This window comes from Lonchura striata, chromosome 6 (genome assembly GCF_046129695.1).
Source record: "Lonchura striata isolate bLonStr1 chromosome 6, bLonStr1.mat, whole genome shotgun sequence".
NCBI lineage: Eukaryota > Metazoa > Chordata > Aves > Passeriformes > Estrildidae > Lonchura > Lonchura striata.
Window position 1 is genome coordinate 16,071,599 of NC_134608.1, and position 251,005 is coordinate 16,322,603.

The following is a 251,005-nucleotide window of genomic DNA, read 5'->3' on the forward strand; positions in this document are numbered from 1 at the left end:
GAAGAGTCAGAGCAAAACTATGACTTTCTGCAGACATTAAAAAACAGTCAGTTGGCCATAAAATGCAAAGTTAGCTGTTGGTTTGTTGTTTTTTTTCCACAGATATGCAAATGTTTTTTATAGTACGCAATGAGGAAGCTGGTGTGTTTCTTTGTACGTGGTTTATTAGTCAGAGGAACACGCGCCTCTACTTTTCACAAGGGCTCTCTCTTTCCCTTCTCTTGTTAAAAGCGGCGGGTGTCGGTGCGCAGCCCTCCCGGCAGCGGGCGCAGGGCAGCACGGCCCGCGCGGCAGCGGCGCCGCGCCGGCCGCCCTGGCTGAGGCACGCCAGGACCGTGTGGGGCCGTTCGTGCTCCTCCGTCATTCCACGGGTTCCCTTTGGCACATTCCTCTGCCTTCCCGTTCTGGGACTCCTGCCTCCATCCTGCCCCGAAGGCACAGGGCAATTCCAGCGAGAAGGCGCAGCCGGCGCGGCCCGGCTCGTGTCCCGTGGACAACTTGCGCAAACGCCGCCGCACCGGCGGCTCCCGCCGCGCCGCCCCAGCCAACGCGAGAGGAGCTTCCCGGGACTCCTGCGACACGCGGGACCACGCGACTCACCCCACAGCCGCGGAACTACAAGTCCCAAAAAGCTTTGCGCGCAGGACCCGCGGCCGCCTAAGCCAATGGTGCGCCGGGCTTGCTGGGGCCCGTAGTGTGGCCGGGGGGATGTCCGGCCCCGCCTGCGCCCGGCCGCGATTGGCCGGGCCCGGGCCCGCCCCCCGCGCGCCGCGGTCGCCGGGCTCCGCACGGCGCTGGCCGCAATCGCAGCGGCCGCGACTCCGCTCCGGGACGCGGTGAGGGCGGCGGGGCTGCGCTGGCCGGGGGCTCCGGCCGGGGGGAGGAGGCGGGGTACGCCTGAGCGAAGGGAGCTGTGAGGGCACGGCCCGCTCCGCTCCGCCGCCCGGCCGCTGAGGCAGAGGCGGGAGCGGCCCCGCCGCCTCCCAGGGCAGCGGCGGAGGGCGCCGGCTGCCTTGCCGGGCTCCGGGCGCTGCCGAGCCCCCGGCGCTCCGCCCGGCGCCCCGTCCGGCCCTGGGCACGCCTGGCCTGGGAACTGCGTTTGATCCCTCCGTGCTGAAAAAGAGACGGGGGTCAGAGCGGCTCCTTCCGAGAGGCACTGCTCAGGGCTGGCAGAGGAGGGAGATGGGCGAGTGGGCGAGGAAGCAGTGGCAGCAGCTCAGATTTAATCACCAGTAACACGCTTTTAACGGGAGAAAGGGATGGAGTGACTATTTAGGGGATTTCTGCCGAGAGCTGCGGATGCCTGAAAGGCGCTGTGGCCAGTTGGTTATTTATAGGTGCTAGACAGCCTTGCTGTAGCATGAGGTTCTGCTTGAAGGTAGTAGCACCGCTAGTTCCCGAGTAGGATGGAACAACACTGTGTTGGATGTCTGTATTTGGGAGTTAGTGTAAATATTGTAGCCAGATCTGAAATGCTAAGATAAACTATAGTAGAAGACATGTGGAGTGCAGGAATCTTGTGTAATATTACACTGGAATTTCTGTGTAATAACTTCTGCAGAATTTCATTCTCTCTGTGCTCCCAACATTCCCATGTTTGCTGAGCAGATATTCTTATCCTTACCTGGCTTACTCTTTCACCCTTATACCCCCTATGCCAACTCAAGCAATTTAACAAAATTATTACTCATGCAGTGCTGCAGTATCTGTTTTTTCTTTTTAGAATGTGATGGCAGAGGCTTTGTACTTCTGCAGACAGATAAGAAAGTAAATAGCAGAAGTAGTTTTATCGAAGCTTTAAGGTTTGCCATATTTGAATATTTTGAAACTTGTAGAGGAAAAAAGAAATCCTCTAAACCAGGTTATCACCAATGATTTTGGGGTTTTTTTACTCTCAGGTAAATTGTACCATTTCTGCTACTGAGAAAAGTAAACCTGCAAACAGGAGAATGAACTTTATTTGTAATTACTTTTAAATACATTTATTTAACATCAAGAATCATTCTGAGTTAACTAAAAAATCATGGGTTCTTACAGTAAAAATGGCTTGTATATCTTCAGTAGCTAAACAGAATATTTTACTACAAGTTCTAATCATACTAAGCCAGTTCATAGAATGGTTACTAGCAGACTTTGTAAGGAAATGTTTGCAAGAAGGGCCATAATCTTCTTCAAAATGTACCATATTAGAATTTATAGTGTTAATTTTTTTTTTTTATTTCTTTTACAAGTGCAGAAAGAAAATCAGATTATTTGTATAGGGGCCTAATTACAGGTTTAGGTGCTTCTGTTTGTGTAGCAGGCAGCACAGCATGTGGGTGGAACATTGCTGACAGAAGTGTGGACATCAGTTTCCTGTAAGGAAGAATGTCACATATTTTGTGGAAATCGGTGTCTAAGTGGCAGGCAATGTGCAAGCACTTTGTGGAGGAAGGAACTGTAGCTTGATTTGGGAATCTGAGAGGCTAGTGGTTACAAGAAGTGAGCTGTTTAGAAAGACTTCATAGAAGAGCTTTAATGGTCATCTGATCAGCTTAAGGCTGTTACTTTTCAGCAAGGTTACTGTTAGTGTATTTCTCATGCAAGTAAAATAGAGATATCCTTTCTGTTTATATAGCTCTTGGAGACTGTGCTTAAGGTATTTGGAGTGCAAGCTACTGAAGTGTCAATATTGCTTTAAAATCTAGTGAAAAATACTTTGATCAACTCAAACCCCTTTCTTTGGAGTGCTCTCCTCTTCTTAGAGTATTGACCTTAAAGGACTGTTTCCCAAAGGAAAGTTGTGGACTGAGGGAACAGGCAGTTGGCTGGAAAAATTGTTCCAGCGGCAGCCAGCCATTTCCAGATATGGTCTCTCTTAAGCATCCCTCTTTTATCAAGTCAGAGATATATGCCAGCTTGCTAGTGGGAAATGGTCAAAGAGCCTCTGTCAGGACAGACTGTTTTTAAGAGTGAATTGTTCACACCCAATTCTGCATGTGCTTCTTCCACAGACTGTGCAAACTGTGCAGCAGCCTTACCTGCATGTGTATGTGGTGGTCTGATGCTGAACCCACTGCATTGATGGGCTTTATCCTGGCATGGTCTCCAGGCAAAGTTAATTAACTCTTCTGTCAGAAAGACTAGGCAGAGCTGATCAAATCTTATGGTATTTTTTGGATTAACCAAAGCTCCAAGATGATCTTGTAGCAAGTTTTTAGTTTTTCCACACAGTCTTCAACTGCATGTGATGTAGGATTGATTGCATGTGACAGATCTTCAGAGAAAGGCTTTTTCTGTACCTGTGGTAAGCTGTTCAGCTGAGCTGCTTTCTCTTAATATGACTTGAAGACAAAGCATGTGATGGGTAGCTTTCTCTTCTCAACTGTAGGTCAAGAACTTGTACAACACAACCCTGAACACAGCCTTTTAAATTGCCCACTTGCACTCAGAGGCCTTTTTTAAAACAAGTATATGTGCGTGCATGAGTGTATTTGTTTGTTTGATCATTATTTGTTTGTTGGGTTTGGTTTGGGTTTTTTTAAAGCAGTACTTAGATACAGACGATGATGACCCATTCCCACTGCACATGTTTAAACCTATTTTTAGTGCTGCTTAGAGAACTTTGGGGAGCTGAGCATTTATTAGTTATGGTATATTGGTCCATTGTGGTACATCTGGAGTTTTTTTATTTCCTTCCTTCTTTCTGGTGTTAATTTGATTTAATTATAGTATAGGAAAAGACAGATAAGAGAGATTTTATGTCATTAATTTGTGGCAAAGAGGAGGTTCTTTTCTATTCTAAATAGTCCATGACAAAACATGTATGATTTGCTAGTACAGTGCAATGTTTGTTGGTGTTCATATTTTTTTCCTGGGTGTTCTGCATCAGTCACGTCTGTCTCAGCAGAAGAGAGAAATGTGAAGACCTAGATACCCTTGTACTGTGTGGAATCCCTCATGGAGGGGCTGCCTGAGGGGCTGGTAGCTGAAGTCTCTGTCCCTGCTGTGGCCCGGGGATTTCTGTGGTGGGGCTGTTTGCAGACAGAGTGCAGTGCTGGTGTGTTTGACAGCTGTGGTATGCCTGTGGTGCATGTGTGTGGCACAGCACAGGCCTGCTCACAGCTTCTGGCTGGGCTGCTGACAACTGTGGATCCTTGTTAGTGGAGTCAGGAGTGTAAACTCACCAGGAAAGACAATCCCATCAAACTGTTTCCAGCTGCCTGGTATATCAGTAACTGATAGTGGCAGGGACTGTTTCCATGTGATGGATGTCTGTGTGCCAGGACCTCCCTTGAAATTAGCTATCATGTTATATGGCCTGGTGAACAGCTGGCACCAATGCAGTTTCTGTTGATTTGCCCTGGATTCTGATGAATGCTATCTCAAAGAGCTAAGCATCATGTGAAAGCATCTCCAGCAATTATTTGGACCATTAACTTTTTTTTTTATATATGTAACTCATATTATAGTTGGAGAAATGTTATGAGACAGACACTGAGCTCTTGAGGCATCTGTGTGCAGGAGATCTAACTCAATATTCCAGTAAGTCAAACTCAGTTAAGATTTATAAGCAGATTGTCTAAACAATCCTGATTTTCTTTTCTTGCCTAATATTTCAGGAGTTAGATATACCTGAAATTGAATATTAGAAATGAACAGGCTCATTGGCCTGTGGCTTATGGTGGCACCTTACGAAAGTTCTATACAGGTTGATTTGAATCTTAGCTAGGCTGTAGGCAACAAAATAGGCAGGTTTTATGGATGTTGTACACACAGTGCACAGTATGTTATTTGTCATGTCATCTGAAGAAGTGACAAGATAGATCAGGCAGAGTTGCCATACAGAGCCACATTCTTTGGCAACAGTGGCAACAGTGACAAAACTTTACAATTCCAGCTCAACATGGGAGAGTATAACCATCTAATAAAAAATTCTGCTTCTTCCTTCATATCTGCTTGAGTGCTGAAGAAGCTAGTAAGTCAACAAACCCTAAATTGTTAAGGTACTGTGTATTATTCTTGGTCCAAGTGTTACAGGCAGTGACAGGAGTGGTTTCTTCCTGAAAGGTAAGTTTTTGGAAGACGCAGTTTCATAACAGTTAATGTTTGGTTCTGTTTAGACTGCCAAAACTTCCTTACTTTGTGCTAACTCCACTAAAAAGGATTAAAAAACCCCAACTTTTCAATATGTATATCAAGTATAAAATATGCATATATATTTTTTTCATACTACTGCCTGCAAGATTAAATCTTAGTGACCCATGAACCCATGCTATGTGTTAGGTAAATAGTCTTCTGTGAACACAGCTGGAGAGGATCTGGCTGCTTCGCTGTTCCAGCCTCATTTGAGTGGCTGCAGATGAGTGATTTTCACTGGGGTACTGAGGCTGACTTAGATAATGTTCACTAGGTTTAGTGGTAGTTTTGACATTTTTCCTTGTGACTGTGTTGAATGGCTTGGGGGTTTCCAGCTTTTATCCCACAGAAAGCCATGATAAAGTAGACTACTCTGCCTCTTACTACAACACCTCTTCCATACCTAGCAGAAATGGTTAACTTCCAGGATCTCATTTTTTTGAGTTTTGTGAGGCAGGTGTAAAATCCCATCTCCCAGTGCATGAGGAAGTGTGTAATCTTTATGCATGTGCCAGAGTGTGCAGTTCTTCAGGAGAGTTTGCTTTTAGAGTTCACATCGGATGAAGCAGACCTGAGACTATGACCAATAAATGGCACCTGCCTACCCCTGCAACCCCAATTCAAAAAGCAGACCTTAAACCTGTGATTGGATATGGCCAGATAGTTTGCTTGTAGAGTAAATGCTTTATCAGACATTCAGGATGCTCAGGACATTCACTAGCAAGGACCCTACTTCTAGTCCTCTCAAGATAGTAGAAAGAGCCATTTCTGCATGGGCTGCAACCTTCCCTGTGATCTGCTTATCTAAATTTGTCATTCACAGGCTCAGACGCATTTTTTCTCACTGTGCACCTTGTGCAAACACTTAACCATTGAGGAAAGGGGGCAAAAATGCAGCTCTTTCATGTGGTACTGGTTCACATTTGCTCTCCACTAGCATAAAAGGTTGCACAAATAGCATGAGGCTTTCACAGCCTGTACTTCCCCCCCCAGCCCAGCCTCCCATCTTGTGCAGAACAGTGGCACGGCCTCTTTCCACCCTCTTTGGTATTGTGGGCACAGAGAGCTTTTGTGACACTCTGACCTTCCAGCTCCCCAGCACTTTTCCATGTCTTAGTGTCCTACATCACCTGGGATTTGACTCAGTAATAATGGGCTAATTGCCAGTGAGTGGAAACCAGGGAATCACCTAAGCAGAGACCAAGAGAATAGTTTTAATCTTTCTGGAAGAGTTTTATCTGTGAAGTACTTGATAGTGAGGCTTGCTTTGTATTTGAGACTTACTCATTGCCAGCTATTATAGAGTGAAACAACCAGAGGGAGCTGAACAACTTGGTTGTCCTATTCAGATATGCTTTCAGTCAGATTTGAAAGCTGACAAAAAGCTATTGTAGTTTGGTGCTAAAGGAAGATATGACCAGAAATTGTACTGTGGGTTAAATGGTCTGTAAAACAAACAGAAAAACCCCACAAGCGAGAAAAGCTTCTAGCTGGGATACTGCTGATGTTTGTTCTGCATTTTTTTACTGGCTGATATTTACTTGTCTCAAAATTCTTCATTAGGAGTATTTTCTCCCATTTGTGGAGTAAATAAAGAAGAGAGATGATACTGAAAGCAGTTTTGCTGCTGGGCTGTGCTCTGGGCATCAGCACATTCCCCATGGAAGAACCAGAAGATGGAGGCAAGCACTGGGTGGTGATTGTTGCAGGTTCAAATGGCTGGTACAACTATCGCCACCAGGTAAGGACCACTGTTCCCCATGTTGATACTGTCCATGCTCCTGAAAATGCCAGCTCCCAGACTTGCAGGAAGGTGATAGCTGCCTATCTATCATCTAGACTAGTTCAGACCTTCTGTCATTTGAGCAAGTGCTTCTACTTCTAGACTCCCAGGTGTGTCTGAAGTTTTCAAACAGCAGCAAGATTCGCTCAGAGCCTGCTCTTAGTTATTTTTGTTACTACCCCAAGAATTCCCTTCCACTGCTCCTTTTTACTATGTGATTTTTTTTTTTTTGCATACAACTTTTTTCAGTTTCTAACCTCTTGAAAAAGCTGTCATTACAGAAGGAGAAGTATTCTTCCTCTAATCACACTTCTGCATTCTGGGAGACCTGTGCCTTTTAGGGTAAATACTCTATTACTAACTAGACTAGAGGATCTAACACCAACTTGCAGTTCTACAGATGATCTCTAGAGGTAAACATAATTTTGAGACACGTGCGTGTTTCTTTCCAGTTGTTTCCTCTTTTCATATGCTCTGAGAAGTTTCCTTTTTTTCTGGTTAAAAAAATCTCAGAAGGCTGCAAATGCATTATTATGTTTTGAAGAGTGGAGGACATGTGGAAAGGGTTTTTTTTTAACATGAATCACTTTGCTGACTGTGTTCAACAGCATGGCCTCAGAATTATGTTGGCACAACAAAGATAGGGTGCACCAGGGTGCAGGGAGCAAAGTGGGTGGCAGAAACAGGAGGAAAGGGAACTAGAACTCCTGAGTCTAACACTGTTGGGAAAGTCAGTGTGTTGTGAAATTGTGGGCTGAGTGTGGGTGTCACTATGGACAGGATTAAATTCAAGTGACTTAACTCTGATTAAGTTCAAGATTTATAATCAGCAGTCAGGAAACTTCTGCAGCACTTTTCCCTTGGGGAATTGCTGGACAATCCCTTAAACAGATTAATCTATGCAAATACTAACTTTGCTCTAAATTTGCAGCTTGGCTTTCCTGGAGAACAGGATTAATTTAATTCTGATTTGTGTGTACATATATATATTTCTAAATGTTAGAAAAATAGTTTTTTATACCATTGTTTAAATACTAGTGTACAAGGTTAGCATTTTTAAAACTGAGTTGTATGAAATGTACTGGTTGAATTGCTGAATGCTGGAACTTTTAAAGTATTTATTATTTTTAATGTAACTGCCTGTAAAATATAGAGAGGCTTCATCCTCTTGGTTGAGGAACAAATGAGCCTTCTGTGTGTTGGGCACCCTGGGTTTTGTGAATGTTTCTTCTCCTCAGCTCATAATCAGTTTGTAACTTCCAGCACAGTGATGAGCTTAAAACTAAATCAGACTGACAATCTTGTTGCATCTGAAGAACAACCTGTCACTAGCAAGTGCTAGCTCAACACTTTGACAAACAGGTTTTAGGGACTTTCCTTACATTGTAGATATCACCTGATAATCATAGTTGGAATATTACAGCCTTAATATAAACTATGTATATTTCAAATTAAATCTTGAAGAAGAGTTTTAAAGTTGAAATTGGGAAACAATGATGAGAATACTACTGCTGTACTTGATTACTGCCTGTCTTGGAATGTCTAAATTTAATTACTGAGTTGTGCTCTTTTTGTTGCTATTGCTGTATAACCAGTCTAGCTGGCTCCCTTCCATTCTAGGAGGAGTTAATACCACAACATTAATTCTTTAAATAAAACTACAATTTTGAAGCTGTGGCTCATGAGAATTCCTTTTCTCAATTGCCTGGGCACAGTTTTTAATCTCTCTGTCAGTGAGCCTGCAATGGCAAGTGTATCTGCCAGGTAAAATAGGGCTATGAAGAACACAGGATTCACACTTACATATTTGTGTCCAACAGTGAGTGAATCTTTGGAACATGCCAGTTTCACAGAAGCCCATTAACTTTTGAGTGTGGTCATCCTTTGCAGATAGTTACTAAATAATTCCTTTTCCATGTTAGAAAAATGAGAACAGGATTTCTTCAAATACCTTGATTTTGAAGATAATGTCAACCATCAATATGCAACGTTTGCTGTGTTGGATTGTTCTGAATTTAAATACTAGGAATCTCTGTATTTTAAACTGCCACTTGCTTCAGGTATTAATATCTGGAAATAAGAAAGTTAGAGCACTAATAATAACCCTATTGAAGTTATAAAAGCAGTATCATAAAAGGGTCTGTACAAAGGATCCTTCAGAGTGAGGCTGGGTTCTTCCCTGTCCTGAGCAGGATACTGTGCATCTTAACTTGTTATGAAAAAGCTCAATTCCTACAAGGTGCAGCACAGTAACAACTTGTGCTGTTCTGCCTAGTGGCCTTTTGTGGCCAATCGTAAGGGCCTGGTGGGAGAGAGCACATGTGGTAGCAGTGACACGTGGTGAGACAGACCCAGCAGTTAGTCATGGGAAATCCTCTCATGTGTGCCATCAAGTGTCATCCACACAAGGGTGCCTTGGGTATTAGAAAATTGGAGAAATTTGTTCCCAGTAAAACAAGCAGAATGATAGACTTTTAGGAGAGTTATTCAGAGAAGAAAAGAAGCTACAGAAATCTGAGGTGTTCTAACAGATTTTTGAAACTATTATGCAGACTGATCACTATAGCGTTCCCTACCTTCCAGAGGTGGAAGCAAAAACATTTTAAGTAATTAAATTATTTGCCCAAGTCACTTACAGTGGAAACAGGAGTAGGACTTGGTCTTTGATTTCTATGCTTCAGAACACATAGTGAACACACATAGAAACACATGGTATTATTGTTCCGTAGAATCATGCCTGTACAATAAGAAATCAAAGCAGCACTCCAGAATTACACGTTTGTGTAATTTTTTGCTTTCCAAGGGAGAAACTGCAGAGGAAAAGATACTATACTCTAATTCAGTTCACTCCTGCCATCACCCTTCTTCCTCAGAACCTCTCTGACCTAGCCTGTGTACAAGTGGATTTGTAGATGTGTACCAGTAAGTAATTATTCAATGTGGTTTTTTTTATTTCCGGACTCGTTGATATTCCCTACATGCAACTAAGCACTCATAATGTCCCTTTGTAATTTGAGAACTCAGCAGACACTTCTCTGGGTTTCAATTGCTCAGTTCAGCTGTCCAGAGTACAGTTAATACACGATGTTGCATATTTGTATTACATTTTTATTTTGTGAGCTCCAGTTGTTTTGCATGCTGCCTGCTTCAACAGGGTCAAAACATACTGTATTGTCTCTCACTGTAGTTATCTGGTGGTAACGTGTTCATCTAACTGAGCAACCACAAAAGCAGAAGAAATAGATTACATATTCAAAAATATCTAATTTTATTCATGAAATGCTGTACAGACCCCAGGACTAATAAGTTTGTAAAGACTGCAGACCCAAGAAACACTGAGTTTGCACCTGTAATGTTAATCTGTAATCTGAAACTCTGCCTAAGACTGGTTATTTAGATGTCAGTGGTCAGGATCCACTATCAGTACAAATCAAGGATAGAAAAGATAAGGAATAAAACCACCATTTGCACTAATATGAGCAAGTCACACCTTGCAGGCAGTTGCTTCCACTGTGATGGCTGAACTGGGATTTCTTCCTAATCAGGATGACCTAAACTTGTCTTACACATTTATCTCATCCAGTTCCTAAAATAAAATTTAAGTGTTTTGTGTAGTATAGAGCCCAGTGTGATAGGCTTACTGTCATTGCGGGGTTAGCTTGTACATTGCTTTATGCTTATGGCTTCTCAGTTCTTTGGTGGTTTTCTCCTTATTTTAGTGGTTTTGATTGGAGTCGCTTGGGCTTTGGAAGAGCTATCAGTGTGCTCCTCTGCTCCTCAGCAGTTACTCTGGCTTCTCTGTAGCAGCTTTTCTATTATGAGACTGGCTGCTGTTCAAGAGTACTCCCCCTGTTCCTAGGGAAAGTGGCTCAGCTCTCTGCTGTACAAAGAGCTGGATAAAATACCTCTGGAAAGCTTGGTGGCATACATGAGCCAATACAGTACTAAATACTTATGACAGATTTAGAGAATGACTCAACAAACTAGTTCTCATTAGAAGAAGTAGTCTGGCTGTTCTGTGAGGTGAACATACCAGCTAACTCAAATCTAAAGCTGACTTCAGATCAGAAAAAGAGACAGACTCATGCTTCCTGGATACTCAAACCCACATAGTCTGTGGAAAAGCCTGATGTGAAACAAGAGTCTTATTAAAGATGGAGTGCATCCTCAAGAGAAATGCCAGACTGAAAAAGTGTGGCAAAATTGATATTAAAACTAAAAGAATATGAATTTGTATACATGGGTCTGTTTTCAGTTGTTGTTTTTAGTCTTAGACTTATGGAGCTTTGTGGGTTAGAGACTATATTTAATCAGAGTTCTAGACACTACCAGCCAGAGCAGTATCTTATTCCAGGGCAATCTTAAATTCTCTTGTCTTGTAGGTAAGGTTGCCTTGGCCACATGGCTTCAATTAATGTTTCCTCACTGTGCTTACAACATTTAAACTGAACTCTCAGGAAAGTTTTCCTAAATTCTTGATAGAGTTAGATCTTTGGGCAGATTCACTGATGTATGTTTAAGCAAAGGAGTAAGACATGACTGACCTATCAGACATATTCTTCTACTTTGTATATATATTAGAGTTCATTCTTGTTTAGGTTGTGACATTTCAGCACAGCCATAGTGGGAATCGTGCTGCTTTAAGGTAAAGCTGACAGCTCCTTTCAGCCATTAACCTAGCAGTCATAAGACAAGAAGTAACCAATTTCACACAAGTCCAAGCTGTTCCCTTTAGGAACTATTTATGCAAGCTTGTGTCATAAACAACTTGATTTTTCCAAAAATCCCCCCAGGCAATTTGCTTAAAAGCTGTGTCATTCAAATGTGTAAACAGCTGTATGGCAGAGGAAAATAGGGGTTCCAGGAAAACAGAGTAGTTCACTCTCTGATCCCCATGCTTTCAAAATCTAGGAATTAATTATTTTAGCAGATCTTCCGTCAGAATTTGCTGATGTAGCAAAGGGTTTAGACTAACCAGGGGGTGAAAGGTCTAAACCATGCCCTTAACAGTGTCCATTGTGGAGCTACCCTTAAGCCAGTTGTGCAGCAGGAGCTGTACAGCTGCACCTTTTCCTGTGCTCTGTGGGGCAGCTGCTGCCCAAACCACAGTCACAGAACCATGATTTAGTAGCAATTTGTCCAGCGAATGTTCATAGCACACATTTCACATGTTAAACCAGCAAGAAAAATACAAATAAGAGATCTGAAACAAGTGAACAGTCTCTTCTAGAGTGCAGATATGACAGAAATATTTCAGAGATAAACAAGGTCAAATAGCAGTATTAAGGGGCAGTTACACATCAACAGGAAATACTTTAGACTCACATACACCTCCCTGCTCTAGCTGCAAACTTTTTTACTCTGGTTCTGTAGAGACTGATGAGTTTTTTATGCACAGAAACCAATAATGAGCAATATCAAAGGTGACTAACTAGGTCAGCTAATCCTATGCAATAAACCCTAACTGTTTACTCATAAGAGTCCTACTTTAGTCAATGGAGTTTCAGAAGGAAGACATGCTTTTTCTGCTCTAGCCTTTGCTGGTGATACCATTATACTACTAGCAGGTACAGTTCATTTAGCAAAAGCCTTAAAAGGCTGGGACAACCCCCAAACAGGCATAAATTGAGATTGAAGAGAATTGACTGCATTGATCTGTCTTCCTTTACACTAGGGATTTTGCTAGTGACTACTATTTGCTAAGCAGGACATATTGAGCAAACAGTGAATGAACCAGAAGGAAGGAGAGGAAACAAAAAAGCTGATAATATGCATTTAGAAATTTTAACTTATTTTGGGTACTTGGCATCAGTTGGAATACCTCCACTGTCCCTATTGGCCAGCCACATGTCTGTGGGAGCACAGACACTTGCTGATTTAATATGGTGATATTATGTCACTGCATGCCCAAGCATTTCCCTACACAGCCAGCCTGTAAAGGTTCCTGTCAGCATCACAGAAGTGTGTGATATTTTAAGAGTGAGAAGGGATCTATGATCTACTTATCAATCAGTGTAGAGAAGCTCTGATTAGCGTTTTCTTCTACTTCTGCTTGGGTTGCTTGTGAAAATCAAGTATGTTCTTGGTCAAACCTGTGCTCTTCTGTTTTATAGTATATGCAATATCTTCCTAACTCTGTTTAACCTCAATGTTTTGACTTGTTGAGGCAGCAGCTGGTATAATGACATAGAAGGAAATGGAAAACTAACTGGGAGATTGTCTGGGATAGGTGGAAGAGAACATAGGCTGCTGACCTGTGAAGTAGGAAATAGAACTGCTTTAATACGAACAGTTTAGCATTTAGGGTTAATCACATAAAGAGATCTTACTGTTGGAGAGTTGATTAGCATTGAATGTACCTCACTCTTCACAAAATCTTGTCAAAGTATCTTCTCTTTTCAGTTTTATCTGCACTTAGAAGACCAAGGATTATAAAGTTACAGTATTTTACAGTGTCCTTTTGGTTAAACTAATGAAAATCACTAGTACTCCTAAGTAATCTGAACAGACATTGTTCCTCTTAACCCACATCAATTTGGTTTCCAAATTAGCAAGTTAGATTAGTTCAACACAAGTAAGCTTTAAAACTTGCTTCTTGCCTGCATTTGTAGTGTGCATTTGTTAGATGAGATCTCTTCCATTAATCCTGCACAACTTTTCCTAGTATGTGGTGTTCTAGTTCTCAAGTTCAGGAATTATTGTTAATGTCTCATTAGGGCACGCAGAGACTGTAAGTTTTAAAGGAGAGAATAATTTGGGCTGAAAATAATAAGAATAATAATAAATAATAAGAAATTAGCATTCTGATAGAAGTCTGCATTTATTGTAATACCACTTTAATGAGTATTGTTATTTCTGCATCATGGGAAGATGGTTCTGTAAAGAAAATCTGCTTATTCATATCCTGTACAAATCAGCAAAAGAGCCTGAATAGAAATGCTGCAATTCTGTTTTCCACTCAAATCTGATGTGCTCTGAGTTAGTTGCTCTGCAGAGTAAGAAATACATAATTAAAAAGAAAATCTTCCTTAAACCAAATTCTTATCTCATAGTAAAGCAAGATTTAATAAAACTTTTGCATAGATGAGATTGGTAAACAATACTTGCTTAAGTCAAGGACAGCCTTCAATGCTTAGTCGTGCAGACTTGGTACAGAATTACAGGAAATTGGTGGAAATCCAACTCCTTTTGTCTGCTTGGCACACTTTGGATTTATCTGTCATTGCAGAAGGTTTTTATTTTGATTTTCTCACACAATGCAGAATATTGCTGAGAGCTTCATGTTAAATTTGTTATCTGTACCGAGTCTGAAGTAACTGCCAGTTTCTGTTTAAATAAGAAATCAAAATAGGTAATGAGGAAGAGATATTAATCATAGTCTCTACTATTAATGCAACTGCTTCTAATTAGAGAAGGGCAGTGAGCTCTGGTTTAACATGTACATTTCAGCTCTCTAGCAATCTTCAGTCTCTTATATTGGAATTAAGTTTGTTTTGGTCAATAGCCTGCTGTTGGGTCTCAAAAGCTATTTTGCTTCTAGTATCAAAAGTAAAATTTCTGTTAAAACTAGTAATGAAAATTTGCTTAATTTCAGGCAGATGTGTGCCATGCATACCAGATTGTACACCGAAATGGAATTCCAGATGAGCAGATCATTGTCATGATGTATGATGACATTGCTGATAATGAGGAGTAAGTGATGAATGTACACTGGTCACAAACTATATGGTTACTACAAACATGCCATGGTCACCCATGTGTCTTGAGTTTGTAGTAGTTTGGAAAGAAAAGCCCTTAAAACCACCTGTGATATGCATAGAGACATCAGCCATTAGCACAAGAATTCTCCCTTGAAATGTGCTCATGAGCTTTCTAAGCCTTGTTCCACAGCTCAGCATCAGCTGTAGCACTGAGGACTGCAGAGCTCTGTTATGAGATTAAGGGATTTTAACTCCCAGGTATAACAGTATGCAGCAGATAAATAACCTAAACTCATGAGGGGAGGTCTGTGTATGAATTCCAGGGCTTTTTAGGGAGGATATTATCAGATTAATTCCCAGCATGTACATTCAATGAAGATGGGTACAGGTCCCATTCTGGGTTACTGTCTAGAGCATATAATTTCTTGGTGCATGACACAATTGATTTATACAGCCTCTAATTCTGAAACAGCTTCCCCCAAAATCAGCAGACATTACAGGTACAGCAGCACTGGGAGCAAAATGTTAAGGGGAATAAAGGCAAGGCTGCAAGGAGAGAGATGATAGAGACCGTCCACCTACATCTTCAGATTAATTGACATGATTTGAGGTAGAATGCTTGAATGTACTCTGAGGGTAAGGACACCTGAGACAAACATATGTAACTGACTGAAGTGCAAAGCCCTTAATATTCTGAAATCACTTGATGACATATGGTGCAAGTTCCTGTACTCTCAGGCAAGCTAGCTCCTTTTTCTATGATCATTGCATGGCATGTGGCTAATTATTCCTATTTATGTTCCATTAACCTTTCAGAAATCCAACCAAAGGCATTGTCATCAATAGACCTAATGGCTCAGATGTGTATGCTGGAGTGCCCAAGGACTATACAAAGGAGGTAGGAACAAAACCCCTTTCCCTGGGGAAAATTCAGCATTACCCAATGTCTGAATAAATTCTTTCACCCTGTAGTTTACACTCCATAATGCACATAATATAAAGCATCAAGTTTATTCACCTGCATGATTTGGCATGAAGTTTGGTGTTCATAAGATGAATATAGACAATAGATTCTTTGAAGTGAAGCATTGGTCATAAAACTGAGCCTTTACACTGTTTCCATGCTGACACATGAAATAAAAGGAAGAAAGGTCTTGGATTGTAAATGTTGTAACTCCATCTGAGAAACAGCTATGTAAAACTAATTGTTTCATTAAATCAGCACAGTAATCCAGTCACTCAGTGATTTTGTGATTCAGCAGCCGAGTCATTAGATAAAGATGTATTGAAAAGGATGGTCAGCTAAATTTGTCATCCATGCATGGATTCTAACTTTAAAATGATATCTTTCTAAAAGAAGGTTTTTTTTGTTTTATGATCCAATCTAACTTTAATCTTCTCAAATCCTTAGGATGTTACTCCTAAGAATTTTCTTGCGGTTCTCAGAGGAGATGAGGAAGCAGTAAAGGGGGTGGGATCAGGAAAAGTATTGAAAAGGTAAGAGAAGTTTAATTTAGAAAATAATTACATGTGTAGTTGTAAATTGTCACTGATTTCAACAAAAGAGTAAGGTAAATTAGAGCAACTTGAGAATCCAGAAAATTATTTATGGCAATTTCGGGTCCTTCACATTACAAATATAGTGGTTCTAGTTTCTTAAAGTATGCATCACAAGAAAGCAACTGTTGATATTTGACTGATTAAGGTATAAAAGTTCTAGAGGGTAGTATTAACTGTATTTACTATTTATTATTAGACTACTGTCTTTTGCAAGAATGGCAGTTCTGAGAGAGTGTGGCTAAACTTTGGAAACCTCTGGAAATGGTTGTCTAAAACTTGTTTTAATGTACATTAACAATTTCATTGATCAGCTGAAGACTTAGGTCAGACTCAGGCCAGACTTAGCAGTGAGTGGCAGAGGGACAGAGAGAGCTTAACTAGCTCATCAGATGGAAGAATTGCATGTCTAATCCCAGCCTTGGTCTTTGTAGCACATGTACAGTTATACATAATTCTATTCCTAATGAAGTGGAATTATGATTCAGAATTAATGAATGAAAATCTTTGTGTCTGAAAAAGTATGTAATATGAGCAATTACACTTGTAAGTGATGTATTATGCTTAAATTATTTGTAAACTAAGCTACACAAATTATTCTAAGTTTGGCAGTACTCTAATATATGAAGAATAATAAATTATAGATTGCCTAAATGGAATGTAAGATTTAAAATTAATGGTAGGTTACAAAGGCTTATATAATTTAGATGATTCAAGAATGTAGTTAATGTGTTTCAGGGCCTAATAAGAAGTCTTCTTGGAAGGATACCTGATGTCAGTTATTCATCTTGCTTCTACTTTGAAATGTGAAAGTATGATGCCTCCTTACTAAGTTGTATATATTTCTAACTGTTGGTTAAGAGCTATATCATATTATGTTTTTCTATGTGCAGGAATTACTGTAAAACCTTTAAGAATTTAAATTTGATCATTTGGAAGGACTAACCTTGTTAAAGAAAAACTGTGAAGTCTGACTTCATCTGACAGTTGATTTTAGAGGCATAGTAATGAAGCAGAACAGAAAAATCCCACCCTGACACTGAGGAGAACAATAAAAGAGAAGGAGCAGGACAGTAGTCAAATAAGTTACTGCTCTGAATTGTTTAAACTTCATCCTGAAAAGCTGAGGTTGAAAATTATACATGAAGCACAAATAGGCAAAACATTAATAAATAACTGCACATTACCAGATTGTGCTCCTCTAGTATCTGGAATGAGTCAAGAGTTGACTATGAAGAAATTTTTGTTTTAATAAAATGTACCTCTGAACACACCTCACCTGTGAAAGCTTGATGTTCCCATTCAAATAAGGGAGTAGCTATGCAGTGGGCCAAAGTCTCTTAATGTACTCAGGAAGACAACTTGAACCCACAAATAAAAGTCTTAATTGTTTGCATTACACCTTGGTCAAATTTTTTGCATTTAGGATCAAGAGCAGGAAGCAAAAAACGCCAACCCTTCTTTATTAGGCTCTGTTTGAATTTTCAAGTGGTCTGACTGTTGGTATTGGGTGGGACAAGAACTCAATTATCCTTTCCTTGGGAGGCTTCCAGATGGTGGCCCCCCTCACCAGTAGGTTCCTGGCCAAACAGAAGGCTGGACAGTGTTCCCTTGAGCTGCTGCAGTTGTACCTGTTTGCTGTGGGGAAAGAGCAAAAGCAAGTAAAGATTTCTGGACTCTGGTACAGAGGAACAGAGGAGGGGCTGGACACTCCTTCTGATCTTTTTGCACATTTTTTATTTAATTGTCCCTGAATACAGTTTAAAAGGAAAATTCCTTTGCAGATCTGGCTGTTAGGGTGAGGCCTTTCTGTCACCCAAACATGATCGGTTTGATTTAGAGGGGAATCAGACTGTACAGCAAGCTGTACTGCACCAATGTGAGGGTGTCAAAGCCTGTGAGTGCTCAGTGCTCAGCTGACTGCAGAGCCATGGATGCAAATGCCAGTCTGGCCTCGTGGGTGCCTGTGTATCAGTTCCTCATGGAGCTGTAGGCTGACCCTGCTTGATGACCTGTGTGGCTAATCATGGCCACAGTAGTCCTTACACATACCTAAGGGTCTTAGCAAAGAGGTTTTTATTATTTATCCCTGTGTTATTGATGCCTTGGTATAATTTAGTTATTAAAGCATTCCTTTTTTACCAGATTTCTACAAATGCCACAGGATAACCAATTCTTCCCACAGCCATGAAAAACCAATTGTGTTTCCACTGTACCTTACATAACAGCCACTGTCTCACAATCAGTTTACAGTTTGGAATGTGAAGTGTGATTGCCATATTCTCCATGTTTGAGGGACTAGCCTGTATCTTTGTTTTTGTTCCTTTTGCGGACACTTATCTCCTCTAATAAGGATCCAAACTAATATGCTTGGGAGAAAAAAAATATTACCAAGAGGAGGAGGTGCTTCAGCTCTATTATTTTCAGATATTGACATGTTTTGGCACTAAGAAGCAGATGATTGTTGTTGCATTGAAGATTAGGTCAGAGTAGTTAAAAACACTTTGTTTGCAATTTTTTCATTATAGTGGTCCCAAGGATCATGTGTTTGTTTATTTCACTGACCATGGAGCTCCAGGACTTCTGGCTTTTCCTGATGATGATGTAAGCATTTTGGGAATAACACAAAACCCATCATTTTAGTGGCATACTAAAATAATAACTAATACATGTAAAACATGAGAATATTAATGCACTGCTATATTGAGGGAAGAGGCTGAAAAAGAGCATTATTCTTCTCATCATTATATTTTGGATTTTTTCCAGTTAGAATCTCTTAACATTCAGTTGAAACTTAAGTTATGTCATTCCATAGCCAGACTGTTTCACACAGGTATGACTTGGCTTTCTGGTGCACTATACTTATCCTCTGGAACCATTATTCATCTTTTCCACAGTGGTAAATGCTAGAATGTTATACTTCAAAATGGCAAAGGCATGGATAAATTTATTGGGAAAATAGTGTACATATTCACAACAGTTAGTATTTATTCTTAAGTGAATTGTATGTCTTTTGAACATAAGTGGTTTTAATACAAGCTTTCTTTTTTTACAGCTTCATGTGAAAGACTTGAATAAAACTATTTGGTACATGTATCATCACAAGAAATACCAGAAGGTAAACCAGCATACCAGAAATTCTGAAATTAAAAGAGCAGCTGGCATGGAAGAGAGATGTTTTTATTTTGAGAGTTGGCTCAAAGTAGGAAGAATCTGTTATATGCAGTTAAATTTGCATTAGGAATTTTGTAGTTAAAAGGATTGATCTGCTCCAAATTTTCTGTAAATGGTTTACTTGTTTTTGCAGTCAATGTTCATATGCAGTGTAACTGCTGTTTGCTAATGCTACATATGCTGGCTAGAAAAGCAATATCTGTAAGTGTTGCACCCCCATAATTTAGATCTGATACTTTCTTCCTGTGCTTTGTTCACTTCAGACTTCACTATTAAGATGGGAAGTTTGTATACACCTCTTGTTTTTATTACAGTTACTTATTTAGTTTAAAAGACTGTGCCTCTTGTCAGAAAATTCTGTGAATTTATTTTATCACATGTGCTAACAGCAGAAAAATTACTGTTTTGAACATTTTACTGGTGTTTTTTTAAAGCAGTTCTTTGTGGCAATGTCTGCTATGGCTGGCTGTGTTTAAGAACACACAGCTGGCATCAGTTCCAGAGGTACTGCATTCAATACTAACATGTTGCTGTGCCTATAGAGTGACTGTGTATTTGATCTGTGCTTGTACAATAGCCAGTAGATCCCTGTGGATTTTGTAGAAATGAAAAACACCTTTTCGTTAGTATTCTTTCCCCTTTCTACAGAGTTTAATTCCTGAAAATAAAAAATTATCTTTTGTTTTGTAGCGTTATGCATAGCTTTTGTTCCAGGAATAGCAGTACAGGACAGCTAGCTACAGCTAAAAAGCGATAAACAAGTTTTCTCCATTTCCTCCTGGAATTTCTTAAGGTCTCTGATTTATTTTTTTTATTTTATAGATGGTGTTCTACATTGAAGCATGTGAGTCTGGATCTATGATGAATCATTTGGCAGATAATATTAATGGTGAGCAATCAGTTAACTTACTGGACTTAAATATCACAACTTGTCACAGACCTTAACAAGTACTGACTGTGACAAGAATAGGTTCAAGGCATGTTTATGTAGAATTTTAGTGGGGGAGCACAAGGAAGTAATACTTTCCATTTACAGGAAGTTTCTTTTAGTAGAGTCTTACAAAAGACTGAAAAGGCTTTCAGTTTCTTGGAAACGAGTAGTTGAAAATGTATTTCTTTTCAGGAACCAGGTGGTTGCCCTGGTTATACAAACATTTTTCACCCTCAGCATTGCCAATAGGTGTGAAGTTGCTGCTCTCAGTTTCATTGAGTAGCAAAGCAGCTGTGAGACACCACTGCCAGATGATTTTGCTGGACATTTGCACAACAGCCCAGAATGTGGAACTCAGATTTTTCAGGGTTTCCAGGGTCTCTGCTGCAGAGCTGGAAGCTCAGCCTTGACTGGGGTGAGGAATCACAACTTTTTGAAACATTTCCTTATCAGGGAGACAAGTGCTTGCTCCTATGGTTTTGAAGATGTGATTGCAGAGAAGACCAGTGATGTGCCTGTCCTGGGTGTTTGGCCCTGGGTATGCTGCCTGACATCCACCAAGATTTCTTAAAAACATTTTTCTTTTTTACAGGAAGTTTCATGATGACGATTGTCCCAGACAAATGCTTAGTATTTTTTGTAGTTTATTCTGTCAGAAATTTCCAGTCTGAGGACTCTGGTTTTACAAACAGCTCTACCACAGAACTTAAAAAGGCAGAAAATTGACAATTTTATGTATTAGAGCACAAAGTTGTCTTTGGCAGCTTTCACTGATAAGCTAAGAAGTTTAACTGGTTACTTAGTAGGCATTTTGAAGGGTTCTAAGAGGAGCATTTTACTGCACAGCTAAGATTCAAGATTTTTTTTTTTTTACTTTTGAGCTTTAGGTACATTCTGAGTAGAAACAACACAATAGCTCTATAAAATCATGTGGAACATTTTCAGTTTAAAATATAAATTTTCCTTCAGTTACACAACTATGCTATGTATTAACTTTGGCAAAAAGCCAAAATTGCTTTTGTCTTAATACCTGTCAACATGTGTTTACAGTATTTCTGTTGTCTTAGAGGTTACTTACTGGGAACACTGTACTTGGGACAGATGTAGGTTTATTTTACTTTTGTCTCAGTGTAGAGCATTATCCAACAAAGTATATTACTTATAAGGTGGCATTATGTGGACATAAAGATGATTTTTAGTCAAGTTTGGAGAGAAGTTCTCATTATTGTAATAAAGAAAATTAATGTATAGACAGTTGTTAGTGCATAATGCTCTCAGGCAGTTCTTGAATAGTAGATTTTTCCTTCAGGCATTTTTTTAAACACCCCAGACCACATTTGGCAGCAAAGAAAAAGCACAGAGGGTTCTTAGAACAGCACTGAGGATGACTGAACAGAACGATTAATATACTTCTTTCCTTCCTGCTATTTAGAAGTAAATGATTGAAAGACAGAATACTTAGACAAATATATTGTGTGCAGCTAAGTATTAAATCATGGAGGGGTGAGGGGAGATTTTAAAAAAAACGATTAAAAAAACCCCTTACTGTTTGTGTTATAGTTTATGCAACAACAGCTGCTAATCCCAAGGAGTCATCTTATGCATGTTACTATGATGATGAAAGACAGACTTATCTTGGGGACTGGTACAGTGTGAATTGGATGGAAGATTCAGATATGGTAAGTTACTTAAATTAATTTTTTTCATTTCATGTATGAAAAAGATAAACATAGCTCTATTACAAGATTTGTGAAAATGTTTGGCTTTATGTGAAAATAAAATCAACAAATTAAACTGGCAAAAGATATCTACTACTCAGAACCATATGTATAATCTTTACTTGTTTGGGCCACTGAATTTACTTCCAATACCAACTTTGAGAAATACTATTGTCTTTTGTTATTTATAATATAGAAAATATCTAACTTCTAGTTCCAAATTCACATAATCTTTATTTGCTAATCTGAGACCACATCTCCAAACATCTTAAAACGAATTGGGCAGTTCAGTAAGTTGTAGGGCTGCTTAAATATAGAGCTGTGGCTAATCCACTTGTTAGTATAATGGAAATAGTGTTAATGAAACAAATATGAGATTTGTATGCTAGTCCACTCCTTTTTTGCCCATTTGCTGGGAGATGAGAATACTAAAAGCAATATGAGAATATGCTGTCAAATCTTCAGTTTTTACTTCTGTATCTTTCAAAGACTGTATAGCTCTTGCCCTATACATCCTTCTACTCACTGGCAGCTAAGACCCTTTGCAGCTTCCCTTGCATTTTTAGAATAGCTATCTTTGACCTCATGGAACTTTCTTCATGCAGGAGGATCTAAGAAAAGAAACACTGCACAAGCAGTTTCAGCTGGTGAAGAAACGCACCAACACCAGCCATGTGATGCAGTATGGAAACAGAGTATGTATTTGACAGGCCTTCCTGCTCAAATATATCTTCCAGCCTTTCTTACCCTATACTTCCATGCCTTAAACCAAACAAATCCAAACTAAAAAGAACTGTAAACTGGCAGGGTTGATTTAGTAATTTTTAGACATGAGCTATTTCTCTTAGAAGACCTCTTAGCATTTAAGAGGTGATGATCCTGATGCTAAAGGAAATCAACCTTCTATATGCTTTAATCCAAGAAATCAGGATACAAGTTGTCCTCCAAGCTCTGCCAGTGATTTGACACTTCAGTAAAGTATAAGAAAGATATGTACCACTTCCCAACATATTATAAAAATTAGTGAAATGTTAAAAAATACGATGATCCCTCAAATGGGAGAAGCTAAGAGGTGATACAGCATTTACAATAGTACATTATGCAACAGATTAAATACTTGTTAAAAAAATGTGCAGTTATGTAACCTGGTAGCCTTTTTCCCCACAGTGAGTTTTGGAAATAAAAGTTCCCTGATTTTTGGCAGCCTTTACCTCATTGTATTAAAAACATATGCATACACACAGACACACATATCTACAACCCTGTGATCTCCTTTATTTTCTCAAATAAAACAAGTTTAGAGAGTTAGGTTTGCATGGAAGGCAAAGACAGAATACTTATTGAGGGTGATTGACAGTTTCCATCTGCTTACTTTTTGTCCTTCAGAGCATCTCCTCCATGAAGGTGATGCAGTTTCAGGGCAAGGGGAAGAAAGCCATGCCCATTTCTCTGCCACCTGTGGAAAACTATGACCTGACACCTAGTCCTGATGTGCCCTTTGCAATCATGAAACGAAAGCTGATGGCTACCAATGACATTTCTGAGGCTAAGAAGATTGCTGCACAGATGAAAGCATACCTGGAGGTAAGAAAATCTCATCAGGCCAGATTAATTTCTGTCCTAAGAAATGGCAGGAGGAAAATCCCTGAAAGTCAAAAAAAATTACTCTTTGGACTGGTAACCTCTAGCTGATGGTCTTCCTTTAAAATTCAGTAGGGATTATCTAGCCAAAAGGTAAGCAAATGCAAAAGTCAGTCTCAAAGCTGTTATTGACCAGAAATTCCTCATCTGCATCCATAGGGATTCTTGTGGGGAAGACTTAATCTTTGGTGTTAGAGAAACTCATGTGTCAGTAGAACTGAAACATCCCAAATAAAATAGCTTCTGCAGAATGGAAGTCAGTATTGGTGTTGGCAGTGCCTTCTTTTCCTGGTAAACAGTGGAAGGACAGTAAGTAATTTTGGGTTCCAGGAATCTTGACTTTCTGTCAGTTTTCATTTGAGTGTTAAGAGACAAGTGCAAGAGACTATGCTAAAAATAAACTGCAAAATTTGGTTCCCTAAAGAGCCTAAATATTAAAGGAGGATTAAAGAAAGAGAAATTTCATTCAAAGTCTTTAAATTAGATTTAGAAAAAGCATGTTTTAAGTTCCTTTTGGTTTATATACAGGTGAAAGAATTCATCCAAGAATCCATGCAGAAGATAGTCACCGTAGTAACAGGATCAACAGAACAAACCAAGCAGATCCTGTCAGACAGACTGACCATCAGCAATTATGACTGTTACCAGTCAGCAGCAAACTACTTCAAAGCTCATTGCTTCAACTGGCACTTACCTGTGGTAAGTCACTCATTGGATATAACTTGATAAACAGGCCATAAATCTAGCACAGTCATAGGCACATCTGCAAAAATCAGCTTTTATTATAAAGCTACCTTGGGGCAGTCATACAGATTAGATTTGGAAGAAGGGTAAATAATGTTTTTGAAAACAATTTTTACTACACCTTAGGTAAGCAAGAAGTTTACTGAAAAAATCCCAAAAATAATATGTATTTTTATTAGTTAGTGCTGTTGCTTCCATCAGTTCTCTCCCCAGAAATCCCAATTTTAAAAAAGTCATGTTGCATTTCTGCTTGAAACATCTCTGCTGACAAAACAGAAACACAACCACCACCACTGTGAATTCACAATCTTTGTACATTCAGATTTCTGTATTATGATATAGTATTATGCATAATTCCTTGCAGTAGCCTCACTGCTATTTCCATCATCTTGCTGAATTCTTGAGAACCACTTTTTAGTTTAGGGGCTTTATTACTGTTTGCTCTTCCTGGTTGCCAGTTGAGGATTCAAGTCCTGTTGTTAGACTTCAGGTAAGAATAAAAAAGTCCTGATGTCAGGCAAGATAGCCTCTTCAGTGGATTTTTTGTTTTTGTTCTGTGGGATTTTATGTAATGGATTAGATAGTCTTGAGTATGAGGTCAATGTGCAGCACAGCTGAATTTGCCTAAGTTCAAAGAAGTTGAATTGCTGAATTGCCTGAAGTTCAAAGAGCAAAGTGTGAAAAAAAGATCCATTTAGCCCACTACTAGATCATCAATTGAACACCTTGGATATTATAGCATCTCTTAAGTTATTTCCACCATTTAGCCTGGATAAACAATATCTGCTTTTCATCACAGAAATTATTAACAATGTTTGTTTATTTCAGTATGAGTATGCACTGAGACAGCTGTATGCCTTGGTCAACCTTTGTGAAGGAGGATACCCCATTGACAGGTAATGAGGTTCCCAGATAGGCCCTGTAGTTTTAACTGTGGCTAGAAGAACAAAAGCTAATAGGCAGATAATCCTAAAAGCTTCTCACTTGTTCTGCTCTTGTTATCATTTTGTCAGTAAATTGCTCTAAATTTAGAAATGTTTGTTTTGACAAACATTATTTGTTCCCTCCCACTCATAATGATCCATGTCTCCACAACCCTTTAATTTCCATACTGAGCCTCAGGGAAAATGACAGCCAGTCAGGGGATCCCACTGCACCACACAATACCAAACAAAACAGCACAACTGGTGTAAGGGTGTTGCCCTGTAGCTCCTGCATGAACTTACACTGAAGCCAGGTAGGGAACTGCTGTGTTTTCTGTGCCTCCCCCTCAGCTGCTGGCTCAAAACACCACAGCACTGCTGGGTTCTGGTGATGAAAGGGAATATGGTGCTGTGTGGGATAGGAAAGCAGGGAAGTAATGGTCCAGGCTGACCCCTGTGGTGGTGCAGTAGAGCCAAGGGTAGCATGGTGTTGGAATTCTGTTTTAGGAATTTGTGGTAGAGGTTGGGATCCCAGCTTGCGAGTCATGGAAGAGAAAAGGGAGAGAAGAAAGCAGAAGGGTAGGGAATGTGAGGATGGTTTGGTAGTTCAGAGAATGTATACATGCAGCTCAGGAGGTGAAGAACTGCTGCCCCCACTCCTGGTGGCAGCCCACTGCAGTCAGTTTGGGAAATAGTTTGAGAGCAGAGTACCTGAAAAGTTATTCATCATTATTGTTCTCTGTTGCAGAATATTCCTGGCCATGAATCGGGTGTGCCTTGGGAATTGATGGAAACAACAGTCCTGAATGTAACCCTTACTACAAGTGATAACTTTTCATAGCTGTCATAATCCAGACTTTATGTGCATGCAACCTGGAGAGAGTCAGACACTGTACTGGAACTGTGCTGGGAGCTGAGGCACCAGACCATGAGCAGTGCAGCACTTGCCAGTGCTCTCCCCTGCATCCCCACCTGCTGGCAGCCTGCTGCTTTGAGAGAGGCATTTTGACAGACCACCTAGAGCTTTCAAGATGGATAATTTTTTTCAAAGCACAATGCTCTTAGGAATCTCTGGATGAACACTACAAGCCATCTGTGTGATTGCTAAATCCATCCTAAATCTAAACATTGAGTCATTAATTATGGATTTTTTAAATACTCTTACTTAATCTTAACTTTTAAAAAAAGTTAATGAATTCCATTACAGTGACTAATTTGCAGATTGGTTGAAGAGTGAAGAAACCAAAGGTTGTTCTTTAAGTTTTAACTCCTTAACAGTTTAAAGAAATTAGTTACATTTGGGAGCTATTTGATGTGGACAGCACAGTTAAATGTTGAACAGTAAAAATCTTTGTGAGTAGAAAGCACTGTTTCCCAAAGAAAAACAGAAATATCTAATGTTGTAAATTTAGCATCAGTATGCTGTAATTAATTGTATATACTCACAAACCTGTGGGAAGTCATGGAGTACAGGAATTGCCTGTCAATAAAAATAAAGTTGACAGTTTCATCCACCCACAGTGTAATAGTGTTGGACATGTTGTGTCTTGAAAATGAAGGAGAGCTAATTAACTCTATGACAATGTTAATCTGTCCCTGTAAGACTTTGATAAGGCAGGTACTCAAAAACAGCTCACAAGCAAACCAACAAAACCCGAAAGAAATCCCAAAACTCCAGCCTAAAAGCAACAATTGAAGGTTCCACTCCTTAGAGGTGACTCAGTAAAGGACAGGCATGGCAAAATTAGAGGTTGTGAGATGTTTCACAAAGTTTCAGGTTGTCCACACCTTTTTATACGTGGAGACGGGATACAGAAATATTTCAGAGTTATTTTCAGTGTGCTAAAATACACAAAATTACCTCATCTCCATGTGAAAAGAATGAAGTCTGACAAAAACTGGAGAGTTCTGGGTAGCTCCACACAGAGGAAAGGGGTTATAGAGGTGTAACTGCTAGTTTTTTATAAAGAAGAGCTAGGTAAAGCCAGGAGCAGCATGAACAGCTTCATGAACACTGTCTGCTGAGAGAGAGATTGATCCCAGAGCACAGCTAGTGTCAGGATGAATGGAAAAGGTAAAACCCTGTGGAATTCGGCTTTACTGAATTAATAGATGAAAATTTGCACCTTGGGAATTGTTGAAAGTTTGGATATGTGCTGCTTTTGAGTTGCTTCTTGTTTCTTCTCAGCTGTAAATCTGGGGTTTTTTTTTAGCAGAAATCTAAGAATAAGAGTATGAAATTCATGACTGCCTGTATGTTTTGCAGTTGTCTCCCTGATGGCAGGAGGAAGGGCTGGCCCCACAGACAGCTCTTAGTCATTCTGACAGCTGTCACGAAAGAAAGCATACCAAGAGTTCCCAAACACTTTGAAAGACCAGGAGAAATTACTCTTTCAAAGCCCTGATTGAATATATACATTCAGTCTGTGTTTTATTCATCTTTGCTTTTAGAGTTTTTCTCTGCCTTAGAAATCCAGGGTGCTTCTCAAGCACTTAGCATCATCAATTCATAGGTTTAACATTTTAACGTTTTTTGCACCCTTTATATATGCCCATCTTTCTGCTGAAGTATTCAGAAGAGGTTTTTGTTCTTCTGGATTTTCACATCTAGAATTCAGAGGTTAAAAAAGAGACCTCCATGTTCCTTGGAGATGGTGTCAGTCTATGACCAAGAGTCTCCAGCCATAGTACATAGACCTCAAAAAGTAATTACCAGATGAGAAATCAGCTGCTAGCATGTTTTTATTTTCACACATCACTGACACCCTGGTGTTATTATCATCATGTGCCTTGACCCTCCTGCAGACCCTTGTAGCTCTGAGGATGCAAAGCTGAAATATGAGAGTGGGATTTTGTTCTCTTTTCCTCTTGCAAGTGATTGCCATAGCTCCATCTCAGACAGCATTGTGGGTGCATGACATCTTCAGTGTCTGTCTTTCAGTTTGCCACATATCTGAGGGAAGGGGCCTGCCATTTAGGATGGTGATGCTATGGCATGCTCTGAATTTTCAGTTCGTATCCAGAGAGCCATTTTGTTTTCAGTCACTCAGGAAACAGCCCCACAGAAAAATACAGTAACTTACACTGCTTCACTGATCAATACATTTGTTTTAAGGCCTCCAAATAGCATCACACAGACTTAGTACCTGCATGGCAGGCTGTTTATTTTGTGATGGTAATAGAATCTAATGAGAAAATAATTTTAGGATTGTGCAAGGTCAGTCTTACACCAATCCTGTGGTGAGTTGGACAAGTACAGACACCCGTGCTCTTCCTGCAGGCATGCAGTTGCTTAGCCTATCATTCCTAGAATGTTGGGATGCTGGAATGCAAAATATGGAAAACTGTCAGGCTTCTAGCAAGTTGTCACCACCAGTGAAAACAGGGCAAAGTTGAGGCTGTGTTATTTACAAAAACAGCAGAAGAGTTGTATAGATCCATATCCCCAGGGAAGAGTGTTGTGCACTGCAGCCAAGGTTTCCTATTCTCCTCCTTGTTGCTAGGAATGGAGTCCAAGGCTCTTTTCTGACCCATGTGCCAAATCCACTGTGTGTTTCTACCCAACATCTGCTGCACATGAGTTCTCTGCCTTTCCTTGGAGAGGGCCTGGAGGGCAGGTCCATGATCAGCCTCCACGGTACACTGTGTGCTGGCTACTCCTGTATAATGCAAACTTTGTTTTGCACCAGCTTTGTTCAGAGCACCAGTAACCACCCTCCCTTCCTTACCAGCCATAAAGAAAAAGCAGTTCACCCGAGTTGGAGATAATGCACTTTTTTAGATATTCCAGTAAGCTGTATGGTTATAGCTCTCTTCAAGCCAAGTTGCATCTTGTCTCATCAGGAAAGTTTAAGGTAAGTGCTGAGCACCTGTGGCCATCTCAGGGCAGAAGGCTGAAGGCCACTCATTCTTGTACTCTGCCTCTGGGAACTGGGAGGGGGGGAGGGGGGCAGCAGAGGAAAAGGAAACTTAAGCTGAAGTGTTGACTTAAAGCAGCATTTTGTGCCAAGAGCTCAGGCAATTCTGAATCAGAAGCTGTTTCCTTCCCAGGGTCATGATACCCTAAAAGATGTGGAAGGCAACAAAAGTCCTACAATTCTGTAAGCCTTGCACCACTGGCAGAGCTGGCCAGTACCCCACACTAGCAGCACCCATCCAAGGAAGGATGCTGGTGGGACAGGCAGGCTCTGCACAACAGCTGGATACAAGGAAATAAATTTTCACAGTGCAAGGTGTTAAAATGCTGGACTAGGCACCCAGGAAGGCTGCATAATCCTGGAGACTGCAGCACTGAAAGGATGAGGCTCTGAACAATCTTGGGAGAAAGCCCTGTTTGAACAGTGACAGGACTGGTGCCCTCCAGGGGTCACTGCCAGCCTCAATCACTCTAGAAGCCCATAGTAAAAAGCCAGTCTTGTGCCAGGTTTCAAAGTACAATTGGTGACTGGAGCATGAAGAGGCCCAAAAGTTCTTGAATTCAGCACAGAAGCTGTGTTTGATCTCAATGGCTCTTATTTTAGGATAAACTTGACCTGCCAGTGTCACTATTTCAGTGAATTATTGACAAATTGTGGCACTGGGTGCAAACTGGTGCTAAATCAGCTCTGTGCACGCAGTGGACACAGTGGCTGGTTGTTTCTGTGCAGAGTTGCTGGGTTCAGCTGGTCTCCCTGTTCCTCTCTCTCACTCATTCCTTGTGAGTCAATGAGTGATCATTGCACAATGTTCCTCTGCAAATGAATGTTTGAAGAGGCCTCGGCTGGATTGCACAACCCTGCTTGGTCAATACCTCCTGGAACACTCCTGTCTGCTGAGAGCTCACATGAGGGCTGGCACATGAGTCACAGCGTGACTATCTTGACTAACCAGGGGAGGCCACAGATCACCAGGCTGGGCTGCTTCCTTTTCACCTGGGCTGCAGCATGAGGAAGCCCCATGGAAAAGCCAATAAACAAAATCCCATGGAGTCTTTAAAAATACCCTTTTCATTCCCACATTTTACTTCTTTTTTTCACACCATCCAAAATGTCAGATACCTGCCCAGAGCAGTGCAGGACCCTGGGCACCAAGGTCCAGAGCAAGGGACATGCTGAACTGCTGCAGCAATCTCCATGCTGGAGAATCAGCACTTTGCCAGGGTCACCAAAACAATGGCATGTTTGTTCCAGGCTGTTTCTGTGTGACCCTGGTGCAGGCAGAGCCTAAGTGCCACCACTAAGCTGTGAGCTTGGAGAGGCAGCATCCTTCTTTATCCTGGGTGATCCAAAATACCATCATATGGGTCATCTCCCAGCTTATGTTCCCTGACATAAACTGTGGCCACGTCACCCCTGTACTTCAGAGATGTATGTTTAATGAAATGTTGCTGCTGGTTTATATGATGGGACTGAACAAGCCAGTTGCCCCACAGCCTCTGAGCACGCTCTGTTCTGCACTGAGCCATAGCACAGGGACTTCCTTCCAGGCAGCTCACAGCCAAGCAAAGTAATTTGCATTACTATCGATAATCTCTGGGTTTGGGAGAGCCATGGCAGTTCTTGCAAATCAAATTAGAGCTTTGCAGTAGGTATGCCAGAGGAAAATGTTGCATGTGCAATTTGAGAAAAACCCGCATAAAGTTGCATGGTACTCCTTGCATTTCAAAAACTGGGATCTACAAGTCTGATTTTGAGTCTGGACATTAGTAAATTTAGGTCTGAGCCCATTCAGATTGCAATGATTTCCACACTCTTTCCACAGGCTTCACTGACCTGCTCTGTCCAATACTTCTCCCTAGCCCCAAGGTCCAGATGGTGACTCAGATGTCCCAGAACACTGTGAGGTGCTGGAGTGCTTCACTTCATCAATCAGTTGCTTGACCCTGGCTGGTGCAAAGTCCAGTTGCTCTGCAGAAATATCCTAGCTTCTTTCCTTCCATGTTTCTAATTTGACCTCTTACCCATCAGATTACTTTTAGGCTCATTGACTGTGAATGTTATAATATAATAACTTGATCAGGCCAAGGATTAGGGGAGCATCAGGAGAGGCCCCAGTGCTCCCCTGGAACTCCAGCACATCCCTGGCAATGGCAACATGCTGGGGGACAGACTGAGGGCAGGAGAGCTGGAGACCACTCCTACTCCAGCACCACTGAGGCAGGGTCTAACAGCCCTGGCAGGCTGAAGTGGGGTCCTGGACCATGGGCAAGGTGGGTGGGCACTGGGGAGGCTCTGGAGACAGCCACACCTGTGTGAGTGCCCTCAGGGCCCTGAGAGCAGCATCACCTCCCAGATCTGGAAACTTGTGTCTCAGGTTTAGCCCCAGCATGCCAAGTGCCACCCTGAGAGCAGCCCAGGCTCCCAGCAGGAGCACAGAGCCCTGCAGGAGGGTGATGGCAGCATGACAGAAGGCTTCAGCTCTGGCATCCTGCAGACGTGCTGCCCAGAGGAAGGCAGAGGTGCCAACAGCTGCACATAGCAGAAATAACCATGTCAGCAGTGCTGTCATGCACTGCAAGCTCTGCACGTGATACCCTCAAAACCAAGATTGCTGTTATTCACTGTTCCTCATTCTTGGTTGTTGTCCCTTCCCAACAAGATGTGCACACAGCCCATGCTGGCAGTGCACAACACTGGTTTGCTATCTGTATGCAGATTTGACTACAGCTGGGGCACGTAGACATGGACATTTATTTCAACCCCAGAGACTGAGAGAGGGACCAGCTTTATGTAACACCCTTTTATCCTTGGAGCTTCAGGAATAAGGCAGAGACCTTGGGCCCAAGGTGCCCTAAATCTCTTTTTAATGTTATTGGGAGGAAACAATATCAAGTTTGAGTAAAACACCTTTTTGTAATCAGAGCTTTGCTAGGCCTGATTCCAAGTTGTTGAAGCTGCAGTGGAGGTTACTGACTTCCTGCATGCAAACAACCCAGTATTTTCTGTTTGCAGTGGGAATCTTGCCTGTGTCAAGGCACCCAGAAGACACAGACCTGTCTTGCAGTTAAGGCTCCTGTTTCCATTCTCCAATCCTGAAAAATTGTTTTCAAATTCAATGAAATGCATTTTTGCATTGATTCAGTATATTCTGTGGGAATTTTTTTGTTCAGGGAAATTTAAGTCTGTAATGACTGAATGACTAAAAGCACACTTAGAAAGGAGAAATAGAAAGTTCTGTCTGCAACAGCCTGAATTTATTGAAGTAATAACCTGGTGGGAATTACAGCTAGGATAACACTTGTGAAAATGACAGCCATGTAAAAAGGGATTTGTATTTAATTCTAACTCCTTTTGACTTTCAAGTTTTAATCTGTTTTGATACACGAGGCAAATTATTAAGTTCTTTACAAAGACTTATTTTAAAATAATTGCACCATATCATACATTATAATAAATACACAATTAACCAGACATTATCAAACAACCAACATGAATAAAACTGCTGTACATTTAAAACTGATGGTGAAGATTTTGAATCTTTAGTAAAAATACATTGATGAAAATGCCTGCTACCAGATTTGCGTGACAGATAGAATGCAAAAACCATATTCTTAGTAAAAGTACAGGGTCATCTTGCACTGCTTGTAATTATGTGGATTTCAAAGGCAAAGACATGTTGTTGACAACAAGACAGAGATGGAGTTCTTCTACAGGTGGCACCCTTATGCCACTGAATACATCAGACAAGACCCAGTTTATTCAAACTTGGTAAACAGATACCATCAAGCACAAACACAGTCTTACCTTCAAACAGACTGAGGTGTGTGCAGGCCTTTCAAATGCCTTGTGCACAGATGTGGTTCACACCTGCCATTGTTTTTATAAAGTAAATGTCCACTTTTTTGCAAGCTCTCTGTATTTTCTCTACTGTTCATTTGCATTCTGCAGTGTTGGCTGGTTGCAGCTGAGAGGTTCTGAGGCTTGATACTTCAAGTTTTCCAGAGGATGAACATTCTCCTGAATGCTTCTTTTACTTCTGCAAATGACCTCTACCGAGAAATGCCGTGTGTTCAGACACCATCTACAATTAGCCCATCTGCCCTATGTTGAAGGCCACACTCCAGAGAACTTCCAAGGTCTGCAGATACCAGAGGATCTCACAAGGTAAAATATCCAGCTCTTCCAGGATGACAGCAAAGACGGAAAAAAACCAGCATGGCACTTAGGAAAAGTCTGACTCTTTGACAATTGGAATTGGTGGGGTTTTATGGTCAATTGGTTTATAAATAAAATTAAAATCTTTCTTGGTTTCACTCTTCAGAAGGGAGGCTTTGATATGATGTGGAAGGGCATCTTTGTCCAGCTGCAGCCACTGGTCATCAACATAAACAAAGAGTCCATAGTCCTTGGGATGAGACACTTCAAACTTCTCGGCACACTGCTGGCTCAGCTGCTCAGCTGTGGTGTCGCGACGGGAAGCAAGTGTCCTTGATTGACCACTGACTTCCAGAAAGGAGATACAGATGAAATCCTGAAGAGAAACATTAGGAGAGACCTAATGTTAACACAGTAACCTGGGACTGAAGGAGGAAGAATTCAGTCACAAAGCTCTAGCTGCCTAGAGCTCCCAAATATCCTCCAGTCATTCTCCAGTGTCCTAGTTATTCTCTCCTTTCTTTCCTCTGTCAGGCTCTGAATCAGAAAATACTTAAATAAGCACTTTACCAAATAATTAGCACCACAACGACACTGAAGTTAAAGTGTTTTTTTCTGATTTTACTGAATATCCTTAGAGAATTATCTGCAATAGTTCATTCTCCCACCTTTTTACAGCTCCTGAAGAAAGAATTTGCAAAGAAGTGACAGACAAGAAAAACAGACCACAAATGTCACAGATCTGACCTAAAACCCCTCTGTTTCACAAAAATGGGATAGGGCTAGCAGTGTTGTGGCCTTGCAACTTCACAGTCACCCAAACAGCATCTTGAGAGTGTGTCCTCTGAACTTCCTTCCATCAGTAAGGAAATAGCACAAGTTATGCTGAGTATGCTGAGAAGGCTGATTTACTTGTATCCTGTTTCAGGCAGTAACAGCTGTTGTGACAGCTTTCATCTTGCTAAACACATAAGGAACAGACTCTGCAAGAGCTTTTGGTCACAGTGGAACCTGTGTGTTTATTTGCATCTGTGAACTTCAAAACAAATCCCAACCATTTTGTTCAGAAAATAATGAGGTTCCCTGGCAGAAGGGGAATTTCCAAATGCGTGCACTATGGGCTTCCAAACCACATTTAAGGAGTATCACTGCAGTGGATTAAGGCAGGCAAAAGGATGGACAGAGGCCTGCTGAACATATCAGCAATTGGTCTAGCTCTGTCAGAACGGGCTTTCATGTTTCTGATACTACCACTCATTCAAAGGGGTGGAAAATTGCCCTTCAGCTGCTGGAGATGGTGGGAATCTTCTGGGGAAATGTGTCATTTGTTCGCTCAGCTATTATGCTCCATGCTAGGTACTTCTGTGAGCTACTGCCAGAGCAGCACTCAGGGCTGGATGGATATTTGCTGTACCTCCATACACCAGTTACAGTTTCTGAGGTCATCAGGGACTGGTTTGACTGAAATATGGGAAACCTGTTCAACTCCATGCTTTCACATGGACTACTCTCCCCCACAGGAGACTTTCCCCAGGCTTTCCCCTCGGCATGCACAATTTACAGTTCTGCGCTGTGAACGCTGCAGAACGTGAGACGTGGCCTTTGCTGCCTCCCTGTGGGTGACAATTTGATCACAGCACATGGGGCTGGCAGGGTATCCTGCCTGCCTGGACCAGCCTCACCACGGGCCCAGAGCACTCATCTGTCCTGGGACCCCCTCCCACTAGTGCACGGGGAGATATTTGCCAGGCCATGCACAGTATGGGCTTCAAAACTAGCCCGACCTTGATGGGTATTTCTGGCTGCCAGACAGGCTCTGGAAGATGCTTGACCGACTGGCTCTTGGGATGCCTCAGACCCTCCTACAGCTTTATGCCATCTAGAAGCAGCCCTGCATAGCCTGCTCACATCTCAGTTTAGCCCATGATTTCCCCAGGCATTAAGGGCGATGATTAAGAGGGGCTTCTGAGTCCCCACCAGAGTTCCCACATGCAAAGGCTCCTAAGCACATCTCCTTTGAGAATGAACAAAAAAATCACTTTGCAGTCATATTTAAAATGACAATATTATAAGTGTACTTCAAGATTTCAAAATTTATTTCATAAGTAGTATCTATTTCAAATGTGGTGTGTTTTTTAAGATCTGGAAACCTTGCCCCAGATGTACTCTTTTTTTTTAATAGTGATTTCAATTAATTTAATTTTAAAATAATTACCATATTAAAGATTTCTAAGTATGGAGAAAGCATGCAGGCTTTCCCCCGAGGGTGGAAATAATAATGCTGGCTACCTGCACTGATGAGCGGGAAGCCCGGGCCTTGTTCAGCGTTCTCCGTCGCTCCCAGCGGTGGATGGAGTCCTGAACCTCCACGCTCAGCTGCCGGGTCACAGTGATTTTGTCATAGTTCTTGATATGCTCCAGGACCCCGTAGGTGGTGGTTAAATAATAGGAGCCTGCAAAAGGTGAAAGCTTTGTATGAACATCACACCTTCATGGGCCATGCGGTCCCGCTCCCACCCGGGGCAGCTGTCCGACCTTGCACTGCCTGTGCCACGTGGAGGCGGCGCGGGGGTCACGCGTGTTAACGAGTGATGGACACCCTGTGACCAGCCTCAGCCCCTCCTGCTCCACAGCAGTGCTGCTGCCCAGACTGCTGGGGCAGGAGATGGCCTGGGAGAGGACACAGGCTGAAAGGAAAGAGCTATAAAAACTGCTTTCACAAACAAGCCCTAGCCATAGATGTTTATTCTTTGAGCCATGGCCATTTTTTTTTTTGTTGTGTTTGACAGCGTCCATACAACAGGTCTGTAACTTGGGCTCCTGAGTAGACCCCACGCAATGCGGGGAAATAGAAATAATAGTAGATTACTGCAGGAGAGGCACAAAGCCTGGGTCCAGTCCCCCAGCTCCACCTACACTTACTCGCATGTCTGGGCTCAACACTGTTGAGGGACATATCAGACCTGCAGGAACAAGTCATCCTCTGTCCCCTCCATTCTCTATTGACTACACAGGCATCCCAGCCATTCATCTGTAATTCCTGGACTGTTCAGGGCTGCGGGATAAATCTCGGTAACGCAGAGAAACAGGGCAAAGTGGCAAAAGCCCAGTTCCCTCAGAACGCCGCGGCTGCTGCGGCGCTGCTTGCAGCAGTAAATAAATAAATAAATAAATAAATAAATAAATAAATAAATAAATAAATAACCGGGTGCCGCCACGGGGCGGCGGCCGGGCCCTGCCAAACCCGGCTGCGGCCACAGAGGTGCAGCGAGCCCTGACAGGGACAGAGCCAGCGCCCCGCTCGCAGGCCAGCCCCGAGGCAGGGCTGCTCCGGCCTCGGCAGAGGGCAGGGCAGCGGGGGCCATGCCCTGCTCCGGCCGCGGCTCCCGCTGCCTGGCGAACGGGAACAGCCCAGCGCTGTCCTGGGCGGCTTCGTTCCGGCCGCAGTGACTCTAGATGGCACTCGCACATCGCCCGTCCTCCGGCGCTGCTCGGCCCGTGGGCGGCGCGGCCGCCTGCTCCGGGCAGCAAAGACAGCGCTTGGTTTGCGAGCAGTATTTTTAGAGCACCATGAAAGCGTTCCGGAGGAGAGGAGAGACCAAGACACTGCCACCAAGACACTGACACTGACTTTTCCTGTACTCTGGTGGATCGAGGGGGTTATCCTACAGTTTTGAAGGTTTTTGCCCAAACCACTCATTTTTCTTTACTGTCTCCCCCAGAGAGGTGTTGAGAATAGACTAAGAAATCTAAAAGTGCCACTTTTCTTCTCTTAAATATGGTTACTACCCTCCTTTGTCTGTCATTCAATATTTCTTCTCTTCTGGCTGAGTCAGAAGTAGCTGTAATGGGACCCAGAGCAGGGTGTATCCCTTCCCTCAGAACCCTAGGAGGAAGTGCTCTGGGTCCCCCACAACAGGAATTAATCACATTTCTTTTAAGAATTAAGTTTTTGCCCACTTCTAATTTCTTTATTTCCATCCAGTTGTTGCCTACTATCTGTCCATATCTTTGCCCCAGTATTCAGCGTCAGTGTTGCTATTAAATGAATTCAAAGGGTATTTTTCACTTGGAGGCAAAATTGAAATGATTTTATAAATTGATTTATGAAATTTCCCAGTTTTTTTCACTTTTGTTTTACTTCTTTCCCTTTAATTTCTGTACCTGAACACCTTTTGGTATTCAACTTTGAAAGGCCTAACTCAAGTTAACTTTTGCCAGTTCTACATTTTGCAATCTCAGAACTGTCTTCACTGCAATGTTCTCTTTTTTCCCCCATTCCTCATATTTGCAGTTGCGCTCACTGTCCTTTCTGATGTGATTATTCAGTCAGTTTGATTTGTAACTCCCTCACAAAATTTTCCCTTTTGACTTGAGTGCACATTTCACAAAGTCTTTGCATCTTTGAGCTAAGAGAACTTCCAGCCAGCTTTACTTTTGATATCCTGAACTCCCCAACCCAGATGACTTCAGTAGCCAGCCTGGCAGTGTGCCCCTTTGGAATGTAGAACCTGTGTGCACAGTAGTCACCAAAAGCAGCTTGGTTATGTCCACAAAATGCTGTGTTTCAGCTAACATTTTTTTTTCTGCTAAGAATTCTTTTCAGCAGAAAAACTAGCCTGTGCAGAAACACGTTATTAATGTACTGTATTGCTGCTAATCATCCTATTAGTATTTATTTTTGTCCCACTCTGCACTGTGCTGGGATGACATGCTTACTTTCAGACTTATATCCTCATTTAATGTAAATAAAATTAGTCTGCTGTTGTTCATCCAAGACTCCTTTCTAGAACCTCAGTACTTACCAAAGCAAAGTCTAAAATAAACCCCATTTTATTAGTTTAGTGACTACTTGGTGATAAATGATCTGTGTTCCTAATTCAGAGTGTGTAATTTTCACTTGGGAAGCATGTGCTTTCCAAGCTATATTTAAGAAACTAGGGGCCCACAGTTCCCTGGGGCATTTATCTCTCTGATAACAGAGGTCTTTAGTCACTTCCAATATTCACTCAATATTCCTCTCTAACCTAACTTTATTTTCTCTGTCTCGCTATGATGCTCAGTCAGAGAACATTGTCAGAAGGTTCACTCAAATTTAGGAGTTAAGTGACCACGAGAATATAGCCCTCAGGCATACAATGCAGCTTAAAAATTGTGCTCTTTTCTCCTCACTGAAATAAATAAAAGTATCTGCCCAATTTTTTGCAGCAGATGTTTAATTTTAACAAAAAACTTTCCAGCTTTTCAGCCTTTGGACCAAGGAACACAAGATGTCTCTGTTTAGGTTGCTAATCCAGCACCTCAGTTATCATTTATGATGAGTGCCTGCCTTTCTAGCTTGTGTCTTAAGGCACTGCACTGCTAAAAGGAGTTAAAGTGTTTGGCAATAATTTTAGAGATTCAGATTTGAAGATTGGCCTAAAAATTATCCACAAACTCTAGCCAGAGCCCTGCTGCCCTACTTTCACAAACACTGAAGTGAGACAAATGATGATTTCCAAAGTGAATATCCCAAACACTGTACCCTTACCTTCTCCTAGCTGCAGAGCAGGGTCCATGAGCTCCATCATATACTCCACATTAAGAAGGACTTCAGTCAAGTTGCTGCGGGCCAACACATACATGAGCACAGGGAGGAAGTCATCTGCACCATAGGGCTTCCCTGAGCAAAGAGAAACACAACGTGGTCCCAATAACACCACAAAATCATGTTCCCACTACGGTGTCAGATTGTCATACAGTGAGTCCTTTGTAGACTTCAGCTTATGTTACTTGAAGAATTACAGCTCAAAAGCCCCAGCAAAGAAAAAAATGCTAAAACCAAAAATTTATATCACTTAGAAAGTAAGTAAGCTTGCTTTGAGCCCAAAATAGGATCTTGAAAATTAACTGGAGAAATACAATCTTAACTTAATTGATCACAAACAACTGGCAATTTTTGAAGAGTGCCAAGGCTTCCAGATTGTCCCTCTGATTTGATACTGACATCAAGACTGTAGTTCAGGTTGGCAATATTAGTAGGGAAATTGTCTACATGCATTAGGGGTATTTATTCTCTTAGGCTTACTCTATGTGTGATACCAAAAAACAGAAAATAGAATTTGAGACAGTGGTTTTAGGACTGGGGACTTCCACATTTATGCCCCTTCAGAAGGCAAAACATCACACTACACGATCCTAATTAAAACAGTCTCTCAAGAGCTAGGATCCAAGAGGAGTCATCTTTCTAACTGTGCAGTCTAGCTAAGAAAGCAGAAATATTTTTACATTGGACTTTAACCTAGTCTTTGGAATTGGTGTGCTGCAGATACTCAATATTTCCCATTCTTGAAACATTCATATCAACTAAGTTAACAAAGTGAACTAGCATACAGTCTTTAAGCTTTAAGAGCTCTTTGGGATCTCTGAGGACAAAAAAAGAAATGCATGTTAACATCATAATTATAAATAATTACTATTTAAAATAGAATCCACACTGAGGCTTCCCTTCATAAACCACAAAGAACACAAGGATAACTTTTTTCATTTGAAAGATACTTTCATTTTCAACCACCATGTCATAAAGTCATCATGGAAAACCCACAACAGCAAGTTTCTTACCAGACCAACATTCAGAATTGACCATTCCTCTTAATCTACTCTGCTTTCATTCAGAATGTCTTTCCCCAGACTGTGGGGAGTTCTTTCTCACCTGTGCAGAACTTGGATATGTTGATTTCACGGACTATGTGTGTGTAATTTAGGAATTGCTTGTCTCACCTCAAGGAATCAAAGCTACCCTTGGTGTAGTTTTGGTGAAATTACGCTCTAGCCATTTTTGGCCCATAGCACACATCCTCTTCCATGGCAGGGCATACATTCCTATTCTCAAATGTTCCCACTGACTTATTTCAGATATTTGCCATGAGTCAGATTTCTTTTTTTGTCATTCAGAGATGACGCAGATTCTCCACTGGCAAAGAAAGATATTCTTCTGAAGCCTCAAATAAACATGAGCTTAGCCCCTGATTTAAAAAAAAACAAAACAGTGTGGCTTTGAAATAAACCCAGTAATACATCGAGTGAACAGAGAGTTGATCCATTTAAAACCAAGAGTTAGAGAATGAGAGGTCATCAGGGCTGTAATTCAGTCTGTTTCTAACAAAGCCCACACACGCCACAACATAGACTATTTATTTAATGAAAGCTGGATTAACGCTTTCAAATTCTGATTGCTTTGTTATGGCTGCCTTTAGTTAAAAGACACAGCCTTAGGTCTTCAACAAAACTATAAATGGACTTCATTTTTCCATTAACATCTGGAGGGACATATTTTTGTCTGTTGTTCCCTTGGCTTATGTCTCTGTGAAAGCTTTAGCTCTGTGAAGGGTCTAATTCATTACTGTCATATACATTACCTTAATACAAGCAGCTTAGTATTACAGCAGTTTAATATTTTCCAGGGTAGAAAAAAAAAATTACAGAACTGGAATATGAAAATGTAACAGAAAAACTTCACAGCAAAAAGCCCTAATCTCCTTTTGCTCCAAGTGCATCAGAGGCCAACAGAGTTAGTTCTAATTCAGACTAGTATAAAGGAATACAAAATACCAAAGATTTGTTAGGCTCCTTTTTCCCTTCATTGAAAACTTCTTCTTTGTGATCTAGTAGTTACAGACCAGCATGGATAGAATGATTCTAGTTTCCTGAAGGCCAAGGGATTTCCAGTACAACACCAGTAGCAGAATTTCCCCTTCTACTTCTCTTTCATGACTAATTCATGTAATGTCTGATAGGGCATCAAATAAAGTTGCTGCTTCACAGTATAGATTATTCCTCACTGGAAAAAAAAAAAAAAACAAACCCTGGGGTTGTTTGTTTGTTGGTTGGTTGGTTGGTTGCTGGTTTTTTGCATGTCACCAAAGCAGATCATGAACAGAGAACAGACTAACTAATGCAGAATGGAAACAGCAGCTTGGAACTAAACAATTCCATGTCCCCATTCATCAACTTCTGGTGGCTAAAGAAGTGAAAGTTAGAGGAGAATTCTCAAGAATGCCTACAGAATCTCTCCATTTCTTTTTTGTTGTCTGAGAAGTGGTTGTATGTACAATCATGCATAGAGACAATTCTTCTTCATGCTGTTTATCTCATTTCTATAAGTTGATTTAGCTGCTCTGCCCTCCAGTCCTTGGTATAAACTCTTCTCAACTTTAAGACTTCACAGAAATATTATTGGACTCGCAGCTGTTTATATGCCTTAAATATAAAATTTGATGTACAGTTTCTTTTTGAGTAATAAATGCTGAGCAGGGATATCTGACTGAAATAAAGGAAAGAACACGTGTTCCATATCTTGTATGCTCACAATCTGTGTAGATTTCTAGACACCACCTTAATCCACCCGTGGCTGTATGACACCCAACTTTAAATACCCGTGTCCATAGCAAAAGCTGACGTCAGCAGGAGCAGAATGTGTCAGCACAGGAAAAGCAAAACTAATCACCAGTGATCTAGTTCTGACTCCATTTGGTGGTTTTTTTGTGTTGCCACAAACTTCCAGTGTGGCCAAGGGAGGTCAGGCATCATCTATTGCACCTTGTAAGCATCTCAATAGCATCTCTGCACTGACTGTGCACGGAGCAGAGCCTGAGAGGGCAGGACTCTGATTCTCCCCTGTTCTCCTGGCCCCTCCAGGTACAGGGACAAGCTTTGACATCTACAGCCATCAGACCAAGCATGGCCCTGAGGTGCTCCGTATCTCAGTCCATCCATGGGGAAAATAGGTGCTGTCAGCAACTCAAATATGACCAGAAACAGGAGTCTACAAAGATAGATTAAATAATGCCTATGAACCAAGACACCTGAGAGGTTGCCTCAGCACTGTATAACTCCCATGCTTCCTGTGCCATGAAAAGACCAGGGCACTAACCAGTGTCCATCTGGGAGCTGCAGCAGAGGTATTCTCTGCAGGCTGCTGCCTCCTCAGCTCTATTTTCAAGCTGGGCCTGAGCCAAATCCCTCAACCTGTATGGCTTGTTCCATCTGTGGTCTCTCACAGAGGGGAATTTTTGCAGCTGACAGAGTTAAACCTTGCTCTGACCCTGCCACTCCTCTCAGTGACAGTTTTTGCCTATTCAAGGTGGTGGTGTCCTACTCCAGATACGATTTGCTTGCTTTATTTCCCCTTCTTCCCTCTGGGGTCAGGAAACATTTATTTCATAAATATCTCTAAGAAGCTTAAAATAAGACTTCTCCCGCAAACTCATCCTATTATGTTTATAGCAAAGCAAATACAACGTCAGCTCCTGGCTGGGATGCAGCACTTGAATAGATGAGTATTAATTAAATACACGATTTAAAGCAACTGGAATTCTGCCCAAGCCTCCATAAAGAAATTACAGCCTATTTTAACACATTCATGCATTTCTTTTCTCTCTATGTATATTCTGAAAACCAGCAGATAGGGGTGATTCCCTGCACCTTGCTCTAATATTTTACAAACACTAACTTGATGTCTAGGAGCAGATCTCCACAAAACATGAATTTTAGCCTCAGTTTGAATCTGGGAAACCTGAGGTGCATGAAGGCTAACTGGGATTTGTTCAAGATCATAAGAAAAGATTGTGACCTTCCTCCCATACAGTAGCATTTTGCTGTCTCTTGTCTATCCCATACTACTTTCATCAAGGTTTAATTTGTGATATAGTGAAGTAAGTGAGTTAATAGATGCAGACAGCATGAATTCACTTCAAAAATGTATGGTTTAGAGATCAGAGGAATTTGCTCCCCATGAAAAATTTGAACTGGCTCTTTGATTCAAATATAGAAATTGTGCTAGATGGTACAAACCCCAAAATCTCCAGTCCATCAGTCTTCATTAAAAGTAACTTAAATACTAATATCCTCTTTCAAAAGATATCAAAGTAAACCTGTTATGTATAGCTTTATTTTCCTTCTCAGAAGTGAGCTATGATAATAAGCACTGTAATAGGATTGTTCTGACAGCTTTAGGATCTTCTAGCATGGGCTCTTCACTGACTGCAGAAGTATTGGAGTCCAGTTTCCTTTCTACAAGCTCAGCTATCCCACTAAAGACACAGCTTTGCTTTTGCCAACTGCAGAGCCTTATAGGAGTGCATCCGGGCAGGTAATATCTGGCTGCTCAGTTCTGTAGGGGTGATAAACTTCATTCTAAAAGCTAAGGAAGAGAAATATTCCAATGGAATATATGTCCTATTTATCTTCTTTTATCTTATCTGCTTATCTTTTATCTTATCTGCTTTTTCCAAAAGCAGACTATGCACATTATCCATTTAAAACTATGCAATAGAAATCATTAAATCAGATGTTTTGGTCACCTACCTCAACTAGTACAAACTATAGTTTTGAACTATATAGTCCAGCTGCCTGTGCAGTTCAAAGATAGTCCAAAAATGAAACTTCATAATCTTAGTAGTTTACAAGTTAGAAATGTTGCAGTAAGAAAATTGTACCTCCATTCTTCTTGAATTTCCTTTGAAAGCATTCTGCCCATCTTTCAAACTTCTAGCCTAAACTTTGAGCTTTTCCATCCCTGATCTTCCTCACTCATGGTCTCACTAAATTTGGCCTGTTTGTCTCACAGACTGTCTCCATAAACGAATACCTATTGCTGCTTTGTTTTTCCATCAGTTCTCTTCCACACTGGCAGCTCCCAGGCAGCACAAGGCTGGGTGACCCAGGCTCACCACTGCCAGTACACACCACATGTATTGCAGATTTGCATCTTTTCTCACTCTACAGGTGTCACTTGTGTTTTTGATGAAAAGCAGAGATTCTCATTCTATTCATATCACAAAATATACCTTTAATCTTTTGTCCGAGTAAAGGTATTTCTGAAAAACACATAAGTGTTTTTTTTTCCTATATAACATTACTGTGTTTCTACATAAATTGGCTATGTGCCCAGTTGTCCCTGTGCATATTGCAGCATGCCTTCCAAATTTAAGAGCTGCATGATTCCTGCCTCTTACTTTTTCTAGTGCTAAAAAAACGCCAGCCATTTTGTGGGGTGTGGGTTTCCAAAGTATATTTTTTAATGCATTTTATTCTTACTAACCATTTCTAGTATTTTTAGCAGGCAGGTTACATATTTTCAGATTGTCAGTTATATTCTTGGAGGCATATGTTTCAGTTATTTAAGTTTGCATAGAAGTTGGAAAAGCTCAGTGAGACACCTCAATACTGTCGTAATTGTGCCTTTGGTGAGGATTCACTTAGTAATATCACTGCCTACATAGTACATATGAGTATCTGAACCAGGGCCCCTGAATTTCTTTTATAGCCTGTAATGAATTAATCAATATTGCCACTAGAGTTTGCCTTGAGTCATCTTGCTCTAAAGCAGAAACCCATATGCAGCCAGATGAATCATCTGGACTCCGTGGACTGAATCCACAATGTGTGTGATGGGAAGTTGGGCATGATACCCTTCTGTGGCCACCTACAGCAAGATGTTGCCAGAGATTGGTGCTACTTCAACTCTGTCATGGAGCTGTACTCTGTGGTCTCTTGAGAGAAAGGTATATGACTAAGACTGTTACCTTCCTGATTCCTTGTGATGAATCCCTTCCAAAAGCTGATTGCCTCCAACTTGAGGAAGAAATGCTAGTTTAAACCAGTTTAGGATCTGACCCATTCAGTTCTTAGCCTTAAGTATCAGGGATTTCAACCAGAGCCAATTTATCAGGCAGAATTTTTCATGTAATATGAATTGTAATCAAACTAAAAATCTCCTCCTTTCTTAAAATATCTTGATATACATGGAGTCTGTCAAGGCAGACTTCAAAGTTTCATGTCTCTTTCAGCAGGGCAAAGATGGGTACCACCACAGGTACAAATGTTCCTGAGTATGCCTGTCCTTAGTTTTAAAGGAAACTTAGTACCTCTTGGGACATCCTGGCCAAACCTGGAGTGCTGTACATGAGTCTAAATATGTTTAAAAAACTTGTATTTTCATATGTGTCTGACAAGAAAAGCTGCTTGATTAGGTGGTGTTTGCATTTTGCTTTGAGAAATGAAACCATATTCTTAGGCCAGCTCATCCTATGGCAGCCTAAAGTGAATAAAACCTGGTTTGAGCTGACAAATTCCAAATTAAGCCAGACAACACAAGTAGTTTCCATATTATTGAACAGGTAATGTTTCTGACAGAGGTAGACTGATTTTGATCCTGTAGCAGAGGGAATTACTAGTTTTGTGCTTCACCTGCTCTGATCTTGGAAAAGGAGGGACCTTTCTAATTTAGCAGTTAGGAAAAGGAACAAAAAGGAGAAGAAGCTATTGCACAGGAAGCTGAGCATGGCCTCTGCTCTTCCTGTGTGAAGAACACTGTGCTGCCTCATGGCTAGCTGAAAGCAAAAGGGGTCCTGTGCTGTTGCTCTTGAGATGGGCAGAGAGCAGGAAAATTCCCACCTGCTGAAATATGCTCTGAAGACCTCACAGCATGCTCTTCTGCATGCCACCTGCTGGAATTCCCTGTCAGAAAAATGTTTCAGTTGCTGAGAACTTGTCTTTGCGACTGGAAAATGAAGGTGATCTGGGTTTGGTTCATTCTGTGGAAGAGGTTTCACACATTTCTAAGTGGGTCTACAGGGTATTTCACTCAATTTCTCTCCAAGTCTGCTGTTTTCCTGGAGTTAGATACAGCATTCTTCTCCCCTTAGCTTCTTTTTCGGGTCTGAATTCATTGGGGTACATTTCCATAATTCCAGGCCAGTTTTCTTCTGGCCAAGCCTTGGCATACATCACTGATCATGTGTAAGGGAGAGGGAACTCAATATAAGGGAGAGGCAACTGGATGCACAGGGGTGAAATCAGCTTCCAACCTATGCCCTGCTGGCAGTAGCACTCAGGATGAGGAAACAGCTGAACTGGCTGAAATGCACTGCTTTGGTTAGTGTAGAGAAGCGCAATGAAACCATCTGATTTCATGAATGTCAATATTTTAAGCATGTAGGGGTTTTTGAATTATTTTCCTGACTCCTCATTTCTGTTACAGAAAGTGATACAACATTATTTCCTTCAACAGAGAAATCCCTGAGCTAAGGTGTGATGTATACGTAACATACCAGCAGCATCAGAAGGAGACCGTGTGGGTTTTAATGAGGCTTGCAAGTCCTTGATCTAAACCAAATTTATTCTCAAACTTCACACAACTGTTTTAACAAAGTTACAGCAAATTCCCCTCCCTACATATGTCCAAATCTCATAATACCTGAAGACAGTGAGAGGTCCTTTCCACCCTGCAGCTAAGGCTCAGCGCTAGGGTGGTTTCTTGCTCTGCTATTAATGTGTCTAGACTGGTTGCTGAACCTTACTGCTTACCATCCAAGAGATCACCTTGAGGTGAGGCTCAGCAGGGGCATAACAATCCCTGTATGAATGCTCCAAGGCTGTTGCCAGTACAAAACAAAGCAGAACAGCTAAAAGCACCTTTGGTGATGGTGAGTTCTTGAACAACCTCAGGTTATTGCAAATTAATACCTGGCTTCTCTCCAAATTCAGGCATGGCTGGTCATCAGTTCACAGTATATAAAAAAAGCTCTTAAACTGGCAAGGCAGATTGCTGGAGGAAGGGACTTGATGGGTATCTGCAAAGATGCATCCTGCCTACAGGCCTAGGGTTTAATTTCTGCATTAGTGGTTGGCCTGAGGCCCAGTGCTGTGTTTATACTCAGAGCACATACTGCCTCGCACAGAAGAAGTGGCTTTTAGAATTTACTGAAGCATCAGGAATTAGTAACAAACTAGCATTCTGCGTCTCCTCCTCAGTTTAGGCAAAACTCTGTAAAGGCCAAATCAAGAGCTTTTTACCAAAGACCCATTCCTAGAATTTACCATTACTCTGCTGCAAGCTGGGACAGAGCCCTGAGGATATTCAGAGATCTGTGTGAAGACCCATGCAAAAAGGATATTATCCACAAAACACACACTTAAAGGTAACTTGTTTTTGAAGTTAAAGAGCTTAAAGTTAACCAGGTAACATCTTATACCAGTTATTAGTGCAGAGAACTTCACTAACTATTCCATTCTGAACACAGCCTGTGAATGTCTGATACCAAACATATCAACCATCACTGCTACCTCCAGTGTGAATATTGCCATGCCAGCTGTATCATAAACGTTGTTCCTTTGATACATGGAGAAAGACCCACAGTGGATACCATTGCAGTAGGAATTCTGTACCTGGATTTCCCTGAGCCATGGAGTCATAGATGAGTTTGCAGGTCTTCAACAAGATGGCAATTTTCTTTTCTGGAGAATAGGTCTTGTGCATGGTTGTGAACTTGTGAAGGATCTTTTCCAGCACAGCAGTTTCAGGCACACTGGTTGTGACACCCAGGTCAGTGGTAGTTGTGTTTTGTATCACAAGTTGGTTCTCTTTCAGCTGCTGTAAAGATCCATCTTTGTTGTGTATTTCTTTTAAGGAAGAATTAATGGCTTCCTTTAGAGGTTTCAGGACACATTTGTACAAAGCTGTCTCAGCAATCACTTCTGCATAGAGAAAGAACACAAAAGCATATAATAAATAAGCAATTTATTTTATTACAGTAAATTTATTTTATTACAGTAGTACAGGCGCAAATAAAAGTCCCAAGGAAGCGTGTGGTTGGTTATTCAAGCACTACTACATAGCTGTGAGAAGGGAACAGAAACCCAGTAAGTAAACATTTCATTACCAACCCTATTCAGAAGTCCTAGATGGGCTTGAGATGAACATCAGTGTGTGGTCTCTGTCACTGGAGCTGTAGGAGACCTCCTGCTACCAGCAGTCCCTGTTCTCTTTGCCTGACCCCTGGCTGACCAGCATGGCATTGCCAGGCAGCAGGAAAGCCAACTCTGGGGAGAGAAATCTCACCTAACCGATTTTTTTTCACAGCCCTGGACTTACAGATGCCCAGATGCAATTCATCTCATGTCCCTTCTGATCTCTCCTTCTGACTTGTTTGAGATATTCACTTTGGGATGAAATTAACTGCATCCTTAAAGAACCCCTTTCTTTCCTCAAAGCATTTGCAGCCACCAGCTCAGAGACAGACACCAGTATCTGGTCAGAGCTTCTCATTGTTATTGCCCAAGGGACTCTAAATTGCTGATCTTTTAAGACACCTCTTATGCCACCTGTGGAGGAGGACATAGTATGATGTGAGGACCCTGGGGGGCATTACCTTGGTTTAATAAGACACAAGAAGCTTCCCTCAAAAAGCTGTTAGACCCTATTTGCTCCTTTCCCTGTTCCTATGTCTGTTCCTATGTCCCTGAGCCACTCCCTCCCTATTCCCTGACTGGCCTCATCTTGGTACTGTCCCGAGACCAGGTTCACCCCCCGGACCCCTGTGGAGAGAGGAGGGAGAGCTGAGACATGTGAGTGCTGGGGCAGCTCTGAACATCTCACCGCACGCTGAATTAAACATCTGTGGATACCATGAAAAGGCCCTTTCTGCTTCTTTACCCCGGACTTTACTTGTAGCAGTTCAGGCTGCTACAGTATGAGTATGTTGAAAATTTGCTTAATATTTGGCTGAAGATGAAAGGAAGCTTAAGAGACTGTGAGGAAGTCTGTTGTCCAACACCTAAAAACCAGAGGCAAAACTAGGGGGACTGCAAGAGATTCTCTTGTTGCACTGAGACAAAAAGGTCGTTAGCAAAAGAGTTCATCTGCTCAGGCAGTGAGTGAGGAATGAAACAGAGAGCAGTAATATTTATGTATCCCAAATGCAACTATTTACAAAAATCCAGAGAACAAATCAGCCTGAAGCAGGGCAAATTCAAGTGGTAAATCCTCCAGTGGGAATCCCTTTCCTCCACAGAAGAAGACAGTCCTGTCAAGGTTGACTGGGCTACATCCTCCTGTTAAAGAACTGTCGGTGAACAGGGTTAGATGCAGGGTCACATCCAGGCATGTCTGTGGGAAGGTGGTGGGATACTTGCACACATACAGCTCCACCAAACAGAACAAGGACACTTCTTTCTTCCCCCTTTCCACTTTCACTAATCAAGATTCAAGACAAACTTCTCTGTGCTGCCCCCATGCTCCCCACCTTGAAGAAAGGTTGGTTATTGGGACAAAGATTGAAGGTGTTACACAAGGTGCATGAGAAGTGAAACTGCCGGTTCCGTCTCCTAGCTATGGCAGGGGCTGGCTGCAGGTCTGTTCTGCTGAGGATCTGCAGAATCATGTGAAGCCTTTGCTGTGGGAGAATGAAATCAGCAGAACCCACTGAGACTGACAGTGGACAGCCTTTACTCCTGGCTCACCACTTAGCTGAGTCCCACCTAATACTGGAACTGCAGGATCTCCTGGAATCCCTGGTCACTCCTATAGTTCACTCCATATTCTGGGTCTTCCAACTCTCAGCTTGTTTTAAGCCAATTTAAGAATCCACAAATAGCTCTGCATTGGTTCTCAGGTCCTCAAGAAACAGTTTCAAGCATTCAAAGGAGCATGTGTGTGTGCATGCATGCTTTTTCTGGCTGCACAGCTTTCACTGGGATGGAAAGTCCTACAGCTCTTTTTATATTCCCTCTTGGATGTACATTAAACAGAACAGTCCAATCCTTGGCAAGGAGAGAAGTAGCACACTATTCCCTCACAGGACATGAATGAGAAGCAATGAAGCACCTGTAAACAGTTTAAAATAATATTTTTTCTCCCCAAAGGCATTATTTATCCCCATAGATATTATTATACCTATGGCAACGAGGTGAACACTTAATTTTGGAGCTCGCAGTAGTCTTGCAACAGACATTTCTTCTGTACCTCTGAGCTCTGAGGAGCACAAAGATGAATCAAATCATCCTAGTCTTGTCCCTTCCTGTGAACAGTGATTGACTAAGCTGTAAGTCACATGCAGGGAGTGCTCCATCCTTGTAGCAGAGCAATGGATGTGGAAGGCCATGGGAATGCAGCTGTGAAGGGGAAATTTGCTTTTTGTGTTTCCAGTGAATTCAGCTCTGTGTGTGCAAACCTATGTGTATACATAAACATACACACACACACACACACACATGCATATCTATAATACACACATACATGTATGTCTCTCATGCATGCACACATCTTTTCTGCTTAAACTCTTCTGTTTAAAATATTCATAAAAGGATTTTCTCCTTATTGGTCTCCAGGTTTTAGAGCTGTTCTTCCAAGGGCTGGCAACAACAGAGCAGACTTCAATTCATGGTGCTCAGGTTTTAGGAGATGGTTTATAAATCTGTAAAGCAGAGCCTGTGCCTGCATAATTCTTTCTCCCTCCTCACATTTCCAAACCATGCCCAAGGATGAATAAACCACAGTTACCTACCTAACTGTTCCTCAGTGTAGGAGGCTGGGTCTATCAGCGATTTCAACTCAGTGCTCTGTACTAAGTAACTCTTCAGCTGCGTCATCATCAGCCGGATCTCTTGTAGCATCTCTGTGCTGGAGCTCTGCTTTGCCATCATCTCTAAACTGTACACTCTGTAGTCCCGCACCAGGTTGCCAAAGTATGACTCCTTGTCCTGTGCCAGCTCCACTATCTTCTTCTGCAGCTTCCTGTCACTAGACAAAAAGACCGTGAAGACATTGGACAGGTTCACCAAGGACAGCCTGTTTTTGGCCTTGGCCAAGATCACGGAGCGTGTCTTTTTACCAGATGAACCACTCAGCATCTCCAGGTCATCCTCTGTGCTGCTGGTGGAGTAGGAGTCTGGCTCAGATGTTGATGCCTGAGCCATGGTGCTGCCTCCCAGGTCCTCCAGAGACAAGCGTGACCCTTCCAGTTCAGCTGAGCTGACAGATTTGTGGCCATGTCCCTGTTCAGGCTTGCTGTGTGCCCAAGTGGCACCACATGTCACTGTAGCTGGACTGCCCTTGCACACAGCCTGCCCTGTGGCCACGGCCGTCTCTGCTGCTGTTCTTTGCTTCGGCTGGCAGGAGCTGGGGATGCTTGGTACCTGGGAAACTCTCTTCCTTCTCGGTGGTGGGATAGGAGGCGACTTTCCTTTCTCAGTGGCATTGCTTTGTGTCTTAGGCATGTCCTCCTTCTTCTCTGCAGGTTCAGGCTTTGTCTCCTGAAACTGTGATACAGCCCTTTTGGGAACCTCCCCAGGCATTTCTACAGCATTTTCACACAGCAGCGTTTTATCTCTGCCCTCTGCACTTGTATCTTGGTTTTCTTCTGTCCCTTCCCCTTTCAGCGTTTCACAATTTTCAGGATTGCCCACACAGCTCTCCTCTGAGGTTCTCTCACTCAGCCGCCTCCGCGGGGGAACCGAGGGCTGGGAGCCCTTCCTGGGGCTCACTGCCGAGGGCGCGTTGGCCGAGCAGCTCTGCTTCCTTTCTTCTTTATCGGCACTGCCTTCGATTTTCATTTCCTCGAAGCTCTTTCCTAGTGGCTTAATAAGAAGCTTGTTTTCTTCACAGACAGTCATGGGGTCCTGTGAGAGCTTCAGGGAAGATTTCTGAATGAGAGAATGAGAAGGTGGAGGGGGAGGAGGCCGTCGAGGAGACCTCCTTTCAGTAATCATGGTGGCAGGAGGGAGTTCAGTGCTCCCAGAGTGGCCTTTAGGAGAAGGTATATCTGGAGGGCAAGGATTACTGCACTCTTCTATAAAAATAGGATTCACAAACCACAGCCTGTCATTTCCTATTGACAGCTCAATTTCACATGAGCAGTGGTTTGTGCTACTTGCAAAACACTGGGTTGGTCTTAAACTGTCTGCCTGAGCAGTGCTGAAAGCATAGTCTTTTGCAGGGTGGGATAAGTCCTGTCTTCTATGGTTTAAATAGGAATCCCAGAAATCTGTCAAAAAAAAAAAAAAAAAAAAAAAAAGACAAAAAGACAATGAAAAAGAATATCTGAAAGAATTTTAGCTGCTACTGATATGTAGAAAATCTACTTATTTTTAAAATAAATGGTACACAAATTTCAATGTTAAACTTTCAAACCTCTGCCCAAAACAGTGTGAAGAAAGAGTTACCTGTTTTATGCATATAAAATTCTTCAAGTCAGAAGCTTCACCAGAATTCTCTCCCCTGTCAATTTTAGGACACTTACCTAGTGGAAGTTATTAATGCTCTTCAGCATTTTCAGTACAAGCAGGAAAGTACAAGTAACAAATATAAAGGATTGTGAAAAGAGATCTTTGCTTGTTCAGTGATCACTGCCCTCCAAATGCAAATAGCTGTGGCTGCCCCAGGAGAGGATGTGAAGACCCCAGGCAAACTGCATCTTCCTCTTGCTCACAAAAGTGAGGTGCAGGTCTGAGATAGCAGCCAGGATCCAACATGCACCAGGAGACAGCTGAGCATAACTCTACTATGCAGCAAGCTCATGTGGCATTCTGTTCTACAGAGGGTCTGATCCTACCTGGCAGGATTCCCTCCAGTCTGGAAACACATGATTTTAAACACCTTCCCCAGATTAGTATTACCATTAAAGTCTATAGTTCTGGATAACTGTTATCTATAGTCGTGGCCACTCTGCCTTGCACCTTGCCTGGAGACTGTCTTCCTGCAGGTGTCAGAGAGAAAGGATGATGCAAAAGACTACACAGGAAAGATGTATGATGAAGGACCAAGGAACAGCTAACTACTTCAGTGCCTTCAACTACGACTGAAAAAGAAAGATGGTGTTTCACATACAAGCAGTTATTTCTGTCAGAAATCTCTTATTATAATTTGTCTTTTAATAACTTGTTTAAAAATTACAAAGCATTGGTACATTTTTTTAAAATAGATTCAGTATCATATCCAACTTTTTTCCTTTTCCCTGAAGGTGAGGCTTCAAATCTGCCTTACAGGTCTGATTGCTTTCAATCAATATTAAAGCTGCTGATCCAGGGTTCAGTACTGGAAGCATCAAGAAACAGGATCTGGCAAACCTCATATGTTCTGACCAAGGAAAAGGGTATAAACTTCTGATAGTATTCACTGGATGAAAGCTGTATAGATGCCCATAGATTTAGGGATAAGGGGAAGATGGGAAATCCTGTAAACACAAAGATGCAGACAACTAAATAACTATTTTTCATGCTTGGTCCATAAACACAGAGCTGACACTGATGACACCCTCTTCTATGTGGATTTCAGGGGACACCATGGGGCTGCCACACAATGTCTGAACCCTGCCTGGTGCTTGGTGTCAGGAGTGTCTCCCTGCCAAAATCTCACATGCTGGACCCAAGAGAGGATGAATGGGGCTGCACACATGTGGGATGACCCTCAGTGCTGAGCATGGGGTACAGCTCTCAGGTCAAGAAGTGAGCTAAAAGGCAGTCTATTCCCATCAGGATAAAATTGCCTATTTAGCTTCTCGCAGCCTAGGCTAGTGCCCATGGTAAATTCAACTTTATAAGCATGTCAGCATGTTATCTTAGGGTGATGGACATTAGAACAGCTTTATTCTCTCTTTTCTTACTGTGAGAGGGAGGACAACAAAGAAGCTTAAAATAATAGTGTTGCTAAGAACAACAGCACTCTTGACAACAGAATTTGGGAGAAGACATGCAGATGCAACTGCACATACTAATACCAAGCTGCAAACCCCCTCACATCTGACACTGACTGGGGTACCATTTTCCTTAAGCTCTCCAGCTCTACGCAGTATCAGCAAATGCAGGACAGAGGAAGTTGTTTCAAGCCAGAATATAATGCTGTGAAGTCTCATGGGCTGAGGAAATGGTGAGTAAACCAATCTAAGAGGGGAAGTTGGTAATTTTTCTCAGTAGTGGTCAGGATAAGGCACTGTGATGAAAATGCAAAGCTCCACTCAGGCTGGGAAGGAACAGATGTGGTTCTACCAAGTAACACAGCTGCTTCAGAGCAGGCATTTCCCAGCACAGCCACGCTGTCTCACACTGGAGAGGAGGCCGTTTGATCATCTCCCTTTGCTGTCCTGGATCTTACCTTATCTTGCACTCTGGGAAGGATAATTAAGAAGTTCTTGGAGTCTTTGGCATGTCTATGATGGTATGTGGTATGCTTTTAGTGCAGTGCAATCATGCTAATTCTCCTCCTAAAAGAACTTCTGTACCAGTGAGGTCAGGACTAGAGAGCCTGCAGTACATCCTCTGTGACAACATACAAAACAGCCAGATCCTTTGTGGAAGAATTCATTTTGCAGATAGACATCTTACTTCTATAGCCTTGAAATACATATTATTTTGAAATAAATACAAAGAAACATATAAGAATTTCAGACAATTCTTTGTTTCCTTTGGAAGTGCCACTTTGGGCAGCATGTAATAGTTTGTGTTCACACTCGTATTCAAAAAATTTTGTTCCAGGAAGCAATAAACAGCATTTGTAAGCAGCTGAGCCTGTTTGATTCCACTAAGACAAATTTGCACTTCTAGTATCATTTCCCAGGAAGACTGCACACAACAGCAGGTTTTCTTCTATTGTCAGAAACTTGACTGGTATGAAATACACCATGACAAATAAATTTTCAAGCCTCGCTACTTTTATGACCACCAGTACAGGAGAGAAGAAAAAAGATTACAACCAATATTGCTTTAGTGCTTGTGCTTTAACTTATCTCTTCTTTCACAAGTTGCTGGAAACAGTTGCCTGAATCAAGATACCCTCTGCTGACTCAAATTAGACTGAAGGTTGCAGATTCATGATACACATCCTTAATTTTAATCTGAATTTTTTGACTTGTTATAAAAAATTAAGCGTGCAACTTGTTATCTCAAGCTGAAAAGTACCCTTTTATCAGCAATAAGTGCTGGCTGGACATCCATATAAAAGGATGCTTTGACAAATTGGAACATACTCAAAATAGAGGATGATGAAAGTGTTAGAGGCAAATCTGTTGGTGAAATTCAACAAAGCCACCTGAACTGAAACCAGTGGGGTTTGCCCATGCCTTCTGGGAGATATGATGCAGAAGACCCAAAAATAGTGAGAGTGCTCTAATAAATATCTCTAAATGAGCTAACTCTTCAATTTTCTCCATTGTTTGGCTGTTTTCAACACCGTAAGGAAAACTGAAAAACCAAGAAGCATGGAAGTGGCTTACTGAAGTAGCTGTCTCAAGAGGAGTGTGTTAAATGAAAAGGAATAGAAAGGAGATCTCCTTTCATTAACAATTGCTTTTTCTATCTGTAACTTTATACATCTCATCTAAAATTTGCTTGTTTGGTTGTGCCACTAAAAATAATGTCCCTTTTGCATGTGATTTGTGTAAGGTGAGAGAACATATTGGGACGATACATATTTCTCTACCAACTAGAAATCCTGCAGGAGCAAGCAAAAATATCAAAATTCAAAAATATCACACTTTCATCAGCATTGCCCCCACACATCAGAAGGAGAAGTTGCAAAGGTGTTTTCCATATAGCTCAGATACCAGCCACTTCCAGCATGTAGAAGTTATCCCGAGAGGCTGTGCTGCACTTCAGCTTACCCAGACTGGAGGGAACACGCCCTGGACAGAGATCCAGGTGGAGGTTTATGGCCAAGAGAAAAGTGACCATTTTGTCAGCATCCTGCTATGAACACAAAGTTCATAAACATCTTCCTCTTGCATTCAGACCCCTTTAGCTATTCTGAAGACAATAGTTCATCTATCTTCCAGTTGCATTATTAGTCTGTGCAAGGCACTATTGTTCTCACAAGTCCAAGTGAAAATCTGACTGCTTTGAGGGACTTACCTATCCCCAGACTAGAAATAATTTCAAGGTCTTGAAAGCTACTGGCTTCTAATATTGCTTGTGGCAGCTTCAGGGTAAAGGGCAGCAAATCCCTGTAGAAATAAACACAATGAAAAAACGGAAAAAGGATAAACCCCACAACTGTTAGGAACTCCAGACTTCACTCGATTTTAGTGATTGCATTGGCTCACAATTTCAGCTGTGTTTGGCGAAGTCATGGCTGGTAAGGAATTATGGACATTGTGCCAGCCTGGGTTACTCTGATTTCACAAAAGATCACCAGCTTCTGTGGTGATGCTTCATGCTATAGCACTGACTTAATCACTGTGCCTTAGCTCTGTCCTCTGAAAAGAGCAGAAATGCCTCCACCTCAGGGAAGGCCACAAGGGTTGAGAAATACATTCCCATTAAAAGTGAGGTGCTGCAAATTCTAGTTATTTTTATTAGAAAAGCCAATCTTTTTCATGTGGAAAGGTTTTGAGGTCCTTTTTCTTTCTGTTTACCCCTCTCTCACTACTCTACTTCCTCTTTTGAAAATCTCTGTAAGTGCGAGGCATGGCTATATAGCAAGACACAGAGGGATTGTGAAAGGAAAGCCCTACCTGGGGAAGGGTAAACCCTGGGTGAAGAGACAGACAGTAAGGAAGTGCTGCATGACACCGAGGACACACATATCCCTCTAACTCTCTACTCTCAGAATTCTGAGTACTTGGTTTCTGGAAAGATGCTGTATTTCTATGACAAAAAAGATAAGAGTTTCTCAGAGGATGTTGGGTGGGTTTCACTGAAACACACCCTGTCTCAATTTAACAGAGCCCTTGCTCTGCCAGTGAGCTGTTCAGGTTTGCCTCTTGCCCAGTGAGAATTTGCTGACCTCGCTCTTGCCTCAATTCCCATTCTAACAAGGACTAGAAAACCAGTCCGTAAGTGATAGCAAGGAATGGTGAAGGATTATCTTACACATAAAAAGCTCTACAAAATATACATGATAGAAGGAATTGTTACAGAAAAACTGGCCTTGTGAGTAGGAGATCTCTGCTAAACAAATGCACACTGCAAAAAAGCACGTAACTGCAGACCTCTCTGTTGACAGATGAATGCAAGGGGCCTATTTCTGACCTTTTAGACAGACACATACCTTACTGATGTTTTGTGTTCTCCATGGGTTCTCTGTGCACTGCTGAGCACTCTGCTGTCACTCACATAAACTGATGGAATCCCTGGCTTATTATTTTTTCATGGCAGATATGAGGTTTAGAAGAGGAAGAGGAAGAGGGTCCATGTACCTTCTGCTTTCTTTGTTGTTTTATATGCATGAATAGCTCTCTTCTTTTTCTTTTTTCTTTTTTTTTTTTTTTTAACATATTAAGATCAGGAAATATTAGGACATTGCCCTAATAGAAAAAAATCTGGTTTAGTTAACGGGGCAGAAGCTTGCAGACCAGCCACCAAATCATCTGTTACCTACAGACAGGTAATATATCCAGGCCAAAATTTTTTTGAGAAGAGCCTGTCAGCCCTGAAAAGCTGTTTCCAGCTATTCATAGACAATTTACTACATCCCTGTTCTCAGGGCTCTGCATTCACCTTCCCAGAGAGCGCCTATGAACTGCCAGCAAATGGTAGGTCAGTGTCCTTTTATTACCTGCTTCTCTCAGAAAATTATTCCCTTTTTATCTTGCCTTTTGACAGTAGCCTGGAAAATCACATGAACCATCTGAATATGTATTTGACACTCAGCAGTGATATCTATAACAGGAGCTGAACTGATGCCTTGTGAAGGCTGACCTAGAACAGAGGCTAGTCAAAGAATAAAGTAGGGATTTATTAAAATGCCTCAGTAGATCCACCTTGGGCAGGACAAGAGCCCAGCCAGGGCTACACGCAAGATGAACCCAAAATGGTCACAAAATGGACCTGGTCACGAGGCCTCTCATTTTTAAAAGTTCTGGTCCATTTGCATATTGGAATTAATTGCCCAGTTACAGCTTTAGGTTGTGAAGTTCCATCCCTCTTGCTTTTCTTTCTTTAGTCCATGTTGTTTATGTTCTTGGGCCTGAAATTTGGGTTGGTTGTCCTTGTTTCCAAGCTAGGAAAGGAATTATTTTGTCTACCTACTCTGTGAAGACAGATTTCTATCCCTTAATATGAAGCTCAGAACTACACACTAAAGCAGTACAGAATCTGAAAAATATAAAAGCTCAAACCTGAGGCATCAAATCTAATAACTCTTTCTTTCTTTCTTTCTTTCTTTCTTTCTTTCCTTCTTTCCTTCTTTCCTTCTTTCCTTCTTTCTTTCTTTCTTTCTTTCTTTCTTTCTTTCTTTCTTTCTTTCTTTCTTTCTTTCTTTCTTTCTTTCTTTCTTTCTTTCTTTCTTTCTTTCTTTCTTTCTTTCTTTCTTTCTTTCTTTCTTTTCTCTCACCATGATCCTTTTTGCAGGAAAGCAGAAGTGAGCATATTTTCTGCATCACCAGCCACTTACTAGAAATGCCCAATTCTATTTTGCATTTGGGCTGTTCGTTGCTTTAGTGAGAAAGAAATCTTTATAAGGATCCAGAGGTTAACTTATGTCCATTCTATAGGGTCTATAAACATCTAGGTAGCTAAATGTCTATTAACTGATCAGGGTGAGGTGAAGCATGGTTTCCTCTGTGCAGGCAGGAGCTGTGGCTCCTAGTGCTGAACTCAGCTGGCTGCAGGAGCAGCTCTCAGAAGAGTGGGGGACTGGCTGGGTGAGCTGTACCACACAGTATCCTACCCCAGAGAGACTGTTCCTACTGTGTGACCTAACCAAGTGACTGATGTGACTGCCTTGTAAACATATCCTGAATCTGCTTTCTTCTCTTAAAAGAAAATAACTACTTTAAGAGTCATGTAAGTTTATATAGAGGAAGTTAAAAGTCTACAACCAACTCACAGCTGGGCCGGCTGCAGTAGGGATGAGGTAAATTGGTGGAGGTATTGCTGCAGTGTGCTAAGCACAAGGACACAGATCAGAGAAGGCTTCAGACATCATCAGCTGCTGATCAAACCTTGCACTAGTGAAAATTACATTACAGGCCTTTTCCATCTCTGTACCAATTATTCTTGGTATTTCTGTGCTGAGCAAACAAACACTTTTCATTTCAAATTTTACCTAAGAAAATATATTGTTTCAGGAATACTTCCCTTGACAAATTCCCCATCAGTGACTAAGTGCTTTGAGTCACCAACAGGCAACAGTCCATCAGTAGGTTTGCTAAGATGCTGCCAGGGGTGTGTGTGTGTATGTCTGTGTGTGTGTGTGTGTGTGTGTGTGCTTAAATCTCTAAATAAATATTTAACTCGGGGCCCTTCTTCCTCCTTGCTCTCCTAGCCTCAGTTCTGTGCCTCTGTTCTTTGTGGAAGCAGCCCTATGGACCAAGCTTCCAGCTGCTGTGCATTTGAAATACTTTCAGGTCCGGCAGGCTGGAGGGTAGCAGAGGAAACAGAGGGGTCTGTGCTGGGACTGGGGACTGGGGAAGGGCAGACCAGAGGGGAGGGCAAAATGGCTGTGCCAGGAAGCAATGAATCCAACTCACCTGCTGACACAGTAGAAGGCGACCAATTTGAAAACATCTTCAAATACAAGGACAGATCCTTCCAGGTACAGGACTGGTAAAAAACAGAAAAAAAAAGCAGCAGCTGATTTATTTGAGCTATATGATTAAAAAAAAACCAAACAGGTAGGTTTGGCTAGCACATCTTGTGTTCTGTGACAGTCCAGTAATTTCATGGACTAATACGACAAATTGTAAGAACTGGCTTCAGATGGCCAAATGCAACAAGATTCTTCAGGGAGACACTAGAGAAGAAATAGCTCAGCTTGGCTTTCTGAAAAGTTAGTTCAAGATATCCAAGTGTTGTGACATTAACAGAAACAATGGGAAGAAAGAAACCTCCCAGCTCACTTCCAAAGGGATCGTTACAATCCCATCTGTCTCTAAGGGAGTGCATATCTGCAATACATACAGGGCTGACCTTGTGGCTCCCCATGCTGGAATCTGGTTTGGACTGGATGGACAAAGTGCTTTGAAGGAAAAAGAAAAATAGGAATTACTGTTTCATTACTGTGTGTGTGGGCTCTGACCTGGGTCACACAGGCAGTGTGAGCATAGCCTGTTTGTATCTCTTCTGTCTTCTCCCTCCCATGGTGTTATTCAGTGACTGCACTCCCCAAATACAATCCACCATATCAGAGAGTTCTTTAAGATGACCTTTCTTAAAGACATGCATTTGGGCATTGTGTAGCCCAAATCTCACATGTTACTACAGAGCTTTTGGCTTTTAAACTAGAAAAAATTCATTGACCAGCGGAGAATGTTTCACTGACTGAGAACCCAAGACAGAGATAAAGACCTGGATGTGCAGGAGAGATGTGTCCATCTTTGCTTCAGCCTTACAATCTCACCAACTCTATGCCTGTCTGTAGCCCCACTACAGACACTGACAAGGGTAAGGAAATCTGCGGTGGATTCTCAGAAATGCCCACTTACTGGTGGGAAACAACTATCTCAAAGCTGCACTCCAGAGCTGCCACAGGAGCATGCCAGGAGTCCCTGGGGAGCAGCACCAGCTCCCACCCCCATGGCACTGCCCACAGATGCTGTGCATCTTCCTTCTCTCTGTTCTAGGCCACAGGTCAGAGCTGTGGATTCAAAGCTGAGCTATTGTGATTCAGCTTCCTCAGTCAGCCCTGATTCACAGCCCTGTGAGCTGTCTCCAGCCCCTTGCCCTGCCTGCCTGGTGGTTGGTCTCCTGCAAAGAAAGGCCTCCAGCACCTGCAGGAAGCAGACATCCTCCTGGCTCTCCTCTCCTCTCCCTCGCCTCTGTGGCCTGGCTTTGTTTTCCAGACAGCAGATAATCTCCCAGCAAGGAAATGCTCAAGATTGTCTCTTGTTCAGGTTCATATCTCATTCCCCCAAATCAGGCATTTCCTCCTTTTGCTTCTCCCTTTGCTCTAGCTCAGGCCCAGCAGGTTGTTATTTTGGGCTGAATACTCCAATGTAGGCATTTTTTATAGAGACAAAGACCATGTAATTCTCAATAGTCATTCCTAGCATCAGTTTATGTTGGATCAGCATGAGCAGTTTAACCACAGTGTATGCACCCATACCAGACTGCAATGTGGAATTTAAAACATACTTCAAGCAAAACAATCCCTTTCCCTCACTTTTCTCTCACAACTGGAAAAATCATATTTGGCAATTTATTTTTTTTTTCATAATAAGAATCATATTTCAGTCAGGGATTTTCATTGAACATCTACCACGAACAACTTCTGTAGTTTGAAACCCATCTGCTTTGCAGTTCTGATACAGGAAACAAAAATAAAGACAAAACCCAGTCCTGTTCTGGAGAATGAACCAAATCCCAAGAGTCTGAATTTGCTTGAATCTCCAGCTATTAAATAAAGCCCTTTGTACAGATGATTGTTTTAAGAGAGTTTTTTTTTTTTCTGTCAAGAGCTACATGCTCACTTTGGCATTATGAGTTGCAGGTGTCCATAACAGACCAGGCTGCACCTGTACATGCTCACATATATGGGCAAATTGCTTGGATTGGGACTACTGATTGTTTCTGTGCCAGGAAGCTCTGCCACTTGAGAGCTTGTATGTTAGACAAAAAAATATTAGTCCGAGTGCCTCTGTGTCAGGAGTTTCCACATATAAGTGCCTTGCCATTGCACAACTACTTCTCCTCACATATATAGTTAAATTGCATAAAACACCACAAATGACCAGGAATTATACTGCTAAGGAAGACTAGGTACAAAAAGCTGCTGAAGCTCAAGGACAGAAGTTTTCTGCAGGTGGTATGTATAAATAGGACTGTCCCTGCTCTGGGATGTCCCAGAAGGTAACAAAACCAAGCATATTTCTCGGCAGACTGGAATTCATCATACAGAGACCTATAGCTCTTCTGGGACATTTCTGGGCAGCCTGCAAACAAGTAAGAACAGATGGAAGAACAGTAAGAATAGTGCTTTAGATGTGTCATTACTCGAGGTACTAAGACCATCAGGACCAATACTCAGCCCAAAATGTATTCTGAGCAGTGGCCATGTCAAGCAGCCTGCACAGGGTTGCCATGGCTACTTGGATCTGCTCCCAGCACAGCACCCATGGGGAAATTCTGCCTTGCAAACTCCTGTGGGAACATCTTCCTTGGGAGAAAATGTAACACTTTTCTCTTAGCCGATTTTTTTTTTCTAGACACCTGCTGACATCAGCAGACATCACTGATAAGAAGTGCTTTTCTTTTGGATGGCAGATGATGGCTATGATAGGAACTTGTCTTGTGGGAATGGTTGCCATTCACCTGTGGAGACCATTTTGTGCATCCTGCTGCATGTTTCTAATTCTTGGAAAGACACAGAAAATAGGAATCTTGAACAGCCAAAAGGCTGACTGTTTGGGTCCATATTTCTGTCCCTTAGAGCCATTGCTGCCTTCAAGTCACCCTGCTCTGACAAGACAATCAGGAAGAGGTGATATTCTCTGGCTGTGGGTGTGTTGTGGGTAGCTGGGGACATTTCATTGACATGAGAACTGCTGCTTAGGGAGGGATCGTGATGCTGCCATTTATAGGAACTCATGACTTTTGCAGAATCTACAAGCAGACATCTGCCAGACTGCTGTAATCCTGATGAAAAGTGCAGAGAAAAAAAATTCACCTTTCTTGGGATTGTAAAACTAGATCCAGGACACCTTAAGAGCAAGGAAATATCTACATCTCACCATAGCAGTGCCTGAATGTCAAGAATAGGATCAAAAGCAAGAGAAAAAATAGGCTGGGTTCTGTGAGCCAAACATATTGCCACAGCATATTGAGTTTTACCTGATATTTAGAAACCCATTGAAAAATGTCACCTACAGGAAATAAAAGGGGAAATGTGTAGATCAGTGGGCAATTTTGAGTAGTCTGAAACAAAGAGATAAGAATTAATTGAATTTTTCTTATGGGTGACAGAAGCATTTGCAACATGAATTAGTGGTTCATTGGTGACTATACTCTCTTTTTGAGTTCTTTGGCAACTCAGTAAATGAACAGAACTTGGCTAGGTTATGAGCTGTTATATATATTTATGATTGTCTCATCTTCCTCTTTCAAACACCAGCATGGTCTGAAGAGTGCCATCTTTAGGCACTGTCTCAGATCTGTATTCATATTCCCTTTACTCTTTGAATCTCCCCATAATTTCTCCATCCAGATGCAGATATCTTTGAGTCACACTGTCCCTGAGCTTTCCTTTCCTCTCTGATTTTTTCCCCACAGAATTGTGTTTGCTAGTTCCATTTTTCTGGTACATGGACAGACCAAGACATTTCCATTTTATTGCTTACACAGGCTCATGGGACTCAATTACTTCAGCTTCTTCTTCTCTAGTGGCGCTGTTCATGCTATCCATTGTATTTTCATTTGTTTTTGGTATCTGTGTAGTCCTTCAGAGACATCTGAATTCAAAGACATGAATTCCTTATTCTGCAGCAGTTATGTCGACAGAGGACTACTGAGAAAACACCCATCCTCAGAAGTCCTGCCTGGATGTGCTTAGATGTTCTCATTCTTCCAAAATCTGGGAAACTGTGAGATTTATCATTATGGATGTGATTCCAGTTTTCTATTTCTATTTTCAGATTATAAATCCAGAGTCTCCTAACAAGAGTTGTTTTTCTCCTTTGATACAAGTCTGTGGTTTGATACCACAGTGGCCAACCTTTGCAATAAGCAGCACAGGCCAGCTTTGCTGCTGCTCTTCTACCCTCAGAGAGTAAACCTAGCTGTGAGGATGGGATCACTCCAAGGCAGAGGCTACCAAAATTCTTACTCCCAGACACTGACAGCTCAGGTTAGCAGGTTAGCAGTTTCCTGCCACTGAGGAAGGAGCCCTGAGTATTTCAGTGGAGTGTTACAGTGACTGCTGTAGCCCCAAAGCTGAGGCTGTTGTGTCTGTCACGATACACTGTGCTTGTCCTACCTGCTGTGCTCTGCAGAAATGTGTGAGAGTGTGATGTAATTCCTTCAGGTTATTGTTTCAGTTCCCCAGTTCTGACCCTTATTCATGCAATTGGCTCGTGGTGGTTTTAAGAGAAAGATCCTCAGTTGGATGCTTCTAAAGAAGGGAAACTAAGATTTCATTGGCAGAAGTCCTTAGTGTGTTTAAGGTACCTTTCTGCAACATCTCTGTTGGGAAGTTCCTAGTATTTGTTTTTAGCATTGTTTAGTGTGTTATTTCTTGATGACCTTGTGGATAGAAGTATATGGCCTTCTAATGCTGTGTTTTTCTAAAACACTGACACTGTTTATCTTTTTCTTCTGTTTTTCTTTTTTCTTCTCAAGGTCTTTTTATTTATTCTGTAATCTGATGCCTCTGCTTCTTCCACATGATTTCAAAGCTGTAGTTTCAGTTTTGGTTGCACAATTCTAGATTGTCCTAGTCAACCTATGTCTGTTTTGTCTTTCTTATCTTTCCTAATGTGCTTTATTTAACTGCCAGTTGTTTCTGGTTTTTTCCCTCATCAAGTGCTGAAACTTCACCCATTTGAACTTCTGCCCGAGTCTCCTGTTGTGCATCCAGCTCCTCCTTTTTCAAAAGATTTCAATTTTGTGGCTTCCTACAGAGTTTAATTTTTCTGGCTATGATGAAAAAAGTCACTGCTCATGGCAGTTCCTGGGAAATTGGAACTAATGAATTATGAAAGTGATAAAGTGTTAATGAGCTTGGTTGTAGAGTATAAGAGAAATCTATTTTTAAAGTATGTTCTTCATTAAATATAATTATGTTGTGCTGAACAAAGTGTCATTAGAGAAGATGCAAATCCCAGGCTTTTCTACTCTTCTCAGGCCGGAGCTGAGTAGAAGGGACACTCGGTAGAGATGACAGTTCCCCTCTACCCTGTGTGCCTGTTCTGCTGCTAAGATAAGGAGCTGTCCTCGCACCTAACAGCCACAGGGTCTTGGCCACTCCATTATACTTCAGCTCATCCACATTCACCCAAGCAGATGGGCAGCACCTTGGTGTCCACTGACACTTAATGCCTTTAATTCAGTTTAAAATCCCAGTTCTGCCTGGTCTCGTTGTCTCTGCTGCAGGATGCTCAAGCAGGAATGTGTTACAGGCATTTTGCTGCTCTGTTTCCTCCTCATTGTGATCAGTGTTTCAGCAGGGGATGAGAGGGTGCCTCTCACAGGTACTTCAAGCACAGCCAACTCAGTTAAAAGAAAAGTGTCACAGTGCTCAGTGCTTTCATTAAAGGTATCTATGTGGATAGCACTGCCAGCTATTTCAGGGATTAAGAGCGGAGCACATGCTGGAGAGTGGCTGTTCAGTTTCAAAGCACTTGCCTTACTTGTCAGGTCCTCAACCCCATATCCCCTTTCCAGGGATGGAATAATGTGGAAATTCCAGTGTTTCTTCAGCTAGAGGAGATCCAGGACTTCTTTCCAGGGGAATTCCCAGGAACAGATGTCAATATGAGATACAGCTGAAGTTCTAGGTGTAGCCACATAGGGTCTGTTTTTTCAGGAAAAAGGGAGGAAACATGGCCTTTCTGAAATACTGAGGGCTGAGGGGGACACCCAGGGGAGTAGGATAACATACTCAAACGATGTGAACCCTGCACTAAGCAGCTGAGCACGAGTTGGGATCATTGCTGGAGAAGTCACATTTTTGCAGGTCATTCAGCAGCCACTGGTACATTACAATGGCAGTACAAGATTTATGCTGCCCAGCTGCTCATTAAAACTGTCAGGGCTGGGGCTCATGGCTGACAAGACAAACTTGATATAGCCACTTGTAAGTTACTCTCAAAAGGCAAATTTCTTCGGTAAAACTTTGTGAAGCAAACAAAACATTCAGATATATAAAGGGTCTCCCCTGTGCCTCATGTAACAGGAAACAGTGCTATGATTTTAAATTCTGGGGATTTAGCTCTGAGCAACAGTCTCCAGGTCATATGGATAAATCTTGAGAATCAATCCTTATGTGAGAAATGTATGCTATCATACAGATGTATTTTATTAAAAAAATGTTTTTCTCCATTTACTTTGGAGGATAGTTTATTTCTCTGGCTCTGAGATACATTGTGAAGTACCATAGTGCTGAGGTTAATCATACAGAAAAAGGAAGTTTGCTGAGTGTTTTAAGGGAAGACACTCAGTATTCAGAATCACATTCTGCAAGAGAGACTTACAGGAAGAAAAGCTTTTACAAGCAAGACACTTTCCAAGGGTGAGTGATTAAAGAGAATAACCCACTTTGAAATGGCAGAGGTCAACAGAGTGGACAAAAAAGGGAAAAAATATACTTCTGCTTCCAAGAGCTGCAATCCCACCTAATTGACAACCTGGTGAAAACACCTCTTTTGTTTCCTGCTTCTGAGTGGGATAGATTGCACTGTCACTGACTGTGAGGGTCCTATTCAAGGGTCAAAGAGTGAGGTCCTTCTTAATGCCCTCATTTATCTTCAAACAGTATCTTATTTACCTCATTTACAAATCTAAAATCATGTTTATTAAGCTCTATAAGATCTTTAGATAGCACTGGTCAAGGATAAAAAACTATCATTTGTTTCAGTTTAGCCTCTGAGACAAGGGCACTTGTATTATGGGTACTGATTTAGAGTTGCTGTTTTAGAGCCAGTAAGCTTTTTGGGTTGTGTTCAAGGAAATAAGCAGAGCAGGGTAAGACAATATTATCCTAGAACAGCACGCATAGTCTCTAGCTCTGATTACACACAGAATTTGCATTATGCCTCTTGGGAATGAAAAATAAGGAAAAAAAAAAAGCCAAAGTAAGGATTAACAAAGCTAACAAGACCCCGAGGGCTTCTTTCCAAAAGGCTTTACCTACAATCCCATCGGTTTAAAGCCTAGAGTAAAAATAAAGTATTTGTATGGAGAGACGAGAGGTAACTGTTCAGGATGAGAGTTTAAAAAAAAAATAGAATAAAGCTACCCGCTATAAGCAACTGGAATGTTTCCAAAACAACTTGTAAATCACAGAGAAGCCTGGCACTGTTCAATCTTGAAAAAGCAGCTGCACAAGTGTTTAATGTTTTTAAATAAGCAATGTGTCAAAGTGATGTGGGACTCAGCTCACATGAGAAGGACTTGGTGAGAATTTCTGCTTTCCTTGTGCACGTCTGCATTTAGGAGAGAAATGATGGACTTGCAAAACAGGTTATAAAATGTGTCTTCATACAGTGTTTTACAATATCCCCCAGGCCTGTGGTCACTGCTCTTGCCAAACCAAAATTCTGGGCTCCTAGTTCAGAGTAATCTCCTGAAGGGGAACTCCTTGACTCTAACCCACTTTTCAGGGTTAATAGCGATGTGGATAATGGAGAAACTCATCCTTGACAGACAGACTGATCTCGGGAAGACATCTAGGTTAGACATGCGTAGGGGACTAGAAATCATTCAGTGTTTTATCTTGAATCAAACCACAGACAGCCGGCTAGACAAAGATAATGTCTCCTATGTCCTCATTACAGCCCACATAGCGGTGGCCTTTGGTCTGGTACTGCCTGTGGAGGCAGATGAGTTCCAGCAGAAAGCAGCAGCAAAAGAGCACCCCCAGAGCTGAAGGTCAGGGCTGGGGCAGAGCTGCCCAGTTATGCCATGCCATGGAGCAGACTTGCTCAGTGGGAGGTTTTTCATGCCAAGAAGCTGTGTAGGTGATAGCAGACTTTTCTTGTTAATGAGAAACATGCATAAACAGGGGAAGTAAGCCCATGCAGAGCCCTGGGTGATGCAGGCAGATTGTTATCTGTGTCTGAGAGAGGCTAATCTGAAGATAACTAGGGTAGCTCTACATCTCACAGGCAGCAACAGGAACCATGTTGAGCAACATTTGTCAGTCTACTCTCCTTAATAGCAAGTGTCTGCCCAGAGGCCTCCTTAAATGCAATTAAACTCCTTAAAATGTGAACCTGAAGGTTAACAACATATTCAGCTTTTCCAGTCTCCCCTGCTAAAAATACACAAACTTTTACTCATCAATTTGCTAATCCTTGAAAAAAAAGTAGTCTTGGACAAGTTTTTCTGTTGCAGTGTATTATTTGCTTAATTGAGCTGGAATCAGCCAGTTTTGGGGAAAGAAGGAAAGAGGGATCTTCTGTCCCAGGGGTGTTGATAACTTGTTATTTTTTCCAGCACATTTCTTCTTTTTTCAGACTTGTCAGGCCCAGAGCTGACAACAGCTTCTTGCTTTGCCTCAATCACACGCTCCATCATGCAACAATAAAGGAAAACATTCCTCTTAAGTAAATTGGAAAAATTGACTCTCCACACTACAGCAGCTGAACTGCCTGCTAGGCTGTACAAAAGGAGTCTGAATAGCTGTGTTGCTACCTCAGTGCTGGACACTGTCAAGAGCTCAGCACGCAAAAGGTCTCTCTGCAGCCCAGTAAATACAATGCTGGCCAGAATGGGCTTGCTCTGAGCTGGTGATGCACAGCAGGCCAAGCCCCTTCAGCAACCTGTGCTTCAGCCCTCAGCCTGTAAAATCAGTGCCTTCCTTTGCAAAAGTCAGCTGAATTAATCTTGGCAGGGAAGGGAAAGGTCAGCTCCTCCTCCTGCTGGCACGATGCTCTGCCTTGGGAAGGTTGGCTGCTATGCAGCAATTTGGCCACAGTTTTGCACGGCATCCCAAAAGCCAGCGTTCTTGCCCTGCCTGCAGCCTCCTCTCCTGGCACCATGAAGCAGCTCTGAGGGGCTCCTGCCTCTGTGGCCAGCCTAGAACACATTGGAGGCTCATACAATTATTCAGCACTACAGGATGTGACTCCATCCTCGGTCACCTGCTGCCCTTTTCCAACTTGTTCTCAGACAGTCTGCCACCAGCCCTTCCCAGAGTTACCCGCAGCCCCTCAGCCCTTTACCACTTTCTTATCTGCATTCCAGGCTTTATTCCACGTAACCCAGCATATGGTAACAGCTCTAAGGAAGCACTGCCCCACCACACTGTCCTGTCACACCCCCACATCCACACTGCTCGCTCCCTCCCAGCCAGAACATGCAGGGACCAGAGGGGCTGGAGGGCAGGGACACGAGCGACTGACAGCTGAGCAATGGTGAGAGCCCTTCTTGTGGCAGCACAGTTACAGCCTGAGCTCACATAAAACCCGACTCTTTCTCCTCAGAAGAGGGCCCATGCTGTTTTCCACCTACTTTATTGTACTCATGGGCCTGCAGTACCTTCACTACTAGCTGCTGGGACAGCTGACATTTTTTTCCTTATACACACAAATATATATTTAGTAAAGTCATATTCTGTAGTGAACTTGAAGATGCTGAGTGACCTTCCTGACTGGTAGACAAGTCTCCAGGGCAGTTCAGGAAGTGGCTGCCAAGTCAGTCCTCTCTTTGTTTATCACTGAATGCCAGAATAGGTTATAAAAAAAAAAAACACACACAACCAAAAACCCAAAAAAAGCATCACCTTGATCTTTTCACTCTGTAATGTCAGGTTCAGCCTCTCACCTATTCAGAGGAAATCAAAGCTATAAATAGTCCTACCCTGCTTTCATGCCTTAGTTTACAGAATTAAGAATTCTTCTTTCCAGTATTGAAAGCTTCAGGGCTTCCACTGAAAGAGGCCAACTGTTTTGTTTAAAGTGACCATTTAAAAAATAACTGCGGCTCCATTACAGTGATAACAGAAGTAACCAAACACACTTTCTGATGGACCCTTCTGCCTGCAGTCTGATGAGCCAGAGATTGTTTTGAGAGTTTTGACTTGGGAAGGGTGGAGTGTATATTTACTCCTTGGATTGTGCCATGCCAACTGAAAATTCCCTTCAATATCAGTGTAACAACAGTCTAGGAGCATTGCAGTGTTATTAATGGCACATGAGGAGTCTATTTCAGCCTGCAAAAAGCTCAGCTCTCCAATATGCCTAGGGGCATATAATTGCCTCTGTGGGAACATTGCTGGGCCTTTTCAAGTACATTTAAGTACCTGATAGGAGTTGACTGTAGATCTACACTGATTAAATAAACTGAACACATTCTATCTTTATACACAAAGGAGGAAGAAGCTGAAGAAAGGAAGGTTATGGGTTTTGGGGAGATCACAGATGACACACTAGTACAGAAAATATTCGTTTTACTTTTTTTTTTTTTCACCACTATCCCTCTGTGAATCTTTGAAGTATTTCTTCAAGAACCTGGACCTTAGAGATCGGGAAGAGATGCTGCTCTTCTGAGACATCTCTTCTGAGAGCTGCTGTTTGCCCTTCAGCTTGCCCACAGCCTGGCTCAGTATCACTTGTGGGATTCCTCAGGCTGGCAGGGACAGCAGGAGATCTCTAACCCAAAATCCTGCTAAAACCAGGACCATGAGGTCAAGCCAAGTCACTCAAGGCTTCATCCAGCCCAAAACACCTCCTAAAAAAATCTGCAAGTGCTACCCAAATAAATGTCTTCATCTTAGAAGTCAGGGCCAGGTATACCAGCACATACACCAGTTTATTCCCTTTAGCTATGAAGTGAAGGATCCCATCTTTCTGACCTCAGTCTGTACTGCAGATTTCTATCTCCATCTTCATTTTAGTTCAGAAGGGATACAAAATAAATGCAATTAAAATTAATTTTTTAATGGCAGATTGTCTTCTTATTGGTTGTTTTCCGGAATCTTCTGTTTTCTGAGCATTACCAACGTTGTAAGGTTTTTCCCTGCATTTGTGATGGTTATTTTTCTTTCTGGAAAAAAAAATTCTGCCTATCTTCACTCTACTTCCTGATTCCAGGAGGCAGAGTGTTAGCAAGAAGACTTGCAAAACTGAGGAAGCTATTGCAAGAGCTGTCAACACTTGCACAAAAATATTCATATCACTAAGTTCATCAACACGACTGGCCCCTCGCATTGAAGGAGTTAAATAGTGTATTAATAGCTTGCAGCAACCAAGCTATCCTCCTGTTTTTTCCCATGACCTCATTTGTGTGGAACTACAATGCAGTTCACGTGGGAAAATGCCACCTGACCATAGTGTGACATGTTAGCAGCAAGTACTTTAGTCTGAGTTTGTTAATCCAGCCTCAGCATGATGTATTAAAATAAACATTAACAAAATTGAACAGGGAAATCTGCCGTAAATGACCATATTTGGCCATGTTAGCTGGGTGCCAGAGGAGTGCAATAGGCCAGTCTATTGTCAGCATCTGGAGGTGCTTGAGCCAACAGTTGTTCCTACTCAATCTGCCCCTCTTCCCTGCCCTGTGCATGCCCTCACACAGAGCTGGGATGCACTGACCCATGCAGGCACGCACAGGAATTTGTCTCCTGCTTGCCTGAGCTCTGCCATCATGCCAGGCATGCCCACAGCCCTCTCCTCAGGCTGGCTGGGATGTAAAGACCAGGGCTTTCAGCAGCTTTGCTTAGAGCTAAGCCTGCAAAGATGAGCAGTGTCCATCCCCCTGTTGCTCTAATGCCCCTCTGTAAACATGCTGCTGCCTGATTACTGTTGTTTAATTTCTGTTACTGTTACAGGAGAGTCAGAATGACTGCACGTGCCCTTTTTATCTGTGCAAATGGCATTAGTCTATAAAATAAAAATATATAAAATATAAAATAAAAATATATAAAATATACAAAATATTAAAAATATATAATATATATAAAATATAGTTTATATATAAAATATATAAGATATATAAAAATATATATTTTATATAAAATATATAAAATATATAAAATATAAATATATAAGATAAAAAACTGTGGAGTTTTTCCCATGCATGCTTGGGAAGGAGGAATGGCAGTGTTGAAGTGACTGAACTGACTTTATTATGATTGGCCAAGTTGACTTTGAGAATCAAGCTTGCTTTCACATCTTTAGACTGCATCTATTTGGGATCATTAAGCCAAGGAATTATGTTGTAAAATCTTAGCACTTCAGTAGTCTTTTCCTGTTGATTTCACATTTCCTAACATCCAACATAGAAAGGAACATCTTTGTTCATCTGAATTTACATTTGGCCTCCCCAGCAAGGCCTGCCTTCCTGCTTCCTCTGTATCTGGTGTAACTTCTTTCTGTCCTGATAGAATTTGCTGGTAGATGTTCACTGGTGGATGCACAAAGTGGTCAGATCCTCACAAACTTTCATGACAAGCAGGTAAAAGCAGTTAGAGAATTAATCAGTCAGGTTAAACTACTGCTGTGTGTTTTACTTGAGTTGTAATCCTTTCCTAAATTCCTCCTGTCTCGAGCATTTCATACCAAACTCATCTGCACTTCCTGAGCTCAGTCTCACATTAAGAAAGGTCAAATAAGGTGACCAGGGCAGACATTGGATTTCTTTATCAACACTGTTTTTTGCTACCAGGCTTGCAGTTTTGCAGCAACACTCAGTGATTGCTCTTAAACTGCTTTGGAGTGCAGTAATTGCCTGCACCTTTTCTGTCAAGGTATATTGTAGGTCCTTACCACAAGCTCATACCACATAGCCTGGAGTACAGCTGCTGTCCATAAACCAGAAATTGAGCTACTGCGTCCAATGGCACCGTGCCTCATCCTTCAAAGGAGATATTAATCATGTTCTGGACATTTTTGTATTACTTGGAGATAATTTATTTCAGTTTTCCTATTTGATTTCGCTAAGGTTATTTCAAGACTCTCTTACATTCCAGCTTATTCAGAGTTGGTCTGCAGAGAAGCTTGGAGAGTCAGAGCACAGAGAACTTTAAGTCTCATAATTTTCTCCTAATAAATGAAATAGCCACAATAAAGCCAAGGCTTCACTACAAACCCCTCCTTCAGTTGTGCACTCATTGATTTTGGGGGCTCAACCCAGCCTTGGCCCCATGTGTTTTGAAAGATGCTTTTGAACAACTGTGTCTGGTGGCAGATTGCCCCCCACAGGTACAGCTTAAAAGAGGAAGCACAGCAGCTCCACAACATGGGCTCATGTGGACTGCCTCCAAAAATACACCTCCAAGTGAGCTAAACCATTGCAGCAATGGGAGAGGCAGGAGCAGGGTTACAGGAGATGGGCAGCTATGGCAAGATCAGACCAGCCTCAAAGTCCTTATGACATGAAGAGTTCAAGATGGACTTAGCAAATAAATGTCATTGTTATTTCTATTTTTAAAAATTTAATAATATGAGCAATGTGTTGTTTATTTTGTGAAATTGCAGATACTTCTCTTTAGTGCCATTTTGTTTACTTGGAAAGAATCACATCCTTTTTTCTTGGTACAGAAGAGCTTGGAAAACAATTACTACACAACCCACACCAAAGCATATGTAAAAGATTCCTGAGAAGCATGTGATCAATTAATATGTTTTGTGAAATCAAGTTATCTTCAGATATTATTCACAAAATTTCCCAGAAAAAAAGAAACTTAACCTCAGTTTATGGTGATAGAGCATTCATCTATTAAAGGAGGAATGGAGCATTCCTCTATTAAAGGAGAAATTTACTCCTGTGCAGGTGCCTTCATGACTCTTTGTGAAAGTAAAAGCTACTGTCACTACCTGCACCACATCGTCTGTGGTACTCAGATGCTTCTTCCAAACTCTTAGTATACAGTACTTCAGAAGTGCACATGTACTTTAAACTTCTGATTCATCCCTTTTTAATACTGCTGCAATGGAGCTGAGGTCAGCAGGATGACTTCTGAAGGTATATCCATGAAAAGGAGAGGGAATTACAGCTTGAGGCTGCCACCAGTTTGCTGAGAAGAGCCAAGAGCAGAAGCCAGCTGAGGAAGGGGTGCTCAGTTTATGAGGCTGGGGCTCTATCTCAGAGTGAAGCAGAAGTAAGGGGCAACTCTTAGAACAGAAAGTGCAAAAAGTAGTCAATATTTTGGCAATACTGCATCTCTAAATGGTAGAAATCTTGCAACAAGCTTTAACTCTGGGAGATTTTCACTGCTTTGAGTGAGAAGTAAGGGATCCTTCAGGCGAAGTGCAAAACCACAGAGATCCAAGGCTTTGAAACTTGACAGGTTTCTCAGCTTTCTGATGAACCACATGGTACCTGGTATCAGCTGTTTGGCCTCTTCTATACCACTGATACTACTGGTATTTAGCCTTCCTGTCTCTGGAAGAATTACAACCAAAAAGATGCAGAAGAAAAATTTTAAAGTCCAGTCTCCTGTTCACTCTAAGGGCTACTTCACAGGAGAGGTGAAAACTTCTCCCCCAAAAAAGGGAAAGAGGTTTCATTTCTTTATTCTCTTACCTAGTGGGTTCTTTGGGGATTTCCATTTGAAAAGAGAAATCACAATGAAATACAGTCTTCTCATCAGAAAACTATACTTCCCTAAATCACCAAATATCAACAGAGTTTCTATGAGGAAAAGAAATAGTAAAACAATGAATCACCCTTATTTGGCAGTGCAATGCCAAGAAGATTCTGAAGAAATTTTTTTTGTCTATATGGAGCACAACCTCTGTACCATCATCATGATCCTGGAATCCTGACTGAAAAGCGGGATGAAATGAGAATGGCTCTACAAAATATCCAGGGACAAGAAGCAGCTGGCAAGTTTATTCAAAATAGTAAGCTGGTTGCAACTTGAAGTTTGCTATGTTGCAACTTGAATTTTAACTGAAGGAAGGCTCTCCATAAAATCAAAACTCTATATGTCAAGGCAAATTCAGATTTCAGTTTACATCTGAATGCATTAACTGTGTGGAGTCTAATGAGTTGAAGTGAGGTAAGGAGGGGAATTTGTTCCTGCTCTTCGAAGGCTTTAGGAGGAGCCAGCTCTCCGAAAGGGACAAGCAGCTGTCACTGCAGCATGGCACACAGATCACTGCTGATGTGTCAGCCCAGAAAGGAAAGAGATTTTCTGAAGTTAAAGAATAGATGTTTGGAAAAACCCTGCCAGTCCACAGTGGTCATCAGGTTATTCAGCTGGGGTGTTTCACATATTTTCAGGAGTGTAACACCCAACTTCCAATTTACTTGCATTCCACAGCAAGAGAGTATCTCTGGGGGTGCTCAGAGGTCTCCTACCCTGACACTTACAGAATACCAGGGATGAGTGAAGGTAACATCGTCAGTCTGAGTCAACCCAGACATACCAGCTTACTTGTCAAGGAAGGTCAAGTTCCAAATTATTTTAAAGCATTTAGATATATTTTAATTTTATTTCTGAAAATAGTTTAGAAGGCAGTATAGTAATGTAGTTAAAAAGCTAAAAAACTAATTAATTCTGTGACACAGAGGATTTACCATCTCCCCTTGTACTAGGTAGAATCCTTTGGCTTTTTTAACACAAATTAATTCAATTTCCTTTAAACTTAAAATCTGGGGTACTTACCCTAAATGAGAAAGGAAGCAAAGGAGAGACCACTTCTGTACCTAGTGTGCTCTTGTCAACACAGTGCAGGATGGAGAACTGAGAGGCTTTCTACCAATTGACGTGCAACACTGACAGAACTCAAGCTAAAAATAATGTGAATATCCACCACAGGAATGCATGAGCCTCGTGGCTGCTGGGATTGTTGCATGTGAAGGCAGCTCTCCTGCTTTACAAATGAGAGATAAATTTTAACTACCCTCCTCCACTTTGCAACATGTATGAATGTGGTGGAAACTGATTTAATTCTTGCTTCCACCAGGAAGCTTTTGTCCCAGTACATCCTTTGCAATAAGGTAGTGATAAATTAGAAAATGCAAGCAAGTTGGAAAAGCATGGCAGCAAAATCTCTCTAGATAGCCTAGCTCAGTGACATTTTTGTACTACCTTTTACTTTGCCTGTCCTAAAAGAAATCTGATTTTATGGCACAGGACATGAGTGAAGATGTAACGTTTCTATAAATTACATATTTTAGGATTACATGCTTTGATTTTTTAAACTTTTATCCAAAGGAAAACTTGGATCATCAAAAACCAATTCCCCACCATGAAAAATTTAAGTCCTAAGCCGAGTTCAAATAGCTAAATAAAGAAAAGGTTTCTCTACCCTGCAGCTAGCCCTTGCCCTTGTATTCTTAATTGAACACCTGAAGTTGTGGCAAAAGGTTTACTGCTCCTGCCCTCCCACGGTAGCACTGAACACTGAACTCCTCTGCAGCTGGGTGCTCCCAGGAGCAGGCAGATGAGAGAGAAAGCTTCCCAGGGGGATGCAGCAGCCAGGGAACTGCACCCTGTGCAGGAGCAGTGCTGTGACAGATTGTTGTCTGGTCTTGAGATTAGAACAGTTTAAGAGATTCTGGCTTTAAAGTCTGTTTACAATGCAGAGGTATGTGAAGAAATATAGGAGAAGGAAAAACTATTTGAGGAACTGTAAAAGTTCATTTGAACAAGGGGAAAGTGATGTTGCACACTGATCTGCAGAAACACAAGGTTTTTAGTAAAGAATAGAACAGTTTCACTGGAGAGCTGGCTTTGGGACAGAGCTCAGTGGCAGATGATTTAAATGTGTTCAGATAAATAAATAGCATGAAGTTATTTTTATTAACTCTTTTGAGTGTGTGTTTCTATGACTATTCTAAAACTCAGGTATTTCCAAATATTCCTTTGAAAGTGGAAATCATGTACCTTACACATCCATTTACATAGAGGGCTGGATTAGACGTGGCTGATGTTGAACTGGGTTAATTTTCACTTGCTCATGGCAGGCTTGGCTATCCAGCTGGGAATAGCATCGATCCCAGCAGCCACTTGCTTCCCTGGTTGGAAACAGTTTAGGAGTGAATTGTTGTTCAGTGTGACTGTTTGAGGTGCATGAAAAGGCAACGTAGCAGATGTTAGATGACTGGTGACCCCCAAATTCAGTGCCTTAAATAGAGAGAGTCAGTGAGTTAACCAGGCTTAATCTGCCAATGCTTTTCACTTCCCTCAAGACTTCCAGCTGGTGAAAGGCAGCTCCCCTCACTGGATCAAAGCACTGGCCTCCTCATCTGGAGGTGCTTTATTTCCCTATTGTGAGTCTGTAAATGATAACAGAAGGTGCAGAACCACAGGGGAGCTGAAGTAAAGCATCTGCAGGAAATATTAACTGAACTACATCATAAAAGCAAGACCTGCTGCCAGTCACAAGAGGAACCTTTTCAGAGCAAGTGAGATTACATAAATATTGGTGATCACAAGAGGACAGAGTACCTTAACCAGAGCAAGACCAGAAAATGTAAAGACCTTACTTGATTTTTCTTCTTTAATGTTGTACTCCAGCACACCAGGAGCCTCGTTCTGCACTGGCAGGCGGACTGCAAGGACCATGTTGCTCACATTGCCCTCTTTCCTAACTAAGAATATCTGAAAAAGGAGAAAAAAATCAAGAGCTCAGCTACATTATATGAGCTTCTAAACTTTATTTTAGATCATTGGCAATGTAGATTTTATCAGTTCAATCCACCTTTAAATAGCCTTATTTTAGCTTCATTCCACTTAGCTAAGCTTTATACAACAAAAAATAATGGAGAAAGGGACATTTCATCTAAGTGAAATTCAGACCTGTGAAGGGATTCACAAAATTTCTATGCATCACTGATGTCCCACTTATGCCTAAAGCAAACTATTTCACTAACTGAAGATTTAAAACTGCACTCCCAGTTTGTTAAGTGATGGTCCTCACACCAGTGCCCTAAATCACAGATGAGTCACCCTAGAATGTCCCAGTCCAGGTCTAAAGCAAGGGAGTCACTTGTACATTTAGTTGGTAGGGATTTGAATGTCCATGAGAGGAACATAAGGCCAAAGGCTCTGGTGGCCACAGTGTCCATGGCAGAGCTTTTTATGGAACTATAAGATCATTCAGCCTGGCAGATATCCTGGGAGAATCCTTCTCCAAAGGAAGCCATGGGTGAAGCCATGAGGCCAGACCAAGTTTCTCAGGGATTTGTATGTACAAGTCTGGAGAGTGTCCAAAGCTGGAGACTGCACAGCCCTCTTGGAAACCTGTCCCACCACTTACTGTCCTCACAGGGACAAAATGCTTCCCCGCACCCAGTCTGGACCCCTCTGGTTTCAATGTACACTGCTGCCTCTTGTCCTCCCACCCTGCAGCACTGAGCACAGCCTGGCTTCATCTTCGCCGTGACCTCCCTGCAGGTACCAGGGGTTGCTGTGTGGTTCCCTGAAGGTGTTTCTGGCTGAACAAGCCCTGGTTCCACAGCCTCTCCTCAGTGGGTCTGTGCCCAGCTCGCTGGCCACCATCCCTACAGGCCCTTTCCCACAGAGCTGCTCCACCAAGCAAAAGGAAAAAATGCCTCATTCTTTGTATTATGTGAAATCTATTATGTGAGATCCTAAGTGTGTTTCTAATTAAAGCTCATTGTCAGGGATATTTTTAGCTTTTATTTTGAAGGTGCCAATACAAAGACAAAATAATCTTCACTTTCATCTGTTCTTTGACAGTAAGCTTAGGGAGAAAGGAGTCAAATTTTTAAAAAACTGAATTAAAAAAATCAAGCTAATTTTGTAGCCTGGATATTAATTTTAGAAAGAGAAGTGCGAGTTGATAAAATCATTAATCAACTGTAATATATACAAATTTAGCAAAAAACCATTAATTTCTTGGGCAGAGGAATGTTTAAAAAGCTTGTCTAGAAGCCAGGACTTTTCTCTGCATGAGTCCCAGCCATAAGGGTGTTTCCAGTCACTTTGAAGCACCCATGCTGAACACACAGCTTTGGGGCTGCTTCACAACAGGATGTGTGAACACGGTGCTGTCAACATGGCCTCTGAGTTCAGGAGAAATGGAGCCTCAGGGGCTCAGGTCCACCATCATGGCAGAGAAAAATGCAAATAACTGCACAGGTGTGTGCCCTAAACAGGCTGATTTCTAGTGCAAGACAGTCCCCACCTCCTGTTGCAATGTCTGCAGGTAAGGTACCTGCAGGGAGAGGCTCTTCCTTGGCCAGGTCCTACCACCCACATGGCAGCGCTGTCCCCACGACTGCCAGACAACACCATCTTATATTGCTACATCTGAAATTTAATCTAAGCAAGCAGGGAAATGAAACCTGGAAATGAATCACTTCTTTTTTCCTGATCGGCACGCCTGGTTGCCATGGATCCAGAGGCTAAAATTGGACTCTGGCTGTTCAGAGAAGTAGGAGATGGTTTTTCTGAGCTGTACGTAGCCCGGAGTACTGTACTTCCCCTGGGTCAGGGCTGGGATTGAAACCAGCCTCTTCTGTTTTCACCACAGGTGGGAATGGTGCTGCCCAGTTTCAGGTGGGCTCCCAGAGGGCAGGAGATTCTGCCCTTGCCGAGGGACAGCGGTGATGCACCGCCTCTCCTGCCGGCTGTGCCGGAGGCTGTGCCCAAGGACAGCGGGAGCAGGAGGAGCAGAGGCAGATGCTCCCCCAGAGCACTCAGCGCTGGGAATCCCTGCCTGCAGGGAAGGGACAGTGCCTCAGGAGGCCTGGGGCCACGCATGGCTCCAGCACAGTCATGCACATCTCCACTTACAGACAGAGCAGAAAAACAAAGAGGATTACTTCATCTAATGAAGAAATCTGATTCAGGGTGAGGCGCACTGCACAGTCCGGGCTGCTCAGGTGAATCCCACTGGAGGGTGTCACTCGGCTGTGCCAGCATTTAGCCCTGGGATAGAGTGACTCGGCCAAGGGACAGGTCCAAACTTCCTCAGAGCAGCTGTGCCCTGACATCAGCTCAGGTCATTTACACCTGCCCTTCCCAAAGGATCCAGCCAGGACATCCACAGCCAGCTGTGCCTCACCTCTCAGACCTCTCAGGAAAGGGGAGCAGCTCCCTTCAGCACAGAGCTGTTTTCCTTAAGCAAGCTCTAAGCTTTGCACAAGTGTATAATTCTCTATTACTCAGTTTATGCAAACCAAATATCAATTGTTGCACTAAAAATTACTCCCAGCAGCTCCCTGAATCTAAGGTCCTTTCCTTCACAGATTTTTTTTCATTGCTCCATATCAGGATAATCACCACACTTGTGGGTATGGTGTTTAATGGGAAGCCATCTCCATTAATCTATGTGGTAAACAAATAAAACCGGAGATAATATTCCTTGTTTTCCCAAAGCCAATATATCTGTTTTGTGCTGTTGAGAGAGGTAAAGCATCAAATGGTAATGGAAACAGAGAACAGTCTGGTAAATATTTTTGCTTCCACATTAAAAAAAGCACTTCTCTCCTAACCAAGGACAGGAAATGTGGTTGTCTGAACTGAAATTGCTTTGGACTTACCCCTGCTGTTTCTTTGCCAAGGATCGCCCCAGCCGTTTCCTGGCTCATGTTCAGCTGAAGCCAGACAGGACACGTCTTGATGAGTTTGTCAAGGATGCTGATCCCTGGAAGCTGGAGGCAATTTCGCACAGCACTGGCCTGGCAGAGATGTGTCTCTTTCCCCTCTTCACTGGTATCTCCAACGGGGCTGAAACACAGCAAGGGAGTCCCTGGTAAGCAGAGCTGCAAACAGAAAACTGGGGGGAGTAAGGACTGTAAGTGCAAACACAGACATCAAAGGATGTAAGGACTGTAAGTGCAAACTCTTAGGCATCAGGAATGCTCCTTGAGGGGCATCAAAGCACAGGCACGTTGTTCTGACAGCAGGCTGGCAGGGTCTGTGCTGAGCTCTGCTGGTTTTGGCTCGCCCATCGATGCTGCCGAAGTCCAGGTGCCCACAGACACAGTAAGGGATGCACAGTGGTGGCCAGGGCCACAGAGGGTTGAGCATGCCTGTCCCCTGGAGATGTTTCGTGCTTTCAAAAGGAGTGATGCAGCAGAGGAGTGCCTGCAGTCTAATGGCAGACTGGCGTTAAATACTGGCTTCAAGCTATGGTGCTGATTTGATGAAGTCAATTTATACATGTGCTTAGCTCTGCAGGCAGTGGAAATACTTGTGCTGAAAAGTCTGGTCACAAGAGCTCTGCTGGATAAGACCATGGACTCATGGGGATACAGGCTTGTCATTCATTTGATTAATTGATTTTATATTTTAAGAAAAGGTAGGGGAACATACACAAAAAGTGTTTTGCTGCTCTAATTTCCTGCTTAGAGGTCAGAACTGAAAATAGGACTCTCATTTTTTATTTGGTCTTACTTCAAATATTTTTCCTTTTCCTTTTATTTTTAAAGATACAGATCTTAAGGTACTACATTTCAAATAAGGTCAGTCTTAAAATTCTAAAAGAGAGTAATTTCAAAGGCCTAACCTAACACAGCAAGTCTGTCCCAAAAGTCAGTTTGTGTAAAAATAGCCTTTCAAATCCCAAAAGCAACACAGAGATTTTATTTTTAGCTGGTTTTTTTTTTTCTTTTTGAGCCCTTCACAGACAGCTTTCTCAGAAAATACAGGTGCCTCTGTAATTCAGGTTGTAGATTAAGGGTATTATTTCACAGAATCTTGATTTTAATCAATCCTTTTTAAAGATCATATTCAAGACAGTAGGAATGAGAGAACTGTCCTTTAAAAAAAAGCAAATTGAAATAAATGAAACGCTCTCCCTACTTGTGATAAAAGCCCAGCTTGTCACATAGGTGAGGGAATTTCTTTTAGGTGTAACAGCATGTGATTTTAATCAATATCATCTGAACATATTGAGAAAAACAATGGAATACAGCTTTTGGAAGTTACCCTCAGTCATCTCTTCGGGTTTTTTTGCAGAAGAAACAACCAAAAAAGCCTTTTAATTATCTGAAAGGAAAATATGTGTTGGATGGCAATATTCATACTCTGTAGTGGGAAAGAAGTAATGAAGGGAAAGAAAGTTGACATATAATGAAATGTTCCATAACAGCAAAAATTACTCCCCTAATTAGTCACAAAGACATGAACCTGATCACATCTGAATGATGCGTGAAACCTCAGTCAAAAGGAGGTCAATGCTGATAATGTCCTGCTGTGTCACCAAAAGGTGCATTTATGGCCTTAGTTCCTGTCCTGAGGAACTTTGTTACCATTAATTATGTAAGGTGGGGTCAGCAAAGCTCTGATGCTCAGGAATCCCGTTGCCTGGAGGGAAATGAGGGTTATTAACAAAGTCAGGAAAGTACCAAACCAGCTTGGACGTGCTGAGCATCAGGCACACAGCGACCCTGGCACAGGGCTCCCCACAGGAGGTGCAGGCATCCAGCCCTCTGCTCCCTCCCACGGGCACAACCTGTGAGAGCCCTGCTCACAGCACCTGCTGCAGTTTGGCAACAAGAACAGACTGGTGAGGAAAAATAACAGAACTGACCTTCCAATACATGTGCCTGCATGCAAGGTCTAAATTTTTGGAGAATGGATAGAAAATTGAAAATAATTCCAAACTCAGGCTTACAAGATTAAGAAGTAAGAGCCTGAAAGTGCTTGCCCTAATGGAAAATCTCATTATTTGAGTGGGTGGAGTCTTTCAGGTCAGCAAATTTAGAGCAGTGGATAAGGCTTTTTTTTTTTTTTTTTTTTTTTTTTTTTTTTTTTTTTTTGGCAGAACAGCCAGTCCAATATTTTGTAAGCCCTCAGGGATGAGGTATTCTCCCAAAAGCCAGACCAGCTTGAAAGGAGCTAAGCAGACTCTTGTACCTGTAGCAAAGGAGGAAAGCAGGGATGAGTGAAAGGGGAGACTGTGGCAAAAGGAGAGTCAGGAAGAGTCATTAAGGGGATCATATGGAATCAGGGAAATATTTGGTGAGACGTTTCCTGTGAGTGAGTTATAAGAGATGATGGATAAATTCCCAAAAGAAGAGGAAGGTGATTGCATTGCTGAAATCTCTTAAAATGCTGGCTTTGGAGCAGTAGCACATACTTTATTGAATCAAATCTGTACTGGCTAAGGAAAGGGAGTGAATGACCTCCCAGACCTTCCTCAGCTGTCATGCTCTGACCCATGACACAGCAGCTGACGCAGTTATGGCACCGACGCTTGACTTCTGTCCTGGGCACAGCTGTCACAAAGATTTGGATGGGGCTGTGGGAATGCTTAATCCAGCAATTTAATCTGGCTCTGGGGTAGCTCTGTGGCTGCACAGAGAGGAGGGAGCCCAGGCAGCTCCTGGGCTCTTGCTGTGCTGCTAGTTGAAGGAATTTCCAGGGCCACCATGGTGAGCAGCTGGCCTTTCTGGTTTGCTCACTCAGAATTCATGCATCAGATGATTTCTAAAGCCTCCATTTTCAAAAATACATAAAACTCTGTTCTTGTCCCACAGTCCTGCAAAACCCTTTGGCTGATAGAGGCAGGGGCTCATTTTGCTAGGTGTGACATGAAGCTGAAAAGCTGTCACTAGAGCTGACTGCTTTCCTTTTATTGAGTTCTTAATGCAAAGTTCTTTTAAATCTTACAGTGGTTCTAGGCTAAATTAGATTCAGTTGGGAAGCAGGGAGCTGTGTGCTGCATACTGATTGGCAGCACAGGCTAATTAATTACACAGTGATTACATTCACACACCTGCCCCGGGCTTGCAGAAGGTATCAGGTTGCTTGTTGGAGGCAATAATAATGACAATGGTGGTTTGAATTATAGCACAGTGACTGTACACTGCAGTAATGACCACCATGACTCACTGCTTTAAAATCCAGGAGCCACACTTGCCAATTGAATATTCCCAGAAATCAGCAGACTGGCAAGGAGATATAATCCACTGAATTTTGTGCAGGTAAAAGCCTGAGCAAGGCGTTTCAAAAATATTGTCACAACAAACCTGCTGATAGTAAGGGCTTCCTGGCTGGACTATATGTGGCTGGTCACTCTGAATTTCCCTGAGGCAGCTGGGACATACAGCAATTGTGTGAAACAGCAGCAGGGATTGCCAAGTCTTCACTTAAGACACTTCACTTAAGTCTTCACTCCTGCACATTTGTTCTGAGAAGAGACATAATGTGTTTTTAAAATTAAATCTTAAATTGTAAATCAAATGCTCTGTAGTGCACTGGTAAAGTAATGACGGAGTGCCTTAGTATTGTTTAAACAGACCCAATTTAAGATTTAGGAGCTAGTCTTTTTTTATTATGTTTTATTGCTTTTGCTTCTCCCTCTGAAAATGAGAAGACATCAAGAAAGTGCAAGAGCAAGGGTTTGCTGTGCTGTCCTCAAGGAGAGAGAGACATATTTCTATTTCTATTTAATTTATATTTAAGCAGGAACCACAGATCTTAAAATATGTGCAAGCTGGCTTGATACTGAGGGAGAAATACAGACACCCAGTCACAAACTCCATGTGCCAGGTGCAACTTTTTACACCAAAGCTACCTGGTACCTGAAGGGATATCATTTGGGATAAACCAGCTTGTGACTTAATCTGACATGTGGAAACCCTTCAAGCCCAATGGTTATAAGGAGCACCTGAAACAGGAGGAAAACATAGAAGCTGCTGAAGCCAACAGAGCAGTCCTGATGGAACTGATAGGAAGTGCTGTTATTTCCTGTGTTTAAAAGAGACAGTTGGGAGCGTGGAGCTTCATGGAGATGGGGGAGATGACAGTGCTGAGATGGGTGAGACTGGGAGAAGACTCACAGGGCTGGTTTACATCCTGTGTCACAACCAACCCAGCTGCACTCAGCTGCAGGGCTCTGTGCCACTGGCAATAGAGGCAGATCTCTGTATCCTTTTATTTTTCATGGTCACCTTCTTTCCTTCCAGGAATAGGAGTTTCATGAACAGAAACTAAAGTACAAGGTTTTACCCATTGCACAAAACAGAGCTGCCTAGGCTTTCTTTGGTTTAGTATCACTTCTGATTAGACAGGTGTTGAGGGACACATTGAATGGAGGGATCTTGGTGTCCATACTGCACAGACTTACTAAAAATCTTTGTTCAGACACATGTGAATTCATGTGCTGTTACTTTCAGTTAGCTGAGAGAAATTATGCAGTGCCACAGCTAGAGGACATCAAGCTTCATTTTGCTTCCATCCTAGAAATGGCCAATTTTTTATACCATCTACTTACTCTCATAAGCCAGTCCATCGTTGATCACTTCATCAGTTCAGATAGAATTAATCTGAGATGGAGGGGAAGAATTCATTTACCCTCTGGATTTGCCTTTGGTCACTTTGCTGCGTTCTTCTTTCTTCCAACTGGTGTTGGAAGTGAGACCCTGAACCCAACCTACCTGCAGAAAGAGCTCCAACATCTTTGAAATTCTCTCGTTTCATCATAAAAAGAGTATTAGGAAGATGGGAGGGCAGCAAAGTGATATATTAAAAAACCCATAGCACGAAAGCTAATTTTGTGCACCAAATGTGAACCGTGAATTGCAGAAAATTCAGGTTTTAATAAGTGCTTTTTTGTAACAGAGCCAAAGGATCTTACTTAAGTCAAACCAACAAACTGGAATAAAATGACCAACAATGAAAAACCCAAAAGTAGAAAGAGATGTTCTTGAGATCTTCAGGTAATTGTCACCCTCTAATAAGAAATAAACGAATTTCTTGTTGTCTGACAGGCAGAAAAAGGGGGAAAAGAAGTAGGATGTAAAGCAAGCCATGGGATCTTCCTGAATTGCAAGCTTCTTGGATTTACAGAAAAATTGGATCATGGAAATGATGTGAGAAGCTTGGCATGTCCCATGAGGCAGGCTTGCCTGTCCAGTGTCCTCCCTACTTTGCAGAATGCTTGTGTTACTGGTCCACCCTGGTGACAGGTTTATAGCTCAGGAAGTTGTGCTTCTCAGCCTGTGGTCTGTGGAAAGCCTGTGGTTGGCAGAGCATTTCCTCCTGCTCACTGGTCCCCTTGTTCCTTCTCTGCTGAATTGTCCACCCTTCCACCCTCTGGTCTTTGGTCTACAGTTGATGCTCTGCACGTCCAGGAGTTTTGGTTCAGCCTGGGATGGACCAAGTTTAATAGCCAATGCAGCAGCTGTTCCAGCTGCCAAAAGGTAAGAAAAACCAAGGGTCTCCTAAATATCCTGACACCTCACAGCTCAGCAAAACTCTCTGTCTCCCACCTCCTCTGCTTTCTGTTACAGGTGCTGTCAATTTCAGCAGTGAATTTTGCACTCTGCAATTGAAGTCTCAGTTCCAGTGAGCTTTTCTGTACCTGCCAGGGATTCCCAAGTGCCCACTTCTGTGAGGACTAGCAGGTTTGCAAGCATCTGGGCCCTGTTTGCTCATGTTCATCTAAGTTTGCCAAAGCAGAGCAAGTCATTGCCCTGTTAGGGAGCTCCATTAAAGGCACAGAGGAATCAGGTGTGGGACAGCTCATCTACCCTTAAACCACTCACCAGTGAAAACCAACAGAAGAAGTTACAAAAATGAACAAGTTCTACTACACTTCATGGGGCAAAAAGGTGTCATGGTCACTTGTGCAGGTAGAAGAGCTCTAAATCATGTGTCAATTTATTAAGTAACAATGGCCACAGAGTTTTCTCTTCACATGTGACACCAGACTGGTGTCTTCTATAGTACATGGCTTGGTTTGAAGGTCTGAGGGGTCAGCAGCACACTGGAGGAGCTGTGTGGCCATGCACTGCAGAGCACAGCAAGGACAGCTGGGCTAGCTTGAAGGAGCTGAGCCTCAGGAGCAGGCTCTGCACAAACACAGTGACTGAGCTCTGCTAAGCCCTGGTGCCCTGGCTGCTGCCATCACCAGGTTTAAAGCTAACACATGTGTTTTCCTCATTACTTCATAATGCAGGCAAAGGAGGTGACTGCAGCTTATCTGCCTTTGAGCTCTGTAGAGCCTTGCCCCCACTGGAAGGTGGGGAGCCAGGTCAGCTCTGCAGAAGCCTGGCTGGGTGAGAGCTGCTGGTGTTGTGAAGGACATGTCACCACTGTCCCTCACAGAGCACAGACCTGGTGCTCAGGCCCAGGTGGTTCTCTTAGGGCAGGAGCAGCAGGGCCAAGTAACTCAGGAACAAAGAACTAAGGGGTGCCTGCAGTGCTTCCCATGAACCCTCCAATGCTTCTTCTTCCTAAATTAATCAAGCTTAATTGTAAGTGCTTATAGAGAAGCAGCAGCAATATCCCTGTCAGACCCTCTTGTTTGACCTTGTCAACAATCTTTCAGCAAAGAGTTCTCTCAAGGGGTGGGATGCTGTAACTAAATGCTTATTAAGTTCCCAGCTTCTCTGTGTTTCCTAGGTTCATTAGGTCTAATGCCCCTATGTTTAAATACACAAAGTCATGCATACTATAAAGAACCACATAAATATGCATAAAACCCCAAACAAAGTACAAGCTAATTCTCATTACTGATAGCTCCCAGGTCAGCTCTGCTAACAAACAAGCCTTCTCACACACTCACAGCCATGGCATGGACAGAAACAACATAAAAAACAGACATCCAAACATTTCCTGAAGGAAGAACCCTTCTTTCAAAGATTCCCCTGCTTTGTTTCCCCTTTCAGTCTAGCCATTTCCTGCATTTATTAACACCAATGGAATATGCTGCCTGTGGCCCCACACTGGGCTGGGGCTATTATATCCTATTTGTATAATATGTCTTGGATAGTATTCACAAACTGTACTGCTGCCATTATGTAACTTTGCATATTTATTTTTGCAAATTTATTTTGTATTTATTTCACATACATATTTTGCAGTCAACAATTTGTCTCACAAACATCAACTGTATTTTTCTTTTTACTCAGCCAAAACATACTTTGTCAAGTCAAAACCACTTTGCAGGTTTTATTAGCTGTACTCCTTTCCTAACAACAATCAGTTAATGGTCAGTTGTTCTCCCCCATATTTACAATCAGAGATATTCAGGGCATTTGTCCTTTGCCTATTTCAAACCCAAATTATTCTCTTAGGAATGTCAGCATATCAGCAAAACTGAAGATCTTTCTTTGTGTGCAGGCAAGGAAGGATCATTTATATTTCAGCACAGCCCTTTCAGTGCAAAGAGAAGAGAACTGCTGAAACACCAGCCAAGGCAGGGTCAGAGTGGCTAGAGAACAGACATTTTCCTCAACAAAAAACTGCAAACATGTTTGCTGGATAATCCAACTTCTCTGGAAAGGCTTGTGCAGTGCAGAAACCAAAAGCAAATGTTGTGAAGGAGAAAAACAGCTTCCTAGGCTTTAAGAGCATAAGGAAACCCCAGACCTCCCTCACCCCCCACATCAGTGCTCAAGAGGGCCCTGTGGCAAGCACATTTCTCTCCCTCTCAGGATTTTTCATAGAGGTGCACAGAGAGAAATGAAAGAGAAAACAATTTGTATTTCTGCTCCTTGTTTTTCCCATGTGGAATGTGTTCGGAGAATTGTTTACCTGGAGTGACTTCTTTATTAGATTTTGGTGAGGATTGTTTGAGCCTGATGGCCAATCCAACCCACCTGTGGCTGGACTCTCACGATAGGGTCACAAGCTGTGGGAGAGGTAGAGTCAGAGAAAGTAGTATGTAGTTTGAGTATCCTCCTTTTATGTAGTATATTAATGTATTTTAGCATAGTTATAATAAAGAAATAATTCAGCCTTCTGAATTGAGTCAGACATTGTCATTTCTTCCCATTGGGTTCACCTGCATTTACAATAGGGCCCAGCTGAGCCACGATCTGGAGAGAAAGGATCATTCTCTGCGTTCCAAAAACACCTGAATGCTGGAAGAACAGAGCACCCCTGCTTTTACTGCGGGGTCAAGGTGATGGGCAGAGGTTTTGCCCCTTTCCAGCTCATCTGGACAGGAAGGAAGATGGCAATGGAAACCCAGGGAATGCTTTTCTATATTGTAATCACCTAACAAAGGGGGGAAAAGGAAACGGAAAATAAAGGGGAGGGACAAATTTCTAATTCAAACTTCATTAAGAATAGACTGCAGTTTAGCTTTCATAAAGCCATTCTGTTTCAAACCCTATATATTAAAAATTATTTGAAATCTGCATAATGTCTTAAAGCAAAAAACCTGGGCAAAATATTTAGAGCAACGTCAGACTAATGATAAAAAGCTATGGCCTTGCTCACCCTGTGGGGGGATTGAGTGTAGCTATGAGGCACACAAGACATGAGGCTAACCACACAAACTTGCATAGCACTGAGCAGTTTTCCTCTCCACTAAGAAATATCTGCAAATGCTTATCTCAGTCATAATTTGCAACTAGAAATGATTTTTTTGCCAAGGGAAATAAATCCACTGGTATTTCATTCTGCAGCATCTGAAGGAGCAGAGCACAGGACTTCTGAGATCTCCCCTCTCATAAGGCACCACACAAAGTGGGTTGCTCACACACAAATATTCATGTTTTGGGTAAGATTTCCTTCCAGTTTCAGTGTGAATGGATTTAAATATGCAGTGCTCTTAGTGAAAAAAAAACAAATATCTAAATCTGTGAACCTATCCTTTGTCTGTCCTCCTTAAGCCTTACTCCAGCAATTTCATATGCCTCTAATTTTGATTAGGCATTAAAGAAATGGGTTTATTTCTTACTTTATTACCTGATGGGAGCCCTGCCTGCATTTACACTGTGGCAAGGTTAGAGATCTGCCTTCCTGAGGGAAGGAGAGGAAGAAGAAAAGGACTCGTTCGGGTATTTCAGGGATACAGAAAGGTGGTGAAATGACATGATCTCTCACCCCCTTCTAGTGGTAAACACCTCCAGAACACCTGGAAACAACTCAGAGTGGGAGAGGTGTTCTAGTTTGCTAAGTTGTGCAACCTGTCTTGTGGGTAGGCATGGCCCTCGTCCTCCTGTGCTGGTGGGACAGCCTGGGACCAAAGGGCTGGTTAGAGGAGCAGTGTCAGAAAATGCTAAAATGTCCCTGCAGTGACTGGCAGCTCAGCATGTGACTACAGATCCTGCCAAGCAGCAAGATTAAACTTTCAGCTCCCCCAGACCCCACCAAACCACTGCTGGGACCTTAAGCTTGTTCATTTAATTGTGTTTATGGTCACTGCGTAGCCTGGGCTAAAATGTAGGTAAGTCATGAGCCACAAGCTTTGTGCTCAAAGACCACAAGGTAGTTGAAGACAATCCACAACATGGCTGTCTTGGTCATGTCCTGCCCAAAACATCTGTGCTGCAGCCACCCTTACCTCCAGGCTGCTATTGCTTGTCTGACACTGGGGCACTCTGACTCAGGGGGCCAGAGGGGGAAAGAAAGAGGATTAGTGCTGGACACAGCTCTCTGGCCTGGCTCCCTGCTCAGCTTGGTGAGGCATGAACAAATTTAAGACTTGGATTCAGCCCACTGGCACCAGTCACCCTGAATTACTCCCTGGAACTGCTGCTTCTCCAGTAAGACCAGAGATCACCATGGATGCATGGGTTGCTAAATGGACACAACTAAACACCTAAAGTCAGGCAGGGGCAATCCAGACTAGATCTAGAGAGCTAGCTCTGACAGAAAAGGGAGACAGCAGAATGCCAGGCTAAGGGACTAAGCCCATCATCTATCCCTGTCTCAGGCTGCTGCTCACAGTGCCCCTCCTGCAATCTCTACTGGTTTTCCAGCACTGAGAACCCTGCTGGGAGGGTAACAGTTGTTTTCCCTTTTGGCTGGAAAGGTTATCAGTGAGATCCAGCCTAAAATTAACTACTTTCTAATCGTAAGAAAGGATTAGAATGGAAGTTCAGGACACAATTACACAAAAATGTTTTGTATTACATTTTTGTCTTACAGACAAATAGGAAAGTTGGCCAAAGCCAGGCTCTTTCCTGCCTGTTGATTCAGCAGAAGAAGCTTTGAGCTTTTCTTGGTTTCTTGTTTTGTGCAGGGTATCAGTAGTGACAAAGTCCTTGAAGAGAACTTAAGGGGGGCATAAAAGGAAAGAGAGAAGAGAAAGATTATTGGCAGGCAAGATGAAAGGTTGGGCTGGGTCCCAGTCTGTCATTTAGCCAAGTATGTGTGACAACTTTTTTTTGCCTAGAAGTCTGCTAGCAATTTGGAGAACAGTGGTGCAGGTAGCCAGCAGTGCTGTCCGTCTCCAGACTCTGCTATTTGTTGGTCTTTTTCTGTTTCCTTGGTGAATTTTTCCAAGAAGCAGAAAATTTAATCCAGTTCACAAGGGGCTGCAGCTGCTTTCTGTTCTGCCCAACAGCTGCTTTTACAAGAGAGAGACTTCAAAAGACTGGCTTTCTCTGGAGGGCCATGGGAGGGATGTATGTGAGCTGTGCAGATTCCCTGTATTTGGCAATTTCAGCATCCAGAAGATTGTCTGTATTCAGTTGCTTTCAACAAAGCACTTGAAATTCCCCAACAATTCATTAGCCTTGCAAAAGCAAAGAGAACATATTAATTAACATGGTCAGGAGATAATTTCAAGCAGTAAAACAGGTCTTCCAACCCTACCAGGAGCAGTGCTGATACACAGACCCTGGGTCACCTAGAGCAAATCCCAGCAGCCACACCTCTTGCAGGATCATTCTCAGAGCCAGGATTCCAGGCCAGCCTCAGAGAACAGCTCTCAGGGTGGGGTTTTGTGCTCCTCCTCATCCAGGGCAATGGAGAATGCTGCAGGAAGAGTACCACTTCCACATCCTCCCAACATACCACTTCTGCTTCAGCTGTAGAGGTGTGTAATCACTGAGGAAGCTGGTATAGCTCCATAAGCCAGCAGGGAACTCATTCACCAAAGAGAAAAGGTTTTTGAAAAATGGATTCTGCTCCTAGCATCAACCCAAACTTAAAGGATGATCTGAGGAAGACCAGAGTTTCACTGCTTAACAAAGATCCAGGGGACTGGGCTATGACATATGTGACTAGAATCAAATCAGCTCCATAAATTTGTGCCTCAGTTTCCCTTCCTATAGTAACAGCATCTGTCTTTAGCTGGTTGTTGGGAGGCTTAATATCCATGAAACACCCAGAGATCCTTTCATAAAGACAAGGACTTTATATTAATCACACAATATGATTACAGTTACTGAAAACACTTTGTCCCTTTTAAAAGTACCAGTAATTCAGAAAGCAGAAATCCTTTACGCAGACACAGCTACATTCTCTGTTTAGCAAAAAGGTAATAGAAAGTCTGGGAAATGCACACACACACAGGCATGCATGTATTCATCTATTTGAAAAGAGCTGCATTCCATAGGACTCCCTGGCTTGCGTGTATCTAAGAGAATATCTATTTAGGAAAATGTGACTAGCACAACCAGCTATGCAATGCTCACATCTGCTAATCCTTTACTGCTCAAGTAATCATCTTCACTTGCAAAAAGATTTATACCACTTTGGGTGCAGGCAAAGAGGAGCTAAGCACTTCAAAATTCTTGCAACTGATTATCTTGAGTGAAACCCTGCCTTCATGGTCCCCTTCAGCAGGGTAGAGGCATCTCATTTCTGGAGGTAGGTAGAATTACTTTAGACAGTTTAGACAGATACATAATGGACAGAGGAAAGGCTTGTGGCTACAATATTTACCATACTGGGTGATGCTTGTAGCTCTATTTCATTTGCACAGGTTGAACAGCACTGCTCCCTCGACCACAGCTGCTTCACAAGGCTGTGTTACCAGGTATTTTCACAGACACATTTTCCCCTCCCTCCCCCACAAACTGGACAATTAAAGGACACCAGCTGAAAGCTTGCATTACCTTTCCAAGATACAACCACCTGACAGCCTGGGATGGATTCTGAGCTCAGCCAGCTCCAGCTCTGCAGAGTTACTCCAGACTGACACCAGAGCATGGCTCCAACTAAGCCGTGTGCATCTGTGTGGTTTAGGAATTCCCCTTTCCAAGATGGGGGGAAGGGAATGGCACTTGTGTTCCTGCATTGTATGAGCAGATCAGGGCTGCCAAACAGAGTGGTGGAGGGAGAAAACACAGCACAGACACAGCAACCCTGTGCAACAGCCCTGCCCTCCACAGCAGATGGGTGCAACCGCTGCACAAGGACAGCTTTCCTCTCCCTCGTGTACCACAGGCAGCCCTCTCTGGCTGGGAAGCATAGAAATCATTTGACAGATTTTGACCCTGTGCAACTTTTTGGTGGATAGCTCTCCATGGGTACCTGCCTGCCTGTTCAGCTGTCTTCTCACCTTTGTGCAGCTAGGTCAGTGTCAGAGCCAGGGTGTGCCCAGCACCCTTGCATCTCCCACTTTGCAGTATAGACACGTCCCAGCTCATCACACTGAATGCTGGCTGGCTCTCCTGGAGCAGCTGTGCACCCTTGTTCAAGTGGTTGTAACCAGGACAGGACTCAGTCACATATAGGCCCTGCAGGCACTTTGCTCCTCACGTCCATGGGTGGCCCCCAGTGATTTCACCCCACAAATGCCATACAATGTCCTCTGTGACCCATGGCCAGTTCTTCTGGTAATCTGACCTAGCTTTGAACAAGTTCTACAGCTCAGAGAACACAGTCAGGAACCCAGGCCATGCTTACCAGGGCTGTGTGGGCACTGCCTCCTCTCATTCAGCAAATCCTAGGGAAGAAAGCACCTTCACTAAATCTCTCATGTATCTGTGCCTACATTTTAAAAATACATTTTCTCATACAGGCACACAGGCATGAATGATTTTGTCTAGCTCCTACCTGGCTCCAGATGAGGATTTACTTTAGAGATTCTGCTTCTGGCTGATCATGAAACATCTACACAGTGCCACAGAAAAAAAACTAATCTCAAAATTTAGATTAGGAATAAATGTAGGACATAAACTGAATTGCAGACCACTGCAGACCAATGCCTGCTTTGAGATCCAAGAATTACAACTTCATTGCCCTTGCAGCATGATTTTGCATTAACTGCTTCCACTGGTTCTTGAACTCTCTTCTGCAGCCTCCTTCCATTCTTATTGTCTCAGTTTTGGTCTAGAGAAATCTGAAAGACTTCTTTGGTAGTATGAATACTTTAAAATTAATTTTTCTTTAATAATGATCAAACACCTCAGCTTTGTAACTATTTCTGCTTTTATTCCTCAGAAGGAATTAAAGGTTCCAGATCAGCAAAATTATCTGTGATTCAGCTACTGCTTTGAACACTGGGACTGCCAAGAGCAGGTCCCTCCCAGCACATTCCATCCCCTGTGACTTTAGGAGCACCCAGAACTGATGACACTATAGCAAGAGACATCATACCTCTCTTTGGTCTTCTACAGAAGACCATGTGCTAAACATGCTTTTCACTGCTTCCTTCTAATCCTAAATATAATTATAAAGATTATAATTGAAGCCTCAGGTTTTAGCTTTTATATTTTTCAGATTCTGTGCTGCTTTAGTGTGTGGGTCTGGGCTTCATATAAGGGGATAGTAAGCTCTCTTCACAGAGTAGGTAGACAAAACAATTCCTTCTCTAGCTGGGGACCCAAGGATAGCCAATCCAGATGTCAGGCCCAAGAGCATAAACATCGTGGACTGAAGAGAGAAAAACAAGAAGGATGGGACTTCATAACATAAAGCTGTAATTGGACAATTAACTCCAACATGCAAATGGACCAGAACTTATAAAAGTGTGAGACCCTGTGACTGGTTGTCCATTTTATGACCATTTTGGGTTCACCTGGGGTGTAGTCCTGGCTGGGCTCTTGTGCTGCCCAAGGTGGATCTACTGAGGCCTCCTAATAAATACCTACTTGATTCTTATGCTCCGTCTAGTCTCTGTCTAGGTCAGCCTTCACAAGGCATCATAATGCCATATTAAATACCTAAATTAATTTTTATTAATTTGTAATTCCTCACAAAGGGCAACTGAAACAATCACAAATATACAGAATGTATGGGGAATGCCTCTTGATATATTTGGAAAAGTGTGATAAGCTTCTGGGGCACCAAGGGCTTTTGATGACTATATCATCAGTCTGCCCACAGATCCATCTGCACTAGAATTTGACCAGTCATTCCAAACAGCTGCCTGTTCATTCTAATTGCCTTCCAAAATGCTATTTATTTATATTCCCAAATGCAAAAAACTTTCTCCCTTCAAAATTATAAAGGTTGAAGGTCTGTGATGGACAATATTTTTTCTAAGTTTCACTATGGCACTTTAGTTTCTGTGCTCTTTATCAATTGACCCAGAAAAGCATTTAAAATTCTCCATCTTTTTTCTTCCTAATGGATTTGGTTTAGGTGTTTTCTTTAATGTCTATTATTCAGGTATTTTTGAAGATTTTTATGAGTCTCACAATCCTATATTGCTGGTCTCAGAGAAACAATTTATATTTACCAATGAATGAGTGGAAATATGGTCCTACTCTCATTTGGAAATATGCTATAAAATAGATACTCTCTAAAGTACCTGGACTATGTACACATGGTTTGATAAGTTATGGAGCCAGCCCAAATTTGTGTCAAGCAACCCTCCCAGCTGGTCTCCAGGACCCACTGCTTTACATGAATACCTGTGCACACAGAGCAGGGGAGAGGTGTGCAACTTACGTGCACATTTTTCAGCCTGTGTTGCCTCTAGGTTGTAAAGCCAACAATACAAACCAGCACGTAGCCATTTAGGACAGGAAGTGAAAAACTATATTTAGCCCAACCTGCAGTAGAAAGTAGATGATGAGAATATTGCTTACATTTGTGCCTCCATTCCTGTGAGCACTGGTATCAGACTGCAGTGCTGAGAGGTTCCTGCACAGGGGCAATATTCCCAGTGTGGTCTCTGCTACCCTCTCTGCTACCACCAGAACCACTGCACAACGTGTTCCAAGCATCCACTAAGCTTGGCAAGGACTCACGTACTAGAAGTGCTGAAAAAACCATGTAACAAGTCAGTGTGGTTGTAAACATTCTTTTCAGTGAAATGAATTTCAGGAGATTTTTGTCTCCTCCTTGCCAAATTCAGGTAGCTTTGAAGAGCTCTTCCTTTATTGTATCTTTACAATGATATCCCAGTCTTGGTGCAATGCATCTTCAGCACAGATATTTCCCTCCTGAGAAGCACCATCCCCCTGAACTGGAAAGTGTATCCCTTATGAGAGCTTGACAAACAGAAGGGATTTAAAAACACTGATTTGTTTCCAGTTGCCTGAACTGTCCCTTCCACATTTAAACACCACATCTCTCAGGTTCTGGTGGAAGTACTTCTTTTCTATGAGGAGTGCTTTACAAGAATTCCTGAGGCAAACAAATTAGTCCTTTACAAAGGATGGCTCTTGAGTTTTAAATATTTTTTTTCTCAGTTCAAACCTGAACCTGGTAAAATTTGGCATAAGATTTATTTATTGCACTGCAGAGACATATGTATAGTCTGGGTAGAAGACCTCTTGATAACAAGGGTCTTGTGGCCAACTAATACCACCAAGGTCATGGGTTTGGTCCCTGTAAGGGCTATTCACTCAAGAGTTGGACTCAATGATCCTTGTGGGATCACAGAATACTCTGTGATTCTGTGAAAACGCCCATTCCAGCAGAAGTCATGATTTTCATAGCATGCTTCATAAATTCTATGGCCTGCTCTACACAGGAGATCAGACTAGACAATCAAAACATTCCCTTCTGAAGCTAAAATCTGTGAATCAATGAAAGTGGTTCAATTTACAGATTCTTCCAGTGCTTGACCTCTTTATGTCTACATTCATCACATGAAATCTGTCAACTGTGATGTGGGTTTTGTGCCAAAAAATACTTGTCACCATAAGATGCACAATCATTACCTCATTAGGTAATCTGGTGTCCCAGAAATGAGAAACACTGTAACCCAAACCAGCTACCCGAAACAGCCATTTTCCCAAAATTGGATTCAGTATTTGCATATACCATCTCTGTCTCAGCTCCTGCCTGCTCTGCTCATCATATCCCCCATACATTTGCCAGATGTTGGAGTGAAGGCATGTATCTATACATGAAACTATGGTCACCACAGGCAAGCAGCTCACATTTCTCCAGATGTTTTGTGATCTCACCACTTATTAATGTTCCAAGGAGTTAGCTTGACTCTAGGTGAGAATTAATGGTTAAATTTCCCTGCTTCTCTCTCATAGCATTTTGGAAGAATTTGATTCGATTGATTTCTATCCAGCCCCTAGCTGCACTTCTCCCTCATTTCCCTCTGAGTGGCTACTAATTCTGGAGGCAGATTTCTCCCCAGTGTCCTTCTGACATTTGACAGATATAAATCAGCAGAACTTGTTTATGGCTTCACTACATGGAGAATAAACCCTAGTCTCTACTAGGAATCCAAGTTGCTGGGGTACTTCCATGATAGTTTGCACTGCCAACATTTCTGTGCATGTGAGTAAGCTTTCCCTTTTAACTAATGTTAAAACCATGGTGAACAGAGGGGCAATCTCAGGAATTTCTCATGCAATTTTGGTGCAAAGAATTTTAAAATCAGATCTAGGTTCTCCATCAACACCTTGCCTTAGGTCATCATTTCTTTTGAAAGCCATGAACTCCAAATACTTTGTATAATTTGTGCCTAATTCAGTGTAACCATAACAGGAAATCAGCTAAACACAACTTAGAAATGTTTCTAATTCTGTAATGTGTTGGAAACCACAACGTATGCATGCTAAAATGTAATTTTGAGGATCTTCAGCAATATTATAGCATGTAAACAGAGTTAAAATAGATTTTAAAATACCCAAGTTCCTCTTTATAAGTGGAAGATAGATTGGAAATAAAGACAATCAGTTAATAAAATAAAAGACAATTCTGTTAAATTGTTCAGATACTCAAAAACCTATGAAGAATGCATGCAGCATACCCATTGATGCTTCAATATTCCTCCAACCACTTGATTTACAGTCCTGACCTAGGGTGTACAGCTTATTTACTTTCTCCTGCAACTCTAGACAGAAAACAAACCTTTGCAAGCATGTGACTCCTTTCAGACATCTCAGAAAGAGATAAAGGAATGTATCTTCCACTCTATCATACTTAACATCTTAACTGTCACAAATGCAGGGAGTATCTGCAAAGTGCAAATAATAAGTTCCTCTTACCAGTCCACAGGGATTGGATAATTAAATTTTTTCCTGAGAGCTGTGTGATCTTTGTCCCTCAGTGTTTAACATTACATGGAACTGAGGAATTATACCTTGAAACAGGAGTGGCATTGTTTCACTTAATGCAAACAATTGAACAAGGCGAAAGCAGTGACAACTGCAATGCAGGGTTCTGCCTCCATCCCCTCACTCCATGTGTGTTATTTGGGAACAGTGCTACAGTAAAACCATCACACAGTAGCCTCTCAGCAGCAATTTTCCACTGTTTGTAGGGGAAAATTTTACCCCAAGTAGGGCAGCACCCTCAGCAACTGGAAGTGCAACTATCCCATATCTATCCACCCATCCACAGAGCTGCTTCTACTGAATGCATCACAGAAATATCTGAAACCTTTATTCACAAAAAATAGTCTGTGTTAGACAGATAAGGAAAAGTCTCAGTATCTGGTATTATTATGGTTTTCCAAGCGGGAAGGGGGGAGTGTGTGACTGACAGTTTCAGAAGCTATGTAATTTTCCCTTGCTTGTTTAAAACAGGAAACAGAAATGCCCAGCTTCAGCATGGGCTTTGTGATACAACCAAGCCTTGGGAGGATTCCAGCCTTATCCTGGAATCCCAGTAGCTTGGTGACTGTCCTTTGTGTCAAAACCCCATTTTCTCTCCCACTGTTTTCCTGGGATTTGGTCCTGCAGGGTGCAGTGTTTCAGCCAGAAGCAAGGGAAGCCTGCAGTCTTTTCCTGACAAAAAGTACACCTGAAGTCTCCTGGGAGCATGGGGACAGGGTTTGTGTACACCCCAGTGTGCAGGCGCTGCAGTGACCATCAGCTCATAAGGATGAGCCCTTATCCACTTCTGCATTTGAGCAGAAACAAAGCAAGCCTCCCAGTACACCTTTGTCACATTTCCAAAATCAAAAAAGTCCCTTTTTCTGTCCTTGTTCCAAACTATAGATTTGGATTCATCCTTCTTGCTTAAATAGCTGAGGCTCAAGCTAAATAAAGCTGTTGCAGTTTGCTTTTAGCTGAACATGTCAGTTAAAGGAAATACTGTAAATTACAACACAGTCATGCCACACCATTGTGACTGTGTAACTCAGCAGTCAGCTCACAAATGCAGCCGAGAACTCTTTGTTAAGTAGGAAAAGGAAAGCAACAGTTATTAAAAATGAACAGTCACTAAAGATTCAGGACTTACCCTGAGTCATCCCTGGCTCCCCTCTCTCCTGCTGATGTTTTCATCATTACAGCAAACTTTAGGTCACTTTCTGTATCACAGTGGCTTGAGAGTTCCTCGGTCAGAAAAGCAATTCCTTCCCATCGCTGAGCAGAACTTCCACATCCTCAGGTTTCGCAGTGAAGATGGTATTTCAAGGGCATGAGGGGGAAGATGTTTAAAACCAGCTTCGGGCTCAGTAGTGTCGGAGGGCAGAGGACTAAACAAGCACTGAAATGAAAGCAAACTACCAAGAAGATCCGATTTTAGCCTCTCTTATTTCTACTTCCTGTATTTATATGAACGGGGGATTTCAGGAAGAGGCAGTCTTCGGTGGTCAAGGGTGTGAGTGTGTGTGAGAGTGTGTGTGTTATAAAGCCATATTTAGTAGTGCAGGCAGGTTAACCTTATTAGAAAGAAGGGCTTGAGACTTTCAACTAATTTGTTTCTCTAACCTAAGTAAGTTTCAGGGGAAATAATTTTACAGACTACAGGTATATCAGGAGGCAACAGAGCACAGTGAACTTTGTAAAGGATTTTGTAAGGCAGCAAAGCAGTAAGTCTCCGTCTGCAAATTCCTGAAGCATGTGTATTTCTACTGCTTGAGTAACTGGAACCAGATGGAGCTTGGAAACCTTTATATTTACACAGGACCTGAGAAAACGAAATGTCTAACGCTGGCAGAGGACAGCTTCTCCAAAGCATTCCCAGTTAAAGCAAAAGCTAAGGATAAGGCTGTGTGGCTGCTGGCAGATGAGCAGCTCTGCACGCCGGGAAGCTCCCGCCGGGCTCGGCGCACGTTTGACCTGCCCTGACTGGAGCCATCGAGGGTTCGCCGTGCGGGAAACACGACCCAACACGCTCCAGCTGTGGAGGCTGGGGGCTGCCAGATGTGCTGGCAGGCAGGGCTGGTGGCACTCCTGTTTGGCAGCCCCGTGGCTCCAGAAACACTTGATGTTAGGAGAATACATAATGGAAAAAATAAGGCAAAAGTAGAAAGGAGAGGTGGAGAAAAGCAGTTGCATGGAATGCATGGTAGACGAAAAGTAATTTTTTGCCCCCTTTATCTTTAGAAGGAATTTCTCAGCCTTCTGAAAATAGACAGTGCCATACAGTTCACAGAAGAAATGCAAATGCCTGGGAGCTGCAGTGTATTGGCAAGAGGGAAACTAGACCTCAGTGTAGAACACAGAGCCGGTTCTGCTGGCACTGAGCTAGAGAGTCAGAGAGACTTCCACCATCACCAAGTCACACCTTCGATGTAACATAAGACAAAATTTTCCCACTTTTTTTTTTAATAAATACTGTAACTTCAGTTCACATTAGGAAATTTATCTTCTAGCTTTTATAAGGATTTATCTTAGAAACTCTATTATCTTAGAAAGAGCCTTCCTGAAAGATTGCATGATGGAAAATTCACCACCATTCTAAGTAAGGCATGTTAGTGCTTAATTGCTGACATTATTTAAATTAATACCTGATTTTTTTGCCTTATCTAATTTTCAATTACTGTATCTTCTAATGCTCTTTTCTACTGTATTAAGAATCTCCTTGCCCCAACTCCTGGAGTAATTTTCAGGCAACAACAAACTCATTCATTAAAATTTAGTCCTCTTAGACAAACTGGTTGGCTGAGATTCACTCATCCCTTACTCCAGACTTGTCAGATCTCAACTCTGAATCGTTCTGTGGATTCTGGGCTCAGAGGTCTAAGAAAAAAAAAAAATCTTCTTGATTTATTCACCAGCTGGACACCTTTGAAATGCACATCAGGTATTGGCATGAGAACAATCTCCTACATGCATCACACAAGTTCAACTCTACCCCAGTTTCCACTCCCATTCCTCACAATTTAGCAGGGACCAAGCCCACTCAGCATTTGCCCTTGCTCTGCTGGAAAAAAAAGGTTTTCTGAGACAAAAAAATGCAAAGTTGTGCTGTCTGCATGGACCTGCTCACACAAAAACTGTTCACACAAATAGGCAGCCATCCTTGGAAAAGACTTAAGATTTTACAAATGCAGAACACAACAGTTAGAAAATTCCAATCATATTTTTAGGGAAGAAGAAAAAATATTACTAGAACAACTAAAAAGGTCCAGGAAAAAATGGCAAAAATTGCCAAATACAAAATTCCAGTATTTTTGTGCTATCTCAGTTTAATGTGATTTGAGTGAAATCTTTCATGCTATTTCTAATGTAAAAAATGCAGTTTCAGAAATTTGAAGTTTTGAAATTTGTTTTGTTAAAGATATTGACCAAATTAAATCTTAAAAGTCCCATATTAACTGCAAAACACTCAGTATTTCTGTAAAATATTTAAAATATTATAAAGAAGACACATTTTATTCAAGCTTTACTAGGTGTGGTTTTGAGCCAGAGATTTGACAGGGTTAGTATTGACAATGTGTTCTAGAATCAGGCTTTGGAAAGAAACAATTACAAAAAAGCTAAATGACAAAATAATATCCAGTTACTTCAAATTTACATTCCTCTGTTATAAAGCCAAGCCAAATGGGAGGAATTCATTTCTCTTCTAGGACTGATTCACTCTTTCCATCTTAAGCCACAGCATCCTGCAGCCCTTTTTTTGTAGTTTCATGCAGCTGGGTTGGAAAGGTTTAAAAATGGCTTATGGGGGAAGCCATTAAGTACAATGAGCACTTGAGCTAGAGTAAAAGGCTTTCAGAATATGCCCAGATTACAGCACAGTTCTGCTTTCCATGCAGGAGGGAGAGGCTGCATCAATACCACGGCCTGTGACAGGAGCCCTGAGGAACTGCTGTGCCTGTTGTGTCACTAATCCTTAGATTACGTGCCTTTTATAGAGCCTATTACATAACAGATCACGATGGGTCACAGTGTCAAGGATGGAAGGATTAAATGAAGAGGCACTTTTCACATTCAGATTCTGATGTTTAAAAGTTAATTCTGTGTAAAAGAAGGAATCTTTTTCTGTCCCCAGCTTAGAAAAATTTAGCCTAGCATACACTAAAGAATGAAATCTTTTTCAAAATTCAGACAATGCAGAATATCTTTTTTCTCCACTCCCATAAGACATTTCTGTAGATGCACAAAAAGCCCACAGTGGCTAATGCCAGGTTTATACAGGAGTAGGGATTTCAGTCTCATGCACAGTGCTTAAGAAAAAGAAGATCAAGCTTTGTTTTAACTTGCATCTCCTGGTAGTAAACTGGCTAGGAGTATTCATGAGAAGACTTATCTAATGAAACTGTTAACACACTATGCCATGAAATGAGGTAAACTCTTAGCTCCTCTTTTTCCAAGAACTGCATTTAAAGTTTTTCTTAAGTCCAGCACAGATTGCACCACAGGCTATACACAGTATCTTGGGAGTCTCCGCACACATTGACATGGACTACAGGCATGCTGGAAATGGGAAATCAAGGGTAAGAAGGAGTATTTTGAGAGCCTGAGGAACTGGGAAAGGAAAATAGCACTGTGTGGCCTTTGGACCTTATTTCCAGCCTCTCATCAGCATGCAGTACTCAGTGTGAACGTGCTGGACACCAATATATCACTGGATGAGGCAGCCAAAATGCTCATAATCAGGGTTTTTTTTCTGAGGTTGCAAGAATTGCTTCTGGATCAGTGCCTCAGTACAGCAAACTGTGCTCTCACCAAACTGAGTTCTCAGTTTTCTAGTCCCAAAAGAGCAAACTGTGTGTTTCAGAACTGCTGCAAATCAAACTGATACACAACTCATTCCAAATAATGGCTTGATCCAGGCAATACTCCCTAGAACACACAGAATGTGGGGCCTTCTGTCACTCAGTTCACCAGGGTCCAGATTTCACCAAAAAGCTAACATGTGCAGGCACACGTCCTATTTGGGTCCTGAAATTTTAGATTTTCAACAATATATATGAGAATGTTTCACATCTACTAATCATCTGAGAAAAAAACCAGAAAGCACTCTTGTTTATATAATTTATTGATAGTGTACATATTTTTATATAGTGCATTATAATACTGACTGTTATAATCTTTATAAATGCTGAGTTAACTATTTTTTAAAATTCTCACAACAAAAATAATCAAATATCATGCCAACATTTTGTAACAAATTATCACATTAAATCCATTTGGATTTCATGACATGTTTATCTGTACAATGGACCCCATATCACAGAGCATTCACAGTGCATAAGGTCACAGTCATTGAAAAAATAAGTAACATGAGAGATTTCTGTTATTTACAGTTTACAAACCCATCCCTTTCTGTTTTCAAAGTAAGCAGTTCTAGAAAGTATTATTTTCATAATATTTAAAGAGGTATTGCACCTCTTAAGGGTGCACTGCAAATGCCTGCAAGTATGAAACACAGGTTTTTAAAAGATTCAGAAGTTATTCTAGTGACCATAAATTATTTCAAAGAATTTCTTGCAATGGAAGAGATACCGTGAGCCAAATTCTATGCTCAGTTCCACCGATACTAATTTGTGCCAACTACCAGGACACTAAGGAACACTGGCACCACTCCCAAGAACATGAAGGCAAGAATTTGGTCATAACTTTGCTGCAGTAACAGCCATTTGAAACACAGGTGTTGCTGGGGAAGCAGATTTATAAGTTTTCTTTGCATACATAACTGGTATATGAATAAAGGCCATAATCTTTCTGCAAAAAACCTCTGAAAGGAAGCATCTCAGTTGTTCATAATCTTTCTAGAGATTATATTTGTCTGGTTTTCTCATGTTCTGATACCTTTAGAATTTGTTACCATGCCTAGTGCTACAAACCAATCTTTTTATTTGTCGTTCAAGTTTATCAAGACCATCTCAGTGATAGAACAGCAACGATTGCCTACATTCTTTGTGCAAGTGAAAAAAGAAAAACAGAATTAAATTCCAACTGGCAATTCTTCTACAAAAATATCCAAATGGCATTAATTTCCCATAATTATTCATTTCTTTCAGACAGTGCACAGTATGGGAGCAAGCAGAACCATGTGATGAACAAATTGCCACAATCACTACACATCCTGGCCTGTGGAGAAGCAGCCACACACATCTCACGTGTCAGGAGAGGCACGTACAGGACTTCACAGACTTCTCTGGGGATAAACCATCAGGACCTCACATGTGGGAAAATGTGAGAAAAGTGCTCAAGTTCTTCAAAAGGAGGCTTTTAAATATGTACATGGTAGGTCAGAAAGTGGAATGCACACATCAGTTGAATGACATTCCCTTCTTCAGCAGGACATTGATCACTTGCATACAGACTTTTCCAAATGGTTCAATGGAATAACAACAAGTTTGGTACAGAATTTCTGGAACTAAATACTGTCATTTACCTCTGTAATCATCACATAAATCCCACCATCTAGCAAAATGAAAAATGTGGCATTCAGACTCATGGAACTAGAAAGAAAATTGTGCAGCAAATGCACCAGCTGCAGATATTTTCTTTTGAATGTTTAAACACAAAAAACAGAGAGATCTGATGCTTGCAATGACAGAACATTATGCTCCAAGGTGATGTACTTCAATTCGGAAGATTCTTTGGTTTCACCTGGCTATCAAGAGTTATTTTAGTGTCTGTTTCATATTACATAACATCTGATTTTTCCTTGGCATGAATAACCAGACAGTAGTTCTACAGCTTAAACAACTTTACCAAAACCAACTAACAGTGGGTCACAAGTAAGTGGCATTAAAATTGCAAGAAATCCAAGAAAGGAAGACAATGAAATTCATGAGGCATTTGTACACCTAGAGCAAACATATAATAGGAACAAGCGTAATTAAAGCAGAGTCACAAGGGAAATCAAAGACAAAATAGAATCTTCTCTATAATTGCTAAGTATTAGATTAGTAAAGACCTTTGCCATTTGTTTACATGTTGACAGAAAGTTTACAAATATAATCTAAAACCAGGAGCTATCTTTGTTTGTTACAGCTGCAGCAAGCATATAAAAACAAAATAAAATTGGCACACCAAAGACTGAGCCAGGAGAAAGATGGTTGACTATGCTGTACCTGTTGGGAAGACTTCAGGTGTTCTTCCAGGCTAGACTCAGCCCAGAGAGAAGCCCTTAGACCATCAAAGAGACATTGGGATAACCATACCTGGAGCTTCTTAGATTTAGACATGCAGATCCTGAGCTTGAAATCTTTACTCAAGCAATACCTCATAATGCAGTACAATTATTATGGTAAATAAATGGAATCAAACACTGCTGAACATAATGGAAACATTCCCAGTTCCTTGCTGCAGACAGGATTACACTCATTGGTCTGTGTGGGACTGTGCTACTCCAGGGGAACTGCAGCTCAAAAGAGCTGCTAAAAGCCCTCCTTGGCCAGCTGTAACTCAGTTTTGATCTGCTCATGCACAAGGGCAGATGAACAGTTGAGAAGTCCGAGACAAGGAACAAGTTCTCTTATTTACAAGGGTGGAAATCTAAAGTAGTATCAGCAGAGTAGAAGTCCACAGATTCTGGTCAAACCTTTTAATTTGAGAAAGAAATAAAATCTTTAGACTACAAAAGCAATAGAACATGGAAAGAACTGACTATGATAAGAAACCCAGAAACCATGCTCCACTGTCATCTTAGGACACAATCCAGCAAGGCACTTGGATAGATGCTTAGCTTTAAAACAGAATCAAAGCTATTGAAGTTAAGCTTTGCTGGATATGGGATATCTTTTTCTGAGTTGTGTTACTTTTCAGTGTTAGTATGCTGGCAAATTTCAGATCACACTAACAGTTTTCTCTCTCACATACACCAGCTTTCTTTTCACTCTTGAGCTGAACATTAACTTACAGAACATTGTGACATACATTCCAAACTCAGCCAGCTAACTTTTGCAATGGTTAATGAAACAAAATACCTGCAAAATTTTATAGATACAATCCAAACAGCTGCACTATAGACCTGTGATAACAATGGAGAGCCAAGCACAATTAATTCCTTTTCTTGACTAGAAAATGGCAACATTTTAATAGCTTCCTGACCACACAAGCTCATGTTTGTTTGGTTGGTTTTTTGTTTTGTTTTTTTTTTTTTTAATACATGTGAAAGGCACTCGTCTGCTATTACTCAGCAATAGCCTCCTGAATTACTGATACATTCTGATGTGGGTTTATCTGCAATCAAACAATTTGTCAATCATATATTTCTTGGACCATTCAGTTTACCCATGGCTTAGTGTATAACTATTTATTTTAGCATATGGACAAGGACTACTTAGGAGCTTCTTAAAAGTACTTCATATGATTATGTGTCACCAAAGCCCTGACACAGCATCTCATAATTCTTTGGCAAACAATACATCCTTGGTCATGTGGTAGTGTCAAAGGAGAATCCTACTAATGTTATCTATAATGATAAGCACGGCATGATACATGTCTCATAGCAGTAGATGCAGATGAGAACACCCCATGAAATGCAGCATTAGAATTCAATACAAATTGTCCTTAAGTGAGTTTATGTTTCAGGGAGAGCTGTAGATGACAGGAACCAGCCACATATTGTAAGGGTTGTTCTGGATTCTGAGACTTTTTCTGCTAAAATACAAGACTGGCTTTCTGGAGCAGGTGATATTCAGATTGTGATATTCAGATTCAGCAGGGGATAGGCAGAGTAATTTTAAATGATGTGTGAAAGATTTAGGGAATTAGCAAACAAAATTCGTGTATATTTGGGCAGAAAGTCAGCTGCTATGGAAAAAAAATGGTGCCCATACTCTTCTAATGTTTCCTGGCTCAGAAATATGAAGGTAAAATACAATTTTCTAGATCTGGCACTATAAACTTTGATGCCCTCATTCCTGCCAACTCAGTTGATCACTATGCATTCAAAACCAGACTTTGGAACTACTCTTCTATTAAGTAAAGACAATTGAGCTGCCTGAACTGTGCATAGGAGAGCAAATATTTGCTTGCAGAGAGTTCTCCAAGACCATAAAAACAGAATATAGGAAAAACTCAATTACTCAGCCTCCCTCTCTGCTCCTTTCAGTCCCATATTTAAGTCATCACCAGATTTTCAGCAGTAAACTGTCCTCCTGAAAGACAGCAAGGGAGAGAGGAATACTAGGGAGTGATATTCCTACAGTGGTGCAGCAGTATGCTGCATTTTCAAAGCCTTTCTGCAACAGAAGACTCCAAGGTGAACATGAATTTCATCTCCTCAGCTTTATACTGCACCAAAAACGTTGTGAATGCCTGGAAAAGGGGTCATTGGCATACTTGAGATAAAATGTGTTTACTGCCATTCTTGACTATTTAATAAAGCGTTTTAGCAATGCTGTCATTGTGTTAATCTTTAGTTCTTAGCTTAATCACATGAGCATTTAATTAAGGTAAGAAACCCTAAATGGATACTAATACTGACATTTGTAACAAAATGAAAAGCAAATAACAAATGTGTTGCTCTTTTTCTCTTTAGACTTACATTGAATGGACACAATTCTTAAAAAAAAAAAAAAAAAAAACAACACCAGCAGCAGCATACACTCTTTAATTTATTCTAAAATAATTTTAAAAATCATTTTAGTTGTAAACTCATTGCCTGGTGTAAACAGTATTCTGCATGTCAGCTGGCTAAACATAATTATTTGTCATATATGTCAAAAGAAGGAACTTTCTGAGTAAGTGCTTATTTGCTAAGTTTTTATAATATATTCTCAGTGACAATTTTTTATATTTAGTCTTAATGGAAAATATGAATACATTTAAAAACACATCAACTGTTAGTTGATAGGTTTGGTTTGGTTTATAAACATTAAAAAATTTTAAAAATCTAAGTATAAAGGTAACTGTGCTTCTTTAGAAACTTTATGTGATCATTCACATACAGCTTCAAAATATTTTTAAAGTTTAGTAGCAATTCAAAATATGCTGTCTCAGTGATTTACAATTATATCACTGCTAAATTGTGGAATGTTACCCGCCTATTCTAGTACTCTGGGCTGGATCTTTCTGTCAATTATAGCCAGAGTAATTATTTATTTCAGATTTGTGCTGGTGGAAAGGATATCAAAACTTGGCTTCTACTCAGGGTTAAAAAGAAGTACATCATGCTTCAAAATTTGCATGCAATCAAATCAAGGACCATATTCTCTTGACAGACTTGCTTTTTTCAGGGTGACTCTTATCTGCACTGCTCTGTGTCAGACATTCATCTTCATTAAGCTTCTGAGAATAAGAAAAAATGGTGAAGAATACACCAGCTTCTTGACTGATGAAATAAGTTTCTTCTTCTCACCAATCAAACTGAATCAAACCAAATCATAATCAGGGTGGGTTTTGTTGTCAGAAAGTCTGGATTATGTTCAGCTACTACTCCCAGCTGTTAACAATAACTGATAGTTACTGAGCACCCAGTTATATTTTATTTCTTTAGCTTCTTCTAAATGTACACAATGGGCTTACAACGGCCAATGAAAAGTTTTTTTTTTTTTTTTGTGGTGTAATATTCCACAAATGTCAGTTTATATCTATGTATACAGCATTCCTCATTAACAATAAAACATATTTTTCAAGTATGAATTTCTGCATGTAAATTCTCTTCTTCAATATGCAGTTACTCTGACTTCTAGTGTGCATCAACACAAGTGATACAACATACAACCATTTCCTCTTCTTTCTCTGCCACATTGTTCATTGAACAGAGTGATAAATATCCAACATTGCCATCAAAAACTGTCAGTGCAGCTTCTCTACAAGCAGAGCACTTGAAGGAGGAAATGATCCTCAACAGTGCATGCCATGATATGTGCCTTGGACTTTCTGGTCCTGTAGTTTAAATATTCTGACTGAGCCAAGAAAGGTTCTGAACTTGCCTCTTATCCTTCCATGGAAAGTAAATGTCAAAACCAAAAGAACTATAAAGATTTTTCTCCCATCCTCTTGCTAACCCTCGTGGTGGTGGTTGATTGTCTGCAGAAGGAGAAAGAAAGCCACAACAGAATTCCCAGAAATGGGTCCTTTTAGAGTTCTGTGTAAGATCCATGTAGCTTTATGATGGAGCAGCAATATCCAAAGATGAGGAAAATGCTTTGGTTGCCTTCAGCTAGCATGTTAAAAAAAAGGTATGCTCTCCTTCCATATAGGTAAAAGTGCTCGTTAGCTGATTAAGCAGGAATGACACTCAAATTATTGATGGAAAGAAGGCAAGAATCTGAAATGCCTCCTGTCATTTACAGCATGTGTCATCAGAAGAATTTCAGTGTCTCTCCTTGTGGTTTAAAGTTCTTCTCGGCACATAGGGAAGTTGACAAAGGTGAAGACATTGAACTCTATCATTATAGATAAACACAGGAAAATAGCATAAAGAAGCAATACGTAGATGCCTAACTTCCTGTCAAGTTTCCACTTATTTACATGGATTCCAAACACCTGCAAGCAAACAGAGTGTCAGTTAATAAAGTTCTGAAGGAGACTTTTGGAAACAACCATTATAAGCTAAAAATGAGAGTCTTTTGAATTAGAAGTCTTACAGGAAATAAAAAATATATTCTTAATATTTTATAGCTCAGAAGGCAACATACCCTGTTGACTTGGCTCTGAGTGGCAGTTGTCCTACGACTGTTTTACAAAATATTCAATGAACTAAACTAAGTGTTCCTCTGCAAATCCTGTATGTCCCAGTAGTACACCAGCACCTAATGCCCGTTCTTTCAACAGCTTCAAAAGAGGTGCTGTACCTGCTTATTTGCTGAGCTCCAGAACTAAGGGGTTACAAGTTACAGGTAGCAAAGCAACAAAGTCCTCATGAGGGCACCTGTTTTCCACAGTGTTTAGTGCCTCTGAATTATTATTTATTTTGCTCAAAACATTCCTCTGAGTTTGCTCAAAACTTTCCTCTGAGTTTGCTGTAGGAGGGTCTGTGCAAATCAGGGTACTCAGCAATAAAAAATGAGACTGTAAAAATGCCTCAAACTCAGGTGATCTGGCTTCTGCTAAGAAAAGACTCTTCAGAAAAGCTTGAAGGGCTAGCACAGTAATGCCTCTGCATAATCCTCCCACCTTTTCCCCAATGCACTGATTAACAATACGCATGCAGCAACACCAGATAACAAATGTGTACAGAACACCGGTGCTGCTTCACAGGCACTGTGCAGTAGGGCAGGCTGGGGATAAGGAATGAAAAGAACACGTTCTCACACCTTATAGATCAGATAGATTAGGAAGTTAGCAGCAGAGTGAACAGCCCTGGCCATTCCATCACTTAAGGCATGCACAGGTGATGTGAAGCTTTAAGGCTTAGTCATGCAACAGTGTGAAATCTCCAGTGGTAACCACCTCCTCTACAAAGCCTCCACAGGCAATCAGTGAAAGATGTTAGTGTAAGTGGATATTTTTATACCTTTTTGATTCCTTATACCTGATTTGATTCTTCCTACAGAGCGTTCCCTGGGAGTCAAGCAGGAACAAACCTTAAGTACCAGCAAAATTGACTTTTCAAACAGAATTATTGTTTCACCTTTACAAGTCATGTGTTAGAGGGGTGTCTTATACTGAGTCAGATTTAGCATGTCTCTTCCATGTCCTGGGGTTCAGTCCTCACAGACTAGTCTTCACTAAGTGTTTAGGCTACAGCACTTGATTTTGGCTGGTTTTGGAAACCAGAGACAAGGGCAAAGGTGATGAAGCACAACAGGTCTTGTCTCAGCCTAGAGACAGGCTGGGGGTATGGACACAGGACCACAGAAGTACTGTTGGATTCAAAAATTTCAACACTGCCACTGAAATCCATGGGACCTACACATATCCAACATCTTTTGCACCAAATGCTAGATTGCAGTCCTCACTGAGGATGATGGTAGCTCTTCCACTCATGGTATTGCTAGAAGAAATCAATGCAAAGTATTTCTATTTTATCCTTCTGTAACATGTAAATACCTAACAAGTATTTTCAAATTGAAATACTTGTAGATGCTCTAATACTTACAGTAAGTGCCACTGATCCTAGCAAAAGTGCAACTGAATAAACCAATCCTTTGCTGTTTATTCTAACCTGTGGAAATCAGAAAATACTTTTAAAAATGCTGGCCATATAACTGTACTTTGGAGATCAAGAATCAATTTACTGATTTAAAGTCCACCTTTATTAATTTAAAGTCCAGGCTTTGAACAGTGCCTTACATATTTTAAACTATGCAAATCCGTGACAGATGTATCCTAATGAAGAATGGGAAGATTAAGGAATCAAACCAAATGTAAAGTAATCCCATCTCCATTAAAAAAAGAAGTGAGCATTTATAACGGATTTCATGTAAAAAATCCTCAGAAGAGAGAGATATGCTGTTATTCTGGTCTTACAAAAATGCTAAGGTACATGGAGAGAAGTTTACTGTGTAGCAAGAAAACGAAAGAGCCATGAACCATCCATGGAATAATTTTCTGCTAAACAATGTAATGTACTCCAGCTGACAAACTGGAACTCTTTGCAGCTTGTGGAAGAATAATTGCTTTCTTAACTGGGTTCCTTGGTAAAGCAATAACCCCTTATTTAGCAACTAATAACATGATCAACAGGTTGGTTTTAAATTTGTTCTATTTGCATGCTTTCTTTTCAGGATTTTTTAAAAACAGAATAAAAGTGCAAATGTAAGATTTTCCAAGTATACATACAGTTGATCCATAATCAATCGCCATGGTCTGCAAACCCCATGGAACACCAAGTCCCACCAGAATGTCAAAGACATTGCTCCCAACTGTATTGGATACTGCCATGTCACCAAGGCCTGCAGAGAAAAAAAATCAAAAAACAACTCTTTGATAAAATCAAAGTATATGGCCATTACTCAGTGCACTGGAGGAAACTAAAGGGGAATGATCTGCATTGATCCAATCCTCCTTGAACTGGCCAGAATATCTGAGGTAGTGAGGTAGGGAGACAATTTTCATAACAATGGCCTGGCTTCTGAAAAAAAAGTGCAACAATTGCTCACTCCAACTACACCTTCCTTGTGCCTTGCAAAGCCTTTATAGGGTGTGTGGGAGCCATGCAGCACCCAAGGTCTATGCCAAAGTCTTGCTCTAGGTAGACTGCAGCCACAGGGAGCCTGAAGATTATGTACTGGATTTAGTATGTGGATATGTGACCTTTCTCTCATGTGAGTGAAAAGAGATCCTGAAAACAACCAACCAGATAATAGTCAAAGATCTTATGAACTTCCACGGGGCTTAATCAGTAATAATTTCACTTCAAAACCAGTAAAATACTACAGGAAAGGAAAAGAAAGGTAAATAGTGGCAAAGTAGTAAGTATTATTCAAAATCTACTTCTAATGTTCACCAGTGACTGGCATCTCATTCTGCACCAGTCTCAATGGATATGAGGAAGGCAAAATTCTTTCTGTCCCTGCTACCTTCCCTTAGACCTAACTGGCCTAACTATTCAATCACTTCCACTAAGTGACTACTGGAAAGGAAGGAAATGAAAAGGAAGAGGAACTCTGACATAAATGGAATGTGTCCCAAATATAGTTTCAGAGTAAACAGAGTAGAGACAGACAGTACCATACCATAAATACATGATCTATAAGGTAATGCTTTGGATCCAATGATGGTAGTGTCCATCTATACCTGTCTGTGAACAACTGTCCATTCTGTCTGTGAACAACTCTCTTGAATTCAAGCACTGCAGAGTCCCTGTACTGTCTTTAAGGGCATTGGACCCCTTTTTGTCAATCTAGTGTTTACATTAATTTTCAGAGCAAACAATTGTTGCAGTATTTTTGTCTAGTACAACAGAAGAACTAATCTAAAGAAGTAGTCTTTTAATTTAAAAATGTAACATTTTTCTCGTTCTTGAAAAAACTTTTCACTTAAATTAATACATATGCAAAATTAATTTAGTAGGAAGGTGGTTCCATAATAATTCTGAAGCTTTTGTTGTACTGTTTTTGTGAGAATATTCTGCACACAACAAATAATGAAACATGGAAAATTATATACTTCGAATATATAGCACTTTTCAAGCAAGCAACATTTAACAGCACTACTCCTATTTCAGATTACATTGAGTACTTATTTTATCATTGAAAAGCCCTTGTTGTTTGCCCAATGATGTCTGCAGGACATGTGGATGTCTGCTGATGTCTGTGGAGATCTGATTAAAAAAAAAAAAAAAGCTATAGGAATTGAAATAGTGGAAAAGAATAAAATTAGGTCTTTTTCTTATTCTACTGCTGGGCAGAGGATCACACTGTCAGCTCTAATGCTTTTCAACAACGGAAAGGGATGCTGCTACCGGTGTTTTACAAATAAAAAAATGAAACATAACAAAATATAAACAAAATTTAAAGATAAATAAGAAAGCCTTTGACAATTTCAAATGGACAGCTGAGGAGGATGTAGATGTCAGTAATCCAAAACTCTTTCCAGTGCAGCTATTCATATGTTCCAGTGGGAAAGAGATCTGCATTTGAATGAGAACTCTGCCTGGAGCAACAACACTTCTGCCAGATCCTCTCAAATCACTTCACTTCCTTGGATTTGAGAAGTCTTCTAGAAATCAGTACAAGTCCTACATAGAGAAGTGCTTGTCAGTATATATTCTTCAAAGTAGTTTTTATTAGCTGATATTCTAGTTTTGTCTATGACTTTTGTCTTTTTACCCTGACTCATACATTCCATGCATGGGACATCTGAGGCTGAATTACCTTCCAGAACACTAGAATGCCCCATCCCAATAAGCAAAAGATAGTTTTTGGTTCACAATAATTAGCAAACTGTTTTGGCTTTTAATGAGGTTCTGAAACAGTGAAAATTAAAATAAAATTATAAAATTGCATTGACAATCAGTGTGTATGAAGGAAGCAAATCACAGAGCAATATGTAACATTGCAGCTACGCTTCAGCAGACACAGTACCTTGCCTTGCTACTATCAAGCTGGCCATGCAGTCTGGGACACTTGTTCCTGCAGCCAGGAAAGTAATGCCCATGATCACATCTGGTATCCCAAGGGTGTATCCAATCACAGTCACCTGAACAAGGAGGAAGGCAGATTAGCTTATCATATTTGGAGAGTCTCCTCATTCCAATACAGTTGTGGCATACTCTTAACTTTGATTTCTGGTGTGACTCTAACAGGAATAGACTCAGAATACTTATCCATTTCTGCAAATTAAATACTTGTGGAATAACCAGCCTAAAACCAAGCCTGTGCAAAGGAAAAGTCTTTGGGTCTTATTATTCAACATTCTATGGACAAACAAAATCTCCATTTCCTGTTGTACTAACACGACATACTGCTGTTTTAAGAAGATACAGTAAAATCAGTGGATTTGGGTTTTTTTTGTTTCCACAAATAGCAAGATTCTCATTGGTTCTATTCTTAAAAGGACTGCAACCAATATTATATTGTAATAAAGTGGCAGAGATATAAAGAACTTATTATAACCTAACACATGAAGAAGGAACTAGTTTCTTATGTGACTTCTCATATAATCCTGAAGTGAGCATGTCTGGTTATACTGTCCCCTGATACTCCAGATGCATCTTGAAAAGAGTTTAAGAAATCTCTGAAGATTGCAGCAGAGCTCTTAGAAAGGACAGGGAACTGTATTTTAACTGTATCCAAAGAGGGCTGAAAAAACATCAAGAAAAGGCAGCTGAAAAGGAAACAGGCTTGTGAGAGTGAGAAGACTGAACCAGGGTCAGACAGTTGTTTCCCTGCTGAGACTGCTAAGGATGGAAGTCTTCTAGGCTATGTGCTGTTTTCTTGAAATAGTTTGCCATTCTATCACATGAGGGAAATTGGACCCTACACTTAAGAAAAGGTGTATTTTAGGAACTCAACTGACACACCTTATCTTCAGGGGCTAGCAGAGGCCCGGGAATAGAAGTCAGCATGATTCTCTTGCTCAGACTGGTAACAAGGTACTATGGCCCAGCTGCCTCTTAAAGCAGAATGGGCTGCACCCTTAATGAGCACTTCTCTCATTTGTGAAGGGAATATCTATATATGGAACCAAGCTACAGAGAATGACCTTCCAAAGGACATATAATATGATACAAATGTGTGGCTTTGGCTGGCAAATTAATTTCTTAGGCACGGTCTATGTTAGAGGATTGTTTTACAATGCAAAAAATATATAGAAAGTTGCAAAAAGTATACAGAAAGCACAGTCTTTCATGAGAGGAAACATAAAGTGATTTTCAAATGCCTGACAGGCAATTGAGAGAAGTAGAGATGTTCTCCACTACCTTCATGTACTGTATTGTGCCCTATACAGTAAAGACCCAATTATTTCTGCAGAAAAAAAAAAGGCAGCAAAAAGATAAAATTATAATAATCATTGTATGAGCTGGAGAGACTGCACTACAATTACATGCCTTTTTTTGACAAATACACAGAAGATTTTTACATACTTTGAGATGCACATTTCACTCAGTATGAAATCCTGCTACATACACTTACCATCCACACCATGAAGTAGGAGAACAAGGCAATCCAGAGAGTGGACAAGATGAATGTCAACATGAAGAACTTCTCCCAGCGTGGTTTGCTGCAGTTTGGAATTGTGGTAAACAGCAAGAATATCAATGGCCATGTCAAAAGCCATTTAATTTTGTTCACTATTCCATCTGCAGGACAAAGGAAAGAAACAGTTGAGCTTTCCCATCATTATCCCAGGCTCAGTTACACCTCTTTGAGCAGAGCAGATGATCCCAGAAGGATGTTCACAATTGTGCATGACAGCTCATTTTCCAGGGTACCTTTCAACTATACTTGGCCTTGTCACTTTCAGCCAAGTTCTGCATGCTCATCCAGAATCTTCTTATAGTTACGTCTGCCAAGATCTATGAAAATCCATGGAAGAATTACAATGATTTAAAATCACAGCTGATATTAAAAGCAAAATTAAGTCACGTTGTTGCTCTTTTAAATGTATTACTACAAATCCAGAATTTAAAAAAACCCCAACAACAAAACCAACCAACCAAAAAACCCTCTCATCTTAATAGAAATATCAAAATCCAAGTGGTGAAAATAACTTGTACATTCTGTGCAACAACAGAAAACAGAGGCACATGAACATGGCAATTTTTTTAATATGCCTTATTGTTCTAACTTGGACAGAAGTTGAAATAAACTGATGCTTAAAATATCTAGATATGTTTAGTCTATCTGCATATAACACCACCTTGAAATGGTAAAAGAAAACTTCTGGAAAAAGAAACAAGGGAGTGACCTCCCTTGTGCAGCTCTCCAATATCAACTGGTGCAAAATACCCAAGAACTGTCATTGCTGAAGACTGGTACACACCTTGTCATTTGTTTAAAATTTACAGTATTACAAAAGTAATCTCAATACATAAAACAGAATTATTTTATAACTGGGCCATAAGTAAATGAAATACTATTTATACAGTTAATGAAGCATCCTTCAAGCAGGATGACAAATTTGTCTATCAGGCTAAGTGAAAGTATCACAACCAACATCGTGGCCATTTTGGCTTGGGTTTTCTTTACATTGTGTTTCCATTCAAGTAGGGGTTTGCATCATTAACTCACGATGCTGTGCTTGATATCAACTAAAATATGCTGTTTTGAAAAAAATCATCGATCACATTGAAGGAAATCAACAGGTACATCTTCCAGGGAAGTTATTAGGTACGTTATAAAGAACAGTTACTAACCAGCTCCTATCAATTTCACCAGTAATTTTCTTTCAGCAAAGACTTTGGGATTTAAGATGTGTTTAACAGGAATTTTTGTTAGTGATTTTAATTGGATTGAACTCTTGACCAATGTGCACCAGGATGATATAAAATTTAATATTTAACATTTAAAAATCAAAAATACTTTTATAATTTATGAGGCTGCTTACTAGTCTAATTTAACTTGTTGAGTCTAAATATCTTTATTAATTAACTTTTGTATATATTCTAGAACTATATTTTCTTGCTTGGGTTAAGAAACAGCTTTCTAACTTGAGATTTTCTTGTGAATTTTGAGATGTCATCAACTCATCAGGAAATCTTAGACTAAGCTTTGCTCTTTAGTCCCATTTATAGCTTCTGGCTGTGGAATTTCTAATGCATAAAACTACTGAAGTGTCCCAGGGTCATTTCTAATTCTAGACTTTTACATGTCACTGAGGATCTATCACAGATTTTACAGGAAAGACCTTTTTCTCCCTGCTTACATATAGTTATCTTTCTACCTGTTCTGTCCAGGAAATTATACTTCTTGGCTCACTTCTCTCTTTAATTGTTAACAAGGCTGTAAATATTCTGTGAAACATCCTAGTAGTTTATGCCTCCTCCTGTTTAATTTGTTACAGTCTGGATTACTAAAAGATCCCTAGATAGTTAATTTTTACTCTGTGTACTGAAGTTGCTAAGCTTGGTTCATAGTCCAACAAGTCAGCATGGCCTAGGCCAGTAACATCTTCAGCACATAATCCCAAATGCAGGGTCAGTGGATGACTGAAAAAAATGTGGATCCAATTCTGATCTGTTTGGGTATAATCTGACTGACTTTGGTGCTGCTACACATAGGCAGTGCCATTTCTCTTTTCAGTAACATAAAGAAAAGAAACAGAATTGCCTTAAGAACAAATAGAGCCTCTGCTGGGGAATACATCTTGTCTGGGATCCTGTTTAGTATCCTGAATTACTCAAACAAATGCTTAACTGAGAATGCATAGTGCCATACCACTGGCGCAGCTATGTTTGTTCATTTCCAAGAAAACCTAATTACACGTGGAGGAGGGCTTGCCTTTCCATTATCTTTGATGAGTTTGAATGGATGTGTGTCAGATTAAAATTCCTGGCTCTATTAGTGGTGATGTTTTACCCACACAATGTCTGGAGTTGAAGCTGCTTAGTTAGATGGTTTGTGGGAGTGACATTTGTATTCATTACAGGCTTGAGACTTTGGGGAAGAGCCGTGTGTAATTCTGGGGTTTGCTGGGTTAACAAGAGAAGTCGAGTGGCCATTTGCAGTTAGCCTGGGATAGCTCTGAACCACCACGGCCAAAGCAGCTTACTTGACACATTCTACATGCTCTTCTGTTTTGTGTTTTCGCTTTCTAGCTTTTTATAAACTTTAATATAAAGCCTTAAGTACATCTGGCCTTGGTTTTACCTCAGGCCTTTTCATTCAGCTCCTACTCTTGTGGGTCATGGAACTTGTGTGACACGTAGGGCTAAAGAAGTCTACTCTTATGCTGTCACTTGGCAGTTTTTGAAGACTTTCAAATATATTTAGCAGCAACCTCAATAAAGTGAGACTTTATTTTCTCAGGAAACAGATGACTTTATTCATTTCACCTGGCTTAGATGAATGCACAATCAATACACAGCTAGAAGATGCAAAGTATTTTTTTTTATGTATTTTGAAAGTACTTTTGCTGTTCTGTTGTTTTGGTTTGGACCACCCATTCTAAAATAATAAAAATATTTAATGATAAAGATGTTACAGTTAAGTATGTTTATGGCTCATAACAAATTGTTTTACGACTGTTGAATAGCTCCCTAGTACCTCTACAAGGAAGAAAATTTTCATTCCCATTTAGGCCATTATTCAATACACAGCTGTTCTGTCCCATTACAAGAACCCAGTGCAGCTGTTTTAACAGTGGTACCACCCACTCCTGTGAGCCCTGGGTTTAAAGGCTCCTGCAGCAACCCACACAACCAAGGAAAGCTGTATTTTGCACAACCCCCTGCATAAATGAAAGTATATTGCTTTATTACAGAAAGCAACACTGGTCTACATTCTGTTCACAACACTCTACTGTAAAACGAGAAGATGTGGAGTTTTTTGCAAGGAGTTGTTTTCACTGCTTCATACATCCATTTTTTTCTGTTTCCACAGATATTTGGAAGCCAAGCACTCCAAGTATTTCAGAGAGGTATCATTACAAAAGAGCTTGATTACAATGTTTCTGAAAATGAAGTGGCAGCTCTACAACAAAGAGCTCTGCTAATTTTCAACACATTCCTGGGCTAGTCATCTTTCCAGATGTTATGTACAAATTAATTACTTTCACATACAGATAGTGTGTACTGATGAACAAAGCCAGCAACACATATTACAGCACTGAGAAGAAACAAGTATTTCCTTAAGGAGCTAAACAAAGCACTTCTTACAGAAAAAAGAGTCCTACTTGCAGCACTCTCAGAGGACTGAGGGGGGCTCAGTATAAAAGTGTGAAATGACATTTGTGTTTACCTTTAGATCAGAAGTGTATTCTTGAAGTAAAGGCACTGATTGACCTCACTTAGTGTTTTCTGGTTTGCAATTTTAGTCTGCAACATGAAGCAGCCTTGAATCACAGCAGTAACATTCCCTTGGTATAAAGCTGAACCAGAGGCACAAAATTAAAAGTGTTCCAAGTAATGATGGGCATTTTATCCATACGACCAAGCTAGAGCTAGTCTGAAACAGAACTTCTAAAGGCACATAGTGCAGACAGCCCACATGTCCTAGTAAATAAGCTGCATAGAAAACACTTTTTCAAGTTTAAACAGAGTGGAGTCTGTAACTACACCATCAAGAATCACACCTAAGTTGTTATAGTTAGTTAAATTTGACAGCTTTTCCACTTAGTTTTCCCTTTAAAAGCATGTCATCCAAGCACAGATCTCAGCTCCATACATTAGTTACTTCAGAACATGCCTAAACCTACCCAAGTGAAAGAAGAATCTCCTTACACAAAGCAATGACAATCTGACTGATCTAAAAAAAATTATAACATCCCTGGAAAGCATGAATCTAATTGGCACACAGGAGCCTCATAACTGTATCTTTGTGAATTCATATAAATCTCTTAAGGTAACTTGAAAACTGGGAAAAGTATTCTCTAACTGAAATGAGAAAGGCTTCCTGAAGTTTACTATCCATTGCTATTTTTCCAGGGATTTTTTGTTGATGGTAAACTTAGAGTAAAAATGAGTCACATCCAGGCTCACCTGAAAGATTATTGCTGCAAACATTTTTCATGCTTCACTTAATAATTGTTAAAGTTTTTTTAATTCCTTATTTATATTTTATAATATCTCTATCATTTTTCATTTGGGAAGGACAAAACTCAACCAACCAAACAAAAAAACCCAACTTGTTTTTTCTCCAATTAAAAATTACTTTCCAAACACCTGTCCCCTTGGTTCTAATTAATCTTTGTATTTACAAAGATGAATTTACACCCACGTATTATTATCAATATCAAGTCAATTCTCAACCCAAAAATGTTTAAAAGTAACACATATGCCTCTACACTAGGAACTTTGTAATAACCCATACAGGAAGTAAATTTCTTTTCATCAGAGTTCAGACTGATTGGAGAACTTCAATATAAGTAAATTAGACAATCTGAGAATTTAATTAATTTCTAGTAATTTCCAGTATCCAAAACACAACAGAGAAATACAATTTTTTTCACAAGTATGGTACACTATATAGAAAAAAAACTGAAACAGATACAACAAACTAGACCTATTGTGAATTTTCCATCAGAATGATTTTCCACAGAAAAATGTCTGTTGCAAAAGAATAAAAAAAACTGTTAGAAAATGGCTTTCAATTTTTCATTAGGAAAATTAACATAGCAGCTGACTCTCCACCTTCTTGGAAAATTCTTAGTGATTTCAGCTCTGCAAATTATCCTGTAAATTGTGGAAGCAAGAGATTCTCTGTATGAGCACTCTAGAAAAAGGCTATGCAGTGTGTAAAACAGTATCCAAAGAGGCTTAGTCTCTATCATCCTTCCAAGTGGGCAGCAGACAAAATATTTTTATTGCAGTTGTCCTGCAACAGACCTTCGGAAACCTTTTTTTCCTTTGGAAAATACCAAGGTTTTACTTCTCATCCTCATCCAAAACAGACTATTTTTCAACCTACTGATACTCTTCTCGGAAGTTTCATTTTCCATAATACAAGTTCCAAATTCCAGACCATGAAATCTGTCCAAAACAACTCAGATTTCTATTTTCAGCCTGTGCCTTTACCACACTTTGAATATTTGGATTTATGCCAATAATCTTCTCTTAAATACACATTTTTGGTACAGAGAATTTGCTCCAGTATGCAGAAACGAGCTTTTCTCTCAGAGTTACAATAGGTTTACACAAGACAACATTCAAGAAAAGTAAGATGTAACTGAACAGAGGTACTCCCCATATCTTGTTACACTTGGTTGGATTTTGGCCTGGTTTATTCTGTATGTTTTAATCTTGCTGTCTAACAAAGATCTACAGCCTGCTGAGTGTTCAAGTGGTGCACTGGGTTTGCCTTGTCCACCGTGTTTCCAATGAAGGAAGACATCAAGTGGAGTAGGAGCCAGGTTCAAAGTAAGTAAAAGGTTCTTCACAGAATCATGAAGCTCCTTCTCAAAGGATGTTATGGGTTCACTGATTCACTGACAATCAGACATTAGGATTAGGTTAATGAAGAAGAAACAAACTAAGGAACTTTAGATCAAAATTTTGCATCCAGACCAGGAAGCTCCTTGAGGAGAAAACAGCTGAACAATAACTTGTCCTGTCCCACTCTTCCCCAGGCTTCTTCATGAAATTGTGGCTGGAGTCAGAATATTGAGATAAATGTTTGTTTTGACCAAGTACAGACATTTTACATGGTTTTAGTAGATACTGTTCTTTTTTTTTTTTTTTTTTTTTTTTGCTTCTATCCTACACGTTATCTTTGTATTTTGGATCCAAACAAAAATGGATAGGATTGCTAATCTCCTTTATTGCCATCTTATTTTAGCTCAAGGAATTATTATTCCTGTTTTAGCTAACACCATCATGACTTATATAAAGCAGCCATGCTCCAATTCTGTAAGAGAAGTAGTTCTTCATTCCTGTGAAATGATCAGGAGCTGAGATCACCGAGTATTTTAAAGGGTGCTGAACATGTGACAATGGAAGGGATTTAAGCATCCATTAAGAGCTGCACAGAAGTGTTTTTCTGAGTCTGGGCTCTAAAAGACCACTGAGCTATGCAAGGGCTTTAACACACCATTTTGTTGTCAACATATGCCTGCCCAGTTATGTCCTATTTTATTCTGATCTGTGGGGTGTTTTTTTAAACTTTAAGACCTGTTTTTAAACAACTGTAGAGTAATCAAATTGTAAAGCTTCAAATGAGCCTTTCTCCTGGGAGATGATCAAAAGTCTGAAGGTTAGGTCAGGAAAGACATTCCTCTTTTAAAAAGAATGTGTTTTTCCCACACAGAAACCAAAGGCAAAGGCTGTTTGAATGATATCATATGCAGCTCCCACAAAAACTGTATGTTGTCTCCTTTTTCAGGATGGGCCTGAACCACACCCACACTTGGGAGCAAATCTCTCTGGATGTCTGACAAAGGGGATATATGCTGAAACAGCTTGAGGCTGTTTTCATGTAACAACTATATTCTCTATTTCTGCTTGCTAAAGCCCTACACTTATTGCTGAGCACTCCTGTTGACAGAGGATAAAAAAAGAACAAAATGCAACAGATGCATTTTGAGATGACAAATAATAACTGTGAATCACTCAGAGATAAAACTTTATACTTCATTTACTTCTGTTTCAGAAAAAAAAACCCAAAGTTGTTCTTGCAAAAGTCTCTAGAATATGCAATCTCAAGAAAGAAAGTGAAATCCTGAATTAGGCTACAAAATGTGACTAGAAAAGAGCACAAAAAAGGGGGTTGGGCCAACTCACAGCCACTGCAGTTGCAGCTCCTAAAGTACAAGAGTGGATTTTTTTACCTAGGACGCCACAACCAATTGAATTGAAAAATCGTATTGAAAACTGAAAGCCTATTCTTCAGAGAACACTTTCTAGTACTGAAAAAATACATGATCTCCTGATCTTTAGAAAATGTATGTGCCTTATTCTCAGACTGAAAATAAATCAAAGAAAACCAAAGTGGATTCTTGGAAACTCTCTGCAAACTACCTTTTCCCTGAAGCCAGTTTTAAATGTCTGGATTTTTTTAGGCTATTGATTGTGCCACAGTACTTAAACAACAACAAAGCATGATGCTGGGTCCTCATATTTTCACCAAACTTATTAAAGGGGTGGTTTTGAAAACGTAATAAAAGAATTCTCAGTTAGAATATATGAGTTGAGCAATGAGAATCCAACCAGTCAACTCCAGACAACAGGAGTGACAATACCTGAAGGTAATTATGAGGATTTTATACAATCAGTTATTCACTTTTACATAGCTGTCTTGAGCTCATGTTGAACTTTTGCTCCATTCAGTATGAACTGAATGACCAGTGGTTCCACTCTGGCCTGTTAAACTTTATCTTTAAAGTCTTTTTCAAAAATGCAGAAAAAATGCATTTAAAGAAGACCAGTGACATAATTAATAACTCCCTCTTTAGTTCAAAGTATTTTATCTATTGTGAATGTCACACACTTAGGAAGCTATAATATGAAATTTACCTATGTTTTCTTCATAAAAAAGCTGCCTGGAAAGTAAGAAGAAATGCATGATTGCACTACCCTAATCAAAACTTGTATCCAAAAACTTGTATCCAAAAACCATCTCAGTTTAGAAGTCTTCTTTGCCAACACATGCAAGGGTAGTCAAGATTTGGAAGAGAGTGCTCGTGGAAGCAGTGGAATCACTGCCAATGGCAGCACAGATGTGGTGCTCAGTACCTTGGTTAGTGGTGGACATGGCAGTGTTGGGTTAACACCTGCACTAGATAATCTCAGAGATTTTTTCCAACCTTAATAATTCCAGGATTCAATTATGTTTAGATTGTTTGGGGAGACATTTTTCCTTTTTAGAAGTTGTTTATTAGTTTCTGTTGTTATTACTATTATTATTATTACTACTACTCTTGTCATTAACATGCTCAGGTGCACAAGCATATTGCTGACTTGGATCCTGCTAGTTTGCCACAAAATAAAAGTATTTTTTCACTATCTCATGAATGAACAGAAGCTCATCTAATGGGCCTATCTTCAGTGAATTAGTTTGCTTCCATTCCTCACTCCAATCCATAACTGGTGACTATAAGAAGCTAGCTAGGGGGAGCACACTAACACAGGAAAACATACATTATCATCTAGTCTTCACACAATATGCTTCAATGTTTGTTCAATCACAAACATCTCTTTTACAATGACAGCGAATGAAGAAATGGAATTGCTAAGAAGTTAGATATAACATGGAAAATGCTTCTTTTTCACTGGATGTGGTATTTATCCATGCCAAGCAATACTTAGGTTAAACAGTAATTATGTGACAAACCACATGTCTGTGAGGGCTGATCTAATCTCTGCTGTGTAATCTCCAAAGCATTTGGGCAGAAATCAACCTGCAATGTGCCAAGGGCACCAGCGTTGAGAGGTTGGTTATACATAGCCCTTTACACCAAAGAATTAAAAAAAAAAATTCCTTTACACCAAAAAATTTTAAAAGGTGAATACTATTGCATACAGCTATTCTAACAATTTTAAACACTCATTCTCTCTCTCCTTTTTGTCCAAGAAGCCTCCCCCACTACAGTCATTAAAACAATTTCAATGTACACCAACGTGCTTCTGGCTTAGCAATTTCCAGCAAGTCATTGTTAATTGTTGACTTCAAAATGACTTGTGCTGCAGTGCTCATGAGGTCATTCTGACATGTTTCAATATAAACTTCCCTTTCCTGTTTCCCTTCACCTCTGGCAAATCAGCACTTCTACCACGGCCGTCCATGATGACTGGAAAACACTTTCCTAAGATCTGCTTTTAGCCACCAAGCCTCCACCTCAGTTTTACTGCCAGCAAATCCACCCTTCAGACAGTCAAACCAATTCCTTTCCTCCTCTTTCCCCACAGGCTGTCTTTCTTACAACCCAGCATTTGGCATTTAAAATATCTTCTTTTTCAGTACTATAAACATCTAGAAAGTAGTAGTGCCTTACCTGGCACTGAAAATGGAGTTAGACTGTCCTGTTCATTTTCCTCCTCTTGGTTCCCCACAGGGATGTTTCCATTTTCAATATTCTCTTGTCTCCTGTTCTGAAGAGCTTTGCTTGAGCCATTGGCAGATTGGATTAACCGCTGGCGCTGCAGTGTCAAAACACAAAACTGCCATAGTTCAGGAAGTATTTACTTTGTGACATCTGAGTTTTGCTCTCTGTCCAGCCCCAGTGACATGAGCCATGAAGTTTCTCCTCAAAGTTTTCCTTTCAGTCAACAACAAACCTGTCAGTGGCCTACCTGTCTTCAGCAGGCATCAGCCTTCACCAGGTTAACCATCCACTTCAAAATTACTGGCAGGAGTCTTTCAAGCCATGATGGAGAATGTTGTAACACTTATTGTTCCACCCATGTTTGCACCAATGTGGTATTCTAAAGCACTTCTCACTCAACAGCTCCCACTCATACCAGCAATAGCACCATAATTAAATGGTAACACTCAAGACACCTCTGCACAATTAAGAGTTGGCTTATGAATGACTCATTATCTAGGAGCTCTCCTTCTCAGATCCAACTCTTCTCCCTCCCTCTCAACTCCATACACTGAGGTAAATTTGAACTTCCTATTTTTAATTTCAAAAGCAAGACTAATCCTTCTTGCCCTTGTCCAAGTATATGAAGCTCATAATTGGCCCTGCAGAAATGTATAAGAATTGCTGCAGTTCCAACACACAGTAAAACAATTACAAGTATAGGTTTTAAACATCAGTTTATATACCCACTCATGCACTGGAGAATGTTAGATGCAACAGTAAGTTCTTACTTTTATAAAAAAATAATTATTTTAATTCATTAGATGAGGTAATGCAGGGTTGGTAAGTGTTCTCTTTTCCTGACAAACTATCAACTCCTGAAAAGTGCTCTGAAACGCCTTGAAAAATAAGGTAACTGCACAAACTGCAAAAAAAAATTCTGAAAGTAGTATCAACATACTCTAGTGAAAAAGAGAAAAAAATCCTATGTGAATACTTTGCAAAACTTGTGAATATATAAGTGAGAATACGTAAGACCATATATCCAAAATGCTCAAGTTTAGAGAATGTTTTTTTGCAGATGTTGAAAGGGCCAAGTATCAGCTTCCTACCCACACAGCCATTAAGAATTTTTCACTGATCAATGAATTGACTTCAAGGATTACAGAGTCAACTGTTGCCATGTGCCTGGTCTGATCTTCTACTCCTGACCATAACATCTTTCACTATTCTACTGTCAAACTGAATTTTTGTTAAAAAGGTATTAATGGTGCTTGCTTTTATTATGGAATTCATAAGGCTGGCTAAACACATGAACTGTGTTATGATGTTGAAAACTATTTACTAGCTCTCAGATTTGATATTGCGGGAGCAAACTATAAAATTCTGCCTTCATAAAACCCAAGGTAGGTAGGCTAAAGATTTTACCCCTAGTGCTCCAGCAAGTTCGGAACAGCCACACTTGCCAAGTCACTTCAGCTGCAGGGTATGCAACAAGCAATATACGCTCATGACAATATATCAAGTAAGAGATAACTGAAACTGTCCAGGGCAAATTCCACTCATGACAATATTTTGGTCCATTTTTACTTTGAGTTGACAACTACAGTGAATACCAAATAGGAAGGCAAATCTCTGAAGGAATCCTGAAGTGTTAATAATACAAGAGCAGTTTTAAAAATTTTTGGTTGTCTTGTCAATTATCCTAACCACTTTTGTAATAATCCAAACCAATTACTCTGCTATAGATATAATCTAAATGTGCACATTTGCACACACACACACTGAAGTAAACATCTTCTGTCAGAGAGGTAAGGTAGTCCCTCCGATTTGACTGCCCTCCCGTTAAAACAGGCAACATCATCAGCTGGGAATCAATCTTCAAATCTGTTCTCATATAGCTGCTTGAGAAAGACATAGTTCTCTCCCAACCGTAGGAACATGGGAGAATCTAAATTCCAACATCACTATGAGCACAGCTCTTTGGTAACCCCTCTGCCTCATGGTCATTTTCTGTTTTCCTAATGAACGTACCTCATTAATGATGAGTCTGCTTGCCATCCGCATTCTGGTGCGTGGTCCAAACTTATTTGTGATCATAATCCGTAATCCAGCTTCAGGGAACCGGTATTTGGGAGGACTGGAGCAGATTATCTCATCCACCATCACAACACTGTTTTTGCCATACTGCTGGATCCCCTTCACTAATGATCACAAGGGACAGAGTTAGCAGTGCAACTGACCCACCATGTGTCCCACCATCCAGAGTCAGGTCTTTCCAGGCTCAGGTGGGGGAAACATTTATCTGAATGCCAGAATTTATGAGTGACTTTAATATTTCTGCAGCCTGGCAAATCTCCTCATCAGTTGTGCTCTGTGTTTAGATCACATGCTGGAAAAGGATTTCCCTCTACTAAGGCAGCCACCAAGTCACTGTCAGATTAGTGGGAGCAGTTTTCCCCCAGCTGTTCATGCTGTAGTACCAGTTGTCTTTGCTTATGTCCCACTAGAGTTTTGTACCCTTTTTCTAGAAGTTTGCACTGTGGCAGTGTAGAAAGCACTCCTGAAACCTCTAAAGCTATTCCATTGGATCAAGGTGCTGCACATTCAGAAGGCCCTAATGTTGTGCTCACTCCTGGAAATCTTCACTTTACCTTCACAGAATATTACCAGTATCTCCCACATGAAAACATTTGAAATTATGACAAGAATTTTCAAGAACAAATCTACGGTTCTAACTAACTAACAAAGTAAGCCTTTGTTAATATAAAGGATTCTGTACCAAGTTTAAGATTACAAAGTTAAAAAATTTCTACCATGTTAAGAACACGTAGAGACAAAATTTTATTGGGAATCAACACAAGTACAGGCAAGGACTTTAGGAGATCACCAACAAACCAATATTCTCACAAATGCTACAGACTACACATAGCAAGCACAGCAAGGCTCAGCAGACAGGAGACATACCCATGTGGTGTTAGAAAGCAGGGCAGGAAATACATACATGACCATAATAAATATTAATTATTACATATAATAATATGTACAGAAAAAAAAATCTTTACAGCTTGTTTTCTGCTTTGCTTAGCTTGGCCTCCCCCTCTCCCTCCCCTTTTGCATTGTTACTTACATTAGGAAGAGGAGGAGAATTTAGGAGGTAGAAGTGAAAGATAATTAGTGCATGGTTCCAGTCAGGAAGCAAAGGAAATCTAAGAAAACATTCAACTCAAACAATGGAATTAAAATGGATCTGTTCTAAACATACAGAAGCCTATATTGTTACTCTTTTGCATTGTTACAGTGTTGAATATTTTTGTTTTTCAGGAAGACTGGATTCCTGCATGCATCTAAGTCACATCATGCAATAAAGGCTTTGCCGTCTCAAGCATCTTCTAGCACATTTGCAGTTGAAGAAACACATTCTCCATAATGATTCAACAAGAAAAACCAGCAAGCCTGTAAATCACCAATAAACATCTGTAACTTTCACCCTTCCAAGCATTTGAGTGTCTTGCCTTGCTTCACTAAAATCTGTTCAGTGAGTACACTGGGGTCACCTGAAGTGTCATAAATGTAAGATCTCTGGTTTCACAAAGAAATGTGTCTTCCTCAAAGAATCCACTCTGGAGTCGTGCTTGCAGCTTATGATCTCTAATACAGAATAGAACTAACAGTATTTTTTTGCTAAATGTAAGGGAGCAATTATCCTCCTCTATTTCAACATCTAAACCAAATTAGCCTTGCTGAGTACTGTGGCTGATGATGCAAATAAGGAGCACATCCACTCCAGTGACTCTTGGAGTGTAGCAGCTTTTCTGTGCAGGAATATACAGCCAGACAGGTTTCCTAGTAATCAGCCCTCACAATCAGGACTCAACCACATAAACTTAACATTTGCTTTAGTTAAGGAAAAATAAATATTTGACAGCAATGGTAGTAAGGACAAAAAGGTTCCAGTCTCATCAGATTAACTGTTCCCAAGTGAGTTCCTCCAGAGAATTAACTAAAATGCTTCATCTTACAGTGACATGAAAAACATGGGAGCACTGAAGTTACTCGGAAACTGTTTTCTTAGAGCCCTATGAAGACAGTGAGCAAACAAACATTCAGCTTTGAGAAAAGTACCATAATAAAAAACTCAGCGCTGCTGTAGAATCCCTTGTACTAAATATGTATTTAAGTACTGCAGCTATTCTGACTTACTGTGGCACATTGCTCTTATTATTTTCATTATTTTCAGTTTGACTCCCTATGCCTGTAAAGAAACCCACATATCTTAGCCCCATATAGTATGGACCCCATCTAAAAGTTGTCTTAAGAAACGTGAAAAGGAGAAAAGCCTTTTACACTTCTACTTTGGACAATCCTTAAAAAAAAACTCTACTGACAACAGCTTTTCTTTCCAACAAACTCATTGCTCACTATCAAAGGTTCATCACCAACAACCCTGACAAAATCAACAGAAAGCTTTCGATGACTTTAGCTCTGAAACCCAGTCCTTCAGAAACCCACTTTTGCCCAAGTTTCTGGTTTCAGGCAGGGGTCAAACCATGCCACCTGGTGGAAATTTGGGTCAACACAATGAAAGTCAAGGGTAATACACATTTGTGCTTTGAAAATTGGAGCAGTATTTACAAAGTACATCTAGTTTGCCTTTACCTGTGTGTGCACAACTCATCCTTGAAATGAAATTTTTCTTATGGTGAAAATCTCTCCTTTTTCTTTCTGAAACTTGAGTGATGAAATGTTTTATATTGTACCACTGGAAGCTCTTGAAAGTCATGAACTTTGCAAGCATAAGGGAGGTTTTTTGGTGGATCCTAAAACTGCTAACCAGTGCAAGGCAGAGGCCAGCCCCAATTCTCTCCTTGCTGTTAGCAGTGCTCCTTTCTGAAAGCTGCTGCTGGGGGAAATGCAGCTCAGCTTGTGAAGCCAGCATGTGCCAACTAAGAGGGAGTCACTGATGGGTCATGGCATATTTTGAGAGAACAGGAGGGAAGAAGATGGAGGCAGCCATGTGATAGTTTTCTAGGACAGCATCTTGACACATAAAGCAGTCAGACTAACACTGCCATCCTCCCCTCCCACTGCTCACTCCAAATCCTTAATCTCTTCTTTCTGTACTTTTTCAGGCATGTTTGCCTGTGACAGTATCTACAGTATCTACACTCTGGCTCTTTGAGCAATTGTCCCTCCAATGCACGTATTTGTGTAATGGGTGCTGGAGAAGGCAAAGGGAATCTGACTGAAACTGCAGTATCAGTGCATCTTTGAGGCAAAATCAGAAAATAAATCTGACGTGGACAGTTGCTAGTGGAGCTTTATTGCTTCTTTTCTGCATGTTCTTCACAAGCATTCAATAATCTACACATTTCCTTGAAAAGGGAACAGATGGACAGGCAAGCAGCCTGTGCGATTGTGTCTTTACCACAAGGGCTAGAGAGGAGAGCCTGCTGGGAGATGACATCAGAACCCAACAAATTCCTTAAAACTAAAATCCACTAATATCAGTGGTGTTTAACTGGATTACCCTCTTCTCACTTGAATACAGGAAGTATCTGCAGAACCTTGCATGGACACAAATCCACATCCAAGTTACAGACCTCACTGTATCAGAGTCAATGCTCCCAAAAGTTCAGTATAAAATTAGATGGAAGTATTTCAAAGTCACCATCATTTAATCATGCTATAATGTCCTATGAGAAATAATTTTAAATGAGTATTGTCTAAACACCTTATCTAGGACCAGAGCAGCAGTATGCTGTCACTGAATAAACCTATACCTACAGGTATAGCTACCTGTATACCTGTAACTTAAAGAAATCCCAGCCTAAACACTAAAAGCAGAAAAGAGTGGGATTGTCTGAGTCTGTTCTAAATTCCTGTTTGGCATTATTTGTTATTACATGGGGGTCTTTCAAATGCTACTGACATTGCTGATGAGCTCAGCCTCCTAGAATGGGAGATGTGTGCAAAGAACAAAGTGAGGAGACCTCACTTATTAAGAGCAGCCCAACTGCTTACTAAATTACATGGTTTGTGCTTTGAAAGGGGAAGAATTTTACTCTACAGAGAAAAGGGAGAATGGAAGAGAAGAGAGGTAAGACAAATATAAAAACAGGCTTAGAAAGCAAGCCAAAAATACCCAGATATTTTTGCTTACTTTCAGTACCACAAGCTGGATATCATCTTCTTTCCTTTATGACAAAAACACAAATAGCAAAGAACCTGCATTTTTGAATTTTACATCTGTGTCTGGTGAGGTATACAGAGTATTTAGGCATGTGAAAACCAGTCTTCTGAGGATCTGAACTCAACATGTAACCCCTCGTGCCCACAGATCTGCCCATGTAATTCCCTTCAACATGCACATCTCAACTTCTCAATCCAAACTAATTTTTGAAGTGAAAATTGTTTTCTTCTTGGCAAAAAAACTGTATTTCTTTCACAATGTTGTAGATCATCACAGAACAGGAGATAAAAAGGGAGCAAAATTGCCAATGTGCAAAGCAGCTTTTTTCAGAATATAGAAAAAAAAAAAACAAAACTTTTTCTAATGTGGCAATCTGACTGCTGAATTATCAAGTTAACCCTGCTTACAATTGAATACTGACATTGTTTTGATCTGCATAAAATAAATAAAAAGGATATCCTGTGAACTACTGTTTTTCCAAGTCCTGTCTGCTCAGCCTTACCTTTCCATAGTAATGGAATGGATGGGTCATCACAACTAGAGGCATAACATTTATTACCATCTTCCAGCTCATTGTTGACTGTGTCACCATTTCCAACATTCTTGCTTTTAAGGCTGAAGAAATTTTGCATCCTCACATTGTACCTGAAAGTGCAAAGAAAAGGTCTCTAAAAAGGTTGGATTTTTATATTTTCTTCACAAACTTTCAAACTATCTGAGAACAACTTATGCAGGCAAGCAGGAAAGCCTAGATGCATGTTCTCTGACAATTAATAAGGAGTGAAGAGAAAGGACTGTCCAACTCAGTGGCAAGCTGATAGGAAAGCAAGGACTGCACCTATCTCTCATGACCTACAGCGAACTGTAAAAAGGCACTAGAGCAGATTTAGTGAAGGTAAAACAAGGGAGCTGTTGATTTTGGAGCCAGGACACTCACTATAGAGCAGCTTCTTTCCTCCTGCATCAGCTCACAATTCACCTTACTGTTTCCTTCAGTACTGTGTTCCCTGTGGGAGGGTTCTTGAGCATTTCTGAGACTGCTCACCATACCCTTCTAAAGACAGAATATATCTATTTTAGCACTAGGGTGGGATCGAAGAGGGCTGTCAATGAGCTCTGCTAAGACTTGATGTAGGAGAAAAGGGAGTTCCAACAGGGTGATTTGTGAGGGATATAAGTCTAAGCAACTTGCAATAGAAGGATGGACTCACAGACACTAGCAGTAACAGTCAGACCTCTGACTCTCCTGTCAGAGGCAGTGACACAACAGAAAAAGACATCAGTAAACAACTAAGATGAGATGGTCTGAAGATAAATACATGCTTAGCACTCTATCTAATGTTATTTGACCTCGTTCTCCAGGGAGTATATAATATGTGTAAGAGCTGACATGATAAGTGTTTACAATCCAAAGCGCCCTGCAAACTTTTTGTATACCTTTGTATAAATAAGATTTTTCTCAACTTTTTCTAAAAGCTACTTTACCTCTGTGCACTATGAAAAGGATGCATGAAAGTATTTGCTGCTGATTAAGCACAAACATAGAATTAAAGTGGTAAAGCATAAAAGTCAACAGATCTAACACAGAAACACGACTGGCTGTACTGCTCTCAGGGAGGAAGGCCAAGGACAAAACAAGACCAAAAGAATGATGGTTAGTTAACATCTAAAGGGTACAGCAAGGAGAAGTACTTACTTCATGATAAGTATGTAGAATGAATACATAATGATGAGTACAAGGCTTTCCCACCTCAAAAAGACAGAAAGAAGTGTTAGAAGGCCATTCAAACAGCTGTATGCTTTACAAGTTTTATGTAGGAGTGTGCCTTAAACATCTGGTACAAGTCACATTTGTGCACACAGGACTCACATCATTAAGATTAGATGGTGTCTCAGCAGTATGAGAGAGGAAGCAGACTCTCAAGTTTTGATAAACATGCAAATAAAATGCAATGCATGTATTTCAGAAATGTGCTATACAGACTGAAACCATAGCTACCCTCTGAGGATCATAACACCAAGGCCTTTTGCAATTCAGTGCTGAAGCACTGGCCAGGAACTTTGAGAGCACTGTTTCTAACAGTGCTGTGATCTTCCTCTAGGATTCACACTGGAGTGTTCATTGGAACACCTGGCATCTCATAAATGTTAAAAATCAGAATCCAAGCAGAAGAGTTTTGGTTACCCTCTCTGCACATGGGAATCTTCAGGCCTTACACAGAGCCTATGTACTTCCTTAATCTTTCCTGGCTCTTACATTTTCTTTTTGTTCTCTGTGACCATCATAAAAACTAAGCCCAAACAAAATACAGAGGATTTCAATCCAGCTCATACTCTCAGTGTGTAGAATGAAAGTCAATTGCACTGCAACTCTATTTTCTAGTGAGCCTTGTGGCAAATACAGGAGTGCATGGAATAATTTATACAACTTACCATTCTATTTTCTCATCATATATGAACTAGAAGAAGGAAAAAAAGGAAACATAAATTTCTCTGATCTATCTCAAAAACTGTCAAATTTCTTCAGAATATATCAGCCACATCTAGACAGACCTACCCAAGTTTTGACCCGTTCTAACCAGAACTTCCACTGTATGGACTGTGCCCCTCACAAAATACAAACCTTGTGAACAAGGTCTGGGTCTCTGCCAGTGGCTGTTTTAAGAACTATTAAGGAAAATGGTGCAAGCATGTTAAAGACAGGCAGATACGTACTAATATACCCACATGCTATCCTGTGCAAATGACAGTAAAGTCACTTATTCCAAAACAATTTAACTCTGGAGTCCTTTTAGCAGCTAGACTGGCTGTAGCAGAGCAGGCAGCCATTTTACTTCTTTTGGGTCAAGTGGTTATACACATTTTGTTCCACCCTGTGCAACTGCTGTTACTGAATACACAGCTAGTGATCCACTTGCATTACAAAATACAGACTAATGGATTTTTCCCTGCCTTGCCACCAGACACGTTAAATGTGTACATTCAACAACTACTACACTGCTCTTGATGAAGAAAGTGGTATCTCACCTGTGCTCTACCTGGAAAAACTTACCCAGAATTGAAAATAAAATTATTGTGTAGAAGCAAGAAACAGCCACCTTCTCTATTTAAAACAGATGTGTAGCTCAAAATTTTTCACTTCCACAACAAGCAGTCTCTTAGGTCTGAGGAGAGTGTTATCTGCACTGTGTATCTAGTATCCTACTCATCTGCAGACCTTTACAAACCCTAGGTACAAAATGAATGGACATTGATGGACATGGTGGGCACATATTCCATGGCGATGTATGAAATTTTCATATTTATACAACACTGTGGAGCTCAGTTCTCACTTCCAGATGCCACTAGAACTAGCTAGGAAAATAATTATTTGCCAGTTTGTATCAATAGTGAGCAGGCTGGTCCTCCAAAAATTCAAGCACTGAAACACAGTAAGTGATAAGAGAGCTACTTACCACAATAAGTACGATGACAGATATTGTGTAGTATACAGAATCCCGGAACACTGCCCACTGGGTGAGACAAACCACCTGAAAAACACCACACCTTCAGCCAAGAAAAATATGGGATTTCAAAAACAAACAAATAAAAAAGCCCCTATCTTAAAATAACTTAGGTATGTAAGCAGAGTAATTATTATTATTATTAGCAACAATTCTGAAACCAAATGCAGTTTCATGCTACCATGAAGATGTATCAGTCTGTTAGACAATGGATCTATAATAAACATCAGTAATAAAAATCATATAGAAACTTCCATTATTGAAATGCATTTCTTACTAATGATACTTGATTTGGTTATAATTTCAACTGTAAAGTAAAATTCATTGTACTGCAGCAAATCAATTGTTCCTTGTTCCTTTTATTTGTGGATATATTTGACTTACTACCTGAAAAGATATGATAAACAGTTTAACCATCTATTGAGTAAATGGAGCAAATCTCATGCTTGTGCCCCAGATTCATTGACTGTCATCAGTACCAGGAAGGATCAGCACATGCCAATGATCAGTTGACTATAAAGACATTATTGTATGAAGAGGAACCAGTTTCCTCTGTATGCTACATGTTCAGAGTGCTGACACTACAGCTGAACTTTTTGGAAACATTCACTGTTTGTAAAGCATTTGTAAATTCTTTCCAATCTTTGAAGTTTTTCACAATGTCATCTTTGTCTGTGATTTTGTCCTTTTTTTAAATATATGCTTATGGAAACCCCTAAATTGTAAGCAACTGAACTCTGTAAAGACAAGTATCTTACTAACCTGTCCTGCAAACAGTCCACAGACACCAACAATGCAGAGGATGTTGAAAACTGCTGAACCAACAATGGTTCCAACTCCTACATCTCCATGAGTGATAAATACACCTGCAGAGGGAGAAAATTATACATAACTACATCTGTCATTTAATTTAGGTCTACTCGTGAAGTAGAGATTGTTTCAAAGATTAGCCAAAACACATTTCATAATTAAGGCTCACTTCTCTGTGTATGAATTTGTGTTTTTAGTCTAGCTAACAGCTCCCCATCTGTGGATTAGAACCTCTACATATATAATTTTAGTAAATGATTTCTTAACTAGTTAGTTCAACAGTTTGACAGCTTAGTCTTCAGCTGTGTCACATCCCTCAGCCTGCTGGCCACACTGCTTCTGGTGCAGCCCAGGATATAGTTGGTTTTCTGGGCTGCAAGTGCACACTGGCTGCACAGTGACAGATCATGATGAGCTCATCATCCAACACCCCCAAGTCTTTCTCCTCAGGGCTGCTCTTAATCTATTTCCAAATATATTAAATTACTTCTCAAGGGACTTCAATAAATCTCTTCTTTTGTGTCCTGTGTTCAGAATCAGACATTCTGCTCTGTGTTTTGAGAAAAGACTCACAGTTTCATGAGATATTTTGAGTAGTTAATGATACCATGAACCACAGACTAGCTGACAGCTGCAATCGCTGATTATAAATTGTCAGAAGAATGGGTACCTGTGCTTGATCTGCTGCTGATTTTTTAACAGCAGATCTCAAAAAAGCTTGTGTGTGGGCTCCATACCTATAACAGATGCAAAGAGTTCTGGGGTGGAGCTCCCTGCTGCCATGAATGTGGCTCCAGCAACATCTTCACTCAAATGTAGTTTCTAGAAGAAAACAATTGGCAATTTCAGCACTGCTGTTGTATTTACATTGTGGAGCTCTACAGTTATATATGTAAATGAATAGCCAATTGTGGCTTACATGGAGCTGATTAAAGTATCTCTGCAGATTCAAAAGAATTGTAAACATCTCAAATTGTTTTAATTAATTTACTTCTGTAACTCTAAACACAGTCATTCAATTCCCCAACTCTTAGGGCTTCTAAGATTCAAAAATGAAAACCTGTAACAGAAAAATACAACCTTTGTGAATAAATCCTATGAACAGCAGGCTTGATTCTGGCTTCACTTTTCAACTGTGTTAATCAAAAGTGAGTCCGCTGACACAGATAAAATTAGTCCAGTTAGACACAGAGAGGGTGTGTGGTGGAGAGATCTATTTTTCTGATCTATTTTTATTATTAGAGCTATTAAGCTCTAATAGGATATAGGTAACTTAGAGTTCTCAGACCAGCAAAAACACGTGCAGGTCCACAAGTGGGTTGTATCAATTTAGCAGTCTGAAGATCTTTCCCTTGAACTATAAACATGGTTTTTTATGGAAGAGTTTTTTCCTTTTTGAGAGTCTCTAAGATCATCTTTAGTATACTATTTTTCTTTCAAGGATAGAAAATTAACTAGTGACAAAAGGAGAAGTAAAAAATCTTGTATTTTTCAAGCAGTTTGCCTGAAAACATTTTAAGCTGATAATAATGGCATCCTACACGTCTTGACAAAACATAAACACAAATATGATCTACTACCAGTCATACTGCTGCAGGAACTCAAACCTAAGTGTTCTGTCTGAACTCTTGGTAGCTGTTTAAATGTTCAGCAGGAATGTGAGATAAAATGCAAATATTTTATGAAGGATCAGTAACCAGTAATTGGTACAACCAACTGGTATAACTTAAATATAGTATCTAATGTGCATGCTGAATACTGAACATCTGGAAAGGGACAGAAAATATCCCAACTGAGTATTTAATTACTCCCTTATTATTCTATTTGTTCTGCTGATGAGTGTAAGCTTACAACTCTGAGTAACACCAACAGGTATTTAGTACATTTAGCAACAGGAAAAGAGACTTTTAAACTAGTTAGAGAAAAAAAAAAAAACAGGAGTTTTTCAGAAAATGTTCACTCTTATTTTTGTTTAAAAGCAAAGGAGATGAGATTTTCATTTCATGTTTAAAAAGGAGTTACAATCTACATTTGTATTATGTATTTATTTTGTTCACCAATATCATACTCACCACAACATTTACATGCCATGTATTAATTCTACTCTGTCACAATCAACTAAATTAGAATCCTAAATGCAATTTTGTAAAGCCTTCTCAAAAACTAAAGGCATTATGTTACTTTTTTTTTTGCATATAAAATCTGTATTCTGATTCCATATACAGGGTACATAATTTTCTTAAGGATTTTCTCTTTTTTTCATTTTATACTAGGATCACATATACTTCCTCTCTCCTGACACAGTGGTAGATGTGCAAGAAGATTTGCATAGCCACCACATTAATTTTTCTATCTATGGTATCTTTCCTCAAGTTACTTTTTAAAAAAGGAGTACAATAATAAATACAACTCATCCATAGCCCATACCTCTCCAATTACATGATTCAGGCATTTAAGAGTGGGCTTTGTCATCTGTCTCATTAAATCTTTGATTTTTTTTCTGCCAGAGGAACCAGTGTGCACAGACCACTGGTTCATTTTTTGATGGAAAATAATATCTCTAAACAATATTCTCTAAATAAATTTCTAAAAGAGTAATAATATTCATTAACATACCTCACAAATTTTCTCTAAGGATGGAACAAAGAAGTCATCACATACTATGGCCAAAGCGTAAAACATATAAAGAGCCTGTAAAGAAAACAAATTCAGGGAATACTTCAGATTTTTCCTGTATATGAAAAGAGGAAAAAAGGTAATGCTACCTTTATTCAACCTAGCAGAAATATATAGCTTCACTTTTTATTTAATTCCAAATAAAAGTCTCCCTGTTGAAAAATTTAGGACATAAAACCAGATTTTCGAATGTAAGATCTAATTTGGAACACTTGTCAGACCCTAAAATATGAAAGGTACCACACTTAAACAGAACAGGATGCCACAACAGATTTCATATAATGAGTTATGTAGTCATCCTCTATATTTTTAACTAATTATCAGACCAAGTAATTAAATAGAAAATAAAACTAGGCTGATTAACAATATTCAGGAAATATTTACACAGGAAATAAGTGGATTCTGGCCATGGATCACTGCACTAAAACACCTAGAAATTATTCTGGTTCCCTGCATACATGTGATTCTCCTACTGTTTTATGCAGCTTTATGTGCTGTGCCTATGCAGTGGGCTTAATCCTGCTGGTGTCTATCAAACAGAACTCCTTTATACTTTACTTTCCCTGAGCTGGGAATGAAAAACTGGAGCGTGCAGGCCTCACTTGCTTTGTTTTTTAATACAATAGAAAAAAAAATCCACATGATATTTTCTATATTTCTTTAAGGCTGGTTTGGGGTTTTTAAAATTATAATTACATCTATTGCATAGAGGCATAAAAGAAAAGAAAGAGACTCAAGAAACTTCCACATCATGCTCAATGTCATCAGTGTAGGAATTCTAAAATCTGACTATATAACATGAAATAAAATTCATGTGATCCATTCTGCCAGGATTTTATCTCCAAGAGAATGAATTCATAGGTTCTGCAAATTCAGACTTGCATCCTTTTCTTAAATCAGGGAGTCACAGAATCATTTAGGTTGGAAAAGACCCTTAAAATCATCAAGTTCAACTGTTAATCCAACAATACCAAGTCCACCACTATACCACATCCCCAGAGTGTTGCCTTTTAAGGAACTGTACTCATATTAGAAATATTCAAATCAAACTATTAAAAACTTGTTGATATATAGAGAACTCTACTTAGTAAGGTCACTATTATAATTAATAGCTTATTAAAAAATAAAAGTAGAATGAGTAACATAAATGAAAACAAAAATAAAGCACAGTAGAGAAAAACTTACAGCAATGATATGAAGCAGAATTCCTCCTTGCTGACGTTCTTTATTTGTAAATATATCTTCAGGAAACTCATTAATGGCTGAAAGAAAAACATTTATTTTTTTTAAAATGTACACAGCATGTATAAATGGAAGAATGAAAAATAGGGAAGCATCTGCAGAAACATATGACCAAACATAAGTGCCTCTTCTGATGTATTATATTACAGCTTGCCATTTCAGAATTTCTTTAGTGCTCTGTAGTTTTGAGACACTGTGTAATCACAGTTGACACTCTTACAGGAACACAGTACAGGATAATTCACAAACTACAGGTCAAGATGCAGCAATCTGCAATGCTTTTATCTATTTTATATGTCTTATAAACATTTTAAGATGCCAACAGAAGCATATATGCATGTAACAGCAAGTAGGTTCCTTGTAGTAATACACTGCTGTATATAATATCTACTATAATAAAATACTATTCCCTTCATGAGAGTAGAATATCTTCTGAAAGAATACTGAAATACTATCAACTTTAAGAACTTATTGTCAGTTACATCAGCTGACAAAAGCAAAAATTTTCAAAGTTATTCCCTACCATGAAATAATGTATGGTAAAAATTAGTAAGCACACAAGGCATGTGTTTTTTAATAAATTCTGTCTATTAAAAACTAATATTATCTGAGGTGATTAGTAACTAAAAATTCATTAAGAAAACTTCCTTAATGGAAGGGAAGTGGGAGAAAAGACCCAGATCTACAGATGCTTACACAATATGGTTGTTCTTAGATCACTGGTTGAAATACCATGCCCACATGGATGTATTCAGGACACACATACACCATTCACACTGCAACCCCCACTTTGTCCTCTGTGTCCTCCATTCAAGCTGTGAGAACACATATAGGACAGCAAAGAACAGAGCCTTGGCCTGAGTCTCTAGCAATGACAACAGCACCCTGCACATGAGGCAGATCTTTTCACATAATTGGATGCAAAGGTGTGCAGCTCCCATCACAGGCACTTTGTGCTACAAGTGCCACCCCCTTACAGCCACCACATGGCAGAAGGAATATATCCCTGTTCCCTATCTTGGCAACCTGGATGTGTCATCTGGGAAGCTATTACCTACCTGGTAATCTCATTCAGATGACTGTATAACATTTCACAGTGCAATGTTAAAAATTGATAAGTTAGTATAAACCAAAATTGTAAGAAGCATTAATAAAAATCACAATTTTTCTAATATTTCTAAGGTGACTTTACTTCTGTGAAGTTAATACCAAACAGGGAATGAGAAGTCCCGAGGACATCAAAGGTAAGAACCAGAAAATAAAAACGACTGTAGGCATCCAATCACAAAACAAAAGCAAAGCAGCATCACTGCAAACTGCCTTGCTTCATAGACAGTGATAACAGTATATTCTGGTGATAACAGCATTAGTAATAAATAACTACTTGTAATAAACACCTGCTTGTCTCACAGAGGTAATATTACATGAACTAACACAAAGACATCTTTTCTCAAAGATATTGCTCCTCTCTACAAAGAACTCATGGTGTGCAGTTTTTCTCACAGTGAGACATTTCAAAATCTTCTATAAAAGTCAGGGAAATTAAACAAAGCTCTGGAGCTTGGTAGGCAAGATTTCTTCTTTAATGAAGTGGACACCTACCAGTGAGTTCCAAGGTACAGTATAGAGTTTTACTGTATCAATATTTGCTGTCTTTATGGCTTTATTATCCAAATAATCACAGGTTTGGACTAACAATCATCTATAAATTCTGTATACCTTATCTACATGCACTGTTCTTTATTTACTAGCTGTATCATGGCTTTAGTATTTTAAACTATTTGTTTTTCTTACCTACTGCTGTGATAACCTGGTTTCTCAGGAAAAAGCTGTTTGGATTCCCTTGGGTCCTATTTTAGGCCTGGGAATTCAACAACACTTAACTAAGGGGGGCAATGGCATTCCCTCATCTGTATAAGCTGACAGAGGGAATATGACATTATCAGAGTCTGAGAGAGCAGTCTGCCCTCGTGGTACAATCTGATGTATGTGCACAGCAAGGCACTGCTCTGCTTCACACTGAGATATTTGCTCATGTATGGGAGATGGAGTTATCTGTCTGCCTGAGTGGGAGCTACATCTCCTTGGTTTCTACTGAAAAGAGACATAACAGATGGGAGAAGGAGATGAAATGAAGAGCAATGCATCTAATGGGGCTAACCTTTGCCAAAAAAAAAGGAGGGGAACATACACACATCATTTTAAAACCAGATAGAAATACAGAAATATTTATCCTGCTGGTACTGTTGCAAACTTATGGGTCCTGCAGCTCATCTTATCCAGCACGGATCTCAGCAGGAAGGGAGGACACCAAGAACGCCAAGTCTATATTGAAATTGGCATCAATCTCTAGCTTGTTCCCTCTCTCCAATCCTTAAATGAGTGGGGAAACAAAGGCACCTTATACCAGTTACGACTTGGAGCAGACGCCACCGCCTTTTTCTCTGAGTCATGGACATAAAAAAATCCTTGATTTTGGCATGACAGAAAGCATGATTCACCTTTGATAAAAAGCTCTGGCTGAGCTGCCTGTGGCTGAAGAGCTATACAAGGCATGCAAAGAGCATGGCTCAGAGCAGAATACAAGAGCAGCTGCACAGCCTAAGCTGCCTGCTTGGCTCTGGAGCAAAGAGCTGGCACGAAGCAGCTGGGGCAACCCCAGCATGCTGGTGACACCTGCCCTGACGTAGGCTGTTAGCAGATTAATTCTGGGTACCCTGAGAGCATTGTTCCCACATGCCCTACCCATACTCTGACAGGCAGGCTGCCAGTGGAGTGAAGTTTCAGAATCCCCTAAGCCTGACAACCATCTCAACAACCACGTGGATCTGTGGTTTTATAACCTGCCTTGACATGTGATTTCTTCACCTTATTAGCAGTTGATTTACTCACAACAAACATGCCAAGTCTTAACACCTGCTAAGCGTTCAAGCCAGCTACATCTCTTAAGGTTTTTCCTGACAGGGGAAACGGATCTGTAGATTTTTGAAGGCTATGTCCAATCAACTCTGCCTTTGCAGGACAGGGGTTAGGCACATGATGTACACAAAAGTTCAATGCCCCTTTTAATGCTTACATCTTGCTCCTCTGTCCCTCTGTCCCTTCATGCCCTGTTACAGCTACAGATTGCAATGCCTACCCCTTCACCCTGGCATTTAGGGACTGTTGATCATCAGACTCACCCAGAACTGATGTGTAAGGGGATGAAGGATAGACAGAAGGCACAATTACATACTTCCACTTTTAACCCCTCAATAACCATATTCACAAGCCAGTCTGAATACTTAAAGTTTGTGTAATTTGTTTAAGCACTGCAAACAGCTTTAGGCACCTCTGCACTAAAGTGTATTTCTGCTTGTGTGCAATTCCCTTCCCGTGTTCCAGATCCTCATTTTCCCCAGGCTTGGTGTTTTGTCCATCCACATGTACTTGTGCCTCAGTGGCAGTGAACAAACTCACCACTGTGTAGAAGTGAGCTTCTTTGTACCTGTCAAGCAAACGCATGCATCATTACCTGATGTCAGCAGCAAGATGTCAACAGTTTGTGTGACAGGAGCTGAACTTGCAACAACTTGCAAATTGTACTAATTCAGAACTCCGTACTCATCTGCTGCAAGATTTGATTGAAAGCTGGAAAATCATCATTCCTTCCAACTACATCTCCCTGAATGCAAGGGTCCTATATCAGCTGAGTTGCAATGAGTAGAATGTCTTTGAACTACTCTTGCTTTTAGAACATTTGTGACTTTAGCCCATACCGATCTTCAAACTCAGTGCACTGGGAAGATTTTTACAGAAAGACAGTTAGCAGCTTTGAAAGCATCCTCCCATATTCTCTTTACCATGAATGTCAAAAGGGTCAGTCCCCTGTCATGTTTCAGCTATTACTTCAGATGCTGACGTGGTACAGTCTCAGAAGGACAACAATGACCACAGTACATGTAGATAGTCTCAGGGAACAACATAATAAACTCAGCTAATCCTCCTGCACAACCTGTGTGCTGTAAATATTGTAACAGCAATTGTATACTTGAGAAAAGACTAGCAGGTAGCTCTTGCTCATAAAAAAGTATTGACTTCAGTGATGCAATGTAGTATTAATACCAGAAACAAAGTCAAACCCAAAGATCTTACCATCACAGTGAAACTAGTTTACTCAAATATAAAATGTGTCATATGAAAGTCCTCCTTTTTAATAATACTTCCTAAATTAAATGGATTTGAATAGTTAGTAGAAAATCATAAATATGCAATAGTACATTAAAGGTATATTTCTTTTCACGAGCTAACAGGCCCTTAACTCTAAATTGGCAGTGAAGAAAAACAGTACACTCAGCAAGCACATTTAAACATGAAAGCTGGTAACATACAAATCTTAAAAGGACCACAGAGGAAATAAAGAACAGTTCACTGATCATGTCAGATGCCCTCTGGAAAAAGTAGGAATTAGCAAGCTTTAAGCTCCTATTCCCATTAGACATCTGTTTCCAGTTTTCTGTAGCATGATGACTTGTGGATTTTTCCTATTTTTCTGCTGCATACTAACCTAGGCAGTGGTCTTACAGCAAATCAGGAATGTGCCATTCATAGAAATACACATTTATTTGAAAAATTCTGCAAGTACGCTTCTGTAGAGATAACTCTTTAGTAAACTTGTCTCATGAACCTGAGCAACAATAAGGCAACAATAACAATAACCCAAATGAAGTGCAATGAAATTATCTGAAACACCACCCAACTTCTTCAAGAGGCATTTGTGCATCCATATAAAACTGTGTGATGCCAAAAATCAAGCTTTCTATTTGCAGACAAAGTACCATCTGGCAAGAGGCACACTAAGCATACTCCTCCATACCCCTCACCTCATAAACAGTAGAATTATGAGCAAATTTTATCTCTGATATATAAATTCAATTTACATTGCTCAACCAAAAGAGGACTCCCAAGTGCGATCATATGGGCAGTGGAAAAGTGGCAGCTTATAAAGCAAATAACTAAGTCAACTCTCAACCATGAAATCCATTTTATATATGATTGTAAAGAATGGTATTTTGAAATAGCCTTGAAAATTCTCTTTCCATCAGTATGAAGTTATGAAAATATATATACAAAACTGGATTATCTACAATAAAAAGTAGAATACCTTATTAAATCCTAGACTTAGGATTTAATAAGAATCTTAGAAACTTGTATTTCTTCTCTCTTTTACAAAAAAAGAAAACTATTTTCACTCATTAAGTCAATGTCAAAAAAATAAAAAAACACATTAAGAATTATCTACCAACCAAAAAATTAAAAGGCATGATGAAATTCCAGTTCCTGATCTAGGGGACTCAATGAGGACACAAGAATATGCATCCGCATACCAGAGAGCAGCGTTTCATGAATTAACCTTTGTGTTACTCAAAAAAAAAAAACAAACTCTAAAAGGTTCCTAAGGTTTGGAATCATGTTTTGCTTGTTTTTTTCTCTCTGGCCTCCAGACCATTCACACAATATCTGAACTGTTTTAGCATCTTCTCTTATTAGGACACAAGTTTTCCACTAAGCATGAGTGTATTCTTCAAAATGCCACCTATGGACCCCAACCCTTTTATTTCACATGTCAGATTCCTAAACCAGGGTACTAAGAAATTTTTTACCTTCTCCCCTTTTTCACTTACTGACTCATACTCTGTTTACACTACTCTGAGCCAAGGCTAGCAAAGCAGTTCAAACACTGCCAGGGTCCAGCACTGGTGCAGCTTTTTCAGATATGACATGTCATTTCCAGGCTCTGGGGGAATAATTCTGGTTCTCAGCAGTGAATAAACACCATGGAATAATGTGAACAGTTTAAATTGTACTTCCTCTTGACTGTCCTATGAATTAACTACAGACACCAGTTACCTGTAAATAATTGTGTCTTCTACATGGAATTTGCCTCCACATGGAATTTCCCATTCTGAGCTTCACACGCTTGAGACTGTCTCCACCTTTCTGCCATTTTTTGCTTCCTGAAAGTCTATAGCTTCTCTGGTCTACAGCATCTTGATTCATTTGAAGGAGAGAGATCTTTGGCTGTGCTGGGTTTTGAACTCACTTTGGCTGTGTCCTTTTTAAATACAGATAAGAAGTGATGTCCCTGGCAAGATCACTACCTTTTGGAAAGAGGACAATGACTGGATTAACAACCAGTACTGTGACTCACATAAAAAGGACAGTTGTTAAAAGGTCAGGTTATTCCTTATGTTTTTCACAGGCAAGCCTTCCAGCTGCAAACAAGCTGGAGAGTCAAATATGTCACTACGAGGTTTTGGTATCCTCAGCTCAAGCTCAAAGAGGTCTTGTTTAGAATTTTTTTACTCCCAGTCAGACTCAAAAATCTCTTCCAGAATTAAAGGATGGAAAGTATTTATGCTAATTGTTACACCTAATCACTTATGAACTCAGTTTATTCACCTTACAATAACACCAAGAAGAGGCTGTTTTGTCTGACATGTCAATAGCATCTTCAAGGGGATTTCACTGCAGGTCTAGTCATAAAGTGTATTGCCAGGGGAAAAATGACAATCTGATTTCTGTAACAATGGGCTTTGAAATCAACCAGACAAGTTGTAGCACTTCACTGAAAAGATTATGAAAAGTGTAACGTAATTTTAAGATACTGTGGACTAGTGAACCCCTTTGAAATGACCCACTCCATTTGGCACAAAAGGACACTTTTACACATAGTGGGTACTAACTCCACAGTTAAAATCTTTTTTAAAATGTTTTAAAAAATATTTTTACTGAATATGCACTGGAGCTGCTCTTACATACGCTGTTGTATCATACCGAATGAATAGCAGAAAGCAGACCACTATCTCTTCCTTGGTTCCCAAAATTACTCTGTCAGCAGGCAGTAAACAAGGAACAACCACCACAGAAGCTGCCCGTGGCAGATTTCCTCACACCACAGAATTTCATAGCAGAGGAGAAAATCTTCCTTGTGCTGCTTGAATATGCAAGCAAGAGGGATCAGTTAAGTGAATTTGGTCCAAGGTAGAAATCTTCTTTTCTGAACATCTGAAGACTTCATTTGGCACAGGGATGCGTTATTAGTCCATTCCAACATTATCCCATTGATGCCACATGAACAATGGGATCAAAACTGCCCTTTGGAAAGTAAAAGTAAAATACCACAGCAGAGCTACTGGGAAAGATGATTATATTTAAGAGCAGATATAAATTAAGTGACAGGAAATAACATCTTTCTTTATAAAATATCACTCATCCTGTTCCATGAACACCTCTGCTTGCAAAATGACTACAAAAGTACTTTTCTGTACAACCAAGTTCCTTCTACCCTCCCTTCTTGAGTGAATAAAATTGCTACCTCCTTACATGTGTTGGCACAGGCCTCAAATAACACAGAATTTGGTCTGGCGGATACACCCTCAGTAGCAGTGACAGCCACATTCAAATGGCAAAATCACTGGCAAAACTGAGTGGATCCAAGTCAGACCACAGATTAAGTTTGAACTGCTAGTGGCCAGAAAAGCTACCAGGTTACTTGAAAACTGAACAGATCACATGTAGAAAACACTGAGAAGAAAGAACTAAGCAATGACAAGAGCTGCCACAGCAGCTATCATTCAGAACAGAAGTGCACTTTAAATGAAACTGTGCTATTGTGCCTTCAATACAGTGAATGCATAATAATAAGCTTTTGAATCCCTTCTACTTCAGTAAAAACTTCAGCACGGTTCATTTAAAAGCAGCTGTACTGGCACACACCATTCTTTTCTCCCAAATGCATAGAAAAGGAAACAAAATTTAATATTTAAAATATACCCATCCAAGCAGGAATTTTAACCATCTAGGAAAATTGTGATACGCTTCAAGTTAAAATAGCACAAAAACTATACATGGCTAAGATTCTACCAGGCTAAGATTAAGTTAAACAAATTGCTTTTCCAGAACCAAATGGGCATGAGATAGCAGAGCAACAGCAGACTTTAACTCAGGCCTACTAAGACCAGAGAGAGGTATACAATGAAGTCAGGCATGGGTATTGTTTAAAATTTTCTTACTTAGAAGCTTCTCTTTCTAGATATAAAAGGAAAATTATGGAAAGCAGTGGTAAAAACATCTAACTCAAACATTTATTCCACCACTGCCAATTTAGGTTTGTTTCCAACAGTGAGCTTTCCTGTACTTTGTCCAAAAACCTCCTTTAACCAAGAGGGAACCAGTGAAATTCAAAGATGCTACAATAAGGCAGAGGCCTTAAGGCCTCTTTGGTGACCTTACTGAGGCCAGAATATCCAAGAGAGTTCAGTACAATCAAACCAACATTTCCATGGAACTCAGATGCTCTATCCAGCCCCTAAAAAAAATCAGGCTGTTGATGCTACAAGCTGTGATCTGCTGGTTACTTCTCCAAATTTTGCTTTTCTCTTGGAAGGAAGTTGAATTTTTGAAAATTATTTTCAGTTGCACCAACTAAGCTCTTGAAAAACCCCTCCAACAGTAGTAAAAACCTGTGGATGAAGTCAGGCTTTAAAGTCAAGCATTCAGTATAATTTTTGGTTCCATGTACCCCTTGGTGCTTTGAAAGAATCATTTTCATATGGAAATCAGAAGCACAATAGTTCTTCCATGTGAGCCACGCTTATGTGGTATAGCCAAGTCTCATTACTTCTTTGTAAAACATGTAATATTTGGGTTTTAACTTTTTCTGAAACCATGGTCCTGAAATCATGCAATTATGTAAGAATATCAACTTTCACTTAAAACAAAAAAATCTGCCTCTAGCCTTTGTGTTTGTAGAAGAAGTAACAAACCCAAAAACCTAAAATAATTACAAAACCCAGAAGACAAACAAAAAAAGAGACCCAGACTTGTTGTTTGTCTTTTAAACAAGCATCACAATTTTGTGGGGCCAGGTTTACACTTTATGAAAACTAGCACTACTTCTCAGCTCATATATTTTAGCTCAAAGTCACAAACACATGAGAGTTCCAGTATGCAATTTCTGCTCAATAACAAAAAATGACATCAACACCTTTCTTATGCCACAGACGAACAATTTACTTCACCTTTTCCACATAGGAAATCCCATACAAAGACAACAAAGACAACCCTCCAGCTCCTCTGTCACAATTTGTTTACTGCATAAATAATTTTTCAAATGGCAGATTTGCACAGTCCTCCCTAGACAACATCCCTTGGAGCACTTTCTAATTAGTCTAAAAACTCAGTAAGAAGCTGTAAACAGCAATGCAGTACTTCATGAACAATCTCTTCTAACTTCTAGCCTCTACTACATACTTCAATGCCCTCATATTTTATATGAAATCTGTTAAGTAAAAAAATGCTTCTTAGAAGACCTGCAGACTTCCACATACTAGTATTGCCTACTAAGCAGCGCTGGAGATTTCAGGGAGGGAAACCGATTTATCTCCTAAATGCATAGCAATTATTCCAGAATAAAATTAATCTTGATGTAGTATAGAGGCAAACAGCAGGAGAGTCCACTAATGGAAAGTAGTAAGATAAACATTACAATAACTTCACAATCCAAAATTACAGTCCTTCTCACACTCTCTTCCATCACACAGAATGCTATTCCATGACTATTTAGTATCTGTAAATAAATGTTGCAATAAAGCTCATACCAATTCACAGAAAGAAGGAGACACAAACTCTACTTAGAGCAATACTACACAAAGGGAAATACAAGGCCAAAAGCCACTGAAGTAAAGTGAGCAAAGAAAATAAGGGGGAAAGGTACATCAATTTAGTAATGTCACAGCCCAATCATGAAAGATCTGTACAAGTTTTTTTCAGACCTTAGAAGTTAAGTGTAGAAGAAAGTACAGTTAAACACAACACACACCTCTCTTTAATCCAGCCAGCTCAGATACCACTAACAGGGGAACCACTGTCACATGAGCTTCAGCTCATATGGCACAAGCCCAGCTGGAAGCCTGTATATATAGGTCATAGCTGGAGCTCCTGCTTCACTGCTGCTGGTTCTACAAATAGCTCCTTTGAACTCAGGTATTCCTCCATTTCTGCACAAATTCTCAAGCTGCATGTCTGGAGTGTTGCTTTGTAAAACCAGGCATCCCACTGCCACTATCCTGCTGCATGTACTGCGTGCATGCACTTCTCATGCCCAAGTGGCCATCAGCAGTGCACACAATTTAAACAGTGCTAGCAGTTTCAATTTCTTTGCAAACGCCACTGCCTGACAAGCAAATTGATGACTTCTCTCCAGCTTATTCTGCACTGATTTACTACTCAGACTGCATACAGACTATGAGGTACCATGCTGCAGAAAATCCCAAACCAACACATCAAAAATATATTTGTACCTGATGGATGCTTGCAAAAGGCTTAGCAGGCACCAAACTATATTGTCCAGCCTTGAGAAGCACGAAAGGTACATCTACGTGGACCATCAGAAAGGCACCATGGGAAACAATCACTGTCTATAAATACCACTGAGGTAACTACAAAAATAAAGACAGGGAATTATGGAGTCTCAGAACATGGTAGGAAAAGAATCAGCATCTGAAAGCTAAGGAAGGCAGAAAAAAAAAACCTCAGTGAAGTATATGCACTAAATTCTCAACAAGAGCAGCTATAGGAAAATTACATACTTAACTAATCATACCATATTTAGGCCATGTATTATAAAGCACTTTCTGAAACCATATACATGAGATTAAAAAAACCTCTAAGAACAACATGAAAAATTTTCTTAAGAAACATCACACCAAGATGGTGCCCACAATGAAGAAATTGCTCATTCAAGGAATGTTTTTGAGACTGGTATAAATGAGGCAAGACTCACTCCTGTGTTACCCACATCACACTCTGCAGTGCCATTCAAGGAACCTAAACATTCAGCTGCAAGACATACAGATTACTTTCACTTCTGCCCATGTAGGAACAACACTGCACTACCCTTCTGTCTTAAAATAAGCTTGTATCATCTTCATCTCATCACATCACGTGGTTCAGAAACTGGTTTTGCTCTTTTAGATCTAGTTTAGGTGAATTGAAGAGGAAATCCTATCTTCCTAACATGTATTAGAAATACACAGAACACATATATATATGTATTCTGTTCATATCCTCTCTATATGCATCTATTTAGATTTTTCTGAAACAGTTAGGAGTAAAAACCCAACATGCACAAATAAGGTGGCTCCTTGTATTCCTGCTGTGCACCAGAAAACAGAGACATTTATAAAAAGAATCTGATAGAATATGGCTGCAGAAGCAGAAGTTGGCTGAAAGAGAAAATGAAGAAATGTGGACTAGGACAGTGAATCCTTAAAGACAGCATAGCCTCACCACAAACTTCACCTGCTTTCACCTGATGTAAGGCAAGCAGAGCTTTAAACTGCTGATCTGATCAATTATATCTCATCTGCTAGAGAGCCAGACCTAACATTTCAAAACTTCTTCATATGCCCATTTTGGGTTACTAAATCTATTAATTTAAGACAGCAAGCTGACTGACCTGTTTGTGCATTTCAATATACCTGGAATCAAGGGTTTGCAAAAACAAAGGACGCTACCAGATGAGTACCATTTTTCTAGTCTACTGTTCTGTGAAAATTCTTATTCTGCTACTTGAAAAACAACAAATACTGGGCATAAAATCTTGCACCTGGTCTGTGAAATAGGAAGGTGATAAACCATTATTGCTTAATAACAGATTATGCCTTTTAAACTCCTTGAGCGTGGCAGTACTTTGATTCCAGTTGGCTAGTCTGTCAGAAAGCACTGGTTACTGCTTACTTCAGCACCTCTCATCAGCCACTAACACAATCACTGCAGTCATTCAATCACTGAGTGAAGCTCTTGCATTATTTCCCAGCACAGTTTTTCCCATCGATGTTAAACTAATTTGAGACAGACCATTCAAATTCATCTTGCAGTGAAGACACAAGCTGACTGATAGAATATGATTTCCCCAAGTGCATGGTGTGATTAATGCCACAGTGGGAATGATATGTACCAGTTTGATTTCCAGCAGTTGTTCCATCCACTAGAATAACCTCTTCCCATTCTTACAGTGAAAGCATATATTGTGGTTTAATACAAGACTGGGCAGCTAACCAAGTAACAGCTTGTTTTTATCAGTTTGGTTTTTTTTCTTCCTAAATTTAACAGTTGGGAGACTTTGAAATGTGTCTACAGCTGAATCAACAGCTTAAATGGTTCAGTGAGCAAAATAATTGTATGGATTTTTTTTTGGTCAACGTGGGGATTTTAACATATTTGCACTTTGCAGACATAAATTAGAGTAAAACTCATTTCAATTTTGGTTCCCTTTAACTCTCATTTCCTAACCATATTTTTGCTGAAAAGCTAATATTGAAATTAAGAAGTATAGCTCTACAGAAGTTAATGGAGCTCTGCTGATTTACATCAGTTTGAGATTCCAGCCCACATATTTTGCTTTAATTAGAAAGGTTCAGAGGCATAAACAGTGCAAACATTGTAAGTGCAAGATGTCGCTCTCAAGTTTGACTTTAGAACTAGACAAAAGAATCCTGAAGTAGAAAAACTGTTTGGATTATACATTTCAAAAAAGAAAAAGTTTTTATGGTGCATCACAACTACATGGCACAAATCAAAGACTTAAGATTCCATAATGTGCTGAGTGCTCTATCTGAGTAAGGTCATCAGCATAAATCTAGCCCACCCATTACTGAAGTTCCTATTAATATTGGTCTCATTTGAATTAAACTTCTTGTTTTTAGAGTCAGTTTTCAACTACTCTGATAAAATTCCTGTGGAAAGACATATTTACCTTTGCAGTTTATTTCACTTATTTCACTTAAGATGGTTCCAGCTGTAACTAAACAGTAAAACTACATTCTGCTAGACAACAGCACTATTTACACTGAGAAATAACTATATGTTATACTAATGATATATTACATATATACCACTGGTAGGCAAAACAAAATTCTAAATATTGACATGTTGACAATTTAGCCATTATACTCAATGGCACTGGTTCCCTTTTTCCAATGGATTTACACCATTATGCAGCTACACCACTAGCACAGACTGTAGAATATAGCTGAGATAGTACACAGGCCATATGTTTGAAGCCACAACGTAAGGCTTTCTGCACAACTGAGGGGGAAAAGCACTGAGACATCAGTATCAGACTGGGCTCCTTATTCCAGCCTTTAACCTAGGCATGGTGGGCACTGTGCTCTGCTACCTGCATGGTGAAGCAGTAGCAGCCCTGGAATGCTCCAAATTACTCAGCCACTAATAAAATATGATGCCCCACCCAAGGCAGATGTCTCATAGAAAGCAACTGGAACTCGTCCCCTTCAGGAAGCAGGGATAACACCTGAGTGTTAGAGAATTTCAGCCATACCCAGTAACACACCGTGACAGCAGCCCAAGCTAGGCCTAACCCCTTCTACACAAAGGATGCTGCAGCACTTAAGAAAAATGATTGCCAGACTGAAATAAACTCCATCATTTGTGGAAGTATTTGGAACACAGGAGATCATCAGGGGACTCGGATGCAAGTAGTGTTTGACACTGGAAGAAGCCTGCCTGGTCTTTGTGTGTGACACACCACATTTAAGACTGGGTTGTGAATGATAAAAATGTAAGGAAATTGTACATTCTGACACACACAGTAATAACAGTAGACCTTTACAAGTACCATCAATGTTTGCAATGACAGAAAAGACTGCAGCTGAGGGAGAGTGATGGGGTACTGTCCACAGGGCTCCTCTGTCACCCCATCAAGCAGGAAGAAATTTGGTTGAAGACCTGAAGAAGGCACAGCCTCCAAGGAAAGGAGGGTGGCACAGCTGTGCCAGCAGCCTGAGAAGGTGTCAGTGGCAGCTGGAAGAAGCTGAGGAGCAGGTGGCAATTGCCTAAAATTAACATGTAAAGAGGGAACACTGTACTGTGAGTAACTGACATGAACAATCAAAGGATGAATAGAGCCTTTCCCTAATTATAAATACAGCCACATAAAGGCATCAGAACATTGAATAGTATTCCAAATAAAGCACTGGTATAGGTATTGACAGCAAGAGTGCTGTAGGAAAACTAGATATAGGATACAAAACAATGTTAATGCCTACAGAAAAAAAAGCCACACAAAACCACAGTCTTTACAAAGAAACACATTTGATATGCAATGATACATTTATTTTCCCACAAAATAACACAAACAAGAACAGCAAAAAAATTAAACAAAATAAACCAAAAAGGGAAAAATATAAAAACCAAAAACACAAAACAAAACAAATCACACCAAAAAAACCAAACCCAAAAAACCACCCCACTGACATAGCTCTAGGTTAAGGTACAAACTCTTCTTGAACTCTGTCAGGCTGGTGCTGTGACCGCTGCCCTGGGGAGCCTGTTCTGTGCCCAGCCACCCTCCAGGTGAAAAACCTTTCTCTGACACCCAACCTAAACTGCCCCTGACACAACTTCAGGCCATTCCCTCAGTCCTGTCACTGGTCACAAGAGAGAGGAGATCAGTGTCTGCCCCTCCTCTTCCCCTCACAAGGAAGTTGTAACTGCAGTGGGGTCTCCCCTCAGTCTCCCCCAGGCTGACCAGACCAAGTGACCTCAGCCACTCCTCACACGGCTTCCCCTCAGGGCCCTTCAAGGTCCTCCTGGCCCTCCTCTGGACACTCTCTAACAGCTTTGTAATTATTTTATGTCCTGGTGCCCAGAACTGCCCCCAGCACTGGAGGTGAGGCTGCCTGGGTGCAGAGCAGAGCAGGACAATCCCTCCCTTGCTGGGGCTGATGCACCCCAGGACATGGGTGGCCCTCCTGACTCATGTCCAACTTGCCATCAACCCCCAGGTCCCTTTCCACAGTGCTTGCTCTCCAGCATCTCGTTCCTCCATCTGTTTGTACATCCAGGGCTTTCAAAGAAGAAGAAATCAAAGACTTTTTATGAACCCACAAAGAGCTAAGAAAGAGAAGACCGAAACAAGTGCAGAATATACAGAGAGAAGTATAGAAAACTAAATGAGGAGTGGGAAATTACACAAAACATGCACAGTAAGGAATAATTACTAAGAGGCAAAATGCCGTTTTTGACTAAACATTCAGGGATGTGCTAATGAGACACAAGGACATCCAGGAAGAAAAGCCTAAAGATCTGAGAACAGAAAAACGTGTGAGAATCAGGCACAGATACATACACTTAGAAATTAACTATCAAAGAAGTGATGATTGAAACCAGCAGAGATGACAATGTTATAAAGAAAGCAACAGAAGTAAGAAACATGAATTATGCCAAAAGAGAAATAAAAAGGAGAGCAAGTAAACTATGAGTAAAGTGCAAGATATCCAACAGAGCGTGACACCAAAGATAAACAAAACGAGTAAGCAGAGTGAAAATAGTATCAGCAGAAATACACAGACAGATCAAGAACTGTCCCAGGGATCTCACTAAAGACACACAAAGAAATCACAAATACCCCATGTATTTCATTAGGAGTGAACCTATGGGGACCACAGATATTAAAAACATTTTAACCAAAACACCAATCCTGTAATTCCCATCAAAGAACCCACAAAAATAACTAACATGCAAGGAGTCTGACTGAACATCATCAGTCAGGTAAAACTTGCAGTTCAGCTCAGATGACCAGAAAGACTTCAGTAAATTCTAACAATGATTTCTAAAACACAATAAATTATATCCAGCAGTACTTAAACCAAATTATTTTTACAGTGGCTTTTCCATGAAACATGACTGTACATTTTGGCCTAACTCATCATTTTTCCTTAGACTTTAGAATATTTTCTCTGCCAAAATCTAAATTACTGGTTGGCTGACTTTTGAACAGTATTAATTAATAAACTGTAACAGTTTACTATTCTGTTCACAACTCAGGCAATACCTTGACATATTTTGAATGTCAAAAATGGTTTGAATAAACCATTTTGATTCAGATCATTCAGATCACCCATTTCATGTCTCACCATTTTGTCACTTTTGACGACAGAGATGCAAAGGGGTTTCACAACTGAAGACTTGGTAAATAATAGTGTCTACATTAAAGGAAGAGCTACAAAAATACCTTCCATGTTATTAAATATGTTTGTAAGAGTAAGGATTTTTCAAGACATCTACTAATGCAGGAGATTAGATCATTTAGACATTTGTTAGTTGGGTTTGCTATATCTTTAATTTTTATAAAAGCTCAGTTAATATTATCAAACGTGTGCTGACTGTGTTTTTCTATTTTTGCTAAATATGTCTATAACACTTTTATGTGTGCATTATTTAGGTGATTTTGATGAAAATATTTCAGACTGTAGTGATACCAAACATAACAGTCTCAAGACTTTTCCTCTTAAACAAAAATTCAGGAAAGGAAAATAAAACCACTCCAATGTAAGTATATGCTGCGCAGAGTCACAAAATAGCCATTGTGATCTCAGAGAAAATATTATTAGAAAATGTTACATTTCATGCTTCAAAGGTTTACACTCTATCAAGTTCAAGACTATCTGATCCTATTAGCATCTGCCTTCCCACTAGCAAAAAGAATCACTGAATTGCAGAGGCAGAAGAATACTGCTTTTAATCAGATGGATTGAAGCAGACTGACTACACCAAGTGAAAAATGGAGCTGGGTGAAGGGGAAGCATGCTCTTCTACCTAGGCTTCTCTGAATTGCATAGCCAGGTAAAACAGCACGTTAGCTCAGGTTTGAATCACCTGTGCTACCACATCCAAGTAATCCCCTACTTAACTTGATATATTAATATATTTTCCCTCTCCCATTCAACCATATAAATTATATAACCCTACTGCAGAGTGTAAAATAACTTGCATTCTAGCTTCTATTAAAACATAAAGAAGCAATATAATGGGGTGTCAGAGAATATTACAAGACTGTGCTGTGCTGAATGACAAATACTCCAGATCAACTCCAGATCACAATGAGAAAGAAAAAATACATAATTAAGGGTAGGGTGAACACTTTTAATAACTATCAAATACCACTTCCAAAGTCCTAATTATTAGAAATCTCACGATTATATTTACAATGAAACAGCCACTAAGCTCCATTTTAAGTCCATTATAAAACTTCTGGGTGGGGGTATGTGTGCTTGTTTTGCAGAGGGTACTGAGAGTGTTTTAAGATCTGATTCTCCTACATGAGTCTTTGCTCCACTTCTGTCCCAAAAACAAAGTCTAGATTACCCAAAACTTGACTTCCAGCCCTGTATTTCTGTGACTGGAGGTGTGGAAGATTTATCTGACTCATTTACTCAAATGCAGGTGCCCCAAAAGAAGTCAGCATCATGATTACAGATGCCTTTCTCTGGGTAATGATCCAACCTGATCATTTGCTGTTAATTCTTGAGCTCTGAATTTCACATTTCCATCTTGCCACCCTTGCTGACCTCAGCCTCCCACTCTCTTTGCACCAAACTTGCTCTCAGCCCTTTGGTATTTGCACTTCTAATCCACAGCCTTTCTGTCTCTCCAGCCCTCACAGGACCTTCTTTCATCTCAATCACTTTCCTACTTTTTTATTTTAGAGCGTCATCTTGGAAGCCACCTTAAAACATGGTTAAACTTGCTTTCTCTAGCAAGGATAGACATTAATGCATGATATTAAGCCAAAGTCTGGGGCTGTGCTTCAGATAGAAAGCTGGGGAAGGGCACAGGAATAAATATCTCTCTAGGTATCCTGTTGGACATCTTGTAAACTTACAGACCCCTAGAAGAAAAAAATCTTCAGAGAACAATATTCAGGTTGCTTTTAATTTACTTTACATATTTGAAAGTGGTTATGAAACAGAGCTGTAAGAAAGCTTAAAAAGACTGGGGGTTGGTTTAGGGCTTTTAATTTCAACAGATTGTTGGCCAGAGCAAGGGTATATAACATTTTCCTATATATTCTTCATAGTCTTTTCAATATATAGGTCTCTTTTATACTACAATATAGCCTCAGATATCTAACAGTTCCCCTTCACCACCTACTTCCACCTTTTAAATAATAATCTTTAGTCTGGTCACAACAGGATACAGAAGAACTGAGATGAACAGCTTTTGTCCCTGACAATGAAAAAAAACAAAACAATTAGGAAGCCAGAAGCATGATTCTTACCATTAAAAAACTGCAGGACAAAAGAGAAAAACCTAGTAGCAAAATAATGAAGATGCAAGTTTTCAAAGATAACTGGAGGATGTAGTCTTATTTTGACTTTATTGAAATTCTATATCCAAATCCCTTACTCGATTGTTTAAATTTCATCTGGGAATTTCAGAGTCCATGATATTAGAGGTAAAATGTCTAAAATCCTAATTTCCATGTGCACTGTAATGCAGGACACAACACTGTGGATCTAACAAGAAATTAAATTAAGACCATACTTTGAAAGTTTTCAAGTAACAATTCTAACATGCCAATTATCTCAGAATACAATTGAAAATGTCATGTAAAACAGAATAAATATCTCCAGCTAAGAAGCTGCCATACTGACAGTCTGAGAGTTTCAGCTCCCAGTATTGTACGTAAAGAACCAGAATCTCTGATACAAAAATCAAGATTAGTCTCTTACTACTTCTACCATTCTCTTTCAAAAGAAAATGGAATAAAAAATAAAGTGCCAATATACAGTTTATCTTCCAAAGGAAGCATTAACTCGCTAGGAATAAGAACTAAAAAGCTTATGTATTACAGCACCACCTGGTGTGGATTGCCATGGATACAGATTTTAAGCAGACAAAACCTACCAGGTCATTTAATTTACATGTCAGCCAGTGCAGAATACGTCACTGTAGCATACATTTTGTGCTTTTAATTCTGTTTATCACTTGCTCTGGAAGACATAATTCATATCTAATCAGATTTCTGAGCATTTAGAAGCAGCAAATAAAATTCCAGTCACAAGACTGACAGTTTTAATTAATAAGCTGTTCATAAACTCCACTTCATGATGACTGTCAAGCATGCAAGACAACATGCCACTATCTTCTTAGGAATATAACTTGATTAAGTGTTGCAAGCAGAAAAATGTGAAATCTCAATGTGAAAATGTAAGGTGGATTAGCAAAGATCAAGATACAAAGCATCATGACCCCTCAAATCCTATGAGAGAAGATCTTTTTATCAGGTGATGAAGGGGCATTCTGCTGAGATTACACAGAGGATTACACAACACACTTAATTGCATTGTGCTTACCTGTTAACATGCCTAGCTGCTTGGCAAGTCATGAAAGATAAATTAATACTTTAGTTATTCCATCAATATTAGGACATACAGCCTTAGCAAAGAAGATCAGGAACACACTAAAATGTCTTAAGTACCTGGTATACAGGGACCCAATGCACTGCTTTATAAAGTATTCCATTTCCCCTTAGCTTTCTCTGCTAAAAAAGAAGTTACTGTATGACACACATCATCCAAAAAGCAAAAGGCTTTATTTACGTCTTCTGTTGTCATAAATGACAAAGTGCATGAAATTAAATAGAATGTGAACTGCTATAGCTTAGCAGAAAACCTGTCCCAACAGCTTCTATTCCATTAACTAGACCAGTCTCTTGTCAAGGATGAGAAGTGAGTTGGTGTGCTCAGCTACATCAATTCTCTTTGTCCTGCACATATTTGAGGGCTTATGTTTATTTTTTGTCCAGAAATTTCTGGTAGGGAGGTGCATCTCTGGCTAGGCACAGAGCAAGCTGGCATCTGTCTAGTCAAAAAAATGTGCCAAAATTTAGTACAGAACACAAATCTTATTTATTCTTGTCAAATCTTGGTGTCTAAATGTTCTGTAAAATGGATTTTCCTGTACACAGTAATCCACTGTTCTCCATTCTGCAAGGGGAAGAGCATTCCTGACAACAAATACAATTTCCATGAATAAGCTGGTATATCTCACTAGAGATACAAACAAATGAAACTAACACTGAAGGATGCACGCAGCTGCTTTCTAAAACACTCAACAGTGATACTATCAATAGTCCTCCTGTCATTGTCAAAAGCTTGAACAAAGACCAAGCAACTTGCAGACAGGCCTTTCCTTAGAACCAGAAGCTTGCTAAGTTTCTAATTACCTCTCAAATTCTGCCATACACTTTTGGCAATTTTAAAATAGATTCTTTTGTAATTGCAATGCCTTCAAAAGTTACCTAAGTTAAACTCTTTTCCATAGGTTCCGCGTCTGCATGCAAAAATCTTGTGCACATACATCACCCACTGTCCTATAAGACGACCCCCCTAAAAACAGACTGAGCATAAACACTGTCACTCAAGCTGAAACAGTCTAAAGGTACCAGTAAATTTCCTTTAAAACAGTTTTCATTTTGGAGATCTGTTACACAAAAAACACCACCTGCCAAGTTTTTCTGAACTACAGAGGAGCATGTTTCAAAGGAAGAAAAATCATGAATGTTAGTCACAAATACACACTGCATTCAAGTGGCAATTCAAAATTCATTCTGCTGTTTACTTACCCCCTTCATGTCTAATTTTATGTCTATATAACTCATTACATTTTCCCTTGGGACCAGTCTATTCTTACTTTCTCAGCTTCCTTTCTTTGAGGTAGAAAGGATGTGTTGCCAGAACATCATCAGCAGCCAGCAATTAAATTAGGGAAAAGAATATCGAGCAATTTTGAAAATAATTTTCAAAGAAACTACTCCTCTGCAAGAAAATGAAGTGAGCAAATTATCTGTAAATCCTTCTCAGTATACTGAAAAAACAATTATGTCTATGCTTTTGATAAAGTAAGCTGACAAGAACCTTTCACCTCCCCTGTAAGATGCAATATGCCTTGGAAATTTTTTATTTTTCTTTTGCTATACAAAGCAAACAAAGAAAAAAGAGAAAATTAAAGATGAAGTGCTTCTGGACTTGTACCAATGTATATAATTATCCCAACCAGAGTACAAATTTTCTAAATCTAAACTTACAGTTTATCAATCAAAATTACCATAAAAATAACCCAAGAATGCTTTTTTACCAGGAATAGTACAAACTGCCTGAAAAGTGGTTAAAATTACAAATTCCATTCTACTTATCTATCAGTAGAATACAAACATTAACCTAAAAACATCAAGTATGTGCAAAATAGGTTTATGGATGTTTCATGGTTCTTGGGAACTGCATAGGAGGTGTTCAGCTTGCTGTGGTATAATGTTTTGCCTACTGATTTAAAGTCATCTGTATGGAACACCTTGGTCACTCTTAGCACACAGAGATTTTGGAAAAATGTCTTCCAGCGTAGCCATCACTACTTTTCATGTTAGAGAAAGTATTCCATTTAGTTTCATATAAGAATTACATGCTTCATTTGTGGGCAGTCCTGCTTCAGAAAGGCTGAAGTTTTTTTTTTAAAAAAACCCAAAAAATCTCAACTGCAGTCACATGTCAAAGAATCTGAAGACTCACCATCTTCAAAAAGAAAATGGCAGAGTGCCCATTTCCTCAGTTAATCTTAAATTTAGTTTTAGTGTATTTATATCAACTTTTAGTGTATTCTATATCAATTATCAAACACATGCAAAAATCAGTGAGGTGATATGCTAGTGTAAATTTCTATCACAGCAAATGCTTTTTTTTTTTTTTTTTTTTTTTTTGTCCCTTTACCAATTACTCTTCAGAGACCTGCACATTTTGGAGCCAGAAAGGACCTTTGTAATCAGGTATCCTAATCTTCAATTTAGCCTACAGCAGGATAGGCTATGCCAAGAAACCCCACAAAATCATTTTTTTATTAATCCACTGGGGATTTAAAGACAGTACATTACATTGCTAAGTAATCTATTCTGAAGCTGGATTATGCTCATTGTTAAATCATTCATTTGCTTTTTACTATGAAATTATCATAGATTCTATGGTAATTTCTATTTCCTGCCAGATGAAAGAGCCAGTTTTTCAAAGACTTCAGGACATTTATACTCATTTCTATCAAGTCAGGATCTCATATCCCCGGGTATAGTTCTGCATCATTACTGCTTAAGACATGATGAGATATAAAACTGCAGGATTTTCAACAACTTCTCACATAAATTATTTCAAATTTCTTATAAACATATGCTTATTCAGGCATTCAGTTCTGGAAAAAAGAAAAAAAGAGATATTGAGCTATTTTGGTCAGGTATAGGTGTTCTTGTTCTCGTGAGTCACAGAAGCAGACACAAGCTTATCTCCATAAATAATTGTAAAAAAGCAAGTTCTAGTCCTGCTCTTGGAGGCCAATGCAGTATATCTGCATACTATAGACACAAACAGTATTGCATTTTAGTGCTATAAAATCTTATTACACTAGAATAACTTCGTTCCAGACCCATGCTTAAAGATCACTGCACAAACATAAAGCAATTAGCAAATGCAGCAAATTAATTTACTTGTTTTTTAGGCAAGATAACAGTTACCTAGGTTTATATACATGAAGCAGATAATTTTATCTGCATTCTTCTTTGTTATTTCACGAGGGAAACTGCCAGGTTCATATGCCCATACACTCCACACAGAGGAACACCTGTTCTGTTGAAAGCAGCATCCCACACATCTTTACAGAACACTCTCGAATACTCAGGTGGACAACTGCTTCTGATCTGCAGTTCAGACAAGGAGAGCAAGCACAGTGAAATGGGTGCAGTGACTAGGACTGGGAAGAGTCCATGGCTTGCAGCTTCCCCTGACAGGGAGTGCTGCTGCTGCTATGTGATCCCTGTCTGAGATGCTGAATGCCAGATGCACCACTCAGGTGTCACAATTGCAAAACAGCTTATACTGCACTGAATCCATATTGTGAAAATTGAAGAAAATAGCTGGATCCAAAAAACTTCTACAGTCAGAGTCATCTCAGGCTGGTGTGATAATGGCACATTTTAGAAGATCCTATTTTTAATAAAATGTCAAATTCTGCCATCAAACACATCAATAATTTTAATAAGGAAAATGTAGGCTATATTTTACATCATTAACAAACTTTATATTTTGAGAACAAGAATATTTCAGGAGTGAGGATTTCAATGTCAAGAGAAAAAATGAATCTGAATTAGCTAATAGTAGTTAATTACTATCCAATTATTAGTATGCATATGAATCAAAAACATGCCCATGTAACAGGTGACTGCTGTGTTTACATGTTTTAGCTGTTTTCTGTATCTGAAAATATGTGCTGAGAACAGTGCTGAAGTTGCAAGCATGAATGGTAACAAGCCCAGAGGGAATAGAGGAGGAATGAATCTTGGGAACAAAAGAAAGGATAAAATTTGGCAATATCATGCAAATGGTCAGATTCAGCAACTCATCACTTGTATCTGCATTAGTAGGGATATGAAAAGAGAGTGAAGAAAAACACTTGGGGATGGGGAGGGCGAAAAAGAACCACAGATTCGCTGAAAAATGTGCCTTCCAAACACACTTGCTGGCATGCTTACCTTCCCCATGCCCCACTTCTTATTGTTACCTAAGAATAATAATAATTTAAAAGATGTGTTTGGCTGCAAGCAATATGAGATGAAGCAATAAACTGTCTCTCTCCTGATCTCACCAAAGGTGACAGCCTTAGTGACCAACAGCAAAGTTTCCAACACTGTTGGAGAAGAGGTAACTTAGGAGCAGCTTCATTTTGATGACAATCAAGAAGCAACTCAAAAAGAAAGACATGAGAGCCACTGCCATAAATGGCAGTGAAGCAGTGAAGAGAAAAAAGAATACCAATGACAAACACCTAAGGGATCCCGAAGGATGACAGCCGTTAACAAATGACTTTAGAAAAAAACATGAATTAACAGTACTTCAAAACAAGCAAAAATGTAATTTACATGTTGTGAGAAGGCCCTTTAGTATGTGCTCTTAAAAGGGCAATAGGTGCAGAAATCCTGCTCTTCATTCCTCATGCACAGACACTCTTCCTAGTCTCTTCAGCTAGATGGATAGATGTACAGGAATTCTCTTTAAGTAATTCCAGAGAGTTCAGTGAGAAATAGGCACTACTGTAAAGACACCAACTGAGAAGTACTTATGGACCAGAGTGAGAAATATATAAGCTTGAAGAGCTACCAGAACATCTAAGCTAGATACCCATAGATTTAAAAGAGTTTAGAGAGCAGAGCATATATGCAGCACTGAAGTCCAGGTTATTCTAGAGATTAAAAATATTTCTAATTGCAGAGAGAACATGTATCAAGTAGACCAGCAGTTCTTATCATTGCAGTACCAGCATTCTACTAACAAAAAAGACCAAGCTGTTTCTTTAAACAAAATGTTTATTTTATGCACATACCTCTATTTCTACATACAATCAAAGAGTGAGAGCCACAGCATGGCCAACAGTGGTAAATCTAGTAACAAGACAACAAAATAAATCTCTAATGTTCTTTAGTTACAAAGTGAGTTTCACTTTAAAAGCCCAAAACCGCTACCACCACTGTCCTAAGGTCTGAGGTGTGAAAATAAAATCCACATCAAACCCTGGCTGAATGGAGAGTAGATTAGCCTTCCTAGGTGATGCTGCACTGTTGATGTAACCCACATGCAATTAAAAAGCCCCACCAAGTTTCAGGTGATGCCAAAGCTGGAGGAAGAAGTCCCTGTCTTGTACGTGCCCTGTCACTCCACTTTTTGCTTTTTTTCTCCCTACCATCCAAGCTGTGCATGACCTCTATTTTGAGATACCCTCAAATAAGGATAGCTCTTTACCTAGAACTTTACCTCAGCTGCCTTACAGCACAACAAAGGTAAAAGTGAATGGGAGCAACAAGTCTTAAACAAGAGGTCAAAGGTTAGGACTTCTTCAGTCAGTTTTATCACTCGAGCCAGCATCTTGCAGAAGGAGCTTTAAGATTTCACCTGCTTCCAGACAATTCCTACCACACCGCAATGCTCCAGAAGCAGCAGCCTAAGTGTACTACTCTTGCCTGAGGCCAGGTTCTGACAGATTGCCTGTACTGGCACATGGGAAGCTGTATAAATGCCCTTACTCACCCATACACACACAAATGCTATAAAAATAAATGTAGGCTCTGCTACAGATCTCCATATCTTCTTTTGTGAGGTTAGATGGATTTTCTTCTTTCATTCAGTTCTGTAATATCTCGTGTGTGGGGTGTAACTGTGTAATGGATGTGTGACATCCATGCACGTGTATGCAATTAATGTGCATTTCAGTAATTGGGAACTCCATTTGCTTTCATTACCAGCACTTCTGCTGCATATATGACCAGAAAGCACAATATGAACAGAATCAAAATACCCTCTTTATAAGCTGGAAAATATTATGTTGAGAACAAAATTTCACCTAAGTGCTTTAACATACTAAGACAGCACATCTAATAATCTGTAGTAGTAACAAACAGCAGGTATTATCTTGCTTGGAGTACAGCAGGTACTGTTTCAAGAGAAATTTGGAAAATGGTTCACAATTACAATGGGGTTTTGATCAAAATGTACTCCCCAATTTCTTCTCTTTTAGCATGTGTTCACAGATTACTCAATTTTCTGACAAATACTTATTTAATACTTTTGCTTAACAGAAAGATCACTGAGAAAAACAAAAATACTGATGGGTGATCCCTAAAAAGGGTAAGGTACAAACTCTTCCAACTTTTTTTTTTTTTCTTTCTGCAAGCTCCAAATGTTTGATTTATTGTCTGCTGACCAGTTCTGTAGATACTACATGATCTCTAGAAGGACTTAGCCAGGGGATCTGGCTGGAATAGCTGGAATGACATCAATAGTTCATGCAAGAAGAAACATCCAGCTTTGGCTGTAAACTCAGAACAGAAGAAATGAAGTGATGACATGATGTTCACTCCTTAGGATTAAAAGCACAGCTCTATGCTAATCTTGAGCATAATTCAATATATACATGAAATGTCTAATATTCAAAAGATAGACTGCTTGTTTAAGAAGAAACATCTTTCTTTTCAAGGGTACTGGTTCACCTTTCATTGGTTTGGGAAAGAGCATCCCTCTCCCACAGTAACAGTAGGTCAAATATAAACTATATTTTATCCAAGGCCTCTGTTTAGAGCACTTAAATCTTATACCTTCAGCAGACCCTGTTAACAACATGCTTAAATGCTTAAATGCTCTCCTGAATTAGGGCCATAATTTAATTATCTACTGCATGAAATCAAGCTGGTAGACGATTTTGAAATATTTCCTTGAAACATCCACGGATGTAGATTTATATAATTAAGCTCTTTTAGATTATTTAATGAGGTTGCAAAAATGCACTAATAGTAATTCATCACTTGGAAGCTTGTGCTGTTAGTCCAACAGCATGGTTACTAAGGCTGCCTGCTTAGTAGAACATGGAGACAGGAAAATACATATTTGAAAAAAATACCACCTTCTAAACATTTTACTTAAGGGTAATTTTGCTTTAATATCTAGAATAAACAAAACCAGAGTAGGATGCAGCATACTACACAGGCTTTATTTGTATCCACCTGGAATGACATCTATTACCCACCAGCAGATCCAAACACTACAAACACTAACAAAATGTTCACATGACAAAACACAACTCCATAGTCTGTTCCTGCATTCACCACACATGGATATTTTTGTGATAGCAGGCGTGTGACATACACTGCAGGATCTCCTGACTAGTCAAATCAGCCCTATGGGATTTTAGACAATTATGCCAGAAGAACACAGAATTATAGAAACCTGGCTGGAAGTGAACCTGAAGGATCACCTGGTCCAACCTTTTTTGGCAAAAGCACAGTCCAAATAAGATATTCCAGCATCCTATCCAGACAAATCTTAAGTGTCCAACATTTGAGAATTCACCACTTCCCTGGAGAAATTCTAGTGGCTGATTGTTCTCAATGTGAAATATATTCCTCATGCATCCAATTAGCATCTCCTCAGGGGTAACCTTTACTCATTGCTCTCATCTTTTCCACATGACTCTTTGTATAAAGTGAGTCTGCATCTTCTTTCCAGCCACCCTTTAAATACTGGTGATAAAGTCTTCCCTAAGTCTTCTTTTCTCAAGGCTGAACCAACTCAGTTCTCTGCTCCTTTTCTCATATGACCAGATTCCCAGTCCCTGGATTACATTTGTGGCCTTTTTCTGGACCCTTTGCAGCCTGTGCACAGCTTTTTTATAGCTGAGATCAAAACTGAACAAACTATTCCCAGTGTTACCTGAGTACAGCAGGACAGTGACATCTTTATCTGTGTTGCTGATGCCTTTGTTGATGAAAACCAACATCCTGTTGTCTTTACTTTTCCACAGCAGTGCACTATTCACTCACAGAGAGCTTGTTCACCAGAATCCCCAGGTGCCATTCCATAGAGCTGCCTGCCATTTGGTTAGATCCCAGCCTGCACTGCACTCCTGGAAAATGTTTTCTCAAGTGCAAAAACCTAACACTTGTCCTTGTAGAACTTCCTAAGGTTCTTGTTAGTCCATGCTTCCAGCCTATCCAAGTCATCCTGCAGGGTGGCTCTCCTTTCTCATGTGTCCACTTCCCCACTGTTGGTATCATCAGCCATCTTCACCAGGGTGCACTTAATTCCATCTTCCAGTTCACTCATGAAGATACTAAAGTGTCGTCCCCAATACCCCAGGGGGGCCTCACTTGGGACAGGCTGCTGGTTTGAAAAGGAGCTACTTATCCCAACCCTGCTGCTGCCTGCCAGCCAGCTCCCCACCCACTGCAGGGAGCCCTTCTCTAGAGCCCAGCACACCAGCTTCTCTAGGGGGAGGCTGTGGAAAACCACAGTGAGAGCCTTGGAGAAATCCACGTAGACAGTGCCTGCCACAAGCCCCACATAATCCAAGCAGGTTACTCCTTTGTCACAGAAGATGATAGAATTTGTCAAGCACAATTTGCCCTTGACAATCCATGTTGTCTTTTCCCAATTGTGTGTTTCATCTGACTTGACAGCCTCCAGGAGGATTCATTCCACAATGTTCCCAAGAACTGAAGTAAGACTGGTGTGTCTGCAATTTCCTGGATCCTCTTCTAAGCCCTTCTTGTAGATGGGAGTGACCTTTGCCTTCTTCCAGTTTTCTGGGATGTCCCCTCATCTCCACAACTTCTCAAAGATTATGGAGAGTGACCTCACAATGACATCAGCTAGTTCCCTTAACATCCTCAGGCAGATATTGTCAGGGCCCATCAATTTGTAGGGGTGAAGCAATATGCCTTGCTCTTGCAATCTTGTCTCTCAGAGTTCAAAATACTGAGTTCTTTCCCTAAGAAATCCATATTTAACAAGTGCTTCAAGGCATACAATTTACATACAAGTGTCCAAAATCATAGAAGTGATGCTGACCACTGAGTGACTGAAAAGGACAGGCTGTGTTGCTGTCCCAAAGGTAAGAGGACATAATGGAAATGCTCTCCTACAGCAGAAGAACATGGCTATAAGCACTGCTCTTGAATGTGTCTACTCAGGTACTGTATATTTCCTTTTTATTAGTTTGGCTGCTCAGATGAATTTCTACTTCCTGTGCTACAGTGCACCCATCTGACTGAGAGGAGATGAACTTGTTTTTCACAGAGGGGAGAACAGAGAACATTGTAGGGCTTTAAAAATTACAAAGAAAGGAAACAGTATTTAGCTTTTATGTTCAACAAACACATACACTTACGTTAAAAAAAAAACCCATAATAATATTTGTTTTCCAGTCAAATATACTCCATCAGAACACCCATACTACTGAACAGACAGAACCATGCCAGTATTGATACATGTGTCTGGGAGGTGAGGGACATTGCCCCAAAAGGGATACGATAAATAATTGAACATGACGGGGGAGCTGTAAGTATAGAGGGAGAGATGCACAAAGGGCATCTTGTGATGGACCAATTTCCTTAGATTTCCCATAAAAACACTCTCTCAACTCCTCTAGTTAAAAAGATCCACACTAAAGTAAGTGCCCCAAGTTACTACAGTTCACATTCTTTGGATGGAAGAAGCATTACTATGTGTGCCTAAAAATTATGACATCTAATTACTACCTACTTAGCTGAAAAATACTTTGCAAGTGAAACCAGTAAGTAATGAAGCATGCAGAAAGCCTGCAGTCCACACAGGAGCTAGTGATAATGTACAATAAGAATATGACTGGAAATTATTTAAATACATAATTAAAAATATATAGCATGAATAAGATATATAATGCTGCTACTGACAGATCCCATGTGCATGCGCCAAAGAACAAGAAATCACTAAAAAAGCCACTCAAAGGTACCTGGTTATAGGATAACCAGTAAGATAATGGATAGTACAGTGTCTAAGGCACAGTCTCAGCTTCTGTAGACTTGGCCTCCTGAAGAACTGAGTCTTTCAGTGCAGGTTTCAATCACAAGGGAAGAGAACTGAGCTGCAGCTTGGGGCAGTGAGCAGAAGCACTGATGGATGGGCTGCCTGACTAAAGGAACCTGCATGACAGATTTGGTGACGAGTGGCATTTGAGGAGGGAGTAAGCAATGCCTGCTTGGTGAGAAAAGTAGATTTGGAGCACTCTATATTAAGAATGCTTAGAAGATGAACTGCCACTCTGGAAGAGCAAGGAGAGAACAAGAGTCCTAAAATATTTCTAGTGTCCAATATGAGATTCAAATCCTGGCAGAAAACATCAGCTGCCATTTTTAAATCAAATTTTTCATATGCAGATGGTGACAGTATGCACAATATCCTAATTCTTACTTCCTAAACTTCCTCCTTCTACTATATATATGTAATCAATAAGAAATTAATAAATGAAATACCCAGGTATATGACATGTCTCTTGTCACTTTTTATGAGACAGATTACTGATTGCTGCAGCAACAAATGAGACAGCAAAACATCATTCTAAGTCAGATATACATAAATTCCTCTAAAAACATAGAAGAGTCTCTTGAAGAGAGCAACTCACAAAAACCTACAATAAGTCATGGACAAAATGTAAAGAAATACAATGCAACAGCAATTTAAGAAAGAAGTTGGTCATTTCTTTCTACCATCTTAGCTCAGCCATTACCAAAATGTACTTAGAACTGTGTCTCTGAAGATTGAATTTCATTCACACAACACATAACACACAAAGGATGCTTGTTTTAGAACAGAAAACTAAGACTCCAATTTCACCTATCAGTGTACAAGTCTTTTGGGATGCTTGTCTGCTGAGGATAAGTATGGTGGTCTACATGACCATCAGTCTCAATTTTGAACAGTTAATGTCACTTGCAAGCTACTCTTACCATAAACAACCAACATAATATGCACTACATGGAACCAAATTTTTAATGAGAAATGTTCACTACTGTCTAGAGAGCCAAATATTAAACAGGTAAGGAAAAAAATTCAACAACACTGTCATTACTATTTCTGAACATGGGAATATTATTTTAAATTTGCAGCTAAAATAACTATAGCATAAGATGTGGTATGTAATTTGAAAGGTCTCTAGTCATTAAGCATTTTCAGGGAGGAGTTATTTCAAATACAATGTTCTATTTGACAAACAATTTAAGTGTATCTTGGGTATAACATAACTGCTTAATATCAAGCCTTATGTGATTATGACTGGCTTTCTGTTGTAGTATTCTGCAGCTTCCATTACTGCAGGAAGTTTTCATGCCTAAAGCATGAAACTTCATTGTGCATTTGTGAGTCTTTTAGTCAAAGTCCACAAATGAGGCCTGAAAAATAGAGAATTAGATGAGCACAACCAAATTTTGGGCTAAACCAGGATTAATACAGAACTTGAGTAAATAGAGAAATGATCCAGAAAGTTTGCATTAGCAGATACCCGTCCCTGGAGGAAGCACAAATACAGCACCTCCCTATTTATCCTGCAGGTTCCCTAGGCACTTTCAGCTGCACAGAGCTGCTATCTTCATGTGGGGAAGAGACAGCTACGTTCCACCTGAGCAAAACTACACTCCAGCAGCAATGTGAAACAGCACTGAAACCTTCCAAAGCCCCCAGAGACAACATCAATTAGATGTATTTAAAGTACTCCTTACACACCACAGTAAGACTGAATTCAGCACAAGCTACTATGGCCATTTTAATTTAAAAAGTAAAACTTAAATCCTACTGCTTCCAGACTAGTTTTCTCACACCTCACTGATCACTAACTCAAGGGAGTATCACCTCTCCTAAAAAAACCCAAAAGATACAGTCTACAACTATGTCAACTACAGTCCTAAAGTTGATTCATACAGCAGAACACTTTTGCATCTTTGCACATTTACTAATAAGTCTGTCCAAAATGAATGAGAAAGAGTCGCTAGCAAGACAAAACAGCTCCACGGTTTCCAGCCCACCCCACAAGAAATGTTAACTTTTGAACATGAACATTTTCTACAGTCAGACTTTTGCTCTCTGCTGCTTTACTGTCCCCCTCTATTCTCCATCTATTCCTTGTATCTACTGTGAAAGATTCTGTAGAGAGGGCAACTCATCCCCTTGCCAAAAGCCCCTTTTGTGTTCAAAAGTCCTTACCATCTTTAGTGGACACACTGAAGATATAATTTGGGTTTGGAGGCCTACATAATTTCAGAAAGAAAACACAGTTCTTCTAAAATACAACAGAAAGTTTTATTTAACTTTCCCCCTACTGCTGAAGTGCCAAGGATGCACTTGGTGAGATTGCCAAAGATGTCCAACTCCACTGAAACCCAGAGAATTTACTCCAAAGACTTCACAGACAATCTGTCTATACCCAAGTATTGAGGTCCTGAAAATCCCACTCTACATCCCATTTCCCTTTCCTGTTCAAGGGAATTTTTATTACTTGCTTTTATGAGAATGGAATCTATTAGTTTTCAGTAATATACCCAGTTATTTCACTGTCAGAGATACAGTTTCTATGGACAGGGGTACAACTCACACTACAAGAACATTTTGCTTTATTACACTGCCAGTATCCATTCCATAGCTTTGGATGCACAGAAATAGGTAAAGAAATTAAACTTTAGGGATGACACAGTGCTTTCAGACCACGTAGAACACTTTCTAATGTCATCTGGCACTTTTCCACAGGCCAAGGACAACAAACAGCCTCTAACACAGAGATTTACAGTTTCTGTTTTACCACCCAAAGTCATCTAACAAGATTCAAGATACTTCTGAGCACTAGGCAGCACAGTAAGATCAGTTTTCATCATTTGAGAAGGAAACACTTCTAGCAATGGTTACTTTGCTTTCCACCAGACAAATTAGTTTCACTGTGATCTTTTCAGATGTATACCCATGAATTTTAAGTTGGTTGTAAAAGTCCACAGAAATGCAATTTAGCATCTTCCATCTTACAGATTTAAACACTGTTCTAAAACAGCAACTGTAATAGTTTTGAAATGTCCTTTCCCTTGGTTCTCTTCCTTCCTCCTCCTTATCTATCTATACACTAACAGTTTTGATGACACAGAGATATTTCAGTATTTAACAAAGAAATCGAGCATGTTCCATATAATTTCTCTATATAATTAATGGAGGAAATATAAACCCCTGACAGTAATTATGATTTTGTCTGACTTAGTATCAGAGCAGCTTCACTACCTAAAATTCCTAATAGCCTTCACAGACTGCTATGTAGTCCTATTGTGAAAGAAAAAATATTTCACAGAAAATTATGAGAAAACTAACTTTTTTATCTTTATAAGGCACATTACTAACATGAATAGAGAATAATGTCTGAGAATGCCAAAATAAAGGATATTTCTCCCAGTGGAATTAAGATTTTAATACTTTGCCTTTGATCTGAATTACACAGTATTCTTTAAATCCAAGAGCACAAAATTCCAGACTTCCGTAAATAACCTGAAGCCTGCTAGCACAAATCTGCCAACTAACAAATCCCTTTTCATCTCTCCAAAGGCTGCATTTTTAAAGGTCATTAGATGGTCAGCTCACACACTAGATTTACAGACCATGCAAATATAATAGACAAAAGACATATAAAATTTCCATTCCCCATTTTCAGTAGCAGTGTTTCTTAAAAGCATATCATCCCTCACATAAATCAGAGAACCTGAGTGTAGGTAATAGTCACAGACAATAATAGTAAGATTCAGCCCAGTGCTGAATTTGCTGTGTTTTTAGGGGTCCTACTGACATGAACAACAGCTTAGGCAGAGCACAACAGCAAAATATTCCTCTAAAGAAGAAAAAATCCCAACAAACTCAAAACCTTCAATTTCTGCCTGAGTCTAAGGCCCTGCTTTGTCTAAAACATGACTGATTCCAATGGATACTCAAGGTATTGGAAAGGTTCACAAGATCAACAACTTCAGGTCAACTACATGTTCAGTGTTAAAGTTCTGCATAAATGCTGTACTAAATCTGAATATTGGCTCTAGTGAGCCAAGTGAAATCATTAATTAGATCCATCTTACTTAAAAATCTGCCCTTCAAACCAAAATGAAGGCAGTGCAGTATGGAGTGTTGTAACAAACTTCCAGTTCCAGACAGCTTTGTCCTGAAGCAGAAATGGTCCCTCCAGCTACTGCAGTGTGTGTGCCAGCACCTCAATCCCAAACACTCCACTCCACAGCTTTTGTTTTCAAAAAGTAGATCAAGAAAATATAAACTGAACAGAAAAATAACCAAATACCCAAAGTAAATAAACACAAACATCAAACCCAGGCATACATTCAGATTAACTTTGCAAGATTGGACTATTCCCATAATACTGAAGTGTGACCATATTTGCATAGGTCATTTCACTTCAGCTCTGCCTCCAGCCTGTCCTCAACGCTATGTAGGAGGTTTGCACTAATCAGCTTTTTCTGAAATTTAAACTGCAGCATCACATCAACAGCTGTTACACAACATCGAGAAATAGGAGCTTGTACTGATTTATGAAAGCCAACCCAGTGCTATTTTCAAGCCTCTGAATTAGCAGATATTTTTCCCTATAAAATTATTCAACATTATCAAGTTAAATATTTTAGTTAAGAACTAATAAATACAGTGATGCATGATGTTCTAAAAAGCCAGAGCTATTTAAAAGTTAGCATAAACTTACCAGCATTTAACACTTTACAACACTAGGATTTTTCTCACAGCTTTAATTATGTGTTTGTAACTTCATTTATTGGAGAGTGAACATTTTTCCAGAAGGGAGAAAAAGTACACTACCTTCCGAAGTTTGTTTTAAAGAAAAACAAATTATCTAAATTATCCTCTCGTAAAGCATACACTATATAGCTCAACAACCAGTAAAGCCAAATTCCAAATTTCTATTCTTGGATTTTGTTACTTTGCAGCTGTAAAGGTGTCTGGCACTCACAAGCAGCATTGAAGGAACACCTATGGCATTTAAGCCTTTTACATTCTTTAAAAATCCTTCAGACAACAGAATTTTTCTCTAAAGGAAAAATAGGGGGAAAAACCAAAAGAGAGAAAATGAAGTCAAAGATGTTTCTAGTCAAAACACACATGTATTCACGTATCAATCTTCGGGAAGAATCAAAACATAGTGTAACTCTTGTTAATCTCATAATTGCAAGAGGCTTTTACCCATGGCTGTTAAATAATACGATCCAAATGCCTCATCAAGATTAAGTATATAAAGTCACTGTGCAACTAAAATAGCAAGACATCAGAGAGTATGCTACACCATTTGCATAAAGAAGAGGAAGATTACTATTGTTTCCTTAATACTGAAGAACGTTTACTAGCAGAATATAAATGCATTCTTTGGGAACACAATGACTGTAACTTTGAATTTTTACTCCTGTAAGTGCCTAATCTGATTACATTACTTTTAAACAAACAATTTTTATATGAGAAAGCCATTTGCTTTTCTCACATAAAAGATTGATTTTACAGACAGAAAAGAAGGAAAGGTATTTTTGCAGAGGAAAAAAAGAAATAATCAGAGCAATGAACTGAATAATCTGAGGGCAAGAAACAGGTGCCTCATGACAAGCTACATCATATTTGCACTTATTCTAAATCAGAATTTATGTGTTGTGGCACCTAAGTAGCAGCAAATCTACCACTGGGAAATCCAAGATCATCTTCACTCTCTATGGAGAACAAGGCTTACTACTTTGAAAATGCTTTCCACGTTCAGAGGACAATCTAAATAGGTAATATTTGTAGAAGGAATAGAAGTCAAGGTTCTCCACTAGTGTTGAATTATATTTTCGCTCCCTGGGGAATAAAAAAAAAAAGTATTTTTTCTGGAGTAAAGGAATATAGGGTAAATTTCCACAGAAATTCACTGCTGTAGGCACATCTAGAGTTCAGGATTTTCTGGTCCCCATAACACAATGAAACATTGGATCTCAATCTCTTGCAGTAAAGACTGGTGAACCTTATACACCAATTTGCACGTGTAAGAAAGATGTTATATTGAAAAAGGAAAAGTTGACCATATCATATAAGCTTTTCTGGTTCTTAAAAAGTACTGTAGAAGTTTCTATATAAGCTCAGTGGCTTGTGAATTTTTTCAGATTTGGTGGAGTACATGAAATTATTTGCAAAACCTTTTGGTTTTGTTGAAGAATTTCAAAATTAGATGTCTTCTCCCTCATTCTACCTGTTGTTGGATTGAATACTACACAAATGCCACTAGCATTACTGTTATTCTGGGATGAAATTACAGGTGAGATGGGAATAATGATGTGTATACTCTATGCTTCTTACAAATAAAATGGTAATCTTCACAACTAAAATAAAGCTGAGTTGGGTGACCAGGCTTGGTGCTGTTCAGAAGATAACTGTGAACCAAGTTGACTAATTCCCCATCACCAGTCTGCTGTCTTGCAGAGAAAGCAGCCCAGCTCCAACCTTTAATTACCTAAGTAGTACTTACTAAACTTAGTTGCCCTAAATATCCACAGATTAAAGCAGTTCTGGAGATGATCCCAGATAGTCTTTCCAAGTAAGAACTCTCTCATCACGTGCTATTACTAAACAATCCTGTACAACCAAATAACTATAAAGTAGTAAACACGTACGGTATTGAAAAACACAATTGATTAACTGATTATCTTCAAATCTGTAGTGCATATTCTGCATTCAAAAGTCAATTGGCCTAAATAAACCCTCCCCTCATCCTCCATGAAATTAAGAAAAAAGAAATTTTCAAGGAGCTTTGAGTCAGGCACAAGCACAGGATTGTTCACACACAAGAAAATACTGCTGACCATTTTCTTTCAATTTTCAGCCTGCAAGCAGCAAGAGGTCCTCATTTTACTCCTGGTAGGGAACAAAGTGCTGGTGTTTTTCACAGTCCCTCTCCCACAGCAGTCCCAAAAAGCATTCCCCAGTGGTGGAAACATCACCACAGAGATTGCAACCTCCCTAGTCACAATTTTTTATCTCCATTCTCTGTAGGGAGCAGTTGGCCCAAAGATGGGTCAGCCAGGAATGTACTCACCCTCTTCTATGGAGCAACTAAAAAGATCTGTACATTCCAAGACTTCTCCCTCTACATGGAAAACATGAAACCACAAGTGCTCTGTAGAGCAGCATTGAGCTGCCAGTTTTACCTAGCTGGGAAGTTCTAATGCTTTACTTATTGTGAAAAGTTCCATCTTTCATTTTAATAAGCACAATGCAAGAGTCAAATCATGAGCTGATCAGGAAGGAGTGCTGATGGCGACATTGAGCTCCAGGCACAGTGAACTTAATATGGCTACAATTTATGATTATGGTGTGGGGGGAATGGAGCTACTGATCTTCTCTGCAGACTTTGGGTAAGTTACTTTGCCTTTTTTCATCTTCTTTGCCTTGTTCATTTTCATTAGGTACTCTTAGGGACTACCACTGCATCTCATAACAAGGACAGACAACACTATAGCTCTACAGGGACCTCCCACCCTCATCTAGCAAAAACATCACTGACACAGGAGTAATTAATATGCTAGCTTTGACTTCTCTGTCTAGCCAGTCCTGGCTGGCTAGTTTCTCAGAGCACCACAGTATTCATGGCTCCTGAAGTGAGATTCAAGAAAGGAGAGAGTGATAATATTCCAGATAAGTTTCTTTCACCTTCTGCTCTGGAAGTGTCTGCATAAAAATAACAAGAAAAGGTAAATGGACATTGGAAACATCTCAAAGTGTCAGCGCAGGTAAAGGAAGCAGACAAAGGATAGCAGCAACAGAGAAGAGCAACAAGCTACAGAAGGTAAGAAAAAGCCTTTAGGCAACAGCAGTCAAAGATCCTAGGGAAGGATTTACAAAAACATCACATAATCAAGTAAAGAATGTAACCTTTACAAAGGCGTGAAACGTAAAGGGAGAAAGTTCTTGTCGAAGAGCTAAACCAGAAATATCATTGCACCATCCAGCACTAAATCTGTAGGGCAGAGCATCAGCTGCTGGAAACTGCCATGGCTGTATTGATGGTAGAGTTAAGGGAGCACAGATATGCTCCCTGAGGCTCCCAACAACTGCCTCTCTCAAAGAGTCAGTTTTGGTCTAGGAGCTCACAAGCTGATTCACAGTAAATGGGGAGAGTCAGTACTAGATCTATTCTCCACATTTCAGTCAATTTAAACTTCTAAACATAAATTTCATTCAAAAATTTCATTCCAGAAGCTTAAATGTTTCCCACCATCTGTGAATATCTTACATCTTACTATTAAAAGGTTTAAATACCTTTGAATAGCAATAGATTCAATCATATTTCCCTCAACCCACTAAACAACTGAATGCATCGTATGCAGGGGAAAAGTAATTAATCAGGTTTAGGCAATCTCCAAGAATTTTCCAACAAGCATGTATGGAAACTGAACAGACAAAGTCTAAATTATCATCTTCTTGCTTGCAGGAAGGCACATTTACCACTGTTCCTCACTATGGGTAGATAATGTCACCCATACGCATCGTTAATGCAGCACCTGTTATTAACATTAAACCATTAATCTCATGTTGAAAAAAAATAAACAATTGGCTGACAACATACACATGGTAACCTGCATTCCATGTGAAGTGTTTGCTCTGCTGTACTTCAACTTAACAGTAGAGCTCCATCAGGAATTAATCTGACTCAGTTTCTAAGATTATTACAATTTCTACTAGAATGTCTTCAATGCCTGTCAGCTTCAAAGAATAAAGAAAACCACCACTCTTTACTGCCTGAAAGTCTTGCCTCCCTGTAGAACAGGACTGATGCCAGTTGAATTTCTGCAGGTTCATGCAGTATTTTCAGCCTGCTAAGTGGGTAACCACATCTATTCTGTAAAATGTTATTGGCATAACAAATACAAAACTAAATATATATAATCAAATTTTGTAACTTCACAAAAAAACAATTATAAAGGTTCTTATCAGAAATATTAGCAGAACAAAGTTTAAAACTAATTTACTATAATTTCTTGCCCAACCAAAACCAAACCTCTCTCTACATTTTGATTTTTCACTCTATCACTTTCTCTGCTTACTACTTCACAGGGCCTACCTCTTTGCCTTGCAATTCCCAAGATTCTCCCATGGTTCACCACCCAAATTCAGTCTCCCTTCATTCACCTGTGTCTTTCATCTATCCTCCAACTCCAAGATGCCTGACAGGATAATCTCAGTCTTTCTACCACACAGTTACAACCCCTAAATTTCTCTATCCCCCTTGCAGCTTCTGGTGACAATCTTCTATCTTCAAGTGTTTTTCACACTCTACTTCCCTGCAGCTCAGCTCTGCACTTGTAGAGTTTTGTCTGAATCCTCCTTGGACACTGGTGGTCCAAGTGAGACTGATGAAACACCAAGTGCACAGAGATGCAGAAATGAATCCAGAGTTTTAGCATCCATCAAGAAACCCAGAATCTCATAAATACTGTGCCAGGCCAACCCCTGCAGTATGGATTAATGCTCACAGGCTGATTTACAAGGCCTTTCAACCCACTTCCTACAACAGCAAAGTCAGGTCTGGGAGCAGCTGCACATGATACCAGGGAAGACAGCAGTGATTTCAGTCTCAGCTGCAGTACAAGGTGACATAGAAATCAAAATTGCCATGGACAAGGACAGGTACATTTAAATACAGCTTTTATACCAACAGCACCATTTTCTAAATCGAAAATGGAGCACATATTTACAAAATGGGCTAACTCCCCAGGCATACCAGAGAAGAACATATCCAAATACACACACATTATCCCCCACTAAAGGTGGCTCAGTCAGCAATACCACGGAGAGCTGCATGTCCAAGTCTTATTAACTTTGATTTTGAAACCCCTAATTCAGGATTTCAAATATGTCCTGAGTGAAATGTAATTCATTTGCTTTCCACACCATATAACAGGACAACCCAGGATGAATGGAACTTCAGGAGGTCCAAACATCATTTTTCCAGGAGTCTAACTCAAAACCGAAGTATCTGGATTTGATTCTGTCACATATTTCCTCTTTGACCTCAGGCCAATAATTTACACTGCTGCTCTTTGCCTGAGTTGTCTGCAGTTACAGAAAAAGAAACGTTGCACTATTACTACATTAACATCTGAGGAATGCTTAGGTAATGTGGTTTGAAATACAGGCAAATCAGATATCTGAATACTAGAACTGGGCTAATACAGGAAACTTGGGATCTTAGTTTAACACTCTAGAGCATTCAACCTGGTTGTTTCAAGTATGAACCTGTGTCCACAGACATTACATTTAATTCTGAAGTGGCTACATTTTAAAAATCTGGATTTTTGTTTCAGGCCTGCTTTTCAGATGCAAAGCAAAGACTTACCTTGTATAAGGCCTTACACACAGTGTGCTTCAAATGGACCCAAGCCAACTGTAAATAAATCTGAGTCACATGAAATAAATATTATATTAAGTAGTATTTTTACTAGGTTTAAGAATATTCTATAACGGAAGAAAATACTATTTTATGTGTTTAATTTGCCTTTGTTTACTACATCTCTTCATGGCATTTTAGCCAGACCTTAATTTACTGTGTGTTAAACTGCTTCCAGCAAACTTGACACCTAAACCTGGCAAAATGGATAAATTACCCTGGAGTTCATTTTCGGTTCTCAGCTCTCCAGGGGATGCTGCTGGCAGGTTGAGTCAAAGCACAGAGAGATGTTTGTCTCATTTCTTTCTAGTATTTTGGATGCCAGTTTTAATATACTGTTAGAAAATGAACAGCTCAGAAAGAGGGATGATTATTTTTCAAATTTTATGTTTAGTCAAAGCACATTTCCTACACTGGTTCACAAAAAAAAGCCCCAGAAACAAACAAAACAATAAACAAACAAACCAACCAACAAAAAAAAACCCAACACAAAGAATACCCCCACCACTTTTCCCAACTAACTTCAAGTACACCTACCTGCATAACCATTAATAGCCACACTCAAAGGCCATGCAAAGATGTCAGAAGTTTAATCTCAGCCTAGGTGTGAATTCTGATTTAGGAGACTTGGCAGTCAAATAAGAAAAAATTGTGATAACATGTTTGTCATTTGCCATCAACTACCCCACTAAAAGTGGTTTTAAACTGTCACACATCTATTTCCCCCGAATCAGAAGCCATACAAATGAGATCACAATCAATAAAGTTTACTACTCAGCATCTACAGGTACAAGAGGGAGTCTGGAATCACTGGGTGAAGAGGAATAACCCAAAGCAAATCCAAAACAAATAAAACCCCATCAGCATATGACAAGTGGCTACAGAAAGAAGCTACATGCCAGCTAATTATTAAGTCTTTCAACTACATAAATAAATACACATTCACAGGACACTGAACCTATAGGTTATGTGACTACTATATGCATAAAGCAACTAAGAAATTTTTTCTTAAACCTTTCTTCATTTTCATTTCCTTTTAGACCAACATGAAAATAGAATGTTTATGGCTGGTAACTTTCCTGATGTTTGAGGGCATAACACACTGAAGTAACAAAATATTTTAAATACATATGCATGCACTATGCATACACATATCAATAAATCTATCATACTACAATAGTTGCACATATTCTATGTATTAAGGGAGAGAGAAAGTCTGACTAATATGCATTGTGGAATATTTGCAAATAACAGAACACAATAATTGTCTCTAGTATCTGAATGAGACCATGGTCTTTCTGTGCTAAGTATTGTATGAATGCATAGTAAGAGCACATGCAGGTCATGCTGAGCTTACTAATTTAAGCTGTTCATGAAACTAAGGTTTACAGTGAAAATACTACTACTACATCCTTAAAAGTGGAGGTCTGAGGCATTTATCCCTGCTACAAAATGGAAGTTTAATCTAAGGAAGATCATGAGCACATTGTTTAAAGGAAATACATACATTATTTAAAGAAAACTTACATCAGCACAAAATTACATATTCCAGCAGCCTTTATTAGGCTAAATTTATGATCTTATACATTAAGGTGTCTATAAAGATTAAGGGAAAAAAGGATACACTAATCCAGCATGTTAAGAATTGTGCATTTAAATAAGCACTGTGTTTGTTAAATACAACTAATGCAAATCAATAGTTCCTATAGTGTCATTACTACAAGTGTACAAGAAATAATAGTTTCTGCCCCTTTGGAAAATTGCTTGGAAGAGTCAGTCCTGTCTTCTCTAGTCATCATTGATTTTTGTAGAAAAAAATACCAGGCTCTTGCTCTCTCTATGGTATGCTAACCAAACTGTATAAGACTTCTATGGTTTCTCTACAATGCATGACATCTTACATGAGTCCCCAAGGTTTTAACTAACAGTGTAAAATATACACAGACTTAATGACTTTGATCCTGACTCAGAACTCATTTATACACATGCTACTGGGAAACACTTTACTGTAGAGGACTGATTCTTTCTCTCTCACTGCAGCTACACAAAGCATTGCTACAACATGCCTTTTAATGCTAAACTGAACGTAGAATGGCTCAGGAAGAAATGCTAACCTTCTATTTCCCCCAGCCCACAATTCATCTTTACCCACTAACAGCAATGGAAGGAACACACCTGAACATATTTAAAATCAGTGTAGCTGATGAACTGTCCATGGCTGACAAACCACAGGCAAGAAAACCCCACTGCCTTTCGGTTTCAAGGCCGCTCCCTAACTAGTGTCAGAAGACAATGGAAATATATTCCCACTTCTAATTCACAGGGGAAAAAAAAAATTCTACCCATATACAGAGATTACTTGAAAATATTCACAACAGCAAAGAGTCTGGATCAGTTGTTTAACAGCCTGACATGCCCCAGTGAAGGCACGTGGTAAGAAACATCATGACACCCAGTCACCCCACCACGTATGTGCCCTGGAAACATTACTTGGAGTTCTGGAGGACATGGAGTCATAGGAACATCTTGAAACAAGAAGCAAGCCATTGGAGCAGAGAAACTACAAATGAGACTTTCTGGGCAGATGGCACTGCAAGCTAGCAAGCTGATGGCAGATGGAAGTGAGAGCTTGGATACGGCAAAAAAATCGGTTGCAAACTAATGAGGTATGTTAAGATGCTAGAAACAACTACTCCTGTTTTCTGATCTCTCTGCTTTAAGTGAGGGTCAGGTCAACTCCTCCTCCCACAGAAATCTACCCAGAGCCATGAAGAAAAGGTAGCTTGGTTTCTTTCCAAGAGGAAGCCATCCAGAGAGTTATTCAATACCAAATAAATATAAGATTCCTAATTCAAAAATCCCAGGCTTTTATGAAATTTCTGAAGTCCAAAGCCTTCTACATACAATCTATGAGCCCTCCAGCCTCCAGGATAATACAAAGATCAGTATCTTACCAAAGCAGAGAAGCTTTCAACAATGGGGAAGTTTAAAGCCAGGAATGGTCTTTAATAGAAAAATGCTACAGAACACGTTAACTGTGGTGAGGATTTGGTCTCAGTTCAGACTAGAACCAAGGCTGGCTTGGAGCTCCCAAGGCTCCACCTCCTTCCTGCAGCTGACCTACAGTTCCTTCGCTGCTATGGGATAAAGACAATCCATAACTCTTCATGATTGCAGAATATTACTTACTATCAGAAAAAATGTAGAGCACCTCTTAAGATATTCAGCTCTTATGATTATAATTTCTATGATACAAAAACCCCAACTTTTCTTTTCTAGTTATATACACACACATATATGTATTTTCTTGTCCTCTTTCAGACTCCCCTGGTTCTTTTTAAAGCAGCATTGCTGAGACTCAAGAATTTTTCCTCTTTGATAAAATGCCCCAGAAACATTATCAATGTTTCCAGAAGAACACAATACAAAATTATTCACTTCAGCAAATGAGACTAACCTGAAACAGTGTAGACTATGTGAGATGCTAGAAGATAGCAGCTCTCACAAGCTTCTAACATTACTTCTAGAAGCTTATGGAATTTTTATTCCCATGTATGTTACAAAGGATGAGCCTTTCTTGCCAGTGCCATGAAGTGCAGGGATCTCATGGTCTTATAAACTTCTATAGCTGCCATATCTAAAGATTGGGATTTTTATTTTTTCCACTTACACATAAGTAGGAAAATTGAGTGAAGTGGTAAATATATTAACTTCATTGAAAGCCTTTGGAAAAAGGGAGGTAAAGCTGAAGATTTGTGTGGGATGCTAATGAAATGGGAGCACAGCAATAACACAAGGGATTAAAAGGCTCTCAGCAAGAACCTGCATTTCTCAAGGTACTATGAAATTCTTGTATCCTAAACACACATATAAAAACATCCACACAACAAAAGAAAACTGCAGTATACCATACACACAGCCATGCATCTGTACAGCCCCTCATGCTTAGAGCAGCCACAGAAATGACATAGGTGAGAGTAAGTACATCTCATAAAGGAGCCCACAGGGAGTCAGCTGAAAATCCACTCTCTCGCCAATCTTCTATGCAATCTCCGCCAAGTCTCTTGACCTTTCCTGGGACTTCTCTCTCTGTAGTCATGTGATTACACAAGCTACATTCTCACAGAGATGAGCTATATTACTTGCTACTTTTTTGGTAGGTGTTCCTTCATTGCTATCTTCTTGTTATATGACAAATCTCAATCCCCGGCTACCAGACAAGAATAAAAAAATAAATAGAAAAAAAGCAAGTCAACATCACATACACTGAAAAAGAAAATAACAAAAAACAAAGCCAACAAAGAACACTACCCCAATCTACAGAAGCAATAACAATAATGAGCTCTTACGGACTCACTCCAGCCCCACAAACACCAGCTTCAACTATGTTCAGATGTTCCCCTTATTTGCAGCTTACATCTAGTCACTCCCACAGCATCTCAATTCCCCTTTCAGCTGCAGAAGATACACAGTGATAAGCAGTACAGAACTGCAGAATAACAGGAAGTGATTAAAAATGCTACAACTGCAATCCTGTGACAGATTTGATCTGTAAATCTGTGTTCTAACTGGAGAAACACTTTTTAAAAGAAAGGCTACTACCATTACTGTGACTAGAAATACTTAATTTAATGCAAGTTTTGTGATACTTTTCTTAAACCTCAATATCCTGAGGCATATTTGGGCCTCCCTTGTGTCCATCTCTTGTGGTTAAGGAGAAAAGGGCACCTCAGAGACCTGAATTTCAGAAATTACCCAGCTGTATTTATCTATTTCAATTGTTCTTAAACTAATGTTATGACTTTAGAAGAATGGAGGAAGCTGAACTATTTGTTTTGAACATGTGCAGAAGTCAGTATTGCTTCTGGAATTCCAATTCACCTGCAAGCATGTTTTTGCCTTGGTCGTTTTATCATATCATTGTGAAAAAGTTCTCATTCATGCTAAATAGAAGTCTCCACCAGAACTTTGACAGGTATCTTTCTGATCTAGCTTCTATAATTTTGTGGCCTCCACTGCCTTGACTCCAAGTGTCCTGACAAGTATGTGCTCAGACATGATCACATTGATGCATCCACATATATGGAGGAAAATGAAAGAGGAGTGGGAAAGATTAGTATTTTCCAACTATTCATCAAGAATCATTATGGGTTTCCAAAAGGTCCTTTTCATATTCTTTCTTGTTTGCTAACAACTTTGACAGACAGATCAAGAGCATCATAATGTTACAGATACAGAACACAGCAAACCAGCCCACAAAGTTCTTAACAAAAGCATGGAGAAGCTCTTGGACGTCAAGAGGATACAGCTAAAACTTTTGGATGCACATACTTTGAGCTATGTTCTTCCATTCCTCTCTCAGGAATGTGTAAGCACACTAGTGATCCTATAGAACTGGCACCTCAGTATCACAACAAACATGTAAGTGAGGCCAGGAACACTATTCCAAACTCTTCTAGTACCTGGGGCCAGCAGCATCCCAGAACTCAAGTTGACACTGTTGGTGAGAAGGCACACACTCCATTGCTACCACAGAGTTTATCAAAGAGTCACATTAAAAAAAATAAATCTGAACTTTAAATTAACTTGGCTAGTGCCATTGGCAAAATGTCTCATCTCCCACACACCATAAACTACAGAGAGGCAAGGAGAGAGAAAGGAAATACAGATACTGGAAAGACAGATGGGAAGATGAAAGCATTGTGAACTAACACTGATACTAAAATGCATCATCTATTCCTGCCCTCAATCAATTCTTTTTGCTTGGCCGAGATAGACATCCTGAACTAAAATGGATTCCAGGGTTTCCATATCACTTACCTTATCAACCTCCTCCACACAACATAAATTCCTACTCTGAATACATAGTTTATCACTAAACTAGCAAACCATGATTAACTGTGTAACAGTAATGAACACAAATCACTGAGCTCAGATGTCATCTAAAACGCTGCATATTTAGCTACCCATAGTTTTAAAAGGAGCACACCTCTCATGACTTGTGCAATGCACACATATCAGCTGGACAGAAATGAATAATCACCACAGAACAAAGATACAGAAATTGAATTGTCAGCATTATCTCACAATGACCCTAAAGATGCTTTTATCTGAACATTACCGTTTGCCTTTGATACATAAAAACATGTCATTATGTAACACAATAAACCTTATTTCTACACAGAATAGTGTTGGTTTGTTGGGGTTTTTGAAGTTTAACACTGATGTTTACATATCACTGCAGCTTGGTCATGACAAAACTACCCAATACATCTCAAGAGTTTATAAGACATTACAAAGTATTCCCATCTTACCTGGCTCTGTACAGTTCTTCTCTTCATGTGTCCCGTTAGGTGATGCCATCAACTTTCTATTCCTCCATATTCCTGATACAATGCTTCTGTCTGCAACAGCTGATTCTTGGCCTATAGTAAATAAAAATACATTATGTCCACTAGCACCAATTTTTTTTTTGCATCACCCCAGTTGGACTACACGTGCCCACTAACAAGGAGCACGGACAGACCATCAGAATGCAAAGAGGGCAAAATCCAAGGTGTGACTGAAGCACATGCCAACAGCCATGTGCTAGGTGCTCCTAGCTCCAAAGTGTGCACCCAGGCTCCATATCCGAGCTGTTGGTATGTTCTGGCTATCGGAGCTATCAGAACACTTGGCTGTGACCCACAGCAGGAAAATATTCTGCAGCAAGCAAATGCTGAAGCCTGTACCTGTGAAAGTCAACACTTGCAGCTCCTATAGATGAAACCAGCCCAGCTATGCTGACATGAGCAAAAATCACACTTCCATTTAGTCATCTGTACTTACACATATTATATTACTGCTTTCATGAAAAAAAATAAAAATGCATATGGATATGTTCCAGTTACATTTTAGTTTATTCTGAACTTTTCAGTCTTGGGTATGCTTAATAATATCAAACCATTCATAACTTGTCAAAGAAAATGGAAATCACAATGAATTCTCATAAGTCTTAAAAAAATCAAAACTTTTTTAGAAGTCAATGGATATTTCAGAAGCATTCTCAAGAAGACCTGTTAAATAGAGTACAGGAGCACTTGCGTATGTGCTGTATGCAATTAAAATAATCAAAGAAAGAATAGAATCCCTTATTTAAATCCCTTCCACCTCAATCTTATCCATTTCAAATGAATACATTATAATAACAAAACTTCTTCCTTGGCCAATTTTAGAGTTTATATTGTCTTCATGTAATGCCTGTGTTTTCTTAGTGACTCCTGGAAAAAAAGAAATCTTGTTCAGAAGTTAGTTTTTCCAGAATAAAATATTCTGAGCCACAATGATAAGAAACATAGACAACAGATGGTCAGTGTTTATAGATAATATGTACTGTAAATTAGCCAGCTGGGGGAAAAAAAACCTACCTGATGCAGCATACTATCAAAAATAAGGTTATGAGGGATTTAGCTGATAACCTGGGAGATTAAAAACTTTCATTAGTCATGACATTTTTCATGAAAACCTAAAAAAGTTGTGGAAAACAGCAACTGCAACAAAAAAAATCCTTCAAGCTATGGAAACATATTCATGCCCCCATTACTTGTTTCCTAGTTGAAAGTTTTAAGATGAGCAATATGTTAATATGGTCTAAGACACCAAATTCTTACATGGATGGCTTGTTGCCATCCTAGATACAGCTCAAACAAGCCAGGCAATAATTTGAGCACAAGAGCATTACAAACTATGACAAGTTCCAGCAGACTTTTTTTCCCTAAAGCACACCCTTGAACTTCAGCTTTAATTTAAGCACATGACCCATCCTAACTGTGCTGAAATCTGAGTTTCTAACATTAAATGTAGATGCTTAGTGATGGACTTAGTCAATTTTGTTCTTAAATCTTTGAGGACCGTTGGCAGCCCTACCTAGAGACTCAAGTGCTGTCCCAGCAACCTTAGATTTTGTATTTGAAGGATGTGAAGCATATTTCAGGATGAGGGCCTGAAGCTGCATATAGCCCAAGCTGTGCCAGCAGGCAGAGGAACAAATGAGAAATAAATAGTTAATTATAAATGCACCAGTTTACCAATACAGCACATACACAAATGATGCAAAAGACTCTGTTATAATACTCTCTCTATAAAATGTAGGATTAGCACCGTTCCTAGCCTAACACTCAGAATTTTCTGTCAAATCTATACTGTAACAGGGGAGAGGTGTTGGGGGTGCGTGTGAAATTGAGAAAATAAGCAGCTATAGCTGATGGAGATTTACAGCCTAAGGACAAAACGAAAGGCATCCCGAAGTTGTAGGGGGGACCACAGGCGGCTGGAGAGAACTCCTCCCTGATGTAACAGCAGGGGGAAACTCCTTCAGGGCCGTTCGCAGGCACAGAGCTGCCCTGTGATGCCCTGTCGGCTCCCGACCCGAGGGGCGCGGCGGGCTCGGCACCGGGGAGCGCCGGACGAGCAGGCGCCAGCGGCGCAGCTTCCCCCGTGCCCGGGCAGCTTCCCCCGTGCCCGGGCAGCTCCCCCCGTGCCCGGGCAGCTCCCCCCCTGCCCGGGCAGCTTCCCCCGTGCCCGGGCAGCTTCCCTCTCACCCCGGGCTGCAGCCGCGCATCCGCCCGGCGCGGGGATTTCTCCCGAGGAACCCGCGCTGCTCCCCCTCCTCGCCCGCTCGCCGGGGCATTTCCAGAGGGAGACCCCAAACGGGAACAATCACCGCCGCTTGACCCCGCCAAACCCCGGCAGCCCCGGGGCGGCTGCAGCCCCCGGGCCGCTCCGGCCGGCCCTGCCGGGGTCCGCCGGTCCCGCCGCCGCCACTCACCCGCGCGGGAGAGCAGGCTGGACATGCACCAGGCGAAGAAGAGGATGGCGCAGATGAAGCCCAGCTGCTGCAGCAGCATCTCCCGCCTCTTGCGAACTTTCCTCAGCATAACCAGCATGGTCTTCGGAGGGGCGAGCGGCGTCTCCTCCAGCTCCATCGGAGCGAGCGCGGGCGCCGAGGGGGCGGCCAGTGGGTCGGTGGGAAAGCGGGGATCACTCCCGGCGGCTTCCCGCGGACGGCTCCATTTCGGTCGGGCTGCAGCGCCAAGAGAAGCCGACAGCCAGGGCCTCAGGTCGGCAGCGGCGCAGCGGAGGGAGAGGCAGGTGGCGGCGGGCGGGGAGGCGGCGGCAGCCCGGAGCGGGGGGAGGCGGCGCGCTCAGGGGCCGGGCTGCGCCCCGCGCCCCATGGCCGGCGGCGGAGGGAGCGGCGCGGCGGCGCTCCGCGCTCCCCGGGCAGCGGCCGCCCCGCAGCGCGCCGCGGGCTGCGAGTCAGCGCCGAGGGACGGGCACATCCATGCGGCTCCCTACCCGCCCGGCCAAGTTTGAAGTTTATCCCTCTCCTGCCTCCCTCCCCCGCCGCCAGCCGTAGGCGGCAGGTGGGCGGCTCAGCCGCCGCGGTGACAGCAGCCGCCGGCGGGCTCTCAGCGCGGTGCCGGGCGGGCTCTCGGCCCCGGCGGGCGGCTCGGCGCCTTCTCCCCGCCCCTCTCCCGCAACTTTCTGGGTGCTCCTCCGGCACCCATAGCAACGCGCATGTTCCCTCCCCCACCGCCGGGCCGGGGGGACGGAATTAAGTGGCGAAATTAATCCTTTCCCCTGCCCGGCGCAGGAATGCCCGGCTCTCGGTGTCGCGCTTGGCGTCCCAGCGCGGAGGGGAGCGGGCAGCGGTAGGTGCCGCGGGGCAGAGGCGCGGGCCGGGGCCGGGGCCGGGTCTTCTGAGGGGCCGCAGCGTGCTGGAACGCGAGCAGCGCCCCGGGGCTGGTCAGGAGCACCGATGGCTCGGGGCTCTTCCACCTGTCTCAGGAGATGCGCTTCAAGATGGGCTTCCGTGGGGAGAATGGCGCTTCTTTGCGCTGCAACGAACGCGGGGTGTTTAGGATGACAAATTAATGACCCATTTTGTGAAATGGTGGTTAGTTCTATGCTGTGCCACCGCGATTTTATTCCTTTTTTTTTTTTTAACTAAAATTGTATGTTTACATTAATTAAGTGGTTACTGTTAGCCAATGAGTCGTGGGAACTTCCTCGGATAGCGCACCCATCGGTTCTGTATTCATCACAGAAACACATGAGGAAACACATGTAGACAAAACGGGATTAACTCACCTGATCTTCCTTTTGATTTGGTTTGCAACAGAAGGCCTTTCAGGTGGCTCCCTCTGGATCATTGTCTATATTCTTCAGAAAATACAACAGGTATCTGGTATTGTTTGTCATGGTTTCATAATTATAATACAAATAGCCCACATAAACAAATTATCACTAATAAAATATCACCAATTCTGTTTTCCCATTGTTCAAATGTGTTTTCTGTTTTTGCTTGTGAATTCTATTCACTATAGTAAGATGCAGAGGCACAATGCTCAGGATGCTCTGGTACACACTGCATGTGAAATTGCTCTGGATTCATGCTGAAGATGGCCAATTGTCTCAAGTGCAAAAGGCATTACTTGAGCTGGAGAGCCAAAGAGGAGCTTTGGTGGTGGCGTTGTTGCTTCTTTACATGCACGTAGCTACAGAAACTTGTGTTTCTTAACTGTCCAAGCTCCATGGGCATCTAGGCTCTGGTGGGTTTTTGACTTTGTGATTTACATTAAAGCAGCAAAATGTGTTAGAAGAACAACACTGAGACATGCTCCAGTCTCCTCTTTTTCATTCCCTTTATAGCTGCTGAGAGAGAAACAGTAACTGTGAGATCTCTTACCTACTACACAAAAAGGTAATAGAGAAGATTGCAAATCAGGTTATGTCACTTGATTTCTCTCCATGGCCAGATAGAAAATCTCAAAGTCGAACCCAGAACAGTGAAAGCTATCCCTGACCAAAAGAATTTACTGGCTAATTAGACACAGAGGCAATGGAAGCTGGATAAAGGCAACAGAAGGTCTTTAGATCAGCACCTTTATAGTGGAATTTTTTTTTTTTTCATTGAAGATCTTTAAGCTCCACTGAAGGTATTTGTTGGCCATGTCAGTAGAGACGCCTCTTTATACCCTAACAGCTGTTGTAATAGATGGGAGCTAATTCTTCACATGGTTTTCCATCACCTCTTTTCTGGGATTAAGGCCTCTCCATCCACTCAAAGTGGCAAGGCAAATATTAATCTGCCATCCCCTTTGTGTGTGTTTAATGAGAGTTGCAGTGCTGACAAGATTGTAGTTTTCTGTATTAAGATTTTATCTAGCAATATAAGGATGGTGACACTGGAGGAGATTGCAGAGATTTGTTTGATTTTCAGTAAAATAAGTTTATAATCTGCTTAGAATAATAGAATCATTAAGATTGTAAAAGGCCTGTAAAATCATCAGTTCTTACCTACACATTTTTTGAACACTTCCAGGGTTTGTGATTCCACCACTTCCCAGGGCAGCTCATTCCAATGCCTGACCATTCTTCATTTATAAGGGCTTCAAATAAGCTGTTCTAATGGTTGAGTCTCTTCCCACAACTGATGAAAGTTGCTTGTGATTTTTATGTTTACTGTGTTTATTTACTTATTTACTCTTTACACTAAAGATATTTTCAAAGCCATGAAACCCCTGATCTGAAGAGGTACTGATATTAAGACATGCAATTACAAGTTTGCAACAACTGAGGTTGTGTCTGGAGTTGAGGCTCTCATTCACAGATACTCCATATTTGTGTCAATGTGTAGTTTACTATTGTTAGAAGTCCTGAGTTTCACATGTGAGGGATTTTCATAATTCTGTTAGATCCTATGAAAATCACATGGATCAAACGAAAGCACATGGTTAGTATCAGGAATGCAGTTACAATATTGCCTATTTTGACACAGAACTTTTCCTTTTCTTGGCTGTTATAAAGTTGTCTGGTCTAAAGTTAACAGTTAGTGACTATACAAATCCTGTGGCCTTTCCTGTGAACCACTGAAAACAAGAAACAAGGACCAAAACAGTGAGGAGTGCCTTTGTGAATTCCTTACAGAGGAGAAATCTGCTGCTGTGAAAGCAGTTCTCAGTGTGATGGTGTGTGTCTCTCCCTTTCCTGTGTACACAAATGAGGCAGATCAAAGTTCAGACAGTACTAATCTCCTAATCATACAAGCTTCTGATTAGCATTTTTAATCAGTCTGGTAGGCTCAGGGCAGCCTTAAAGTTGTTCTCGAATACGAAACTTTCAGAACAGAATTCCAAATCACTTTTATTTTGCTAAGGGCTTTTTTGAGAAATGTGTCAGGTAATTCTTTGTGTAGAATGTCTCAAAAGGAAAAGGTGTGCTGCAGAATTCAGCTCCAGTTACCTCTCACTAGGAGGGTCTATTTGAGCCATTTACAGGGAGGTTGTTACTGGAACAATGTCCAGTACTGGAACTTTGATCTGATTTAAGACATCCATGCTGTGTGTGAGAGTATAGTGATACATTTTTGGGGAGCAAAAAAGAAGCAAATATCTTCTGCATAGGATGACATTAGAGAAATTTGCATTTATTTTTAAAATCTTAAATTATTGCTATCTCTTACTGCAAGAAGAACAACTGTACATAAATTCAATGAAGCCTTCCATTAATAGTATCAAAAAAAGAAAAAAACAGACACACATGGTTTTCTGAGTGATACGTTCACAGCGAGTGGTTTGGTGATACTTCAGATGTTCTGTTTCCAGTATAATCAGAACAAAATGTTTTCCAGACTAGGTCTAGGATTGCTGAAATAATTATGTTTTGAAAATTAAAGGTATTTGAGAAACATTGTCAAAACAAAGTGTAGAGGAAGAAAATATTAAATTGCACTTGTCTTTAAGACAAACACAAGAAACAAATCTTCTTTCTTACTGCTGTGTTTATCATGGTGATAATTTAACTTTTGTGTGTGTCCCATGCCAAAATGTCTCACTAGAAGCACATACTAATGTTAGTTTCATTTAGCACTGCCAAATGTGCTTGTTTTTCATCTCAAGCACAATTAGTATCCTGAGCTGAGAAACAGCCAAAAAGCTTTGAATTAGGGAAGTGTCTCACAGGAGATCCATGAAAGCAGCTCATCTGAGAAGAAAATATTGATGCTGCTGAGAGTTGAAGGAGAAGTATGTTTGGATTAATATTCTATGGCACCCCCTAAACAGAGCAGAAAAAGCGGCAGCATGGCACCGTTACTGGAAGGTGAGGCCCTGTTAGTTGGCCATGAAGATTGTTCCAGCACAGAAGAGCTGGGAAGCTCTGTATGATTAGAAGGTGATTATTTGTGACAGCCCTAGAAGCCTTTTCAAGTCTGACTTCTCTGACTGATACAACTGGCATCCCAATATCGACCCCTCTGTCCCTTCTGCAAGGTCAAGACATAATATCAAAGAAAAGCCAACAATGTTTCCTTAAAAAAGGACCCAAAAATCTCCCATAAGTCATAAAAATTTAACTGCAAGGAAAGGCATGGAGAAAACTGGTGAGAAAAGAGACTGGGATCCTGCCTTTGCTAGTTGGCCCAGGTGGTCCATGTAAGGGAGCCACAGAGAGAACCTTAGCTTGGCACTGTCCACAATCACCTGACTGTCAAGGAAAAAGCAATCCTGTGTATATTTAGGACCACATCCCTGGCAAAGGAGGGCACACAAATATGACTTTGCAATACAAGCTTGGAGAAAGCAAATCAATATCTAAATGTTGAACTGTAACTCCAGGCACCCTACCTCCTTAGGTGTGTATATATATATATATCCAGATGGTTCTTTAAGCACTGGTGGAAGGTGCTTTCCTGAACCATACTTGAAATACAGAAAGCAGTTCCGTTGTTTGCATAAGCACTGTGGGTTCAGCCAAAGCTTCTGTGATGGGTAAACCCAGGACTGGGACCACTGTATTACAGAGAAGCTCCAGCTGTAGTACTCAGGACTTATCCATGTGCTGAGATCCTCCATGTCTTTCTAAGCATTCTCAGATTTTTGTCTCCTAGTTCTAGTGGACAGTTGCCACTTGTGTTATCACATAGTACTTCAGCATGCTTCAGAGGCAGAAGTATTCCTTAATGAAGTGTTATTTCTATAGTTTAACTCAGACCTTTGTTTTGCTTTCAAGGCTGCAAATAACTGAATGGTGAGCTGAAATTTAAATGCTATGAAGAAGTCAGTCTCACACTGTAACATGGAACCACATTTTCCTTTCACTTGCCCAACTCCTCCCTTGTGTTTTATGTCATGCAGTTTTCCTACTGCTGTTTTCTCTTTAATAATCTTGGGTAATACTACTATGTATTTCTGATGAATATCTGTGGTTACACCCCACATTCAACATTATCTAGGACCCACACACTCACCAAGACCCTACTTGGAAGTTTAACAGTATGCAGGGATGCTACAAGCAGGAGTTTCTCATATCCATGCCATGGACAACCTCACATAAGCACAGGAAGGAGGTCAAGCTGATGCATATAATCTTCCTGCCATACAGTAAGTGAAAATGGTATCAACCAGATCTATACACTTGATGTGACCTTTAAAGTACAAGAAAATAAGATCAGTTGACTCTATCTACCACATGTGCTGTTAACACTGTTTAGGTACATCAGCTCTCTTCATTTCTTCAAGCCCACCAAAATGTCTTCTTGCAGGACAGCAGGAGAGACATTATGAATCTCAGTGGTATTCAATGTGTCCTTCTGCTCATAAGGTTTCAATCAACATGAAGCTAAAAAAAGGATTTTTTTAGAAAAACCTCAGTATTTGCACCCTTAAATCAATATTATCTAAGCCCTCCAAATTCATCACAGCATCTATGTTTAAAGCCCTCTAGATTTCTCAGGGATATAGGCATGTGATTAAATCCTTGCCAGATTTGAAGAACTCATGCATGTGCATAAAGCCATACTGAAATGGGGGTTTAATTGCAGGGACTGTTACAAAGCATATGCTCTCCACACACATACTGCCTTTCTCAGTTTCTCGAGTTTGCTGTCTGCAGTGAATTCCACTGTCAATTAACTTTACTATGTTTTCATTTTGCCACTGGTTTTCTATTCCTCTCTGCTCTCACGGTCACTTTCTCTTCTGCCTATTTCTTTGCTTCCCTTATGCTTTCCCTCTGTTTGCTACACAACTTCATTCCCCACTTCTTGATTTTCTAGGCCCAGTGCAAATTTTTCATTTCTTCCTCTCTCTAAAAACAGAAGTCTTTTCACCTCTTCAAATCTACACATGGGTTCAAGCTTAGTATTGATTCTAAGCCCTGCTCCCAGAGGACTGGGGAAGTTTGACTGTGCTTACCCTTAACTGTGAAGAATGAGGTTAGCTGACATCATGCTAAACACAAGGGACTGGGGCTAATCACAGCACTTTTTTCCATCACTAGACAACACATTTTTTTGCTCTTCATAATCTCATTTCACTCCCAGATAAAGAAACTAAATTCAGCTCCATAAAATGCTCTTTTTCCTTTTTTTTTCTTTTTGGAAGTTTTATATGTCTGAAATAAGTGAAATTCAAAACAGCTACTGAGGAGACATCTTCACACACCTCAATGAAACACACTTTTATTTAGCTTTCATACCTACTGGGAATTCTTCCCAAAACCCTTTGCTAGTCCCTCAGAATGAAAAGGATCATTAACTAAGCAAAAATTGATTCATTACAGTGAGAAAAATTTTCAACAGCTATGTGTTGTTAGCCCAAACCACAGGCTGCTGTGATCTTATGAATACACAGGAGGAAGCATCCTGTGTATTTGGAGAATTCTCTCACAAAAAAAAAGCCTCAGGTGGTGTCAGTGCTTGAAAGCCCAAAGGCCAAAGAGGTCCACTGAAATACCTGTTGGGGTAGCTTGGAGAGATGTGACAGGGCAGCTCCTTTCCATCATTAGATTAGAAAGAGAAGAGCAAATATTCATCCTTAGTGAATATGGAAAAAAACAACTGCAAACTACAAACGCTGTATGAGTGCAGGGGCATGAGTCCTGACAGCTGATGTCCTTGAAACAGCAATACTGGAAAGGTGAGAACTGTGACTTGTAGAACACATGCTTGAAGGAACCTGGAAAGGTCATCTTGTTAATTCCCTTTTCCTGAGGCAGCACCAACTCTCCCTAATGTTGAGTGGGCTTGTTCTGAAACTTAATACCCATTTTTATACTGAAATTGCCGTTTGACTGCCTATCAAATCTTTTAAAATAAAATTATGGTGAAAAATGTTAAGAAAATTTACACCTCCTACTTTGGCTGGCATCTTTTTTTAACATTGCTAGTGAACAGAGCTTGGGTAGTTCTGGGAATTTTCCTCCTCATATGACCACAGATTTTCAAAAACAAAGGTTTGTTCTATTAAAAGCCTCTAATGTTAAAGATAAAAGGAATTGTACCTGTCAATCAGAGAAGGGGAAGAATATTCTTACCATTTATTTCTGTAAAGTTAGTAAAAATCTGGTTCTTTTATAGGCAGTAGGAAGAAAACAACCTTATCCTAGGAAAATAAATTCAGCATATAAAATAATGTAAAATGATAGTCTAGAGGGAATGCCAGTCAGAGAAATCAAGTGAGTGGGAATAGTGCTCAATGGAGTGTTTTGTATGAGGAATTTAGGGCATTTATTTCAGTGTTGTTTCATGCTGTCTCGCATGGAAAAGATAAGAAAGGGGGGTTAATTTGCTCCCCACTATGTTCAGACAAGAGAGGAGAAAACTGAGAAGACTGGTATGAAATTCAGGTTCAGAACAGGAAGGAGAAAAGTTTTTGTCTAAAGAGGCATTTAATGGAAGGAAGGGAGAGCTTTGGTACTCAAGAGCAGGAGATGGTTCTAAGCCAGTGGGCTGGGCACAGTCACCAGTGGGAGCGGGCAGAGGGAACCTGAATCAAAGTGGATCAGAAGGGTGAGTGAAACAAAGTAGACTGGGGAAACGAGCACCACTACATCTGCTTTGAAGCTCCAGTCTTTACTGTGCATTTGAAAAGGGTTGGTGTAGCAGGAGAGAGACATCACTTAGCTGCAGCACATTAAGAATCCTCCACAGACGTTCCCTTTAAGTTTATAAAAATGGCCACATCTGCAGCACAGCCCACTCCAAAGCCAGATAACTGATGTTTGTTACCATTAGTGAAAAGACACGGTCAAAGCAAATGTTGGTGTATTTTCAAACATTGGCAGGAATGATTTTACAGTTATTTCCGTGTTAGCTTCCTAACAGATTTTACAGCAAAATACCAAGAAAATTTGCAGTTATTGCCAATTTTAACAAGAAATGTTTATCACTGGCAAATAATAAATACAGCACTCCTGTAAATTAACTTTTTTGCTGTTCCTAACTCCTTGCAGAGTTTAGCAGCAGGACCTTTTAGCCAGACTTGGTCATAAGCATGCTCAGCATGAGGATAGCCCAGGTTCAGGACAACTCCTAAGAGCTGGCTGCTGTTTTCAACTTGTAGTAGGAAAACAAAAAAGGTAGCGCTACCCCATAGTCCAATTTACTAGCAGATATCGTGGGTGCCACCTGCCTGTAAGGTCTGACTCACTCCACCATTTTTCTGTTGTTTTCATTTAATATTTAAACACTCAGATATTCCAGCCACTTTACATCTCATCTTCTCAGAAAGAAGCAATGTTTCAGAGGTGTTACCATGGAAACAATGGAGTGAGGAAGGAGCTAAACATAAAAGTCATCTATCAGTAAAACCAGAGACATGCTTTGGGGCAACTCGAAATTATAAAATGGATAATTAATTGGGCTGTTGCTGAGCATCTGTTTGTCCTTATTGCTTTCTTCTAAGTGAGAACAGTTCACCTTTTAGCATGTGACAAGAAAATAAAACTTCCCCATACAATCTTTTCAGTAGCTGAAGTCCTTTCTGACATGAGATAATACCACACTTTGGAGATGACCACTGGAGTTACTTTGTCAGCAGGTGAGGCAGTTGAAATGGTATTGTTAAGGGTCAGCAACACCAGGTTCCTGGAACAAATCAAAACTCCCTCCTGATAGCAGTGAGAGCATTGGAGGGCTGTGATACAAGATGCTTGCAAAGTTTAATCAGACCATGGGAAAAACAACATTAGTGTTACTGGAAGTGAAAATGCAGCTAGATATGTCAGGACCCTTCCAATTATGCAAATGAATACACAGAGTAGTTCTGCTTGGAAGTGGGTATTAAATTATACTTGTGGATAAATATAAAAGTGTACCTTTGTCCATCTGTCACTATATATTCTGAAATACCATAATTACCTCTCTCAAGCATGGGAAGGAACAACTCGTGCCTTTTGCCTATGCTAACATCATCAAACCCTTCCCTGTGACTTTACTCAGCCTTAGCTTTACTGAACTCTGTTTCCTGTAGTGAAGGTTACAAAGGAAAATCCAATGTTTCAACTGTGTTCTGGGCAAGAAAACTCAAATAAGCCTTTGTAATGAATATCATATTCACTTCGGGCATCAGAAAATTGACCACAGAAACACTTAATACATTTAAATATTCCATACAAAATGTTCTGTTCAGAACAGGTTCAGAAACAAAGCATTGGAGACTTTTATTTGATCTTTATAGCCTTTTAAACCATGTTTAAGAGCATAAAATTTTCATTTGTGGGCAAAGGAAATGTCCTGGGAGATGTCTAAAACCTCTTCCTAGTGCTAGAAATTGTCTTGACGACTAAAAGAATAACCATTCTTACCATCAGCGGCCGCAGCAATTTTATAATTGCAGACTGTAGAGTGGGATGCACCTCTAGCAAACCACAGCTTTGGTTTGACTTGCACACTGAGCACCTTGTAGTGGTGGCCAGGGTGGCCTGAAGGACCCACTCCAGAGCTGCCTTCCCCAAGAAAGGTGCCAAAACACACTCAAAATGTCACCTTTGGTGTTGCCTGGGACCGACTGAGATTTTTACTGACTTTCAGTTCTTCCAAGGTCCAAGGAGATGGAAGAGTGACTGGTGGACCTTCTTGCTCAGAGCTGTCAGTATTTTCTGTTCAGGCAAACAGCTGCCACTGCACATTAGGAAAACCTGGAGGTGAAGGAGAGCAGACCAGATCCTACAAGCCCGAAACACTGATTTGACCATGCAGTATTGAGAGCACCTTTCTCCTGGAGGGTCACACAGAGGGCCAGATGGTAAATGAGATCTCCACACAGCTCACAGCCTCAGTCAGCTGTGAGTGGGGGAACTGGTCTACTGAGACTTGGAACACCGCCGAGACCTTGCTACCGGCAAACCCCGAGGAACAGATCCTACCCATACCCAGCTGGCTTGGAGGCACAGAGAAGCTAACAGCCAGGCCATTGGCAGAGCCACTGGCTGCCAGGGCACCATGGCATCAGACCGGTTGTAATGATCATCATAAAATACATTCATACCACAGCTTTGGAAACAAACAAAAAAATTATACATTTCTATGCATACATATCTTCAATAATAACATAAAAATACCACAGAATAAATATTTACCTGGAGAAAAGTGATCTTCTGTCCCTTTCACAATGATTTTAAAAAGTTGAATTTAGCCTTGGGACTGATGGAGTCTCACAGAATTGGTTATGCTGTTGGCATTGACTGTGAAAAAGAAAAGAGAGGTGGGGTGGTGTTTTATACAATATTTTGTTCTTGCTGTTGGAAATATATTGTAATTTTCCTGCCCAAGCTATCAAGATGGTTGATAAGCTGGAAATAGATCATTGAGGTGAATGTTTCATAGCAAGCTATTGTATAGCTGAACTGTTTCCTATGTTAGCCTTCCAAACACTAATAAATTAATCTTTTTTTAACAGGCAAGAATTCTGGAAGATTTAATAGCCTGAAAATTTGTTTTAGGTTTTTAAGTTAACCCTAATTAATGAATTTTTAATTATATGCAGAGCAAACCCACAAAATCTCCAGCAGCTTAGCCAAGAAAACCAAGTGAAAGGGCACAGCTTTGTTTTAGTTGTTTTTGTCCCCCCAGAAGAGATCAGAGACTTCAAAAGCCAGACTGCCTCCTGCTTTCCTTTTGCTCCATGCCTGGCACAGCCTACTCTGCCATGTGCCACGGCTGTGTGAGCTGCCATGAGAGACATCCTGTAATGCCATTTGGTGGAGGTGGGAATGCAGCAAGGCACAGCTTTCAGGATTTGCGCTGCTGCACCGTTTGTGGTGGTCAGGAAGCCAATAAGCACAAACACCTCTCTTTCCCTAGTGATGAACCTGGACTAAGTCCTAGGAAAAATAACTCTTCCAGCTCATTGTCAAAACTCTGAGTAAGCCAGTCATCCAGAAAAAAATATACTTAAAAGTCACGCACACAAAATAAAAATCATGCTCAGGGCCTGATACCTTTTCCACATTTGAACAGGCAGGTGAGTAGAGTTACATGAAATCCAGACCATTTTGCTGTCCCCGAGACAGTGCCCCTGACTCAGGGCTTTGTGGAGGGGATCACACTGAGTTACCTGTGACTAACAGACACCGAGCATTTGCATGCTCACCAGTGATTTTCAAATGCTAACTTACAACAGGTAAGTGTCCTAACTACTATTTTTCTTACTTACAGCCTGTTGAAAAAGCCTCCACCAGAAATCATTGCAACAGAATCCAAACCACTAAAAATCTTTTCCTTGCCTTGATAAAATATCTGGCTAGAATGAATAGTCATGATTCCTCTGTTGAACTCAAGGGTACTAAGGCATCCTCACACTTTTAAAAATTTAATGCTATTTAGCAAGTAAAATATTTTACAGTCTCAGACTTCACTGAGAAACATACTTTGAGGGAGGGAGAGAAAATGTTTTAGATCTAGCTCAGGAGTACTTTTAAACTTCTCAGTCGTATTTCTTTTGCTACCTGAGGAATGTTAAAGAAGTGAAATCAAATGTCTGTCAGATTTTAGGTGATGTGCAATATTTATTCTGAAGGCTCAGACAGCTTCTTTCACTCTTGAATTATTTACAACATGCACACAGTGTCATGTCTCAATAGACCACTCTATAACTTCATTAAGTAAAATGAGAGCAATTGCACATTTTATATATGTATGTGTGTTTGTATGTAAAGGCTTAGTAAGAATCAGTATCAATGATCATCCATACACACAAAGGACTAAATAATTTTTTGAAGATAGAGAGAGGCTTTGCTGATGAAAACAAATAAAAAAGCCAGCTAGTCCACCATGTATCTTGGGCACCAATTAGTACTGGAGGTTGCAAAACAAGGCTGACAAGATTGAGTCTCAAAAAGAAGACTTGTTTTAATGCCAGATAGCTGGAGACTAGTTTAAATGCTGATACTTAGAGGAGTTTGATCTGTCAGTACATTTTGTTTGTTTATAAAAAAGAAAGTATGAAGAAACCATTTTACCTTTTCAATCATCTTATTTCCTTTTGCTGGGCTAGGCCAGTTGTGCTAAAAAAAAAGAAAAACAAAGAATAGCCTCAAGGCAGATGTATTAGTCTCTGCATCAGTATCAGTTTTTCTGTTTCTCCAAAAGTGATTTCACAGTAGGAATTCCAGTAGGAATTAAAACACTTTCCCACAAAAGACAAATAGAGAATGAGAGCTATGTGCTGCAGAATACAGATGGGACTCAGTCCCTAACAAGGCTGATAATTTTCTTTGTCCCATACCATTATGTATACACAACCATAAAACCAAAAAAAGCTCTCATTAGCAGCAAAACACTGAAACTTTGAATACCTCCCAACATTATCGTACAAAATTTTTGAAGAACATAAAATGTGAGGATTCACTTGTCAGTTAGTCAACTATTACAGCTCTCAGCATTCAAACTGTTTTTGTATTGTATAATGCACTAATTTTTGTGATCAGGACCCAACAAAGTTATGACTAAAACAGGTCACAGAAACTGAATAAGAACCTAGTGAAATCAATACAATTTTTTTTTTTTTTAAATAGGAATCAGATCTTTTCCTTACACCATAGTGAGCCATAGAAAATAGATGACCATGCAGAAAATAAGAATAATAAATGAATTCTGCCCAACCATCATTATTCAACTATTCCTTATAGTCATTCCAGCAATAGCTGCTTTGGATCAATTTGGAAACTGCTGTCTCAGGACAAGCTAAGAGAGATGAAAGGAAGGGCTCTGTGATGTTAGCTGTCAGCTGATGTTAACAAATGTGATGGATCCAGGCTTCTGCAATTACTATCTGATTAGATAAACTTGTGTGCAGGGCAACAGAAGAAATCAAAGATAATATGCCTCACTAAGCCTTCCCAGAGCATTTTTAAGCTTGTATAACAAGACTATTTCAGAGAAGTAGAAATTAAGGAAAACCTTTACGTAGAGCCCTGGGAACATACTTCTGGGTAATAACCCAGTATTGAAATTTGATGTTTTGTTTGGAGAAACCCCAGCAAAACCAATAGACAATTCATGGAGAGAAATTGCAGAGTTTTGTTCTCTTTGTATATCTGAGGAGCTACCAGATAAAGAGTTGTTTCATGTCTTCATAACAAGATACTGCATGTTTATACAATGGGTTTCCCTATGCACCTCTGAGATGCTTGTTTAATACTCTAAGAAAGCAGAAGTTTAATAAAGGTAATATTTTGGAAACAAAAAAACAGAAATCACATTGAGATAAGCTTAGCTACAAAGGTACCAGAACAACTGCTAGAGAGCTTACACAGTAGGGATTGAAAATCATATAATTCTGGCAAAGGTAAATGGAAAAAAGTGCTTAAACCAGTGATATCACTGCAGCCACTGTTGTGAATGATTTACAAAATGAACTGAATTTTTTAATTAAAAAAAAAAGAAAAAAATAATTATAAAGAATGAGCTGGGACACATATAACATGAGTCTATATTTTAGAAGGAGCCTTAAAGGAAATTTAGCAATTCCCCTGAAAACTGGATCCCATTTATAGGATATGCCACTAAGTCAGTAACTATGATGCATGAAGGGAACACGACTTGCCCAGTTGTGTATATATAAACAGCAAGAGAAAAGGAATTCTCTTTGGAAAGCACATCAGTTTCTGTTTCTCCATTCCAGCAAGAGTTATTAAAAGAGTAAGATATATTTTAAAACCCTAGAAAATTATCAGCATGCACCAGTGTGCTCAGGCTCAGCAGTGCAGAAAACACTTGACAATTCTCTAATTACCAGGGCATGCCTAGCAGGTTAACCTTTTGTATTCATATGCTGACTTATCAGGCAGTAGGTAGGTCCATGGAAATATGGGTTGTATGAGTACAAAGTGAGAACAGTGTACCATCTGTCTATCTAATACTATCCATGCAGCAAGCACATCACTATTTTAAGCCTCAAATTTCTCAGTACTGAGGAGGCAAAAGACAAGTGTTGCCATTACATTGTAGTTATATTTATGATGTGTGTACATTTTGCTTGAGACTGAAAATTCAAGATTAACAACCAGAAATATTTGAAGAGTTATCACAGTACTGGCACATTTGACTTTTCACTACACCAGATGATACCTCATTGTCCCAGAAAGAGCTAAATTATTACATAAAGCTGGCATATTTACAAAATGTAAAATACAGAAAAATTATTTTCTATGTCTATGAAGACTGAGTTAAGGAAGGAACACCAGTAAGAATAGCCCAGTGGCTAAATGTCACCTGCATAAGAAGCCAGAAAGCAACCCCTATCATCTGTCACCACACCCTATGCTGGGTTGCTAAGAGCATCCAGTGCTCAAAAGGTAGAGAAGGAACATCTCCCCACACTGAAATCAAGAATGGCATTTACTAGAATGTAAACAGAAAAACTAAATCTGAGAGTCGTGTCTATGAAAGGAGTTAATCAATTCATATAGTGATCATTCCATGAATGTGCATCATGAGGCATATTCTGTACTCATATATATCTGTATCTGCTATGAAAAAAAAGCCCTGACTTCCCTTAGCAACAGAGTATGTTTTCCTCTTATTTAGAACAGTAGCTCTTTCATGCTTTATTACCAGGTAGTTTTCCAGAGAAGTTACTTGTGGCAAGAGTGTATGTCTCCAGGAAATGCAGGACATGCCTGGCAGTTGTTCTTGCCACTGCAGTTCAGGTTTGAGTGCTCCATCCAACAGTTGTTGTTAGATCTGTCTTTTCTAAGAATAAATGCTCAAATCTTAAGATTTGAATATTTTACCATCTTTCAATATTGGGATTTTGCCTCATGTTTGTACTGACTGTACATGTTCATGTCCCCATGAAATAAAAGTCTGCCCTTTTTGCCCCAAAACAGTTACATCCTTATATGACCTCACAGTACTCAGAGTTCTTAAGTTTGCTGATTGGCAATTCCATTCTTGTGAGCTGGAGTAGTGCTGGTACTGCAATCCCAGTTGCAGTATCAGACATTGTGAAAAGTTACTTTTACCTAGAACTATTCCAAATATTCTATCTGGGAACAACTTAGTGCCCTTTTTCTTTGCTTTTTTCAGACCTCTTTTAAACTCATAGATAATTTAACTGTCAGTTGATCTTTGCACATTCTTGTAAGGGTTTTTTTTTTCTGATTCATCTTATGCAATTAAAGATGCCTTAATATTGTGTCAGATGTCCATAACTAGCATGTTAGATCTCTGCATGGCTCTGTGCTCATCTTATTTCAGTTAAGAACTGCCCTCTTTTTCCAGTTACCATTGTACCAATGTACCTGAAAATTGATAATCTCATTTTCTAAGTATCAGTGTTTGGATGATTTGCAGGTATTTGAAATAATGACCTGGGTGTGAAGAGTCATCTGTATTTGTACAGATGTTGTGCTTATCTCACTGGTTAATTGATGTTTCACAAGAAAGAGGTGTCTGTATTGTTTGCATTGTTTATTTTCTGTTGCTGCCTTTTTATACTAGAAGGCTACTTCTAGCTAAGGCAACAGTTGTCTGTCTGCCCACCTGTCATTCTTTTTCTTGTAATGCAGAGCAGATTTGCAGTTTACCAAAAATATTTTGGGTTCCCCATGGCAGCACTGAAGGGCTTTGAATTTCTCCACGTCCTCAGATTTTTGAATCTAAGTCCTCCCATATCCTTACAGTCTTTACATTATTGCAGGACACCCTCCATTGTGTCAATGGTGTTTTTATTCTGTTGGCAATAGAGAACCTGATGTCTACATTTTTCTGCTGAGATCACATGAGATTCTGAGCATTCCTAAGAGATTGCTTTTACTTGATTTTGACGTGAAAGCTGCCCATCTTTATTCAAACTCTATCATGCTTGGTTCTCTCTATTACATGACATTTTGATGGGTGATCCAGTTTCTCCTCCTGATCACAAAGGAACTGTGCACTCTCTTTTGATGTTACGCTACTTGTGTATTCCTGTCTGATCTCTGCAGTTAAGGCCAGTCAGATGTTTGAAAACTATTTAGCTTCTATCATGTCATAGACATAACCAATCTCACATTTACATTTGCTGCTTTTTGCTTTATTATAGTGCTATTTATTTTTCATTTTATTTGTTTGCAAACTCTGCAACAATTGTTGCATGTGACCAAAACCACAAAACATTTTCCATTCTCCATCACTCACCATCATATCTTCATGTTTTTCATTATATTCAGTTTGTTGCCTCTGCCATTTGCATTTGTACAAGTATTGGTGAATTTTCTATGCTTTTCATGAGCAAACTAATTACATGAGTCTCTTCACCACCTATGTCCTGCATTTGCAGAAGAATGTTTTCACATGTGCATGTCTATGGCTGTTAGTAGTTAATGTCAGCTCCTTGAACAGGCTTAGTAAAGCACATTTTTATTTTCCTATAATTTCTGACACTTTCACCTCTTTAGAGATGACAGCGCAGGAGCTGACTGTTTTGTGATATACTGCTTTATTGTTTTTCCAGATCTTCTCTCACAAAGAAATCTTTTATTTATGACATCTTTTTAATGATTAAATTATTTTTAAAGCATCTCTGGGATTTTATGGTTTGTCTTGTTTCAATGCTCCTGCTAACATATGTAGCTGCTTTTAGCAGTTGCAGCTGATGATGTGGCTGAGTTTACACTGATTAAGATTATGTCTATAGACAAGTGCTACTAAACTGATCCTCCCTTAAGTCCAGCATTGAAAGGATAGAAAATGAACAGTGATGCTATAAAAATGTTTCTTTGATTTTAATTATTTTCTTCTTTTCCTGTATGCTATTTAGTATTATGAAAGACAGACATCCCACACAATGCAACAGGCAAGTCCTTTCTCCAGTTACTTTGTCCACTCATCTAGCACTTCCAGAAAGTAGAATTCCTTGAGCTTTGAAGTATAATCATTCAACAGCTTCACCTATATGGAGTAATGTCTATTGAAAACCTCTATCAGTGCTCTGCTCAGTTCTAAACTTCCTGCATGACCCTTGAGGGTTCACTCATCTCATCTGTCCAAGATGACTAAATATTTAATTGTTGTATTTATGTCAAAAAGGACTGGTCTATAGCAATAAAACTGCACAGGGATTGTTATGAGGTCGATAAAGTTTGCAGCAGAAAAGTCACCAGTGTCTTGCCCCTCAAGCTGCAATAGACCCATTGCAGGACAGGAAAAAAAAATCTTCCCATTTTTTTTCCCCTTCTTCCTCCTCAAGGTTACACATACATCAAGCCAGTTTTGCTCCCTATTATGTTAAAGGTATTTTCAAAACAATCCTTATAAAGCTTCAGCCATTCTACAATGCTGTCCCTGTGTAGATATATATATAAGAATGTTCCATACATATGGGATTGTGCTGGCACATTGTGTGCTCTTACCTGGCTGATGACGCCAACATAAGTATTGCAGTCCTTCCCTCCCTCTTCAGTAAAAACACTTCTGCCTTGAACTGTAGCCACTCTGAAGTAATGACATGATGACATGATAATAACTTTTCTGTAAACAAGGTATGAGCTCCTGTCATAGCAAGATCAATGAAGAATGACCAAGAGGGGTGACACTGTAAAAGATTGGTGACAATTGGTCCAGAATCCAGGTCTACACATGAACTGCCACCCCAAAACAGAATGAAAAGGATAAATGTTCACCTATAGCTAAAAGTACCAGACCAAGTTTTGTGGATGAGCTGTATTTTAGGCTTAGTTTTATATGAAAGAGCTTGATTGGCTACATTCAAAGAATTTTCACCTGGCTAGTATTCATTTTCAGGGTTTAAACCTAAGCAATGCACAGACATCTTGAGCAAAACCATGCACCAATTTGTCCTTGCAAGTCTTTTCAAGTACCAGCAGGGATAAACAATGTACAAGAACTTTCCAAGCAGCCAAATACACAAGGAGCTCTCTTCCCCTTGGCAGCTTTACAAACCTAAACTAACTTAAATCTAGTGGAAAATTGACAGGTTTTAGGCACTTGTGTGGGATTTGCAGCAATCTCAGAAAAATCGCAACGTGACGGGATGAGGATCAACTCATACTCAGTCAGCCAGATAGATAATCATGACCCACATGGAAAATCATTTCATTAACCAGGCAAGTAGAACTCAGAAGATTTTTTTTTTTTCTCAGAAGGGAAAGCAATTCTCTTTTATAGAACATTTTCTTAAATATGCAAGAGAAGTTGAAAGGCACTGAAAATGTAGTTTTGGGTGACATCTAGCTTGTAGGTCACATTTCATTTTAAAGCGAGTAGCAAACACGATCCTGTCTCCAGATGGTGTTAACAGTGTTAACCAGACCGACAATTCTCTATCGTGTTACCTTTAGATTGCTTAAATTCAATCAGGATTTGTGCTCATATTCATACTCTTATCAAGCTGACTGACTAGATATGAATTAAATTACCTCCAAGTTTGTATCCAAAGATTTGCTGGCCCTCGGCCATTAGAGAGAAAAAGCTACCACCCAAATGAAAGGTCAAGTTAGCAGCACTTTACAGAAGCACGTTGCACAGGTGAAGGATACATGACATTTGTTTGTTCAGTGACACAACAAAGACATCAATATTGCTTAAAATGCTGACCTCTACATCTGGGTATTTGTCTCAGGGATCACATAAGACAGGTAAATTGGACTGAGAAGAGATGAGGAGTTTTTAGACAGAAGAGCAAGACTCAGGTGGCAGGTAAATGGGACTCTGTCAGAACTGCAGAATGATGAGATTTTCAACTGTACAGACACCCACCAAGAAGCCAAATGAGTACATCAGAGAGATAATGCACATGGATAGTAGGGTCACTGTTAGAATAAGAGCTACAAAATAAAGAGCATGTCACCTTTTCTGAAAGATTTATATTCATGTGGCTCTCTGTAATGGTAATTTGTTACTGACAATAGCTCTTTCATATGTTCCAGACAGTTGTTTCATTGAGACCATCAGCAGTAAAGAATCTTTGTCCTTCATTAACTTCTCATGCAAGCATTAATTATCCCACAGATTCTAGTAATAATAGGCTTATGAAACTGATGTTTGAATGTACCAATAATGTCTTCAGTGAGCTGTCCCATCCATCAGCAAATCCAGCAAAGTACTCTGGGAAGGGAATATACTTAGAAACTTTCTACAAAGACCCTGTTTCCTCCTTTCGGGACAATTGGAAAATGGAATGAGGAAACCTATTTTCATTTTCCAGGCTCGTCTTTTCCTTCAGTGGCTTCTAATCACTATGAAACTTAGTTTTTCCTGTCTCTGGAGTCAGATTCCAGATATTTGGTGTGTATTGCTATGCAGTTTTTTTGAAACAGCACCAAGCACAGAAGGTGCTGTTCCCTCGTGCCTGTTTCTGTTACTTCTGTTAATCTGTGGTCAGTTTGTGCTGGAACTTTTGGTGTTGGGAACTATTAAACACCGACCATCAAAGCTGCCAGCCCCTAGGAGCCAGAGACAGCTGGAGAGACACACCCAGAGAGCAGAGACCAGGGACCACTGAAGCAGCAGGAGTCAGTATGACAAGCACTGGTTCTAGCAGATGAGTAGACCCAACTCCTCACCTGATTACTGATGGCCCTGATCCTTGAAAAGTGCTCTGTACGTGTGGATGCTGCATGTACAAGGTGGCCACTGAGCCTGCTGGAGCCTTGTGCAGACACTGTGGTTTTCCCACAGGGAGCACCTTCCAAGGTCAAGTTGTATGAATGCATAAAAATGTAGAAAATCTCCCTAGTCTCCCCGTGGCCTTTAAGTAGCACATTGTCACGTAGCTAAAGGAGATACTTCCTTGGGTTGGGAGGGCTGGGAGAGTGCTAAGGGTGTTTATTTTGTGTGATTGCACTCTTGGGTAGGCCCTCAGGCCCCAAGCCATCCCCCCTGTAGCTGGAAAACCTACCAGCATGCATCTTCTAGAAAGAGAAGCCCAGAAGAGTGTTCAGCAAATTGTTCCTCCCCACATGTGGGTATTTATTAGAGTGGCTGTCAGATGCCATAAACTTGAAAGAGCAACACCTTATGCTGGGAAGCATGGATTAACATGTAGTCCTTTATGCCAGCTCTCCTATTTCTAGAATTCTCATCATAACACAAATTAAAAATACCTGAAGAACCAGGGCCTGTCTAATTTTCTGTGTGAGAAGTGAATTCTCTGTCAGCACCACACAACAATGAAACCTGCATTGTACTTCCTTCCGTGTGCTACCTGGCCTTCTGGGATACAGACACTAATGAACTGTAACCTGGGAAACCACTGCAAGTCTTTTGGCTTAATGCATGTGAGATGTTTGGCTAGATTAAGGTATCTTTCAGAATGGAAACTGAAGAGATCTTCAGCCCCCACAGCTTCATGGTCTTCAAGGCTGCTCCTTTGGAGTAGCAAAGTTCCTTGAAACTCCAGAACCTAGTTTTGGTGGGGTTTTTCTTCTACCTGCAATGAAGCAATAGCAGATGTCTGGAAGTCACCAAATTAAGTTGTGAAAGGAAGATTGTATTTTCTAGATTTGAGTAAATAATATTTTGCACTTAGATAACAGAATAATGAAGAGATTTCTAAGCACTATACATGTATCAGTTAAATCTCTTACCATCCAATTAACACTACCTTTGTCTTATACAGGTAGCTGAATGACAGGGACTGGATTTGGACTAAGAGTCCTCAACCTCTTCTGGCCCTCTGTCCATAAAAATGCTGCCCTCTCTCACCTGCACCTGCCTTTCACTTACATGCAAATCTGTCAGTCTGATAGCTGCTTATGTGATACCTAACGCAGAGTCAACATCTGTCCCATCATCTCTCCTTTTATTTTTTTTCTCCAGCTCACTTGGGAAACACTGCTAGCCTTTCACCCCTGCCATGCTGTGTCTTATCTTCTGTCTCTGTGGCCAAGAGACATTTCAGTCTGACAGGTTGTTTTTACCAGTATCCCCACTATATATTTGTCTCATTCAAAATCCTTCTAGAAAATTATTTTCCTGTGATGCTATTTGGATTATTCACTTTTTCCTCTCCTTGAATGGCATGAATGTATTTTCTTTCTCATCTTTTCACTCCCAGCTCTTCAAGCCTCTACCTCTGTCTAGCTCTTGTCTTCTAGTTATTCTCACAGGGATTAAAATACGCTTCTAAACAGACTGTGGCAGGGGCTCCATTTGGAGCACTCATTTGAAGCCCTAAAACATGTCTTTTTTCTTTACCTTGCCCTCACGGAACATGAGTGGTCAATTAAGTTCCGTAGACGTGCTTATGTGTACCCTCAAACATTTCTTAAAATCTCTTTGGCCATAATGTCACCAAAATGTTACCAGCTAGCCAGGCTGCTGGTAGCTGGAGCAACCTGCCTCTGAAGTGAGCATAATGCCTCCACTGGATCCCACATATTCCTATTAAGCTGTCTGCACCTTGCTGGGTTGTATCTTATTCTTAGATGGCAGGCTTGGGGTTAGAGGCAGAAATTGCCTTTTTGTTCTGTGTTTGCAGAGTGCCTACCACACTGGGAACTGAGTCCATCATTCCTGATTCTTTGACATTAAGGTGACAAGTAAGAAATTACAGTCACAAAATAGTCACAGGCACCACTGAGAACAGAGCAGCAGCACCATGTCTCCTTGCTGTTTGTGCCTCACTATTCACTGGAGTACCTTTGTGATTCTGCACCTGCATACGTGCAGCCACTGGAGCAGTAGGATTTGTCACTATCTCAAAGTCTCCTGCAAATTAGATGTGTAAGATCACATGGCTTTCTGCCAACGAAATAGTTGTAAGCTCTTCATTTACAAGAAGCTTTCACTTGAACTTAGCCTCCACAATCCAATTTGCTCAATTTCAGTGAGGTTTAAATTGTTCTCCCTGCTCTTTCTACACTAGCAGCCCCAGAATAGTATGTTAAGAAGATATAGGTAACACATCTGGGAGAGATTTTCAATTGTGTTAAAATCTTCCCCTTTTGCCCCTAAAAATGTACTAGCAAGAGAAAATTTCTGGTTTCAGACACGTGTTCCTGTCATATTTCTCAGCAACCAAGCTAAGCTGATTTGCAGCCTTGAGCACTAGCCATCACTCTACTTTCAGGTTGCTGAGGACTTGATTTATAAACATACCAAAATCGAGGATGCTCAAAAAATAGAATATGCTTTAGGATTCAGCATAGTTAAAGCAGAACATTAAGGTGAAAAAGCAAAGAGCTGATCATATTTGGAGTGGAGTGTAACAGCATACTCGAAAGAAAGTAAGTCACCTGAATGTTGTATAAGAGGAGATCACTTGGATTTAATGAAGATGAGGGGACCAAAGGAGAGGCAGAACTGAGACTTAACTGGTTATATATGGGATAGGAAAAAGAAGTGCATTTTCCCAGTTTGTAGGATATGCCATAGTTGTTAAATGGCCTCTCAAGCCTAAGCAGACTTAACAGTTGATGAATATTTTCTTTTGATGTTTCTTCATGTAGGGCGCTGGCCATGATAAACCTCTTAAATTTCAAGTGCTATTTTTATGGCCTCTGTATGATTGGAGTAACCTCACTTAAAGGATTACAGGGGTTACTTCATGTCTTTGTAGCCAAATGCATTCTGGTAAAGATGAGATTGATCTGAAGTCAGCTGTTATCTTTAGCTTTGATTGTTAATCATTCCCAAGACCTTTGTTCTTTGATTGTCACTAGGGAAACCTAAGTGCAGGGTATGTTAACTAGTACCTGGCTTATCAGCAAATGTGCATCATCAATTACAAGAAGTATATCCCTGATATTGTTAGGAAAAGTATTTGAAAGTATATTTTAAATAATAGTATTCACCTTATGATCCCCACAATATTTTGCTGGTTTGACTTTAGTATTTGCAACCATTTTATAGCTGAGGTATTTAAAAGGGAAGACAAGCAGTGCTCTCTATTTTAAAAGGGATGAATGCTCTCTAAGCATTCATCTACGAGAATTCACAGCCTAGAGTTAAGCATTTAGACAAACTAAAGTCAAATTAACAGTTTGATATATTTGTGATGTTATTCAATGCCAGTCTATAGTAGAAATTATGCATACTTTCATATTAAATAGCATGTTCCAGCTCATCATGACGAACATCGGAAAACACCATAGTGATTGATTACAGTCTTGCAGTGATTGATTAAGCTTAACAGAGCTTCTCAATGAAAATACAACTATACAGAGTGTGCTTTGAAAGGCACAGTCCAAGTACTGTGTGATGAGACCTTTCATTGTGTAAAGAATGACTTGGTGCCTGTGTACAGCTCTGCTCTCTCTGAGACTGCCTCACAGCACCTTGTACTTGGGCCTGCCTGCTCACCTCTGCCTGAGAGTCACCTCTTGCTGAATTGCTTCACACTGTTTACATTTGAAGAAGGATGCAAACAAGATCCCCAGTACTGTTTTCATGTTGCCCAAGCCAAAGGGTGTATTCACAGGAAGTTGTAGGTGGTGAAGGAGGAACATGAATGATGTGAAAGCTGGCACCCAGATATACTCAGGTTTATCTGCCACATCTATTTTTAGAAATTCTTCCTGTGGGTCCTTGTTTTAATCCCAAAGGTCTCAGAGAAAGGATTCCTTTTAATACACTCTAGCTCAAATTATTTGATTTCAGAAAAGAATTGCACCAAGAAATTGTTCTCATACATTACATTAGCTAGAGCAAAGACATTCAGTATTAAATTTGAGTGACAAGGTCATTCTCAACCTTACAGTCTGTAACAGGAAAAGATCACAGAATCACAGAATGATTGAGGTTGGAAGGCACCTCTGAAGGTCATCTAGTCCAACCCTCTGCTAAAGGAGGGTCACCTAAAGCAAGTTGCCAAGGACTGAATCTACAGAACTCTTTAGTATCTCCAAGGATGGAGACTCCACAGTATCTCTGGCCAACCTGTGCCAGTATTCAGTCATCCTCACACGGAAAAGATATCTTCTGATGTTCAGAAGGAACCTTCTGCATTTCAGTTTGTGCCTATCTGCCTTTGGTGGGCTCCAGGTATGGCCTCACCAGTGCTGAGCAGAAGGCCAGGATCAATTTCGTCATTGTGCTGGCAAGGCTTTGCCTAATGGTCCCAGGATACCATTAGCCCTTATTTCCAAGGGCACATTGCTGGCTCCTGTTCAACTTAGCAGATCCACCAGATTGTCCAGGTTCTTTTCTTCCAAGCTGCTTTCCAGCTGGGGGGTCCCCAGGGTGCAGGATTTTGCTCTTCTTGTTGAACTTGAAGATGTTCCTGTCAGCCTATTTTTTCAGCCTGTCAAGGTCCCTTTGGATGACAGCATAACCCTCTGTTATATCAGCCACTCTTCCCAGTTTGCTGAGGGTATACTCTGCTCTATCATCTATTAATAAAAAAGTCAAATGGGACTGGAAGAATACTGCTTTCCATCTTGAGGATAACCCTAGTGCCAGTGCCAGTCATCACCTTCTTCCCTGGCATTCCAGATCACTGGCACAATTTGAAAAGTAAGTTAAGTTGTTAATACCAGGAGCTCGGAGATAACTGGAGCTTTATGTTTTAAAGAATAGGAGGAATTACAGAAATGTAGCCCTGGTATGTGAAATCTGTAGGAAGTAAATGGCCTGAACATTTTTCTGGCCAACCTATTGCTGCGTTTTGGACTGGACAGTGGTAAGTGAAAAAAGTAAGAAACTGGTATGTTCCACACTGGATACCAAGAGCTGGGTAAGTGCTGCTTAAAAGTGAATAAAATTCTGCTTACCTGCTGTTTACCCTCATCTCCAGGAAAGTCTCTAAGGGGTAATTATCCAAGCCTTTCTCATGTGAGCTGAACAGATTTAAGGCTGCTCAAGCTCCCAGAGAGGGAAAATCAGGCACATACCCACAAAGCAATGAGACAGGACAGGGACTGAATGGGGCAGGGACCAAGGCAGGCTGAGACACGAGAGACACGAAGCACAGAGCAGTGCCAGCAGGCACAGGCTCATAGCCACAGAGATCTGGCTACACCCTCTTCATTCAGTTAAAGCATTTCCTCTGCTGCTTACTAAACTTATTATTGATTGTTTTTAACAAAGTTATTACTTTGATCTTAGGCTCAATACAAAGGAAATAAAATAGCAAAACAGTTACTATGAGAAAAAATAAAATATTGGAGCATTTGAAAATGTAAATGTTTCTTTTTCCTTGTGTTTAATTAGGAGTTGTTTCAAACAGAGGTTCCTACACAAACAGTACACTGAGAGTAAATAAGATAGTAATTGTATCTATTTAAATAATGAATTTAAATCATCCTAACTGCACTTTCCAGGTACTCAAGCTGTGTTTACAATGTGTCACTGAAGAGCAGAGTGAAGGCTCCTGGTTTCCTGTTGTTATTAGTATGAGAATCAACAATTCTTAACCTCAATTCAAAACCATTAGCTCTACTTCGTTAGGCAGGACTTGGGCACAGCTCTGCACCCTGATGACCTTTCTCTGCCTCTTATTCACCACACCTTCTCTATGGCAGCCACACTGGAGTTCTCTGCTGCAGGTTTCCATCACTCATTTGGGGTAAAAGCATTTCCTAGTGTGGTGAGAACTAAATCTCTGACATCCAAAAACAGCATCTAAGAACTAATGCTTAAATCAGAAGAAGATTTAATACCATCCTTTTAAGATATGAGTAAAATTAGAAAGAAGTTTATGCACACATAAGGAGTACATGGTTAGGCAAGGTGAACAGTATTGTCACAGGCTTAATTTTTCAGAGGAAATTCCAATCTCTAGAGGCTCCACTCTGCCATTTGATATATAATTACCATTACAGCCTAAGGCAGTTAACAACATCCACAAGCTTCATGTGGATGTGCCTAAGAAATTTTCAATCTACTGAAATTTTCAGACCAATAACAGAAGTTTTCAACCAAGCCAGAGATGGAGAGGATGGAAGAGAAATGTTGCTATCACTTGAATCAAATTTGTGTTTCTACAAGATAGCTATAACTCTTACTTTCTCGGTATCAACTAAAAATGCAGTGGCTCTAAGTTACCTTCAAGGAAGGTACAGCCAAACAAAATAAATATAAACAAAGCATTTCAACTGTGAAGATTCATTCCAGTTTATTTCTGTCTTTCAAGATAATTCAACTAAAACAAAAGTTTACTTCACCAAATTAATGTTACAGAGGTTTTTTTTTTCTCTGAAATTAGAAGAGATCAGAACTTTGAGCTAACAATCTGGAAGAGGGGCATTTGCTTATGTAGGAGCACATGTGCCTGATCAGAGTCAAGCAAAAGAGTACAGTGACTTCAGAACAGGCATACGAACCATCAGGACAGTTTACATTGTAGGAAATATTACTAGATTCATTGGAGAAAATTTGCTGAATTCTTCAATACTGTGCATTCCCAGTGAGACAGACTGAAGCCATACTCAAAACCTGAGAATAAAGTTTTCAATAAGATGTAGTACTGCTGAGAAAGAATGACAGCAGAGATGGACCAGCTGCTTGGGCCTATCTGATCTGTCACCAGTGACTGAAAAGTAATGTTGTATTTTGCATTGGTTTTTACCTAATCTCTCCAAGTTTATAGGTACAGAGAGCCATTCCTGCTGAAAGTACAGAGAACTCAAAACTTTATATTCTATGACATTTTTTAGTATCTGAACAATTGATAATTTCTAAAAAGACAATTTGAAAAATTAATATGAAGAGGCCATAAGTAGCACCTAGGACTCCGATTCTATTTTCCAGCAGCATTTCCAGCAGTGGTAGCTGCTTTTCTGTCCAGCTCTTCATGACTCAGAGAAAATCACAGAAAATAGACACTTATTATTCCACCTAATGGAGTACAATTAACAACTAAACCAGACTAAGGAACTTGGAACTAAGGCATGAAGAATTTAAAAAAATCAGCCAAAGCCCCCAAACAAGCTTTTCAGGTAGAACATGACCATATCCTCGCCAGACTTGACTTCACAACTGATCAAAGATAAAACTGGGATCTTAACAGCCCACACTGTAGAGCTTCACAGAAACCCATGATTTATACCTTCAGAAGAGTACTGCTGGGCTTGTCTGACTGGAGAGGAAAGCAGCCACATATGGCTACTCTGCAGGAAGAACTTGTCCAGTTTAACCCTTCCACATACAACACAGCCTTTTCCCAGACAAAGTGCTTCTCTCTACGTGATTGTGAGTAAATGCTATAATACATTGAGCTAATTAAGTAGAGGTATTTCCCATTATAGCCATGGCAAAAGTAGTTTATTAGCATATTTTGTCTACAGGGGAAATTTAGACTGAATGTTCAGAGGTATTTTTTTACAAGAGGGTGGTTGTGGGAAGAGTAGTCTATCCTCTGCAACAGGTGGTCACACACTGAAACAGAATTCCTGCCTCTAGTCAGTGTGTATAAGAAGCATTTGGACAGTTCCATTATTAACATGCCATCAAGTGGTCAAACAGCTGGACTAGATGATCATTGTAGTTTCCTTCTGTCAGGAGCAATTGAAACCATTCTATTCTATGTTTTATTTTCCAGTAGTGATGGTAATAGAAAAGAAAAATCTGCCTTTTCTCCATGAAAAAACAATTGATCAGATAGTGCCCAGAGTATTGAAATGCAGCAAGGTTAGCAGAATCTTGTTGGGATTATGAAGAGCATGAGCCTCTTGACTTTTTAAATCAAGGGATGTTTGGATTAGCAGAGGAAGAGAGGAATCTGTTAGATCTCTGAAGAAGTTTGTCTCAGATTTGTTTAGCTCAGACATGCAGTCTCCAACCTGCCCCTGTGCAACATCCAAAGTTAGAGGATACAACACACTAATGTTCCACCTTTCTAGAGACCTTTTTTAAAAATTAGGATCAATCACAAAGTAGACAAATTTGTTACTTGGACCTGAGAGCTAAATCCAAAGGGGACCTGAGTTTGTCAGAGCCCAAGAGAGCTCACAGATCTGGGCAGGGTGTTTGGAACTCCCCAGGCAATGCCACAGGCCAGCAGAAAGGGGAACTGGCTTGGCTGAAAATGGGCATACCAAGCAAAGGGCTGCAGAGCCAAGCCAACAGGGAAAGCCACCAAGGAGAAGATGCAGTTGTGTCTGCTTACAAATGTCCACTGTGAGCCCATTTCTGAAATTGGCTGTTCAAAGCCAGAGAGAAACATGTCCAGCTAACAGTTAGATAACTCCAAATCATTATTTTGGGCGATTTGGAGCAAGGAATTCAACTCTGTGATGCAAGCAAGCCTTCATGATCCATTTGAGCTCTGGAGACCTGCTGCATGCCAGAGATACTTCAGGAAATTCACTTAAAAGTGAATAAAATTCTGAAAACAGAATCTTTTTTCATCAAATAATTTCCATACACTACTGGCCCTCAAACTAAAGACTGACATGCTTGAATCCCCAAGAAACAAAAAGGGAGTCAATCTCTGTGGTCCCTCAGATCCTGATTCCTGCTCCATGGGCTGTTTATACATTGTCTCCAATGACATATGGACATTAAACAATTTGTCAGGACAGTAGCCAGCACCAGCCTTTCAAGTCAGTTCACCACTTACTCTTCCCTACTATCTCTGTTCCAGCCAACACTTAATATTTTTTTTTCCCCAAATCACAGCTATAACAAGGAAGTAAGAAAGCCAGAGTATTACACAGCCAAGAGGGCAGGGTGGTAAAAATTTGATTTCTTTTATGAAGAGAAAGGGGCTGACAGTGTGTAATAGGAAAACACTCCACACAAGAGCAATCATTTGAGAAAAGATATGTTCTATATTTGTATTTTGAATGTGCTTCAAGGATGCTACTTCTGGTGGGTTAGCTTTGGCTGATAGTCAAACTCCCATCCAGCTGCTCATTCTCCACCGTCACACACCCAATAGCATGGGGTAGAAAACAGGAAAAAAAAAAACAGGAACAAGAAAGCTCATGTGTTGAGAAAAAGACAGGGAGATCACTTAGCAATGCCTGTATTTGGCAAAACAGATTCCAGTCTGGGTAGGAGGTGGAAGACGGGCACAAAAGTTGTCACGGGGCTGAGAGAGCTGGGGTTGCTCAACCTGGAGAGACATTGTAACTGCTTTTAATAAAGGGAGTCTATACAAGAGATGGAGAAATGCTCTTTACCAGAGCCTGTAGTGACATGATGAGGGGCAGCAGTTTTAAATTATAAGCAGTTAGATTTAGGTTAGCAATAAGACAAAAAAATATCTGTTATGAAGGTGGTGAGACACTGGAACACATTGCCTGGAGAAACTGTAGATGCCCCATTCCTGGAGGTGTTCAAGGCCAGTTTGGAAATGGCTTTAAGCAAACAGACCCTGCATGACTCTGTAGATAGAGTGCTTAGTCATCAGTGAATATTTGTCTAAATGCAATAAAACTTTAGGCAGTGGCAGGCAGTGGATTTGCTATCCCAGCAAAGCTTAGGGCATAAGTTCTTGCAGGTAAGGCTCAGAAAAGGTGGCAGAACTGTGTTGAGAAGAGTAGCTGAGTATTGCTTAGCCTCATGTAGTGCATCTCACCGTGGTGGAAGCACCCATCACACTCCCTGCTCCTGCCCAGGGCCTCCACAGAGGAAGGTGCAGTGCTGGACCAGGAGGCTTTGGTATCATGTCTGAGCTACAAAAAGACCATCTTTGCATCCATGCATAACCCCAATGTCCTGAGGAAACCTCTGCCTCTCACAGTCCTTTCTGGATTTTTTCTGAGAGCTTGGAAAGCTTTGTGGCTGTTAGCAAAACCTAGAGAGGAAGGTTGTGAATGTGCAAAAGCCTAACTAAAAATGAAACTTAATCCTTCTTCGTGGGTGAAATGGAGAGCTATTACTTTCTATGCTCCTGCAGGATGCATTTCAGAAAAGATCTGCATTGTCCTAAACGCTTGCAAATAAATTGCTCTATTCCAGGTTTTATTATAGTCCTGAGGGTCAGTAGGAAGCTACTAAAATATTTGAGTAATGATGATTAAAACTAGTAAGTGAACCTAGAGGAATTCAGAGTCAAAATGAACATCACATAAATATTACTTTCAATTTCATAAAACAAGCAAAAGAAGAGCACTGGCTTCTGCTGGGGCATTATGGTTCAGAGGGAATGAGCTACTGATGTATCTACACAACAAAGAATGCTGGGCACACCAGAGTGCCCTGCTGAGCCTGCCACTGGGCTGGCTGTAAACTCCTGCAGAATCAGTATCAGAGGATACTCAGCACAGGAATACAGGTGTCATTGAGGCTATCTCCTGCAGCTCTTCCCACTGGGATCCCTTTAAAGAAATGCCATGCACAAGGAGAAGGGGAGGACAAGCAGGCCAGTGCAAAACAAGAACAGAGAAAATGCTTGCTCAGCCTGTGGGCAAACAACCATATCTCATAGTTATAATCTGATTCTCCTCATCAGTGGATCTTTTCTGCAAACATGATCATCCACTGTCCTATACTGGAGACAAGGATAAGGAGTTTAAAAATTTGAATTGGTTAAGAAGGGCCTTTAGGGCTGCCCAGCATTGCAGTATTAGCACACAGTGAGCTGCTAGCTCTGCATTCATTAGTTGGTAACACTCTTCATAATTTCCAGCTGTTAGAGCCTAAGGCTAGTGGCTTACTGAAAATTCCAGACTCATGCCTCCTAGCGAGCCTTGGGATATGCAGCCACTGGGGCTTGGTACAGGTTGTGATCTACAAATGTCACTTCTGGCTGGCTTGTAAAACCTGTCACCTCAGATTTGCTGTTAACACGCTGCAGACACAAACACCCAACTCTTGACTGTACTACCAGGTACACCACAGCTTAGTTCCTGAGCCTGACTTCAGTAGCTCTTTTTTGAAACACTGAAAGTTTGAAGCACTACACTATTTTGTCCCTTCTGCTTTTATTGCACCATTTATATCTGTGTTTTAAAAATAACAATAGAAAACAGTAATCACTTGTTTCTACTCAGCAACTGCAGTTATAAGGAGCACAAACCACAGAATTTAGAGGACATGTCTGACCAAAAAGTACTTCCCATTTTCTATTTCTGAGGGGGAAAAGCCTTGCAGACTTGCAACAGAAATAACTTTGGTTTTTGTTTTGTTTGGTTTTTGTTATTTTGACAGATTCTAATATCTGATAGATAAATTCACATCTGTTATCAAGTTCATTCACTCTAGCTTTATTCTAGTGGTCAGTGTCAGACTTCAGAGAGGTGTCAAATGTGCAGAAATTTCCAGTGGGCACAGCTTCTGCATTTAAGCCTTGCGTAGAAAAAAGAGGAAAAAAGCAAAACAGGCTTAGTGTGTCAACTTTCCCCAGAAGTCCTAGCCCAAAGGGGAGAGTCATTCATCCATGTGTAGTTATCCACCTGATTTCAGGGTGTGCTTTATTTACTAGGATTTAAAGACCTTTTAGAAACGTAAAATAGGACACATAAATCATGTGACTTTTGCCCTAGACTATAGGCTGGAGACCTGAACAAACAGCACAGATAAATCCCAACAGACAGAGGCTGTTTCGACCTTCTTTTCAGGGGAACACTTTTTGGCTGCACTATCAGCTTCAATAAATCCCAAAATGACATTACTTTTGGCTCAAAAAAGAGCTTTTTGCCAGTGCCTCTGTGTTGCAGATCTCTTCCCCATTTTCCTGAACACCAGGAATGCAGATCTTACAGTCAGCAGTCCTGTCATTTGCCCTTCCCCCACAGAGGTGCCTGGCTCCAGACCTCCAGCCTCTCTGCCTAAATAACAACAGGACTGAAACTGGGGCCAAGTGAACCACAGTGGGTCATAGAATCATAAGACCCTTTAGGTTGGAAGGGACTTTAAAGATGATCTCATTCCATCTCTGCTGCCATGGGCCACACCTTTCACTAGACCAGGTTGCTCAAAGTCCCATCTAACCTGGCCTTGAATGCTTTCAGGGATGGGGCATCCACAGCTTCTCTGGAGAACCTATTCCAGGGCCACACTATCCTCACAATAAAGAATTTCTTCCTAATATCTAATCCAAACCTACCCTCCTCCAGTTTGAAGCCATTGCCCCCTGTCCTGTTGCTGCATGCCCTTATAAAAAGTCTCTCTCCATCTTTCTTGAGCCCCATTAGGTACTAGAAGGTGGCTTCTCTTCTTCAGACTGAACAACCCTGATTCTCTCAGCTTCTCTGCACAGGAGAAGTGTTTCAGCCTCCTGTTCATCTTTGCATCCACACTGCATAGACCAGATCATAAATGTCTTCTGCAGCTTTGCGTCCTTAAGAATTGGGACAGGGGATGCTGTTTAATTCAAAAGGCCTGAAATAACATGACTTAAACATATTATGTGATTTCAGCAGAGTGATAATTTTACAGCAAGTGCAAGTGAAGTATCTGTGCCTTGCAGCAAGGCATAAGGGCATTGCGGGAGTGCTGGAGGAAGCAAGGCTGCTGGAACATGTCAGGGGACAGAGGAGGGGTCAGACACTGCACTGTATTTTCCATCCTGCCTGTGAGGGATGGTCTCTGGAGCATCATCTTCCCTTAGCCATGCCAACTACCAACTGGCATAGCCCAGCCACAGACAGCAGTAACCTGTCAACTAAGTGACGTGGATAATTACTGTCCAGTGCTTAAGCTCACTACCAGATGTTGGGGTATTTAGCTATGTGGACAGAGTCTTATACCCAAACACCCTCCCAGAAAAGGACTGTATGTCAGCAAAAGAGGGACTAACTCTAAAAGTGCAGATAACCTTTTAACCCCAAGAGCCCAGTCTTACAGATATTTTTGCCCCTTCTCCCTCCCTCCCTCAACTTCCTATCAGCAAAAAGTGAATAATAGCAAATAAGGGATGAAGCAATCAATTCACTGCAGTCCACAGAGCATGGAGAGGACAATAAGCACTAGGAAAAAGCTTGTCCATAAAACACCAGTTCTGCTTTCAGAGGGGATTCAAAGAGCACACAGGAAATCCTGCTGCAAACCCTACTGTGAATAACAAGAGCAGCCTCCAACACGAGACTGGGCCTTGTGCTCTGTGATGCTGTTTTTAACTCCACTCCAGATGGACAAAGGGCAAGGGGCAGTAACCTGGATTCATCCCACCACACTTCTGTATTCAGACATGTAACTTAAGCTACACAATTTATGAGCTCTGCCACCCCTGGATTCTACTGCCAACAGAGATAAATGAGATACAATTTTGTAAGATCCCCCTAAAACCTCAGTTAGGGTAGTTACCTTCTATGTAGAAGGATGAATCTACAAGTTGATTTTGCAGTGGAAATTATCCCATCTAAATGTTTTTCTGACAAGGACCATAGCTGAATTAAGCAGAACCAGCAGCATGCTGTACATAAATGCACCAGTGGATATGGCCCTGTAAAGAAATGAGGCCACAGACAGGCTGTTTCAAAAAAATTTAAAAATTGATCCAATTTTTTTTCCAGGCAAAATTTAAAAGATAATCAGAGAAAAGGAAGTGAAAGTTTCTTATAAAATCCCATTTTTTGTAATTTGAGAAACTATTAGAGATTGTAGGCAAATAAGGCATTTACAAAACCCACCACTGTTTCCTTGATTAAAAAAAAAAAAAAAGTTAATGAGTAGCTTTTGCAAAAAGTTTTGAGCAGTCCTTTACTTAGGACCACAAAGCAGAGCTAAGTAGGTTGCTCTGTTGCAGGTTGGCACAGATTCCTTCACCTGGTGTCACCTATAAAAAGACCAAAAGCGGTATTAACAGAGAATAATACATGTGGATGTTCCCCGTTATCTTTTTTATACTGTTCATACAAAAAGGTTTCTAGAAAACAACAGAAATCTTTTCAGATGCCATCTCCACTGAACTGGGGCACTGAGGAGCTAATGGCTGTGAGAAAAATCAGGGAGGCAGAGCAGCACTTTGTGTGTGAAGGTTTTTTACATTTTTATTTTTCTCCAAATGTTCTCAACAGGTCTGTGATGGATTTAAAAAATTAATTACCACAAGATGATGCAGGAAGAAGAGTAAAACAATTACTTCAATTATCATAAACAAGCCATAATTTGCTAGGAAAAATATCTAGCTACTAAATTTGTTTTGAAATATATGTAAATGTCTTCAAGGTGTTTGTTTGAGTATCTGTTTATCTATTCAAAGATCAGCTGCAGAAAATGCCCTTGTTTGAGATCAGCGATGCAAGACCTTCATCTCCAGCGACATCACAACTCAACAAAGACAGGATTATTGAGATTCCATAGGCTAAATGTGTCCTTTCTCGCTAAGTGACATAATACAAACATTACATAGCTCACTGAAGAGAGAAGCTGACCTCATGGCTTTCTTACTGACTTCCTCTGGACTAGATTAAGGATGTCAAAGCAGTTCCCAAGAACACAAAGATGCCACAAATGTCCCAAGAAGCAGGTACATATTGTCTCTGCATGGAGAAATAAACCTTTAGATAGTGTTGAGAAGACAAGACAAACTGTGTGTGCTGTTACTGTGTGTGCAGGGTACAAGCCCTGCAGAGAGAAATTGCCTGCAGAAGGGCCCTGGGGAGATCTAACCAAGTAAACGTGCTGCCAGGCCAAGTCAGGGGCTGCTTTGAGAGCAGGAGAACATCAACACCCTGGGAATCACTGTGCTGGGCTCTCTTTGTGCAGGTTGGATTCCTGTACTGAGTACAAGGCAGCCTGACACTCGGGTTCTGGGTTTCCATCCCCCAGGCAGCCTGCTTGCCTTTGGAGAGGCAGTACTGGCTATATACAGCACAGGAGATGTGCTCTGGTTACATGCAAAGCTGCCACACTCCAGGAACAACCAAGTCAAAAATATTCAGTGAAAAAGCAGCAACTTTCAGAAACACTGGAGGAAAAAGGTCATTTGCAGCATGACTACAATCTGCATTTCACTTGGTTTGAGGCAGCAGACCAGCTGCAATGCTGATTACAAAGATTGAGGCTGGCCAGAAATTTTATTCCAAAACTTATAAAACAGAAAGCATATACTTTATATGAAAGATTTATATGATCTAAAGAGAAACTAGAGCTTGTTTCAGTCAAATACTTTTCTGAGCACTCTTTTTTTAAAAAATAAAATATTTTTGAAAGTAATAATATTTATATATTTGGCTAAGGTGAGTTTTCTGGAGTTCATTTGCTAAGAATGGAAAAAAATCTCACTGATGTTTATGAATTTTATTTTTAATCAGCATTTTCCATGTAGAAAAAATAAGACTTTACCACATCTAAGTTGGCATTCACTTACCCAGCAGCCGTCTGGTCCTGTTCTCTCCAGTATAGCCCTACTTTCTCTTCATATCCACAGCTCAAGTTGTCACATAAAATTGTAGAGAGTAAAGACCAGTAAGAGACTTAAGTGGGGATTTTCCTCTGAGAAGCCATGTGTGACCAAAATTAATACTGCAAATAACAAGAATAATGGGAAAAGAAGGAAAAGTACTTGCTTTGGTCCACATTTCTTACATGCCTCCCTGTTATCAAGAATCACCATGCTGAACTTTCCTAGGCCATGTATCTATTTGCAGCTAGAAACATTGCAGTTCCCCAGGTTCCTGGTGCATACATCTAACTTCCATTTCTATAATTACCATTTTCAGGATCTGTGAAGGCATTCTGGCACAGCTTCAGCTCTCAAAAGTGTAAGTACAGGGAGCACTTCAAGTTTTTTTTCAAGGATTCAAACAGCGAAAACTATATTAAATAGAAAGGATTTAAAATTCTGCAGCAGTTGAAAATATGCAGAAAGTTAAAAAGTGCCTCTGGGGCTAAATATTATTCAGATGACAAAACACATGTACAGCAGTTTACCTAATTCAAAAAAACATACTCTGATTTTGTAAAAACAATATGATAACATACAGCACGACCTCTTATGTTTCCTTTGGCTGAGCAAGCAGATAGCTTTTGAAACACTACAGAGATCTTATGATCTTTCAAGTGGTCATTCTTTCAGCAGCATCTGCAGTACCACATCCTGACTGAGGTCAGGTCCCCAGGGACTTGCTTTTCCTTGCTCTTTCTCCAGAAAAGCATCTTCCATCTGATACTAAACCACAAAAGGAAAGGTGAGCACTTTCTCAGTGACACTGGTAAAGAGGAAAAACACTTGCTCATGACCTGGGTCTTGAAAAACTAAACCAGATGAATCCTACAAGACAAGTCCTCTCCCTCGGGAGCAGAATGAAACATTCAGGGTTAAAAGCTGCTCCTATTTCAAGCAGTTTGGGTCAGATCCATGGTATTGTAGATTGCCCTTGGGCAGAAATATTGAGGAGGGATAAAGCTCTACAGCACAGCATCAGAGCAGTAACATTTGGTACTACCTTCCCCACAGAATTCATTACACAAGGTCCAAGAAAAACCTCAGCCTGAACATATTAATGATCTTTTTTTTTTCAACAAGATTTTATTATCCTGATTTTCCAATATATGGATTTATTATCCATATATTTAAGTTGTGGCTTTCTGTATCATGGAGTGGAGTAAAAACCAAGGCTATCTTTTTCCATCACTTAGAAGGTACCTATATCTTTGAATGTGCTTTCTTTTAATTTTCATAAATAGCACTACAAGAAGAATTACCTAGCTTAGTATTGGGAAGGTGCTGCAGACTGCAAAGTGTTATTAAATCCACCATTAGGTGGACAACAGTGGGATGAAACTCATCAGTTCCCAATTCACAGTGGCAGAACATCAGATGGAAACCAGCCAGCAAAAATGAAAGCCCATTTAGGGTGATGAGGTTCCAGTTAAAAGATATTGAGGCTCAGCAATGATACAACCTGAAAAGATTTATGCAGCCTCTCAGCACATAACTGAAAAGAGTACATACCATGCAGGGACTAGCAGGAGCTTTTGGGCGCTAAAATAAATTTCCTTTACTTGATCATGTGAGAATCTGGAGACCATCCTGTGACTTACAAGCTATGACAGAGCATTCATCACCGAAAAACAGCAAAAAATAACTCAAAGTAACAAAAATCTGACTGAATCTGAAAGTAATGAAAGAAATTACATTTGAAAGTAATTGCTCATATGTCAGAGGGCACACACACACACTGAGGACAGCCTTGGAATAGCAAAGGTGAAAACCAAAATTACAAATTGCTATTTATCCCCTAGATTATAGTTTCTCACTTGCAAATATTATTGATATGTATTTTGACAGCTCATCTGTATAATAGATTTCAAAGGGGAGACAGCAAGTGCCTGTCATAAATATCAATTCAGCCTGAGGTCACTAACAAGGCAGCAGAGTCAGCAAGTGATACCATAGGAAGCTCATGGGCACTTTATGACAGCAATAGCAGTGCTGAGAGATTCCAACAATTGATTTCCACAGCCACAAAATGAGAAGTCCCTTAGAAGATATCTACTGGGGACACTGCTCTAACCTTCCCTTCTCTTTCTAATGGAGGAAAAAATAATGAGAAGAGTTTAAAAATTCAAGCAGCTATAACTAGATCCAGAGTGGAGGCTGGTGATGAGAACCTGCCAACAGTGAAGAGATTAAAAGCATCTATTAAACAGAAGAGGGGGATAACAGAGAAGTAAAAAGAAGTTTAAGATGTGAAAATCTGCATGTCTCTATATTTATATAGATGGTATTAGTAAGATCTAAAAGGAAAGAGTGGAAGTTGGAAAATCCTGCACACATTTCAGAATATGGCACATTCCCAAATATTATACTATGTGTGAGGTTTTGACACCTTCAGCATCTTCAGCAGGAAATAAATTTGCCAAAAGTAAATTTACCATCACTGCTGAAGATCTAGTCAACTGACTAAGAGCAAATAACAGCTGGTTTTCTTATGAAACATTATGTAAAACATTAACACATAGGTCTGCCATGTCAAATCCTCCCTTGGGGTACTTGGCCTCATGTGTAAGCCTAAAGCAGCTTTTGCTGGAAGCAAATGAAGCTAGCAAATCTATCCCACAACTACGTCCAAAAGCTAAAACACTAATAAGGCTCCAGCAGATGCTGCAATCAGCTACAGCAATCATCTGGCTGCTTGGCCCCTCTTCCACTCAGGATATGTTTTGGATGTAATGAATTTATGTGACTGGGAAAAGGTGGCAGGAAAATTTCAGGTCACTTGTCTGCAGCAGCTCAAGTTTTCTGAGTCCTGCTGCACTGGGGATTCAGCAAGTGGGGCAGTACTGGGATACCTCCCATCAGGTCTGGAGCTGCCAGAGGGGGAAGAAGGAAAAGGGGCAGCAATTTCAGGTGCTCAGGAGGTGAGAACAGTGCAGTAGTGCAGTGAAAGAGAAGAAGGTGAGAGGAATATTCCAGCTCATTTCTTGGAGTAGAAGGAAAATAGAGAGGTTAAAGTCAGGTATTGAGGGAGAGAGCAGCAATGTGGTTTCCACACACTCACAGGGAAACCAGGATCCCAATCACCTCTGGAGGTACTGGGGAGGAGGGCACAGGTCCCTTCCAGGGAACACCTTTGTAGAGTCAGGATAACCTGTCCCAGAAAACCCACTCTAAGACTGTGGGGTCTCCTGTCATTCCTTTGAGAAGTACTGGGGTCTCATCCCTATTCCTTATTTGCTACAACAGTGTTTATGCAGGGCTTCAAACACCAGCAGCAGAGGTAGAACAGAGCCTCACCCTCCCATCTGAAATCCTCATCTTAAGCCACAACAGTCATTATTAACTTGTATGTTTTTCATCAGCAGATCTCAAACAATCTATTTTCAGTTCACAGATAGAACCATTAATAGGTAAGAGACTTTCCTAAAGCCAGAGAGGAAGTGAGGAGACTGTGGATGAGCCCTGTTTGGGGACTGCCAGGCTCCTTCTTCTTCCGCTGGGGAGATCACAACTCAAGAAAAGGATCCCCTCTCTCCCACTTCTGTTTTCAGGTCAGTTTGCATATCAGAAGTGACCAAATGTGGCAAGAGGAAGCCAAATTAAGCCTAAATTTGTTTTTATATCAATGATACACCTTTTGCAGTGAACTGATACTACTGCTTTGCTGATTAAATATTTGAATGGAGAGGAACCAATTGGCAAGTGTCATGTGTTATTTGTAAGTGAATACACCAGATCTTTTACTGCAGTGAGAAAACAAATAATCAGACCCCCAAATTCATGTACCTTCCCTTTAGCAAGAGCCACATTGTGTTGTTACATCAGCAATTGAAATATGAGAGGGTGCTTGTGTTTATACTCAGAGAAGTCATATACAGATTCCATCTGTTCAACATTTGGAGCAAATTTGCAGTGATTACTCAGGCTGAAAATTGCTTTGGAGTTTTGTCTGTTGTTGCTTGATTTGAAATAAATCAGCAGTGCAGTGCCTCTCTTCTGAACACAGACACACATGTCAAACTGACAGGATAGCAGATGAACTTTGGCTGTTCTGATTTGCAAGACATTCAGGTGCTGTTGACTCTCATATGGTGGTTTTCTCAAATATAGGCTTTGGAGAAACCCAGGAAGAACTAAAGCTGCTGCTGAGGTGAGGAATTAATATTCTGGAGCTTTGCCTCTGCAAACTAAGAGTCATTTCGCCTTGGACATAGTCCATCCCATGTCATGGGTTCTGGGACAGAGCCATCAATAGCCAATGTCACATCCCAGAGTTGCAGCTGCACTGCTAAAAGCAGTTGCCCAGAAGTCCAATAGAGGTATCAGTTAAACTGAGGCACAGTTGATTCTCAGCTATTTGAACTCATCATGTTCAGACTTAGGTCCAGGCTTTGAAGCAGCAGTCTCTTGCTAAATGGGACAGCCAAGACTCCATATCTCCACAATATCAAGAAGAATTGAGAAATTTGGAGTTTCCTACAGTTTTGCTGATTGGGCTCAAAGTCAGAGCATTAGAGAGATGAATTTCAAACTCAATCCTTGATACAACCAAAGAGGAAACCACAAAACAGAAAAATTAATTTCAGTCATTCAAATGTAGTTGAATACACTCAGCTGCAACTTCAGGGAAAAATCAAAAGAAGAATTTAGCTGATTGGATTCTGAATCAGAAACAACTCCCACTAAAGTGCCAGATGTTCAACAGTAGTCACAAATAATAAGGGTTAAGCCCTACATCACCATTATCCAATCCTTCAAGATCCTTGACTGATGGGAGGCTTTTTACATGAAGGTAGTCTAGTCAGCCTACCTAGCCCTGCTTAGCTTGTGAGATCAAGTGGAGTAAAGCAAAAGGACTGGCTACCCCAGCTAACAAATTAGTAGGATGAGAGAGTGAAAGCATGTGCTGCTCTGAGAAGCAGGCTAACAATGTGGGTGGCAAGGAGATGGGAAATGGGATGGAGGGAGTCTGTATGCTTTACCAGCCCCTGATCCTCTGAAAAACTTGTTGACAATAGTGCTGCAGCCAGAGAGCTTTGGAAGATGAACAGCTTGGCTGGTGGAAAAACCTGTTCTCTGGCCACCCACACCATGGAAACCAGCAAGCAGTTGGCTTCAGAGAGATAAAAGGTTATTTCTATGGATGAAATGCACTCAACAATTAAGGGTAAAGTGGCAAAGTTAGGCATTGAGTGAGTCCTAGCTAACACCTGGTGACTGCAGCATGACTTGTGAGACACTGACACCATGACACCATCTGTTTATGATTTATGCTGAACAGACTGCATATAGAAACAGATGGGAGGTGTCAGGTCTGATCAGAATTGTTGTGCTGGTGATTCCACAGCACATTATATAGCTGACAGCCTTACTTTCCCACATACTTCTATAAAGAGCAAAGTGTTTATATTCATGTTACTCAGGGAATCATTCCTGCTGAATCTCCCACTGGACAGAATCCTGAAGTTATACAGCTGGGACAGATCTTTATTATTGTATCGGGTGTCACTTTGTCTTGTTCAATATTCCCAAAATAAGGTTGCAAAGTACCTTTTTCAGGCTAGTTCTCAAGGTAAAGCTGGAAACTTGCTGAGATTGCCTTCAAGTTTGCTATGAAGTGACTCTCAGGCCCTGCTGTTCTTCAGCACTGCCAACCCTGCTATTTCAAGTCTTAGCTTTAGAAGGTTTCGTTTATGCTTTCATGATTTCATGATGTTGTAAAAGTTGAGTTTCCATGACTGTGGAGAAAGATGATAAATGTAATTCAGATTCAAAATAATAGAAATTTCCCTTGGAAAGGGACTCCTGGACTGTCTAATCTCTCACTTGAAGGAGGATAATTTCCAACACTGGAACAGGTCAATCATGGCTCTGTTTGAAAACCTCCAGCTTAAAACACAGTACAACTTCACTGGGCAGCATGTTCAGAAGCCAAAATCCAGATATAAAAAACTTAAACTCCATATTCTCCAAGACTGATTTATGATTTTAACACAAACACCTGGCAAGTATACCTCCAAGATGATTTCTCTAATATAGATAATACAGCATAAAGCACATTTTCTGCATTATCACAGTCTGTAGACTTCCCACAGTTATTAGGAGATTTGAATCAATAAATATTAGATCAGAATAGCAAAAAAAACACTACAGGTGAAGGCAATTGTTAAAAACTAAACCGATGCAAACTTAAATTATGTAGAAGTGCAGAAGCTTTCTAGTATTTCCAGTTAGCTAAACTCTCTCATATGGTTTTGAGAGACTTTCCATTAGCATTCAGAAGATTTTTTTTACCTGATTATCCAGAGGTGTTCTCAAAGCAACGGTGCATTCACAACTGATTTCAAATAACAGCAATAATAATAATAATAATAATAATAATAATAATAATAATAAATCAACTATTTCCTGAAGTGACCAGGCTGCAAAACTACTGTAAGAAACCACACCAATGGGCAGTGTGGTGCCATGCATGTTCTGCCATTGCTTTTTCTGATCTGGGTACAAAGGTCACTGAATGACATGGGGCAGAACATAAGTCCCCATGTCCACTCTCACACAAATCCGGGGCAGTCCTACCACAACCAGAGGCACTATACTTACATTAAATGTGCACAAGGGTGAGATAAGACCTCTCATCTCACTTCCACTGATCACTGAGGATGTAAAATGTCTGTGGCTGTGGCTATCAACATCTTAAACTCTAATGCACCTTTCTGCCCATCAGGCTAAAACAGCTTTCACTGATTCAAAGGAACTCAAGCCAATTGACATCAGCAGGGTACTGTTCACTATCATCTTAAGCATGAATGTATCTACCAGACCCTCAAAGTACAGGTCAGTAAAATGACACAGATAGGGATCATGTAGCACAGAGGAAGCTGGTCACCTTTCCTGGAAGTGAGGGGATGCTGCCAATGCTGCTCCAGGGCAGAGGACCACTGGTGTTTAGCTGCAGGTCCCAGTGCTACTGTGAAAGCAGGCACCTGAGCTGCTGGCTAGCTGAGTGGCACCCAAGAATAAAAAGCAGCAGATGGCATAGCAAGTTGTTATAGAAACAAACAAAAAACCTTCTTTACTTCTTCCTTAAACTAATCAGGTTTTCCAAAACTATAGCAAAATGGAGCATTGCACCACTCTGAGCTGGCAGATCCTGGATATTGTGCCTTGGGGCAGTGCTGCAGTAGGAGTCACCAGTACTGCACATACCAGCCACCTCCAGGACCCCAGACAGAGGGATTGTTTTAGGGATTGTTTGTAATTAGTATATAGATAAGAAAGAGTGGATTAAGAAGCAGCCATAGTTAGGCTGAAGGAGTTTTCCACAATCTTCCTCAGGCCTGGAGAAGAAACTCAATGAATTCCCACATATGACTGTGTGCTTCTCACAGTCTGTTCTGCCTTACCTACCTGGCATTATCAGAACTGATCCTAAAAATCACCTGCCAGATCAATCACATTAACTTCCCGGGGCAAGATCCAATTTTACACAGTAAAGATGCAGAACCCAGCTGGCCTGAAGGCAGACAGATATGACAGAACCACGAGGTCTGGCAAGGAGGACACGCAATAAACTCTCTAAAAGCTGCTCCCTCATAAGTCAGCACAGTGACTAGTTTGCAGCTATGGACAGAGCCATGGGGAGAAACTACAGGCAGAGACAGTTTCCCCATGTGTTTAGGGCAGAGGAGGGAGGCTTGACATTTGGAAAGATGCCGTTCCTCTGTTCTGCTCTATGCTTGGTGCTGCTGCTAGATTGATTCCCTTCTGCTCCGGCACAAGACTCCAATGTGCTGGTGCCTTAGAAAAGAGTCATGTTCAGTGCTCTCACTGGACAGAGCTGGGGGGGAGCAAAGCAAGCTGCCCTTCCTCCAGCATCATCCATCAGTTCAGCTTTACAGGGCCTATACAGGCATACAGGCACAGCACAGTCCTTGGACCCCTAAAACAAGGACAGCCAGTATTACACTGCAAGAACTTTCCCCAGCCTCATCTACACTTGTCAGGCATCTTGCAGGCAGGTCAGCAGAGCAAGAACCTGCCTAGGAAGGATTTCAGATTTGGCCAAGTGTTCAAGGAGAGGGGAAATGCTTTCATTTCTTAACTTTCCCTTAAAATAATACGCACGATCTGTTCTGGGAACACCCACCCAGTGAAAATCCCTCTGGAGACTGCCTGCCAAAGCCTGTGAAAATCCCTTCTGGGAGCCGTGTCCGCTATTTCAGACACAGCCTGTTCATAGGAACATAAATCTGCTGTCCTCACTGATGCAGATTATTTGAGCTGGATTTAATGTGCCTAGGCACATCTTTCTTAACTTAGCTCAGATAACCACCTGCTACTTCACGTGCACTTGTTGCTCAGTACAGATCTCTAACAGAGTCCCCCCTGCTGCTGACAGCTGCACTGGGCTGAACACTCACCTCCTCACCACTGCCTGGCACAGTCTCAGCATAACTTGTGCTAGGGAGGAAGACACTGATGATGATGATGATGATGATGATGATGATAATAACAATAATAATAACAACAACAATAACAATAACAATAATAATAATAATATGCTCTGCTCAAATATTTTACTTTGGTATTCTCTTCTATTGCAGCATTTTGCCATCTTGTCAAATCTGGAGCAGAGAATACCTGGTGTTTAGGAAAGAAAGTAATAGAATATAGCACAATTCCCTAAAAACATAATTGAGATGACACTTATGGAAACCTAACATCTTTAAAAAGTTCCCTATCTATATGATTTACAAGAGAATGTGTTTATTTGCTGAACCTCTGACTGGAAGCCCATATGGGAGCTGTTTTGCCACAGAAGTTTCATCTGGGGGTCAAAACCACTGAAGGAGGATTCCAAATTATATAGGTGATCTCTTTCCATTACAGTAATTCCTATAGTAAAGAAGGGAGGTGGGGAGAGCAGAAATAAACCACATATGTTAGCACTTCTGCTGGCAACTTGTTGGATTGTTTAAAATCAAAGGAATCCCCACATTTTTTTGGGACATCAGAACATTGGCACACAGAGACCTTTTTAAGATTTGGCATAAGACAACACTGTTTCTACCCACAAGTAGCTCGTGCTGCCAGCCACTCCAAACAGATTCCCATCTCAACATGCTGCTGGCACCAACTCCACCTGCTGGAAACAACCTCATGTCCCAGCTGGATTCAAGTTCTCTGAATGCAATTGTTATATTTGAGAACTTTACTCTGCTAACATCCTTGCTGATTTCTCAGTATTAAAACCTCCAGAATCAACAAGTGCTTGGTGGTTTCACATCTTTCTGAATTAACTGATCAGAAGTTCATCCTCATTCTAATGCAAGGGTTTAACACTGTCCATGTTCTTTAGAATTCACCCCTTTATCCACGTATATCAGAAAATTAAGTGCAAGAAGCAAAGTTTATCCTGTGCTTGTCATGTTTTAGATAATTTACATGCAATCAATTCAAGCTAATTTAGTTTATCTAGTATGATATAAAGTAGATTCAATAATCACAATGAAAGATTATTTGTGTCTCTTTGCCAAGGCTCCTGGAACATATCACAAGCATTAAGCATCAGACTTCACGTTCACAAGACCCCACTAAGGGACAATCAGATAGTCACCAACATCTTATGTATACATACTCAGAACAGAGGATTTCACATGGTTGGTCCAGTCCTGAATCCACTATTTATAAGGCTCAAAACTTTGAGTTAAAGAAAGGCTTCGTAAGACTTCCACCTTCAAATTGAAACTCTACCCACTGGGGAAATGACCCTGTCAGCTGCTGTTGCACTCAGTGTTAATTACCTTCACTGTTAATACTTTGCTTCATACCTCCTGTGTTATTTCATTTCCAAGAGATGATGGGCTTTTTATCATCCCTTCAGCTGCCAAGCAAAGCACACTCTATTAGCATAAGTGTCACAATGTGGATGTTTATCAGCTGAATAAATTATTGCTTAACCTTTCCTTTAAGCCAGCCATATTTTTATTACACTTGCATTGCTATTTTCCAATTGATAAAGAGGAAAGAGAAATATAGCTGATATCTACACAAGGCAATAAAGTCAAGCATACCTTGCAGGATCTTGATCCTCAAACCTCTGTCCCTGATGCTTTCCTCTAACTGACATTTCTGCTTCTCTCCTAATAGTATTTATTCCCAGCATGTGCTGGGAAATCCAGGCATACAGATTTCAATGTGGTAAAATACATGCATTATTAAAACAGTATTTTAAAGAGCTAAAGATCTGTTCACTCAGATGAATGAATACAAATTCTGTGATTCAAGGGATAGGAAATTGTCATTATGAGTTTTACTGAATATTGCGGTCAAGTAAAAATTAATTATTTGCAAAAAAGTTTGATTAATTTAATTTGGGAATCAGCAGTAACATCAGAATTTTTAAAAACCTCCTTGTGTACTAAATCCACAATTTTCTAGGTTTCCTACACATTTGCTAAAATCAAACACATTCAATTATTGAAAATATCAAACACCTAACTTTATTTTTTTGTTCAGAACTTTTCAAAGTAATTTAAATGAATACTCAGATATGCTTAGATATGCACAGATATCAACAGTCACAGGAAGGTTTATGTAATGTTTTGTTAGTGAGTTTATGAGATTGCTGGCATTTTTCCCAGTAATTTGGTGATTTTATTATCCTAGTATGCTTGTTTTTTGAAATAGGCAGATTAAATTAATGCTTTCTGAAGATACATCAAAACACCTTCATTGGAATTCTGTATGACTCAAAGTTTTTCTCATGAGTATAAATCAGTGCAGTAGCCATGATGGTCTAATAACATCAGAGATAAAATTTGTTGGCAAAACCAGAATCTGTTATTATAAAAAGAAGCACTTATGAAAATATTTCTATTTTCAAAATATATCACCTAATCTAAAAAAAAGAGTTGCTTTCTTTCCACCAAATTTTGAAAATGTCTTGAGTAATTTTTGCATCATTCAAATATCACAGATATTTTTTTTTGCAGTAGCAAAACAAAAAGGAAGTAGCAAACATAGTCCTCAGAACATTTTTACTTCTATTTACATCAAATATTGACTTCAAAATTACATGGAAGTTCCTCTAATTTTATACCATTCTCAGTGTAAATTTTCCTAGAAGACAGAGACCGTAAACTTGACTCAATACTAGCAATGATTATCTATAATTGCAGGGCTCTTTCATCAACAATAAAGATGTCATCCATTTACTATGTGAGTGGAACAACTAGCTTGTTTTATTTTAAAAACAATAACAACAAAACCCCATACAAACAAACAAGCAAACAAAAAAAATCCAGCAAAATAAAAAAAGAAAAAAAAAAAAAAAAGAACAGAAATCTTCTCAAGAGGAGCTTTAAAAAATATATTTCCTTTTGATTTGTCTCTCACTTCTGGAAAGGCATTTAATCATTATCAAAGTGTGTCAAGTGATAATCTCAGATGTGACAACCAAATGCAAGCACAACTTTGATGCAACAGCTCACACGCACAGCAAAACATCTTTCTGGAGTTTGTCCCAGCAACTAAAATGTTCAGCCTTTTAGCAGGAGCTGAACTGCTGTGTAAGCTCAAGAGGACACAAGGACTCAGCTGAAAATGCACTCAGGATCATCAGTGAGTTTCCTCAGGTTTCACATCAAGTCAGGACAGTCCAGCCTATGGTTTTGGTGAGAGCACCGTACCAACACAGAGCCTCTATTACTGCTTCTGTCTCAGACTGGGCATGAAATAATGCTTCAGACTGACTGCTGGGACTACTCCCATCTCTGGAGTCTTATCAATACTGAGAAAATGTTGACAATTTGATAATGAACCATTATCATTTGGGAAAAATGAGAAATTGAAAGCAAACATCTGGTAAATAGAATTAAACATATTCTCTCATCACACATTAGACATGCTCAAATCAGAGTATCCGCTGCAGGTCTGCTGCTCAGCATAAACATTTACATCATGGATTACAAAACTTTTCTCTCCTTTGCAACTCTGCTCTCTCAGCAACTCCAAAATCACTTGCTTACCAGCCACTGCAATACTGCATTGTGAGCATGTAAAAATCCTAACATCCTATGGCACTGGATGCCTTCATATTTTTTAACCTCAAAATCCTTCCTCCTCCCTGCAGGGCTCACCTAGTGACTTTTGTTTACAACTCTAGCACCAACTCCTCCCCCTAAGTAGGCCAAGATCTTGAGCATTATGAGCTTTGTGACTGTGGAAATTCTGTCATCTTATTCATACCATACCTACTAAAACTAGTCTGCAGCAATGTATGAAGACACAATAGGCATTTGTTGAAAAGACTTTAAAGTATCTATTTTTGCACCTGAACATCACATCAAATTCTTTCACACATGGAAGACTAATTTTTGTAGTCCTCTTCTAAATTATGTTATCAATGTTATCTGCTAGTTAAGTAGAAGAGAGCTATGTAATTTTTCTAACAGCTGTTTTTTTTTGCCAAGCAATGTACTCAGTGAGTTTGGAGTTATTTATTTATGGAACTATCATGAAATATCCACTCTCTTCTTAAAGAAATCCTTAAAAATCCCTCAAAAAAATCCCAAATAACAGAAGGCAGAAAATTTACCTTTTTTTTTCCTTCCTTTTATTTCAGAGGTAACCTACCTGATAATAAGCTTCCATTAAATGTTAATAAAACAAAGGTTACGTAATTCACTATCCAGCAAGGCCTAAGCAGGATAAATCCAGATACTAATGATGGTTTGTTTGGGATTAATGGTAAGCGTTGGATTAGTTGAGGGCTTCTTGGTATTTGCATTTCCCAGCTCACAACAAAAATTCCAACAGCAAAAGGCTAGTGCCACCTTTGGATGAAAATTCATATTAGATCCCTCAGGCAACCTGATTTTCCATTCTATTTGATTAGATACTTTGTTATCCTTTCATAAAGTTAAGCTTTAACCAGAAAGTTTTTTTTTCCTTCTCTCTCACCCCCTTTTTTCCTTTTTTCTCCCACTCAACTCTAATTTTTAAGCAATAGAGAAAGAGTTCTTCCCTCTTCTCAGTGCTCAAACTCTTTGGAGCTTATTCTTGGAAATGTATCAGAAGGTCTATTAATTATCATGAAACAATTGTCATGATTAAAGCTCATTTGTAAGGTATTTCCACAAAATTGTTAAGCATTTGAGGGAGACAAAAAAAAAAGATCAGTGAAACTTTTAACCTAAGTTTAGGTAAAGGTTTACGTAACTTTGATTCTTATTTTGGTACTTCACACATTTCCAGACTTGTCCTTATTTTACCTTGCTTCAGATAGCCAGAAATATCCTCATCAGTCATGAGACCTGCAGCAGCTCATTCATCTCACTAAGAAAGGACTTCTTCATTTTGAAAGGCTGTATCCAAGTGGTGTACAGCCACTGGCTGAAACGGAGCTCACTGTGTCTTCACAGGGGCCCATGCCCTGCTGTGCTCTGAGTTTGTGACTAGAACAGCATTACTTAACACCCCAGTGGCTTTGGCTACTGCTGAGCAGCGCTTGCACAACATCAAAGCTTTCTTGTTTGTCAGTCTGGGGGTGGGCAAGGATTTGGGAGGGAACGGAGGTGGGACAGCTACACAAACCAGCTGAAGGGATATTCCATACTGTGCATCTTCATGCTCAGAGATAAAAATCTTGGGGTAGGGGATGGAACACCTTCCAGCATAGCCATTGCCCAGAGTCTGACTGGACATCAATCTGGTCATGAAAGGCGGCGAGAGCAGCACTTTCCCTCTACCCTCCTTTCTTCACTTTTGAACTGTCTTTGCCTTGACCTAGGCATTTTCTTGCTTTTATTCTTCATGCTGTGTCCCCCACCCCACTGCAGGAGTTGTGAACAAGCAGCTGTGTGGGTGCTTAACTGCTGGGTTAACCCACACCAGGATCTGTAAAACTTGTGTCTCCACAACAGGCACATGGAACCCAGCATCTTATTCCTTAAGGCAAAATAGTGTAGCATTACTGACAACCAGATCTATAGACATCATTGGTACTAATAAAAGTGGAGACAGTAAGCAAAAATCCCAGAGGCAAATTATACCATTTGCTAATTGGCTTTGGTTTTCCATCTGTGTGGGTTTTATAATTAAATCTGAGCTTTATTTGATTTCAAGGGCTCTGCATTTATTTCTAATAGTAGTACTTTCCAGTCTTTATTGGATGATTCCCTGGGAACCTTGTACTAAGAAAAGAATGTGATCAACCAAAACCTTTACTTCCTATGTTCAGACATACCTCTACAGCAAAATGAAACAGATACCATTTAATCTACCACACACACAGGCAAGTGACAACTTGAGAAAGACAGTCTGGAGTGAGTCAAATCAAAAGAAGGGACTTTTCTTGATGATTTCCCAGTGCAACCAATTAAGTCCACTCCCTGCACACCATGTGGCCTTGTTTTTCAATTTTTCATTATTTCTTTTTCCTTAACAATTCCCCTTATCCCCTTAGGGGTGAAAGGACAAGTGTTTGCTTTCAACTGAGGAAATGCTCTGATAGAAAGACCCCTCTATTGCCATGCTATTTCTAAAGCTTCTGATTGCAAAGCTGAGCAAAATTTGGCCAGCTGACTTCTTTTGCTCTCTGCAAGTACCTACCTGCAAGTGCTGAGGATAAAATTCAGGATCATCTGAAAAAAAGGTTCACATACCACACATCAACACATAACTGAAGTGGTATCACTATTAGCATGTGAATCCTAACACAATCATTTCTTGGAGAAAAGGCTCATGTTTCCAGTTTTTTCACATGCCCCTAACACTAACACCCAAGTACCTCTAGCTCACTTACCACTTGAGTCAAGGTCAGGTGAATATAAGAATGGTGCAGGTCAGAAGATTCCTGAGCTCCTGACATGCTGGGAAGATATCAAGTATACCTAAAAATCTTGAATAACAGCATTTCTTTTTCATGTTTTAAGTGAAAGCCAGTCAATTAAGTAAAGTGCACATGCAAATCTACTACTAACTCTTACTTCCTCCCATTTTTATCCAAATGAATTTAGTATATGTCCTAAAGGGAACTCCAGAGCTGCCAGCATGTCTGTGTACATTTATTAAAATGAAAATAAACCAAAGTAGATAAAATTACCAAAGAGTAAATGCTGCTCTTTTCTCAGTTCAAGCTGTTTCTTGGCCCATCTGGCAGTCAAAGCCACCTTTAGGTTTCCATGGACCCAAGTCCATATGAAAAAGATTATATCCCAGCATAAAAACACACATCTCCAGACTGTGAGAGTAAGATTAAACCATTTGACATGCATTTCATTCCTGTCCTGCCAACATAAAATGCAGCAGCAAGCAGGGCCTTTCTCTCATGCCAACACAAGCCATTTATTCTATCACTAACCCACCACACACCCGCAGCCCCTATGCAGATTGCTTACATAGGGCCTGACATTCACTCAGACCTTGACCATACTCAGCTTTAACATCATGGTGGGACACACTCAGTAACTGAGAGCTGACCACTTTAGTATTCACAGAGTGTGGACCATCACTAGATTTCTCCTTTATGACTGCCACCAAATAATTTTAAAAGTAGTTACCTTGTAACCAAGTCAGGATTTTAATACAGAACATAAATCCCAGCAAATGCTGGAAAAATGCATCCAAAAAGCTGGGTAAATATTTGGCCAGAGGATCCAGTCTCCCAGGCTGGCTAGTTTAGAACATCAGCTGCAGCAAGAGAAAAATAATTTGCAGATTCTCATGAAGCAATTCATCAGAGCATGTAGCTCACAAATAAGCAACACTCTGCTAGACTTACAGTACCTCAAGCCTAAGCACAATTCCAAAACAATGAGTTGTAACCATATCACACGATCTAAATTTCTGTACTACCTTGCTCATAAAGGTACTCCTTTGGGTTCCATCCCCCTAGCCAAGATGCCAACATAGGCAGAAGCCAATAGGCTGACAGTGAGTTTTGACCCTCTTTTCTTTTCCTGACCAGATGGGAGTCTTCCCTTTCTTCAGCAAGCAGCAAGAACTGATGTGACTGCTCTGATCTGAGAAAAGGTAAAGAAGAAATTCGGTTCAGATCAGGGGTGTGGGGATGTAAGTGCCAGCACCATCTCACCTTGCAGTCTCCCTGGGGTAGGTCTGGTCTAACCCACATTAACCTACACATTCCTTCATCCACTACCCCAGGAAACTATTAGGCCCTTGTCCAACACATTTAAAAGTGGCACAGCTGCAAAGAGTACAATACCAAAGAGAAACGTCAGAATTGTGAAAGATACAAGTGATTGTAGATGAACGTATTCCAAAATTTAACAACATGGTAGGTAGTACAACTGTAAACAGTCAGTTAAGGCACACTGTAATAAAAATTTAGGGACACAGAAATGCAAGGTAACTCCTTATGTGTGAGGCTGTAAGTACCTGAGGGCTGAAACAAAATAAGACCATTCTCTTGCAATGCTAACAGAAATCCCATGTTGCCCAAAACTCGGGCACTAACCCTGACTTTCAGTGTTCTGTTGTAACAGCTTATGCAGCCAGGCTCTCCCCTTGTGCCTCCTCCAGAGCAGACAGTGCCTCACAGTGCTCAGCTCTACAAGAGCAACAAGAAAGTCACGACTGACACCATAAAGATGTTTGTTCCACATATGGTTGCAGCTCACACTTCATTAGTGCCTGTTCCTAAATGACAAGTTTATCTGCTGCTTTGATGTTAGCTGGCTCACGCCTGCCTAACCATATTGCAGGAAACACGACTAACCCAAAAGCACTTTGGTTCCAAATTCCATGTCATTTACTTATCTGGTGAAAAATCATACACTAAAAAAGCATACACTGACTGCCTTTCGAAGGCAGTCATAGCAAATGGAATAGCTCATGAAGTCTGTAACATTGCTAATCAAGCACTAGTGGCTGACACCACTGGATGTTTACACAGCCTGGATCCATTCACCAGATCAGCGGGCCCAAAGGGACACTCTCAGGGTGGGCAGTCACAGGCCTCCCACAGGCAGAACACCCCAGGAACTTGGGTATTTTTTTTTTCCTACTTTAATTTATTGCCAGTTAGCACCATTTTTTGGTTGCTCATCTGAGTGCTGGCAGGTGAGTGGAAAAGCATAAACACCCCATGAACAGGTCTCCTGCCCCTCTCTAATCTCAGCTTCTACTGAGGAGCTCTTAACAGTTACAGTCAGCCTATACCACTGCTCAGCTGGGGCTGCATGGTAACAGTCCCACCTGCTGCTCTTTCCTTCTTACTGTTTTTCCATTGCCACTCCATGTCTTTATGTTTCCAGCTCAGTGTGCTCACTTAGGTGGGTCCCCACCCTGGTGTGAGGTGCCCACAGCCCCCATCCCTCAAAGGATCCCTCCTTTGGTGTGGGTCACCTTCCAAGAGGAGGACCTTTACAACATGATGCCTCTGGCCCCTGGCAGCTGCCACTCCTGCTCAAAGGCATTGGCACTGCTGGCCACGGGCTGCCCATGACACAGGTTGCCCATTCTGGCTGGCAGCACCACGGGCAGGCGAGGCCCCGTGCCAGGCAGGGCAGCCCCACTGCCCACAGTCACACACGGCTGTGCAGCACCCAGCTGCTCTGCACCACACACTTCAAAGTGTTAGAGACAAACTAATGGGGGGGGGGGGGGGGGAAACAAAGAAAAAAGCAATCTCAGTCTACCCTTGCTCTTACAGCACTAGATAATTCAAAATATTGAAATAATATTAATGTAGAACAGCACTAATACTTCAGCAGTCTTTGACATGAAATTGTGGAAAATCCTCTCACGATTTACTTTGGATTTGTTTATCTGTTCTAGATTTGGGTATTTTTCCCCTGCGGATTTTAATTTGTTTCAGCATATATACCAACACTGGGCTGCTATTGCTATGCAAATTCTTTCATTCAATTTCTTTTCATAGTAGCTTTTGTTTCAAAGGCTTGCATAAATTGCTAAGGAACTCATGGTTTAAAAATATACATACTGAAAATAAATTAACATTTTCTGCAGGAGGTTTCAAATAACTGTACAAAGGGGAGCTAAGAAAGAAAAAATCAATTATCCTTTTAAGTGGGATATCAGAAGTAAGACTTTTAAAATTACTTGAAGGTTATAATGGATGAGTTTGCTCAGACACAGAATGCAATTTCAAACACAATGCCATTTCAAAAGGAAGTTTCCTTGTTTCAAATAACGTACTTTCCTGAACAGGAACTTTATTTGAAGCAGAGACACACAAACATCCTGCTTTTCCAAAGAAGCTTCCTTAGTGCCCATAGTGAACTGCATCATCAATGTCCTTTGGCCTTCAAAGCTCCATCCTCAGACCACCCTGAGACACAAGATGTGCCCTGCAGCCACAAATGCAGACTTTGGGTTGTGATGGTGCTGCATGTTCTACAGCACAGAACCTGGAACTGGGCAAGTGAACATGGCAGCAAGACATCACACAAACACAGAGCCTACACACGAGTTGGGTTTCTAGACAAAGGATTGTTTTTCACTAATGCCAGCCATACAAGTTTTGATTTCTGGCCAGCTTGTATCACAAACTTTGCCTTTTCTTCTTTTTTGGTTTGGTTTTTCAACCATCAAAATTACTTGCAGTGGCATTTATATTGGGAATTCTTTTCAAACACATTCTTTTCAGGCACAGAGAAAGTGTTTGCACTGAAATTCATTGCTTACTTTCATCTGACCATGTCAGGAGAATATACTTTTTATCTCAGAACTGCAATGTGTTCTACCATGTTCTTTTAATGATGTAGCTGGTAGTAACTAGCCAAGAGGATTCTAAAATTAGTTTTTTCTACAGCTTCTGGATATAATGAAAAGCACTCAAAAATATCTAGAACCTCCTTCATATTTTACCATTCGAGACTATTATCTTCAAGAACACAATATTCTGAAAAGACAGTTCTGCCCATCAAATTTCAGTAAAAGTCATGGAAAATTAGACATGTTTTTTATTCTCAGAAGAACAGAACCAAGGAAAAAACTTCATGCTTCAAACAGTGACTGACAGTCTTTGTAACTTCTACACATTTTGTGACTCTATTATTGAGATTATTCCATGAATTGCATTAGTTTAATCAGACAGTAAAGAACAAGCAGCAATGCAGGGGCAATTTCTATTCTATTCTATCTAATATCCCATTTATTGACTGAAGCATTCAAACTAAGGACAGCCTTGCCTCATACAGGCATCCATGCCTCCCCAAAGAACAGCAACTCCTCTCTCAAAGAACAGTCAATACTCCACAAGTGTTACAACGTAACTCCCAAGATTTCTGAGCTACTGAGACTCTACATCCTAATTTTGGCTTGATTTCAGAACTGCCACTGGAACAAGTTGAAAAGACTAGAAAAGCAGAAACAACAAAGCATTGAGTTTATTTCTTAAGAGTTCATAGGAAAAAAAAAAACAAAAAACCAAAAAAACACACCAAAAAGCAGAGCTGCTGATTGTCCCAAGTGAACCAATGAGTGTCTGAAAGAGCCAGAATGTATGAAACTGTAAACTGGAGTAAAAAATTCAAGGATTCTGCTTTAGTGTACTCTTCTCTTGAGCTTAGTCTCCCTGATTAAAAAAAACAAAACAAAACAAAACAAAAAAAAAAAAAAAAAAAACAAACAAACAAAAAAAAAAAACAAGCAAACAAAGGGCATTTCAGACAACCATCCATCCACTGTATCCATGGAAAAACAGAGACTCCTAAAGGGAAGAAATGCACAGAAAATCCCCCCTGGAGCCATGGTGCAGAAACCCAGATGATACCAAGGGAAAGTCTTAGCTTCTCATGTGCTGGATCACATCCTCCACTTTCCATAAGCAGCAAGGGAGCTCTAGGCTTCTCTTCACCTACATGATATACCTGGTGTTAGTATAAGAGTAAGTGCTCTTCTATCCACACACCACAGCAGATCATACAGTAGAACGATCCTATTCATCCAACTAAGAAAAAAAAGCCCAGAGGAGGTAGTTATGCTAAAGCAGAGTATTAAAAACATACATTACAAATAGGCTGAAACTGACAATCCGGAAAGCAATTCTTAATTATAGGCCATGGGAATATAATTAGACAGCCAAGTAGGAATCTGCCTGTCTTCCCCACTTCCATTTTTCCCCCATATCTTTCCTAAAGCATACCATTTTATCACCATAGATAGATGCCCAATCAGACTAAATATTAGAGGTGCCTTGCTACTAAATTTCAGCTGCTTGCATAGCAACACAACTACTTACCAACTCCTGAGCTACAAATTTGCTGGACAATCGAAAAAAGAAACCTTGGGAGTCAAAGCAGCTGACTTGACAATTTTCAAAATAATGTAAATAATGCTGTATTTCAGCAGTTTTCATCAATAACATGAAAGAAGCCAATATTCTGTACAATAAGCAGTGTGTGGCACTGCTAGGAGGGAGATTTTACACTTGTACATACATCAGTATGCAGCAGATTTGCAAAGATTTCCCGGCATCTTCCCTTCATCTAGAGCCACAATACACAGATGATGTGGCAGGGCACTTGCAATCAGAAATCAAGGCTTACAGAAGTATATGCTTAGAAAATTAGCACTGTTTTAAATGCTATTTCAGAAAGTTCGTGGAACTAAAAAAAAAAGCAACATCAACATCATAATGAAAAGTCATTTAACATGAGGAAGGTTTTTCAGTATTGATCAGCCCAATAAAAATTCCGTCTAGTTCTGGACAATTACACTGCATGTGATTTAACTATCTAATGAATAATTAAGCGACAGAATGGTATAATCAATATAATTAAATAAAAAGCAGAAGTAAATACCAGTCCAACAAGTTACACGAAGCTCTGTATTCAAAACCATACAGACCAACGCTTTAACCGGTGACAGTGGAGCACAGCATTTATTAAAACTTTATGAATCAAGAAGAAAGAATCTTGTGACTTCTTGTTTTTGGTATCAACCCAGTATCAGTTGACAAGGTGGAATTTTCCAAGAATACCCATGATTTACTTTTAGTGCTCTTCTGCATCTGTGTCATCAATACTAAGGCTCATTGCTGCTTTTCTCCCCATGAGACTGCACAAAAATTCCATTTGTAACATGGTGCCCCTAACCCTGCCCTTAGCCATAACCTGAAGTATGAATCAAATAAATCACCCAGCACAGAACGTCAAGATACTTCATAAGCAACCTGCAGCCATGAAACCTAGACCTGCAGACTCTGCTGTGTGATCAATGAATTTAATTCTTTATGATGCTACTCATAATCCTAACATAATCTCATCCTGGGAAAAAACATACACCATTATATTCTTCTGACTTGACAGGCTTGCAGAAGCTGAAAAATTAGCCACTAAAACTTTCCAAAGCTTAAACTCATGCTTAATTCTATGGGGAATAATTGACAAGACATCCGTAACTCTCTCAAGCAGAGCAGAACACCATCTCCCTAGAAAGGCATCACAGTTTTGGTTATTTCTCCTTCCTTCCACTTTGCCTAAAGCTCTTTCTTCACTCCATCCATACTGTATTTCCAAACCAAGAATAATACCAAGGCAGATATATCCTTTCCCAGTCTCAGAGAAGTCCTCAACTTTGCAGAGAACATGCTGCCCCCTGATTACATGAGTTATTTTAGAAGCACTTCAGCACTGTTAGAGACTATGTTCTGACAAGCAAAGGAAAATTCCATTCAAAGATCAAAAAATAACTGTATAATTTGGAAGCTATTTGTTTCTTAGAAAACGATCAGTGGAACAGCTGAGTAAAATTGCCAGAAGCCCTCAAGTGCTGTACTCTTAAGTATGTAACTATTGACTTGCATGTACAGCTCACACAATGCAGTCTCTAGCTGGTTTTGAGATCATGCATACATGCATTAGAAATACAATCTTCAATTTTGTGCTAAAATAATGTAAATTACTCATTTCATACACGAGCTTAAAGGCACTCATTTTTTTATATGTAAATAGCAGCAAGGCTACTACTTGTGTTCAAAATGTTCAGTCTTTCCAAGGGGCTCCCTGAACACAGAGGTATGATTTCCTTCACTGGATGTTCTAATACCTCCACACCAGTAGTTCTCTATTTTTTTTTAAGATGGCTTTTTGCATTAAGTTGTCAGCTATGACATAAAACTCATGTACATGTGAAATTAAGACCACACATTGTAACTGGCCAAAGGCAGTGCACAATATTGCAGGAAATAAAATCAGCATATGTGATGGCATGACTTCATTACTTTTTCATAATAATTAGGTTATTCAAACAGTTAGACCAGACTACACAGAATGAACATTAGGTGCAGTTTTATAGGATGAGACTGTCATGCAGGCATTTGAACAGCTATTCAGCTTGGTAGGTATGAACTATATACATGCTATCCCACTTCCTCCAATTCAACATTTATTTTTCTTTTTGCACCTCCATAGCAGAACCAGAAGAATTTTACATAAGGAAAAATATTAACTTCTTAATTAAGTTCTGTCCTTCCAACCAATTGAGCAGCAACCTATGGGCTACTCAAATCACCTTTTAAAAATTCCAGAATTAAAAAAAAAAAAAAAATGCCCAGAAGTAAATATAATCATATTCCACACAACAAAAGTAGTATTTTGACACTCCTGGAAAATAAACTAGAAAATGAAAAGTCATGCTGAATTTCTACAATAAACAGTGTTAACTATTCAAGTCATTAGTACACAGAAACACAAAAAGCTGTGCTGAAAAACTGTACCATCAACTCCAAAAGGAAGGGGATTAGGATCATGCAATATCAGAGTGTTTTTTGACTGCAACAGAAACTAAATTTAGACTCAGTTACATAAAAAATACTAATAGTCTTAACACTTAATCAGCATAAGAGGTTTAAAGATACACAAATGATTTAAAGTCTGTTGACTAGTTTTATACTGCTTTTGCAATATTGTGCATTAGTAAAATCAGGGAGATTATGAAAGAAATACTAAAGCATAATAAAATTACATAAAACATGAAAAGCAGGCTATGCAGAGTGTCTCCGAACATTGATATTAAGAGAAATTTTACTAGAGTATGTCAAAAACGTAACCTGTATAGATTCCTCCAGCATGGAGGTCAGTCTAATCAGGTAATGCAACCCAAGCACCTGGTAGGTTCAGAAAATAGGTTGGACTCTCTACAAATGCAGTATTAACTTGTGTGAGCCTACAGAGGGCAAAGAATAAAACATTTACTATCCTCATACTGTTGCAAACTGCTGATCCATGACTTGCACAACAGCACAAAGCAATCTGGCAGCCTTTCAAATGCCAAGTCTGGCACGGTGACGGGCAATATGCTCCACCAGCTGTGCAACTCCTTCAGGAGCTGCAACACGGCAGAAAAAGTAATTCCCTGATGATTTTCCAGAGAAGTTCATTACTACGTCTTGCAGAGCACCTGCCAATAATTTAGGAAGTACCGATTATATCATGCTCAGGGTTTTTTTCTCCGTGAAAGTTAAACAAGTTCTCTGAAAACAAACGAAGATACAACATTGCCCTAACAGAAATAATTACTTGGATATGCTATACCTGTTTCCCCAGACACATAGTAAAATTACAAAATGAGTGGCAATGTTACATATCCAACATCACAATTTTTAGTATGTAATCCACACCATTAAAACATTTTCAGGTTTATATATTGAAGCATATGCATATGCAACAGGTTAGATAAGTAAATGTGGGTAACCTTTTTTTTTTATCTTTTTTTTTTTTTTATTTTACAGTTCACTGCAGTGGCATCAGAAAGCATTCCTGAGATGCCTGTTCCCATCGTTGCATCCTAGGTAGATATAGAAATTAAACAGCTGACAGTCCTACTAAGTTTCAGTGATGATTAAGTTCTAACTATATCCCATTTTTTCCTTACAAGGATCTTTCAAAATCGTCTTGTACAACTTCACTAAACAATTTGAGTTTTACCACTGATAAAGACATACTACCTACCTGTCTCAAGATTATTTCTAAGAAACTTTGGTAATAATAGCTGAGATAAGCACACTAAAAAACTTACACAGAACTTAAAAAAACTAAAAATGCACAGTTTGAAGCAAGTAAAATGAAGAAAAATATTGTAAAACAAAGTGTACTGGCAAATAAGGTACAATACCTGTCAGTCACATTTTTGCTTTTTCTACAAAAATATTAACAGCTGGAGAGGAAGCAGTTCTCTGGATTAGATTAACTGCAATGGTTTTAACATAAAACTACAACCTTAAACACCAATAAAAGGTAATCTTCAAACCTCTAGGCTATTAATGATCTCCTTTCTTTGCTAGAACTCAGCAATCTAAACTCCCTCACTCCAAATTAGAGTTCTTCTTCTTATTTACAGATCTGTAAAGCACTTGAGTAAATGACTGTGCTGTGTATTACAACATGGTTCAGAACTGGTGAGAAAACTAAATGAGACTTCTTGCAGACAAGGTGACTGAGTTAAGTGACAACTTTAAGAAGGTATCAGTAAAATCATCACTTGAGAAATCAATCACTCCAAGAGCTGTTGCTTAAAAACTGTGTTGCTAAGAGTTCATTCTTCATACCTATATATTCCCATAAACTAATTAACCATAAACAAAGGAAAAAGTAAATTTGGTTGCATCTAAAAATAAAAACCTTCAACATTTTGAATATGGAATTTTTTTTTACTTGCAAAATTTCTGACATTGTTATTGAAATTAAATGTTACGCTCTATTTTCTACATCTCAAATACCAGCAAGGGTATTGGTAGCCAATACTACACAACATGATGAACACTCTCCAATCGTTTACCATGTAATATTTCAGAGTCACTTTTACAAAAACTGGTATCAACCTTGGGCCAAGTTCAACACAAAGTCTGCAGTTTGGGTTGTATTATTTTTTAATTTAAATGACCACCATTGCAAATTTCTTTAGAATTATTTGTCAAAAGTAGCTTTTAGAGAAGTTTTTATCACTTCCAAAAAGCTGCACTGAAAACGAAAAATATTTCAGAAAAGCCTGCAGAGCTGAAATAATGTAGCTGTTCATTACCAAAATTGGTGACTGCCAGATTGCAGTTACAAACTATACTTTTTGGCAGATGCTCAGCTCATTATCATTCAGCTGTTGAATCACAGATCCAGCTCGCATCACCTAAGAGGATTACAGAACAACAGGCAGGTTTTTACTGCTTAAAGCTCATAGAGCAAACTTCGTTCTTCTGACCTTAAGTTTGTATGGATCCTTCTTTTCCAGGTAAACAATTACAGGGCTTACTGGAAGTTCTATTAAATAATGCAAGAGTGGGGTTGTTTTTTTTGATTTTTCACTTATCACAATGGTAATACATAACCTATCAAAGACAGTAAAACTTGAAGTCCACTTTATGAAACAATCTTGTTCTCCCAAATACTCATAATTATATTCCTCTTCTACCACTGTAGGAAGTGTTAAAGCTGAAAGGAAGAATCAGTTCACTTACCACTGAACTGAAACTGTTCTATACTTGCAGAAAACAAGCCACGCAACAAGACTCCCAAAATAAATGCAGGTGGTGCAGGATGGACATGATCTGGCAATCTGCTCTTGCAGCCCAGAGAGACAATTGTATCCTTACTGCATACAGAGCAGTGTGGGCAGCAGAGTAAAGCAGGGGATCTGCCCTCAACTCCACTCTGGCGAGATCCCACCGGCAGTGCTGCATCCACCTGCAGTGCTGCATCCTGCAGTATAGGGTCTGCAGTACAGACTGCAGGGTCTGCAGTACAGGAAAGACCTGGACCTGTTGGAGCAACTGCAGAGGATGGTCATGAATATGATCAGGGGGCTGCAGCACCTCTCCCATGAAAGCAAGCTGAGAGAGTTGGGGTGGTCTAGCCTGGAAAAGAGAAAGCTCTGAGGAAACCTTAGAGTACCTTCCAGTACTTAAAGGGGTCTACAGGAGAGCTGGAGAGAGACTTTTTATAAGGGCATGTAGTGCTAGGACAAGGAAAAATGGCTTTAAACTGAAATAGAGCAGGTTTAGATTAGATACTAGGAAGAAATTTTTCACTATAAATGGGGATGACGTACTGGCACAAGTTGTCTGGAGAAGCTGTGGATGGCTCATCTCTGGAAGTGTTCAAGACCAGGTTGGATGGGGCTTTGGGCAGCCTGGTCTAGTAAAAGGTGTCCCTGCCCATGGCAGAGCACTGAAATCAGGTGATATTTAAGGCCCCTTCCAAACCAAACCATTCTATGATTCTATGAGACTTTGATCTTTGTATTCTATCTCTTATACAATCAAAACAAGTTTCAAGAGAAGGTAAGACTTAATACTGTTCAAAGTTTTTTTTAAATAAATGACAACAGGCAATTTTATAGATTATTTTGATCTAATTTAATTATCCCATTTTGAACTACCATTGATGACTTACACAGTTTTCAGACCAAGAACTTCAATTTTGGTTATTAGATATATTTCTTTATCAGATTTGACTGTGAGATCAGCTTCCCCAGCACTTCCTTTTCAAAACTTTGAAAACATCTCTAAAAGCCATGAAACAGACTATCATGCAACATTCAGATCCTTAAAGGAAGACTACTTTTGACAAAGACTCAAAAAATAGTAATGGTTTTCATGGTTTAGGAATGGTAGTCTGCCATTTAGAGTTCCCTCCAAAACACTCCAAAACATGTGCCACTCGTTCACTCCTCCCTTCCCCTCTCCTTACCCTCTCAGGGCTGAAGAGAAGAATTGGAGTCACAAAAAGTGAAGATCGTGGGTTGAGATAAGACCAGCAATGAAATAAGAAAATGAACAGTAACAGCAACAACATTAATAACAGAAGTGGACAAGGGAAGTGAGAGACTCCCATATGAATGCTCACCCCTGCTCCAAAAGGAGCCCAAGAACACCTTACTACTGCCAGGAAGGGACCCCTTATCCATGCTTGGAAAACAACCTGAGGTGGCATGGAATAACCTCTGCGTCCTGGCCATGCCCCTCCTGACTGCTGCAAAAATCAACCCTGTCCTGGCCAGAACCAAGTTTAAGTGTTTTCTCCAGGCAATACACTCCCCTTTACTACCTGAAGTAGTAATACATGTCATGCCTTATCAAAGAAATCTTGATTCTATACAAAACAAGTGTTCTAGGGTACAACCATCTATAACAATTATTTAGATTGGAGGATGGGGAGAAAGCATGTTTCCATTTGTTAATTTCTAATGAATGGCTTTTGACTCCAATTAAAGACTAGTAGAGATATGGGAAAATCCTTACATTTCTAAGCAGGTTGTAGCAGCAAGCACACCTCAAATGCTCTCACAAAACTGTTACTCTGACAGAATGCTGCGCATTCTGTATGGTATATTTACATTAACAGTGTATTTTGAGAATTGGACCTGGTTACATCTAAATATTGTTGAAGAATGGAAAAGACTGTCACCTTCACTTTACCTTCAGCCCTTACTGTCAAAGTAAAATGATTAAAAATTAAACTGTCACAAACAATGCTACTTAACTCAAGGTAAAGTTATGTTCTGATAGTAGGAATAGCAAAATAATTAATGCTATAATTATTTTTTATCATTAGAGACCTTGCCTGTGTCTTCATATACCCTTGGTTCTTCTTATGTGAGTAATCTGAACTATCCAGGAGCCCTGGAAGTATTTTTAACTGGTGAACACCAAAATTAGGTTTGAAGTTAA

General features: G+C 40.2%; 3 protein-coding genes across 3 annotated transcripts; 1 reads left to right on the forward strand and 2 right to left on the reverse strand.

The window, feature by feature from the left end:
• Positions 1-744: 744 nt before the first annotated feature.
• On the forward strand, positions 745-26,190 carry LGMN (legumain). The gene is made up of 14 exons (XM_021531952.2): positions 745-836; positions 6,682-6,859; positions 14,496-14,593; positions 15,418-15,499; positions 16,013-16,098; positions 18,687-18,762; positions 19,214-19,276; positions 20,155-20,221; positions 21,824-21,942; positions 22,587-22,676; positions 23,368-23,565; positions 24,151-24,321; positions 25,195-25,262; positions 26,038-26,190. The coding sequence occupies exons 2-14, from the start codon at positions 6,722-6,724 to the stop codon at positions 26,075-26,077; spliced, it is 1,296 nt and encodes a 431-aa protein (XP_021387627.1). The 5' UTR covers positions 745-836; positions 6,682-6,721; the 3' UTR covers positions 26,078-26,190.
• Positions 26,191-32,770: 6,580 nt separating this feature from the next.
• RIN3 (Ras and Rab interactor 3) lies at positions 32,771-80,294 on the reverse strand. The gene is made up of 9 exons (XM_021531960.2): positions 80,168-80,294; positions 77,144-77,258; positions 59,581-59,653; positions 56,021-56,112; positions 50,686-52,164; positions 47,570-47,878; positions 38,892-39,023; positions 35,651-35,814; positions 32,771-33,737 (listed from the first exon to the last, which is right to left on the reverse strand). The coding sequence occupies exons 1-9, from the start codon at positions 80,213-80,215 to the stop codon at positions 33,429-33,431; spliced, it is 2,721 nt and encodes a 906-aa protein (XP_021387635.2). The 5' UTR covers positions 80,216-80,294; the 3' UTR covers positions 32,771-33,428.
• A 22,527-nt stretch (positions 80,295-102,821) lies between these two features.
• Positions 102,822-188,032, reverse strand: SLC24A4 (solute carrier family 24 member 4). Its single transcript, XM_021531951.3, has 17 exons — positions 187,677-188,032; positions 185,185-185,295; positions 139,136-139,212; positions 137,891-137,965; positions 136,012-136,096; positions 135,227-135,330; positions 134,417-134,491; positions 133,395-133,420; positions 132,658-132,711; positions 131,521-131,606; positions 126,803-126,972; positions 124,739-124,883; positions 115,288-115,454; positions 113,737-113,851; positions 111,491-111,603; positions 110,808-110,873; positions 102,822-109,252 (listed from the first exon to the last, which is right to left on the reverse strand). The coding sequence occupies exons 1-17, from the start codon at positions 187,831-187,833 to the stop codon at positions 109,100-109,102; spliced, it is 1,779 nt and encodes a 592-aa protein (XP_021387626.1). The 5' UTR covers positions 187,834-188,032; the 3' UTR covers positions 102,822-109,099.
• Positions 188,033-251,005: the final 62,973 nt, after the last annotated feature.

Bases quoted from the DNA above. Each gene is read 5' to 3' on its own strand.
- RIN3 (XM_021531960.2), bottom strand. From the start codon at position 80,215: ATGAGCCAGGAAACGGCTGGGGCGATCCTTGGCAAAGAAACAGCAGGG. The intron at 56,113-59,580 runs GTGAGTTGGATT...TTATTTCTACAG, and splicing joins GCCTTCTACTGTGTCAGCAG to GGATTTGCTGCCCTTTACCC. The intron at 39,024-47,569 runs GTACAGAATTCC...CTCTTTGCTCAG, and splicing joins CATGGCTCAGGGAAATCCAG to GGAAGCCCTATGGTGCAGAT.
- LGMN (XM_021531952.2), top strand. From the start codon at position 6,722: ATGATACTGAAAGCAGTTTTGCTGCTGGGCTGTGCTCTGGGCATCAGC. The intron at 14,594-15,417 runs GTAAGTGATGAA...TTAACCTTTCAG, and splicing joins GACATTGCTGATAATGAGGA to AAATCCAACCAAAGGCATTG. The intron at 24,322-25,194 runs GTAAGTCACTCA...TGTTTATTTCAG, and splicing joins TCAACTGGCACTTACCTGTG to TATGAGTATGCACTGAGACA.
- SLC24A4 (XM_021531951.3), bottom strand. From the start codon at position 187,833: ATGGAGCTGGAGGAGACGCCGCTCGCCCCTCCGAAGACCATGCTGGTT. The intron at 133,421-134,416 runs GTAAGTAGCTCT...TCCTTCTTCTAG, and splicing joins CTGTCATCGTACTTATTGTG to TTCATATATGATGAGAAAAT. The intron at 126,973-131,520 runs GTAATAAATGTT...TGTGATCATTAG, and splicing joins CAACAATGAGCTGGAAGATG to TGAAGGGGATCCAGCAGTAT.